At 44.2% G+C, this 226,538-nt stretch overlaps 33 protein-coding genes and 2 non-coding genes across 42 annotated transcripts; 16 read left to right on the top strand and 19 right to left on the bottom strand.

Moving 5' to 3' along the window:
- Positions 1 to 1,108: 1,108 nt before the first annotated feature.
- LOC6547326 lies at positions 1,109 to 10,280 on the bottom strand. Its single transcript, XM_026980142.1, has 4 exons — positions 9,960 to 10,280; positions 9,682 to 9,717; positions 7,279 to 7,336; positions 1,109 to 1,200 (listed from the first exon to the last, which is right to left on the bottom strand). Exons 1-4 carry the CDS (start codon positions 10,230 to 10,232, stop codon positions 1,109 to 1,111), a joined length of 459 nt encoding a protein of 152 aa, XP_026835943.1. The 5' UTR covers positions 10,233 to 10,280.
- A 4,287-nt stretch (positions 10,281 to 14,567) lies between these two features.
- LOC6547328 (protein twist) lies at positions 14,568 to 16,765 on the top strand. Its single transcript, XM_001976299.3, has 2 exons — positions 14,568 to 16,159; positions 16,258 to 16,765. Exons 1-2 carry the CDS (start codon positions 14,940 to 14,942, stop codon positions 16,505 to 16,507), a joined length of 1,470 nt encoding a protein of 489 aa, XP_001976335.1. The 5' UTR covers positions 14,568 to 14,939; the 3' UTR covers positions 16,508 to 16,765.
- Positions 16,766 to 24,121: 7,356 nt separating this feature from the next.
- On the top strand, positions 24,122 to 30,114 carry LOC6547329 (long-chain fatty acid transport protein 1). Of its 4 annotated transcripts, none has more exons than XM_001976300.3 (6): positions 24,122 to 24,239; positions 26,005 to 26,240; positions 27,650 to 27,888; positions 27,945 to 28,589; positions 28,649 to 28,850; positions 28,909 to 30,114. In XM_001976300.3, the coding sequence occupies exons 2-6, from the start codon at positions 26,124 to 26,126 to the stop codon at positions 29,848 to 29,850; spliced, it is 2,145 nt and encodes a 714-aa protein (XP_001976336.2). In that variant the 5' UTR covers positions 24,122 to 24,239; positions 26,005 to 26,123; the 3' UTR covers positions 29,851 to 30,114. The 4 variants fall into 4 exon arrangements, with proteins under 4 accessions (XP_001976336.2, XP_026836378.1, XP_015012642.1 ...); XM_026980577.1 differs by lacking the exon at positions 24,122 to 24,239 and adding an exon at positions 24,251 to 24,406 and having other exon boundaries at positions 28,909 to 30,110; XM_015157155.2 differs by lacking the exons at positions 24,122 to 24,239; positions 26,005 to 26,240 and adding an exon at positions 26,845 to 27,054 and having other exon boundaries at positions 28,909 to 30,110.
- A 101-nt stretch (positions 30,115 to 30,215) lies between these two features.
- LOC6547330 lies at positions 30,216 to 31,199 on the bottom strand. The gene has a single exon (XM_001976301.3). The coding sequence runs from the start codon at positions 31,087 to 31,089 to the stop codon at positions 30,511 to 30,513; it is 579 nt and encodes a 192-aa protein (XP_001976337.1). The 5' UTR covers positions 31,090 to 31,199; the 3' UTR covers positions 30,216 to 30,510.
- Positions 31,200 to 31,347: 148 nt separating this feature from the next.
- Positions 31,348 to 32,897, bottom strand: LOC6547311 (zinc finger protein 277). Its single transcript, XM_001976302.3, has 2 exons — positions 32,593 to 32,897; positions 31,348 to 32,538 (listed from the first exon to the last, which is right to left on the bottom strand). The coding sequence occupies exons 1-2, from the start codon at positions 32,837 to 32,839 to the stop codon at positions 31,430 to 31,432; spliced, it is 1,356 nt and encodes a 451-aa protein (XP_001976338.1). The 5' UTR covers positions 32,840 to 32,897; the 3' UTR covers positions 31,348 to 31,429.
- A 431-nt stretch (positions 32,898 to 33,328) lies between these two features.
- LOC6547312 (phenoloxidase 3) lies at positions 33,329 to 35,863 on the top strand. The gene is made up of 4 exons (XM_001976303.3): positions 33,329 to 34,441; positions 34,495 to 34,590; positions 34,698 to 35,435; positions 35,498 to 35,863. Exons 1-4 carry the CDS (start codon positions 33,455 to 33,457, stop codon positions 35,726 to 35,728), a joined length of 2,052 nt encoding a protein of 683 aa, XP_001976339.1. The 5' UTR covers positions 33,329 to 33,454; the 3' UTR covers positions 35,729 to 35,863.
- Positions 35,864 to 35,875: 12 nt separating this feature from the next.
- LOC6547313 (transmembrane protein 53) lies at positions 35,876 to 40,636 on the top strand. 4 transcript variants are annotated; one of them, XM_001976304.3, is made up of 5 exons: positions 35,876 to 35,987; positions 36,313 to 36,523; positions 36,617 to 36,795; positions 39,318 to 39,599; positions 39,732 to 40,636. In XM_001976304.3, exons 2-5 carry the CDS (start codon positions 36,409 to 36,411, stop codon positions 40,320 to 40,322), a joined length of 1,167 nt encoding a protein of 388 aa, XP_001976340.1. In that variant the 5' UTR covers positions 35,876 to 35,987; positions 36,313 to 36,408; the 3' UTR covers positions 40,323 to 40,636. The 4 variants fall into 4 exon arrangements, with proteins under 4 accessions (XP_001976340.1, XP_015012643.1, XP_015012644.1 ...); XM_015157157.2 differs by lacking the exons at positions 36,313 to 36,523; positions 36,617 to 36,795 and having other exon boundaries at positions 35,882 to 35,987; XM_015157158.2 differs by lacking the exons at positions 35,876 to 35,987; positions 36,313 to 36,523; positions 36,617 to 36,795 and adding an exon at positions 38,214 to 38,357.
- Positions 40,637 to 40,778: 142 nt separating this feature from the next.
- On the bottom strand, positions 40,779 to 40,860 carry Trnas-uga. Its single transcript has one exon. It is a non-coding gene; the product is annotated as a tRNA-Ser (tRNA).
- A 485-nt stretch (positions 40,861 to 41,345) lies between these two features.
- Positions 41,346 to 41,427, top strand: Trnas-uga. The gene has a single exon. It is a non-coding gene; the product is annotated as a tRNA-Ser (tRNA).
- Positions 41,428 to 41,719: 292 nt separating this feature from the next.
- LOC6547316 (rRNA 2'-O-methyltransferase fibrillarin) lies at positions 41,720 to 43,588 on the bottom strand. Of its 2 annotated transcripts, XM_001976305.3 has the most exons (3): positions 43,442 to 43,588; positions 42,881 to 43,323; positions 41,720 to 42,467 (listed from the first exon to the last, which is right to left on the bottom strand). In XM_001976305.3, exons 1-3 carry the CDS (start codon positions 43,452 to 43,454, stop codon positions 41,886 to 41,888), a joined length of 1,038 nt encoding a protein of 345 aa, XP_001976341.1. In that variant the 5' UTR covers positions 43,455 to 43,588; the 3' UTR covers positions 41,720 to 41,885. The 2 variants fall into 2 exon arrangements, with proteins under 2 accessions (XP_001976341.1, XP_026836831.1); XM_026981030.1 differs by lacking the exon at positions 43,442 to 43,588 and having other exon boundaries at positions 42,881 to 43,414.
- A 406-nt stretch (positions 43,589 to 43,994) lies between these two features.
- LOC6547318 (tektin-2) lies at positions 43,995 to 45,709 on the top strand. Its single transcript, XM_001976306.3, has 3 exons — positions 43,995 to 44,409; positions 44,470 to 44,901; positions 44,958 to 45,709. The coding sequence occupies exons 1-3, from the start codon at positions 44,198 to 44,200 to the stop codon at positions 45,610 to 45,612; spliced, it is 1,299 nt and encodes a 432-aa protein (XP_001976342.1). The 5' UTR covers positions 43,995 to 44,197; the 3' UTR covers positions 45,613 to 45,709.
- LOC6547319 (protein arginine N-methyltransferase 7) lies at positions 45,622 to 47,975 on the bottom strand. The gene is made up of 3 exons (XM_001976307.3): positions 46,220 to 47,975; positions 46,013 to 46,164; positions 45,622 to 45,960 (listed from the first exon to the last, which is right to left on the bottom strand). Exons 1-3 carry the CDS (start codon positions 47,927 to 47,929, stop codon positions 45,705 to 45,707), a joined length of 2,118 nt encoding a protein of 705 aa, XP_001976343.2. The 5' UTR covers positions 47,930 to 47,975; the 3' UTR covers positions 45,622 to 45,704.
- A 307-nt stretch (positions 47,976 to 48,282) lies between these two features.
- LOC26526405 lies at positions 48,283 to 48,664 on the bottom strand. Its single transcript, XM_015157313.2, has one exon. It carries the CDS (start codon positions 48,621 to 48,623, stop codon positions 48,363 to 48,365), a length of 261 nt encoding a protein of 86 aa, XP_015012799.1. The 5' UTR covers positions 48,624 to 48,664; the 3' UTR covers positions 48,283 to 48,362.
- Positions 48,665 to 49,102: 438 nt separating this feature from the next.
- Positions 49,103 to 50,083, top strand: LOC6547320 (putative gustatory receptor 59b). Its single transcript, XM_001976308.2, has one exon. The coding sequence runs from the start codon at positions 49,103 to 49,105 to the stop codon at positions 50,081 to 50,083; it is 981 nt and encodes a 326-aa protein (XP_001976344.2).
- A 417-nt stretch (positions 50,084 to 50,500) lies between these two features.
- Positions 50,501 to 51,672, top strand: LOC6547869 (putative gustatory receptor 59b). The gene is made up of 2 exons (XM_001976309.1): positions 50,501 to 51,442; positions 51,502 to 51,672. Exons 1-2 carry the CDS (start codon positions 50,501 to 50,503, stop codon positions 51,670 to 51,672), a joined length of 1,113 nt encoding a protein of 370 aa, XP_001976345.1.
- A 282-nt stretch (positions 51,673 to 51,954) lies between these two features.
- LOC6547870 (putative gustatory receptor 59b) lies at positions 51,955 to 53,113 on the top strand. The gene is made up of 2 exons (XM_001976310.2): positions 51,955 to 52,899; positions 52,958 to 53,113. The coding sequence occupies exons 1-2, from the start codon at positions 51,955 to 51,957 to the stop codon at positions 53,111 to 53,113; spliced, it is 1,101 nt and encodes a 366-aa protein (XP_001976346.2).
- Positions 53,114 to 55,541: 2,428 nt separating this feature from the next.
- On the bottom strand, positions 55,542 to 55,929 carry LOC6547871 (neuropeptide-like protein 28). The gene has a single exon (XM_001976311.3). It carries the CDS (start codon positions 55,880 to 55,882, stop codon positions 55,616 to 55,618), a length of 267 nt encoding a protein of 88 aa, XP_001976347.1. The 5' UTR covers positions 55,883 to 55,929; the 3' UTR covers positions 55,542 to 55,615.
- Positions 55,930 to 56,722: 793 nt separating this feature from the next.
- Positions 56,723 to 57,620, top strand: LOC6547872. Its single transcript, XM_001976312.3, has one exon. It carries the CDS (start codon positions 56,826 to 56,828, stop codon positions 57,357 to 57,359), a length of 534 nt encoding a protein of 177 aa, XP_001976348.2. The 5' UTR covers positions 56,723 to 56,825; the 3' UTR covers positions 57,360 to 57,620.
- A 2,043-nt stretch (positions 57,621 to 59,663) lies between these two features.
- LOC6547873 (paired mesoderm homeobox protein 2) lies at positions 59,664 to 63,626 on the bottom strand. The gene is made up of 3 exons (XM_001976313.3): positions 63,010 to 63,626; positions 60,335 to 60,567; positions 59,664 to 60,149 (listed from the first exon to the last, which is right to left on the bottom strand). Exons 1-3 carry the CDS (start codon positions 63,266 to 63,268, stop codon positions 59,796 to 59,798), a joined length of 846 nt encoding a protein of 281 aa, XP_001976349.1. The 5' UTR covers positions 63,269 to 63,626; the 3' UTR covers positions 59,664 to 59,795.
- Positions 63,627 to 69,355: 5,729 nt separating this feature from the next.
- LOC6547874 (probable 60S ribosomal protein L37-B) lies at positions 69,356 to 69,763 on the bottom strand. The gene has a single exon (XM_001976314.3). The coding sequence runs from the start codon at positions 69,671 to 69,673 to the stop codon at positions 69,404 to 69,406; it is 270 nt and encodes an 89-aa protein (XP_001976350.1). The 5' UTR covers positions 69,674 to 69,763; the 3' UTR covers positions 69,356 to 69,403.
- Positions 69,764 to 70,638: 875 nt separating this feature from the next.
- On the bottom strand, positions 70,639 to 71,109 carry LOC26526008. Its single transcript, XM_015157237.2, has 2 exons — positions 71,040 to 71,109; positions 70,639 to 70,982 (listed from the first exon to the last, which is right to left on the bottom strand). Exons 1-2 carry the CDS (start codon positions 71,048 to 71,050, stop codon positions 70,757 to 70,759), a joined length of 237 nt encoding a protein of 78 aa, XP_015012723.1. The 5' UTR covers positions 71,051 to 71,109; the 3' UTR covers positions 70,639 to 70,756.
- Positions 71,110 to 78,627: 7,518 nt separating this feature from the next.
- On the bottom strand, positions 78,628 to 79,877 carry LOC6547875 (putative gustatory receptor 59c). Its single transcript, XM_001976315.1, has 2 exons — positions 78,843 to 79,877; positions 78,628 to 78,786 (listed from the first exon to the last, which is right to left on the bottom strand). The coding sequence occupies exons 1-2, from the start codon at positions 79,875 to 79,877 to the stop codon at positions 78,628 to 78,630; spliced, it is 1,194 nt and encodes a 397-aa protein (XP_001976351.1).
- A 170-nt stretch (positions 79,878 to 80,047) lies between these two features.
- Positions 80,048 to 81,279, bottom strand: LOC6547876 (putative gustatory receptor 59d). Its single transcript, XM_001976316.1, has 2 exons — positions 80,260 to 81,279; positions 80,048 to 80,200 (listed from the first exon to the last, which is right to left on the bottom strand). Exons 1-2 carry the CDS (start codon positions 81,277 to 81,279, stop codon positions 80,048 to 80,050), a joined length of 1,173 nt encoding a protein of 390 aa, XP_001976352.1.
- Positions 81,280 to 99,850: 18,571 nt separating this feature from the next.
- On the bottom strand, positions 99,851 to 101,930 carry LOC6547877 (kinesin-like protein Klp59C). Its single transcript, XM_001976317.3, has one exon. It carries the CDS (start codon positions 101,767 to 101,769, stop codon positions 99,895 to 99,897), a length of 1,875 nt encoding a protein of 624 aa, XP_001976353.1. The 5' UTR covers positions 101,770 to 101,930; the 3' UTR covers positions 99,851 to 99,894.
- Positions 101,931 to 104,696: 2,766 nt separating this feature from the next.
- Positions 104,697 to 106,247, bottom strand: LOC6547878 (glycerol-3-phosphate dehydrogenase [NAD(+)], cytoplasmic). Its single transcript, XM_001976318.3, has 7 exons — positions 105,969 to 106,247; positions 105,696 to 105,902; positions 105,449 to 105,637; positions 105,204 to 105,387; positions 104,992 to 105,145; positions 104,838 to 104,930; positions 104,697 to 104,779 (listed from the first exon to the last, which is right to left on the bottom strand). The coding sequence occupies exons 1-7, from the start codon at positions 106,185 to 106,187 to the stop codon at positions 104,749 to 104,751; spliced, it is 1,077 nt and encodes a 358-aa protein (XP_001976354.1). The 5' UTR covers positions 106,188 to 106,247; the 3' UTR covers positions 104,697 to 104,748.
- An 8,289-nt stretch (positions 106,248 to 114,536) lies between these two features.
- Positions 114,537 to 115,062, top strand: LOC6547879. The gene is made up of 3 exons (XM_001976319.3): positions 114,537 to 114,771; positions 114,839 to 114,919; positions 114,972 to 115,062. The coding sequence occupies exons 1-3, from the start codon at positions 114,669 to 114,671 to the stop codon at positions 114,998 to 115,000; spliced, it is 213 nt and encodes a 70-aa protein (XP_001976355.1). The 5' UTR covers positions 114,537 to 114,668; the 3' UTR covers positions 115,001 to 115,062.
- A 31-nt stretch (positions 115,063 to 115,093) lies between these two features.
- Positions 115,094 to 116,548, bottom strand: LOC6547931. Its single transcript, XM_026980500.1, has 5 exons — positions 116,380 to 116,548; positions 116,254 to 116,328; positions 115,794 to 116,192; positions 115,422 to 115,729; positions 115,094 to 115,366 (listed from the first exon to the last, which is right to left on the bottom strand). The coding sequence occupies exons 1-5, from the start codon at positions 116,448 to 116,450 to the stop codon at positions 115,110 to 115,112; spliced, it is 1,110 nt and encodes a 369-aa protein (XP_026836301.1). The 5' UTR covers positions 116,451 to 116,548; the 3' UTR covers positions 115,094 to 115,109.
- A 1,561-nt stretch (positions 116,549 to 118,109) lies between these two features.
- LOC6547932 (kinesin-like protein Klp59C) lies at positions 118,110 to 120,518 on the top strand. The gene has a single exon (XM_001976321.3). The coding sequence runs from the start codon at positions 118,180 to 118,182 to the stop codon at positions 120,385 to 120,387; it is 2,208 nt and encodes a 735-aa protein (XP_001976357.1). The 5' UTR covers positions 118,110 to 118,179; the 3' UTR covers positions 120,388 to 120,518.
- Positions 120,519 to 128,555: 8,037 nt separating this feature from the next.
- Positions 128,556 to 129,252, top strand: LOC26526120. The gene is made up of 3 exons (XM_015157260.2): positions 128,556 to 128,694; positions 128,752 to 128,829; positions 128,889 to 129,252. The coding sequence occupies exons 1-3, from the start codon at positions 128,661 to 128,663 to the stop codon at positions 128,996 to 128,998; spliced, it is 222 nt and encodes a 73-aa protein (XP_015012746.1). The 5' UTR covers positions 128,556 to 128,660; the 3' UTR covers positions 128,999 to 129,252.
- Positions 129,253 to 133,266: 4,014 nt separating this feature from the next.
- On the bottom strand, positions 133,267 to 133,852 carry LOC113564290 (cuticle protein 16.5). The gene is made up of 2 exons (XM_026980529.1): positions 133,763 to 133,852; positions 133,267 to 133,655 (listed from the first exon to the last, which is right to left on the bottom strand). The coding sequence occupies exons 1-2, from the start codon at positions 133,766 to 133,768 to the stop codon at positions 133,347 to 133,349; spliced, it is 315 nt and encodes a 104-aa protein (XP_026836330.1). The 5' UTR covers positions 133,769 to 133,852; the 3' UTR covers positions 133,267 to 133,346.
- A 747-nt stretch (positions 133,853 to 134,599) lies between these two features.
- On the top strand, positions 134,600 to 137,612 carry LOC6547934 (RNA polymerase-associated protein CTR9 homolog). Its single transcript, XM_001976323.3, is given in 6 exon segments — positions 134,600 to 134,632; positions 134,706 to 136,258; positions 136,334 to 136,550; positions 136,602 to 137,059; positions 137,127 to 137,575; positions 137,578 to 137,612. Coding segments are annotated over 6 exon segments (2,745 nt in total).
- Positions 137,613 to 139,276: 1,664 nt separating this feature from the next.
- On the bottom strand, positions 139,277 to 188,901 carry LOC6547935. Its single transcript, XM_001976324.3, has 14 exons — positions 188,477 to 188,901; positions 176,150 to 176,643; positions 161,243 to 161,378; positions 157,933 to 158,141; positions 157,623 to 157,867; positions 155,721 to 155,793; positions 154,900 to 155,051; positions 154,628 to 154,835; positions 154,434 to 154,564; positions 154,155 to 154,308; positions 153,248 to 153,976; positions 151,956 to 152,255; positions 141,496 to 141,899; positions 139,277 to 140,638 (listed from the first exon to the last, which is right to left on the bottom strand). Exons 2-14 carry the CDS (start codon positions 176,274 to 176,276, stop codon positions 140,045 to 140,047), a joined length of 3,462 nt encoding a protein of 1,153 aa, XP_001976360.3. The 5' UTR covers positions 176,277 to 176,643; positions 188,477 to 188,901; the 3' UTR covers positions 139,277 to 140,044.
- On the top strand, positions 169,357 to 170,246 carry LOC6547937. The gene has a single exon (XM_026980321.1). The coding sequence runs from the start codon at positions 169,416 to 169,418 to the stop codon at positions 170,193 to 170,195; it is 780 nt and encodes a 259-aa protein (XP_026836122.1). The 5' UTR covers positions 169,357 to 169,415; the 3' UTR covers positions 170,196 to 170,246.
- A 6,111-nt stretch (positions 188,902 to 195,012) lies between the features above and the next one.
- LOC6547683 (splicing factor U2AF 50 kDa subunit) lies at positions 195,013 to 196,401 on the bottom strand. The gene has a single exon (XM_001976327.3). It carries the CDS (start codon positions 196,341 to 196,343, stop codon positions 195,021 to 195,023), a length of 1,323 nt encoding a protein of 440 aa, XP_001976363.1. The 5' UTR covers positions 196,344 to 196,401; the 3' UTR covers positions 195,013 to 195,020.
- Positions 196,402 to 218,438: 22,037 nt separating this feature from the next.
- LOC6547684 lies at positions 218,439 to 219,725 on the top strand. Its single transcript, XM_026980546.1, has one exon. It carries the CDS (start codon positions 218,600 to 218,602, stop codon positions 219,635 to 219,637), a length of 1,038 nt encoding a protein of 345 aa, XP_026836347.1. The 5' UTR covers positions 218,439 to 218,599; the 3' UTR covers positions 219,638 to 219,725.
- Positions 219,726 to 226,538: the final 6,813 nt, after the last annotated feature.

Here is a 226,538-nt window from a genome sequence, read left to right as displayed (position 1 = left end):
CTGGCTTTTGTCTTTTGTCAGGTCGGTTTTTTGCTTGACTTAGTGCTCCAGTTTGGTGCTTTTTGCCTGGCCTAACATATGACATGGCTACATGACATTATCCGACTGCGATCCGCATTTGTTTATCTTAATGCATCGCTGCAGCCCAGGTCGCCATCGGTTGGTAGTTTACACATGACTTAGCGATGGACACTTGACACGGCATCCACGGCATCATTCGAATTAAGGTATTCAGAGGTGTATCTCGAGAACAAAACTTGATCGAGCCATAAGTTTATTTCAATTACACGATGATGTTGTCTGGGCGATAACAAACCACTGATCTAATAGCCGTAATGGGTAGGGGGAATCAAAACAATATAGCACAAAGATTACCAGTGATATAATAACTGTTGTAACATTTCTAGAGCTCGTCCTTTTCAAAGGATTCGTGGTAAAAGTAAAAGTTACTTGGGGCATATTACTTATAAATAGGTATGTACTTAAAATCTTTAAGTAGCCCATTGTTTGCTGTGGGTTTCCAATTTGTCCGCTTTCCAAGAGACCGATTCCCACACCCCCGATAAAATTATTCTGCGATAGGAGCCAAGTTCTCAGGATAGACCAGCTTCACATTGAGATCGCTATCTGCCGGCCTTTGCCATCTCCAATAGAATCTGGGACTTAATTAGCCGCTCGGGGTTCATTGAGGAATTAGCCGGGTGCACATGGCTATGGCTGATGGCCTGGCCTGGTCTGGTTGGTGGGCGTTCTCCATGTGTGTTGGCTGGCCAAGTTGGAGCAGGCAGCTTCGATGTTTATTGCAGCGCTCGCTACAGATTTGGTTAACAGTTAACAAGCTTATCGCTCGATACGGCAAACAAAGGTGACGCGGCCGCTGCGCAGCTGTTCGCATCGAAATAAAAAAATCTTTTGATATTCGCGGGCATCCTGCATTTAGTCTATATGTAGATATTTGTATACACTTTTTTTTTGTTTTAGCTCCTCCAGATAATTAAGGCAAGACGCTGGCTGGCCGGCCAAGGCAAAGTCAGGCAGCCAACAGCTGCACTCGGGCCACCTAACCACCGGACCACCGGACCACAAGACCAATTTTGGCCAAAAGGAATCACAGTGCGGTCGGTTGGATGGCTTTGTTGTTGCGGCCGCGGCGGTTAGCCTTGTTAGCCTTAGCCGCCGAATGCAGATGCAGATAATGATCTGAGTTGGGGGCGGTCAATTTAATGGTTAACTATTAATAACGTGATACGAAATTGGCGTTAATTTGTAGAAACATTCCCCGCCGCATGCACGGACTAATTTGAGCAAATCCAAAAGTGTAGCAGGCCAGGACCAGGCCAAAAAAGGATGTGAATGGTGGTGGGTGGTTGTATGTATGGACGTTTGGCCTTACATTGCTTTGCCTTTTTGTACTGCTTTATTTTTTGGCTGCTCCCGAAGTCATGAGTCAAATTTTTTTGTTTGGCAAACACGAAGAGCGAGCTGCTGCCGTTGCACGACTTGTAGACGCTGCTCGAAGAATTCTTTTTCACAGCTCCGAACAGAAATCCGAGGGGGCGGATGGCTGGCTGCATGGAGGGGAACTTCCAAAACATACACCTATTGGAAAGGTAGAGCTAAACCAGTGCCGCGTTTTCAGCTCATTCGGCGGACCAAGTGTGCTCCAGTAGACAATGCAAATTGCTAATATGCGATTGCTATGCAACTGGAGTCGGAGACAAATTTTCAAATATTTTTTGCCTGCTGAATTGTTTGTTTTGTTTGGTTTCGCTTATTTGTTTGTCTTTCGGCGAGCGCACCGCACTTATGACCAATAAATATGCAGCCAGCCTGGCTCCGTTTCTCGTTTTTTCTTTATTTTTTTTTGATATTTTTCACTGCAGGCATTGTCTGCCGCTTGCGAAATTAGCTTGCCAGGCTAATGAGCTACACGAAAAGATCTTGGGAAACGCCGGATCAGCGGATCGCTCCAGCTGGCCGAGATCCTTAGATGCAATCGTTTCGGGCTTATCGATCCGATAAATGGCACTGTTTTGAGGAGTTTTGAGGAGTTTCGAGGAGCAGCCCGGCCAGCCTTTTGCCTCATTATGATTCGTGTGGGCCACGTTGACTGTGATGACTAACACGAATCGATCGTCGCCGAGATCTCCGTACTGCCAGTCGTTGTCAGCTTTCGAATTGTTTGCTCACGAAAGCGTGGATCTACTTTGGATGTGCTGTGCTGTGGTGTGGTGTTGTATGGAAGTTGTGTTATGTTGCAACTGCGTGGTTGTTGCCTCCTTGTTCGCTGTATATTTTTCGCTCGGATCTCTTCGCATGATCCTCTTTCTTTACCCCCCTCCCCCTCCACCTTTTTTTTTTTTGGTTTTTATTCATTTTTCGACTCGGCCTGAGAAGATGCGCACGCGGGCGAACACTGTGCAACAGGTTTGGATTCCTCCTCCGGTTGGCACTTTGATTTATGCTCGCCCAGATGCAGGGCACCGCACTTAACGGGCCGAGGAGGGACTTCTTGAGTGGCTTTCGATTAGCCCCGGGGTCCCGGAGAATCGGGGGTGTTCCACTCCAGAGCAGGTGCCCTCTGAAAACCACATAGGATTTCTCTGCGGCAAAGGTTGCCGGTGAGTTGGTTGAGTTAGAATCATTTATGCTCTGGTAACTTTACATTCAATACAATAGATGCTTATGAACCAGTTAACGATTTTACGATTTATCAGTCAAGGAATAAATCTAGAGAAGCAGGCCTAAACGTGTTTCTTAATTACGAAATGTCTAAGAAATGTGGAGTCGCCTCCTAAAGAGCGGGGAATTCAGTGTTTGCATAAACTTTCAATTACCAATTGCCAAATCATCCTCCCCTCCCACAAATTCCATCGGGCCGCACCCCATTCCATTCGCCTGTTGTCCAGTGTAATCTTTTCAAAACTTCGTGTGGCATATGCTGTCTAGCATTTTGTTGCCGGTGGTACTGGTGGATCTGGTGGATCTGGCGGTGCTGGTGGTGCCGTCGGTGGTGGTGGTGTGTCAGTTGCACGATTGCCAGAGACAACGTGTCTCCAGTGTCATCAGCATCTCCATTTTTCTCCGCTTGTTTCAATGTTTTCGGGTTAGTGCTGCCACCGAACATCCGAGGGCACCCCAAAACTTGTACACTGAGACAAAGTGCCGTGAAGTTCTGTTCCTTCCCATCACAGTTGAATATTGAATAAATTCCAGGCTTTAAAGCTCAGTGATTGAGACATTCCAAGCCTCTTGTTTCAAGGCACTCCTAAATCTTGATGCGACACACGTATAAGCTTTTAATGACGCGTTTTTCACAGTGCATATTCCGATGTTGTTGGAGGCGACGCTGGCCGCTGTTATAGTGCAGAAAAATTACTATGACAACGCTGGAAACAAGTAAACCACAGTTTACATTCACTCAATTCGGTTCCGGCGAGGGTGGCGGGCTACGGCGGTGGGATCTCCGACAGATGGGGATTGCGATGGGGATAGGGCTGAGGTTGGAACTGGGTATGGGAGATGGGGGATGGGGGATGGGGGATGGAGATGGAGCCCGCAGAGACAGAGACGGGAATGGCAGAATCGTGGCGTGGTGGTGGCACGCTCATCTTCAATTTTTCTACGATGCGACGTCGCTTGGGTCGGGTATTTCTTCTCTTTCTGGCCGTCTGTACATTTTTGCTTTTTTCGGCGGCGGCGACTCACACTCGTGTTCCTTGCACTCTACTCCCGGGTCTTGGGCTCAGTTCCCCGATTCCCTGATTCCCCGATTCCCCGTTTGCCTGGCTCCCCAGCCCCTCGGCCACGGTCTGAGCCCGGTCTATAGTCTATGGGGTCTGGGCCCGATCTGCGCAGCGAGATGAGTGGTTGGCAAAAATGTTTGAATGCGATCACGAACTTGACCTTTCACATAACCTCAAAAGCCAGTCACAGTCACTCAGTCAAGTCAAGTCAAGTCAACTCGATGCGCTACATACGCGCCATGTTAACCAGGCCCAGAGACACGGAGGCTCGTCGTCTCCACCCAGTTTCACTTGGGTACCCGGCCGCGATCCCCAGACCATCTGCTTGCCCATCTCGAATGGTCAACCCGCCCGGGTGTCAGCCGAGGCATAATTAAAAAACAATCACCGCCGACCGTCCACACGCCCATCCGTTTGTATGTGGGTATCTGCAGCCCCCCCACGCTTCTCTCCTTCCGGAATCGCAATGTGCGGGATCTGGGATTGGGGGATCTCGTGGATCTTGTGGATCTGGGCGAGGCCTGGTGTGGTGCCTCCAATCTCCAGGTCGCTGGCTGCCGCCAGCGATTATGAGATCTGGCTTCAGTTGACTATCGCTGAGGGAGCAGCAGATGCATTTGCCAAATCAGCAGCGCCGGCCAGATACCCGAATCGCAATCGATGAAGTGCAGCAATGGGAACATATTGCGGGATTAGACGGTAGCTTTCTCTGTAAAATAGTCATCGCAACAGTGAGCAGTGAGTATGAACTTAGGAGATCCCTTTCATTTAGGCACCTTAATCCACAGATTACGAACCCAATGGAATGATTTATGATAATATTATTCGGTAGTCTGCGGTTGATTCAGCGCACTTTAGTCTAGATAAGATTACTAAATAGTTTACTGTATTTTAACGATCCAATACTGCTTTGATCACGGTTCCCATTTCCCCTAACCCATGCCCATTCCATGGCTTCCACTGCGCCCACCTGCCCGTCACATTTTCACCTTGCCATCAATATGCCCCAGCCCAAGATGCTTGGTACTCGAGCACTTCACTAAATGTTGCATATCATTCGATGGATGCCGTGGATGCTCCAACATCGTCGCCTAGTCGGATCCCCTCCCGCTCCCGTTCCCGCTCCGTTCGGGCTGGGATCTCCGTCTTAAGGTCGTTCGCTCGCTGGATCGACCCGCGTGTAGCCGCATCTACTTAACCTGGAAAGCCTATGCCCCTGAGTGGCGAGAGGCCGATCGCTCGGTGGTTAGGCGGTTCGGCGGTTCGCGGTTCGGCGGTGGTGTGGGATTGTACGATGTTGGGCTGTGTTTTTTGTTTTTTCCAGCTTTTTTGTTTTTTTTTTCTTTTTGGTTTGGGTTAGGCAGCGTGGATGTCCCAGGCTCGGCTCCGAGGCTCTCCAGCCCGATCTTCGGGCTCCACCCTTCTGCCCACTCCTGGAATGGTGGCTAGTTCAACAGCTTTATTTATGGGCTGTTTGGGTAGCTTAAATAAATCAAGTTGTAGTTGCAGTTCCAGCTTCCCAGCACACCAGCACACCAGCTCACCAGCTCACCAGCTCTCACCTCTTCTGGGCACTGCAATTAGAGTTGGTGGGAATTTGGCACTGTCTCCGGCGTTCTGGGGCCTTTTGGCCGCTTTGCCCTCCATTCATTGGCAATTTGAGGCTATCTATCGCTGCGCCGGCTAATTGCATAATTATTTAAAGCCCATAATTTATGTGTGCCGAAAAATCTCGGCTCGGGTGGCATGGCTTTAGTTTCTGTGTGATGACCGTTAAGGTTGGAAATTAGCCCGGACCATTATGTGCCGTTTGTTTTACAAATTTTAACGCTATTTAACACATTCGCCACGGATCTGTGGCTCGCTGGACCGGTGGACCAATGGATCCGCAGACCTGGAGACCTGTGGACGCTTTGGTAGCACGCCATAAACCATTAGCATGAGAGATTGGTGTCGCCGCCTCTCTATGCGCTTCTCAAATAGCTATTGTGGCCAGGTGAGCGCATTGACAAAATTAATGATGCCCTCACTAATATCATGCCTAATTGATTAATATGCGCGGCGAGACAACCACTTTTTGACTTTCGGCTCGAGCCTTAGCTCCAGCTCCAGCTTCAGCTCCATCTCCAGCTCCGGCCCAGCTCTCTAGCTTGGATATCTTTAATGGACGGAGTGGAGCTCGGATTTTTAGCTGTTAATCTTACTGTATAGCCATTTAAGGTAAGCTCTCTGGCTTCTTAATTAAATTAGGTGTACCGCTGGGCACCCTACGGCTGGGATGGCCGTGTAACTAACCATCTATTTATCTAGTCAAGTTTTTGTGGCTTTTTCGGGTTTTCGGGGCGTTGCTGTTAACTTCGAACACATACACTCACACACACACACCTCGCACACATCGAGGCAAAGAGAAAGGCTGGCAAAGGTCAAATGGTCAAACAGTTGGTGGTTGGCTGGTCGGACGATCGCTCAAGTGGCTAAAACCAACACGAACTTACCCTCACCAAATCGGCAGCCACTTGTTGTGGGTCAGGTTCCTGGGTTCCTAGGTTCCTCGGTTCCTGGGCGTTGGATATAGAGCGGTACTCGCAGCGGAATCAGCATGGGCCTAATGGGCCCACAACCGATCTGCTGATGATCACACGGCGATACTCATCAGGCTTTCACGTATGAATGGCTCCGCCTGATGAGCATTAGGCAATGACTAACGTTTTGTCTCCCCTTTTGTTTGAACTTGTCTGCGAGATTGCCGGATAATCTCGGCCCCCGATCCACGGGGGAGAAGCGGGGATGTGGGGAAGTGGGAGTGGGGAAGCCGTAGGAGATCTGAGGAATTCAGTGTTTTGTCTTTTTGATTGGAGGAGTGTGATCATAGGTTGATATAAATGCTGATAGATATCGTTAACATAGATCTCTGTATCGTTCCCAACGAGCTGCGCTCTTACTTATCGAATAGATTGTTTGCTCGCCCTTTGTTGCTCATCAAGAATAGCTCTTTTATGATCCGATGAAATATCATAGATTAGAACCAAGGTATTTGTTATTGTTATTAATTTTGGCCAATATTTAATTAAGCTTCCTTTTATCTTGAGTTTTATTGCTCATAATTATCAGGATTCATTGAATTCCTCCAAATTAGTTTTCGTATCTACTAGTCAGACTTATAAGCGTTAAAAATCCAAGTTTTATACTACATAATAATTATAATCGTATTGTTTCTATAAGGAGTGTAAGATACCCATGATGCAAATAAGTTTTCTGTTTTTAGCTTTCGTTCCACCCACCATAGGTATTCCCAAAAATATATTTTCAGCACTCTAGGCCCAAAAAAAATCGAACTTCATTAGAGAAGAAATGCAAATTGGTCTTGTAACTCATTTCTCTAGACATTCGGTGCTCTCAAACTCGCGATGACCTGATTTTGTTCTCAAGTGATCAACTTGCGGCGGCCATTTCACTGATTAATTGTTTTCGGCCCAGTCGGCATGCGAGTTCAGGTTGAGTCAACTTAGATAGCGTATAATTAGCAACTTACCGCGCGGCGATCGTAAGCTCAAATCAACTGGTTCAACCTGAACCGGAGGGCCCTCTGCCTGTGGATTGGAAAGAAATTAAAGATTATCGGCACCGTCATCAATATTGCTTATCGCCGGACAGCGGGGGAGATTCAGTATAGCGCATTATGCATGCAGTCGAACAATAGAGTCATAAGCTAATCAAGATTGACAAAATGCTGTTGATGGGCGAAAGTGTTGGATGGTCAAGAACACGGAGTTCACTGGGGGTTTTCAGGGAAATGTATGGAGTGTGCGTGCTTGGAAGCTGTTTGCTTATTGAATTCACCTAGCTGGAACCACCGCAAATGACTTCCGTCGATATTTGGCTTACTCCATATGGAAGATCGGGCCAGATAAGTGGGAAGAAACCGAAAAACCGCAATTGTTGCGCATTTCATGTGCTTACGAAATCTTTAGCCAATAAACTAACGGCAATAAAAACCAAAAAAAAAAAACGAAAAGAAAAAAAAGTTAAAAGCGGCGAAAAATAACAAAGAAACAGTTATGAGCTGCCCGCAGCGCCATAAAATGGATAAATTTTAATTTGGCACTGCATATGCATTTTTTGCGGGGAATGGGGTGCCAGAGCCAACACTTTGCAGTATTATTTAAATGAGGCTTATAATACTACAATATTTTAAGGGTGTTTTCGACCATGACTTATCACACAGAGTGGCTACAAAAAGTTTTAACGCCAAGTACGTTACGAAGCTTAGGTTCACTCTTTGCCTACTTTAATAACCGCTAAATCTGCACAAAGGACAAGCGTTCCAATGATGATATATGCGATGCAACAGCTGGCAGGGTTAAAACCCTCCAGTTATTCTTTTGACCAGTCAACGTGGTTAAGCCAACTTGCAGGGTAGCCAGGCAGCCTGATGCCAACAACACGGTCGCAAACAACGCCGGCAACACCAACAACCAGCGGCGACAACCGACAACCAGCACGGCGAACAACCAAGTCAGCATCCATGGATGCCCAGATGCAGAGTGTGTGCCCAGTGGGCAACAACGACAATTGTCAGGCTTGTAGCGCAAATTATGAAAAAATGTCCGTGGCGAGTGGGCGAAAAGATGCTGGGATGGCCAAGAGAGGGGTCCCCCGAAGGGGGGGCTCGGGTTGGGGAGCACCCAGAACTTGGCCACGCGATGTGAGCAGTTGTTTACCGCTGTCGCCGCTTACTGCCATGCAGTTATTTAAACAAACAAATGCTCATTGCCAGCATTAGATTAGATAGTTTGTCTTCGATTGTGTCGAATGGCAGCCGTGGGGCATTTTTGGGTTTCTTCACTATCCGCTTTATGACCCACAACATTGACAACAACAACTTCATTGGCCGGCAGCGGAGATCGATATCTGGATCTCGATCCAGATCCAGATCCAGATCGAGATCGAGATCGAATTCGAGATGGGAGACGGCGATCGACGCTGGAGATTGCAATTGATATGCGACTGATGTTGGCCCCTGTCCAAAGGTATTTATATTTATATTTCTTGGCCCCCATTCACTTTACCCTCTAATTGCCCGCGCTGATTTATTGTTATATAGATTCCGATTCCGATTCCAATTCCAATTCCGATGCACCCGTCTTCCCCCAAACTGCCTGCTTTATGATATTGTTATGGGGCGCTGCAGCCTCCGATCTGCTAATTTGTGTTGGGACGTGCTGAAATTTCTCATAGGCGCCGCAATTGATAGAATGATCGGGAATGGCCGGGACATTACTTGGCTCCGATTTCCCCCACCGTCGAGTGGATCCGATGGAACTCAATTTTATGGATTGTCTTACGCTTGGTATGTGGTATTCTGCTCCCCGTTCTCCGCTGCTACTGACGATCCGGCTGACGGCTTTTGCCTTTGAGGCGACTGATGGGACGGCATGGGATGGGATGGGTTTTATGGGGCATCCAAACGAATTGGCCCACTGGGAATTCCTGCGCAATTGCCATTTCGAATGGCCGAAGTGTATCGCTAACATGAAAATATTTCACTCTTCTTGCTCTTAATTGATGGACGCTTTTGTTTTTTTTTTTGGTGGTAATTGTGGCCTATGAAACCGATGGGCCCTAATGAGCTGTACTTGACTGATATTGAAGACAAATTGCAGCCAATAACAATTAGTTATGTGCGGAAAAGATTGCGTTGAAATAACAGGGGTGCAGTCGCCAGTAGATTGCAGAGGAGCTCTAATATTAAGTTTCAAGAATTTTGTAGTTTTGACATGTATTTTGCTAAGATTTTACTAAGCCACAGTTAACCAGCGAATATATATATATTGATACATGTATATATGTTACTCTGTTTTCAAGACCTATGTTCTGAACCTCCCCTGGTCGCCCGGATCTTATCTTTGCCGACATAGTTAATCTGGGAACTCACCTCCTTTGCTGACAGAGGGTCGGATCCAAGTCCATTCTGCAAAGAGAAGCAGAAACAGGGAATTAAGAGTGGTACAATGCCCCTCTTTGCGTCGAAATGCAACAGGTTGGTTGGTGTTGGCCAGGGCTCCCCTTCGGCGCCCCTCGCCCCTCTTGACCCCTCGTGACCCCTTAACCCGCGAGTCACCAAAACAAACTTTCGGCTGACAGGGTCGCAGAGGTGGCCGAGAAAGGGGAGCACATGGCATATGGCGTTGGCGTTCGCATCGGTGTACTTACCATGAAAACCATTAAATTGTAAAACGTCTTACAAAATAATAATTGCAACGTTCTGGCCACGTTACAAAAGACAGGCAGCAGCAAGGGTTTCTGTTTTCTGTTTTGTGTTACCGGGCTTGGCGGGGAGAGGGGGTGGTGGGAAGGTGGAGGCGGATGCCTGAAATAATCGCTGTTTTGGTTTTGGCTTTTGCTTTTGCTTTTGGCCTGGCTTTTGTCGCAGCAGCTGTTGCCCGTGCTCTTTTCTGCCTGCAACTGCCGCATGCTATTTCGCATCCGCGGAATCAATGACAAAACGAGTGCAACGCACCTTGAGTTTTTGTTTTCTACCCTTTTCTTTTTTTTAATTTTTTTGTATCTTCTGCGCTTCTTTGTACTATTTATTTTTATTTATATTTGTTGTAGCTTGTTTATGCGTTTCGGTGGCGGGGGGCTACCCTTTGCGGGGAGGGGGGCCACCGTAGCAGAAGCAAAAGCCGCATTTTGTGTGGTAACGAATGCAGCGCGCGCAGTGCGTGACGAAGTTACTTAGTTACTGCTTAGCTACTTAGGCAAATATGTGATGAGCCGCCTAAGCATGACTAAAAAAAAATGAAATGAAATGAACTGAACTGAGCACCGAAAACGAACAGATTTTTCCAATTGAACGAGGCAGGGTGATAACTAAAATTGGCAATTACTAGTGGCCCTGCATCCGGTTTTAGCTACGTATGTATGTTATGTACATATAGTCTGCGGCTCACTTATTAGCACTTATTGCCGACGCTTCCTGGGCGGGGGTGTTACACTTGTTGTTGGGGGCTTGCATTTCCGGTTGGGCAGTCAATTGCAGTTCCCGGTCCCGCGGGCGCTATAAAACTCGCACTTAATTCGATCAACTGAGGCACATGCTACGGACACAACGCCCCACCAAGCAGCGTGTGTGTTGGTTGTGTTGCTATTATTTATTCCGCTGGATTCTTGGTTTTACTCGATGTTATTGTTGTTGTTGTTGTTGCTGGTGCTGCTGCTGCTGCCGCTGTTGTTGTCGCTGATGCTTTGTTGTTGTATTTATCGAGCGAGCGTGAGTGTGCAAATTACAGCACATCCGTCATTTTAATTTCACTTAAAACGCCATTTAAAGCGTCGCACCAACACAAACACTAAGTTGCAGCACGCAGTGCAAGCACGCACGCATGCGCAGAAACGCCGGTTAGGATAGCGCAGCGGAACGAAACGGAATGGAACGGCCTGCGCATATGTCAACTAATATTTTATAATCATATCATAATCGTATGCTCTGGTATTCTGCATTATTGTTTCTTTCTATTCAACTGAGTTTCAATGCTGAGCTGAGCTAAAAAGCGAGGAGAACAGAAGCGTTTCCCGCACGTAGCACGTTTGAACGCGGCGCGGAGCAAACTTGCTCTGAGCTCTTCGAATTTTAACCGCCAACTTTGGCTCCCCGAGCGTGGTGAGCTTTGGCGCCCGCTACTCACCACACCTCGCACACGCATTTGACATTCGCGCGCGCGCCTGTGCTTGTGTGTGTGCACCACTTTGTTTGTTTGTTTAGTTAAGGTGGAGCTAGGCTAAAATGACAAGTTGGCGCTTATGTTATTGGGTGGCCAACACTGGCGCGCCTGTGTGTGTGAGAGCCCCCACCCATGTGCGCCAGTGTGCCCGTGTACCAGTGTGTGTGTGAGCGCTTTTGCCACCCGTGTGGGTGTGTGTGTGTGTGTGTGTGTGTGCGCTGGCTGTTAATTAACATGCAGCACACACACGCAGACAGAAGCTTGACAAGCTCAAAGTGTAGGTGTTTGGCGCCAGCGATTTCATTGGCTGACGGACCCTTGAAAGCGGGGTGGTGGTGACGCAGGTGGAGCAGGTGGGTCATGTGTGTGAGGTGAGTGGTAGCAATTAACACAAGCGCAAGATACTTTTTGGAGCACTCGCTGACAGCAGCCGCGGCTTCCATCGAGCGACTTTATTCCTAATCGCAGGGGCTGCATCGCACACGATTTTGCCAGCTTAGCACAGTCGAAATTAGCTTAATCTAGTTACTATGCGCTAATCAAACATAAGTATTTGTATACATAGGGCGGACACAGTTGAATAAATACTTATATATGTATATGTAATTATACACATAACCTTATTTAAAAATAATTTAAAATTTTATTGTGATTTGATATAAACATAGAACAGAGATTGCATATGAAAGAAATTAAATAAAAATATGAATCATGATATCAGGGAAGGTATTCCTGTTTCTTAAGTAGCTGTTAACAAAGTTTTGCCTAATGACAATTCAAAAGAGTTGTTATAATGGTTTTAACAATCAATCTTCTTTGATGCTTTAGTCCATAATAGAAAAAATTAGATTCTCACAGAAGAACTTTCATAAACATAAATTTGTCATTTGGATCAAATAGTATAAAACGAAGATCCATACGTTCCATTTAATAGCTACAGATTTGATTTTAAAATTCGAGAATACTTATCCGATGTAGCGTATTTCCACTAAAAGATCAAAAGCTGTGGGAGTTTGCCCGCCGACCGCTCAGCGCCCCGTTTTATCCCAGCACCCAACCCGTTAGACGTCGCCAGACTACCTGATCCACTTTTCCACGCGCTTTGACGACCATTTTTGGTAACAATAAATCGTGATACATCATCAAAAGTCAATTCGAATATGTAGACAACGCTGCGCGCACGGCAGGCAAAAAATATTTTAATTTTAATTGATTGTCGAGCGAGATTTACGTGCACCAAAAGTTTCTTCTCACGCTCCGCAAACACTGCCACACACATGGTTTTTGCGATGGCAGGATTAGAGCATTGTCAAAATGGAAAGTTGGTCCGCTTGGAAATCGTTTGGCAATCGCACCACGCAGAGCTGCAAAAAACGACAAGAGATGAAAAACAGAAGCAGCATCCGTGAAAAAAAGTAATACGCAAAATACCTTTTCCAGCTTCTCTCTCATTTGGTTTTTTTTTCGTTTGATTTGGGCTCGTAAACGGAATTGAAATCAATAAACTACGTGACTGCAGCGTGTCCAATTTGAACATTAAGATCATTTTGAATGGTCGTATCTACAACATTGCTACACTCGCTGTGGCGCCATCTGCCAGGGAAAAGGGGCAACGAGATGTTTATTAAAATGCTCTGTGTTTTTAGAGAATGATACTTGAAAAGCATGTCCTTAAACGATACTAACTTCCCCCAAACTGCTAGTTCACATATGACTAATTTGAAGTCATGGTCTAAAAATTATTTAAAGCACACTTTTCAATGCATACTTTCAGGCGTGCTGTGATGTTCACTTTCTTAAAGTATATTTATACTTCTAATCCAAAAAGTTGGCAACTTATATTTCAGCTATTTGACCAATAAGAGCATGGAATTTGCACTTTTGCTTCTTAGAATATAAAATAATCTCACACTTAAGTATAGTTCTGCATTAATTAACGACCAATGATATATTGTTTATATTAGTCTGTGTTTTACGAGTAAAACAACAATAATAAATGTGCTAAGTGCAGTAAATCATATTGCTCATCATATCATAGCTCCTAGGACCAGGTAGCTTAGGCACAGGGCAAAACCCTGTTGGTGGTTTTTCTAAGGGGTCCATTTCGTGTCCTGGGTTTTGCTATTACCTAAGCCGACGATCGGCGATCGGAGATCTTCGATCGTGGTTTTTTCCAGCGGAAGTTCGCGATCTGCATTAATCGGGTATTTTTGGTGGCCGCGGCAGGCAGGCAGATAATTATATCCGGAAATTTGACTTTTCGCTCGTATTTTTCTGGATTTTCGGAGCTCCGAGCGGTATTCGCCCGATTTTCTCGGTACGTGTGTGTGGGAATTCACTAATTAGGCATAATGAAACCTTTTCGTGGAGTTCCCCTCGGTTAGGGTTGTGGATTTGCATACTTTACGATGGTTGGCAACGGATGATTATATAAGAGCGGAATGATTTCGATGGGCAAGCGTCTAAACATTTCGGCTTGTTTCCTGGGAAATTCCAGCCACTCCAAAGTATCTAGAAACTGAAATTCCCCCGCACAGAAAAGTTGATTGGGTAAATATGCAATCAGATAACTTGCACTAAAACTTATATTCGGTTTGTACATATTTACATCTAAATGAATTTTATGACCGATTTATGTTAATTCGGCTGCTTTAGATCAATGCGATTGCTTTTAGTTTTTGTAAGAAATATAATAAAGAAAATATAATAAAACGCTGTAAACAACAAATTTCAGAGTAGTTCGGACTTGGAATGGCACAACAAAATCTTTATCTACCAATATCAAATTTCCCGGTATTTGTTTTAAACTATAAACAAAATGTATCATTACGCTGAGAACACTTTTTTAAGACCTCGAAACTTCGTCATTATAATACACATATCTAATAAATTGCTGTCGATCCGAAGATCTTCTCAATCCCCTTTTTGAATCAACAAGTAAAATATTTCAAAAATTGCCGATAATTCCCCTCGTCTTCCCCGTCCACGGATCGCTTCGCATATTTCCCAGGCATTTTCCCAAATCGAGAGAAAACCCAAAGAATAACCCAAGAGAAAGATCCAGAGCGCAGAGTCAAGGCTCTCTTCCATTTAGCTTTGTATCTGCGTTTTGCAGCCGCCGCTGCCGCTCGAGAAAATCGAAATACCCCGCCGCCTGACGTCATACCTGCTGATGCCGCAGCTTCCGCCATCGAGTGCGAGCGGGACGGCCACACAGGCGAGCGAGCGGGACGACGATAGAGCGGCGGCAGCGAATGGCCGTCGAGCAGCCGCAAAATGTCAATTTGAGCAATGGCCGGAAGGATCCTGCGTCAGTTGCGTTCCGTCAGTGCGTGCGAGCAGATCGATCCACCAAAACGCGGGCGTGAATAATACCACGGAGTTCTACTGTTCCGAAATAAGAATAAATAGTTAGAAATCACAAATCCTAACTCAAGAAGTGCGCTAAAAAGCCCAGACAGATCACCAAATGATGAGCGCTCGCTCGGTGTCGCCCAAAGTGCTGCTGGACATTAGCTACAAGCCCACACTGCCCAACATCATGGAGCTGCAGAACAATGTGATCAAGCTGATCCAGGTGGAGCAGCAGGCCTACATGCAGTCCGGCTACCAGCTGCAGCACCAGCAGCAGCACCTCCACTCCCACCAGCACCACCAGCAGCACCAACAGCAGCAGCAGCATACCCAGTACGCCCCACTGCCCTCGGAGTACGCCGCCTATGGCATTACCGAGCTGGAGGACACCGACTACAACATACCCAGCAACGAGGTCCTGAGCACCAGCAGCAACCAAAGTGCCCAGAGCACCAGCCTGGAGATGAACAACAACAATACCAGCAGCAACAACACCAGCTCCGGCAACAATCCGAGTGGCTTCGATGGCCAGGCCAGCAGCGGATCCTCCTGGAACGAGCACGGCAAGAGGGCCAGGAGCAGCGGCGACTACGATTGCCAAACCGGGGGATCACTGGTTATGCAGCCCGAGCACAAGAAGCTAATCCACCAGCAACAGCAGCAACCGCAGCAACAGCAGCAGCACCAGCAACACATCTATGTGGATTACTTGCCCACCACCGTGGATGAGGTGGCCGCGGCTCAGTCCTGTCCTGGCGTCCAAAGCACCTGCACCTCCCCGCAATCCCACTTCGATTTCCCCGACGAGGAGCTGCCCGAGCACAAGGCCCAGGTGTTCCTGCCCCTCTACAACAACCAGCAGCAGTCGCAGCAGCAGCCACACCAGCAAAACCACGCCCAGATGCACTTCCAAAACGCCTACAGACAAAGTTTCGAGAGCTACGAGCCGGCCAACTCCCTGAACGGCAGTGCCTATTCCAGCTCGGATCGGGATGACATGGAGTACGCCCGCCACAACGCCTTGAGCTCGGTGAGCGATCTCAACGGAGGAGTCATGTCGCCCGCCTGCCTGGCGGATGACGGCAGTGCCGGCAGCCTGCTGGACGGATCCGATGCCGGCGGAAAGGCCTTCCGCAAGCCACGTCGCCGGCTGAAGCGGAAGCCCAGCAAAACGGAGGAGACGGACGAGTTCAGCAACCAGCGGGTCATGGCCAATGTGAGAGAGCGCCAGCGCACCCAGAGCCTCAACGACGCATTCAAGTCCCTGCAGCAGATCATACCCACGCTGCCCAGCGACAAGCTCAGCAAGATCCAGACCCTAAAGCTGGCCACAAGGTAAGATATCATTCCTTACCATGCTTTATCGCATTCATGCACAGGTTAGATGTTAATCAAAACTCTGGACTAATCGAACTTGCTTCCCCAACTTGCAGATACATCGACTTCCTGTGCCGCATGCTCAGCTCGAGTGATATATCCCTGCTGAAGGCCTTGGAGGCCCAGGGCTCGCCCTCGGCCTACGGATCAGCCAGTTCCCTACTGAGTGCCGCCGCCAATGGAGCCGAGGCCGATCTGAAGTGCCTGCGCAAGGCCAACGGAGCACCCATCATCCCGCCCGAGAAGCTGAGTTATCTGTTCGGGGTGTGGCGCATGGAGGGCGACGCCCAGCACCAGAAGGCATAGCGGCGGATCAGGACACCATTGCTATCCTGTCCAGGAGGGGCTTCCAGCAGCAACTATCGTGTGAATTCCAGAGCCCTGGCGCTCTCACTCTTCAATTCTCTGTCACGCTTTCCATATGTACGTGTCGACTAGATGATTAGATGACTAAGCCTAAAACCTACTATTAATGCCTATTTAATGTCATAGTCTAAACTAAATTAATTGTAAAAAGCCAACAAGCGAAGAAACAAAGAAATGAACAAAACCATGAACAAAACCAGACGCCATTTTGCATTTCATTCCATCTTGCTCCACTCCGCTGTGCTTTTCGATTGGAGGGGCCCACTAAATTGGGCGCGAAAATGTCTTCGCTGGGGGGGATGTGTCCCCCTCGAGATCTGGACTTTTGTCTTTTGGAGCGCAGACAATCGAAGCGACGTCGACATACTTAGAGCGTAACGTCATTCCGCCGACAGACGGACGGACTTTATGTATCTGCGAGATACGCACACACTGCATCCTCTAGCTACTCGCTGCTCATGGGAAGAAGCGAACAGACACAGATACCCGGGCCGCGATGGAGCAACACATCCACATCCGGTTGATTTATGTTCGAAAACATAAAAACTGTTTACAAAGTATACCAGGGCAGCGGAATATACGAGTATAGTTGAGCAAAGTATTTATGTCGCCAAAATGCGTGCTTAAAATGCTCATAATTAGCTCAGTCAGATAATTTAGTCGCCGTCTTCTGGGGGCCTGGAACTGGACTCCTCCTCATCAAAGGCCTGAAATCGCCAAGATCGCTCTCGTTCACAGTTGTTGACTTAATTGCTTTTTAAATGACAGCTCTCGGTGCTCAAAAGTGCTCTTCGCTCCATATACATTGTACACTGCTTATTTCGGATTCGGATATTCTTAAAGATGCAAACACATTGGTATCTGTTGATACAAATTTAGATTTCTGTTTAGATCTGGTTAAATTGGCATATCGCATCCATGTTGACAGGTTGTCGTTCGTGGGGTTGGGGTGTGCTCATTTCAAAAGTGTTAAATCTTATTATGGGAATGTATTACAAAGATTATCATACATAATGAGCCATCAAACTTGAAAGAGAATTTAGAGATAGAAAAAGTAGGGATATGATCCACTTAACGCTGTCTTGTACTTCACACATCGGCAAATGTTGTATACAAATCTTTGATTTATTTCCATGCCAATCGAATTACTATGTACCACAAAATTTGTAAACGCCGACAAATAAGTTTTTCATTATTCTCGGAAACTTTCTGCATAAAAGTTGCCAAGATTTTATTCATTATACCAAATACTATATATGTACAAATATATTTTGTCTAATTGATTACTATATATACAAGGTAAACTTTTTTTTAGAATTCAACAGAAAATAACTAGGTTCCTTAAACGTCCTAAACATTCATTTTTAATTATGCTCCTTTTCATTTGTAGTAGATAAAATGCATGCTACGGTTCAACATGAATATATCCTTTAACGCAATTTCCAAATACAACAATACCTAAGTAACGCTTGTTTGTCCAAATAATCCATTAATCAAGAGAACGGCTAGCTGGCCGCCCAGATCAATAAACCCGAATCACCATTTTATATTCCTGGCAATAGTCGTATAGCAAACGCCGAAATTCCAAAGAATTTCCGCATCTAATTAAGGCGGAAAACTATACACAAATGAAAGAGAAATCATGAGAACGCAGAGAGAGAGGGAAAGAGAGTGAGAGGGATGGGTTTCAAGAACAATTGATTTATACGAGTATTGGTTGCCAGAACTCCCATTTTCGAATGTCTGATGAATGAATCCGAATGGCGGAGGCCGCAATAAATGGTAGATTCCACATCTTCTGGACTGGCGGCGCCTACTTCCTCCGGAGTCAGCGAGGGCAGGGAAAATAGTGGCAAAGGACACGGACACGCATCCTGGCATTGTTTTCATTTCATTTACGCGTCGACTCGAGTCGCTCGCCCACACATATGTTGGGAAAATAATCGAAAAACGGTTTGTCCCTTGGCATGAGGTCCTTTTCGCTGCGCAGCTAGATTTGCAGTCCCTAGGCGCATAGCACATGCCATTGATTACCATGTGTGGGAATTAGCCTTGCGAAAAAATAAGTTAGTTAAAATCACACATAAAGAGGCAATGTCCCTTGGTTCTTGCTCCTTGGTACTCGGTCCGTCCGTTGTCCTGGCAGCGAGCTCACTCGTCCTGCGGCGATCCTTCCACCCTCTGCACGTTCTAAATTTAGCTGCGGGATTTATGACCCCTGTCATTTGAGCCGCTCTTCCAGTACTTCTTAAAAAACCCCTGGAATTACATGCATTCCAAAAAGGAAGATAGTGGAGGAGTCCAATGAGTCGCTGGAGTCGAATGAGTCGAGAGTCGGAGAGGGGCGTTGACAGTTTTGTGTCTCCCAATTTTAGGTAGCTGTGTGTCCCAACTCACTTTGGTGCTCTACTTGGATCCTCAAGGTGGTTCCCTCTTCCCTCCATATAAGTTGCCTATTTCTTCCTTTTGGGGGCTGAACGAAAACAATGTTCTGTGGAAACTCTACTCTGCAATTGCGTTACTGGAACTAATACTTTAATTAAGCCGCATTCCCCTTACTTTTTGGCTGTGTTTTTAGTCCCATGACATGGGGAAAATATTTTTGAAGCCCCGCTGCAAGTGCATTAGGCGTACAAATATTGACAAACGATTTGGTTCAATGGAATATAAACCTATAGATAAACACAAATCATATTTAGAACGTCATATCTGGAATAAAAGTTATTGCTTAAAATTACTTGTAACAATTAATCGAATCATGGATATACACACTTCATCAAAGCTGATATTCGCATTCCGATGAATGCCTTGCAAAATGCAGAAATGTGATCAACCCGCTTCTAGCCGCGAATTCTCCTACCCATTCGGGATCCCCTAGCCATTCCCAGCAGTTCAGCAGTTGAGCAGATGACCGTGTCCGTGTCCATGTTAAAGTCAAAACGGTGTGTCCAAAAATTATACGAAGCGTTTCCGATTTCAAAGTAAAACCAGACATACAGACGAGTAGACGAGTGGAAAACGAAACGGAAGCGCTTGCCGGCCACTTGGAGATCCCAGTGCATTGTTGTGACCCATTCGCAGACTCATTTGTGCCCCGCTGATTGATTGCCAGTGGGAAGCTGGCAGCCCCAGTCCTGTGACCATGGGCGTAGATTCGGCTTTTAGGGGGGATCAGCAACTAACTCACAAAATTCGGATATTCGGCTATATAAGGAATATATTTATTTAGTCGGCATTGAAATTGTTTCCTTTGAATTGATAATCTGGCTTATTGGCCAGCCCCCTTTTGGCCACAACCATGCCTGCTTTCCCCTGACCCTTCGCGGCACCCCCATTCCTGGGTAAAACATCTGGTTCACGCAACAATTGCACCAACAACCAGATATGCAAACTGCTCAACGGCTCAAGTAATTAAAATCATCGATCTGCGCGCCTTCTTTCGTGGAGGTGATGCCTGCATTTTCGAGTGCATTTGGCCAATCAATCAGCGATCAAAGTTCATAGATGCCACGGGGGACTGTAACTCAGGGGGAGCGGGGCGGGGCGGGGGCGGCGGCGTCTGCCAGCGCTGACTAATGGCCACCGATGATGAAGTCGGGCGATCTGTCCATCAGCAACAATAACAAAAAGCCCAGCTAATGTACTGAATGTGCATCTACAAGATACATATTAATGTGTACGTAAATGTTTGTTTATGGCCCAGCTGTGTGTGTGCGTGGAAGTTCATAAAAAGACAAGTGAATAAAATCTGAAGATCAACTTGTTCGACTGAGGGTTACCCCTTAGAATTCGTTCTCCTGATATAGCATTTCAGTTCAAAATAAATCATTATTAAATAGATATATTCAAAAATGTTCTTAAAAATGTATTTATAATATAAATACAATGACTGAAGTATGCCTAGTTAATTAATGAAAAAGGTAATACTATATAATTCCCTGAGAATATATACTATATTGTAGTCCAGACACATTTCGGTCGCACTTGCAGGGTAATCGACTGGAAGTAATTGCTGAACGCGTCAAAAAAGGGGTAGCACAAAACCGATCGCTACTACGGACATCTCGCTTACTCATCCGCCCCGTTGCCATCCCGGAATGGATCCAATTCCGGACGGAGTGATGGAGGGACGGACGGCCTGTGCCTCGCATCGGTCGCATAAATATTTTGCTTTTATATTTTTTCAGCCGAAGATGCGCACAGCACATAAAAAGCAACTTGCTCACAGACACACACCCCCGACTGTAGTTGTCCATAAACAAAAAACAATCCATAAAAAAGCCCAACAACGACGGCGGTCTACAACCAAAAAGGAACATCCCGGGCAACAACAACAAAGGCGGAGGGAAAACCGAAGCCAAACTTTTGTTTATTTACATAAAAACATTTTAGTGACTTGGCCCGCAGGCAAGAACTGCTGACTCCCCCCACCCCCACGAGTCCCTAAAACATTCAGGAAGTGAAACGCTTTCCCAACTGCCGAGGAAAATCGTGATCAAAGATCAAAACGTTGTGTGTCCAAGATCAATGTGGTCGGATTCAAAGGGAAAATTGTTTAGGAACTGCCTTCCAAGATGAGAAATGGCTTTCACAGTTATGAATGTATTTCAGACATGTCGTTTTATTGCCGATTACGAAATGTACCTGAACAGTATATAAAATGATCCTAGCGCTTCTATCTACAACAAATACTTCACTTGGTTCTTACATTCACCAGATATTTAGCATTGTGCAGCAAGGGAAGGCATAACAAAGGAGTGAGGACGGAAAATCAAAAGATTAAAAATGGTGAATTCCTTGTTCTGGGAACCCGATCATCTCTGATGTAAACGCTTGACACTTTGCGCCAAGATCCTGCCTCCCCCGCCTCCCCCTTTGGCCAACCGCAGCCGGCAGAAGGCAACATCTGGCGAAAGGGAAAGATTAATTTCTGACAGCGCGGGAGCGTCCCCAACGGCGGCCATACACATAGGCATATAGATATAGACGGAGAAGACAAGGTTCGATGGCGGCAGAACACACGAAATTCCAATTGTAAGGGAGAGAGTCGAATCGGACATGCCCTGTAGGTTAATCTATGTATAAGGAACGAACATACACGACATATACTAGAAACTCAAAAAGATCTCATCACGCACTTTTTGAAGTATATACAGACTTAGGAAATAATATATTATTAGGATCAACAATTTCCAACACCTTTCCCTGTAACTGACATCAACTTCATATGTAACTTCATATCTTTATATAACTAAATCCCTAATCATTTACTCATTTAATCAATCCATAATCAATATACCCGTAATAAACGGTTCAGTGGCGAAAAATGATGCATGCCACCGCTGATGGATACGAACATCGATGTCGATGCTGGAACGAGAGTTTTCCACGCCGCGCTTTTCACGGCCGCATCCATCAAATCCGCAGAGCGCGGCGTAACACAATACGCCATATAGAGTCGGATGAGAAAGTATCTGCTGGATTTGCGTTAGTCGCAGTCGTAGGAGGCGACAGTGCGTCTCTAGAACTAATCATTAGACCCATAAAATATCGCCTTGAAATTGAATTCTTCTTTTCGGGGACTTGGTCGCACCGTCGAGGGATTGCTTCTTGGGTTCCTCTTTAGTACTTCATTATGGACGCCCTAACGATGTTGTTTTAATGATCTCAAAGACTCAACAGAAATCCACTTGACAAAATCCACAAGCGCAGGCAGAAGTTCCCTTCTCAAGTGCCGCACTGCGGAGGGGGAAGGGCGCAGGGCGAAGGGCAAGCCCCCGAAGGGTAAAATATACTCCACTCTATATATAAAAAAGACAAGTATATATATAAACTGCACAAATGTGCGGCTGCCTTTTTTGCACAGACACTTCATGTCTGCTGGAATGGAATATGTGTGAAAAAGACCATCGAATGTCGGGCATATCTTTGGAGCCTACTATTGGTATCTTGGGGCAACGAGCTGTTGATTGGCGGGAACTATAAAAATTGTAAGGGCTCCGAGAGCCATGTAACGCCATTTGAAACTTTCTGTTGACAGATATGAATTATGGCTCACAGGTAGCTGAATAAGCTATGAAATTGTGAAAGAAACGCCCAGTATTTAGGCCATAAAATAGAAACTTCTGCGCCTACGTTTTAAATGGAATTTTGCTAGCACGAATTCTGATACATAGTATTGAACCCCTAATTTGCCCCTTCGATAATTCAAATTATTGCTATACTTATCGTGATTCATTTGTTATTCTTTAGGTCGAAGTTCATACAATTACAGCCGTTGCGTTGGAGAGCTTTGGGTTCGTATACCCCTATTATTAGCGCTATTAACAACAACTAGATTCTAGTTGTAAACTGAGCTCAACTTTATAGTAATATGATTATACGGTATGAAAGCTTGTTAGATATCATACATCCTTTACAGCTTAAAGTAGAGTAGAACATATGGAACTTATGGATCAGGTTGGTTACAATACTGGCTTAAAACCAATAGCAGAATGAAAAAGGGTCGGCTTTTGACATAGTCTCTAGATTTATTCTAAGAGTGGCTTGCAAGTATTTGGAGCTGTCATTCCACTGCGAGCCCTAACCACCACCAACCCAAAAGTGTGTGGCAACACCCAATTGACCTAGTTGCAATGATCCAAACCAAACTGTTTAGCTTTAGCACTGCGGATCTATCTCACCCAGTCCCACAGACTGTTTATAACAATTAAGCCCAGTCATGGCTACCGATCTGAGCTAAAGAAATGAGCATGCAAAATTATATTTAATAAACGGTTGCGTTGCACTTGTCTCGCAGTTTCGACGCTGGAAGGGGCAAGAGTTTGGTATAGGGGTAACGCATCGGTTGCGCGTACAAAAGTACATGTATGTACTTTGTAGGTACACGTAAAAAAATACATTTTAAGTACCATCCCACAAATGGTTGCTATTATCAGCTTAATGATGTTTTAATTTTTTAATTTTAGAATCGGAAATCCGATTACCTTAGTTTTACATTTCGAAATGGTCAACGAAGCACGGGAAGACTTATCTGCATGATTTCTCCCAGTGCACATATGCATAGAAAGAAATGCGAGGGAAAGAATCGCACAGCAGAAGCCGAGGGCAACAGCCACAAAGAGAGTACGAATACGAGACACGTGTTTTGAATTAAATGTGCGCTCCACTCCGCGCGACCTTCCCCTGCGGCCCCACTGCACCAACCCTGCCCCCTGCTACCCCTCGCAGCCCCCCACCACTGCATTATGGCCACATTCTTGACGCTCTGTGGTTGTTGACATGTTAATGGCCACAAAGGAAACTCGCTTAAGAGGCACGGCAATTGAAACAATACACATGTTGCATGCGGCATAATCACGTGCAAACACTGCAGAATCGCAACCGACAATTTCAGCCGGCCAGCAGCAACAACAACAACAGCCACAGCACCTTGTTAACTTGGCTCAGCAGCAGAGCTTCGACCCGAAGCTTGGCTTTTTGTGTCAGTGTGTATCTGTGTTCGCGACGGCGACCTGTTGCCACCGACGTCGGCGTCGGCAGAGCGTCGGCAACAACGGATTCAGAGGCAGGCAGTTAGCTTTTGGGCCCAGTTGCTGAACGAAGCTGTTGGCCGAAAGACGTCGCCGGCTTAAACTCCGACTAAGTTCCCATCAAACTGCTAAATCTTCAAGTAAAATTCTAAGCCAATAACGTCCTAGAAAGTGATTAAATGATAAAAAAATAAACTTATGACACAGTGAAACATTAATAATTTATATTAACGAATCTCCAAGTCGATTTTTCTGGTCAACTGTATAGTTAAATCAATATAAAACCTTGAAAAGGTTTCCAAAAATTGTTAGTTATGGAACTAATTTGAAACATACTGTCTAACATAAAACAGAAACTATTTCTTAAAAGCTCGAAGCGCTTAAAATATTTTAAATAAATTCTATAAACGTAGAAAACGAACTTCGAAACCGAGATTATTTCGATGCTGGTTGTGCGTGCAATATATCCATCAAGTTAATAGAGTGAACAACAATTTCAGCCGCAATTTGATCTCATCCCACATCCCACATCTCATCTCGAATCGCTTAATCCCCATCCTCTGAAAACTTCGAGCTTGAGATGTGGGGACCCACAAAAGGCAAAGCAATTTAACAAAAGAAAGGAGAAGAAGATTTCAGTGAAAGTGATGAAGCGTCGCCAACATCCGCATCTCTTAATGATCTCTGCCGATCTTATGTGTTCATCTATATGTGTGCCACAAAAAATAAAACAAAAACAATAGAAACCACAATGATGAAGTAGCTAAACTAAATGTTTGCATGGGCAAAATGTTGTAAAAAATAATTTACAACACGAGGACTGAAACTTAAGTCAGCCGCAGGCTACGTAAAAGCCATGTTTATGCATTGGCAAATTAGCGAACAAGCCGAAAGGGAAATAGGCTAAACATGTTTTAATGAATTATTTTTTGACACAAGAGCTATTAGCTTAACAACACGAAAACAATTATTAAGGGCTTAGCTTATGTTTAGTTAATAGTCACCGAATTCATATTACCATAGTTTCTGTATCTTGGATTCTCATTACTCAAAACTACTTTTCCACAATTTTATATCAAAACGCGACGATAAATGCTGCAAATTGTATTTACTGTAACTATTTGTAACCTCCTTTCAAGCAAACAAATGCCCATTTCCCATTTAATTCTATCCTCCAAGCCGAGACTAACTTCCTCAACACTAAACTCACTTTAATGGCCTCTTCCATTAAGTGAGTTTACCATACATTAACGCTTTTATGGGCCACCTGTAGCTCCGCTCAACTTGGCTTTTGCCATTCGCCGCGCATAAACAACCGCAACGGACCCCAAAACTCACCTTGAGTCCGACCACGAATAGCTGAACTCAAAAACGTCGCAGCATCATTCGAGCCGCGTCAAAAAAGGCAATTTTTCTCCATCTTTTCTGCTGGTGTCACCTGTGCACTACAATTGCGAATTCCCCACGTCGTTATCTCGCTTTTTCTCAGCTTTTTCACCTTTTCTCTTTTTGTCTTTTGTCTGCCCCTTCCGACTGCTGCAAGTCGCCTAATTACCCATCATTTCGCTGCGAAAGTGCACTGAGAAAAACAGCTCGGAAAATTAGTAAAATGCACACGTATCTCATGTTAGATAAGTAAGATATTTGTATACAAACACGTAAAGCATTCACGGACAGCAAGCCTATAGCGTTCCTATGTGGGATTAAAACTCCAGGGTTCTCAAAAACATTAATACCAAATAAACAGTTTTCCTGAGTGTTCGTAAAAGTACGCCTATACAAGTAGCTTATATTAAGCGAGGTTTTTTATAGATTTCGTGCTATACCTTTTGAACGTATTATGCATAAAACACATTCAACACTCAATTAAATTCTGAAATGTTTTTTTCTATGTGCACCGCCCAGAAAACTCAATAAAAACCACCTAAACGGCGCAGGTAATTGAAGACCAAACCAAGCTCGGCAGCCGAACAACACCAGATCGCAGCCTCCGTAGATGTGCTGTTGAGTCCGAAACCAATAGAATGTGCACCGCTGGCGTGGTTGATGGTGGTGCTGTGGCCACCACTGGTGGTGCTGATGCTGCGAATAGTGGTGGAGCTGCGCCCGCCCCAAGTTCGACGGCCTTGAACCCCCCACAGGTAAATAACATATACTCGTACCCATCTACTCGCACGAGCGTGGTCAACATACATATTTTTGGAGTTTCGCTTGATTCGCTTTGTTGTTCCATGGGTGGATCCCCCGGCCCTGCCCCTCCCCTCTGAACCTTATCTGACAACAATATAATACACACGTTGCCATCGAAAACAAAAACATCCACGAAAACCGCTGAAAGCCGAAACCAGTTTACTTTTGGCCCGCTGATTTAACCGGGACTAGGTCTGGGTCTCGAGTATTATGCGATCGGTCATCTGTGCGGATAAAGCTCATAATCAGGTTTTATATACAAGATTATTGTAACCTAAACTATGTCTTTCAGTGAAGCTGGTCAGAAACTATTTGAATGTCAAGATCAGGGTGACTTCAAATGGCTGTTAATGGAGGTTATGGAAATAAACGGCGTTTGAGGAGGGAAGCGAGTTAAAAGATCTGGTTTTAATGCACGCTAGGTGTATTTTAATCAGCGTTTCTTTAGGCAACGAGATTCCTCAAAACCTTTCTTGAGTTATAGGAACAACCTGAATTAACTTGGGGAACCCCCTTTGAAATCGATTCTTTTCGTTTACATCTGAAGCCGTCACATTACATTACTTCTGCGAACCAACTGTCAGCTTAATACAAAATAAATAAGCCCCGAAAATAAACATATAGACAGCCGAACCATTCAAGCGCCAAGGGTCCACAGAGTTGAGCAAAGATTTGAATACCATGATGACGGGCAGCGACGATAGCCCGTTGGTGGAGGAGGGCGGTCTGAAAACCACCCAGCAACGACTGACCATTTGGCACAAGGTAATCGGAAGACCACACACGCACCCAGAAGAATACAGAACGTACTATATCGCACTACATGATTAGGTTGTGTTCTTTATGCTGGGACTCATCTCGGCGCTGACCATATGCGTTCTGGTCAGATTATCGAACCGATTGGCCTCCGATGCCGAGAAGAAGGCTTTGATGCACTTCCGAGAACTGTCATCCGGCCGGAATGGTCACCTCTTTGGCCACTAGATCTTGTTTATCCACATACCACTCTATATATTTTCTGTGTGTTTGCTTTTCACTGTTTTGGTTTGTTTGTTTGCAAATTGCTTAAATAAAGTGCTAATTGATTGATGCGGAATAGGTTATGGAACTGCTGTGGCTAGAGTGCAAATTAAACAACAAGCAATTAGCTGAAGATCAGGAAAAGCTTTGAATAAACTTCATCTGGAGGTGTCAGGCTGAGGGGATATTCTATTTGCTATCTAAGACCCGTGTCGCTTCTGATTGCTTACGCGGCGTATGAGTGATGCAGTCGGTGTTCTGCGCCTCGCAATTGGCATTACTCACATTTACATCTTAGTGCTAGCTAGAAAGTATACTAAATATTTGTGTGATTTTGCAGGTATCCATTTCCATTGATGATCCGAAAAACTCAAAGCCACCTGCCCAATCCAACTTCCGGCGCTATCTGCAGTTCATCCTAGCACCTGTCATGACGGCTGTTTCCGGTCTGATCCTCTATTACCAAGGGCCTTGGTACGGAGTGGCCACCCTATATGCCACCTTGATATCCGCACTACTGGTGCGTCCAGGATGGCGCTGGTTCTACATTGCAGCAGTTACCACTCCCAGAGATACTGTGTAAGTTATAGGGATTCCAGATTCAATTTCGTAGTTTTAAATACACGTTTCCTTAGAGCCCTTTTCGCCTACATCCGTGTGCTACTCTTCGTCAAGCGCCAGGAGCGGAAGAACCTGAACATCGGAGACATCTTCGAGGCGAGTGTGGCCCGGCAGCCAGATAAGTTGGCCATCGTCAGTGAGTCCCAGCAGTGGACATTCCGGCAGGTGAACGAGCACTCGAACCGAGTGGCCAATGTGTTCCACAGCCACGGCTACAAAAAGGGCGACGTGGTGGGTCTGCTGCTCGAAAATCGCGCTGAATTCGTGGCCACTTGGCTTGGTCTATCCAAGATCGGTGTGATCACGCCCCTGATCAACACGAATCTCCGGGGAGCCTCTCTGCAGCACAGCATTACGGTGGGCCAGTGCACGGCGCTCATTTACGGCGCCAGTTTTCGGTCGGCCGTGATGGATATTGCCAAGGATCTGCCCGCCCACGTGGGACTGTATCAGTTCAACGACGAGTCCAACCAGGAGGTGGTGGCTTCCGAGGGCCTCAGCCAGGGATTGGCCCAGCAGTTGAACGGCCTTCTGGAGACGGCGGCCAAGGATAAGGTGGCCGCCGGGGCTTCTCGGGCGGATCATCACGATAAGTTGGTCTACATATACACCTCCGGGACCACGGGCTTGCCCAAGGCAGCCGTCATCACGCATTCTCGGTAAGATTTGCCACTATCTGCAGTAAGTTCCTCCTGTAAAACGATTCCGTGGCTTTCAGGTACTTTTTCATAGCTGCAGGCATTCACTACACGCTTGGCTTCAAGGATCAGGATGTGTTCTACACACCCTTACCCCTGTATCACACCGCTGGCGGAGTGATGAGCATGGGTCAGGCCTTGCTATTCGGCTCCACCGTGGTCATAAGGAAGAAATTCAGCGCCTCAGGCTATTTTTCGGACTGCGCCCGCTTCCAATGCACGGTAATTACCTATCGGGTCATCTAGTATGTTGTATTAATGCTCCTAATTTTTCTGCCAGGTGGGACAGTACATTGGGGAGATGGCGCGCTATATCCTGGCCACGCCATCGGCTCCTCACGATCGGAACCACCAAGTGCGAATGGTGTTTGGCAATGGATTGCGTCCACAGATTTGGCCGCAGTTCGTGGAGCGTTTCGGGATCCGAAAAGTGGGCGAGTTCTACGGAGCCACTGAAGGCAATGCCAACATCATGAACAATGACAGCACCGTGGGAGCCATTGGATTTATATCCCGTATATTGCCTCAGATCTACCCAATATCGATCATAAAAGCAGATCCACATACGGGAGAACCTTTGAGGAACAGCGAAGGCCTCTGCGAGAGATGTGGGGTGGATGAACCAGGCGTGTTCGTTGGAAAGATTGTGAGGGGAAATCCCTGCCGGGAGTTCCTCGGCTATGTTGACCAGAAGGCCTCCTCCAAGAAGGTGGTCCACGATGTCTTCTCCAAGGGCGACATGGCCTTCATTTCGGGCGATCTGCTGGTGGCCGATGAGCGGGGCTATTTGTACTTCAAGGATCGCACCGGCGACACCTTCCGCTGGAAGGGTGAGAATGTGTCCACCAGCGAGGTGGAGGCGCAGCTGAGCAATCTGGCTGGCTACAAGGATGTGATTGTGTACGGAGTAAGCATACCCAACACTGAGGGAAGAGCAGGAATGGCAGCCATCTACGATCCCACGCGAGAGGTCAAGGTCATCGAGCTCGGCGAGGAACTAACCAAGTCCCTGCCCAACTACGCGAGGCCGCAGTTCCTCAGATTCCTGCGAAGAATCGACCTGACGGGCACCTTCAAGCTGCGCAAGGTGGAGCTGCAGCAGCAGGGCTTCAATCCGGAGTTTATCGAGGATGAACTCTTCTACGCACAGCCGGATGGCGTGTATGCTCCACTCACTCCAGCCGTATACGAAAGGATAGTTAGAAACGAGCTCCGATTCTAGGAGCACCGGACTCCGTTCTTGGGAAGAAAAAAGTCAAGACTGTGCCTTGTATGTTGGTAAAGAGGATTTCCTTTGGATTCAGCCTGAGCCCCAACTACTTTTAATTGTGGTGAAGTTTCTTATTGTTATGACAATAATAACTTTAAACATGGAAATTTACTGTTGAAAGAGCGTTTCCGCGGGTAAATTATTATTTTGTAACTATTTCCCCTTTATAAGTGTCACATCGTATTGTATACATTGTATAGATAATAAATATTCTGAAAATTATAATCTTGAATATATTTTAAATTGGAAGTGTGCTAGATCATCAATCATACAAAATTAGGAACATTTGAAAAACGGAATCACAAGATTTTATCAGATTTCATTAGTTTTGTAAAATAGTTTATTGTGCTATCATTAAATAATGTTTAAAAATGAAACTTACAATTGAAAGAGCATCATTAGCCACTTTTTGTTGGAGTGGTTAGAATATCTAAAATCCCGGATTCTATGAACAATCAAATCGGGATTGTGCTAGCTACGATTTCACTTAGGTTACTTCCATTCCGTGGATGATTGATACCTTCAGCTTAAGTGGAACCAGATTCGCATAGGAAAGGATTTGGAAACGGGGTCGTAGAAAATACTTTCAGCAGTCTTTGGATCGATATCCTATCAATCTTTGGGCGGCACATCCTTGTTGAGCTCGGCCCGTTTCCTCTGCTCCATGCGCTCCTCCACCTGGTCCAACCGTTCGCTCATCGCATCCAGGGAGTTCAGGAGTCCCGCCTGGATCTCGCCGTACCGCTTCATGGCCAAGACCAGACTCTCTTCGATGAGTTCGCTCTGCTGGGCGTACTCTCCGTTGTTCTGGGTGATGCCCTTTAGCTGCTCCAGGCACTCGGCGGGAATGCTGCGGAAGTACTCCGCCCCCAAGGCCGGTTCTAGCTGTTTAATCCTCTCCAGCTGCTCGGCCTGGGTGTGCAGTTCGGGGGCCACAGCGTGCAGGTAGACCTCCTTGGAGCGAACCTGCTGGTGCTCCTCCAGGTAGTTGGGGTCCAGGTACTTCTCCAGTTCATCGGATCTCTTCACGCACTGCTGCAGTGCAGCACTTCCAGTGGTTGCTTCGCCCAGTAGGGCATGTGCTGAGCACAGGGCGTCGACCACTCCCTCGCCCACCTCAGAATCCTGACCGGGACCCAGGACTCGCGTCAGGGCATCGATGCGCTTCTCCAGAATGTCCAGTGCCTCCATTTTTCGGCTAATTTCTCTTTATTTTGTTCGGTTCGATGGGAATGATGTCAGTCTGCAAAACAATCGATGTCCAACGAAAAGGTGGCAACGCTAGCGGGGCTTCGTAGCGAAACGGCGAGTGCACTTGCTAAACGTGGTTCTTGTACTTGCTAATTAACCCTTATACGGAATATAAATATTATTTTTATATATAGTAGCACTTCTACATAAATAAATTAAGCCATGGTTTTGGTACATCCATAACAAATAAAATAAACACTCATATTTCCATTGCTATTTACTTAGTTTCCTCTAAACGTAAACTTTACAATACAAAAATCGCACTTTCTGAACTAACAAATTACAGCTTAAAAGTCTCGAGGGACAACCGCTCCGCGTCCTTGTTGATCTGCGCCAGACTGTCCTCCGAGATGATTCGCACCGTATCGACCTCTGGGCCATCGCCTCCAGAGTCATCCAGTACACACAACAGACCATCGTTCTCGATGTACGGAAAGAAGAACTCCGGCTTGTCCCAGCTCTCCTTCTCGCCGATCCCATGGTGCGACTCTTGTGTCATGTGCTCCACGAGCAACTGCTCCTCGTCGAACTGCAGGTCACAGGTCACGCAGCGCAGCAGGCACATTTGTCGGCGCAGGTAGTTAACCACCTTGACGCGTTGATAGAAGTTGAGGGAGCTTGTGGCCTTTTCGAAATCCAAGCGGTGGACATCCTGCATGTGTTCCTTGAGAACGGCGAAGTTGTCACCGAGATGATGGCAGTACAGGCACTTAATGGAGCTCGGCTCACCATCTGCCGCCCAATCCGACCAGTCCGAATCTTGTTCGCCATCAGAATCCGGGCGGGCAAAGTGTTTGTCGAAGTCCACGCTGCCGGTTTCAAGATCAGCGACTGTGGACACGGATGCGGTTTCCCGTCTTCGTTTTTGGTGGTGCTGTTTCCTAGGTGTTGGGGCCGTAGGTCCGCGATTGTAGTTGATAAGAAAGTACTTGTCATACTCCCTTCTGTTGGGATTGATACGCTTGTGGCCCTTCTTGCGCATGTGTTCTTTGAGCGTAGGCCGATCCCTGAAGATCTTCTCGCAGTAGAGGCACATCAACCGATTCAGGTTCTGCTCCAGGTGATCCAGCAGATCGTCCACGTACACAAGCTTCTCGGGCTTGCCCACCAAAAGAAAGTGCTTATCAAACAGGTGGTCGAGGTAGTCCGCCCTCAAACCCTTGATTGTGGTTCTGCAGAAGAGGCACTCCTTGGAGAAGTTGCGGTCAGTTAGTTCGAACTGATGTCGCTCCAAAGCTTCACTTAGGCGCCTTTCTTTTAACCTTCGCCGCAGCTCGTAGTCCTGGGGCAGGATATCACACAGCAGGTAGTACTTCTCGTTTTTGGCATACTTGCCATCGGGCAGTTGATCCAAGAACATTGTTGTGCAATATTGCTCGAATTCGTGTGCTGAAATTGGGGAAAATGATTAAAAAGTCGCAGCTGGGTAAGTGATTTTCCCACTCTGAAACTCCTTCTCCCAGTACTGGAGGTAGTCCTCCAAAAGCGCTACATCCTCCACATCGGCGATGACCAGTCGGTGCTCCAGATACAGGTGCGCCAGGCAGTCGTCTTTGTCGGACGGAAATATGTACACCTTGTCGCACTTGAGGCACTTAATGGCCGTGTTGTTGGAGGGCTTCAGTTGCGAACTGCAAATGACTTCCTCCGGCGAGGAATCTCCTCCTGGAACAGCCACCTCGTGCTCCATTTGTTTACGTTCCCCTGCTTCTCCAAGAGTGAGTGTGACCGATGGTGCTTAGCTGAAAAATACTGTTTGCTAAATAAGCTTAATTTTGTAGTGCACTGGAAACAATTGACAACATTGGAGTTAAACGTATTTAACTTAATGCAATTTATGAGAATCCATAATTACTCTTATTTTAGGAATAAACAACAAATGATATTCTAAAATGTAAGTATATATTTATTCAGTATGTACAAACAGATGAATTAGGATTCGTTTTGTTTTGAGTTCTTAACTTATTTGTACCTTTAAATTCTGAAACTTACAAATACATTGTTCATTAACCTACCGTTTTCAACCAACTATGTATGTAGAATGAATCAGCATCATCATATCGATATATGACTTATTTTTCAGGATTCTGTGATTCAATGCTTATTCTATTAAGTTTGTTTCAGTATAGTAATATCCATATTCCACGTATTAGTAATATTGTTTACATTTTTTGGGGGGTTGACGAACTTTTGGTTTCAGTTCTCAGATGTTGGGTATAAAAAGAGCTGATAGTTCGATTGGGAGTCACAGTTAGAAACCCGCTACTGCTCGCAAAAGGTCCTCAAAAACTCGAATCCACTGAAAATGGCCGACAAGAAGAATCTCCTCCTGCTGTTCGACCATCCCACGGAGCCCGTGTTCATGGACAAGGGAGGCAATGGCACCGTGTTCGATGTGCCCGCCTCCTACGTGACCGATCGCTACAACAAGATGTGCAAGAAGGTCCAGCGACGCGTCAGCGGCGGGTTCGAGAAGAATGTCCTGGTTAAGGAGATCCCCATCCCGGATCTCAGCTGCTCCATGAGACTGGGCCGTTCGGAGCAGTTCTCGCTCTTCCTGGAGTCCCACCGCCAGATGGCCTGCCACCTGATCGATGTCTTCATCAAAATGCCCACCGTGGATGAGCTGCAGAGCGTGGCGGTGTACGCCAGAGATCGTGTCAACCCGGTGCTCTTCAACTATGCCTTGTCGGTGGCCATGCTCCATCGATCGGACACCAAGGACCTGGGTCTGCCCGCCTTCGCGCAGATCTTCCCGGATCGGTTCATCGACTCGCAGATGCTGCGCACTATGCGCGAGGAGTCCTTTGTGGTAGAGCGGTCCGCTGCCCGCCTGCCCGTCCATAGTTCGGTCAAGTACACCGCCTCCGATCTTGACGTGGAGCACCGGCTGTGGTACTTCCGCGAGGACCTGGGCGTCAACCTGCACCACTGGCACTGGCATCTGGTCTATCCCAACACGGCTCCCGACCGCAGCATCGTGGACAAGGATCGTCGTGGCGAGCTGTTCTACTACATGCACCAGCAGATCATTGCCCGCTACAATGCCGAGAGGCTGTGCAACCACATGGCCCGTGTGCAGCCGTTCAACAACCTGGAGGAGCCCATTGCCGAGGGCTACTTCCCCAAGATGGACTCCTTGGTTGCCAGCAGGGCGTTTCCTCCACGTTTTGACAACACCCGGCTGAGTGACGTCGACCGGCCCATCAACCAGTTGAGAGTGGGAATCGACGACATGAAACGTTGGCGCGAACGCATCTATGAGGCCATCCATCAGGGCTACGTTTTGGATGTGAGTGGAGCTCCCTGAGTCCGGAAATACACATCTAATTTGATATTTTGTAGGCGAACCATAAAAAGATCGTCCTAGATGACGTGAAGGGGATCGACATCCTGGGCAATATCATAGAGAGCTCCCAGTTGACGCCCAACAAAACGCTGGTAAGTGATTTACTTACATAGGTTGCATATTTTCAGACACAGTGGTAATCTCTAATCTCCAATATCCAATTAACAAAACAAATGCCTTCACTTCGTCTCATTCGCAGTACGGCGACCTACACAACAAGGGGCACATATTGATTGCGTTCTCCCACGATCCGACCAACAAGCACCTGGAGTACGCGGGCGTCATGGGCGACGCCTCCACCGCGATGCGCGATCCGATCTTCTACAAGTGGCACGCCTTCATCGACAACTTGTTCCAGGAGCACAAGCGTCAGCTTTCACCCTATACGGAGGAGGACCTGACCTTTCCGGATGTTCGCGTCCAGAGCATTCAAGTGGAGAGCCAGGGTCAGGTCAACAGGCTGACCACCTTCTGGCAGGAGTCCGATGTGGACATGTCCCGCGGCCTTGATTTTGTGCCACGCGGCCATGTCCTCGCTCGGTTCACCCATCTGCAGCACCACCCATTCAGCTACACCATCGAGGTGGAGAACTCCAGCGAGGCCACGCGGTATGGATACGTGCGCATCTTCCTGGCGCCCAAGCTGGATGATGGCAATGCAACCATGCTGCTGGAGCAGCAGCGCCGGATGATGGTGGAACTGGACAAGTTCGTAGTTACCATGCCTCCCGGAAGCCATACTATTACCCGGGACTCCACGGAGTCAAGTGTCACCATTCCGTTCAAGCGCACCTTCCGGAACATGGACAATCCGGGTGAACCACAGAACTTCTTATGCGGCTGTGGCTGGCCCCAGCACATGTTGATTCCGAAGGGTCGGGCCGAGGGTCTGAGTTTCGAGCTCTTCGTCATGGTTTCCAACTACGAAGACGATAAGGTAAGGTGTCCTTAAAGTATACTTCGGGTGCCTCCTGATCCCAACTCTCTTACCTCCTACAGGTCGACCAGAAGCCAGAGGATTGTGAGTGCAGCATTGCCGCTTCCTACTGCGGACTGCGCGATCGCCTCTATCCGGATCGCAAGTCCATGGGCTTCCCCTTCGATCGCCAGCCCCGCAGTGGCTCTGAGCTCCTGGAGAAGTTCCTTACGCCCAACATGTGCTCCATCGAGGTCATTATTTCCCATGAGGCCCGCACCGAAAAGATTCCCGAATTGCCGGACCACTCTTGATTTCGTGACACATCGTTTTTTGGCGAATGATAGCAGTTCTGTACCCACAGTATTTCATTTGCTGCCTTATAAAGACGTCAGTAATAACGGTCTAACTTTCTCGCCGTGTAGGAAATACCAAATAAAATGATGAAACCAATAAGCCAGAATACCAGTTTATCGTAGGAAATTCCAGCGAACGGTCACATTGTGCAGCGGTTGGGGGCTGAATCGAATTTATTTGCAAACAAAAATCGAAACACGGGAGCCCAACGTTAGCGTAAGTGTTACGGCGATCGATTCGGCTACTGGCCAATTGAAATCTCATTGAGACTGCACACAGATACCCCGCACACACCCTCACGCACACACGCACCGCCCGAGAGCAGAATTCCGGCCCAGAATCTCAATTTATCAATTTAGCAACTTAGCAACTTAGCAATTCGACAATACAAATTGAGACTAGTCTGCACTGGGTACAAAGTTCAGTCCGTGTGCATTGGCCTGTGCATGTTTGTGTGCGTTCGGGTGCGCGCGGGCGTCTGTGTGTGTGCAGTACGCAAATGAGGCGAGCAAAAGAAAAACCACTGGCAATCATTTTTCAGTCTGTGTCCAACGCGCCTTTGTGAAAGTATTCTGATTCGCCTGCCGTGAAAGTGTTTTCCCCAATTTTCCGCATCCGCATCCATATTCGCATCACAATGGCTGCGCACTTTTTTCGCACTGCATTTTACGCAACGGCGGCCAGAAAATCGATGAGTCTGCCCTTCGCCGGCCGGACAGCCGCAACTCTAGCCGTGGGCCTATCATTCGGTGGTAAATCCCTGCCTCCCCCCATCTCTCCGAATTATTTATAATTTTTGCATTGACCAACCCCCCCACCGCCACGCTCCCAACGCACTCGAATAGCACAAAATAGCCGGGCAGCGGTGCCGTACGAGAATGCCTACGCGGACAGCTTCTTCGGCGGCTGCCAGACGCAGGGATTGCTCCAGCGGGTTCCCCACACCGGACACATCCAGCCTCCGCTGATCCGGAACTTCTCGAGCCTGCAGACGCCCCACCAGCAGCAGCAGCAGGCTCCAAATGTAAGCATACTTGTTGGCTCTGGTTCGCCATCGGTTTGGTTCCGTGGATTCCAGCAATTAGAATTCCACTAGGATGCACTCCAAATTCTGATTCTCAAAACGTATCTCTTCAGTTGTGGCATTGGTTCTATGATTAATCAACATTTTGAGATATTTTATTATCATCCACACTCCAACTTATTGCGAACTTTGGTCTAAAGGTTCGGATACCCTAAAAATCCGCTCTATCTTCAAATTTATACATTAATACTTGTTACTCTGACAATTTAAAAAGCAAAACTATCCCCACAACGCCAGTAATTCTAAGAATATATATTGGAAAAAAGGACTACTTATCGATAAGATAAACCTGAACCGCGTTAGATTAAATTTAATTGTCCATGACGCCTTTAAATAGTTTTAAAGCTTATATGGCAAATAATTCCATTAGATGTATAATGAAATTATAAACGTTTTCTCTCAAAATACCAAGTTTAGTATCAGAGTCTAGCTGTAGAAAATAATGAGCTGTAGAATAACTTGAATTGAATACTGTTGATCTGTTGCTGAACCTTTAATTAATCAAATTCGCTTCTTCATTTTAAGCATTTTGTAGTTTGTGACTTTGGAAATTTGCATGCTTGAGTAATCTGTATTCCCTGCACTTTGTACCCGGCAAATGATTTCGGGTTCCTATCTCTCCTAACCTCTCTGCGTCTTCAATGGTGATTTGTACAGACAGCTTATATACGTTTATAAACATATTTATATATTTTAATCGATGTTTTGCAGTGGCCTGCTATTAGTGAGGGCTCATTAACCGCTTGAACCAACCAGAATATTACCGACTGCACGTGATATTATCGATATTCCGTTCTATTGAACTACTACCCGTATCCTGGGGCGCACTTTTGGATCCACCCTCGCATTCAGCAAGCTCAATTGAGCTGGGGCACAGCTTTTTTCACAATTCAAATCATAATGGCGCCCCAATGCCAAGCTTTCGCTCGATCCGCCAAATGTTCGTGTTCTGTGTTTATTTTTAGGCGGCGAGCTGATCATGTACCTACAACCTAAAGTGTGTGCCAGGGTATTTTGTCTTCAAAGATACTTATAAAATCATTCTAAGAGTAGTTTATATCAGTTATTGTTAGCCATCAACATATTAGTGCACGATTCGGTTTTTATTCAACAAGAGATATTTTTAATTCCATTTCACATGGTATCTTCTAGTCGAGACTAAGAGCTTAGCTTTCCCAAGGGGAACTGAGGCTTCCAGTGCCGCAATGTAATTTAAACCACTGCCGCAAAGAGTAGAAAAAACATATTCCTGCATACACACACACACATCAGCAGAAATAACTATTTTCCATGGGGAATGTAAGCTCTCCTCAATTCCGCTCAACTGTCCATGATCGTTCCACTGGATCGCTAGACTATATGCTATATGAGGTGGATCAGTCAGTTGGTCAAAGTCGTTGCACCTGCTTAGTTTTATCTTCAATATGGACTTCCTAATTGAAATAACATTACTAGTCATATTGGCAATTATACTGCTAAAGATCTATCATCGCGCGAAACGTGTGAGTGGCCATGCAATTGGGGGTCAAGTTCAAAGTGTCAAGCTAAAGTGAAAGTCTTCTCCAGCCACTCTTCCATTAGGGCACGCTTTGTCTCAATTATGTGATCCCCACTTGATTAACCAGTGCGAAAACTGTTAGGTCACAATAATCTTCACTAATCTAAATTGCAACTGCTTATCGTTTGACTTGGCGGGGCTATCTTCGAACTCATAGTGCTATCAGTCGGCTTAGCCTTGCTGAAATGAGGGAAAAGAACCCAAAACCTTTGCACCACCTTCATTTGGCCACTTGCCTTCGTGCTTGCTACAAGCTATTTCTGATAACTTGCTACTGAAACGGTATACATATATTCTAGGATTAAATCAAACTTCTATTTAAGGGACTATCATCTATTTTCCCTATAAAACACAGTGTTCAAGAATTCGAGAAGTGATCGGAGTAATTGAATATCAATCTCGGTAACATGACTCCATAAAACAACCAAATGCACACACCTGGACTAATCTTATCTGAAACAGCTGTTGGTTATAACGTGCTGAGCGAATTCCAAGGTCAGCAGCTGTTGTCGAGGATAAATCAGAGCCATCCCCCTAATTTTCATGGATTTCGGTGGCCCCGTTAATCTGCAGCCAGACTCTAACCGATCAGACCATATTAACCACTTAAGCTTTCATATCTTATCAGAAAGTTGCCCAGGTAGTGACTGGACCTATCCAAACGTTGGTTCGTAGAGCGATTAGTTCATGGAATAGTACAGGTGTAGACGCTTGGTCGCATATTTGAAGAGCGGGGAGCATTGAAATCGTATGCCTATTTGCCTAGTTATTGAATTTAAAATGTATACGTTGCACTTGAAGTTGTTTGTATTTTCTAAAGCTTCATTTTACCCATCAAAGCCACTAACCATCTCGCATCAGCTGTGTCCAAACATGACTAATAGCCCGTTTCTCCCGAACTCAGAGCGCCATGGCCCCGTCGAACAATCGCCGGTACTTATCCTCGCAGGATATTACCAAGAACATGACCCTGTACACCAGCACCAAGACCCAGGTCGAGGTGGATTCCAAGACGCTGGCCTTCAAGAAGCCAACCGGCAACCCCCTGGTTCTCATGATGGCTTGGCTGATGGCCAAGCAGAAGCATCTGAAGAAGTACGCCCAGATCTACACCGAGATGGGATTCGACGTGATGGTGGTGCACATTACGCCATGGCAGTTGCTCTGGCCGGCCAAGGGAACCCAGGTAATACCCACTACTCTGATACATTGGTGGCCAAAGGAAGTAGCCCCTAATACCACTGAATCAAAGTAACGGACTGCTGTTAAACATACATTCCAAGTTCAATCACTAATGCATATTTTTCCTGCTGACCAGGTGGTGGCCGCTGAGACCCTACGATTCCTGGAGAACAACAAATCGTATGAGCCCATTGTTATGCATGGCTTTTCTGTGGGCGCCTACCAACTGGGCGAGATCATGCTGCAGATGTCGCGCGATATGGATCGCTATGGCAGCATCCTGGACCGTTTCGTGTGCCAGATTTGGGACAGCGCCGCTGACATCACCGAGATCCCGGTGGGCGTGCCAAAGTCGATTTTCCCGAGAAACGAGCGCATGGAGAGCGCCCTGCGCAACTATATGCTCTACCACCTGAAGACATTCCACAACCAGGCCACCATCCACTATATGCGCTCCAGCCAGATGTTCCACTCCACTCTGGTCAAGGCCCCGGCGTTGTTCTTTGTGTCCGAAAACGATCCCATCGGCCCGCCATCCTCCAACCACGCGGTGCGCGAGGACTGGGAGCGTGCGAACATCAAGGTTACGTTCAAGTGCTGGGAGCGGTCCCAGCACGCTGCACACTACATACGGCATCGCGAGGAGTATCTGCAGATGCTGTTCCAGCATCTGGAGGCCTGCGGTGTTTTGGAGGCCATCGGTGTGCCGAAGCGCGCCAAGTTGTAGGTGTCTCTAGCGAGGAACCGCTGATGAGTTCAGTGATATATACATTTATTCAAGAATCAACGCGATTATGATTTTACCCTAGTTGCTAAGACCTAAAGATTAACGAGAAAAGTAAAACCAATGTCCTCTTTAAATGATTATGATCTGTGTGTCTTTCGCGAGGCAGAATCTTCAAAAGCCCGCACGGGAAATTCCTAGGCTAAGCTTAAAGTCGTATTTTATCAACTGAGAGAAGAATGCACTATGCCTCTATATTGTTATATTTTGAGATCGCTGCAAAACGGCTAAATAAAGTAATTTAAATGATAAAAACACGTTACGAGTGTTTCAATCACGTATTATTTGGCCAAACGAGTAATTTCATAAGTTATATGCAAGAAAAAGATTGTTTCAAAGCTCGAATAAAGTATCACGAGCTAAACACGGTTCGAAAAAAAAAGTGTTACAACCACACATCGCTGCGGACAGGACTTGAACCTGTGCGGGTAGAACCCAATGGATTTCAAGTCCATCTCCTTAACCACTCGGACACCGCAGCCTTATCGAAGGCAGCTCCATTTGTGTGTAATATTTCGCGCTGCATAATTCTATGCAGATAAACATCTGAATTTCTGCAATGGGAATAGTAGTAGATATTCCAAAACATAATTTCTAGTTCAATATTAACCACAAGTTTGCAAGCTATTTAATTACTTTTCATGACATACTATATATATATTTATACCTACCGAAAACTATTAGATTAATCTAATGGTAGCAAGACGCTATTTTGTGGTAGAATCAAAAAATTTATTTATTTTTAAAGCTAAAAATGTTAAAACGCTAAAAATGTGTTAGCCACGTAAACGAATCTTCGACTTTTGCAATTTTTGATAAAGAATGGCTTAAGCCGAGACATGACCCCGGAATTGTTCTTGGTTCGTGTCCGTCTATGTGGTACGCCATCCCTGGCAAGTGTTTGATGAGGGGGTGCTGAAATCTGGGCTTCATACCAACATGGAACTTTGCCACCGGGCCGACTCAGTTGCGGTGTCCGAGTGGTTAAGGAGATGGACTTGAAATCCATTGGGTTCTACCCGCGCAGGTTCGAATCCTGTCCGCAGCGGATGATCTTTTAATTTTTTTTTTTTTGGCACTTATTTTATTTGTTGTGTATTTTGATGCTCGTACTAATGACTGGATTTTATAAAATTCGTTACACATTTGATGATTGGGTCTTATGAAAAATGTTACTTACAAAAAAGTGAAAAAGACATGCAAACAAAACCCACTGAAAGGCCGAGAGAAGAACAAACTAACTGGCATAAACTAGCGTTAATTAACAGAAAGCTTTGTCAAACAATTTTCCGAAATACCTTTTTTAAAAACCATGTTTTTGCTATAGGAACTCCATATTGTTACATTGGCTTTTGGTTTCTGTGTATTTTTTGTACGTCTGCTACAAAAATAGTGTGCATTTTGATTTATCTTTACAACTATGGTTTTATATTTAAAAGAAACTTAATACAACTCGTCTGTATTAGTACAATAGCCTTAAAACTAAACCCAGTAGAAGACGACTGCTTACTGCTTGGGCGGTGGTCGGTAGACGCCAACAACGACGGCGTGGTCTCGCTCGTAAGGCTCCAGCGTGAGCTGCTCCTGCGGCTTCAGCTTGTCGGCCTGCATCTTCTTCACCTCGGAGGCAAATACCGCCTCGGGCTGCGCCGTCGAGTCGATGCAGGAGGCCTTGATCGAGATGACAAAGTGTCCGCCGTTCTTCAGGAAGTGCTGGGCATTCAGCGCCACAATGCGGCCCTGATCCGGCTGGGCAACGTCGGCGAAAATGGTGTCCACCATACCAACCAGCATGCGGTACTTGTGCGGATGGCGAGCGTCCTCGATGATGGGTATGATGTTGGTGCGCTTCTTGGCCACGTTAATCAGATCGCGACCGGATCGGTGTGAGAACTCCACGGCGTAGACGAGGCCCTCGGGTCCCACCACATCGGACACATGGGAAACTGTCGTACCGGAGGCGGCACCCAGGTAGAGGACCTTGGAGCCCGGCGGCATGTGAATCTGCTCGACGCCACCCAGAACGGCAGCAGCCAGCTTGGAACGGAAGGGATTCCACACGCGGTACTCAATCTTCTCGCCATTGTTCTGCAAAGAAGTCGAAAAGAGAATACATTTTAATCAATTGCTTTTTGTTATAAATTAAAACAGAAATGAAGAAGTAAATTGAGTAAAATATAGAGTAGTATTGTTTAAATAAAGCAGGGATTCTACAGGTAGTTTCAAAAATGTATTCGAACTTCAGTTTTCAAAATGGTGGACTTGTTTGTGTTCTGTTTGTTGTGGGATAGATAAATAGATAGGAATTCGCCTCAGTTGTGCATTATTCTAAGCAGACCTTGGAGCCCCGCGACTGCATTACGTGCACCTGGAGTGCACACAGCCACAGGTGGCCGCCAAGGATGCTCATGGCCACATGATGCCATGTTCTGTACCCCTGCACAACCTCATCATAAGCTAGGAACAAGTATGGTAAGTGAATAGAGAGGTGAGAAACAAACCTCAACGGAGATGCGCTTCTCGCCGTAGACCTCGGATCCGGGTACAAAGTTCCTGGTGACCAGGGCGTCCTCCTTGCCGCGGGCAATGAACACTCCCTCGTGACGATGCGGTTCAATGGTGACGGTCTTGCCGCCCTTGAAGCCGCCAGCACCACCACCACGACCTCCTCCGCCGCGGCCGCCGCCTCCACGTCCTCCGCCACCACGGCCACCGCCGCCGCCTCGTCCTCCAAAGCCACCACGGCCGCCGCCGCCACCACCACCGCGACCACCTCCTCCACGGCCACCACCGAATCCACCTCGGCCACCGCGATCGCCGCCGCCACCGCGTCCACGGCCTCCACCAAATCCGCCACCGCCTCCTCCTCCTCCGCCGCCGCCCCGCCCGCGGAAGCCACCTCCTCCTCCGCCGCCTCCGCCGCCGCCACCGCGTGGACTGAATCCTGCAACAGAAAATATCCGCATTTTAATAATTGTGAACTCAGAGGTTAAGTTGGACGCTCCCGAAAGGAATTGCGTCGCCTGCTTTGATTCGCATCGTTAAAGCATGATTTAACGAACCTGGTTTGCCCATTTTATGCTGCTGTACTTGCACTTTTTAATACAACTTTCAACGAAATGTGATTGGGGCCGTTAACACGCGGCAACCAAAACGCTTGAAAAGAAAAACACGTGTGTGCGGCAGTGTGACCGCAGCGGAGATCACGGGGAGATATACCGGAGAGCAACGGAAAAATACCGAAAGGTGTATGGGGTGGAAAACTTGGCTGAGGATGTAGCAAAGATCGAAACCACCGCGTCCACAGTGGTATAAAAGTATAAAACCGGAATAAAGTATTTTTGAATAACTTCAAAATATAAAAAAAAAAAGAAATACAATTATGCTGCCCAGTAACCCAGTATAAAAGTATAAAACCGGAATAAAGTATTTTTGAATAACTTCAAAATATAAAAAAAAAAAAAAATACAATTATGCTGCCCAGTAATCATTATTAAATCATTAATTAAATTATTACAAATCCAAGGAAAGTGCATATATATTTGGGCCAATCTACATTTTAAGGTAATATTCATACAATATAATTTTTTATTTATCTAATGTAACTATGGAAGCCTGTGAACAGAAATCACAGTCCCGTAGTCCTTGACAATGACCCAGCGCCTTGGAGATCTAGTGCTCGTTGACCAAACAACCATTTGAATCGATGTTTCAGAAAAGCTTTTCATTCCGCTTTGAGATTTCTAGTTGGGAGCACATATTTTCTGAAATTGTTAAACAATAAATCCAGCTGTTTTACTTAAACTTTTGAAGACACAATGGCCTTCCGCTCGGTGGTAACGATGGAGAAACCGCTCCAGCACATTTCACTGACGGACTGGTACGCCCGGGTGAACCAGATGAGGAATGTGGCGGATGCCCGGAGGTCAGACGCCTTCGCCATCCGCCATTCATCCCGATCCCTGCGGAACGAGACGAGGATCGAGGGCGACTGGGCCAACTACGATACAAATGAAGCTCTGACTGATCGGTGAGTTTGCATATATAGTTTGCAAAGATACTGATAATGTGCGATTTATAATTTATTCAGCATCTCCGAGCTGAATCGCTGGAGGGATATCATTTCAAAGTCCTTTGAGAAGATCGAGCGCGAGATCTTCATGCTGCAGGAGGAGAAGAACGCCACGGAACGGGAGCTAGAGGCGCTGGCGGGTCCTATTTCCGTGATAGCCGAGTGCCTGACCATACGGGATGGTCGCCTCGGATCGGAGATCACCTACGATGAGGCCGATACCGAGATCAAGAACGAACTGGTCGTGCTGGAGAACAACCAGAGGCTGCTGGCCGATCGATGCCAGAAGGCGTGGGAGAAGCTGAATCGTCTGGAGGAAGTGCGCTTTAAGATCGGCTTGGAGATCGAGTTCAAGGTGGAGGCGGTACAGATGGACAACTCGCAGTTGGCTCTTGACCGCAACTCGGCCAATATCTCCTACAAACCGGATCCCACGAGGAATCCGAAGAAGTAAGTAAACGTGGAATGTTTCCGTAGCTAGGTAACGAAACGAAATGCCCATTTAGCTCCTGTTCATACGAGTCGTGGCTGGAGAACGTGAAGAACATAAAGCTGCTGGCGGAAAATGAGCTGGCAGATACGTACGCCATCCGGGAGGCTTTGTTCGTGTGCCGCGAAAAGGCGCGCAACATGCTCCAGTCGCAGCAGGAGCGGGCGGAGCACACCATTCGCAAGCGGATCTTCGAGACGCAGCGGGCCAGGAACGAACTGGAGTGGCAGCAGCTCAAGATGAAGGACGAGATGGAGAAGGCCATGTGCGAGATCCGTACATCGGAGAATGCATTGCGTGACAAGACGGATGCCCTGAAACTGGCCGAGACACGCCTGGAGAACCGTGCCCAGAGGTCTGGCATGGAACTGTGCATGGACCAGGCGCACGACATGCTCTGTCTGGAGGTGGAGAAGCTGCGAGAGATTCGCCGCCGGCTGCAGGCCAAGATCGACGAGAGCAAGACCAACTTCAGTCTGCTGGAGGAGCACGGCAAGCGAATTGACGTGGATCTGGAGAACAAGCAGCACTCGCTGATGACGGACATCAGAGCACTGGATCTGCGTATGCGTCTTAGAGGCGGAGAGTTCGGCTCCAAGGTGGCCAACGCCTCGCAGACTGACAGGAACATAACGCTCACTCGCATGGAGAACGAGATTCCCAAGGACTAGGTATGCCTATTGCTCACTTATTCATTGTATTTACCCTGACGTTCATTGCTCGTTGTAATTCGTCCAAATTTTTGTGAATAAATGATAAAATGTTAAAGCTTCTTCTGGCCGAAGGTGAAGTTAAGTTCACCCAACTCGGGCTTAAAGGCCGTGCTCCATTCGAGATGCGTAATTGGTTCTTTCGGTCTCCTTGGAAAGTGTACTCCTTGTCTCACAAACATATCCCACTTAACAAACTCGCCGGGAACGACAGGTTCACTAGGACCACTGCTAACAATGGATCTGGGGCTGTTGTCCTCCACCAGCTGCCAGTCCACCCACAAGGCTACTCCGTTGCACGTTCCGGAGCTGAAAAGAATTAGGATTGATGCATTGCAACACAAAATACCGAATTACTCACTGCTTGAGCTCAATGCTGCCTTTCAGGCTATGCTCCTGGCTAAAGTTACTAAACTCCACGTTGAGAACTTCCTGGGGCTCTGATAGTGCGCGACAGGGGTATTCCCAGAGGGGCTGCGCCTCTACCAGGGACACTGCCTGCTCTGCTGATCTCTGTCGGAAAAATAATCATTATTGCAGTTTTTAGGACAACGAATTGCAGTCGTACCTCCACCATTTCATCAAACAAGCGCAGATCGAATCCCTCGCAACTGCCAACGGGTGCTCGAATCTTGTGCAGATCCAGAAACTCCACGGGAAGAGCATAGATGCGCGCCGAACATGGCGAAATCTTTACGTTCTGCGGCAGCCTGTCCTTTATTTTCGTGAGCAAGGTGCCGAAGTAGAAGTTGTCCCACGGGAGAATCGCATTCAGGAAGTAGGGCTCAGCGAAAATGTGAGTGAGCGCAGCTAGCTGAGAGTCCTCCAGTTCCTCGACCTTGTCCAAAAACTGGACGTTCTTCAACTGGTTGTGCTTTACAATCGATTCCAGTAATCTACGCGAGAAGCGATGGGGTTCATGGAGGAGGACAGAGGCAGCACCCAAAGCAGAGCTAGCCAGTCCCAGCAGGCAGCCGTTTCCGAGGACCAAGACATTCGATTTCTCCGCCTCAATGCTTTCCTCCAGGTAGCGCAGGTACCGCTTGTTTCGGGGGGACTGATTGATCTGGCCAATCCTACTGCGTGAGTAGGTCATGTGGAGGTCACATGTGCAGGTATGACGCCGCACGCTCTTCGTGGGCGCCTCTTCGCGAGCATCGAACCAGAGAGAGTACTCATCGTGATGGCAGCTGAGGTGGAAAGATTTGCCTGCTTCAACCAGCTGCAGAGGTTTGGGTATGTAGTAGATGGCCTGCATCCAGTGATCCCGCCAGGGCACCACATTGGGCAGCGGGTGATCATTTCCCTTCTCCGCCGCCAGCTCCTTCAGCTGTGGATGCGCCCAGTAAGGAGCGCAGCTAAGCAGTATCTCCCCGCCATCATCCAGTTGAATGTCCCACCAGTAGAAGACCAGCTCAGCGGCTCCAGGTTGCTTGGACTGGAGCTTCAGTAATTGAGCTCGCTGCTTCTCTCGCTCCTGCTTGCGCTGGAAATCGAACTGGAAGATCTCGACGGGATCGGTGAGCGGGCGGAACGCCGAGCTTGGCAGCTGGGACAGTTGCACGTCGTGCAGAGCCGCCTCTCCTTGGCAGCTCTTCAGCTGCTCTGGCGGGTGCAGCAATGGTTCGCCGTCCAAGTTGGCAATCGTTTTCAGGCTGTTCCACTGCGCAGCTAGCGGAGATTGGGCCACCTGGGCGTAGCATCTGGCGCGCGCTGGAATGCAGAGTGCGTCCTCGGTCAGCAGTTCGGCGTGGGCATGGTTGTATATGCCGATGGCGCCCTCGCCTATCAGTTCTGTATCCAGCAGCTCGGCCACTAGAAGATTGGCCTTTCGCGGCATATCCTCCCCCACTTGAATCTCCGTGGATCGCTTTCGTATGAGTCGCACCTTGTCGCCAGCTCCGTTGGCCGCTAGAATCCTCTCCGCGCAATTGGCCATAGGCAGGAAGGCCTCGCAGGCGGTCACCGAATCTGCTCCCGCCTCCACGGCCATCATCGACAGTATTCCCGTGCCCGTGCCGATGTCCAGGACATGCACCTCCCTGCCCGCCTCCCGCATTCCGGCGATGGTCTTCTTCAGCGCGGCGAAGTACTTCTGGTTCCGCTCCCAGTCGTGCAGCATGTCGCCGAATCCCGCGTTGGCCACCTCCAGGTGGTAGTCGTAGTCATCGCCGCGCTCCTGCCAGGAGTTCTGCCCCGTTATCGGGTTTATCGCTTGCGAGAAGCAGGACATTGTGCGGCGCGCCAGGAAACGTGACTTTATCAAATTCCTCAACATAAAAACCGGCTAAATAAACACTACCCACAGTGATGGCACAGTTTGGTTCTATAGAGATGCTCTGATACTAGAACTAGCCAAAATAGCCTACTAGCTATTTGTAAGTTGTGCTTTTAAACTCAAAGCTGTGATAAAACGCTTACAATTGCACATAGGAAATAAGCAGCTAGTAATATGAGCATACAGTTTTTATGTTGATTTTTGTTTATTAAAATTAATTGGCTAAAACGTACTAGACTAGCGAAAAACTAAACCTTCTGGCAGCCCTCCGTTTCTTAGAAAAACTATCGAAAGCCCGCCAAGAAATCGATAGATTCAAATTATTTGTAATGCTTAAGGAAAACACAAGTCGATTAAGGTTTATACGTGTATACATTTATTTTAATTGTCATATTTGATATAGTTTAATGCTTATTTCTACAACATGGGTTCCTTAAAACTGATAATCGAGCCGCCGTTTGACGCTAGCCAGAAGTTTAGCGCGATGTCGCAAACCTCGATTTCTGACCAAAGGAGTTTCATTCTCGCAGTTTGTGTTCTTCTTGGCAGGAAGAGCAGATCTCGACGGGCGGCAGGATAAGCCTCCCTTTGGACAGGACCACTTGTTGATGATGAAATCCACCAGTGAAATTCCCAGAACAAGGAGAAAGAGGCAGGCAGGATCCACTTGGAGAAACGACAGAGGACCTTCCATTCTTGTAAGTTTACTTGTTGAGGTGCTGATAGCGAATGATATGCAGATCCCATTACCCGGCATATTTAAATACCAGCCAGGTAGGATGCAGACCTTTAGGTGGTTAGTACCTGACATTGGGTCGAAAGGTCAAAAAGGGTTAGTGAGAAGTTTGGTAAACAAGGCCATAAATACAAATCCTTTTGTTGTGACACGGCTTTGAATTTTAAGTTTGTGCAAACATGTCTAATCGGGCATGATGGCGCAGAAAAATGACCTATAATTTAAAAAAAAATGTTCTTGTTTCCTTGTTCACATTTATGGGAAATGAAGTTAAGGGTAATGGTTGGCATAATCGGCCGTTGATCGGCAAGTGTGAGTGCACACTTTTGATGCAAGCAGATAGGTTAATTATTTTCAAAACAAATGGCTTAGTATGAAACCTATAGCGGGTAGTATACGCTAACACCTGGTAGAAAGTGGTTCTCAGCGGCAGGGTAATGGAGAAACTAGTTGAGATCTACCACGGATACGCGCAGGTCATTGGCCTGACTGCTTACAGAATAGTCGGAGGCGAATTGAAGAAATCGAGGATGACACAGGCATATGTCCTAGCATGGAACATTGCCACCGTCGTAATTTTGGCTTGGATGTGTTGGTGTGCGGCCAAAGATATGAAGACGGCGTCCTTGTTTCCGGAAATGATGTCTGCAATTCCAATAGTTGTCTGTTCGGTTAACTATGCAGTCATAGTGTATATTCTGCTATCGCGCCCGTATCGGGATAGTATGTTTTATGATTTGATGGACATTACCAATCAGTTGAGCCGCAAAATGGAGCTGGCTGGAAGGAAAACGAGCTCAAGACTAAAGAGACTGTTGTACATAAAGTCGTTTAGCCTCACCTACCTTACGGTGGGTTCGTTCATATCACTTTTACTTATAAAAGAAGGATTTTTGGAAGTAACTTTAATGGGTATAGCCTACAGCATCCTGAACGTCAGCAACTACTTTTACTTCACGTCCTTTTGGCAAATCGTTAGAGGATACGATTTTGTGCATAGAGAGATGAAAAATCTCACGGTCTCAAGATCTGGAGGTCATGTTAAGAATTTCGAGGAGAGACTACGAGATCTGTGGGCCCTTCATTGGACTCTCAGTCTAATGGCCAGCAGAATAAGTCGAGTCTATGGAGTCCAGATGATCGTCTCGCGCACTGAATACGTTCTGTTCTCTGTTGTATATGGCTACGTGGGTATAATTAGCATGTTCCATGGAATGAGTCTGCTCATACTTCATGTGGGCCTAATATACTTCGTTCGGGCTCTGGACTTCTTCCTGATCGATGTCATATGCGACCTGACCGCGCGGTATCAGAACCATCCGAAGCACGAACTTGTCGAAGGAAAAATCAACCAGAAGGCGGTAGAGTACCTAAGGCACTTGATATTGTTCCAAAGTAAATGTTTTATTTGCAGCTAAGTGCATATCTGATCTATGAGAGCAGCATGAGACTCGATTTGAAGGTATGTGGACTTTACTTTCCCAATAGAGCCAGGTGGCTTGAAATGATCGGAGCCATCGCTTGCCATGCTACTTTGTTGCTTCAGTTTCATTTGGCGCTGAGTAGATAGGTGAAAGCAAATTAAGTGATGAATATAATATATATATGTATTTATTATTAAATTCAGTTAAAGTCTTTAATAAATAGTGCGCGCAGAATAATCTTAATGGAAAACTGGTCATCAAATGTTGGCGTAGCCATACTATTTAGACTGATTTAGATCGCCGCGCGGAATAACACTTCTGCTAATTAGCATTTATGCGATGGAAAATTCGAGCGACTAACTTTAGATGTACTACGAGACACATCAAAGGCGGCTTAGTCGGTTACCAACAATGAAGTGGATAGGTCAAGCATATAACGTATACGCCGTGTTCATCGGCATGACGTCATATGAAGCAACCGGTGGAAAGTTCAAGCAGTCGAGGCTTACTCAGATATATTGTTTGGTTATAAATGCCATCTGCTTGACTTTGCTGCCGAAGGCTTTCTGGCAATCGGCCAAGCTAATGAGTGCGGCGGATTGGATGCCTTCCTACATGGCGTTCACTCCATACATTATGTTTTCAACAAACTATGCTGCTATAGCCTACATCCTGATCTCGAGATGCTACAGGGACTCCATGTTGTTGGACTTGCAGCGCATTACACTGGAAGTGAATCGGGAAATGTTGCGCACGGGAAAGAAAATGAATTCACTAATTCGCCGAATGTTTTTCCTTAAAACATTTACATTGACCTACTCGTGTTTGTCGTATATTCTGGCGGTTTTAGTTTACCAATGGAGAGCTCAAAGCTGGTCTAATCTTTTCAATGGACTTCTGGTTAACATCTCCCTAACTATCCTGGTTGTCACCACATTCTTCTACTTCGTCTCCCTAATGCACGTGGCCAGAGGATTTGACTTTGTCAACCAGCAACTGGAAGACATCGTGTCCTCACAATCGATGGACTTCAAGAAGAAGGCGCACGAACTCCGCAGCCTGTGGGCTCTTCATTCGAATCTGAGTAATACGGCCCGCAGGATAAACAAACACTACGGTCCCCAAATGCTGGCGCTACGATTTGATTACTTCATATTTTCTGTCATCAACTGTTGTATAGGCACGATTTACTCGAATTCCGACCAGGAGTCCTCCTTTGAAAAGTTTTTCGGATCTCTACTTTATTGGGCCCGGAGTGTGGATTTTTTTCTGAACGACTATATCTGCAATCTGGTCACCGAATACCAAAGCCAGCCGAAGTTCTTTGCCACCGAGGGCAGCATGAGCAACGAGGTGGGCAACAATGAAGTGTCCATTTGTAACTTTCCATCTAATTCCATTTCAATTTTCAGCTGAGCTCCTACTTGATCTATGAGAGCAGCACTAGACTGGATCTGTTGGTTTGTGGACTGTATCCCGTTAATAAAGCGAAATGGTTGGAAATGGTGGCCTCTATTGTAGTCCACTCCATCATGCTGTTCCAGTTTCATCTTGTCATGCGAGGTGGTCACAGAAACCACTAGTATTGTGAATACTTTTCAAAGGTGTCGTGCAACAATATATTCTTAGTTCGTAGCTTCAACTTAAATCCAATTCAGAACGATTTTTAATTTTATGGGAACTTTAGATCCTGCTCATTCTATGGAGTCGTGTGTAATTAACCCATGTATTGTGATTAATTTGGGTAATGCTCTTCATATCAGTGACTTACGCACTCCTATCGTTCAATCAAATGGGCTGAGTGCTCATTAGCAAAGCAATTGTCATCAGTTCATTGTACAAACTAGTGCGCGAAGGACGTCGTTATGGTTTCCTGGATAGTTGAATTGTATTTCCGCTATTCCCTGGCAATTGGTATTACATCACAACAATTTTCCAGTCGAAAGTTCTACACTACCCTGTTTTCTCGGACCTATGCTTTAATCGCCAACATCATTACGCTCACCATGCTGCCCATAGTTATGTGGCAAGTTCGATCGGTGTTTCTGGCGAAGAGGCACTATCCGCAGCTCATTTTGATCACAAATGACGTAAGGTATACGGTGTCCTTCCTGATCATTTTATACACACTCCTATCGCGAGGATTTCGCGACACAGCGTTGAAGGAAATGCAGCCATTGCTGCTGACTTTATTCCGCGAGGAAAAGCGATGTGGCTACAAGGGCATAGATGGTGTACGAAGGTCCTTGAGGATTCTTCTGTTTGTGAAGTTCTTCACCTTGTCTTGGCTGTGCATCACGGACATTATATTTCTGTTCTATTCGAGTGATGCGGTAATCTGGGTTAACATAGCCAGATTTTTGTTCTTGTCTAATACCAACAATATCCTGGAAATGGTGCCCATGGGCTATTTTCTCGCCCTGTGGCACATTGCTCGAGGCTTCGATTGCGTGAACAGGCGTCTGGACCAGATTGTTAAATCAAAATCCACTAGGGATCAGAAGGAGCTGCAACATCTCTGGTTTCTACACACTTGCCTCACCAAGACAGCTCTCAACATAAATAAAATCTACGCCCCCCAGATGTTGGCCACCCGTTTCGATCACTTTGTAATTGGTGTGATCCAAGCCTATTGGGGTGCAGTGTTCACCTTTGACCTCTCTACCTCTTTCCTATGGGTCGTTTACGGAAGTGTTCAATACCATGTGCGTTCTCTGGACTACTATCTCATCGACTACATGTGCGATGTGGCGGTGGAGTACCACGACTCGGCCAGGCACTCCTGGAGTGAAATTCGCTGGACGAAAGAGGTATCTGAATTCGTGGTTGTTTCTTGTGGACATGCTCATAAAAGGAGTTTCATTTCAGATTAGTTCCTATGTGGTCTACGCCAACAGTTCGAAGTTACAGCTCTGGACCTGTGGGCTTTTCCAAGCCAATCGCAGCATGTGGTTTGGCATGATCAGCAGCGTGTTTTATTATATTTTAGTACTACTGCAATTTCACTTAGTTATGGGCAAGTAATTGTAATACGTGTGAGATTTGAAATCCTTTAGAAAGCTGTCCAAATTAAGTTTGGGGTTCTCTGTGGCACCTTGATAGAACTACTCTTAACTAAGGAATGCTATTGAACCGTTTGCAAGAAACTATGTTCTGCCGAGAAATAATGGTAAACGCTTGCGGGCAACTTTATGGCAGCAAACCCGCTTTGTTCTGCGGCAGCCAATAATTTCCTATTCGATAATTTCCAAATGAATGCGTTCAGCAAATAAATTCAGCTTTGACAGCACTCGCAGTTGAAATTTAAAACGAAATCACGTTTTGCTGTTGCATACTTTTTGGCGTATGTACATCTGCTCTACGTTGTACGTGATGAAAGTTGCGTCATAAACACAGGCACACAACACAGTGGGAAAATGCTGGGAATGGCAGCAGGTGAAATGGGTGAGTTTAGAGTTAAGGGAGGCATAAATAAACGAAATAAAATAAATCAAAGCATAATTTTTGAAATAAATTCGTTTTTAGCAAACGCCGAATGTAAATCTAATTCCTTTTGCAGGCAAAACGTGCATCCAAGTTGTGCACTGTTTCATTTTGCTGTATCGGGAATTTAAAGGCATTTTCCTTTACAATCGGCTTATCGGGCCATCCTTTTATTTAAAGTAGTCAAATTGAAATGGAACTAGGATTAATTAATCAACAGTGTTTTGCATATAAAAACATTTGTAAAGGTGCAGTGCTTCTATGAAATATGCAAGCAAACTAGAATTTATAAAAATTGTCGCATTCTTAGTTGTATCGCAGCTTTAAAAAAACTGGTTTTATAACGCCTCTTAAATTTCAAACTCAAATGATGACGACGTGAGCTCAAAGTGAGGCAGAGAACTTCTGGCGGCAGTTGGCCCTATAAATATATATATTAACATGATTTAAATTCGCATCGAGGCACGTCAACACAATTATGTTGGATAACAAGAGCCAAGATTTATGGCGCCCGAATCGAGAGGCAAACATATAGACGCACGTAACGGATGCGTCGGCTGTACGCCCATTGCCGCTGGGCGGTGGGCGGTGGGCGTGGCCCGTCGCTCGACAATTGTCAAAATCGTCGCCATAACTCACGTGTTGCCAGCGACAGAAGCAAAGGGATTGTGGATCGAGGGGAATGGCGGCAGCAACGGGCATCGGCAATTTGAATTGGAGCTGATTTGCTCAAAATGCAAATTACGCAATGATTTACATTCCGATTGACATATTTTCGGCGAACAGTTTGCACTTCATACCGCCCCCAGTTTGCACTCAACCCCGAGAATCCTTCGATCCGCCCTTTACGTGTTGCTGAAAAGAATCCTTGATTTGCATTGCCATTGCCATTGCCCCACACACGCGTAAATTGGTTGGGATTAGAAAGCCTTTGGATTTTGATCGCCATATCATTTCAATCTCTCAAAAAACCAAACACTCGTCCTTAAACTGTTAGAACACTAAATGTTATTATGGATGCTGCAATGAATATCTTACCTAAGCGAACCAGCCAACTATGCCATCACTCACACAACTGAGGGGCACATATCCTGGTGACTTCTTGTGGTCGTCATTATCCTGGCTCGGCCGCCGCAGCAACGGGCATCATAAAATCGCTGAGAGCACATAGACGCGTTATTATATTATGCCTTTGAATGCCCATGACTTGCAGGGCTGCCATGAATGGAGGCCATAGAGAAGCAGGAGAAGGAGGCGGCATTGTGCAGTGGCCACACGAGCCACAGGACTCGCAGGACACACAGCTCTAACACAGGACACAATGGATGAACATCAGCTCCAGAGCCGCGACGTCAAATGGCCGATGGCAGGAGCAAGAGCCGGAGCTGGACCAAACTACCGCGTCCATCAATGCAACTTTGAGTTAACGTCAACAGGCAAAGCAGCTATTCAGCTTAACTTGCATTCTTTGGCCTTTTCCCCTGCAGAAGGACATAAATTTCAAAAATAACAATATAAAAAGATGTCCACCAGATGTGTGCGAGCAAAATGCCGGAGTTAGGCCAGCGAAGCCCCGGGCTAAGGACTGCTCAAGATGCCGGGCAAAAGTTTTTAATGATGCCGCAAAGTCGTTGAACCAAGTTCAATGCACATTCTGTGGATTTGACCTGACTTTGGCATCCTTTGGCATCGAGGAAAGGACGAGGGCCTCTGCATTGATTTACTTGTGGCTCTGGCGAATGGAAGCCACAGCTGGGCCAAATCGAAATTTTTGGGCAAGTGAAAGTTTGTTTCTGGACTGCCGAGTTCTTTGCATTCGCTTTGCAAAACGTTTAAATGTTTGTTGCAGCAGCAAAATGTTGACCGCACAGAACTCGGAATTTTAAATGAATTTAATACACCAACAAGTGGGTCTGTACTTCTTCCAAAGCAAGCCAACTAGTGTCACCCATAAAAGCAACACCACAGATATGGGAGTCACAGGAATATCGATTTGGTTTATTTAAATTGAGCAGGCTTAAGCGTAATTATCTTCCGGACTTCTTATCCGTAGAAGCCACCGCCAAATCCGCCAGCGGAGGCCGAGGACGAGGCCGAGGCACTGGATCCGCCGAATCCGCCGCGCCTAAAGCCACCGAAGCCGCCGGGGTATCCGCCACCGAAACCGCCGTAGCCAGGGTATCCGCCTCCGAATCCGCCGTAGCCAGGGTATCCGCCGAAGCCACCATATCCGAACTGGGGAGCGGGCACGGCCTCCAGGACGCTGAGGAGTGCGAAAATCACAACGACGAACACGATGGCAGCTCGCATCTTGGATGGCTTGTTCACTTAAGATCTTTCCGTTTCGGACTGCTTATCGATTTCGGTTTGGCCGCCTATTATATAAACGGATTCGCCTGGTTCAACAACCTGCTCATCTGGTTCTGGCAGAATTAGGTGTCATATATTGGCGTGCCAGTTCCATTCTCTCTAATGAATCGCTCCCATCCAAATCACAATTTCGCCGACCATCCCCTCGGGAAGACCAGTTTTGGAGTTTGGGGTTAACCTTTCCGCAGACTCACGCAACTATTGTGGGATTTTGGGAATCACTCGGCCACAGTATCGCTTCGTATTAGCATAAAATAAAATACAAACAACAGTTTCGAATAATTAAAGGTATACAATTTCGCCGGTCTTTGTTCCTCGGCTGTCGCATTCGCTTAGTCACAAACAGATTGTATTCCATTTAATATACATTATGCTAATCAACCCTATCATTAATTGGATTCCATTTGATTTTTGTCCGTCTCAGAATAAAGAGAAATGTTGTTCCAATGCCTAAGTGGACGATAATTTATTTGAAGAAACTTTTTGCGATTCAAAAAGTTGTGTTGATACCCTACTTCAAACCATAAACTGTCTTTCACCAGCACTTGAAACAATTAGGCAAATATTTTGTTGTGCTTTTTATATTTGTGATGAGTTTAATCGAAAAGCTGCGTAAGTGCGATGCGTTTATTTACAGAAGCATGACTAAGTCAATAATTTAACCTTGGCTTATGATAAACGTTTGTCCATCAGTTTTTAGTAAACAAACAATTGTTTCGAGCTAGATCCCCAGCTGTAGATCAATTCGGTTTTGAAGATCTACACAAGTCTGGCTAGCAGGTCACATTGCTGTGGATCAGAAATTCATAAAATATACTTAAATAGACAGCATAAAAAAGACGAAAAGTTATTCAAAATTTCCGTTGTGCTCGAATCGCGAGAAATGCAGGCAATCGATGAATTTCATAACCTTTGCAATGAGTTTTTCTCTGAATCGATGACCCAGGTCTGCTCGGACGTCGTACCAGAGTCCCTGATCAAGAAGTATCGCATTCGGCTGATCAGTACCAAGGATCCCTACAGTATTTACCAGCTTGACCACGAGCCTTCCAGCTATATGCTGATCTTTCGCTTCGCGGACATGACCAAATGCCGTACCCTCCGGATGACCGATATGGAAAATCTGGATTGCAGGACTGTTGACGGCGTATCGAAGAACTTGTTCTTCAGATATGGCCACCACAAGTGCTACAACTTTACCATGAGTCTGACCTCGGAGCTCAAGAAGCACTGTGGCGCCAGGGACTACGAGGAGAATATGCAATCAGCCTACTACTTCACGAACCACGAAGAGAACCATGTCATTATCAGCAACTCAACTGCTGGTGTTCTACTGGGAACTTCAACTCTGATACTGTGCCTGATCATATCATTACTAATGTTCACAATTCTGCATTGGAAGGCATCTCGGTTGTGAGTCAATCCTAGTCAATCCAGCTTCAAAATCATTGTTCCGACATGAGGAGCCAGTATTCCTGGGATATCGAAATCCTTTGTTCGCCATCCTCATATGGCTTTAAGAAGATCCGAAGATCCCAGTCGGCATCAAGGAAGTGCAAAGAAGCTGTTTCAACCCCTTCCAATGAGCTGGAACTATACATTTCGAAAAAGGCATTGTCCTCCAAATTGAACAGTTCGCCCAAGTTGTAATTTGAAATTTTGCGAGATCTAAAAACGATTTCTATCGCATCTAGAGTAATCGTTTCTAAATCATCGGAAAATTTCCAGTGACAGCCGAAATAAAAATTGTAGGTCTAACTTTTCTATGATTTTTTGATTGTTTATGTTTAGTAACTTTGAAAGAAACACTTTTTATTGGTCTCGTCTTTATAGTACTGCTCATGTGTGATTATTAATGCCCCCACTGCCTGCTTCTCGATTTCAATGGCGCCCCTTCTTTATGATCCAAGTGATGTATCCATCATCGTGTGACATATTTGGACAGGGCCCAAACCGAAAGACGCGAATGGTACACAAATCTTGTGCCCGTGGCGGCATGGAACTTAAGAAGCTGTCACCGGGATCTCTCCCCTGCATCATCCAAGATCATCGCAGCGCAGTTCCCTTTCATCTGACAATGTTGCCCGTGTCATCATACTATATGCCACATGGGGAGGCCGCGTTCATTAGGCCGCTTATAAATAATTGCTTTTTAACAGAGGCAGAAATTATCACCTAATTATAGAGCCCGTCATGGGGGATTCCAACCATGTCTTCGGCAGCTTTGCTGTATCCACTGATTAACAGTGGTTAATTTTGCACGATAATTAACTATTTATCAGTTGCCCATCTTGGTTAACTGTTTGTATCTACATGTATCTTACGAACTACGAGATGTTCATTCTTTTTGGGCCCGCCACACAAGGGAGATAAAAGTAGGTCCTTGATTAATTCGAACTGTCCAATTCAGCTGCTTTCGCTGGAGAGGAGAGCTGAGAGCTCCATGTCCTTTGAAAGGGATAACACACCGTTCCATAACGCCGCACTTGGCTGGCATAAGGGCCCCGTTTGCTCCGGCATTTCCGTTTGCCATTTGATTTGACAGGACTCTGTTGTTTGGCCCATAAATTTGTGTTTCCCTTGCGAGGAGGACTTCTGCAACATGTTCGCCTGTCAGCAGGAATGTCGTCCGTTTGCCGGCAAACAATTTGCCGCATCGCACAAAAAAACAAAAAAAAAATAAAATAAAGGGACAAAACGCATTTTTCCATCGCCGCCGTCGTTCTGCTTTTCAAACATTATTGCAATTTCGTAAATATTGTAAAAATGTTTTACGCTCGGAGCGGCAACGCTTTATGCAAATTAGCAGCACAAACCGTTCCACATTCCGAATGTTAATTTGCATTTCGCATTTCGTCCTGCTGCTCAGTTCACTCCCATCTCGTTTGGCCTGCGGATAAAAGGGAATTTTTATTTGCATTTAAATATATTACATACTTGTTAACCTCCCTGCGCAAGACTGGATCCCTACATCCTACATCCGCATATCCGCATATCCGTACATCCGGATCCGGGATCTTCTGCGGCCACTTCCACTTGAGTTTTCGGGAATGCGTTTGAGAGCACTGCACATTCTATTGTGCCCCGCCCCGAATGGCAATCTGCACTTTTAATTGCCCTAGAAAACCGAGATTTCCACAATCTTAATCCACTTTGATTGCGGCTTCGCTTTTCCAACATTTGCGGCTAGGCAAAAGTTTTCCCTTGCTGCTTGCTTGTGCCCCCACATCGCCCGTTTGTTTATTTGTTTTGGCTTTAATTAAGTTTTATTATACAAATTAACACATGCGGGTGAAATAACACACACTCGCAGATGCAAACGGAGCCCTCGAGCTGCTGCTGCCAATGTGCGGGGTTATGAATTTTTAATTAAATCGTATTACTAAGTCAATAATTAAATAAGCCATGTCATATCCAAACGCCTGGATGACAGCTTAGTAAATGGAAAACTTTCACATATTGACGAGTAGGTAATTGCTTGTGTCTCACAAGATAATTCCATCCAACGAGTTAACCCGATGTGATTACTTTCGCTCAGTTTGCTCCATAGCAAATTTTAGTGTATTGGCCCTTGAGCGCAGTAAGTTTTCCAAAAAATAAACAGAATTCCCACTCAAATACACACTTCCGGCGTTTTCCTAGAAAATGTTATTTATTGCGTTTTCTCCTTCAGTGCGTCACATCTGTATCTGTAAATGTATCTGCATCTGTTTCGGTGCGTATAAATATAAATATTAGTCAGGTAGGCGAATATGCTGGTCCTAATACGTTTTTAAGCATTAATGCAATTTGGCTAATTGAAATACATATGCATGAAGTAACCTCGTGGGGCCCATTAAAGCTAGCCGCTCCATCAGAGTGGCGGATATGCGTTCTTCGCATAATTGGCGGCCACACAGTAGTTGGTGGCTCCGAAGAAGGAGCAGACGCCGCTGCTGCTGGCAGGACTCGAGCCGAATCCCCCGTAGCAGTTCGTGTAGTTCTGGCACGAGCGCAGCTCCAGTGGCCCAAAGTTGAGGGCATACGCGCCGGGGGGCGGTGGAGGCGGTGGGTGTGCGTGTGGGTGTGGGTGTGGCATATTGGCATATTTGTGCATACTATTGCTAATCGGCGCCGGCACCAACTGAGGCGCCGTATCCAGAAGTGGCCTGGAGCCCACGCTCCGCTCGTTGCGCCGGAATTTGGCACGCCGATTCTGAAACCAGACCTGAAACGGGCGTCCAAGTAATTGATAAGGTAATTTGGCACAAAGCTTATTGTTAACTAGATTTACAGATAGCTGCTGGAGTGAAGCGGCAACACAATCACGCATTTGCTCCCTATTATGTTAAAGGTTAATATTTCCCTCCTTAGCCTGCGAGTAGTTACCAAAGTAATGCAATTAAAACGCACCTGAACTCTGGCCTCGCTGAGATGCACCTTGGTGGCCAGCTCCTCGCGAACAAAGGCATCCGGATAGTGGGTGCGTTCGAACACCTTCTCCAAGGCCGTCAGTTGGGCGGAGCTGAAGGTGGTGCGATTGCGGCGCGGCTTCCTCGAGTGGTGGCCCACTGGTGGACCCGCCGCCAGATTTCCGGAGCAGGGAGCTGCCCGATCTCCGCCGCCGCATCCTGCGCCAGTGGGGCCTGCAATCAGGGAGCCATTAAATTGGGAATTTTCACTTTTACTTTCCCGAGGGGCGAATGCAAAATCCTTTTGACGGACACTGGCTGGAAACCAAGGGGCGGCTGGTGGAACAGCTCGTAAATAATCGATAAGAGCCAACGGATATCAATTAATTTGGCAGCCAGCTAGGAAATTTACTTTTATGGCTTGTCGTGAACACATAAAATTTTGCATTCCGTTTGATCCTTCGGCTGGGCGCCCAAAGGAGCGGAAAGGGGGGACTTTGGCGCGGGGCGGCGAGGGCGGCGAGGGCCATAAACAAATGGCATGAGCCATAAAATATCTTTTGACGACATCGGCGGACAGCTGTCTACTAATTTCGTCGCCCAACAAACATGAGCTAGCGCATTTACGATCTATTAATTAAAGTGAAATTGTGACATTAAGCGGTCATAAGCGGCTCCCTGCTTCTGGCTGCCATTAATTGATTTTCCATAGAATTGGCTTGGAAACCGTTTTACAAACGACTTAAGATCTTTTCCCCTGAATGTATCTATTTTCAAACTAATTGGAAAAATTAGGCATTTCGGCTAAAAGCCGGAGGGAAAAACTAAACTTTCCAATGAAATCATTATATGAGCACATTAGATAGAATCATCTGGTTATATTTTGCATGGCTGCAGCGAATGTAATGAAGATTGCACTCTCCTGCGAGTTTCAATTTTTAGAGTTGTTTCGATAAATTGCTGCCAGCTTGCTGGAATTTCAGGGTGGCCATCGCCGTGAGTATACCCATCAACATCAGAACATCAGATATCCTCCTACCCACGCCATTTGTCTCAATTTGTCAGCCGAGCTGTCCACGGACTTGGGAACTGCATCGTAGATCAGATCGGAAAAGTGGGAAACGGGAGCAACTGCATCGGCAACTGATGTCCCCGGGGACTGGACGGGAGTTTGGGGTAGTGAGTGAAGGGAAGATCTTTAATTTGAATTGCCAACGAGCGATAAAAAACAGTTGCGGCTTAATAAAAAACCAACAAATCGAAAGGGAAACCTCAATCAGATTTCTACAGCGGCAACGGCAAGGGGTGAAGAATGACTGAGCAGTTGCACTGCGAGAAATCGGGGGCGGTTGGGTAACTCCAGCAAAACTACAACTAACAACAAGTAAGTCTTTGGCTGATATTCTTAGTGGGAGTACCTTTTTTGGTCTTAAATCTGCTCATATTTAAAGTTAACAAAAATCGCTTGTAATGATGCTCGTTTAAGCGGTGAGCCACAGATGCATTAGTTTTTTAAGTGGCAGGTACACTGATTTTCTTTCAGTGCGCGGATGCAACTGGCACATGTTACAATCCAATGGAGCGACGAAAATAAACGAGGAGCGGACGGGGAGGAAGGCAATGGAGTGCGTGCTGCGTCTGGGACTGGTTACAGTGGGACTGGCGTTTTATATGCTCCACTTGGAAATTATAGTCGTGGCAGCTAGTCGCTGCCTCGGATGCTTCAAAGGCATGCGGCCACTGAGGGAATATCATGTCAGCTTTGATTACGTTTTGTCATGTTGACAATGTTGAAGTGTTGTCGGCTCGGAAATGTTTCCTCTGCCACAAAAAAACCAAAAAACGACCAGCTACAAAAAATATAAGCACGGTGAAAAACTTTACACGAACTGCTAGAGTTTCTGTGCTCTGCGTTTTTCGGTTAGATCTTCGTTTTCAGCAAGGATTTCGCTGCAAATTATGCCCGAGCTGACAACCAGTAGCAATATGTTGACAGCATCCTCGCGGTGGGTTAAGGCGCCGCCTGGGGGCTTTGGGGGGTTAAAGCCGCAACCGCAACAGGAAAAATGCACGGAGCTGACATTGCACCGGCATTGGGAGCAGTGAAATGAGCGAATGTCGCCCACATCTGGCACCTAATTGTCATCCATGAGTTGCCCCACAGCCCGCACACATTTATATGCTCGTACAAGTAAATTCTCCCACCGTACTTGTATATATGGTAGCACCTATTTGTGCATATCTGAAGATATAGCAGCTGTGCGAATAACGTCATAAGTTCTCCTTGGCCCGCAACTCACAGAAATTTATCATTTATGAATTAGGCGCAGTAAGCCCCATAAAGTTTCAGCTCGCAAATGCGGATGCACCTAAACTCCTGTGGCATTACGTATTCTGTTGCACATAATTGAGGACATCTGTGAACTATGCCATTTAAGAGGCTTTTAAAATTAAATGAGCCTGTGCGCCACCCAGATTAATTACATTTCGGACATGCTATTTTTCATTGAAGGAGAAAATAGTTTAAAAATGCAAAAATTGATCTATTCATTTTATTCGAGAATAATTAATTTATTTGGTTTTGATTCCAAGGCCTCGCCTTTCTCTCGAAGAAGTGAAAGGCTAACTTTATATTTATTTCGATTAAAAACCTAAGGTCGTTGCATTTACACTCACCGAAATTGCTGCTGAGTTCCATGGCCAGTTTTCCCTTGGAATAGGCGTCGTGCTTCATTTCCATGATGTTATCAACGGAGAATCTGTGCATTTTGTCCAGGCTCCTGCCACTTTCCTCCCGATCGTCCAGTTTGTCCTCGGCCTCAAGGTTGTGCGACTGATGGGATGGATATATCTCGCCGGAAACCGTCGGAGCGTAGTAAAAATTTCCCGGATTGCCGACGGGCAGCGAATGCAATTGCTGCTGGTAGTTTAGCATGTTTGGGAAATCCGTCGCGACTTTTCAGCTGAAGGTGGAACTCTTTACTTAGCACCTGTACTATTTTCCAGCTGATGGGCGATGGCGGTCTTGATTTTTTCCAATTTGAAACTCAACTCTTCATGTGCCCGATTGATTGAATTAATTTGCGTTATGTTCGCCTGCCACGATTGGGGGCATCCTGTGCGAACTTGGTAATTGGATTAGCACACAACACATAAACGAGTTAATTACGATAATTGTCGCGACGATACTAAACCGTGCCAAAGTCGTGTGCCCACTGAAATTAGCCTCAAAATCGAAAGAGTGCTCCGCGAGATCCCATGCCGTCCCAACCCCTCGAAGAATCGACTCCCAAGCATATGAACACATGAACATATGTACATATGTGCCTGGCCGCGATCGTCGAGAGTCTAGCGATTCTGCGCCTAATTATAGCCCGGCTATCTGCGATTGGCTGCTGGTCCTCCTGCGGTGGTGATGCCTCCATCTTGGGGGCGTTGCCTTCGCTTCGAGTGCTGCTGGAAGAGTGCTTGAAATACGAGGTGAAAAGTATCAACAAGTTTTGGGCATTTAAGCAGCAATAAATACCAATTAGCCAGAGGGTCCGCTCTCCGGTTGACATCATCCTGCCTGTCACCACAGGCCATGTGTCTTCTTTGTTGTGTGTCGTCCTGAATCGGTGCTCCCGTTTTCGCAGGATGTGTTCAGTTGCATCTGAAGTAGTTTCGGGCAACATCGGGGCATAAATCTCGGCACGCCCAGTGTTTGTCATCCTCCTGAGCTAATTTCCATAACCACAACATCTTGTTCATTTCCCCGGCAAAGTGGAGCGATGGAAATCGGAAGGCTGGGCGGAACTGGTTAGTTAAGTGCATGTTTGTGGATCCTTGCGTTCTGCAGCTGTGTTTAACTTTACCTTGGAAGGTGTTTCCCCATTGTTTTACATTGTGCTCAGCCAATGTGTTCAGCACGTTGCTATTCGAGTATGGACGACTTGTCCACTGGTATCGGCATCTGGGTCATACCTAATAATACTATGTAAATCGTGACATCTAGGCGAAATTATTCACATTACATCACATCTTGCCCTTGGAGATGGTTTTATTTTCTTTGACTAGTGTTTAAGTGACTAGTTTGCCTATATCTGCTTATAAAACAGCTTAGCGCACAGGTAATGGGCTGCCTTCATTTTCTGATTTGTTGGCGGAAGTTTGCGAGTTAAGTCCCCCGCTTTTCCGACTCCTCCGACTTTGAGGACCCATGTCAAGGCTTTTTTGGACCTTGGGTGTGCGGGAAAAGAGGACTTCCGCTCATTAGATGTGCCTGCAAAGCTGGCTATTAATATTCTAATATTTTGCTGTTGGCCAAACGAGCAGCTTGGCTGGAGTGCCAGCTTACACACATTTTCCCTTCCAAATTGAGCTGTCACAAAAGTTTATCCAACTACTTGACACTTCGCTGCCGGTTTTCGGGTGCGCTTTTCCACTTTTCCACATTTTCACATCTCCACATTTCCACCTGCAAGCGAATGGAGCTGCCTCGTCCGGCTCGCCTCTGGTAAATTATCTCACGTTTTCGTGTGCGAAAGTTCTTGAGGAATGTTGCGGTGTGTATTTTTAATAAAACTTCAAAGTTTCCTACTTGCCACGCTTTACTATGTCTCGCAATCGTTTTTCTTCGCCAGCTCAATTTTCTTCGTCTTCAGCGGCTTCCCTCTGTTTTCATTTTATTTTTATTTTCTCTACCTCATTTTATTTTTTAACTCTTGGAATTCTTTGTCACGAAGCGTTTCTCGCGTGCTGCTGCTCCTTCTGCTTCTGCTTCTGCTGGTGATGTTGCTAGTGTTTTGGGGGCGTTATCCATGTAATATGGTTACCCAGACAAACTTTGGCCGGGAAATTCTTCTTGCAAGTCAGAATTCGAGGAGACAGTTTTAATGCTGTCAGATAGGAGCAAAGTAACTAAACTTGTCAGTTGCCGCGCTGGGAATTCGGTGGAATATCGTGTGCAATCCAGACGGGATAAATATGCGCAGGTAATGTCGATTACGATGTCAAAACTATGCGTTCGGTTTATACAATACATTTACGTACTTAACTGATTACTTTGAGTGTACAATGTTACACATCATCCACTGGATCATCCGTTTTTCAATTGTAATTATCTAGGCAACTCAAGCATATCAGAGTCATCCATCCCAAATCCCGGAACATGAGAAGCGCAATACATCAATGTGTGACAGTCTGTAAACCAGTTTGGCACTTTTTTCTAGTTTCCCGCACACATTTAACAATTTCAATTTCCTTTGAGCCACTCAAAAGAGGGGATTTGGCCAAGTTGCTTTGAAGTTCATGTTGTTTGTCAAGAAAATGAAATTCACTTGACGGCGATTATGCGGCAAGCATTTAAACGCTTTTCGTTGAATTCGCTTTCGCGAAAGTTTTGCAAAACATTTCCGATGCTTCAGAAAATAACCGAGCCATGGCGGAACCGCAACAGTAGGACCTGCAACATTGGGGCAGGAACCCATCAGGCGCCCCTCGTCTACGTCTAAGCCCAAAATGCCAAACACGGAGTGGCACACAGCGAGGGGAGGGTGCAAAAGTTTGGCCTAAATCACTTAACAGAAAACAAGTGTTGGCATGTGCCTCCTCTCCGCCGGACTTCCTGCCCCTTCTGCAGAAGGGATCCACGCTCTTGCTTTCCGCCCAGCAGAAATATCGCAAAAGTTGCAGTGCAAACTTCTCGCATACCCATTACTGGAGCGAAAAGTCGGCTATACAAGATTAATCCAGAACTGAAGCTGCATAGAACGCGTTTACAACGTTGTTGAACTTTTTTGCGGATTAGGAGGCCGCCAAATATCTCGTGCTGAATTCAAGTTATTTATACTAGACATATAGAAACTTATACTTTAAAATTGAAAACCTTAGATCATCTAGCTTAACTCGCAACTCATTTACTGGGTATTAAATCCTCCAGCCTTGCCTTGAATCCTTCCGGTTTTGACCTGCGTTGCTGGGTTATTCACGACATGTTGGAATCAGGCATCACAACAAAGTTGGCGGCAATGAAATATAATAACAAGAAGTAACCGGAAGCATCAGACTCGGGAACTTTGCTGCCCGACCACGCCCACCTTCATCTGCCCCCGAATTTGGGGCTATGCGTAAACAGAAAATCAATTACTGGCTGCAAAAAGTGAGAGGAGGGATGACAGGCGCCCTCTGGCGGTAAGCCAGGATACTACCTGGTGTATTGGTGAACAATTATTGGTATTACAATATTCTACATTGCATTTTTACTGCATACTTGTGGACTTTTTTATGAGTGCTTGCACACTAAGTTATGTAAGTGCGTGTTGTGTATAAACATAGGTATTAATCAATTAAATACAAGTTGCGTGTCTGAGAGGCGTTCAAAAAGTGTACGAATCAAACCTAACAAAAATTGAACACAAGCAAATTGCAGTGGCTTTGTTGAAAGGGGTATGGCATAGAAAAGTAAAAGGAGGATTTACATTAATTACGGCACAGAAAAGCCTTCTGACTTTTATTGTGACATAGGCCTGCCAACTTACCCAAGTCACTTAAGCTCCCCTTTCGCTCCCCCATATAGTATATAAAACGCATGAATATTTTATAGGCCCCAACAAGCAGGACGACGAAGTGGGCGGCAGCAGTTTTAAAAGCCCTGTTAAGAGACTTTCACTTTGGGCCTTCTTTCGGCTCAGATGTCCATTTAGACGCACACACTGCGAGATGGAGCAGTCCACATCGGACTTTTCGGGGCCAGCATCAATTTTTCAAAGCCTTGACCGAGGCAAAAATGTTGAGGCATTTTCGATTTTTCTTCTTGTTTGCCCCTTAAATGGTTTGCATAATTTATGCATTTTTTATGCCAAACATTTCATTTTTGCTGAGCCGCAACAAAGTCGACTCTGCTGTCCGAGCTGCTTCATTTAATATTTATCCAGCTGAGATTGAAGGGATTATAGTGTGGAATATGGACTGGCGCAATTGTTTTTTCCCCTCTGCCATCCAAGAATTTTAATTAATGTTTTTGCAAACACCATAGTCCATGTCCGCATCGTATTCGCGGGAATTCCAATTTTTGATGCCATGTCCGCTTGCAGGAGCAGCAGCATCAACAAATCCAACCGCAGAACACGACAAATACCACAAAATGTGGTTTTCCCAAAGCCGGGTTATCGGGTTATCGCAATCCCGGCTAATTCATGAAAATGTACTTTTATTCCAAATGCGAAAAGTGCACTATTTGAACAAAGAAATGTGTGGTAGTGCATGTATTTGGTTTTTAAATGCTGTTGAATTGTACAATTCTACCCACTGTGCTGTGATCATTAAATGGAATGGACATTTTACAACCGTCTTAAGAGGTATTTCTTTTCCAACAGAGGAGAAACGGCCAAAATGTTGATTACACTTTTGTAATTAATTAATGTACGAGGCCCACTTTTACACCTGCTAAAGGAGTCATTGCCAAGAAAGAATGCAAGTCTCTTAGCTAACGAGTTTGCCACTTTCTCAATCACTTTCCCTGTTTTGTGTGCCCCATTTCCACGCCAACTCCCCTGCCCCGCCCCTTTCCGCGATGGGGCACCGGAAGCTCTAATTGCATCTGATTGCAGTGACAGTTTTTCCAACAACTGACAGCTGCAGCGGCAACAAAACGGAAACGGAGTAGGCGAAGGCGAAGGCGAAGGCGAAGGCGAAGGAGTTATCCCCCGGCTCGGAGGACCAAGAGGACTGAGTGCCCGTGCATCCGTTCCGTATCCGTTGATTTTCAATCCGCGATATTCCTTCCATGCCTGCTCATCCGCTGCACTGCTCATCCGGAGACAATCGTGAGCGAAATTTAAATGCTGCTGACTTTGCAGCTCACTGAATGACAACTATACAGCGAGGGGAAGAAAAATAATGGAAAAGCAACAAGCGCAGCAAAAAATCCCGATTGAAAATGTTCAATCAACAAAATGGCATTTCGCTCAAACAAATTGTTGAAGGCGATTCGTGAAATGTGGCGCAGGCTTGATAGGAAAGTTGCAGCCCAGATGAAGTGTTATCCAAATCCAAATGCTTATAAAGTTTCGAAGAAGATGCAGAGACTAGCATCTAGCATCTAAAAACAGTTAACTGCATACTTTTTCATACATACTGTGCTATAAAAACCTATTTAAATGGTTCTATATCACATAGCTAGGATGTTTCAGTGCAATGGGCACGACCTTCTTGCTCGTTTTACGGGCTAAGAGAAAATTAATACCCTCGGTTGGAAATATGGGCTTTTCGCTTGTTCCACTGCACTTCCCTGGGTTTCCTGTCCGTCAATCCACTCGAACTGCACTTCAGATCTGCAATGCATTCCTGTCGCATTAATATAGCGCCATCTACAGTGCGGCAGCAGACATCATTATTTTTAAAAATTCAGTCGTTGCATAATAATGAATCCATACGTGTTCCATTGGTCCAGGCCAAAAATTAATGAGTGGGCGTGGACGTGGGCGTGGGCAATTGTTGCACGCACCGAACTTGACTGCTTTAAGTTTCGATGCTGCGCCAAAGAGATAAATCAGGTGGAAACTTTTTCAGCGCCAATCCCGGTGAATATATCATGCCAAGATTCTGCGGCCAAAATCCACATGGCGACGGATTAGGCCAGGTCGGGATGAAATACTGTCCTGGGGCGTGAGCAGATTTTCGCCACGAGCTTTATGTGCCATGTGGCATACACACATAAAAGGTGTTGCTTCGCCTGTCTCTTTCTTTTTATGTCCCTCTCTGCACACACACACACACATGCAGGCAAAGGGGACGGGTGGCAGGTGTGTGTGCACATTAAAGGCCATAAAAAATTCATAAAATGCATTTCTCGCAGTCCGAAAACCAAACACAAAATAGTAAAGCACCCAGCATGCAAAGTACACAGCACATAAATTGCAAAGCCACATAAATTTCAACTACTTACGTGAAACCTTCAGAGCACCAGTCCTAAACTCCATGCCAGATTATAAGCTACTAACCTCATCGCATAATTAAAACACTTTCAAGAACTTAAGGGAATGCGTGCAGTCGACTTTTATTGGGCTTATCAAGGACCCCATTTACCCACTTAGTTGGCCCTTTTCTGCGAGGAGCCGCCTTCGCGCAACCCATTGCGGAAACGACGGCGCAGATTCTTGAGGTACCGCATCCTTCCGGTTCCCTGGGCCTTGCGACCCTTGGCCTTCCGGGACCAGTTGAAGGATCGGGTCTTGGCCGCGGGATAGCCGCACTGGGCGCACTTCGACTTCTGCAGATGATACGACGAGTTGCCACAGCGGCGGCAGATTGTGTGCGACTTGTTGTGGCGCTTGCCAAAACTTGTGGTTCCCTTGGTCATCTTTCTTCAATGGGCTTCTGGTTCCTTATATGAAAACTTAGGTCAATTCCTGAGTCGAAGGCAGTTCTGATCCGTAGAGCAATGACAAGCGAAAAGAATTATTCTGGCGATGATAGTTTGAGGATGGACAACTAATAAGCTAGTTCCGATTGTAACCAATCCTTATCGATGATTTGGCTTACAATACTGGGTGTAAAAATCACTATATGCGCCTAAGGGTATGCAATAGTATCTTTTTAGTATATTATCTCTTCTTAAGATATGCAATGGATTGTCAAAATGATTATGTATGAAATAACCTTACTAAAGCCAAACTTTTAGTTGATTTTCAGCTTCCATCTACCATTGTTAACCTAATCGTGAAGCCACTATCACGTGCGTGACATTTGCCAATTGCTGCGAAATTGCGCGCAAATTATACCAATCTGCAGGCGTAATCATTGAAAACTTATCAATTTTCCCCGTGCCGAGTCAGACATTTTCGCTCAGACGGAGTCGCAATCGCTGGGACCTTGGAAAAATGAGCGAAAATCAAATATTTATGATATGTTTGAGCAACATTTTGCTGCCGCAGTTGCCTGCGGGAAAAGTAAACTACAAATTCCTCCTTTTCGGCTGCATTTTCGTTCGCCTTGGCATTTGGATTTATGTGCGTGCCGTTTGAAAATTCAATTTAATTCTCATTTTTTCCTGCCACTGTGGGATATCCTGTGAATTTTAGAAGCCTTCGCCGCCCTGCTCCTTTGCATATCGAGTAAGTTATGGTTCATCGGGAATTGTGTTAGCTGTGGCGAAATTCAGTTTTCTGTGAGCTCTTTGGAATCTTTGGAAAAGGCGAGCCCGGAGATATTTTCATATTTCATGAATTACCATCTTATCATATTTTAATCTTACATAAATTCCTGCAAAAATACAATTTTTTAGACTCTTAGGCATCATTTATTTGCTTTATACATTTTTTTTAATTGCAATGTTTTGGAAAAATATAAGTGAGTTAGAAAAAGGTGCAAACTTTAGCTCAAATGAAATATCATTAAAAAGAAGATCGTTACATCTAACGATCTGTGTTGGCTGTCTGAAAGGTCATTTGCAGTGTCGATGATCAGCTTCATGCCAAATAGAAAGATTCCGGGCCTTCAGCTCAGCATCGTACATCTCCGTTTCCCGTTGAATAAGGTCGACCATCTGAGTGTGTCTGATCCTTTTGATCAGTTTTTGCATACATTTGAGTTCCTGGGTAATCGGCGTTATCACCGAATCCATTGGACTGTTTTTTCTGGCGCATTGGCAGTCGAGTTTGGATGCGAGTCTGAAAAGGATGCATCTCAATGGTTCGGAACTTTTTAAAAATTATTGAGTAACTTACATATGCGACATTATGGGTTTGCGTTTTGTATTGTTTGTTTGGTGACAGTTTGATCGATGCTAAATAGAATTTTTGACTTTTACTATTTATTTGTATGTACAATACAAATTGTTATCCAAATGAAACGAATAATATTATTTTCCTAGTCATGCACCAACCAAATAAATCCTGTTTGTGAAGCATGGCATCTTGATTCCTTCACAATCGATAAACCCTGTTGATGTTAAAATATGTTGCATTGTTAGACCGAACAAGCCGCTCCAAGTGCCGCACTGTGTGTCCCAGGATAACGACGAGGAGTCCTCGTCCTGGCTCGGTGGCAATGCATTATGCTAAAATGTCTCCGGTTCTGCCTGCCTGTCTATCTTTCCATCTTTCTATCTGCCCGCGCGGCGGAGTTCCAGCTCCGTCGACTCCCATCCCGATGCCCATGCCCATGTCGATTCCGGATCCGGATCCGAATCCGATTGCAATACCCGGATGCTCCGGCAGAGCAATGTCATTGCCCGTTGTTGGATGTCGGTGCGGGATTAAATTGCGACTTATGCTAAGCGAACTGATGGCGAGGGGCAAATTGAATGGAAGCTCGTTTATATTGCTCGAATTGCGGCAAAGTATTGATGCTGTCGCTGGATTTGTCACTGTCGCCGGCAGTTCCCTTCGACTTTCCACCGACGGAAGCGAGGACCAAGTTTATAAATGCCTGCCAATTGACAGTACAAAGGAATCCCGGCCAGGCAATTTCCATTGCCAACTGTCTTCTGTTCTGCAGCCAGTGCATGAAACGGTCATTATCGGTTTTCTGCGCCCCAACTACGCTCCCCCAGGGTCCTGAACTATTGTGATCTATAGTATTGTTTTAAAACCAAAACGGGATAAAATGCTATAGTCGAGTTCCCCGACTATCAGATACCCGTTACTCAGCTAGTGGAAGTGCAAAATTACAAAAATATTTTTTAAAAATTTTTTTCTAAATTTAAATGCAGATTTTTAGAGAGTTGCTCCAGAAACATTTAGAGGTATGCCACTTCAAAATCCGATTAAGATAAGTTGAGTTATGGAGTTTAGAACTTCAGCCTTGGGGCATTTTTTAATGTTTATGAATTTCCACATCAGAAAAAATTACAAAAAAATTAAAAAAAATTAAAAAAATTAAATTTCAAAATTTGAATGCAGTTTTATAGAGATTTGGGGCAGAAACATTTAGAGGTATGCCACATTAAAATCCGATAAAGATAAGTTGAGTTATGGAGTTTAGAACTTCAGCCTTGGGGCATTTTTTAATGTTTATGAATTTCCACATCAGAAAAATTACAAAAAAATAAAAAAAAAATAAATTTCAAAATTTGAATGCAGTCTTATAGAGAATTGCGGCAGAAACATTTAGAGGTATGCCACATTAAAATCCGATTAAGATAAGTTGAGTTATGGAGTTTAGAACTTCAGCCTTGCATTTTTTAATGTTTATGAATCATCAGAAAAATTACAAAAAAATCAAAAAAAAATAAATTTCAAAATTTGAATGCAGTTTTATAGAGAATTGCGGCAGATACATTTAGAGGTATGCCACATTAAAATCCGATTAAGATAAGTTGAGTTATGGAGTTTAGAACTTCAGCCTTGGGGCATTTCTTAATGTTTATGAATTTCCACATCAGAAAAATTACAAAAAAATCAAAAAAAAATAAATTTCAAAATTTGAATGCAGTTTTATAGAGAATTGCGGCAGATACATTTAAAGGTATGCCACATTAAAATCCGATTAAGATAAGTTGAGTTATGGAGTTTAGAACTTCAGCCTTGGGGCATTTCTTAATGTTTATGAATTTCCACATCAGAAAAATTACAAAAAAATTTAAAAAAAATAAATTTCAAAATTTGAATGCAGTTTTATAGAGAATTGCGGCAGAAACATGTAGAGGTATGCCACATTAAAATCCGATTAAGATAAGTTGAGTTATGGAGTTTAGAACTTCAGCCTTGGGGCATTTTTTAATGTTTATGAATTTCCACATCAGAAAAATTACAAAAAAATTAAAAAAAAATAAATTTCAAAATTTGAATGCAGTTTTATAGAGAATTGCGGCAGAAACATTTAGAGGTATGCCACATTAAAATCCGATTAAGATAAGTTGAGTTATGGAGTGTAGAACTTCAGCCTTGGGGCATTTCTTAATGTTTATGAATTTCCATATCAGAAAAATTACAACAAAATTAAAAAAAATTAAATTTCAAAATTTGAATGCAGTCTTCTAGAGAAGTGCGGCAGAAACATTTAGAGGTATGCCACGTCAAAATCCGATTAAGATTAGTTGAGTTATGGAGTTTAGAACTTCAGCCTTGGGGCATTTTTTAATGTTTATGAATTTCCACATCAGAAAAATTACAAAAAAATAAAAAAAAAATAAATTTCAAAATTTGAATGCAGTTTTATAGAGAATTGCGGCAGATACATTTAAAGGTATGCCACATTAAAATCCGATTAAGATAAGTTGAGTTATGGAGTTTAGAACTTCAGCCTTGGGGCATTTCTTAATGTTTATGAATTTCCACATCAGAAAAATTACAAAAAAATAAAAAAAAAATACATTTCAAAATTTGAATGCAGTTTTATAGAGAATTGCGGCAGAAACATTTAGAGGTATGCCACATTAAAATCCGATTAAGATAAGTTGAGTTATGGAGTGTAGAACTTCAGCCTTGGGGCATTTTTTAATGTTTATGAATTTCCACATCAGAAAAATTACAAAAAAATAAAAAAAAAATACATTTCAAAATTTGAATGCAGTTTTATAGAGAATTGCGGCAGAAACATTTAGAGGTATGCCACATTAAAATCCGATTAAGATAAGTTGAGTTATGGAGTGTAGAACTTCAGCCTTGGGGCATTTCTTAATGTTTATGAATTTCCACATCAGAAAAATTACAAAAAAATTAAAAAAAATTAAATTTCAAAATTTGAATGCAGTCTTATAGAGAATTGCGGCAGAAACATTTACAGGTATGCCACGTCAAAATCCGATTGAGATTAGTTGAGTTATGGAGCTTAGAACTTCAGCCATAGGACATTTCTTAATGTTTATGTATTTCCACATCAGAAAAATTACAAAAAAATTAAAAAAAAATAAATTTCAAAATTTGAATGCAGTTTTATAGAGAATTGCGGCAGATACATTTAGAGGTATGCCACATTAAAATCCGATTAAGATAAGTTGAGTTATGGAGTTTAGAACTTCAGCCTTGGGGCATTTTTTAATGTTTATGAATTTCCACATCAGAAAAATTACAAAAAAATAAAAAAAAAATAAATTTAAAAATTTGAATGCAGTTTTATAGAGAATTGCGGCAGAAACATTTAGAGGTATGCCACATTAAAATCCGATTAAGATAAGTTGAGTTATGGAGTTTAGAACTTCAGCCTTGGGGCATTTTTTAATGTTTATGAATTTCCACACCAGAAAAATTACAAAAAAATCAAAAAAAAATAAATTTCAAAATTTGAATGCAGTCTTATAGAGAATTGCGGCAGAAACATTTAGAGGTATGCCACATTAAAATCCGATTAAGATAAGTTGAGTTATGGAGTTTAGAACTTCAGCCTTGGGGCATTTTTTAATGTTTATGAATTTCCACATCAGAAAAATTACAAAAAAATTAAAAAAAAATAAATTTCAAAATTTGAATGCAGTTTTATAGAGAATTGCGGCAGAAACATTTAGAGGTATGCCACATTAAAATCCGATTAAGATAAGTTGAGTTATGGAGTTTAGAACTTCAGCCTTGGGGCATTTCTTAATGTTTATGAATTTCCACATCAGAAAAATTACAAAAAAATTTAAAAAAAATAAATTTCAAAATTTGAATGCAGTTTTATAGAGAATTGCGGCAGAAACATGTAGAGGTATGCCACATTAAAATCCGATTAAGATAAGTTGAGTTATGGAGTTTAGAACTTCAGCCTTGGGGCATTTTTTAATGTTTATGAATTTCCACATCAGAAAAATTACAAAAAAATTAAAAAAAAATAAATTTCAAAATTTGAATGCAGTTTTATAGAGAATTGCGGCAGAAACATTTAGAGGTATGCCACATTAAAATCCGATTAAGATAAGTTGAGTTATGGAGTGTAGAACTTCAGCCTTGGGGCATTTCTTAATGTTTATGAATTTCCATATCAGAAAAATTACAACAAAATTAAAAAAAATTAAATTTCAAAATTTGAATGCAGTCTTCTAGAGAAGTGCGGCAGAAACATTTAGAGGTATGCCACGTCAAAATCCGATTAAGATTAGTTGAGTTATGGAGTTTAGAACTTCAGCCTTGGGGCATTTTTTAATGTTTATGAATTTCCACATCAGAAAAATTACAAAAAAATAAAAAAAAAATAAATTTCAAAATTTGAATGCAGTTTTATAGAGAATTGCGGCAGATACATTTAAAGGTATGCCACATTAAAATCCGATTAAGATAAGTTGAGTTATGGAGTTTAGAACTTCAGCCTTGGGGCATTTCTTAATGTTTATGAATTTCCACATCAGAAAAATTACAAAAAAATAAAAAAAAAATACATTTCAAAATTTGAATGCAGTTTTATAGAGAATTGCGGCAGAAACATTTAGAGGTATGCCACATTAAAATCCGATTAAGATAAGTTGAGTTATGGAGTGTAGAACTTCAGCCTTGGGGCATTTTTTAATGTTTATGAATTTCCACATCAGAAAAATTACAAAAAAATAAAAAAAAAATACATTTCAAAATTTGAATGCAGTTTTATAGAGAATTGCGGCAGAAACATTTAGAGGTATGCCACATTAAAATCCGATTAAGATAAGTTGAGTTATGGAGTGTAGAACTTCAGCCTTGGGGCATTTCTTAATGTTTATGAATTTCCACATCAGAAAAATTACAAAAAAATTAAAAAAAATTAAATTTCAAAATTTGAATGCAGTCTTATAGAGAATTGCGGCAGAAACATTTACAGGTATGCCACGTCAAAATCCGATTGAGATTAGTTGAGTTATGGAGCTTAGAACTTCAGCCATAGGACATTTCTTAATGTTTATGTATTTCCACATCAGAAAAATTACAAAAAAATTAAAAAAAAATAAATTTCAAAATTTGAATGCAGTTTTATAGAGAATTGCGGCAGATACATTTAGAGGTATGCCACATTAAAATCCGATTAAGATAAGTTGAGTTATGGAGTTTAGAACTTCAGCCTTGGGGCATTTTTTAATGTTTATGAATTTCCACATCAGAAAAATTACAAAAAAATAAAAAAAAAATAAATTTAAAAATTTGAATGCAGTTTTATAGAGAATTGCGGCAGAAACATTTAGAGGTATGCCACATTAAAATCCGATTAAGATAAGTTGAGTTATGGAGTTTAGAACTTCAGCCTTGGGGCATTTTTTAATGTTTATGAATTTCCACACCAGAAAAATTACAAAAAAATCAAAAAAAAATAAATTTCAAAATTTGAATGCAGTCTTATAGAGAATTGCGGCAGAAACATTTAGAGGTATGCCACATTAAAATCCGATTAAGATAAGTTGAGTTATGGAGTTTAGAACTTCAGCCTTGGGGCATTTTTTAATGTTTATGAATTTCCACATCAGAAAAATTACAAAAAAATTAAAAAAAAATAAATTTCAAAATTTGAATGCAGTTTTATAGAGAATTGCGGCAGAAACATTTAGAGGTATGCCACATTAAAATCCGATTAAGATAAGTTGAGTTATGGAGTTTAGAACTTCAGCCTTGGGGCATTTTTTAATGTTTATGAATTTCCACATCAGAAAAATTACAAAAAAATTTTAAAAAAATAAATTTCAAAATTTGAATGCAGTTTTATAGAGAATTGCGGCAGATACATTTAGAGGTATGCCACATTAAAATCCGATTAAGATAAGTTGAGTTATGGAGTTTAGAACTTCAGCCTTGGGGCATTTTTTAATGTTTATGAATTTCCACATCAGAAAAATTACAAAAAAATCAAAAAAAAATAAATTTAAAAATTTGAATGCAGTTTTATAGAGAATTGCGGCAGAAACATTTAGAGGTATGCCACATTAAAATCCGATTAAGATAAGTTGAGTTATGGAGTTTAGAACTTCAGCCTTGGGGCATTTTTTAATGTTTATGAATTTCCACATCAGAAAAATTACAAAAAAATTAAAAAAAAATAAATTTCAAAATTTGAATGCAGTTTTATAGAGAATTGCGGCAGAAACATTTAGAGGTATGCCACATTAAAATCCGATTAAGATAAGTTGAGTTATGGAGTTTAGAACTTCAGCCTTGGGGCATTTTTTAATGTTTATGAATTTCCACATCAGAAAAATTGCGGCAGAAACATTTAGAGGTATGCCACATTAAAATCCGATTAAGATAAGTTGAGTTATGGAGTGTAGAACTTCAGCCTTGGGGCATTTCTTAATGTTTATGAATTTCCACATCAGAAAAATTACAAAAAAATTAAAAAAAATTAAATTTCAAAATTTGAATGCAGTCTTATAGAGAATTGCGGCAGAAACATTTACAGGTATGCCACGTCAAAATCCGATTGAGATTAGTTGAGTTATGGAGCTTAGAACTTCAGCCATAGGACATTTCTTAATGTTTATGAATTTCCACATCAGAAAAATTACAAAAAAATTAAAAAAAAAATAAATTTCAAAATTTGAATGCAGTTTTATAGAGAATTGCGGCAGATACATTTAGAGGTATGCCACATTAAAATCCGATTAAGATAAGTTGAGTTATGGAGTTTAGAACTTCAGCCTTGGGGCATTTCTTATGTTTATGAATTTCCACATCAGAAAAATTACAAAAAAATTTAAAAAAAATAAATTTCAAAATTTGAATGCAGTTTTATAGAGAATTGCGGCAGAAACATTTAGAGGTATGCCACATTAAAATCCGATTAAGATAAGTTGAGTTATGGAGTTTAGAACTTCAGCCTTGGGGCATTTTTTAATGTTTATGAATTTCCACATCAGAAAAATTACAAAAAAATTAAAAAAAATTAAATTTCAAAATTTGAATGCAGTCTTATAGAGAATTGCGGCAGAAACATTTACAGGTATGCCACGTCAAAATCCGATTGAGATTAGTTGAGTTATGGAGCTTAGAACTTCAGCCATAGGACATTTCTTATTTTTTTGAATTTGCACAACATCATAACATCAAAAAATTTACAAAGAATTTTTTAAAAAATGAATTTTTAAATTTAAATGCAGATTTTTAGAGAGTTGCTCCAGAAACATTTAGAGGTATGCCACATCAAAATCCGATTAAGGTAAGTTGAGTTATGGAGTTTAGAACTTCAGTCGTAGGACATTTCTTAATTTTTTTTAAATTAATTCTTAATGTTTTATACGGACAGAGGGACGGACAGACGGACATGGTTAGATCGACTCGGCTATTGATCCTGATCAAGAATATATATAACGTCGGAAACGGTCGGAAACGTTTCCTTCTGCCTGTTACAAACTTTCCAACGAATCAGTATACTCTTAACTCTACGAGTAACGGGTATAACTATGATGTGCTTTATTGAAACTCGTATGCTTCAAAAGGTTTTCAATTAGGATCCATTGTTCTGAATTTCCCACTGCACAAGAACCATAGTGTAGCCGATGACTGAGCTTAGCATAGCGATTAAACGACTTCGTTCCATTTTGAAGAGACCCATTACGTAGAATTCATTGCGGTTACTGGCCAGTTGCAGCTGGAAGTTGTCAAACTGAAAAATGCCAGATTAGAGGAAAGTTGTGAAGAGGACACTTTTGCTGAACTTACGGCTGCCTCCAGTCGGCTGTCCAATTCTCGACTGAATAGAGTTCGATCTGAAAGTACGCGGACTAGTTCATCCTGCTGATCGCGAATGTGGAACCCAATGTTTACGGATAACCAACTATCCATATAGAAGGAGACAGTCGACAAGACAATCAGCAGAAGACCCCAATACGTAGAGCCGAATCCTGTTGAGCTGTATAGAATCGAGCAGACGCTAAAGTAAATGGAGCCCATGGTGGAGAAAAAGTACACCAAGCTCATGCTTAAGCTCTGTATCTGAAATAGCTCCGACATCTCATTCAGTCTGTCCTTCAGAGTATAATGCCTCTCGGCAATTAGGTCCAGTTGATCTGCCAAGGAGCAGCATTGAATGGAGTAGACTCCACCGCGACGATTGCGAATGCAGCAGGCGCATTCAGCCTCGCGGACCAAGCATCGCAGATCCTGGAGCAGAATCTGGTAGAGCCCAATTACATGGACCATGGCCAAGTAGTACTGGCACACGATCATGTTGAAGATGGTGGTCACTGTGGCCAGTAGGCTCAACTTGGCAATGAGGTCAGCGGTAATCCGCTTTCGTTGCGCACTCACATCCGATATCGCGTGCAGCGAGTCTGACAGGACACAGAACACAAATTTAAGGATAATGCTGCGGCGGTACCAGCGCCCACGAACCACCTGAGGTCTGTCGCGAACGAGTGCTAGTATCTGATTCCATATTCTGATGAATCGACAGCGCTGATACCATCTGGTGACCAGTGAGAGCAGCACTGCCGAGATTCGAACCGCAGTCATGAGCAAAAAGAAGTACTCATGCAGATATCGAGCGGTTGCCAACTCCGATATCAGCGAATTATTGCCCAGGCAGAACCAAATTAGCAGAGTGATTAGACTTGTATTGTGCACTGCTGCATAGATTGTAGTTCTTCGGGTGGCACTTGCTGCTCCCGTTAGTGGATCCACCTCGAAGTTGGACACTCCCACGGCAAAACCATACCAGTAGGCAATGAACAAAATCGTCTTCACCAAGTCAACCATTGTACTCCACTGAAATCGAATTACAATGGACGACTCAGCGGTGAGCACGGTGATTAGGCCTATGGGACAGGATACTTATTAAGTGATTGATTGTATGAACAGGAAATTAAATGCACGCTACAACGGTGGCATTATTAAAAAGTATGAACAGTCGGGCTTAATATTAGGTTTTAGAAGTGCTGTACGTCGTACTGTATGAGAAGCAGCGAATGCGTTAATAGGGAGTTACCCACAGCAAACGATGATGCACGGCCAAACTCGAATAGGCCGTAGATACGAAGTTTCAATGGATTGCGCACCAGGTTCAGAGCAAAGTCTTCAAACTGCAAGGATATCGAGTAATTCAAATTGGCGCTTATTAACGTGAGTTTCGAGCTCTTACAGCCATTTCCAGTCGGTGATCCAATCCTGGCCGAAACAATGTCCGTCCACTGAGCAGCCTAACCATCTTATTGTGGGCATCCAGAAGGTAATATACGTTAAACGTATTGAGCCAGCAGTCGAGAATGTAAAAGAAGAAGTAGGCAATGGCACAAAGCGCTACGAGCAATGGCAAGTGATTGCCAAAATTGCCATACTTGCTAAAGCTGAACAGCAGATACACGGTGCCCAGCATGTTCAGATAGTAGGTGATGAGCAAGCAGACGACTTCGCATTGGTATGCCGTTGCCAAGTTTTCGATGAGCCTCTGCAGCTCAGACTGGGACTTGGCTAGTCCTTCCAAGCGATCGGCCAGGCTGCAGCACTTGGTCACAAAAACGCCGCCTCCGCTGGGCACCAGCGATTGCGACTCGCTCACAATCGCCTGTAGATCCTTGTTCAGGAGCATATAGCGTCCTCGCACACACGCGGTGGCAACGAAGTACTGCGAGATGATCACATTTAGTATGGCCGTCAGACTGAATACGGCCCAAATGCGCAGAGCCAGTGCGATGTTTAGGCGATTCCGCATCATGGCCAAGGTGGCTATGATTTGCAGTGTCTCTATGATTGCAACGCAGCAGCTCTTGCTAACGATGCTCCTTCGGCAGTAGTCGATTATGCCCGGATTTCTCTGATACAGGCCCCAGAATGAGTCGAAGAGTCCCATGAATGTGTGGCGTTGCGACCATCGGCTGACCAGGGCCAGAAATACACAAACTATGCGAAAGCCTGCTATGACCAGGAACACGTATTCGTGCAGCGAATTGGCGTACCTCCACATGACGGTCACCACACTTTTGCGCAGTGTATGGTAGACGAGCAGGGCAAAAATAAGCAAGTGAGTGCTGACTGAGAAAAGCGTAGCTCTTCTGGTCACTAGCGTTCGACCCGTTTTCAAATCAATCTCGAAGTTAATTACGCCGGTTAACCGTCCGTAGGCATATGCCATTTTCAAGCACAATTTTACCAGGCCAGCCATGGTGGAGTACTGAAGTTCGGTTCACGATTCACGACAAGTTGCAATTGAATAGACATCTGCTGACACATGAAGCTAATGAGCTGTGTCTGCCAATAATATCGTATCATCTCGATTTAGCTAATGTAATAACCAAACGAAATCGATGCACCTCTGCAAGTGTTTCTCTTCAATTTACTAGATTGCTTGTGAAGTAATGCAGAAGAAAAGTTTCCCTTGCCCAGTTTTCTCAAAGGTGATTCGGGGATTTTCGGGGATTACGTATACCTATTTAGAGCCTAGAAATGTTGTACATCATATAGGATCAGTGCATAGGATCCTATGTGAACCTAGGTGAAGTTCTCAAACTGTAGGCAAGTTTTTGAATACATACTATTGTAATACATAGCCAGGGATAAATTGAAATACATGGTACATGAGCGAAAGTGGCCAGTAGTGGCTTTCTTAATTTACAATGTCTTTTCGCACACTTAATTCCTGCCTAAATCAACAGGCACCACATGACCTACCCAATGGGCAAGGATCTGGGCAGAGTGTTAGCCATCTTGCACTGCATTCCTGCTTGCAGCGAAATTCCGCAGCTCATGGCTTGACAAACATGGCCCTGTTTCGAGAGGACAAAGATGCTGCAGATGATGCTGATGTGGCAGAGGCGAGCTGCCATGCCCGCAGAATGTTTGCTCAACACTTATTTTTAGTGAAAGACTCGGAGGCGCGTGCGAAGAAAGGATGTCTAGGTACAAGCCTGTGAATGCCTAGCTACACAGGGAAAAGTGCACCGACCTCAAATTTAAATGGTCAGCCTATACTAATTACATGTCAGATGAATGGTATACCAGTATAGCTTGAGCTTCCACTAAGCTGAACCCATATCTGTGCTCTTTTTGCAAATGCATAATTATTTTTGCAAGTGCAGCCGCAGTGGAAACTGAAACTTTGTCGTTCTCGAGAGCATTTTAAACAGCGGATGGCCCTCAGGTCGTCATCTGCGGCTGATGTCGTCGAAAGTCTCGAGAGTTTCGTTATGCTGGGCTGCATCTTATCCATAATGCAGGTTCCGCTTTCAAAATGCACTTTAAATGCAGCATGCAGCAGGCTAGCTTGCGCTTTAATTGGAAGTTGATGTGGTCGCGCAGGGAATGCATTTTTATAGTTTTGCGTTTTTCATTCTGTCAAATGCCTGGCTGCAACAAAATCTACTGCTGTCGCGGAATTTCGCAACCAACTGGTGTCAAAAATGCTGTGAGTTTAGGCTACAAATCAAATTGCAAAAAAGCGCACGCTTTTAACTCAAAAATGCAAACCGCCATGCAAAAGCGGAAGCGGATGCGTTCAAACTGGTTTTTGATTGTGTGAAAATTCAATGCCGCACTCACTCAGAAACTGTTGCATACTTTGGGGCTCGCGTGTCAGAGGAAAATGCGTTGTTAGTCTAATGCAAACGGATCCCAAGTTGATCTCAACACTTATAAACAAGAACTCTTTCTACCGAAAATATATAATAAAATTGAAGGCATGTCCCTACCTTGATCACCGCCAAAATGACGTAGCAAATTTTCTTGAAATGCCTTTGGAAAACGACCAACTTTCAGACCTTATTAGTTCAAAGTTTCAAAAGTCATCTCGAAAGTTGTACTGCCTGCAACCCAATGCAGACGACATTAATTAATATAAATGACGCCAGTTTCTAATGTTTGTCCTGGCCTGCGGAGCTAATCACTTGGACCCAGACCCACGGAACATGTCGCGTTTGTGGGATGTCATTAAAAAAAAAAGGAAGCAAAAGTGCCTCTTACAGTACAACCAGTAATTTTCGCGTATTACTCGAGGCTGACTGAGGAGCGAGGGTTTTGGCCAAGTGGAAATGAGGAAATAGTGCGGGAATCATATGCACTTAACATGCAATTGCGTGCCATAGACGAGGACAAATTTGCCGGGCTGAAAATGAAAACATTATTCATAAGCAGTCGACGGCGCTGCCATCAGCATCGGCATTGGTGGCTTCAAGGATCCCAGGACTCCCCACCCAGGGCCACTCAACTCGGGGGCAGGAGCTCCTCCGTCTGGTCGTCGCTTTCAACTACAAGTATAACACATAGTATCCGAGCACTAACGAGTCCAGTGCCTGGGTAACTGTAAACTTTACGTGCCCACATTGCCAGTTTGCATACACAATGAAAAAAGCTTGCCCCATTATATATTTATAAACTCTGAAAGTAAGGAATAATTAATAAGCATAAGAATCATTTAATGTTGAAGGCCACAAAAACAAAATGTGCATGTGCTCTGTAATATGAATGCAAAAAGGTATGCTGCACCGTGTAGAGAAAGACACTAAGCAAAAATGTTCTGCATAAATAGATTTTTGTATGAAATGATATGCAATTCGAATGCATATTCATACGTTTTTTTTCCCACTGCACTATGCCATGGGATTGAGCTACGAGTGGCCTCGTCATCTTAGCCGTAATCAGAGGCGATATCAAAATCCCCGTGTGTGTTTCTAATGAACTGGCGTGCCCGGAGTTCCTTGCATTCGGTCCAATTTATTGAGCCATAAAGGTGTCAAAATGTTCTCGTGCACCCGCACCTCTCCATTCATTCATTCATTGTGAATAATTAGGAAGACGCTTGCGTGTGGCCATCCCTCACCTCCGCCACAACCTTTGGCATCAACATAAAAAATCTCATTAGGCCAAATGTGTATCATAATGACTTTCCATTTACCTCTGCCTCCCCTCCCCATTTTGCCGCACTCATTTTGCCGGCTTATTCCCCTCCGTTTTTTTGTTGCGCCCTGTTTGAATGGGGCTTGCTAATTCATTAGAGCAGGTGAATGGATGGACACGGAGTTGGGTGTACGGATAGATTTCTTGAGTTAATCATGGACTGAAGATTAGAGTTCTCCCTGAGCAGGTAGTTAAAGAGTTTTATTGACCTGCAATGTCTTTAGTTTCCTGTAAATTAGGCTGAAGTTCATTTGAACTTAATGCCTTGAAATACGTATCCATGACTCGCAAGGAGTGGTAACTAGATTGATTTAAATTTTTACGGCCTAACGAGAACTGATTATTCCAGAATTTTTTCGTGAAAATGGCGCATGTAACTCCATCATCATTAGCAAACTCCCCTTTTCCCCACCAGGGGGCGTATTCGCTTTAATTACATGCTAATTATCAAAGAATGACTTGGCTGAATCGAGTTGAATGAATTGCATTTCTGCTTGCTATTCCTTTTGTGGCTGTGAGCCCGATTAATTTGCCTAGGGAAATCCATTCTGCTTCAATAAAAAGCAGGAACTGCAAAAACGAATTAAAGTCTATTTGTGGCCATCTGGAATCTAGCAGCACGGAGCAAATTGTCAGCGGTGAGCAACATTCACAGCCAAATTGGGATCAAGCTGTGGTTGGACTTGGGCTCGAGTTGTCCTTGAGTTCTGGTCGGACATGGCTTCTGTTCGATTTCGATGCTTTTGTGGTCAGTGGGCGAGTGGCGAATGTGGGGAAGTGGTAAGAGTGGTAGGAGTGGTAGGAAACACCCACTTTTACACCCTCTAAAGGATGCTCTGCGTACCCTTTTCATGCATCGTGTGAAATATGCGGAGCACTCAGAACTAAGAGCGCTCTGCCCGGGGCAACTTTTGTTGTTTGTTGGCCAAATTGTCGTAAATTAGTTTTAACACCTGACCGAGTGGCTTTTGGAGTATCTATCAGTGTATGTGTGTGTGGGTTTTCTGATTCGCTCTCAACAAGTTTCCTGGCCACTTTCCCGTCCTTCTACAGTCGAACCTCCCTAATTTGAACTTTCCATTCAGCAAATGCGAAATTTTAGGTAAAGCTCTGATTGGAATTTGGTCTGTGCGCTAGCCTAGACTCACCATTTTAGCATATTGATTGGTTTGGTGGATTTTAAATTTGCAATCGCTAAAATAGCAAACAATACAATTATAAAGTAATAAAGCGTATAATTTATTATTTAGAATGCTTACCGTTCTCCGGTTCTGACCTTGCCATTAAGTTTGTGGTGTGAAATAAGTGTAATCGGCTTTGTTTAGCCGTAAACTCTGTGCGAACATAGATTTTCAATTAAGCAGAATGCGGAAAATGCCTGAAAATGACTTAAGTGGAAGATGTTCTTGATCGAGCTTGCGGTTTGTTGCTGCCCAAGTGGTTTGGTTTTCCTACACCGGTTAGGTTTTAACCGACGGCAGCTTAAAGTCACTTCCTGGTTTTTCCCCCGGTGTGCTATTTATGTATTCACATGGAAAATCCATCTGTGCGAGCGACCCCGGCATCTCGATTATGCGCTTTATGCCTCATCATTAATTACAATGTACTCGCCGAGTCTGACTTTCTCAATGACTGACTTTCCTTCGGTTTTGGGGGACCTTGCCATTCCATTCCCAGTGCCCCTTGTTTTTCCGCTTTCCATTGCTTTCTGATTTTGGCTCTTCGAGCGCTGAGGTAGCCGCCATTTTCCGGGGTGTTCGCGTTCATGTGTGTGTGTGTGTGCATTTTTCATTTCCGCTTTGCCGCTGCGGCATTTCCGTTCATTTTTCACATATTTTTACGCCGGCGAGACGATGACTCCACGTGTGCGATTGTGTGTGTGTGTGTGTGTTTGGAAAATGAAAACTCGCTTTTTTGTCGTGGCTTGCAATTCATTTTTCATGTCACCAGCTCCTTTGGCTCCCTTGTCGCCAGGATTTGCTTTAAGGCTTTCGGTAATCCTTTTAGAAATTACATTTTCGCACCCTCGCATGCGTTGGTTTATGCCTTTCTCGCCCTCTCATGCCAACTACAATGTTGTCAATACTTTCAACAATGAGATGAGGCATTCACGTTAAGCGTTTCACCTGAGACCCTCGGCAGCAATCCCACACAGTAAGAAGGCTTTTTAGATGCACTCAAATAGTGACAAATATTTCATAGCCATAATAAATGAGAAACTGGTTTTAATCTTGAGGACAACAGACTTGACACTTTTTCCAGGCGTAGTAAACGCCATGGCATTTCCATGACCCTTCAAAATGGAAACTATTAAAGTATTGGATGATATTTTGTGCGGTGCAGGGGCGCAATTTAAGTGCCGGGGTCCTCTGGTTCAGCATGAGCCACTGATTTGGGACGGCCCCAAGAAGTCATAAACCACTCAGTGGCCAACTGGAGGTACCACAAATATTTGCCGCTAACCAACTTGCCGCCAGCAAATCCCGCAGTCCTGTTGGTCCGATCTCCGCACATCTCACGTTCGTTTAGTTTGGCTGGTTTTATGTGCTTTACTCTTTCGCCTTTTGATATATGGCCATTGCAGGCTTCGCTTTTCCACGTTTCCACCTTTTCAAATTGCCTTTTTGCACAGGTAGTCCAGTGTGTGTGGTGTGTGTGTAAAACCGAAAGTGCTGCCATTTATTTTATTGCCACCTCAAGAGGAGCAGCAACTTCAGCTGTCCGGCGATGAGTAAAAACTTTGAAAGCTGCCATAAAATAAACTGGGACCGAACAAAACTCGCTCAAAACACAAAAAAGAAATGCGAAAAAATTGAGAAGAAAAGAAAAGTGACCCAAATGTTGTATTTTTACAGTATTTGGATTTGTGCAGCGTTTCGTGTGTTTTTATGATGGGATTTTAACGAAATTTGCTTGTCTGGCGGGGCGATTGAATGGCTCAGGAAACCAAAAAAAATAAAAACCCAACGCCATCTGATGCCTTGCGAGGTGATGCACTGGCTCAAGACTGTGATGGGCCTTAGTGTCACCTGGAATATCGTAATGGGCAGCTTATTGGGGGCAATCAGGTGAAGGGTTTGGCATTGGATTGTCTTGTATGTGTGTCGATATGTGTGCAACAAAAAAATTACAGAACAGAGGCTCATTGCACTAAATTATAACAATCAACATGCCTACTCATAGGCACTTTTTGAATTTTTATATAGCATTTCCCATCCATTTTTCGATAATCCCAATTATTTATCCTTTTTATGCTGCTTTTCATGTGAATTTTAAGTCAACGAAAAAGTTCGAGATGAGTCGCCCTTTCAGGCTAATGAATTTGTTCAACTTTGGGCCAACAAAAACGATGCGCCAAAAAAGCCAAAGTTCTGCACTGATTCACTTGACTTTATACGGCATAAATATTAGTTACATGAGCACTCACACAACACCACACTGTACTCATAACCCAAAACAAAAAAAGGGAAACAATTTGATGGGTTTTTGTGGCCAAGTTGGTTCGCCAGCTCATGGGATTACGGAGTGTAGACAAAGGGGCGGAGCTTGCTTAACAATTTAGAAGGCCCTAATTGACAGCATTAGGATTGTGGAAAATTGACAGGCCCCCGAGTCGAGTCGAGGCTCATAAGTATGCTTTAAAATGTTCTCGGTTAGTTTTTCTTCTCCTCGGCAGCTGAAACATTTACAAATATTTTATGAGCACTTAACTTGGGACACTCACGCCCCTGGATATAGAAAGTGTGGATCCGATGGGGAATGGTGGTGATTCGGGGGGAATGGTGAGACACGCAATAAAAAGTCCACAACGGCTTGACAGTGGGTGGACGTAGGATGCGGATCCGGCGGCATGTATCAGTGGTATCGGTGTCGGTGTCCCACATCCAACTGGGGACCAACTGGGGAGCATCTTGGCGGAGGGATGGCGATGCCTTAGTCAGGACAAAAGTTGTGCGTGATGCTGCTGGCAGTGATGACGATGCAGCATGACATGTTTGCCAAGTCCCAAATTAAATCAATTTAATAAGCTGTCAATAATGCAGAGTAGCGAGGGACAACGGCAGAGTGGAGTGAAGTGATGCGAAGTTAGTTGAAGTGCTCAACACAATGGAATCACAGATTGATAAATTTCAGTGACGGGCCATGGAAAATACAAAAAATTGGCACTACGTGGTACATAACTCTCTATCTAACTAACGAAGTTAAATGAATATAAAACTCTACGAAATGTTTCATTTGTTCATATTTCTAAAGCACCTTGCTGAATGTAAATAGCTGCGATTATTCTTCGCCTATTCCGCTCCTTAAAGACAGGTGTTAATTTCATTAGCTTTGAGGGCATTAAAATTACTTGCAGTCATACATATATGCAGAAATACATTAGGTTGAGTCTATTAATAGAAAGTGTTTGTGCCATGCCACCTCAAATGTACACAAAATTATTTGGATTCATGAAATTCTCTTCCCAATTTATTCAGCTAAGGGCTAAAGGCTTTAAGATGGGCAGCAAAACTGGAAAAGGAAAGTCGAAAGGCAAATCTTTTCCAGGTGAGGCAGTGTGTGTATTCATGGCAACGTACGATATTGTTCCTTATCTCGGGACAAACGTGATGTTCCACCAATGGTCGAGCTGCCCATCCTCTCACCTTTCCTCGTTGCCCGTTGCCCGTTCCTCGTCCTGTTGCGATTTCCATAACTATAAATATCGATTACCTGTACAGCCAGGCATTGCCCCGAGTCCTTAAAGTCGCCTTCTGACTCGCCCACACTGGAAAGGCTACAGAAAACCTTTTGCTTGTAGCTAAATTACTTTCCAAAGTCACTGGTGGGTGTTTGAAGCTAATGCCAAGGTTACCAGGCGCCCGCTAGTTCATAAGTTTCAGCAATCTATAACAGGCGAATGCCCGTTTGCATTAGCGACGTTGCACTGTACGCCCAGATAGGCGAGACCGCCCCACATGCGAAGTACCTCAATGGGAAGCAACTTGAGGCTGTCATTGTTTTCGTCCTCCTTTTGCTACTTTCTCCGCCTCGTATCTGTGAGGCTTTTGCTTTTATGCGCCAGCTATTGCCATTCCCCTGTTAGCCCGCTCACACTTTTACCTGCCTTATTTCTCTCTTTGACAAATAAATTGACATGCCACATTGCGATAGCGACGAATAAAATTCTCGCATAAACTCGCACTCCCACACTCCCACACTAACACCTACACCCACACTTATGCATTCCTATGGAAAAGATGGGAATTTTGGACTGTGAGGTAAATATTTTCACGGTTCTGCGCTTCCCCACTGTTTAGGTAGCATTAAATAAATAATGGACTCGACGTAAGGAGTAATTACACTAATATGGCTCAAATTATATAGCTGTGATTCAGTAATTGGGAGTACTATTTACTAGTAAAATGTAATATTTGCATTTACTGAAAAAGATATACGTCCTTATACTGTTTTTCCCAGCAACGACAAACATTTATTTACCACCATACTATATCTTATACATATGTTATGATTTGATTTCTTTTAGATTTTAGGTTTAGTGGAGCTTTATGCTGCCTAAAAATCCTTTTAAAAATTGCTTTACATTTTTCAGCCAATGCCAGAAGTTAGGGTATAGGTGTAGGCCATATAAAGTGACGTGTATCGACATCGACGCCGTTTAGAGGCGACATCTGAAGGCTGCTCCGGCCAGAATGGTGCGTGAGTTCTCGAGCCAACCCTCCTTTCATTCGAAGCACACTTTCTCCGCCCTTTCACCTGCTTTCTAACTGCGTTCTTTCTTCCGCAACGAAAACAATGAAATGTCAGGCACGTACGAAAGAAATTCGTTTACTTCGACTGTTTTCCTTTTTTCTCGTCCGTTCCTTCCACTCCTTTTCCCACCACTCGTTTCGACCATTCGGGGAATTCATTTACCCTAACAAAGGTTACACACCTTGTTTGAGTACAAATTTGGTTTCTAGTGGTGCTGCCCAAACATTTAAAAAAATGTTGTATCCAGGGAATATATAATCAATTTATAGCTTTTTTATTTTTGCATTGCCAGGTTGGGTAGGGTATCTAGTCTTCAGCTGGTCGAAATCCCAATAGGTTTTCCCATTTTTTCCCGACCAGCTTGGCGAATTTGACGGGCAAAAGTGAATGTCGGCGGCAGGAAAGAAAATAAATATGCCACAATATGTTAACGACAAGTCTGCCTTGGCCTCCAGTCACCTGCCACGCCCCCTTGCCGCGCTCCGCCCCCTGGCATTAGCACTTTCGGCTGCCTCCGCTAGGTGAACTACGTGCCAAGTTATACTTTTGGCACTGACTGTAAATAAATATTATTAAAGCGACACTAAAAAATTGTATTCGATTATTCAGCAAGTGCTAAGATAAATGAATGGCCATGGGGCTGGTGGAAATGGGTGAGTGGCTTACCACGAATTATGTGCAATAAATGGAATGTGACAGCATAAATCATTACAGCAGATAGCTCTGTTTTCCCGGTCCTGTGTGTGTGCGCGTGTGTGTGTGTGTGGGAGTCCTTTTTCATTCCCGTTTCGCCCAAAAGTACGCAATCATTTTTCAATAAGCTGTATTAGCTTGTCAGCCAACAGATGGCGTTGCGTAGTAGCCGGTTGTAAACACATGCTGATACATAGATCACCATATCAATGCTCCAAATGGGAAAAACATTCAAATATTGTCTCCGTTACGAAATCGCCAGCGGCCGTTTGGGCCGGCAAGTTGTAATTCGATCGCTTGTCGCAGTTCATTGTAGGGGGTGTTCCCGGTAACGATATCACATTAAACCGAATCGGTTGTTACAAGTAAACAGCGAGTTACAGAGTTACAGGTACTAAAGCGAATCACTCTGTTACGACTTAATTGCAAGCACATAGTAATAAACAGATAGGAATCTGATTTAGCGTCTATGCAATAGGTTGTTTTAGACATACTTTTAAGCACCATCAAATTTCTCGTTTGATTCTGCTGGGAAATCACTTCTAAGAACTAGTTCGCATCACTTTCCGTTTGGACCAAGTGAACGGACAAATTGCAATCACAACGTCCGCCTATTTGCGAGGCCGATGCAGTTGCCAATTGCCGAAAAAGCTCCGCAGCGGTTGCCAATAAGTTTGGCAATCAAGCCGGACTTTCCCTGCGCCGCCGAAACCGGCCATAATTACAAGTTAATGGTGTCCTCGTGTAAGCTGTTCTCCAGTTGGCCAAAGTACTGCGCCCTGTTGGTAATAACTTTATTAATTACATCCTCGGACTTGGCAGGACACTCGCAAGGACCTCGGCGTCCCTTTTTCGTTCCCGGGCAACAGCTGGCCTCCTTCGGTTCCTGTGTGCGCCTTATTAATTTATTCAATTTCCCCTTTTTACGGCCTCCCCAAGTGAATTAGCAGCTGAAAGTGCTTTCAGTACTCTCTCTGCTACTTCATTTCCCTTTCAGGAGGAAAGTGTGGAAAGTGAGCCCTGAACTTTAAATAACTTCCATTTATGCACATCTAATATCATTCTTTGGAGGAAAGTATAAGCAATTTGTGAATATTGAGTGAACAGGTTCCATGTAGCTCAATGTCAGGAGTACTTCTGACAAGACATTGATTTAAAAGGCTTAGCTGAGCTGCGAAAAGGATTTTCCTTCCTTTGTGTTAGGAAGCACCAGTCATATCCACATAAATCACCGACAACTGCTCTTCAAAAGCGGCTTCGCATCAAAGACCGCCGACTGGCGCTTAAGCTCTGGTTTTGGCCCCCCGTGTCCAACTTTCTTCTTTACTGACTAAATGCCCACCAGCCTGTTCACATATGGCAACTATTTGCCCACAAATTGGTATAAATGATGGTGGATTACGCCAAATGCTCTCCATAAATAAGGATTCCCAATGTGGGAGGAATGGGAAATGGGAGATAGAGATCTACCAAAACGAACTATACTCTTTTTTCAAAGAAATTCATAAAAGTTGCTTAGATAACAGCCTTTTAATGAAATGGAATCTCAGCTGCATTTTAAATTTAAGCCTCGGAAAATATTTTGTATGCATGGTACATCCTTGTATCTAAACTTTAGTTTATAAAGTTTATAAAGCTACAAATATAATATAGTATTGTGGCAAATTGTTTAATAATGTAATGAAGACAGGTCACAGAATGATGTGTACCCTTAGCCAAGAAGGGTGTACTCCAAACCCAAGGCGAAAAATTCCCCCGAGGAAGGCCAGGAAAAGCAAAACGCAGAAAAGTAGGCAATGATTTTTATTAATTGATAAGCATTTGCAACAAGTTGCACAGACACAAGGGTAAACACAAGCACACACACGCACACACACACCAAGTACGTATGTGTTCTAGTGAAAAGTCCTTCTGTCCGAACTCGTTTCATATTTGAGGTAGGATTTATCATATCAGATCATCGCATTGCGATAGGGTCCTCGAGGACTTTGTGAGAATCTAGAACACGGGCTGAAAGGAAAAGCAAGGTGGGGAAAAGGACGAGGATACTCGAAAAGCTACATCAAAGCAAGTGGAATTTAAGGTCCAAAATAGCTGAGAGGGGGTTAAAAATAACCTTTTAAATGGTAGCTGGGAAATGTACAAAGGATTTCTAACAAATATGCCTCCAACTAAGATGTATGCGTTTAATTACGGGGATGAACAGAACCATAACGAAGATAATTAATAATTTTGCCAACTAATTAATAGAAAAATTCCAAACTTCCTCGGAGCATTCACGGCTGACTAATTTGCAAAGCTAACAAAGAGAGTAAAGCGAAGGAGAAAAAATGCATTCTTCATACTTACTCAATAAGAAAAAAAGACAAGTATTTACTCCTTAAAACTTTTATCGAAGTTTGCGCTTTTCTGGCCCCATAAGGCAGGGAGTATGGTAAGCAAGACGGGCCAAGAAAAATGTGCACTTGTCAGCAGAAGAAAAGCGCCAAAGAAGGAAAGCAGCGAAGAAATCAAGGCAGCCCTAAGAGACTTCAACTCGAACCAAGCCAAACAAAACTGCAGTCGAAATCATTAAAAAAATGAAAGCGTAATTGATAAAGGGAATGCGGGCTGGCAAAAAAATTACGAAAAAAATGTGAAATAAGTGGGAGCATGAGATGCCGCAAGTCTACAGCGATGACATCGTTAAAAGTCTACGAAAGTACACTTCTGATGGAGTACGCCTTCCCCAATTTCCCCCCTGAGTTGCCCCACTCTCTGCAGTTTCCCCTGTTTCGCCAGTCTCTTCCAGCTTTTCTCCCTCTGAAGTGACTATTCAAGTGCCGAATTAGTGGCCACAAATTGGCCCGACTTCGGCTGAAAAGAACCAAAAGCGAGCCGGAGGCAAAGATTCATTGCAGCCGACGAAAGATTAAGGAATGTGTGGTTAACTGTTAGCAATCTTGGCGAATTTAACTCCTACTCACACTGCCACAGTCGCTGGAACACCCGCGCCCGGAAAAGCTTCTTGTAAAATGCAAATGAGGGGAATATTTTGCCACCCTTCTCGTCTACGGCCCACTGAGTTATTTGAGCAAACCAAAACGCCATTTTGTGGGTATTTCCCTGGGAAACAAAAGGCATTTGCTGCACTGAAGCACTACTGACCCCCAAAACACCCTGGCCCACTGCGAGAAATGACCCCTTCAACCTTTTCCACGGTACTTAAACCGAACTAACAAAAAGTTCGCTTTATTTTTCCCTTCTATTTGACTTCGCCTCAGCCAGAGAAAGCGAACTGAAAGGATGGGGGCGGTAGAAGATCCTTCGTTGCATAAGGCATTTGCATAAGTTGCTGTTAAGCTAAACCCAGCCCCAAACTTTTTTCGCAACTAAAATTTTTGTTTTCGCAATTGCGGCGAAAAAGCGGCGGCCGCAAATTAAATCGTCAGTGGCGAATGGAATAAAATGGAAAAGTTTCTCGGTGAAAAAATATTTGGTCGACTGGTTTGCATATCCACACCAATTGAGTAAAGTTGAAAGATGTTTTAGCATTTGAAGTTTCCCCAAGGAAAAGCACAAGTTTGCCATATAAATCAATACAATTCGTTCCATTCTATTTTTCCATCCTGCAGTTGCTTTCAATCAAGTTCGATCGCAATAAATTAAATTCCTGATCTGTAAAAGTATTTACTCACTTTTATCTGTGTTCCGCTGGTTACAAATGGTTCAATATACACATCAACAAAATCCCAGCAGTTAATATTCGTTTTGTGCAAAAGTTTTGGCTTAATTAAACATAGAATAACAGCTAGCATAGCTTCTGGGTCCTGTCAGCGAAAGTGTCTAACAAAATCGAGTTGGTGAGAGGAAAGTTTTCCACTTTCCGTTGATAAGATAGGAATTCCCCACTGGCCAACTCCAAGTACGCCCTGTCAATGCCAAGTTCAAGTGGTTCCACCCTTCCAGAAAGGGTAAACAATATAAAACAATGGAATCGCAGGGGCAAGTGTGAGGGGGTTACCAATCTATATATACACGTATATATAAAAATGAAGACGGAAACTTTTTGCTTATTTTTATGTGCTCACATTATTTTCTGCTGCTGTTTGCACTTTATTAGGTTTTGACAAACGGAAGGACTTTCCTACATTCCTTCTCAGCTTTTTTCCGCCTTCGTTGGCCGGCTGACATATGAATATGCTGTGTGGAAGGGCGTTGATTGCCGTTTGGCCAAATTATGTTGTTTGGGGGCCAACAACAAGTGCCAAGATCGTAAAGTTGAGCCAAGAACTTTCCTCCGCACTCGCCCCGAACAAGGAAGTAAATTTGTGGCGCCGAAGCGGGTCAATAAAGTCCCACCATCGCCATCGCCATCGCCATCTTCCGTTTCCGGCTGGAGTTTAATTTTCTGGTTTATTTTTGTGCCTTCATTTCGGCTGCTGGCGTGGAGGAAATCAATAGCGGCATTTATTATTCAGCGGCAAACAAGAAACTCAAAATCCACTCAAATTCTCCGCCCAAAGTCTGCCTTCTTTTTGTGTGTATCCCACACTCAAGGCCGCCGTCGTTTGGGCCAAGGTTGCCACAAATTAAAATTATAAAAAGAAATCATGTATACGCATTACGTATAAATAAATTCATACTTGAGCGATACTTGTACTGTGCTTCTCCCTCTCCCTCTGCTTGTGCTTGTGTTTGTGTTTGTGAGCGTACTTCGAGGGGCTGGCTCAAAGTCACGCGATTGTGGCCCAAAGTCAAGTGCCTTGCACAAGTTGGTTCACTCTGCCAGCTCGCCTGATTCCTCGAGTGCGTTTTCCATTTAATTACTGTTTTGTGCCGGCCTCCTTTCCATCCACTCGCTCTTCTGGCTTCTTACCAGTAATTATATTTGCAACTTGGCCCAATCAGTCGGACGTGATGTAACGGCCAAAAGTTATTTTCGTTCTATTGATTGGTTTTCAATTAAAGTCCTTCGGTGCCTTCTCTCTTATGGCCGGCCTGGCCTGTTTTCTTTTGATTATTTCTAATAACCTTTTCATCTCACTTTTCATTCAATAATAACTGGGCCCTGGTGAAGCAAATTTTCAAGCCCTAAATATTTTCAGAAGACTTTTAGAGAGATGCATTTCACTAGCTTGCCATGAAACTAAAACCAAACATTAATGTTGGTTTGCTGACAAATATTGCACGTTTATCCTAGGAATTGCATTAGTTTACAGAAGAAATATTGCACAAAGGTGTATTTTTCGGAATATTTACTTAAAGATTTAAAATTAAAGCTAGAACAGTGTTTTGGGTAAATTACGGTTTTTCATTTGTGCACTCACATAAAATTGAACCGTGTTGTTACCCCGAAAACTATACCATGAATTTTCCATCATTTTCCATCAGAGAAAACTCTGCCATACATGCAGAGGTAATTGACTTTGAAATGAGCTCCCCTTGGCTGGAACCTCAGATGCATAATCCACTTACCCTTGGACATTTTGGGGCAATCAAAGGTGCCGCTGCCGGTGCCTGCAACATGTTAGTTTGGAGTGCCTCAAGCCGACAGACACTGAATTCAGTCATTATGAGGTTGGGGAGCCATAATATCCGAACACATCCTTCCCCCCTCAGCTGCCCAGGCCCACGTCTCTAACTGGAAAAGCTAGGAAAAGCTAGCAAAAGCGGCCACGAATAGTTTCGGGCCGTTGGCTTCTTTTTGTCACTTTTATTTTGTGAATATGTATATTTCACTTCGCGTTAGAAGAAGTGTCGCTGGGGTTGGGGTGGCAAAATTCGAGTCATGTGTGGCAGACATGCATAATTCAAAACGTGGCTGCAAACTCTTTTGCCTGTGTATGTGTGTCGCCACTTTTTATGTTGGTAACTCGTCTGTGGGGACATTCGCTGTGTGTGTGTGGGTGTGTGTGTTTGTGTGTGGGCTAACGCAATTTTCGTATGCAGAAAAAGCGAAGAAAATGTCACCGCCTCCGCCTTCTGTTTGACATATTTTTCACACAACGTCTGCTTGTTAAATTGTTGGCGGCAATTTTGAGGTTAGCGTGACAAACAAAAACACACAAACAACCCACTCACTACCACATGTGCATTCGCAAGGCCATTCCAGTGCAACGCAAATTATGTTTGCTACGTTCTAGCTGCTTCTGTTTTGGGCCCAAAGAAATAAGATATCATAAGCAGGAATGTTGTGTACTTTTAAAGCTAAACCAACTGTCAGTAAAGCTGATTTGCTGCTATTGAGCCGGTTTGAAGGACCAAATCCTTTAATATGATAAAAGAGACATCTAGATTTTAAGAGCTAAATAATGATCCCGTGGAAATTGAAAATAAGCCAGTAGTGCGCCGCACATTTCCGTGCTGATCTCACACCATTTTTAATAGACTTCCACCGACATCTGACAGGGTTAGTAAATATGCAAAGTTGCTTTTTATCTTGGCACATTTCTCTGCAACGCTTTCCATATACTGGCACGCGAAAGAAGGAAAATGGAGAGCTTAGAGTACAGGGAAAATTGGTGAGAAAGTAAGAGACAGACCGTGAGAAAGGGCGAGGCGGGATTGGGAATCGCTTGCATGTTTAGCACTTGACGGCTTAATGGCGAACAATTTGGGTTAAGACAAGAGGCCACGCCCCCAGCTGGACTCGACTGGCAGTGGGGCCTGGCCCGGATTAAAGGATATAGCTGCGATATATGGCTGGGAAGGGGAGCTTAAATGGGGACATTTCAATTATAGTTATGGAACTTAAGACCAGCAAATGTTGAGTTACAAAACAATTAAGCCCATTCGATTAATCCTTTCCGCAGTGGAAGCACTTGGCAGATGAGAATCGCATTTGCTGGAAAACTATTTTTCTAGCAATTGTAAAACGAGACATAAATAATTCGCCCCCCGAGAATCCAAGCCGAGCGGTAGTAGCGTCGACATGAGGGACAGGACTCGAACTGCAAACAGCACAGTGAGCCACAGCCACAGCCACAGCCAAAGCCACCCACTTGGCCAATAGCCACTGGCCAAAACAGCACAAACTACATGGTGGGGCGAAAGGATTGAGCCCGGAGCTCAGCAAACATGCAGCTGCCAAGAATTTATTGGCTGGACAATGACAATGACAACGACAAGGACCGAGCAGGACAATTATCATTGTAAACATTTTGCCATGACTCCAGCAAAATGAGGAATGGACATCCGAGGGGGGAGCGATGACTTAACTGCCATTCAACCAGCATTTTTCCAGGTTCGTAGCATGTGTGCCAAGGCTTACTCCTCTTCTATTTGCTTGTGCAACTGCTTGAAAATTGAGAACTGTATTTCTTTTCGAATAAATCATAACTAGTTAACTGGTGAACTAGTGAGCTCAAGGAAGTAGTTTACAAAAATAGCTATACAGGCACTTAAAGATATTCAATACGCGACTTAATTATCGCACAGTTTTGGCGCTGATAATGGATCAAAACTTACTCTCTTGTGTTCGGCTCTTATCACTGATTCCATTTGGTATACATTTCTCTCAATTTTCCAATAACCTGCAGCTGCAGCCATTAGTGCCTCCTACTTTCCCGAATGCCGCGAGCAAAGTTTTCCCGGCCAACAGTTTCGGTTACATTTACGAGAGTTGTGAAGGAGAGAAAATGCGATGGAGCTGCGGGCGCTTCAGTTGCAGCCCTCCAGTGGGAAAAGTGCATTAGACAAAAGTAATCGATACCCAGCCAAAATGCTTTAAGCCTTCAATCAGGAGATGTGTTTGAGTTATTCCCTCAAGTTCCGCCTTTATGGGGGGCGGTGATTTTGGATTTTGCATTTTGGAAATTTGTATAGAAGCCGACGCCAAGTTTACATTTATAGGACTTATCAGTTTCCCCAAATTGAAATGTTTGCACTTCGCTGAATCTACACGCACTTCCTTCCGGTTTTGTTTACCCGACTTCGCCCGCGCGCGTGAGTGTGTGCGTGAGTATCTGTGTGCCCATCGAATTTACTTACTTATTTAGGTAGCTATGCTAATGGCATATTAGAAGGCGGCGGAGTGGGAGTTCCCGTGGGCGACGTTTCTCTAGCCGTTTTAATGCCAGGTTAGGTAAACACTTGCGAAATGAATTAACTTTAAGCCGCAAAATTTGTACTCTTGTGTGTGCAAGTGTGTGTGTCTGCGTGCGTGTGTGCTTGCACGCATGTGTGAGTGTGCATACATAAACGCTCGTAATTGTTTATTTACATAACTTGACATAAGATTAAAGACGCTTTTGATTAACGATGCGGGAGACAGCAGGGACTTGAAATTAAATTGCAAACCTTAAATGCTTGACAGGCTGAGATGGCATTCGAAGTTGTATTTTGCAGCAGAGGAATAAAAAGCCTAAACTAAACTGCTGTAAATACTACGATATCACGTTTTTAATTTCATTTGCAAAATTAAACGAAAATGTACAGCTTACCCCAATGGGGAATTGTCTACATAACTTATACCAGAAGGACCTAGAGAAAGCCAAGCTAATTTAAATAATTGCCTCTTGCATTATGCAGATCCCAAAATGCGAATGACAGCTTTTTAGGAGAATTTTTCTGCGATTTCAATTAGTGTCAAATGCGCAGGAATAACAAAATTTGCTGCTTCATCCATATTCATTCGTTCCCCGAGCATTTATGTGCGGATTTACGCGAAAAATGCCAAAAAGTTAAGCGAGTGGGCGCGCGGGGCGGTGAACTTGGGAAAAGCCGCCCTAAGCCATAATTTAATATATTGACACAAAGCTTTGTCGTAAGACGTGTCTTGGCACCATCATAATCCCCAATATTGTATATTGACAGCTGTCAAAGGAGCCACTTCCCCACTTTCCACTACCCACTTTTCCACTACCGCCCTAAAACACGAAAGAAAGCCACAGAAAAAGTGTAGGCAGCAAGTAAGTTTTTGGCCTAATGCGCAACTATGCGAAAAATATTTGCGCTTAGTTTGGGTTCAGCCCAGGAAAATGTAGTCGCACACTGAGCCCACTGCTACGTGTGCTGCTTGAAGGACACGAAAGTGGGCCAGGACATAAGCCAGGCAAACAGGTTGGCACACAAATGAACTGGGCCAGAATGGAAAGGAGCTGGTGACAACTTTAAGACGCCGAATTACACAAGTCCTCAATCGTCGGCGATTTCTCTGGGCCAAATTCAAATGAAGTCTTCCTACCATAGAGCTGCGTTGCTAGGTAATTAATTTATTGAGCGAATATGCATTTGAGCGCTTGGAATACACAATCTCCCTCGTTTAACTAACTTTTCAGGTGGGTGATGAGTACGGCTGAGGTTGGTGGTAAGTAAAGTGTTCATTGTGTCTATCAAACGAGAAGATATTACTATGCACACATTTCCAGTAATATACAATTTATTTAGATAACAAATAATTTAGACAAACTTTTCAATTTTAAAACCTTGCTGTAGAAATCGATTGATTGAATCCTGAGTTTCAGGGAAAGTTGCGCCCTCGGAATTCTGCCAGGGATTTGGCCAGCATCATGGAAACTTCCTGTGCCGAGCGCCCTTTCCTTCGGATCAGTTGCCGACCGGTTGTGGGAGAGGTGGGCTTAGATTCCTGTTTCTGGGCTCTGTTTAAGTCATTCGTGGTGTTGAGCTCTTTCTGCGCTGGGTTACCTGCACCTCGCAGCGATGTGGAGGAGGCAGATGGAAAGAGTCGCTTGCTGGGTGACTGGCTGATGATGTCTGGCATGGAAGTGCTTTCAAGGCTGGGACCCTGCATCCGTTTGGGAGACATCGACTCCACACTCAATTCCTTCACCCGATCCGCATAACGTAGGGTGTTCAAGGTATGCTCCACCGAATGCAAGCCCGGCGAGATCATGGCTATCATGCAGGTTTTCACCTTCTTGCCCCCGATAAAGGAGTCGCGCAGGACTTGGGTCAACTTGGAGCCGCGGAAGGGCAGGTGACTCGATTGGCGACCCAGAGCGCGAATGCATTCCTTCAGGACCAGCAGAGACTTGTTGATCTCGGATCCCTCCAGGCGGGTCACCCGATCCGCCGAGCTGTTATCCGCTCCTCTTTCATTCCCGGCCAGATCTATAAGCGAGAATTTCCCGTGTATCCGCTGGTTCGCCTCGGATCTCAGCACGATTTGGAATACCGCATGCGATCGGGAGGATTTGGAGTTGGCAGAGGTCTGGCCCGAGGTTCGAACACTATTTCCCATCTCGAGCAGGTTCAGAACATCGGCGGTGTTCTTTACTGCATTCTGCGTTAGACCCACCACTTGCACCTGCTGCTTGCCATCCTCCAGGACGCGTAATTGCGGCTTGCCAGGCATCAGGAGATCGTACACCCGGGTGCCGTAGATCTCGAAGAAGCTGCAGGTCACCTTTAGCTTTAGTCTGCTATAGGGAGCCGTCTTCAGAGTGGAGAACACATCCTTGGCGGCCATGCCATAGATGCCATCCATGGAGCTCTGCTGACTTCCGGGAAACCTACCACCCATCGTATGGGTCTTGCCGCTGCCGGTTTGTCCATAGGCGAAACACGTGGCCATTCCGCCTTCGAAAATATGTTTTATCAAGGGTCGAGCGGTGAACTCGTAGACCGTGGCATTTGAGCAATCTTCGTTGAAGACGTAATCGAAACGGAAGCTATGGTTTTCCAGGAACTTGACCAGGTTCACATGCTTTCGGGGCTCGTGGACCACCAACGTGTCCTTGGACGGAATGGTGACCACATCCACTTCCCGATCGGTCAGCTCCTTGCGTCGCAGTGGTCTCTTCCTCACACAAACCACAATTTGGTGCCCCTTGGCTCGTCCATTCGGTATGCAGCTCTTCACCGGCTGACTCTCCATTTGCACACGTTGCGCTCGTATCATTTTGGCTATCTCCCAGTTGGGATTGCCCGGATCTTCGCTCTTCACCTGCTCCCGCTCCTGACGCGTCCTGGCCTGCACTTCACGCCTCTGTTCCCGTTCCTTTCGCATCCTTTCTATCTGGTGCACCACATCGTCCTCTCGAACCGAAGGCGTCAGCTGGCGGGGCGTGGCTGCGGCCAATCCAGGTAATAGACTGCCTTCCGCCATGCGTTCTTTCATGGAACGTGGCGGTATGGAGGCCGTTTGATTGGCTGATGTGGCATTGCCACTGCAGCGGGGCAGATCGAAAATCTGGGGATTCATCAGGACCACCAGCTCCAGGGGCAGATCCTTACCGCGCACCGTATGTCCTTCAGGCCATTCCACCGTAACCAGGTTGGTGCTACCGCCCTCCAGTTTAATAATCTCCGCCAGGTGCACTCTGCCGTCCGAGCGACGAATGAAAACCTTCTGTTTGATCGACAACTGATCCATGGCAGCAAATCTGAGATCCTGCGATTTCTGCAACAAATTTGTTCAACTGCAAATTTTCACCAATTTAGCGGGCATATTATTTTGGCAGATTTCTGAAATACTGTCATAAAAAAATAACAGAAAACGGAAGCGACAGTCAAAGCAACGTGTGTTATGCCAGATTTTTCGTTAGACATTGGTAATTTTAAAAAACTTATTAAAATTATAAAAAACAAGATAAAATGGTATAGTCGAGTTCTCCGACTATCAGATACCCGTTACTCAGCTAGTGGAATATCGGTAGAAATTGGGGAAAAAATGATAAAATGAACTTACAATTTTTTTAAAAGTGTGGGCGTGGCAAAACTATTTTTGGCAAATCGATAGAAACTTTCAAGACTAATAAAAAAATGAAAAAATATGCAAACATTTTTCAAACAAGTTTTGGGCGGTTATCAATAGATACTTTATGCATGTGGTAAGTCATTTTGGAATGAAACACGTACCGTTTGAGGCTCCATTTAGGGTGTTCCAGAACCACTCCAGTGATATCTATTCTGGCGGGGATTGTTTTAGCTATTTGTTCAATTTGAGGGCAAACAACAGGCAGCAGCAATAACCGAATCAACAAACAACACCATTCCAAGAGCCGCTCTCGTCAGCCGTGCTGCATGTCCTGTGTGTATTCTATTTGCCGAGCGGGTGGTCCTGGATGAAGCATTCTTTCGTAGAAAGAGACGGGCATACACGAGGGGAAAGAGATAGAGCGAGGCACAAGTTGCAGATACGTTTGCATAAGCCGAGACGTGTGTAACGTACCAAATTGTTATTTATTTTTTGAAGTGCTTGCGCCACTGCCTCTGTGTAAAGGTGTATTTGTGTGTGTGTCGTATCTGTGTTTTCGCCGCCAAATGTATGGGTGCTCTGGTGTATGAAGGCACCGATACGATACATAGATACATTGCCCACAGCTACGTGCAACTTGTTTGGGTCTTCAGTGGCGTCTTGTTTGCTATTTGACGTCACATTTTGCCAAATTTACCGTGTAATTATCGGCAAAGGCGAACGCCACACGAGCCCCACTTCAGCCCACCACCCACTGAAAAATGCAACAAGGAAGGGGCGAACAGCGTATACCCTGGACACTCCTGCTCCACACCTGATATGCAAATTTCGATAGCTTTTTGTCCTGTTTGGCCGGGACCCCAGGCATATTTGTTTAACCGTAGTCAGAACGACGGGCCGGACAGTTTGAATTCGTTTCGGGGATTTCCATTTCCATTTTCATTTTCATTTTGATTTTCATTTTAGCTGGCATTTTGCACCTGTACGCAGGCAGCACGTAAGCTGAATATTTGCTGTATGCTTGCGTAAACTGCAAATCTGAAATGAACTAATAAAGCAATTGAAATGGAAAACATTTGCCGTGTTTTACACAAAAAAATTTAATTCCAAATAAATTGAAAAGCCATTGGACTGGATGTGCGTAATGTGGCTTGCATACATTTTTTTTGGCCTCCTGAAACGTAATAATAAATGCATGCATAATGAAGAAAATGATTTCATGGATTTAATCTTTTGATATATTGTGCGCATTTTCTCGTTGGCTCCTTTTTCTCTAACCCGGCTTCCTCGATCAGCTTCAATCATTTTAAACATTAATAAATAATTTGCATATTGCCTCACATGAGCTATGCATAAAGAACGTATCACACAATGCAATCATAAACAATAATTGTCATTCGGCGCGGATTAAATGTTATCCGCTAATGTAATCGAATTGGTCAATTTCGACATTTAAACTAATCCGTTTACAAAATCCGGATGCAATCACACCCCCGCACCGCCAATTTCCCTGCCCGCTGATTACCGCCTTTGCTGCTTTGATTTAATTATGCGTGAAAAAATTCGCAGGACAAATCGCAAAGCCGAAAACTAAATGAATTGCATAAAACATTTATTAAATAACAATTTCAAAATTGACTTGGAAATGAACTGAAATGGACCACGAACAGATTAAATTGCTGACCGATTCTGATTCTTGCAAAAGAGACATTTTCTGTTTTCCAGATAATTTTCATATTGTTGATGAATCGCTCACTAAACGTTGTAAAACTTCTTAAAGAAATCCCAGATTATTTTCGTAAAGCTGGCTTTTGACTGCATTCTGGGCGTTTCGTTCATGAAAAAGTAATAAATCTTTTCTCCCCATTGCCAGAATCTTGATCCTTGATGGTAAGGCACTGCAGCCTCCGATTGCTTGTAAAATATCCATGACAGGAGTAAAATAAGTGGTGCCACAGCTAGGACGTAGGTGAAATATGCCTGCTTTCTTAGACCTATTCGAAAGTTGGCAAATGAAATGTTCTCCATTTTATAAAATAAAATTTTTGTAGAAACTGATACTCAGATATAGATCTTATCGGTGCTGGTTTTTCTGGCTTACTGACCGAATGTGTTGTGTTGACACACGTGCTCCATTTGACGTATGGTTCAGTGAACTCCAGATCTCGAGATCTCGACTAGTCCTCCAGTGGTTGCTCCCATTTCCTCAATTCCGATTGGAAAGCACTTCAGCCGCACAACAATGGTGCAAGGAGGAAAATAAAAAAAATAAAAAATCACTACCGGACACCGAGAAACACACATAAATTTATAGTTGAGCCATGGAAAACAATGCGATGGAAAAGCGGGCGGCTTTCTTTCCCATTCATCCGGATCCGGATCCCCGACTGAAGTGATTTCCGTTGTTTTTCGTTGTGCTGGGAGCGTTGGTGCATTCAATGGAGTGCACTCTCTTCGCAAAGGAGCACTTGAACTGCACCAAGAAAAGACGCACAATGCGAATGTTGAGGGGCTTTGTTTGAACAAATCGTGTACATACATCCCAGACAAAACCGGCTCATGTGCTCCATTTAGTCGGCTAAGCAGTAAGAATGCGAATTTCAATGCTGTATGGTTTTATTTAATACTTATTACACCTCAAACGACGGGTCCGCCTCACAATTGGAAAGTGTGCAGTGGGTGGAATCTGCAGGGAGAGTTATAATTACTACTAGATAAGTAGGACTTTTCCAGCACATCCTTACATATCCTCGCGCGCCTTGATCAGGGTTTCGACCAGCCGCTGCAGTGGATAGTCCCCAGTGCAGATCCTGTACACAGTAGTGAAGAGGGGGAATCTGTGGTAGGGAGGGGCTTGAGATCATTTAACAGCATACTACACATCTACAGTATCCTTACTTGTCCTCCAGGCCCTTCTTCTTGAGCATATGATGCACCAGCTCTGCGGTCACCGGACCCAGTGGCTCGTGTCCTGGTATGAGAATGTGCTCCAGTTCGCTCAGGGGCTTGCCCGTCTTTACAAAGGCCTCGGCCAACTTGCGATTGCGGTTTGCTGTGGAAAATATGTATATATTTTAAACTATGTAGAATTAAGTACATTTTTGGCATACCATAACAACTAGTAACCAAATCGGATATTCCGCAGGACTCAAAAAAGGTTCCCATGCGGCAGCCGGGATAGAAAACATCGACGAACTGCAGCATCTCCAGAAATCCTCTCCTAATGATTCCTCCCTTGGTGTTCTCATTCAGCTCCATTCCATCCGAGCAGCCAGCCGCAAAGGCAATGATATTCTGCAATTTTCACAAGAAACAGCATACTCCAAATGTAAATGTATCGCAAGGAGGCACTAACCCTTAGAGTGGAACAGATCTCCACACAGTCCGCATCCTCGGTGACCACCACCCGGAATGTGGGCGACCTGAATATGTCGTGGAGCACCCTATAATACTTCTGGTCCCGACAGCCCACTGTGCCCTCGGCAAAGTGATCGTGGGCCAGCTCATGGGCCAGGTTGCAGCCCACCAGGACGGAGCATGGAATCTATTTTGGAGTAGGCTATAAAATTTGTAAATTATATCTTTAATGCTAGTGCTATGACCTTTAGCTGCCGCATAATTATCTGGGAAATCAGGACGAACTGGCCATCGTCGCCGCGCTCGAATCCTTTGATCAGGGAAACCGCATGGGCCGTGGGCTTCACTTTTCCGAGCAGGGTCTTGCAGCAGCTGCTCACGAAGGTCGGCGGAATGGCGAATATAATGATGTCAGCATCTCTTGCCGTGGTCACAATATCATCCACGGCCACCTGAAGGATGTGGAATTGAAATATAAGAAACTTGACACATCGTTAGTCAAAGTCGAGGTCACACACAATATTTGGCGGCAGTTCAAAGTTCGGCATGTACTTGGAATTTATGTGGGTGGTGTTGATGATTTCCGTGAGCTTGCGACCCTCAACAATTTCCTCATAAACATACATGGGCACCTTTTCGTCCAGTGTCTGCGAGTTCATCACGTTCCTGCCCACATTACGGGCTATAGTCGTTGCCCAGTTTCCGGATCCAATGATGCAAATCATTATCTTGTCCATCTTGGGATTGCCAAATGATGTATGAATTTCAATCAAATGTTTCGTGTTCGTCTGTTTGCTGGAATGACTTTAAAGTCTACGGAATTTGTTCCCTAAGTGTTTACGAGTCTTTTAAATTGAAAATATGATCAGAGTTAGTGATTCTACGGAAGAACTTAAACAGTTTAGTAATTGACACCATCGATTACGTTCCTGTATGCAGCAAAGATATCAATTCTAAAAATGCTGGCCTAGCGCTGCGATTGGGCAATGATAATTGGAATATATACAGTTTTTATACTGAAATCAAGCCTATTTGCCCGCAGATGGAAGCTCCAGTTGACTCCCAGTATCAATTCGGCTGTGAACCTTAAAAATTGCTGCCCAAATAAATTAAAGCACACGCAAAGGGCAGGCACACAAACTCGTATTAATATGTATGCATATTTACATATGAACATATAAGTTCCGTGTACATATATTGATTGAGTGCTGGGCAAACAATTCATCAGTAAACCAGGCGGGATAAAAATTACGTATACGTCACGTTCGCCAAACTGGCAGGGCAAATAATTAACTGCAGCAACCATTTTGCCCTCCAATTTCCAATATGGATTCGTTCATGGTTGCCGGCAATAAATTTAAGCTGATGCTGGAAAAATTGCATAATTCTTATATTTATTTTTTAATTACGGCGGCGTTAAAAATTCTCAGAGAAATTCGGCTGCGGCGGCAGTTATTTAAATAAAATATAAAATTGCCAGCGTTAAAATGCAAAAGGGCGAAAGCCAAAGTGAAAGTCCCATCGAAATCAATGTGCAAGAAAGTAAACACTTTGAAATTGAGCGACCCGCAGTCGCTGGCAACCCCATCTCAACCAATTCCTACCAATTCCAACCAATCCGACCAGAATCCAACTGCAGCTCACCCGCCCAGCGCCATCCACTCGACTATGAAATCAAAATGGATGATGGGCGAAATGAAAATGGAATTTTTAATGAGTTGCTGCCGTGGCAAAGGCCAAACGAGCTGGTGGCCACTGAACAATGGAGCGGAGACAAAACGATGGAAAAGTGGGGCCAAGTTGGGGGATTGGGAGGGATCCCCCCTTTGACTTGGAGCGGACCAAGGCCGTTGCAGCCAAGTGGGAGGAGGGTCCACTTTGGGCTGGCCAGCACTTTAAGGGCAGCACAAAGGGCACATGAAAAATGGTTTCAAGTAGAGACAAATTTCTAAGTAAAGTATCAGGGCAAATTTAAAACCCACAGGTTGGCTAATAAAGCACTTTTAAAGTATCTTGAACATAATTTGATTTTTATTCCTTTCCTGAGACTGCATAATTTATTCGCACACATTCTGCTAGCCCCTCGTTCAACATTAATTTCCGTTTTTATTATTTTATTCTCTGTGTTTTTATTTCCACCATAAAGTCAACTTAACTTTGGGCAGATGACTGAAATCTTCTCAGGGATACGCACATAAAGTTTTACCACAATTTTTTATGCTTTGCACCTTACACTCTGCCCCACCTCCATTTTCATTGTGGCAGTTACTCATATGATTTTGTGACTACAAAGTTGAATCGTAAATAAAATTATTCCATGTTTTTGTAAGCTGCAACGTGATTTCGAGTATCTGCCGGTTAGTTCGGGTATTTGTGTGCGGGGGTAGTTGGAAACTTTCACTTTCTCCACGCTCCAACTTCAGCGAACTTCCCATTCAGGAGATAAACTAATTAGCCAGATGTGTGCTTCAATTTTGTGCGTATAAATCGTGTGTTTCCGGAAAATCGATGCTCTGAAAGGTAAATAAAATCGAATTTAATAAAAGCTGCTGGCTATTAAGGTTGAGGGTTTTGTATTCGCAAGCAACATACTCATACATTTGGTAAGTTCAAAAATTAGACTCATCTTATTTTAAGTACAAAATATATAAAAGCAACTGCGAACTATAATCAGGTGAAAAACTCGATTTCAGATGGCGCCGCGAAGGACTAAAAGTGGCATTTGCTGTCCAGTCGCTTTAAGAGGCATTAAATTACGTGAATGGAAAAGTTTCTGGCACAAAGTTGAGTTGGATTCGAGTGGGAATCAGATCTAGATACACATATAGCTGCGGATGCGGATACAAAGCGAATGCTCTGGAGTGGAAATGACGAAGCCGCTGTCTTAGATTGCGTGCGAAATGCAGACAAAGTTGGCCTGCTAATGGGGAAAAAGGGGCAGAGTCCTGAAAAAACAGCCAACTATGCAAACTGCTGGGCGCTGAATGAAATCGAGATAAACTACTCACAATATTTACTTTTAATTGGAGAAGTTCAAAGAATAAACAAATATCAAGGGACCGAGGGATAGAGCGATGCGGCATTAAAAGTTTTTTGTTCTTCGTCCCTTTGCCACCTTTCCTTGCCACATCCATGGGGCAAATGAAACACATTGCTTTTGTGCACTGAAAGAAATGTATTTGAAGATTCCCAAGCTGATTGTAATTAAGGTAAATGAAACTTTGGCCTAACGTGGAAAAGTATCGAAAGCAAAGAACAGCTTGAGCAAATGATATTCCTATGAATTTCTTTATATTTCCCTGTGTAGCTTTCAGCTTTAATTCCAGTATTCAAGTTCATTAAGCTTCTTAAATGCGGCGCAAACTGGAATTAATATTCCGAACAACATTTGCCGCATTCTGCTGCTGTACCACTCGCTCCCATTTGACAGCAGGCCAGAAAGTTGAGCCGCAAGTTCAAAGCGGTCGCGTCAGGGGCGCTGGGGGCGTGGCAGGGTCAGAGGGCGCGGCTGAGACGTCTGCACTCGGCTTTTAATGTTCTCTTTTGGATTTTAGCTTTTTTCGACGTTTGCCTAAATGGTAATTAAAATATTCCCAGCTGGTGTCTAGCTGTCCGCTCGTCCACAGTTGTCCGTCCGCCGGGAGATGAGGGATAAGTGAGTGGGCGGCTAAGGCGTCTCGAGGTCAATTGCAATCAGAGAGTTCTTTCGCAAATACGGCGAAAGTGCACAGAGGTCATTCGCAGATGCTAATTTTCAACTCTGCTTTGCTTCTGCAAACATTTTAATTGGATTCGGTTCTACTCAGCCAATGAAACTGAAATAAAATCTGACCAAAGTTCAGCACTCCGAACTTTCCTTATGATCAATCCATTCAAATCTACTTCACCTCTACTTCGCTCATCCTTCTACACGCTTGTTAAACCGTCGCAAAAGTCATAAGGTACACATCACATTATGCTGATGTGGTTTCCAAGTTTTAATAATCTTCATAACATAGTTGCTAAATAGACAATGATAAGTCATCATGCTAATACCTGATTTCTTAAATACTTGCCATTTTTTATGCCAACCTTCAACGCTTTTCTTGTATTTTTTAATACCCCTGCTGTACTTCACTGCTACCAGTAGCCATTTAGCGAACTTTGCCGCCATCTTTCATTCATAATTTTCTAGACCCTTTTTGCGCGAATTTTTCATACACACACACATACACAAAGGGGCGGGAAATGACAGGAGCACGGGAAAAGCATCAGACGCAGCTGGGCGAAAAGGGAAACTGTGTCAACGCAGCCATTTGGCCACCCAAAACTCCCCGCTTTTCCATAGCTGTTCTGCCCGCGTCTCCGTTTTTCCGCCACGCTGATGGCGACATAAATAGCACCGCTCGGATGATGGCTTAGTCCCCCTGCCTCCGCCGCCGGAAAACTCCCCGCTTTCGCTCCCCAAACTCGGCCATATCCCCCAGGTAACAGGTAAGAGCCGTCAGTCGCTCATAAATGTAAACTTTTTCGGCTAGTTACATGTAATTATGCCATTTTACTCACAGCAAAGATGAGAGGCATGGAACTCATTCTGCCGGGACGGGCTGCTGATGTCTTTTCACTTGATTGCCAATTTAATCGGCTGGCAATTTTACGCCTTGGCGCCGTGATTAGTGGGCGTGGCCGTGACCAATTTGTGTGCCAGTGCAAAAAAGGGAAGACTCCGTCGTGAGTAGAGGAGTAATATTCCGAGTTTCGGGTTATATACAAGTATGCATTTATTTTTAGCCGCCTGACAGTGGCGTGCGTGGGTTTTCAGGACTCACCACCACACATAATTCAAATACGTGCCGGGCATACGGAAAATTCGGAAAATGCGGAAAATGCACACACACTGACTGCAGTTAATCTTGGTTTAAGTCCAGTGTTTCTGTCAATATTTTCGTTCGGCCAGGAATGATGCATTTTTTTAACACTTCTCATTTTATTTTTTCCCGCTTGTGAAAAACGATTTTAAACCGCCTATTCTGTATAACCCTCAACAAATAAATATATTTTACCAGTTACTCTAGCTTAGCATTAATACAAATGTTATGAGAAAACAGTGCCTTTGTTTATTTTTGATGTAGAAGAACAATGGCGCTATAATATGAGCGTTTTAATAGTATTAAGTGCTTTACCTACGCGCTGTACAAACGTTTTTAGTAGCTCAAAATGTAATATTATTAATTGAAAAGCTGCCATATTGATCGAAGCACTCGGAAAGTAAAGAAAACCAAAGGGAAACTAGCATGAGCAGTCATAGAAAATGGAACAGGGGAGCAAAAAATTTGCTTGCTATTTTCCTGCCATTTCTCTCTTTTGCACCCACGCATATGAATTCGTGTGTGTGCGAGGCAGTCGGTGTGTGTGTGTAGGGGGGTACGTGTGTGTGTGTGCACACACTTGCATGTTTGCTCAGTTCACATGAAGTCAGTTGTTAAATTGTTGGGGTTTCTCTGGGGCTTTCATGCTACTGCTCCCTGTGTCCCATTTTTCAGGTGGTACTCGCGGTTTTTCTGGCTTCCTTCGCCGAGTTTCCCGTGCTCTTTGCGCTGTTTTCCTTCGCTACTTGCCCCTAACAAATAGACTTTAAATATTTTGGCACTGAATTTATCTGCGCCAGCTCGTGGGCGTTTACACATTCACAACCAGGTGTAAAAGATTTATGACATCGAGCGAACGAGGAATGTAAATATTCCGCTTTATAGTTTTTCTTTTCCATTCCTGCTGCTATTGTGTGGGAGTTTCCAAAATTATCCCTTTGGAGTACCTATTAATGGTCATTTGTTTTCTATTTTTAGCACTTCTTTACTTGGCCTAGCACGTGTTTCCTGACTTACTTTTAACCGATGATATCTCACATCAATCCATGCGGCAAAAGCATAGCCTACTTTTGAGGGTCAAACTGCTTAAGTGCATTAATCAGAATGATTAAACTAGGAGTAAAATTAAACTGCTTGCATCACTATTTATTAGGTTGTTAGTCGTGCAGGGGCGGAACTTAAAAGGAGAATTTAGAGAATAACAATTTGTTGAAATTTGATTAAACTTTTTGCATATTTCAAAGCAAACGTAAAATGTATATAAAACTTGAGCAATTTTAACTTCTTCGCCGAATCGCTGGCTTTCATTTTCTTCTATTTTGTTAGTTATATATGGCTATGAATTTATAACGAAAAGTTTTGCATTTTGCAAATCATTTTTAGCACCTGCGGCAGGGTTAAAGTTCAGTCAGCGTGAAAACTTTGCAAATTAGTAGTCCAGCGCTGTTTCTTTCCGTTTTCCTGCTGTTCATATATTTATATTTCGCTCAGCGCAGATTTCATCTAAAATGAGTTAACCTGTTAATGCCGGGATGATGAAGAACGAAAGAAAAACATTTTCTCCAGCCATGACTCGTAAATTTGTTTGCTGTCGGAGCAGTAGAAGGTCTTGAATATCTGCGAAAGTGCCCAGACCCGGACAATGCGTGAATCGTATAGTTCGGGGTCACCAAGCCGATCAGCTGAACTGGACTGGACTGCTGACCATAAGCAAACAGCGAAGATTTATGGCTAACTAATCGACACAGGCAATCCCATAAATCTACACCCAGTTCGAATGTCAAATGGCCAAAAGGCCGGCGCGAGGTAAGCTTCTCGGCCAACAAGGCAAATTAAAGTTCAGACCCAATAAATGTTAATCGGTTGCCCTTTGTCTTTTTCTACCCTTGTCCAGTCCCCAACCTTCCATCCTGTTTTTGGTCATCTTTGGTTTGATTTTGGCCACTTTCACTTTCAATTTGTTTTAACTTATTCGAAGGAATAAGGAATAAAATCAGCAAATAAGCGGTTGTAGTGTTTCATACAAAATTTGCATTGTGTATTTGCTAAACGTTACCACTTACAAACAAAATTCATTTAGAACCGCTGCCATTCACATTGAACATGGTAATTAATATAAATACTTGTGTTATTCAACAAAAGAAATATATGATATTCGCCTTAGCTGCCTTGTGCAGGTGCCAATGATGGCCAAACGTGGCTGAATTTATGGCCGATAAATTAAAAAACTTTTACAAAAAGCGCAACGAAACACGACAGTATGGCGGCATTAATTGAAAGCCCCGACTGCTGCGAGTGTAGCTGAGAATATCAAAGGTAATTACGGATGCCGTTAACAGCAGCCAAATGGCTAAGATACCACCCACCACCCACCAACCGACTCCCACTTACCCACTCATCTCATTATTTAGTTAATTATATGTTTGTGTGCCGGCAATTAGAACTCAGATTTCATTGTTGGCCGAAAACCATTTTGTGGCCTACTTGGTTGCCATCAATGACGATGATGATGATGTCCATGAAAAGGGCAGCAGGCAACATGGCTTCGCTTTGCTTTGCTCACCGCAAACTTCTAATTAATTTGAAAGGAAACATTTGAAACGCCTTGTGTTGCGGTTGAAATTGGCCCACCTCCTAAACAAACCCCATCAAATGGATCCTAGACATGTGCAAACGCCTCGGAATTTTCCGGCAAGCTCATTAGAAACCAGGCACTCGATTGAGCTGACAATATTATTCTAGGCTAATTTACATTACAATGCAAAGTAACAATACTTACGGTTTTTGCACGACTGACGTTTGAATCGCTTGGGGCGGAATAATTCTGCTCGAATAATTGGCAAAACTATCTTGGCCAGCTAAAAGTTGGCCAGCTTGGGCTTGGGCTCTTAACACATTTAATCAAGAGGCGGAAAAAACCGAAATTTTAGCGCCACACGGGCCACACACAATGCATTAAAACTGAAAGTGAAATTGTTGGCTATGCAACTTTATTTGTAGAAAGCCATTTCGGTTTGGTTGCATCATTGCGAAGGCTTAACCCCCATTGGCCGCCTACTTTCCTAATGTTTATAAAGCTGCTTGGGATTTGGCCCAAAAAAAGCTGTACGAAAACGAAAATGGTTTTACTTTTTGGCCAAAAAAGTTTTAATATGCTTAAATTAGTGCATTTTTTTTAGCCTGCATTTTAGCTATCTCTGTTTCTGGCATCGAACTCATTTGAAAGTCTGCACTGTGAGTTGGGTATTAAGAGTAATATTTCAAACTGGTGACTAAATACTTAAAGCCCTTCATGCATGGCTGTCCATGAAGACTCAGCCCAGTTGAACTTAACTATGGTTGCGACATAACCTGTTGGCCAGACTGCGATTCGTTTTAACAATGCCAGTGGAACACGTCCAGAGAGCTGCCATGTCAGCCGCAAAGTAAACGAATCTCACTGCCGGAGTGGAGCAGCAGCCAAGGACTCACGATTGCGGGGGAGGCGGACTGACCCAAAGGATCGGATGTGGGAGTCGCCATAAGTAATTAACCAAGTGATAAAGAACCTGGCCCTGGGGCAACACAAGTTGCTGCCCAAGACGACGACAACGCTCGTCATTAGCGGCCGAAAATGTTGCATTTAGTTGTGGGCCTGATGAATATGGTTAATTTCATTTATATCAGTATATATACACATAAGTATATACACGAGAGCGCCAGAGTCTGGGAAATATGTATTTGTCCCCGGGCGACGATGACGATGACAGCGCCTGACCAAGACACATTTTTCGTTTGTCCTCTAATTGCATATCTGAGGATGGTGATTATTGTGGAGCTGGCGATGATGAAGGCCAGCCGAACAATTACCAAGTCTCCTGCTGTTCGGAGCTCTGTTTTGATGTTCTGGCCAGAAGGAGAACCCCTGGACATTGGCCAGACGAAGCCGTGTTTCACTGTCTAATTAAAAGCACCGGCACTCGCCCCTTAATTTATGCTCGTTCAGGGACTGGTTCCGAGAAAATCTCGCTACCACTCCGCATTTGCATGCTTTCTCTCCGGATCTCAAATGTTTTGGCTGGAAAAGTTTATGGCATAAATCGCACACTTGGCTCGTAACTCGCAGCTGTTGGGAGGGAAAATTGCATGTTCTGTGTCCTTGAATGCGCACATCTGAAATCACGGTATATTTTTAAAACACTCTGGAGAACGAATTTCTTTTGATTTCAAAAATTAAATACATTACACTCAGAGCTGACCCAAAAACCTAGCAATCCTTGCATTGCCAGTTAATTCCACTTACTCATAGCCCAAATCCAAGTTTATGGCTCCTGAAAACATTTCGCAGTGTATCTAAAATCGAAATTGTGAGTTCTTATTGTAAATTTCAACATGGCGGATCCGATTATCAACGACATTGGTGAGAGTGGAGCCCCTTCCATCGGAGGCGATAGTGGCTTAAATCTGAACAAGCGGCTGGATTGCGAGCATTTAGGTGAGAAATAGCCTGAAGTTGGCAGCTTAACACTTAAATGCTCTTTCGTTAAATTTGCCAAAAACAGATCAGATGACGGATAATTGGACCGATTATCAAAGACCCTCTTTTGTCACCGTGCTCCTGCGATTTTTCGGCAACGTATTTGGTGAGATACACACAAACTTATATACGAATGCATCTGATATTTTCATTTACAGTCGACATATTTAATGCGATTTTCGGCTGAGAAGCAATACAAGTACTCTGTATTGAGAGCAGTAAGACTAATAAAATCTTTAGTTGTAAAAATGTTTTTATTCCCACTAATTGGTACAATCTACTGGTTTTAATTACACTTAGCCGCAATAGATTTCTGTAAATACGGGAATGCGGCAATAGCAGGTGCAGTTCTCAAACTCATTTGCGTACTCCGATATTTCGGCGATGAACCTCTCCAGATTCTCCGGGTTTCTAAATATGTTCTTGCCCACACTCAGCTCGTTGTCCACCAGGATTTTCCAGCGTCTCATACTGGCAATGACATCGCCGCAGAAGTCGCGTTTACTCTTCTCGGCCGCCTTCTTGATGTTCTTCATGAGCCCCTTTTGCTTCCCTGCGATATGATGTTACCTATATATAAATATTGGAATATTTAGCAGTTAACTCACTGTAGGCCCTATTCTTTTCGACCAACGCCGCTTGGGCCTCCCTCTGCGAGGCATCGTATATCTCGATGATCCTGTACATGCGCCTGTCAATATTCTTGCACATTTTCAAGGCGGCATCGCACTTGGGCTTGCATTGGCTCCAATATCGCGCTCCTTCGAAAGGCACTTTGCTGTACTTGCTGCTCTTCTTGAATGCTTCCTTGTCCCTGCTGCGAGCGGCCACAGTTTTGGCCAGTTGCGACTTAACCCTTCCGTTGTGAAACCGGAAGTGTAAGCTGGCCAGCAGCTTCTCTATTCGCGACATGCAGCTGTTGGTGGCAATGGGGCGACATTTCAGTCAAAAGTACGCAAAATTTTACCACTACAACTCACTTTGAGTTCTTCAGCGAGTATACACCTGGAATCGCGAAGGTGCGGAGCAGGTGATGCAACTTGAAGGCCACGCAGTTGAGCAGATCCTCGGCGGCGCACACCTGCTTCCTGAGCAACTTGCTGTGGTCATGAATTGTGAGCCGGCTCACCCATCCTCGGAACAGGGCCTGGATCTTGGTGGCGGCCCGGCGGTGGTGCTCCTCGACCCGCTTCTGCAGCAAGTTCTCCACAAGCCTGGTGTGGTTGTTTCTGACCGAGAATCCGCGCCACCAGCGCTGAATCGTGATGGCCGCCCTTCTTAAATGCTTGAAGTAATTTCGGTAGTAGAATCTTCGCCAGTTTTGTTGGATAGTTCGGGCTGCTTTGTATTGCTTGTAGTCCAGAACCAGCATTCCGGTTCTGAAATTGTTTTTAGCTCTTCAAAAACGCGTCTAAAGGTAGGCGGCAGTAGAGTGCTTACCGCGAAAGTATTTGCATTCTGCACTTAGATGACTCAATCGATCCACTTTGGGGCTCGAAGACACCACTGCTGTTACTGAAGAAAGCGAGCCTTAGCATATATATTATATTTTATACATAAGTATACCCAAAATCCCCACTTGGTGGAGCCGTGGCCCTCCGCGTATGCTGCATCATGGGAATGAGTCCTGAAAACATCCTGCCAAATTGCCACGCTACTTCTTCCTAATTTAAGTGTTTGTGTTGTGTTTAGTGTGTTACCCTAAAACATGGAACAAAGTGTTTGCTATGACTGACATCTCGTTGGAATATCGATGACTGCGTAGATTTCCTTCTAGCTGCTGGCTATAATTTATGGCCTCCAGCGATTACATCCGCATAAATCTTCGGGCTTTGCATCCTGGTCTCCATTTAGGCGACATATTTTATTTCGCCCTTGCATCAACATGCTTCCCGCTTATCGCGTCGGGGGAAAACAGATTTATGTGTCTGTTCCCCACCTCGAGTTGGCATAAATATTCTGCAGACTGGCTTGAATTTTCCAAGGCGGTATTTAATTGAATTGTATCGATGCCCGTGGGCCCAAGTTCGCTTGAGCCCAGTGGATGGAGCCATATGGGCAGCTTACCATTTATGATGCCCTTGACTGCAACGGCCATGCTATCCAATTGTGTTCTAATGCTGACAAATGGCCGAGGTCAAGTTGCCATAAATTCGGGACACCGAAAGCCATTAGGTTGTCCTGGCCGGCACTTTAAACGAAAATCGATACAGAGCCACGACATTTTGCCAGCTCATTATGGGCCACAAATGAACCGCACAGGCACACACACACACACACACACAGAGAGAGAGGCACACTCACAATCGCAAACAAACGGTCGGAAATGAAACGGAAATTCTCATTTATGGCGCCCTTGACGCCATTTCCAGTTTCCAGTTTGGTCGCTATCTAGCGGCCCTGACAAGTTGGCACTGCTCGCTGATTTCTGATGCAGATTGCGATTGCGATTGCGATTGCGATTGCGATTGCAGGGCCTGATTGCAGCAGCCATGAGATTTATGGTCCACACACCCCGAGCTGACCCACTAGCTGATAGCAGAAAGGACTGCTAGTCACAGTCACAGTCGCAGTTGGCTAAGAGTGTCCCCCTTGGCAACAGCCATTCACCTTGGGGTTTCGATTGCGGTTTTGGGGGCTGCTGGACTGGCATTGCCGTAAATTAGTTTTTACACCTGACCGACTGGGAACAGCACGTTCTTTGATCCCTCGAAGGGTAGCCTTGCAGCACATGTATTTTAATTGTGCTCCAATCACATGTCTAGACAACAGAACGGGAGCTATTTATTTGTGGAATGTGCACGCTTGTGTAAATACGAAAAGGTCCTGCCTTCGCTTTATGACACACACAAGGGGAAGAAGGTAGCCCAAATCTAATTTGAAAAGTACTAACCCGTAACGAGCCCAGAGCCATATATCAAAAGAAGCTGCTAACCCAAGGAATTTACGAGCCAACACCCCAAATATGTTAACCATAAAATGGTTCTGGGAGCGGAAGGAAAAGGTTCGAGAGCGAGTAGTTCTACTTTAAGGAGGCTTTTCAATTTCGAGCTTTGAGTCAACCAGAAAATCGAGTAGCCCACCTCAGACGGAGTTGTTTAATACATTTAGGTAGAACTATGCAAAAATCAATAAAATCTGTATTGGAAAGCGAAAAGTAGGCTGGGCGTTAGGGGTTCGTTCTTAGATTTCAAACGATTATCAGTAGCTCAACAAACTCACACTCGACAGTAAGTTATAGAGGCAACATCTGGTCGATGAAAGATTGTATCATTATTCGTTTGTGGACAGGAAATCAAGAAAAGTATATTCAAGCTGAGAATCATAAAAGAAATCTTTGTCTGTTATAAATCGCAAACACCAAATATGGATCGCATCCAGATTGGCGAGGAGCTGTTCTTCCAAAGAAGCGACGGTCGCGTCCATCCGGTTGTCTGCACTGCCAAGAATCTGGAGCAGGATTCCATAACGGGTGAGTGGACCGAGGGCACGGTGATCAAGGGTAAGGAGGTGCCATTAAGCACGCTGATTGGCATCAATCGCCATATCTTCGCGGAGAATCAATCGCCGCCATCGAAGCTAATGAACTCCCTGATGCCGAAGCCAAGGGCTCGCAGTCCGCCCGGAGCACCTAGCTCGATTCGTAAGACCCACACTGGAAATCCGTACGCAGAGCGCCTCAGAGTCCCAGACTGCCGCAGTAAAATTGCCACGCGAAAGACGGATCCTGCTCCGGCGGGAGCGGGAAATCGTGAGCAGGGTCGATCTCACACCCCGCGGGTGGCCACCTGCAGGCCGATCCGTGATGCCAGCCCCACCCAAGGTCGCAGGGCACAGGGTGGCCCCAAAGGGAGCAGCAGCAACCAACGCTGTTCCAGTGTCGTGAGGGAGGTGAACCGCATGAAGGACGAGAGGGAGAAGCGACGGGCTCGCCAGGTGGAGCAGCTGCAGGAGAAGGATGCAATGCGTCGCCAGGATCCGGGGAATCCCAACTGGGAGGTGTCGGCAATGTTGCGCCAATACCGCACAACCTTGATCTTTTCGCCACTGCGCTGCCTGGATCCCCATGGATCCACTGTTCAGCAAATTACGGTGTGTGTGCGAAAACGACCCTTGAGCCGCAGGGAGGAGAACACCAAGAACCTGGACGTCATCACAGTTCCCAGTGCCGACACCCTGATCGTGCACGAGCTGCGCCTCAAGGTGGATCTCACCAAGTTCCTGGAGCACCACAAATTCCGTTTCGACTACACCTTCGACGAGCAGTGCTCCAATGCGCTGGTCTACGACCATACCGCTCGTCCTTTGATCAGGACCATGTTCGAGGGCGGCAATGCCACTTGTTTCGCATACGGACAAACTGGCAGCGGAAAAACGCACACCATGGGCGGCGAGTTCTTCGGAAAGATTCAGGATTGCGGGACCGGCATCTACGCCATGGCAGCCCGCGATGTCTTCGAGGAGGTAGCTCGTCCGGAGTACAGGGAAATGGGCGCCAAGATAACGTGCAGCTTCTTTGAAATCTACGGCACCAAGGTGTTCGATCTCTTGCTGCCCAACAAGCCGCAGCTGCGCGTCCTGGAGGACGGCAGACAGCAGGTCGTGGTGGTGGGTCTAACGGAGATGCCGGTGACCAAAGTGGAGGATGTCCTGCGGCTGATTGAGCACGGCACCAAGGAGCGCACTTCCGGCCAGACCTCCGCGAACGCCAAGTCGTCGCGTTCCCACGCCGTCTTTCAAATAGCACTGCACATGCCCGATTCCTGGGGTCCCTACGGCAAGTGCTCCTTTGTGGACTTGGCTGGCAATGAACGCGGTGCGGATACGCAATCCGCCGATCGCCAAACTCGCATTGAGGGGGCCGAGATCAACAAGTCCCTGCTGGCCCTCAAGGAGTGCATTCGAGCCCTCAGCCGGCAGTCGAGCCACCTGCCATTCCGTGGGTCCAAGCTGACCCAGGTCCTGCGCGACTCCTTTGTCGGCGGCAAGAAGAACAAGACCTGCATGATTGCCATGATATCGCCAGCCATGAGCTGCGTGGAGCATACGCTCAACACACTACGTTACGCAGACAGGGTTAAGGAGCTTATAGCCAAGGAGGAAGATATCTTGCAGTCCGCAGAAGGGGAAGCGGATGGGGATGGGGACAAGTCTCCCGATCTCGAAGACGAATCCGAGCCAGAAATGCTGGCTGACGAGGAGCTCGACGAAGAGCAGGAGGATGAGGAGAATCGGCATATAACCATATCCTCCGAGGAGGCAAGCTCCTACACTCAAAACATCAGTTTTGGCCAGAACTGTAACCACACCATCGACATACCCGTGGAGCTCCGAGAAGTGACTGAACAGCACGGACTTTTGGTAGAATATCTGGAGGACTACGCTCGCAATTTCCGGGAACTGGCAACGAAAGTGGAACTGGAGCAATACACGCAAAATTCAGAAAGCTTATTACTGGAACTGCTAGCAATGGTGAGCCGTACCCGGGATCTAACGCTCAACTACAACACGCAGAAATTTATGAACAAGGGTCACCAGAATGCATATAAGGACGAGCAGGAGGATTCCGAGTAAGATATTTTCCACCTACTAACCCAAGAATATGAATCTATTTTCTACCACTCTGTATCTTTTCAATTGCGTTTGGGGGAACCCCGAATGGCTCAGATTTCGATTCGATAAACAAGCAGTTAATGAAAATTCAACCACGAATTGAGTTCTTCTTTTCCCATCTCCTCACACTGCACTCAAGTTTCACTTGAGCTCGCCGAGGTAAAATAAAAACTTTTCCCCCGCCCCTGCCGACTTTTCTTTTTGTGCAGCTTCCCAACTTGCTGTATGAGTTTCCACAGCACGCTGATACAAATTTATGACCGTCCGAAGTGTAATCAACAACATGCGGCAAGCGAGCGGTGGAACTCAGTCCAACAAAAGGAACTGAACCTTTGGGGTGGATTTGTTAACTTGGTTAACTGGCAATATTCCCGGCAGCATATGTAACAGATCCAAAAGAAGCCGCACAAAGTGCGAAAGAAACGGTGATAAACTTTTCCCTGCCATAAAGCGAAAAGTACAGGTTACGTGTGAGTTAAAGAGGTACCGGCTTTTCTGTGTCAAAGAACTTGGTAAGCTCTTTTGTGATTTTCCCTTATATTAGTCTTTAGTTTTATTGTGCACACTTTATGGTCTAATACCCCAGGGATGGCAAGCTATGGCAGGTAACTCATTTCTGCTGGTTCCTCAAGGCGATGAAACCATTAAAATGATTCCTTAAGATATCATTACCCAATATTAAGCCTGTTTATTAATTTCAAAAATTACAGCGCATCACAAATTTTAGGCCACGTAACTGCAAAATTTTGTAAATGCTGGGCAAATAACAATTACTTCAATAACAAATGGCTCGCAAATTGTTTTCCGAGCTGTGAGCTCGCTGAATTCCAGCAAAACTTTAAAGATGACGTTGATGAGACTGAACCACAAGCAGCTGTAGACAATTTCCTGCTCGCTCCGCAAAACGCCCGATTTCAGTGCCCGAGTCAATGTAAAATTTTCCCCCAGATGCTGAAAATTGCAACTAATTCCACGAGCTGGGGAAACTTTGGCAGAGCTTGCCGCACACACAGAGATCTCTCATTTGGAAAACTTTAAAATTAGTTAAGTTCGAGCTGAGATATCCAATAATGCAGCCCCAAAATGTGAACAAACAAATTCATCTGCGACTCCGGCAGTCTTCCTCCTTCACTTTGCTTACATTTGAATGGATTGGTCGGGCTTCGAGTTGGTTTGGTTTGGTTTGGTCTGGGTCTTGGTGTGGGTGTGGGTTTTGGTCCTGGTTTTGGTTTCAGTCCGGGGCATATATTTGCATCAACTTTTCCTTTGATGTGGCCTCAAATGTGCGGCAAATGTAAGACTCCCCACACAAACTTGATCCGAAAACTTTCAATCAAATTAGCCCAATGCAACGCATCGGCTCGAGTTTCACAGAACCATTTAAGCACCACAAATTGCTGCTTTTTATTTATTCGAAACACACATTATATTCATATTGGTAAATTCGAATTGATGGGGTAGATCGCTTAACGTCAGCAATCCCAACTGCATCGCTGCACTTTTCATTTGCGTAATGACTGTTAATTTTCTTTAGTTGGTCTAATGAGGAAGCCTCTTTGGGTGCTCGTCGAGATACTTTCTGCTCATTGTCTGCTGGGTCGGTTTTGGGGAAAAAGCGAAAGTGCAGTGCTGAATTTTAACGAAATTTATATGGAGCAGCAGCAGCTGCGCAAGAAGTTAAAAGGACAATTTAGCTCCTCCTTGTGGCGTCCTTAGACTCTGCTTCTTGGCTTGGAATGCATGAAAGGGAAAAGCACAAGAAGAACATTTCCACGTTTCCCTCGACTTTGTTGGTTTTTCCTAGTTGCCCTTCTCGCTCGCCCTTTCTTGTGGGTTTCATTTCAAGCCGGGCCAAAAGCACTGCAATGCCAAAGAATTTAAGGGGCTGTGGCAGCGGGGAGTGGCTGTGCTCAACTCGAAGCAAAACACTTAAGTTTTAACCCAAATTGTTGCCAACAAAGCGGTTTGTCTAACATTCTTTTTGAGAAAATTTTGTGAAAAAGTGTTTTCCAACAAGACCGAAACCCACACACCGCACCGCACCACACCCGTATGTGTTTCCACATACGTCTTCGCATATAAAGCCGTGAACATCCAAAGGGTAAACAAGGCATCCGAAGAGCTGAGGACCAGCCTTGGATCTGGCCCAAAGCTAAGTAACAATAAACGTTGGGTCGGAGGGGCTGGGTGGCGTTTTCCTACGGTTTCTTGGACCGAAAAGTGTAGGTGGACTTTGGGGATATCAATGAAGGAAGCAGTTCTTATGTGGGATTTGGAGCGCTTTTCTTTTGGCCAAGCAGCAAAGATGGCTGGCCTCTCAGAAGTGAGTTCATACCAAGAAATGAGTATTCATTTTAATAAGTATGAAAAGAAACAAATTACCCAAATGTTCAATAAAATTGAATTCACTTCTGACCTCACGCAAGCAATAATGTAAATGTTTAGTGAGTGATTTGGGATCACTTTACTTAAACCAAGTTAGCAACTTTGTGAGCGACTTTGAGCCAAAGGACTCCAAGATGGAAATGGAAAAAGGTCTGGTCCTTTGACAATCGCTGGGGATGCAAATGACGTCCCGGACGTTGGACCAACCGATATTTCCCGTTCGCCACCTTTGCGTAAACCCTTTTGCCGCCCCCTGCCCCTGCCCCACCCCCTTCAGCACTCGCGGCGTGTTAGCCATGTCTGATGTCTAATGTCTGGCCTGCCTGCCAGCGACATGTTGACCTTAAAAAACTTGACGTGTTCAAATGTTGCAAAACAACTCGAGGGCTTTCGACTTGAGCACTTTTTCAGTTCTGTTCACTGTTCGCTTCGCCTTGTGTGTGTGTGTCCGTGTGTATGTGTGTACGTGTGCATGTGTATGTGTGTGAGTGTGCACTGCTCTCCTCTCTCCCTCGCACATGCACATGCTGTTCCGCTCCGACATTCTGTTTGACGCACATGAAGTGCCGCACTTGAAATATGCTTTTTTGCCTCTGGCCAAAAGGAAAAGCGGGTGGGAGGTGTGGAAAATGTGTTTTGACAAGTGTCACTTATGCGTAGCTACTATGAAATATGCAAGCCCCTTCCCACCAACCCCCTCCCACCACACTTTCCACGCGACGTAATTGCAATCGAGCCAAATGCAAAAGCGGGCGGGCTTACGGGGCGGATGAGCTATATAGATGGCTGCGTGATCAATGCCTTTATCGAGTGCTAGCACACACACACAGCCGCACACACACACACACACAAGGGGAGTGCGACAAGGACGGAGAGAACCTGGCAAAGGATGTAATTAATTTGCAGCGAAGGACTTTGGCAATGGCAATTTGAACTAACCATAAAATAAACATTGAAAAGTGAGGAATATATAACGTACTTTCAAGGGGGTTTCATAATCGAAAGTAATGCCTTGCTTTATGATTATTTCAAAAGCGCTGTGTGCACAGTTTTGAACTTATTTATGCTACTACCTAATTTAACTGGCCAGCGAGGTCTTGTATTGCTCCCCGAGCATTTTAGCTCCAGCACAGTTAACTGCCGGGTTTTTTTGAGAAGGATGCCCCCCACAACAACCTTTTATTAAATCCATCCGCAGCCAATTGAAATCGCCCAACCCACAGTTTGGTTCCTTCCACGCGGAGCTGCACTCCACAAATTACCAAACAGAACCGAATCCCCCAGTGGAACCAACAAGTTTAGAGCCAAGGAGCCAAACAACCAGTTCCCCAAAGGCAGACGGACTGATAACTCGCTGCTCAGACCGAGTGGCATTTAATATGCGAACCTTTCCGTGCTTAAATTTCACAAATAGAGGAACGCGCACAAAGACCATTTCGTCCTCCAGGGACTTTGCTATAAATATTAAAGCAAAGCGGCCCCCAAATCCAGTGCAACAGAATACTTAATATATATATTTTGATATGAATTTAAGACCGGCGATTCCCTGGGCAGGTCAGCTTGGATCGCGGCCAGCAGCGGTGGCGTATACGTAATGCGCCCATTAATATTTAGGCCACGTTAAAGAGTTGGTTGAAAACTTTAAAGAAAAGGCGACTCTGGCCCGCCTTAACCCCTGACCGCCTGCCGCAGCCCAGACTGCTAGTCATTTGTCAGTGGGTTAAAGTTTTTCCCCAAACTGGAGCATTGCTCCGTTAATTAGCATTTTACCGCAATCAAATGGGTGGTGTATGCCACCCCATTTTGGCCACCACTGGCAAATGGCAATTGGAATGTAAACTGCGATAAATGTTAGGGGTTTCCACTCTGTCTGCCATTCTGTATCTTGGCCATCTCCAGAGGAATTAACTGGGCTATGCAAATGTGTAATTCAATTGCCCTTAATCATGAAATATTCCTGGCTCTCCCAAAGGATGGTGCTTATTATTTATGATTTCGAGTAGAAAGAAACTAAGTGAAATTAAATGGTTGAAACGCTTGTGTTAAACTTCGGCCAAAATATCTTTAAAATATTTCAGGAATTTAAACTTCCAACCTTTATAGTTACGCACCTGTTGTTCACATTCAAATGAATCAGAAATGTTCTAATTTGCCAATTTCTGCAGTTTTCGTCAATTGCTGCAACTACTAAATATAATTTCCCCCCTCAGGAATTAGCATAGCAAACACTTTGTAGTTTCCCCAACCAAGCCAACCCATCTTATGTGCTGCAATTTTCCTGCATAGTTTTTCACACCTTTTTTCGCATTCGCACGACTTTTCCTTGGGCACAACGACATTCGGGTCAAATGCGTATAAATTTGAAGCGAGGAGCACACAAGCACATTCCTGGATTTGTGGGAAAAGTGGGAAAAAATGGGGAAAAATGGGGTAGTTTTTCCTTTGGGCTGGCAAAATCAAAGGCAGGCGCTGGAAATTGAGATCGAGAATGCAAACGCTTAGGAGCAATTACAAATTCCGGTTCTGTCATCCCCGGCTCTGTCGAAGCGGAAGTCATTATCGTGGCAAACAAAACCTTATAGTTGGTATGGGGGTTCCCCCCATGCTTAACCCTCCTGTGCACCGCCCCTTAACCCCCTGATGCCCCTGGCCAACCGCAGGAACAACAACTGTGACACGCCATTACATACATTTGCGACAACTTGGGCGGGATTGGGGATTGCGGATTGGATTGGGATGGGGTTGATAGGGAGTTGGGCTTGGGCTTGGGGCACGGGTTTTCTGGCTTTGACTGTACGTGTGGCTACGGGTTTTGTCCTCATTATCGAGTTAATTATGTGTGTATGCGAAAGTCTTTATCCGTGTTCCACTGTTTGTGTGTGAGAAGGTAATTACAGCAGGGCTCCATTGTTGGCCAGAAGCGCAGGGAACTTTGCCTGCGAATTTCGGCGTTTCTTGGCACTAGGTTTGCCCTCCATTGATATCCGGTGTGTGCCGTGCCACCCAACCGATTTTCCACCCAAACTTCCCCCCCTTTTCACGCTTCGATTGTAATTAATTTGCAAGGCGACTGTCCTAATGATGTGGTTCGTGGTCTATTTAAGGTGATGAATGTCTCCGAGCAGCGAGTAAATCTTTTCCATCACGAATATGCTGCAGCTACATTAACCCATCATTTACACCAAATAATCTGGCTTTTCGCATCTGCTATCCACTTTCTCCAGCTGTCTCCGCTGTTTAAGTTGGGCTACCCAACTCAATGCTGGCGATCCTGAAGGTTAATTACATTTATCCAAAACGCAACTGAACCCGCAGGACATTGACTTAATTTCCCTGGCGTTTGCTGGCGTTTGTTCGTCGTCCTTTTTCGCCGTATTTGCCTTTTTTCGATTTCGATTTTTTGCTTTTTCATTTCTGTTAAACGCTTGGCAAAAGGAAGAAATGCGCAAAAAGTCGAGTCCAAAATGCTGCCAGCAATTTCTCCTATCTATTTTATTTTTTCGCCTTTCTGTAATGCTCGTTGGAGCGCCTAAATGGTAATTAAAAATTGTTGCATTGCCGCTTGAATGCGTTGGCTATAAATGTCCAGTAGCACTGGGCATCGTGTAATTTCAGAGAATTTAAGGTTCATTGGATTAGCATTCCATTTGCAAATGCTTACTCCCAACTGGCTGGAATAAAATCATATGGGTAATAAAAATCAATTGAGATACAATAAAGATGAAATTGTTCCCAAACGATAGATCTCTAAGCTCTTATACTTGTTAAACTAAGCTCTAAAAAACTTATATAGCTCCAATAAAACACTTTTAAGTTCCCAAAGAGTAACTTTTCTCCCCGTTTCAACTGACGTTTGCCAGACGTGCTTTAGACCAGAACACCTTGGCATGGTCTAGTGAAAATGGCCAAATCGAATGCATTGCCAAAATAAATTCTGATTTGACAGCAAATAATCGGCAGAGGACGGTTGGCAACTTTGGCGAGGTGTCAGCACGTTCCGAGGGACTTGGAAAAGTGGAGAAAAAAGGATGGGGAAAAGTCCAGGATAAAGTTGATTATGATGACGTTGGCACCGTTTCGTAATGCCGCAGTAGTTGGCTTAATCCGGCAGTGGCAGCTGCAAATGTTGCAGTTGCATTTGGAGAGTCTGAAGTGCTGCGCATCCCTAATCCAAATCCTAATCCCCAGTCATGCAATTCAGTTGGGCCAAAACCACAGCATGTTGTGAAACATAAGGCACAAAGTTATGTATGTGCTTTGTGTCCTTTTTGCAGTACTTTTCCGCTTTTCCACTCTTTTCCACGCATTTCCATTTCCCCCTCCCGTCCATTCAGGCATTGCGAGCTTAAATATTTAATTTCATTACGACTCCCAAACACACACACTCAAAGAAAACTCAGGAACGAAGACTGAGAGATATCCAGCATTCATCATTCATTGAAAAGGAAAAGGAAAAGGACGCTGAAGGAGCTGCAGAAAGAAAACATTTATGTGGCTTTCCTTACATCGCTTGGAAACCCACTTCTGCCCTCCTTTGACATGACTTCTGCATCGTGAAATGCTTCGTTTTATTTTGCCCCAAGAGCTTGTTGGCGAGCTGAAGAGGACGAATTCCCAAGGGATGAGATTCCTGAATTACAATTACGAAATTGCTAATAATAAGTGAAATGAGCCTTTGACAACCTGTTCTCTCGCTGAAAGGAGTGACACACATTTCCATCTAATGTGTAATAACATACTACACGACTTGCTATACTTTTGCATATAAATGGGTTAAATGGGTTTTAGGCAGAGTGCTTATAAAAGCGATCAACATCTTTCACTGAATTTCATTCGTCTACATTGCCTGCATTTACCTATACCTGAGTTTTGTGTACTAATAGTTATACCATCCGCCAGAACTCCCATATATACAAGTACAGATATTCACCGCAACAGGAAACCAAATGTCACATCCGGCGGATATTGCTGTCAGGTCAACGGAACGCCAAAAAGCATATGGGGAATGGCACAGATGCGAATTTCATGCGGCGGGCGACCTTTTTTGGCCAACATCGATTGCATGGGAATTCAAGGCAAGAAATGCAGTTGACTTGTCCTAAAACCTGTCGCCTTGTAACCCTTAAAAAGTCACGAGTGTGCAGCGAAACAAACAACATTTCATACGCTTTCCATTTTGTTTGGGCGCCGGCAATAATTTTCTCGATAATATTTGTTTGTTTTGGCCATAAATGCAAGTTTGGCTTTTATGAGGCGCTCTGCCCGTTTTCCTTAGTTCGACGTGTCGATGGCAGCCAAATATTTGGAATGGGCTTCGGGTATCGGAGTATCCGAGTATCCGAGTTCCCAGATATTGATATACTAGCTGAAGTCATGCAATGCGGCAAATGATAAACAGCAACGCCTTCAATAACAGTAACAATTGCCGAATTGGGGGCGGGAGCGAAGTGGGCGGGGCCAGGCGAGTGAGGTAAGAGCCCCTATAAATAGATGACTCAATGAAATTGTATCGCCACATGCAATTGAAAGTGAAATTGAGATACGGCTTGCAAGTCCGCAAGTCAAATGCAAAAATATGTGCGCCTCAAATTGAAATATCAGAACTAATCACTTGCAGGGTATCAACATGGCTTGAGTGGAATTGCATATTCATGACAGGCCAAACTGACCAAGTTGCTGTCTGGGCTGCTATGGCCAATTCACTTAGCGATAAAGCCACATAAATGCCTGGATAAAGATAGCAAAACAGCTGTTTCGGAGTACCCAGTTGAGCTGGAACAGTGAAATAAAGAGAATGGGAGCCAGTGCTGGAATAACTATTCAACGGAACAGTAAAGATTTTATAGACAATGGCCGGCAGTGAGAACTTTACAGCGCCAGGAGGTACGGACATAAACTCTAAAAACCGAGCTACATAAGTGATAAGTGATTCCCGTTTAGTGTCCCAGGAAGAACAAGCTCATAACAATCTGATGATGGTGGTGGCCACCTTGACTTGGCTGGTGCTCAGCTGCTTAAGTGAGGGATACAATAAAAACTAGCTGTATTTCCAAATGAAAACTCATTTTCCCGGCCAGCGCTCCTCATTTACTGCTGCAATTACTGGCAAATCTTGAGGCCCCATTCGGGAAGAAACCAAGAGCCAGCCGAGCGGCAGCAAAGCGTCCTGCTATCCGTGGATGATTAGCCGGGAAATGCAAGGAAACTCATATCAAAGGACAAAGGACAAAGGATAGAAGGACAGCAGGACAACAGCTGTCGGCCATCATTCTTGGGCCTTGACACTGCCCATATGCCTCTGTGCAGCAGCTTTCATTTCCATTTTCCATTTCCCATTTCCGTTTCCGCTAAGTTAATTCCACACGACAACAGGGAAACAAAAAATGAAAACCCTACAAAAACGGCAAAATTCCATGTGTTGCTATTTCCCTTTTCCATTCGCGTAACTCCCTCTGCGCTCCTTGCCGTTTAGCTCTCCTTTGCCAAAAAATATTTTATTTCCCTCGGCTGCCAGGCAACCGAACCAGGCAACAAAAAGCGGAGCCAGCCATCCTGAGATATTTGCAGCCCGAGTTTTCATTTCTTTGGCTGGAAAAGTGAAAAGCATCTTTTATGCAAATTTAGCAGGTGGGTGGAAAGCGGTGGGCGTGGCAGGCCGGAGCCAACATGACTTCCGCTCCTTAACTGGCTTAATGCTGTTTCGGGCACAGAGAAAAAGAGTTCAACAAAGGTAATGTCTAAAAGGAATCTCGAAAATGCTGAAACATTATTAGATTAAAGCTGAGCAAAGGCCAAAAAGGCAAAGGTAAAACAAACTTTGGAACTCTTCAAATCACATTTCCTGATGAGTGTTTCCCACATAGTAGGCCAGTTAATACCCATCACAACTGCCAGTCAGAAAACTTATTTGAAAAGTGAAATTGCATGAAATTCCAGCCTTAACGGTCCAAAGTTCAGAGGTCCTTTTCGGTAAGCCGTGCTCATTTAAGCCCCGAACAGAAAACAGAAAGCCGAAAAACGAAAACCGCAACAATTATCCGTAACCCATTTACGGGGGCACACATCATTACCGTTCAAAGGCAAAGGCTGCCTGTTCCGGAATTCTCGGGCTTAAAATTTCGCCAGGCCGAATTCGATTGCCGGAGGCCTCGGCAAAGCCTTTATCACATAACTCAGGCCAAAGCCAAACTGGAGTTGGCTTCACAATCAGCTGTCGCAAATGGGAGAGAAAATGCGGAAAATGTGGGGGAAAAGCGGGCCGAGGATAGAGGTAAACTCTTAAGAAAAGTTTTCGCCGGCACCAAATCAAATGCCGATTATCGCCCAGTTAGTTGCACTCACAAAGGAAGCCCGGGAATCCGTTGAACTGGGAGCCGTAGTCACGGTCGAGGTGCTTGCTCCAATCCGTGGCCTGGCACCAAATGTGGTTCCGGACACAGGGGCAGGATCCGCTCCTTGCAGGGCAACCCACCACTGTTCACTCATTATCGGCGTGTTTGTTTTATGAAGGTCGTTTCCAACAGCCCGCACAAAAGGATTCGGGCCACGCACGCACAGACATCGCCAGTGTCGCCAGAGGATTCCTGGGCCCCCTGCTGCTGTATTGCCCCATGCGCCGCCCCCAAAATCGTAGGGCTGCCTACGAAATGCACTGAGAAAAAGGAATGTGTTAGAAGCTGCGATCTTAGCAGAACATCCTTAAATTCTTCAAGAGCACCGCATTTTTGTACATTTTTCTATTGCTTTCCAAACCAAACTACAAATTTGTAGTAATATAAACCCTTTGCAAGCACAACACCACACTCAACTGCGGTATGCAAAATATGTTGTTATTGGCCATCCCCTTGTTGGGCATCCTTTTTCCCCGGTGCTGCTGCTATCGTTCTTGCCATGGTTACGCCGCCTGTTTTTCCTTGGCATTTTCATCTGCTCTCCTGCTGTATCCAGTTCCCATACCAGTTTCCCGGCTTTGTTGTCTTCTGTTGACACTTTGCGTTATTGTTGACTGGTCCATCTCGGTGATATCTTTGATAAATCTCGGCTTTCGCTTGTCCAAGTAACCAAAAATTTGTCTTAGCTTCAGCAAGTGCTAATAGCGAACACAGTAAGCGGAGCGAAGGGGGAAAATCTGTTGGGAAGCAGGGAAAATCCAGCTCAAGTTCATCATAATTGCTTATGACGACGATGGGTCGGGGGAAATCTGTTTTCCGAGCTCCACTCCATCCGGTTGACTGGGAGGCTGCGCATTAAATTATTTCTCATTATTGACAGTTTATCAAATTGATTTAACAAACCGCCCACCAGCGCGCCAGTTTGCCCTGACTTTCCCGGGTTTTCCTGCATTTTCCCCCTTTTGCGTCTACTTAAGTGTTCGTGATAAATGTTATGGTTGTTTGTTAGCTTCTTTTCCGGACTTCCCCTCCCCCTTGCCGCGCTATCTAAGCCATAATGTGCTTTTGTTGCCTTTACTTGTAGTGGGTTTTGTGTGCGTGTGCGTGGGTGTGGGTGTGTGTGTGTTGAATTTATGTAATGCCCAAAGTTGAAGCATACTTTTCGGCTGTTTGCTTAATGTTTCTGCTGCAGCTCTCAGCCACTCTCAACATTTTTAGTTAATTTTAGTTTGTTTGCGCAGGAAAGTGTGCGTGTGCTCAAGCTGGCTAAATGTTTTATTAATTTAAACGCAAAGCTGGGCGGAGAGGCGGGAGTTTTCATTACAGGCACTTCATCACGAAATTTAGGCTCATTTGAGCAGAAGACTGCGGAGTTGAAGTAGCAACAGCATATTTATAATGCATTGCATATTTAAGGCTGGGCCAACAATAGGCAAGAGTTATCAATTTCAAATTTACAAGAACTTTGAGGGGTAAGTAATGTTTTAAAGTATGAACAAATTAATGCTGTATTCATCGCTTTTGTTGGTAACAATAGTTGGAAGCAACTTGTGCTGCCATGGCATTATTTATAGTTTGAAGATGCTCTTCTACTTCGACGCTTCAGATGCAATCGAATCGAACGAGAAGGAAAGCCGCTTTTGGAAAGTACATATCATCCGGTATTCATTTCCCTCTTCAGCATCGGCAGGACAGTTGTTTGCCATAGATTTCGTGGGCTCGAAATATGGTGTATTGTTGTCCTTGCCATTGTAATTAAGCCCATGCCAGGATGGAGTGCATATCAAACACGTCCTGGGGCATTTGGCTGCGTCTCAAGTGGCAGGAAAATGGGAGAATCTGGTCGGGGAAGCGATTCTGGTTTCCCTTTGTTCCTTGTGCTGGAAATGCCACTGACAATGGCGACTTGTGCCAGTGTTGTCACGTCCTTGTCTAAAATAAAATGCGGAAAAAAAGGAAAACACTGAGACAATCAAGGGCCTGACGTCTGAAGTGCCAATGCACAAAAGATCCTGGATTAAATTCGTCGTCGTCTTTCATGTCCGTGTGATGCCAGGCAATTTGCTTGTTTGTTTTCCATAACAGTTGTACAAATAATCGTTTACCCTGGTCACTTAATTGCCGACAATACCTGCCATGGATTATTTATGCAGAATACCCTTCCGTTCCCCTCGACACGCAAAACAAATCCTAATTTGTCTGTAGACTCCTAAATAATTTATTTGCCAAGTCAATCGCTGAGAGATAGCACTCACAGGGCGCAGATGCTGTATTTGTACATTTTTCAAAATGTCATTGGCAAATGGTTAATTAAATATTTACCGGGCCAAACGTTGTAAATTGCTGGTTAATTATTTAGAAGTTTCAGCTGAAAGTCAAGGACTTTGTTACACAGTCGGCAGATGAATTGGTATCTAGATTTCGCAACTTTTGACTGCTGCCTGTTGCTCTTGTGCCAAAAACTTTCCAAACTTTTCCACACCCCCAAAAACACAGGGAGAGCAAAAGGCTTCTGATTTTTCGACATGCCAACACTTGTTTTCCGACTGGGCTCTAAGTGATTTGGGCTAGAGCTAAACTTTTTCCCCGGAAATGTAGCGGGGAAAACTTTTGTTGTTCTGCATAATCGTCTGCCGGAAGTGTATCGAGAACGGGAGCATTTAATCCTGCCAAAATAAGGATTCCTTCAGCGCCTAAGTGCATTACGGAGCAATCAATAAATTAGCTGCCGCGCTCAGACTCAGGTCCTTCTATTGGTCCTGTGTGTGTGTGTTTTAGCCACGTGCCTGAACATGGCACAATCCTAGCCTACTCGCAATTCATTTGCATAGCATTAACGGGCGGCCGGATGCCATAACATGAGCCACATGCCGGCTGCTAACTGGGCCAGCCACCTAGTTTAAATAAAATATGTATGCCAACGATTAACCTTAAACACTTTGGAGCTCTCAGGTGCGCCAGTGCCGAGGAGCAGGACTAGCTCAAAGGACATCCGTGTTTAATGGGTGAATGCGGAGTGAATCTGGTGTCCATAGTTAATATATTACCCTAAATACAACGTTCGTTTCGTGAATTCACAGCTTTATTTCATACATCAAAATCATTGACAAAGTTGACGGCTGGCATTTGATCGATCTGAGCACTTTACTTCTTCAGCAGAGTGGAGACGACGGCGGGGGCGGCGTAGGCGGAGTACACGGAGGGCGCGGCCACGTAGGAGGAGGAGTAGACGGAGGGGGCGGCATAGACGGAGGGGGCGGCGTAGACGGAGGGGGCGGCGTAGACGGAGGGGGCGGCGTAGGCGGAGTAGGCCCGGGGAATGGCGGCCGAGTAGGTGGCCACTGGAGCGGCTGCGGCGTAGGTCAGGGCCGGAGCAGCGGCGTAGGTGGCCACAGCGGGCGCCACCACATGAGCCTGGGCGGCGGCGATGAAGAGAGCCAAGCAGACGAGGAACTGCAGCAAATGAATTCAGAGTTTGAATTAATGGGGCTATCCGGGATCAAGAGGTGTGGGGTCCTAGGGAAGGACCTCCCTTGGATGCCCAGACCAGCTGCACTTACTTTCATGTTGATGGTTGTTTTGGGTTGGTGTGCGACGAACGTAGGTGCGTTGACTGATGCTGTTCTCCACTCGAACCGGGGCTTTTATACCCACCGAGACCCAGATCTTACTACAAGCATAAGAACAAGTTGCCCTCAACACGCGGATGTGAACTTGGTAGCTAATCCGGGCGAGCCATATCGAATGGATTGCCATTGTTCGGCGGAATGTCTGTTTATTTTTACACTGCGACAACAACTGGCCCAATAGGAGGAGGTGGGACTGACAATCTGGCAATCTGACAATCGGGCAAACTGACTTACTGACTGGCAGACAGTAATGAGAGCTCGATTGTTAGTGCGCGCGTTTTGGCCAGTTTTGGTGACAAGCAAAAAATGCGGGTAAAAAGCTTCGATAATCGCGCTGAACAAACGCGAGTCGCAGCGGAATCATGAAATAATTACGCTCGAATTGAAAGCGTAAGTGGGTGGCAATCATTGTAATTTACGTCATCGAAGTGATTTATTGTAACCCTGGCATTGACATTGCATAGACTATTCATAGAGCATTGATACCACGGCGGAATGGGCTTGAAGAAAGCACTTGGTTCGTTTATAACTTACAAATGACTCGTATTTGGTGTTTCGTGATTTTATGGAACGATTACTTGGTAGGGAAAATCAATTAATGTAGGGTTGAATTCAAACTTACTGGTGATCTTAACCAACACTTGCATTGCCAAATGTGACAACTTTATGTATGTCAGCAACCCATTTCTTGCCGCTTAGCTTGTCATTGACAAAAGATACATTGCGAACCAAGTGTTACTTATAATCCAAATCAATTGCTGGTGCAAAATGGTGCTGCTGGGCGCTTACATTCAGGAAGCGGTGAGTATTCAGTGACACTCAGTTCTTAACTTACTGACAGGAGTATCTTTTTACCTTCTTTGCCTCACATTAGCTGGACTTCTACTCGATTGGTAAAAGGGGCGATTTTAAAAGGACCCTGGAGAAAGGCATAGCCAAATGCACGACGCCGTATAAGTCCTACGACAAGGATCTGGCCAAGGCCTATGCCCTGCTGGCAAGCCACCATACCAACCATGCCTTGAGGAGAATCAAATGCCGGACGGCCTTCCAGGCCATGGCTATAAACTACTTCGATCAGTTGGACAGCCTTGGCGAGCAGGAGGATGCGCACCTTCAGGTGACCAAAGGCTATCTGTGGATGCTCTCATCCAGTCGAGCCCAGGACGCCGATGCCCTGTTCATCCGCGTGCTCCAGAAGCAGCCCAGAAATATACTGGCTCTGGTGGGACGAGCGTGTCTGGCCTATAACCACCAGGATTATACTGGAGCTCTGGGCTACTTCAAGAGCGTCCTGATAGTGCAGCCCCAAGGATTGGTGGACGTACGGGTTGGCATTGGGCACTGCTTCCGGATGATGGGTGAACTGGAGAAAGCTCGTGTGTCGTTTCAAGCAGCTTTGGAGTACAACGCTCAATGTCAAAACGCGTTCCTTGGCTTGGCCCTACTGAAGCTCAACCAACGCGGGGAGGATTCCTATCTGGAGGGGAAAAAACTGCTGGTGGCAGCCTTTGACCAAAACAAGCACAATCCAGATGTGCTCAGCATTCTCGCCAGCCTGTCCTACTTGGAAGGGAATCATGAAATGGTTCGGGATTTGGCGGGAAATTCCCTCAGGTCCACCGACAACAAGCAGATCGAGTCGCAGAACTACCTGCAGATAGCCAAGAGTTACCATGCAACAGGGCAACTCGAAGCGGCTAAGAAATACTATGTGCTTTCAGTAAAGGTAGCGCCCGAAGGATATGTCCTGCCGTACGTGGGAATGGCGCAAATGTATCTGAATGAAGGCGAAATCAATAGAGCCAAGGCTTGTCTGGAAGCGTTCCTCAAGCACGAGCCCGAGGAGCCCTTGGTGTGGAGACTTTTGGCCAACATATATCTTGAGGAAAGGTCCCCAGGACAAATCGACAAGGCCATTGAGATGCTAGTCAAGGTGGTGGAAAGCGCGTCCTGCCGCGAGGCTTTCCATAGCTGGTTGAGCCTGGCATTTGCATATGAGCAAAAGCGGCTTTGGGCCCAGGCCGTCAATGCCTACCAGAAGGCAATTTCCATTTACTCTGGCGAGGGACATCACATACCGATTGAGTGGCTCAATAACCTGGCCAACAGCCAACTGATGGCCAAAATGCCAGAGCAGGCACTCGATACCCTTGACGATGCCCTTTCCAAATGTAGAACACTGAATGGGGAGCACAAGACGACCAATCTGCTCTCATTGCACTACAATCGAGGTCTAGTTCTGGAGGAACTCCACAGGTTCGACCTGGCTGTGGAGAACTACAAGAGCATTTTAAAGAGCTATCCCACCTACTACGACTGCTATTTGAGATTGGGGGTGATGGCGATGCAGAAGAATGAGCTCACCCAAGCCATTGAGTATTTCAAGGACGTCCTGAATGAGGACAACTCAAGTTTGGCAGCCAGGTTGGTCCCTAATTGAAATTTATGATCTATTTTTAAACTGCTTGATCTCATTGTCTTGGGTCGTCAATACTTTAGAGCCTATATGGGCGACTGCTTCAACAGGCTAAGCCTGGACAAATATGCCACCTTCAACTATAACATGATCCTCGCCAGCCAATCTAATGTGAAGGACACCTATGTCAGCATGGCGATGGGCAATTTTTGTCTCAAAAAATTGCAGTCCTGGATGGCTGGCGGAAATTTCGGAGCGGCCCGTAGACAGCAAGGGAAGGCCCTTTACTTCTTTGGGATGGTAAGACACATACTTATATAATGTTTCTTCATAGTTACATTACTTTTGCAGGTGCTCGATGGCAATCCAAGGAACCTGTGGGCGGCCAATGGCATTGGAGCTGTGCTGAGCAGTTACAAAAACCTCTCAGCTGGAGCTGCCATTTTTAAGCAGATTATCGAGTCGGGGAATAAGTGTCTTCCCGCCATACTGAACTCGGCTCACATAGCGCTAGAACGTGGCCAATACCGGCTGGCCATACAGACCTATGAGCGATGCCTGAAGGAGTTTCTGCCCAAAAACTGCGTGGCCGTAATGCACTACTTGGCCAAAGCTTTGTATGACGAGGGTGATACCCGACAAGCCAAGAAGTGGCTGCTCAAAATCCGCCTCTTGGTCCCCCAAGATCCATTTGTGCTCTTTAATTTGGCCCTGACGATTAAGAAGGAGGCAGATCAAGCGTTGGCTCTTCCACGGCCCCAACTAGACGAACTCAAGAGTATCCAGGACCAGCTCAACGTGGCATACAAGTAAGCTTCCGAACAAATTCACCATTCTTTTATCGGTTCTAGAGAAATACAACTATCCTATCTTCAGCTTTTTTTACCATTTGTATCTCAATTGCCCCAAAATCTCGGTGCGAGCGACGGCCAAGTATGCCAACGAATGTCAAACCCTAATGGTCGAGTTGGTTGCTAAGCAAGATCGAATTCGCGAATTGCATACATCGGCAGAGGACCGCATAAAGCTGCAAAACGAACGATTCCACGCCCACTTGGAGCATCTGCGTCAGCAGGATCTGCAGCGGGAGGAGGAGGAGCGAGTGCGACTGGAGAATCAGATAGCTCAGCGAAGGGAGGTCCTGGAACGCACTAGAAAGATCATTGGCGCACCCTTACCGCCTAAGGTGCCCAAAAAGTCTGCGGGAAATGGGCGTGCCAGTAAAAATCCGAATAAAAAGGGCGATAAAGCCAGAGATGGAACCGCCAAAAAGACGACCCACAAAAGAGCTGCGACCAAGGAACGGGATCTCGAGCCTTTAAAAAAAACAAATCTGGGGAATTCGTAGATACTAACTACTAGCTAAACAGCTCAGAATGGTCATTAAACATTTTTGTATCCTTTTTTTGTACGGATCATCCTGCTGGGCTGTATTTCACTAACAACTAGTGAATACTAGTAAATAAAGCAACCTTGGCTGTACCATATGGGTTAATGAATTTACAATATTTGACCGAGTTTTCCCGTGCAAACACCAAATATTCATTCAATTTGCTGCTACACGATGTGCCTTAGTTTCTCCCTGGGGAGCTGAGTGGACATGTCCTCCGCAGCCGAGAGCAGCACACATGTTCATTTGAATGTCAACTCTTGTCGAAGGAGCCGCAGGACTTTGGTGTCCTGCTCGAATTACGCATCTACTTGACTGCCACTTTGTAACTGTCAGGGAATCTAACGAACCGAACTGAAGCAAACCAAACCAAACCGAGCTCGCACTGAGTTCAACCGAAAGTTAAATATTCGTTAGGCAAACGCGAAAAATGATTCGTGGATGGGGCGGCGGCTCATTAATATCAATTTATGAGCTGAGACACGAAATTAGTCTGTGACAAGTTTCGCCGCAGGATGTGGACAAACAAACAAGCACCCATGACCCTCCGTCCTGCCATCCATCCATCGTGCACCACTCCACAGCCACTGACACATGTGGTTGCTTTGTTTGAGTGCGCCTTTTTGGGTGGTTGAGTGGTTTTGGGGCTGCGTCTGGGGTAGCGTTAATTAATTCGAAAAGTGTATTGCGTGTCCTGCCAAAAGGACAAATATGCGCACACGACTCGTGTCCCGTGGTGAAATGGGCTTGTTACGGCTGTCTGTACTCAAATTATGAAAAATATTTCCAAATAAATCAGGGTAAACGGGCTGTCCGAGCGCCCGTGGAGTTCACTGTAGAGAAAATCGGGGCTTACCACTTTTTATACAACAACGAGTTTCAGTTAGTTGACCCTTGAAAAAGGAGAAAAACTGCAGCTTTAATACACATTTGTTCTTTATTTTTGTTCACTTATTTTCACTTGTTTTTCGTCATTTGCAATATTAAGTGTTCATTTGCTTTACATTGAAGGGAACTAAATGAAACTGAATGATGCTCGTTCGGAAAATAAATATTCGATTCGCTTACAAAACAAGGGTTAATTAAGAAAATATATTATTGCCTAACTTTATGTGTATGTGTGTAGAGTCGAAAGTTCTTAGCTGCTAAATTAAATTTCATTCTTAAGTATTCGTTTGTCCAATTTATAATTCGAGTCACAATTCACAATTCAATTTGATTTTGTCATTGAAGAAGCACTTTCGATGTTGGTTTTTCTTATGGTGGGAGGGGTGTGATCGTGATCGTGGAAAGAATCGGTAAATGGGAAAACTTTGAGTTTGACCTTAGAGCGACTACTTTGAATTGGAAAAGGGCTTTTCTTTGGGCAGGTGGTTGGCGGAGACACATTGAACTTTTGTTTTTATACTTGTTTTGCGCGCAGTTTAATCATGGATACATACAGATCATTTATATATTCGTACTATATAGATTTGATAAAGTTCTCGACAACAGATGCTTATAAAATTTCATACCACACTTAACAAAATATGATTCGATGCCCATATACAGTACTATATAATCCAGTTCATTCCACACCATATCGTATCGTATCGTATTGCATCGTATCGCATCGATATACCCTTTATTTATATTCTTTGCGCCTATTTCAGATTCCTTGTGGGCTGCTGCTGCTGTTTTGTGCTATATGTATTATGTCGATATAGAGATATGCCATTAAATTCTGTTATTTATCATATATATGATCAGGGGGATAGTCTTTTCGTAGATTCGCAATGTGACTAACTAAGTTCAATTTAGTTTAGGCTACATTAAGTGGCTAAGTCGTAAACTAGTTTAAGTATTAGCTGACCTGATCCTAATTTAAGTTACATATATACACATCTATAGCTTAACTAGTTGCGATTCAGTAAATCTCTTAGTTTGAAGTTTAAACTAGCTTCTCTATAATTTCACAAGCATAGCTCATTGTGTTCACTGAAGTATTCCACTCTCTAGTTGTTATAATTATGTTATTTTTGCGCACAAAGACAGAATTGAATTGTACGGTACAGTAGTAAACCAAATAAATGCTTCTCCTTGTGGCTTCCACTTACACATTAGTCGGGTCGAAGCAGTGCTAAATCCAGTAAACATAGGCTACATCTAGAACTATGATTCCTTACATCTAGTTTCCATCCGCTCCTGCTGCTCCTTTTGTGTGGAAGTCTTGTCGAGTTTTCAATGCAGCTTAACTACTATAATACAGATTTTGGGATTCAGTTACCTCTGCGACTGTTCGTCAGTGCCACCCGATCCATCCTTAGACGATGGTGGTGCGCTCGGCGCCCAAGGCGCTGGTGGTGCACGTGCTGCTCCCCCCAATGCACACGATCTGACACTTGATGTCCTCTTTGGCTAACTCTCAGGAGCTCACCGTCTCGTAGTTCCCGCCGCCGCCGCCGCCTCCGCCGCCCATCAGCAGTGGCGACTGTACTCCACCCAGGGTGGTGCTGTACGTGGCCGTCTGGGAGCGCGGCGATGTCAGCAGCGACTGTGCCGCTCCGATGGTGATGTTTCCGCTGGTCACCGAGCTGGTCAGGGCCGCCGAAATGCCGCCCACATGCAGGCTGCCCGGGTGGGGCAGCGTGTTGCACGCTCCGCCGCCCACCAGGCCACCCAATCCGCCCACTCCGCCCACTCCGCCGCTCTGCAGCGAGCCATTGGACTGGCCGCCCAGCAGGGGCATCGTGCAGGTGGTGGTGGATCCGTACGGGGAGGTGGGCGAGGTGCGGGTCTCGTACGCCGGCAGGTGATAGCCGCCGGCTCCGGCCGCCGTGACCGTTGCTCCGCCCCCACCACCCCCGCGGCCCGGGATGCGGGTGTAGATGTTCGGGGGCGTCCTTGTGGACAGAAGGGGCGGCGGGGCGGTGTAAACGGGTCGCTGAACGGCAGGAGCGCGCTGCGGCGTGTTGTACAGGCTGAAGGCAGGATTCGTGGTTAGCGAGAGTTCACCGTACTGCGGAATAGAAGGTAAAGTTAGTTTCAATTCACCGGACACAATTTAATATTGTGTTTTTTTTTTTGTCGAAATTATAATCGAAAGCTGAAGTGTAATTACTTTTCCAATTCAAAATAGTGAACTAATTTGATTTTTGTTCAGGCTCTAACTAGTTTCCTTTTGTGACCCGCAAACTTTGTGGAGGACTTTAGCCAACCTTTTCGAACCTGAATTTATGACAAGAGCTGACAAAACAATTTCTAATCGAAAAGTTCCCAAACTGACCCGCACAAACACCAAGAACTTCTAATGAGCTTGTTAGGAACTCTCAGCCGGACGAAAACTCGCAAAAAGCCAACCTAAACAAAAAGCTAAACATTTTTGAACTTTTGCTGGCGACGACGACTGGCATTCGCTCATCAGAATATGATGCCACCCACCCCACCAAACCTTTGGACAGGAAAAGGAAAAAAAATTATAAAACAATGATAAAATTGTCAGCAAAACGGGACTGGACGTGAAAACAGGGGAAAAGTTGGACTTGTTGTTGGTGCGGAAAACAACGAAACTAATTTGTCTAATTTTTTACGGCTTTTGGCTAATTGGCGGGAAAACGGAGATTGGCGGTTGCTATATCATTTTTTCATGTGGCAACCAAAACTTCTAAACAAAGGAATATTCAAATTAGTGCTCTAAATGCTCAGTTCATTCCACACGGCCCTCTAAACCCACTTTCAATTTAACGAATTAAGTCCCTTTTAAATCGACAGCCTAAAAGTAGGCAACGCGGCGCGGTAAGCCATTCACAATGAGCTCAATATGTGGGAAATCCGAAATCCGAAATCAGAAATCAGAGGAAATGCATATGTATTCACCTGCTTGCCAAAAGTGGGCGACAGCGAGGGCGGGGGCGGGGAGGCGGTGTTAATCCGCGTCGGCGGGGTGTACAAAATCCGCTGCGATTCCATATTCAATCGGTCGAAGGCCTTCTCCTCCTGGTGGAACTCGTCCTCGCTGTTGGCCTCCTGGGGCACCACGTCCGGATTTTTGTCCTCCAGGCTGGAATGGCTACCCATGTTGCGCGACAGCGGCTCGGCACTGCCCTTGTCCGCCTCCGTGGTGGTGGCATCCGCGCCCGTCCCGTGCCGCCTGCCGCCCCGCTTGCTCCGGAATTTGATGACGATCACCACGCAAATGGCCACCAGAATGAGTGTGGCAATCACGCCGACCAGGGCGCCCAGCAGGGGCGTCAGTTGCACCAGCACCGCCGTCGATGAGGCTGTGGAAAATGTCAAAATGCGAAAATGCGTGAAAATGTGAAAAACTGGGGCACAATGAACCCATTTTCGAGGGTGTTGCCCCGCTCCCTCCACGTTCGCCAATCGAATTGGGCCAATTTAAGCGGCCAAAGTGATTAATAAAAAACTTGTTTGGCATTTAAAATATCTAGATAAACACATTTCGCGTAATATTCGCAGATACGCAAATATACGCTGTTGAAAATATTAAACATTCAAGAGTTCAAATGTATTAAAGTTGTTAAAGCGCTTTTATAAAGAAAAAGATAAAATGCTACAGTCGAGTTCCCCGACTATCAGGTACCCATTACTCAGCTAGTGGAAGTGCAAACGAGAAATTTACACGTTTTCTGAAATCTCGGTAGAAATTGGGGAAAACTGAGAAAATGAAAAAAACTTAAACATTTTTTAAAAGGTGGTGGAAAAGAGATTTTTGCAAATCTATTACAAAAAAATTAATATACAATTTTTCAAATTTGAATGCAGTTTTTTAGAGAATTGTGGCAGAAACATTTAGAGGTATGCCACATTAAAATCCGATTAAGATAAGTTGAGTTATGGAGTTTAGAACTTCAGCCTTGGGGCATTTCTTAATCTTTATGAATTTCCACATCAGAAAAATTACAAAAAAATTAAAAAAAATTAAATTTCAAAATTTGAATGCAGTTTTATAGAGAATTGCGACAGAAACATTTAGAGGTATGCCACGTCAAAATCCGATTAAGATTAGTTGAGTTATGGAGTTTAGAACTTCAGCCTTGGGGCATTTCTTAATGTTTATGAATTTCCACATCAGAAAAATTACAAAAAAATTAAAAAAAAATAAATTTCAAAATTTGAATGCAGTTTTATAGAGAATTGCGACAGAAACATTTAGAGGTATGCCACATTAAAATCCGATTAAGATAAGTTGAGTTATGGAGTTTAGAACTTCAGCCTTGGGGCATTTCTTAATCTTTATGAATTTCCACATCAGAAAAATTACAAAAAAAATCAAAAAAAATAAATTTCAAAATTTGAATGCAGTTTTATAGGGAATTGCGGCAGAAACATTTAGAGGTATGCCACATTAAAATCCGATTAAGATAAGTTGAGTTATGGAGTTTAGAACTTCAGCCTTGGGGCATTTCTTAATGTTTATGAATTTCCACATCAGAAAAATTACAAAAAAATGAAAAAAAATTAAATTTTAAAATTTGAATGCAGTTTTATAGAGAATTGCGGCAGAAACATTTAGAGGTATGCCACGTCAAAATCCGATTAAGATTAGTTGAGTTATGGAGTTTAGAACTTCAGCCTTGGGGCATTTCTTAATGTTTATGAATTTCCACATCAGAAAAATTACAAAAAAATGAAAAAAAAATAAATTTCAAAATTTGAATGCAGTTTTATAGAGAATTGCGACAGAAACATTTAGAGGTATGCCACGCCAAAATCCGATTAAGATTAGTTGAGTTATGGAGTTTAGAACTTCAACCTTGGGGCATTTCTTAATCTTTATGAATTTCCACATCAGAAAAATTACAAAAAAAATCAAAAAAAATAAATTTCAAAATTTGAATGCAGTTTTATAGGGAATTGCGGCAGAAACATTTAGAGGTATGCCACATTAAAATCCGATTAAGATAAGTTGAGTTATGGAGTTTAGAACTTCAGCCTTGGGGCATTTCTTAATCTTTATGAATTTCCACATCAGAAAAATTACAAAAAAATTAAAAAAAATTAAATTTTAAAATTTGAATGCAGTTTTATAGAGAATTGCGGCAGAAACATTTAGAGGTATGCCACGTCAAAATCCGATTAAGATTAGTTGAGTTATGGAGTTTAGAACTTCAGCCTTGGGGCATTTCTTAATGTTTATGAATTTCCACATCAGAAAAATTACAAAAAAATGAAAAAAAAATAAATTTCAAAATTTGAATGCAGTTTTATAGAGAATTGCGACAGAAACATTTAGAGGTATGCCACATTAAAATCCGATTAAGATTAGTTGAGTTATGGAGTTTAGAACTTCAGCCTTGGGGCATTTCTTAATGTTTATGAATTTCCACATCAGAAAAATTACAAAAAAATTAAAAAAAAATAAATTTCAAAATTTGAATGCAGTTTTATAGAGAATTGCGACAGAAACATTTAGAGGTATGCCACATTAAAATCCGATTAAGATAAGTTGAGTTATGGAGTTTAGAACTTCAGCCTTGGGGCATTTCTTAATCTTTATGAATTTCCACATCAGAAAAATTACAAAAAAAATCAAAAAAAATAAATTTCAAAATTTGAATGCAGTTTTATAGGGAATTGCGGCAGAAACATTTAGAGGTATGCCACATTAAAATCCGATTAAGATAAGTTGAGTTATGGAGTTTAGAACTTCAGCCTTGGGGCATTTCTTAATGTTTATGAATTTCCACATCAGAAAAATTACAAAAAAATGAAAAAAAATTAAATTTTAAAATTTGAATGCAGTTTTATAGAGAATTGCGGCAGAAACATTTAGAGGTATGCCACGTCAAAATCCGATTAAGATTAGTTGAGTTATGGAGTTTAGAACTTCAGCCTTGGGGCATTTCTTAATGTTTATGAATTTCCACATCAGAAAAATTACAAAAAAATGAAAAAAAAATAAATTTCAAAATTTGAATGCAGTTTTATAGAGAATTGCGACAGAAACATTTAGAGGTATGCCACGCCAAAATCCGATTAAGATTAGTTGAGTTATGGAGTTTAGAACTTCAACCTTGGGGCATTTCTTAATCTTTATGAATTTCCACATCAGAAAAATTACAAAAAAAATCAAAAAAAATAAATTTCAAAATTTGAATGCAGTTTTATAGGGAATTGCGGCAGAAACATTTAGAGGTATGCCACATTAAAATCCGATTAAGATTAGTTGAGTTATGGAGTTTAGAACTTCAGCCTTGGGGCATTTCTTAATCTTTATGAATTTCCACATCAGAAAAATTACAAAAAAATTAAAAAAAATTAAATTTCAAAATTTGAATGCAGTTTTATAGAGAATTGCGGCAGAAACATTTAGAGGTATGCCACGTCAAAATCCGATTAAGATTAGTTGAGTTATGGAGTTTAGAACTTCAGCCTTGGGGCATTTCTTAATGTTTATGAATTTCCACATCAGAAAAATTACAAAAAAATGAAAAAAAAATAAATTTCAAAATTTGAATGCAGTTTTATAGAGAATTGCGACAGAAACATTTAGAGGTATGCCACATTAAAATCCGATTAAGATTAGTTGAGTTATGGAGTTTAGAACTTCAGCCTTGGGGCATTTCTTAATGTTTATGAATTTCCACATCAGAAAAATTACAAAAAAAATCAAAAAAAATAAATTTCAAAATTTGAATGCAGTTTTATAGGGAATTGCGGCAGAAACATTTAGAGGTATGCCACATTAAAATCCGATTAAGATAAGTTGAGTTATGGAGTTTAGAACTTCAGCCTTGGGGCATTTCTTAATGTTTATGAATTTCCACATCAGAAAAATTACAAAAAAATGAAAAAAAATTAAATTTTAAAATTTGAATGCAGTTTTATAGAGAATTGCGGCAGAAACATTTAGAGGTATGCCACGTCAAAATCCGATTAAGATTAGTTGAGTTATGGAGTTTAGAACTTCAGCCTTGGGGCATTTCTTAATGTTTATGAATTTCCACATCAGAAAAATTACAAAAAAATGAAAAAAAAATAAATTTCAAAATTTGAATGCAGTTTTATAGAGAATTGCGACAGAAACATTTAGAGGTATGCCACGTCAAAATCCGATTAAGATTAGTTGAGTTATGGAGTTTAGAACTTCAACCTTGGGGCATTTCTTAATCTTTATGAATTTCCACATCAGAAAAATTACAAAAAAAATCAAAAAAAATAAATTTCAAAATTTGAATGCAGTTTTATAGGGAATTGCGGCAGAAACATTTAGAGGTATGCCACATTAAAATCCGATTAAGATAAGTTGAGTTATGGAGTTTAGAACTTCAGCCTTGGGGCATTTCTTAATCTTTATGAATTTCCACATCAGAAAAATTACAAAAAAATTAAAAAAAATTAAATTTTAAAATTTGAATGCAGTTTTATAGAGAATTGCGGCAGAAACATTTAGAGGTATGCCACGTCAAAATCCGATTAAGATTAGTTGAGTTATGGAGTTTAGAACTTCAGCCTTGGGGCATTTCTTAATGTTTATGAATTTCCACATCAGAAAAATTACAAAAAAATGAAAAAAAAATAAATTTCAAAATTTGAATGCAGTTTTATAGAGAATTGCGACAGAAACATTTAGAGGTATGCCACATTAAAATCCGATTAAGATTAGTTGAGTTATGGAGTTTAGAACTTCAGCCTTGGGGCATTTCTTAATGTTTATGAATTTCCACATCAGAAAAATTACAAAAAAATGAAAAAAAAATAAATTTCAAAATTTGAATGCAGTTTTATAGAGAATTGCGACAGAAACATTTAGAGGTATGCCACATTAAAATCCGATTAAGATAAGTTGAGTTATGGAGTTTAGAACTTCAGCCTTGGGGCATTTCTTAATCTTTATGAATTTCCACATCAGAAAAATTACAAAAAAATTAAAAAAAAATAAATTTCAAAATTTGAATGCAGTTTTATAGAGAATTGCGACAGAAACATTTAGAGGTATGCCACGTCAAAATCCGATTAAGATTAGTTGAGTTATGGAGTTTAGAACTTCAGCCTTGGGGCATTTCTTAATCTTTATGAATTTCCACATCAGAAAAATTACAAAAAAATGAAAAAAAAATAAATTTCAAAATTTGAATGCAGTTTTATAGAGAATTGCAGCAGAAACATTTAGAGGTATGCCACGTCAAAATCCGATTAAGATTAGTAGAGTTATGGAGTTTAGAACTTCAGCCTTGGGGCATTTCTTAATCTTTATGAATTTCCACATCAGAAAAATTACAAAAAAAATCAAAAAAAATAAATTTCAAAATTTGAATGCAGTTTTATAGGGAATTGCGGCAGAAACATTTAGAGGTATGCCACATTAAAATCCGATTAAGATAAGTTGAGTTATGGAGTTTAGAACTTCAGCCTTGGGGCATTTCTTAATCTTTATGAATTTCCACATCAGAAAAATTACAAAAAAATTAAAAAAAATTAAATTTTAAAATTTGAATGCAGTTTTATAGAGAATTGCGGCAGAAACATTTAGAGGTATGCCACGTCAAAATCCGATTAAGATTAGTTGAGTTATGGAGTTTAGAACTTCAGCCTTGGGGCATTTCTTAATGTTTATGAATTTCCACATCAGAAAAATTACAAAAAAATGAAAAAAAAATAAATTTCAAAATTTGAATGCAGTTTTATAGAGAATTGCGACAGAAACATTTAGAGGTATGCCACATTAAAATCCGATTAAGATTAGTTGAGTTATGGAGTTTAGAACTTCAGCCTTGGGGCATTTCTTAATGTTTATGAATTTCCACATCAGAAAAATTACAAAAAAATGAAAAAAAAATAAATTTCAAAATTTGAATGCAGTTTTATAGAGAATTGCAGCAGAAACATTTAGAGGTATGCCACGTCAAAATCCGATTAAGATTAGTAGAGTTATGGAGTTTAGAACTTCAGCCTTGGGGCATTTCTTAATCTTTATGAATTTCCACATCAGAAAAATTACAAAAAAAATCAAAAAAAATAAATTTCAAAATTTGAATGCAGTTTTATAGGGAATTGCGGCAGAAACATTTAGAGGTATGCCACATTAAAATCCGATTAAGATAGGTTGAGTTATGGAGTTTAGAACTTCAGCCTTGGGGCATTTCTTAATCTTTATGAATTTCCACATCAGAAAAATTACAAAAAAATTAAAAAAAATTAAATTTTAAAATTTGAATGCAGTTTTATAGAGAATTGCGGCAGAAACATTTAGAGGTATGCCACGTCAAAATCCGATTAAGATTAGTTGAGTTATGGAGTTTAGAACTTCAGCCTTGGGGCATTTCTTAATGTTTATGAATTTCCACATCAGAAAAATTACAAAAAAATGAAAAAAAAATAAATTTCAAAATTTGAATGCAGTTTTATAGAGAATTGCGACAGAAACATTTAGAGGTATGCCACATTAAAATCCGATTAAGATTAGTTGAGTTATGGAGTTTAGAACTTCAGCCTTGGGGCATTTCTTAATGTTTATGAATTTCCACATCAGAAAAATTACAAAAAAATGAAAAAAAAATAAATTTCAAAATTTGAATGCAGTTTTATAGAGAATTGCAGCAGAAACATTTAGAGGTATGCCACGTCAAAATCCGATTAAGATTAGTAGAGTTATGGAGTTTAGAACTTCAGCCTTGGGGCATTTCTTAATCTTTATGAATTTCCACATCAGAAAAATTACAAAAAAAATCAAAAAAAATAAATTTCAAAATTTGAATGCAGTTTTATAGGGAATTGCGGCAGAAACATTTAGAGGTATGCCACATTAAAATCCGATTAAGATAAGTTGAGTTATGGAGTTTAGAACTTCAACCTTGGGGCATTTCTTAATGTTTATGAATTTCCACATCAGAAAAATTACAAAAAAATTAAAAAAAATTAAATTTTAAAATTTGAATGCAGTTTTATAGAGAATTGCGGCAGAAACATTTAGAGGTATGCCACGTCAAAATCCGATTAAGATTAGTTGAGTTATGGAGTTTAGAACTTCAGCCTTGGGGCATTTCTTAATGTTTATGAATTTCCACATCAGAAAAATTACAAAAAAATGAAAAAAAAATAAATTTCAAAATTTGAATGCAGTTTTATAGAGAATTGCGACAGAAACATTTAGAGGTATGCCACATTAAAATCCGATTAAGATTAGTTGAGTTATGGAGTTTAGAACTTCAGCCTTGGGGCATTTCTTAATGTTTATGAATTTCCACATCAGAAAAATTACAAAAAAATGAAAAAAAAATAAATTTCAAAATTTGAATGCAGTTTTATAGAGAATTGCAGCAGAAACATTTAGAGGTATGCCACGTCAAAATCCGATTAAGATTAGTAGAGTTATGGAGTTTAGAACTTCAGCCTTGGGGCATTTCTTAATCTTTATGAATTTCCACATCAGAAAAATTACAAAAAAAATCAAAAAAAATAAATTTCAAAATTTGAATGCAGTTTTATAGGGAATTGCGGCAGAAACATTTAGAGGTATGCCACATTAAAATCCGATTAAGATAAGTTGAGTTATGGAGTTTAGAACTTCAACCTTGGGGCATTTCTTAATGTTTATGAATTTCCACATCAGAAAAATTACAAAAAAATGAAAAAAAAATAAATTTCAAAATTTGAATGCAGTTTTATAGAGAATTGCGACAGAAACATTTAGAGGTATGCCACATTAAAATCCGATTAAGATAAGTTGAGTTATGGAGTTTAGAACTTCAGCCTTGGGGCATTTCTTAATCTTTATGAATTTCCACATCAGAAAAATTACAAAAAAATTAAAAAAAAATAAATTTCAAAATTTGAATGCAGTTTTATAGAGAATTGCGACAGAAACATTTAGAGGTATGCCACGTCAAAATCCGATTAAGATTAGTTGAGTTATGGAGTTTAGAACTTCAGCCTTGGGGCATTTCTTAATGTTTATGAATTTCCACATCAGAAAAATTACAAAAAAATGAAAAAAAAATAAATTTCAAAATTTGAATGCAGTTTTATAGAGAATTGCAGCAGAAACATTTAGAGGTATGCCACATCAAAATCCGATTAAGATTAGTAGAGTTATGGAGTTTAGAACTTCAGCCTTGGGGCATTTCTTAATCTTTATGAATTTCCACATCAGAAAAATTACAAAAAAAATCAAAAAAAATAAATTTCAAAATTTGAATGCAGTTTTATAGGGAATTGCGGCAGAAACATTTAGAGGTATGCCACATTAAAATCCGATTAAGATAAGTTGAGTTATGGAGTTTAGAACTTCAACCTTGGGGCATTTCTTAATGTTTATGAATTTCCACATCAGAAAAATTACAAAAAAATGAAAAAAAAATAAATTTCAAAATTTGAATGCAGTTTTATAGAGAATTGCGACAGAAACATTTAGAGGTATGCCACATTAAAATCCGATTAAGATAAGTTGAGTTATGGAGTTTAGAACTTCAGCCTTGGGGCATTTCTTAATCTTTATGAATTTCCACATCAGAAAAATTACAAAAAAATTAAAAAAAAATAAATTTCAAAATTTGAATGCAGTTTTATAGAGAATTGCGACAGAAACATTTAGAGGTATGCCACGTCAAAATCCGATTAAGATTAGTTGAGTTATGGAGTTTAGAACTTCAGCCTTGGGGCATTTCTTAATGTTTATGAATTTCCACATCAGAAAAATTACAAAAAAATGAAAAAAAAAAAAATTTCAAAATTTGAATGCAGTTTTATAGAGAATTGCGACAGAAACATTTAGAGGTATGCCACATTAAAATCCGATTAAGATAAGTTGAGTTATGGAGTTTAGAACTTCAGCCTTGGGGCATTTCTTAATCTTTATGAATTTCCACATCAGAAAAATTACAAAAAAATTAAAAAAAAATAAATTTCAAAATTTGAATGCAGTTTTATAGAGAATTGCGACAGAAACATTTAGAGGTATGCCACGTCAAAATCCGATTAAGATTAGTTGAGTTATGGAGTTTAGAACTTCAGCCTTGGGGCATTTCTTAATCTTTATGAATTTCCACATCAGAAAAATTACAAAAAAATGAAAAAAAAATAAATTTCAAAATTTGAATGCAGTTTTATAGAGAATTGCGACAGAAACATTTAGAGGTATGCCACGTCAAAATCCGATTAAGATTAGTTGAGTTATGGAGTTTAGAACTTCAGCCTTGGGGCATTTCTTAATGTTTATGAATTTCCACATCAGAAAAATTACAAAAAAATTCAAAAAAAATAAATTTCAAAATTTGAATGCAGTTTTATAGAGAATTGCGACAGAAACATTTAGAGGTATGCCACATTAAAATCCGATTAAGATAAGTTGAGTTATGGAGTTTAGAACTTCAGCCTTGGGGCATTTCTTAATCTTTATGAATTTCCACATCAGAAAAATTACAAAAAAATTAAAAAAAATTAAATTTCAAAATTTGAATGCAGTTTTATAGAGAATTGCGGCAGAAACATTTAGAGGTATGCCACGTCAAAATCCGATTAAGATTAGTTGAGTTATGGAGTTTAGAACTTCAGCCTTGGGGCATTTCTTAATGTTTATGAATTTCCACATCAGAAAAATTACAAAAAAATGAAAAAAAAATAAATTTCAAAATTTGAATGCAGTTTTATAGAGAATTGCGACAGAAACATTTAGAGGTATGCCACATTAAAATCCGATTAAGATTAGTTGAGTTATGGAGTTTAGAACTTCAGCCTTGGGGCATTTCTTAATCTTTATGAATTTCCACATCAGAAAAATTACAAAAAAATTAAAAAAAATTAAATTTCAAAATTTGAATGCAGTTTTATAGAGAATTGCGGCAGAAACATTTAGAGGTATGCCACGTCAAAATCCGATTAATATAAGTTGAGTTATGGAGTTTAGAAATTAAAAAAAAATAAATTTCAAAATTTGAATGCAGTTTTATAGAGAATTGCTCAAGCAGACAATCAACATCACCTGCGGGGTGGACGCGAATCCAGTCGATAATCTAAATTACAAGTGGCACTTCAACAACTCGCTGGAGAGCCTCATCGAGCTGCCCCAACTGGGCCAGGGTGCTCCGGTGATGCTGGCCTCCGGATCGGACCTGAACAGACTTGGGACAGACAGACGGACGAACATGGCCAGATCTACTCGGCCAGTGATCCTGATCAAGAATATATATACTTTATATGGTCGGAAGCGCTTCCTTTTGCCTGTTACATACTTTTCAACGCATTTAGTATACCCTTTTCTCTACGAGTAACGGGTATAAAATGCCCAGATTATTTCTGAAACAAGCTCTTCTGTATATCTAATTTGGCCCATAAATGATGGCTAAAAGTGACATCCCCACCGCACTTTAACTCACCTGTTCGCAGCAGTGGAGCCGAAAGTGTGCGTCCCCGCACACGTTGTGCCACCTTGCTGGCTCCCTGGGCATTCACCGCCGTTATCCGGATGACGAACACGGAGTCGCTGGGCAGACGCTTCACTGTGAACTCCGAGTACTTGTACGAGGCATTGTACAGGATCTGCCGGTTCAGTTCGTCGTAAATCTGGGCGTGAAAGTGCTGTGGAATGCCCCCATCGTAGCCGGGAATGCACTGGATCTGCAGCGAGTTGGCCGTGGCGTTGAAGGCCGTGCAGTTCTTCACGGGTTCGGGAAGGTCTGATGTCGAAAAATTACAAAAAATTTTGTTTTCAGTTTTTGTTTTCAGCTCTTCTTAAAAATACTTTTAAATATTATATTTCAGGACTAAATGCAACTATACCCATAGCCTTCATTTACTATTTATTATAGGTAAGGTAAACTGAAAGTCCCCACTTCATGTCCCAACTGAATGCCTGTTGATGGCTTCCTGGCCCAATTGCAGTTGCCATGTACAGGACCATCTAGCTGATGGGCTTTCAAGTTGTTTTCCTGTGGCCACTAACCGAAATCGACGCTTGTTTTTGGGCCATGGTTGGCGGAGGTTCTATAAATAAATGATGTGCCCTGGCAATTTATTGCATTTGATTATCAGATTATCGGGCCGCACACAGATTGCAGTAGTTGCCACTGCAACAGTGGCAGCGGCGGCAACATCAGCGTAGCAAACATGCAGATGGCGTCGGTAAACATGGCTTTTATGGCTGTCACGGTCAAAATCGTGGAATGGCCGGACGGACTGGAGGATGCGGATGGTGTTGGTGTTGCTGTTGAGGTAGGTGTCCTTTGGCCCCGGGATCTGCCAAACTGCCTGCCCCAACCAACATCCCATCCGGTCAAATGTAAATAACGCGCCGAGATTCACTCGCCGCTATCCGTACGTGCTGCGTGCCACAATTATCTACTGGCCAGGCCAACAGCGAACGAGTCAACATGTTGGCCGTTTGCTCTTGTCCGCCGCCTCGAACTGCAATTAATTCATTTTTTCTCATGCCCATAATACCAGGCCATAAATAAATGTAAACCTTCAGTTCACTACCTTTCTTGTCCTAACTTAAAAGATACTTTGTATCCTTTTCTTTTTCTACTGTCCTAATAAACTGCTAGGAATGGACCACAACATAATCCCAACTGCATAAGCATTATACCCCCATAAAGAGTATCGTGCCGTGCCATCTGATTTCCGGACTCCGCCCATGCATTTTTCAGCTCCCAACTCGACTCAGACTCACCTGCCGGCTGGATGTGATACCAACAGGGCGCACTGTGGCCCATCGGACTGCTGGCCACGCAGGAAATGGCGCCGAAGCTCTCGTAGCTCTCCACGTGGTAGCTGTACACGTTGTTCAGCGGGGGCGCCGCGGTGGTGGTCGGGGGCGTGGCCACGCCGCCTCGATGGTGCTGCTTGTGCAGGGCCACCAGTCGCTTGCGCTCCGCCAGCTGGAGGACGCCGCCGGAGGAGGAGTGGCTGTCGCCGGACGAGCCGCCGGATGCCATCTGCTGCTGCTGCTGCTGCTGAGGGGACAGCTGCTTCCGCTGCTGCTGTTTGCTGCTCTCCACGTGGTTCTTGTGCACCATGTTGGAGTAGACCATCTGGGTGAAGGGCTGGCCAACCTCCTCGCCGTACTCCTCGAACTCGCCGTAGCCGTCCTCGTCCTCATCCTCGAACCTCACCGCCGCCATGCGTCCATGTCTGCCGTGGAGCAGGCGCTGCTGCATTCCGTGCGAGTGCTTCCGCTTGCTCCGCTGATAATATCCGTTCAGGTCCGATCCGGAGGCCAGCATCACCGGAGCACCCTGGCCCAGTTGGGGCAGCTCGATGAGGCTCTCCAGCGAGTTGTTGAAGTGCCACTTGTAATTTAGATTATCGACTGGATTCGCGTCCACCCCGCAGGTGATGTTGATTGTCTGCTTGAGCGCGGCACGTATAATCGTCGATTCCGACTTGCAAACGGGCGGATCTGGGGGAGCAAGTGCACCGGAAAAAACAGTAAGTAACAACGCAATATCTACTGAATATATTAGGCCATATATCATGTATAATCGAAGCATATATATATATATCAAGACCTATTAATGTGTCACAATCAAACTACTTCACCATTCTTGCAGTGTAATAGTTGGAGCTTGAACACTTACATTTCACATCCAAGTACACCTCGTTGCTGGACACACTGCCCTGCAGATTGGTGGCCCTGCAAAAGTACTGGCCGTGCGAGGACTTGGAGATGCCCTGGAGGACGAGGGTCTGGTTGGAGATGATGATGCCGCGGGAGGAATGCAGTTGCTTATCCTGGGAGCAGATAACAAATATTATTCAATTACTGGTTGTCCTGCCAGTGAGGTGTAATTTAATGAAAACTCCAAGGCGAGTGCCCGATTAAATAGCAAACTAAGTAGCAATTCAACTCAACTCACACTGTGGTACCACTCCACACGCGTAATCGCGGGATTCGCCTTCACATCGCACTCCAAGTAGACATCGGTGCCCTTGAGCAGATTATCCGGATCGAGGGGGGCGCCCAGATTCAGGTTGACAATGGGTGCATCTGCATAACAGACTCATTCAGTTTGGGCTTACAGTTACAGCTCCCTCAGGGGGGCACACTTACGAGTCACATTGAGCACCCTGGAGTCCTTCAGATAGAGTCCGGTGTGTCCATTGCCCAGAGTGGTCATCACCGTGGTGTGGCCCTCATGCAGCTGCTGTGAGGTAATCCCCGCATTCAGCGAAATGGAACAGACCACCTGGCGTTCATTATCCTCGGGAACGGGAATCAGCATCAGTTCCGATATGGTTGTGTTCCCATCGGAGGACGTCTGTGGGATTTGGAACATATTTAGCTTAGTTTGCCACTAAATTCCCCATTGTGCAGCGACTTACGGAGGAGGTGGCTCCCCGCACAATCTGGCCCGCCTTTGACCAAATTATTTCCGGCGGAGGACGAGCTCCAATTGCGGTGCAGGTAACGTGGGATCGGGTTCCAGCAATGACGGCGTGATTTAGGCCTTGCAACAGCAAACTAAGCGGGGGAACTGCAACAATATCAATTGTACATGCGTTATTTAGCTAGTATCCATTAGTTACTCAGGCCATTTAAACTTGAAATGACATAGCCAAAAGTCATTAATGAAATATTTAAAGGTCTGTTCTAACGAAACTAGTAGAGTCATTAGGCTAATTTAAAATACTGCGTAGTCTCTGATTAACATGGCGAAATTGAGTTATGGCCACACAAGGACATCGCGCACATTCCGCAGCTCCAAGGATGCCGCCTAATTTCCTGCCCATCTATAACCAACCTTTATGGAAATGTTCATTATTTATGTCACATTTTATTATGCCCATCACTGGATGTCCCACCCGAGGGACCCACAATGCGATTAGCATAGCGGGCCGCACCACCTGGAAGCCACCTGAAAACCACCTGAATCCGCCCGCATGACCATAAATGCATGAATGTGGATGAATATGCGAGTGGTCGGCGTCCGTCCTTGCGGCAGAATGACAAAACTTTAATTACATTAATTTCCATGAAAATGTCACGCCCAGCAGCTAGAACACAAACAATGGCCCCAAATCCCTGAAAGGTGACCTTGAACTGCGCGCTATGGGCAGTCGGGGGGCCTCAAAAATTGTACGAAATGTGGCCACCAGGGGGGCAGCAATGCATTCTATTAAAAGCCTTTCGAAAGGACACTTACGATTCATGTCGAGGATAACCTTCTTGGTCAGCGCTGGAACCACATGGCCATTGCTCGCCTGGCAGGTGTACATCTGGAATTGAGGTGGAAACAGAGGGAGACAACAATGAAAGCGATGATTTATGCTCATTACAATAATTGCCATTTACTAATAATAGCGAATTCCATCGAAGTATCGATGATAAATCATCCCGCTGAACATTTAATTTTAATTGCGGCAAATGTGTGGCAAACACGCACACACACACACACGCACACACACACACACACTCGTACAAGTACATACATATTTTGGCCAGAAAGCAGCCCACAAAGACTAATCAATTATGCTTTCAGCTGGAGACTGAAACCGAGAGCAGCCACAAAGAGTTCAAAAGGTCGGCGAATGCAAGTATCAATACCATAAATTCCCCTGCTGGTAATGCGATACTTCTTGGGAACAGCCATATACATATCGGACATTTTATTGGCCCAAACGAACACAGTAACGCTGTCGGCCATAAAAATATTTGCATAACTTTTGGGTTCGCCGCACCGCAAGTCTCGTTTCGATTCGATTGGAAAATTAGGTCATAAATTTCTATTCGGTTACACAAGAATACCTAGCGCTATGTGGAGATACTTGGCTCTGTTTTGGGGCTGATGGGGGGTCTGTCTAGAGGAAGTCCTCTGTCTGCCAGTGGCATTGATACAGCTAGGTGTTTATTAGGTTTTTGATCTTTAAATATGGTTGATTGGGAATCGGGAGAAGCCCCAACAATACCCACAAGTCATTGTGACAATCTCTTTAGCTTGTTTTCGGTACTTAGAGTTGGCCGCTTTACTGCACAAGACTTAACCCGCTTAAATGACAGTTGAGTTGGTTTAAATATATTCAAGCGGCTTATCATCAGATAATCACGCATTGCAGTAATCAGCCGCTTTTTATGGTTTATAGTTTGATTATGTGAATGATTGCTTTATGCTAAGGGGTAAATAACGAATTAGAATCTGGTTACTGAGAGAGTTCTTTGCACATACATAAGCCATACATTCAATATTTTGACTCTGAAAATAGCTTGGGACCACCGCTCTAGATCAGCTCCTTAGTGTAAGCTAATAACTTTTGGTATTACACGAACGAAACTCAAGTGATGCCTCTCGAGCCATTCATCCATGGCACAAAAGACCTGACCGACTTACAATTTGCTGTTGGACGTGGAGCCGGTTGAACGGAAACCAAGATCTGAATGGCAGGATTAGCGCTGTCTAACAATAATGTTCATTACATGGACCAAAGGAAAATCCGGCTTAGAATCAACAGAACAGAGCAGTCTCGAGCAGTTGGAGGTGGGCGGCATGGAAAGGGGGCTCTCTGGGGAAGATGGTGCTGTTCGAGGGGAGGGTATGCTCCATGGGAAGGGGGGTAAGCCGCTCAAGCCACCAAGGGAACAATTCCCAATGCAGCCGGTTGCATTTGATTTCTATTAGCCATTGTACGGCATCGCTTGCCACACGGAGCGCTGTCATTAACGGAGGCCCACGGACCAAGTCGTCCATTGTGGCCAGCCGAAAATAAATGGCCAACTGGGCCCCAAGGGGTGAGAGCCAGAGCTGCGAATCTGGCTGTTTTCCAGGCAAGTCTGGGGGACTTGGAAAATGTAGGCCTTGAAGCTGTGATTCAAGTTTCCAACACTTGGCTGGCTAGTACTCCATTCGAATATCGTTTTAGCCCCTTTCATGATGGATTTAAGACTAGGAATGACTTGGTGCACAATGTTATTCCAGTGGCAGCACTGATGGCCAGAAAAGTGGGGCTAGAGCCATTGTGCCAGAAGGCTCTTTGTGCACGGGCCGTAAATATGGCTTACGACGTTTGAAGCAGAAAGTGCAAGAGCTCCTGCTGAGCTGTGGATGACTTACGGTTAGGAGATCCTTCCGCTGGATGTTCTTGAGGCGCAGGACATTCCGCACGGAGCCGTCGGGCAGCACCTGAAAGGAGTCGTCGATCAGGGCGTGCTCCCGCCACCAGGAGACCCGCGGAGGAGGAACTCCGCCGCTCGACAGGCAGGTGAGGTCGATGCTGTCGCCCTCCAGGTAGGGTCCTGCTGTCTGGTCCCGGATCTCGGCGCCGTGGTGGTCCAGGATGGTCAGTTGAGTGGGCGGAACTGTGGAGTTGGCAGGGCATTGGGTTGGCTGTGTACTTAAGGAAGGTATTATAGGATGAACCCACCTAGCACTGTGACATTAATGCGCCAGTTACGAGTTGGTGACTTGTGAAAGTCCACTCGGCACTTGTAGAGTCCGGCATCGGAGGTTTGGATGTTCTTGATCCGCAGCGCAGGAGGATCTGTGTCGTGGTGGAAGTGGGCCTTCTTGTTGAACACACTTTCATCCGCCCAAGGAATGCCCAGATTCAACGGACGCCCTCGGGCATCAAAGCTGTAAGGGGAAACAAAAATGGTTAGAATACATTATGCACAGTGCTAGTTCTTGTAAGTGAACTACAACTCGCTCCATCTCCCTGGAAACTAATGACACATAAAAACCCTTTTGACACGTTTCCTCAATACCCAATACACACCTACAATTACGAGGCCCTAAAAGGCCAAGTTGTGTTAACCTGGCTCATTGATTTTATTGTCCAAACAATTGAGACAACATCGGGCAGTGAAATGTGTGTCAAATCCGGGGAATCCACTGAAAGCGGAATACTTAATTAGCTTTCCCTTGGACTGAACTATTTTAGCTACACTACAATCTATGGACTAAAATAGATTTCGGGGAGGGAGGCAGCCGGGCATGAATGGCCGAAAAGAACTTTGTTTTTATTGTTATGGCCAAACGCTTTTGTTTTATGGCCTTGTCCAATGCATTTTGACAAAGTGCCGCATTAAATGTCAGCACAGCCCAAAGGCCCCAATCCGAAATCCGAAATCAGAACCAGGCATCGTAAAGTGCATTTACAGAACTTTTGATTTCCATTGGCTTTCGTTTTTATCTCCACATTTTTTAGCATTTTTAAATGGTCACATTTCATTTGGCTTCAGTCTTTTAATTTGATTTTTCATTTTGTTCTTTTTCTCGTGTTCAGCACTTTGTTTGCTATTTTTGTTGGCGATCGGGCTCTGCAATAACAAAAAAAAAGAGCAGAAACACATTTTTGCTATTTATGTAAATGCCTTCGAACGCCCTCCAAGTGCCACGCCCACTTGGCCCACAAAATCGTGTTGTCCATTTTCATTTTATAGTTCACTTCAATTAATTAATTGATCAATTTAGGGCCTGTTGTATTTCGCTCTTGGCTTAAGCGGATTACCATTTTATTTTTTATTTTCGTATTTCCTTGAATTTTTATTTCACTTTGTTTTCCAAATGAATTAAATTCTTTGTGGACTCTTTTTGCCTTTTTCTCCCACTTTTAAGTAGCTTTAAAGAGCCCACAAAGTATTTAAATGCTGCCTGAAGTATTTATGCCACAAAAAGCACGTGTAGGCATTTAAGTTTTTTGTTTTACTGCTGTGAGTTCTAGAGAAAAGGGACAATTGGCTAAATAAATTTACAAATAGTAAGGCTTTCCGCTTTATGGTTTCTGGGGACTTGGCCAACAAAAATTGTTGCTTAAATAAGGCACACGGATTTCATTAAAATCCATTACTACTACCACTTTTTATTTACCGAATTTCAAGTAAACAAATGCTAAGCTATTCCTCACAGTCTACATCATAGTTTAAGTAGATCATAGACCCCATTCTACTTCGGATGATTTATCATTTGAGCAAGTTCCAAACACACTTTTGAGAAATGCACTCGAAAAGAAGAAAACCCAGCCCACAGAACAGGAGTAAGTGGCACAAGATGGATGGGAAATTTGTTAATGGATTTCAAACATAATTAAATTATGTAGCGCAGTGAGTGAGAGAGGACAGAGGTTATCCATGGGTAATCCATGGCAATTGGAAAACAAATTTTTCGTGCAATTAATCTCTCGACCTTTGCCAGCCAGCCAGCCAGGCAGCCTTTTGGCCATATTGAAAGTTCAAGCGAGCCAGAAAACGCTCTGTAAAGCAACAAACACAAAGCGGAAAATTTATGAAGTGTGGGAAAAGCAAATTAAAATTGATGGAAAACAATAAAGAGGAAATGCGGGCGAGAACCGAGAACCGAGGAGCTTGGGTGGGGGGGGATATCTGCATAAACCTCAACTTTATGCGGTCGTAAAAGTGCCCCCTCCCCCTCCACCGCACAAATGGTAATTGCAAGCGAGGGCACACTGTAGCAGAGACCACAGGAGTGCACATTCTACGGCAGCGAACTTTGACACTTTGATTTGACATCATCGATTTGTGTGCCCGGGAACAGACGAACGCTTTTAATGGAAAATGAAATAAAATTCAATTTCTGGTCTATTGCGCATCTGTCTACTTGAGACTCCACTCGACTTCACCTGGCAGGCTACCCGGTTGCCCCCCAGCCCCCTCTTCGGATTTTCCAACGTGGCTTTTCCTGGAAAATGGCACAAAAGTATAAAGTTGCCAACGAGAGACCTTTGAGCCGAATTGCTGCTGCCAATCAGTCAGTCTATACAGCATACATTCATCTGGCAGGATCTGCCGCATCGCCATTACTTGCGACATTTCCTGGCACAAAATGCTTTCTTTCTTTTCTCAGCTCGTTAAAAAATTGCCAGGCGCGAGCTAGACACTCAGGAAAATGGAAAAGTATTCTCTACAAAAATTCAATAAGAATTCCAGTCTAAAAAACTTTAATAAATATTGCAATTATGTACTGTCCTATAGTACTTAAACTCAATTAAAGACCCTCCAATTAAATGGCATTGGAAATTGTCAAAGTTGTACCCACATTTTTTTCCAAGTGCTAATAAAGCGATGAAGAGGGGAGGCGCTTTTTACCTTAACCCCACCCTCAGCATTTTTAGCCCCCGCCCCTCACGTAGATGGTTCTGTGTAAGTAATGTTTATATCGTCAAATTCAACATAAATGCCTCACGTTAATAGAATTTATAATGAGCTAGCGCCTACTTTGGCTGCCTCTGTATGGAACTGGGGGGCCACGCCCCCCGCCCACGCAACACCGGCAGTTTCTTTATAATTGGCTGCCGTTCCCAACGGTATCGAAGTCAAATCCATTTCGGGTCCTCGGCTAATTCCAGAGAAATATCAGCTCAACCCCTGGCTTACCCCCAGCGAAAATATTAAATGAAATTCATTTAGCTGACACTTTAGCGGGGCATTACTGTGAAATCCCAGGGGAGTGGGACGCGGCTGCAAAGTTGGGTGATGAGGCGAAGCAGGCTTATAGGGATTTGGAGGGGATTTCGGGAGGCAGATGGCTACGTTAAGAAGTCGAACAAATAGCTATATTTTCGTATCAAATCCTATGATAGAGTGGAAAATAAGTCACTTTTCCAGTAATTCGCGAAAGGAACTTTGACTTTAAAATGGCATTCCACTTAAGAATATTATTATAAAATTGTAAAATTATTATTATTATATTATTCCGCTTTAAACTTTTTGACTTACGTGTAGATGGGCTTCACGTTGCCCTGGCGATACCAGATGACCAGCTGCACCTTGTCGACGATCCCGGTTCCGGGCACCAGATCGCAGGGCAGCGCCACCTCGGAACCCACGGCGGTCAGGATCTCGGATAGGGGTCCTGAAAGAGGCAAATGGATTGTGAAATTAGCATAGGTCAGGGGTTAGGCTGAGGTACTCCATGAGCTAGCGATTGCGACTGCGCCTAATTGAAATATGTGACCTCTGACCCGGCCCTATCGCCACATCGCCACCCGTCCTCCGTCCACCGTCCACCGTATGGGGGCTACAACTATAAATTGAGTGACAGCTTGATTTCCCTTTGATGATAAAGCGGGATCGCTGAAAGGGCTCAAGCGCCAGGCGGTCACTCCATTGTGCGGATTCCGACATGGAGACATCATCGGCGCGGCGAGCGGCGCCTCCGAGCCACGTTCCACCGCAGTTCCGCACAGACCAGGTCGTTTTGGGCGAGGTTCCCTCTCTGCGGCGACATCTATTTCCATGCGATGGATGGCACCGCGCTGTGCGTGCCGCCGCCCGGGGGGCAGAATGGGGCGGAGCGCTGGGTCTTCAATTAGACGTCGCCCTTTGGAGATGGGCGCGTGACACGAAAGGCAATTTTCACGCAAAAACCTTGCAAGTCAAGAGCTTAGAATACCTTAAAAAGAATTAACTCCCTATTCAACTTTAATCGAACCTCGTTAGGCGACTCCTCACTAATTTGGGTGTTGGGGCCAAGAGCCCCCCGCAAACAACTTAGACCTTATTGGAGCCTCGCAGTGCTATTGCTGATTGCTATTTGGTATTATCAGAAGGCAGTGTAATTATACAAATTATATTTTCCATATTTTGTATTGCAACACCAACAGAAACACACGGCCTGGCCTCAGAGGGCGTGTCGTACGTGCCTATATGTGGAACCCGTAACTCCATTGGGAGGGCCCCCAATGGGGAGCCGTTGAATGCCTTTCCAAATATTAATCAATATTTATCTAGATTAGCTGGCTATGTGGCCACCACTACCCATACGACGGGGCTTCCTGCTTATTTGTACTGAAATTCAATTACTTTAATGCGTTTCTGTTCGATTAATGGGCATTTTATAACGATTAACACACGGGCGTATGAGACTGGGAATTTATATTATTGGCATATGCGCCATGCAGATGGGGCAGCTTGGGTGATATGGAAACCATACAATTTATTAGAATAGTATGGCGATGAAAACTGGAATATGTTTCGGTAATCATTCGCTTGTCTGAATGAGAAGAATTGCCCAATCCAGCGATTCCCATTTCTTCGGCCACTTTCATAGGCATTTCCGGATTTCCGAGCGCCATAAGTAACATTTGCCATTAGGCAATCCAAATCGAAATCGAAATCGAAATCGGAATCCTCTACCGCGATATGCATAAACACACTCAAATAAATTAGATGCCACATGGGCGGCGGAGGGGGCACTGTATGGCGGAGTCAAGAGGGCGAGGCGAGGCAAGGCGAGGCGCCACGAAACAAAAATAAAATAAAATTGAAGCAATTGGTAATCGGATGAATGATATAACTCATTGGGGCCAAATGCAATTTGTTATGGCTCCGAAATGGGATTTGTATTTGGGTCAGCAGATCAAAGTGATTAGTTACAGAAGAGTTCAATTACTAATTGCAGAGTCCGTCGGTCCGTGCAACAAATGTTCACACACTCGACTCGCAACTTTTGCAATCGATCTTTGTCCGATTCCGAAGCTTTGAAGTCCGTCGGAAATGGGAAATGGGATGTGGTGCCTCTGAAAAGATTTATTGTCACATGCCCCCGTATTGATGGAGCGATCGCCCAGTGTGGCAGAAGTGCATTTCAGTGTTTCGCCCCGATTTTCTATTTATGTTGGAACGGCAATATTTTGACAAATTCAGTCGGATCTGTTGGCTGACTGTCGGACATTTGGCCGCTAATGGTGCGTGCAACAAATTTCCCGCATCATGTATTCTATAATTAAGCGGATCGCTGCTGCGCCTCAAGATGTTGCGCCTAACGCGCCCGATGTTGTCGCCTCATAATTGTGCCACTTTAAGTGGGCGTCAACATGATGGGGCCAATCCAAGTTGTTGCATCTTCTTCCTCAAAAACATACATATCCGACTGATGGAGATCACTACGCCCAAGAACCAATTCTGGTTTCCTCAGCACTCGATTTTGGAGGGAGCGCGGGTAGCTGGAAAATTTATTCAGGTTCGTGGAATATGGAATCATGTGTCATATTCAATGTGTCTGTGTTTGGGGTTCTCGGAAACCGATAATAAAATGTTCATTCCATGATGTTGTCGGGGGAATTACCCTTTTCCCATATTTCCCAGCAGTGCGCAGTTCAGTCAATGAATAAAATTTATAGTCATGTACAGCGAAATAAAATCTTTGGAAAATTGATAGAAAGGTATATGTATATATAAAAACCGAATAAAAATTACTCGCATTGCATAGAAACTACTAAATATTTAGAAATTCAAAAAACCGAAACGTGTTGCAAGGATTTGGTAAAAGTGAAAAGCGCATGCAGCGTGGCAGAGAAAAGCGTGTTAAATGAAAACACTGAATTCATGTTCCGGGAAAATGCATTTACCTCTGCATGGGATTTTCCCGCCCCACTGCAGCCCCGCGGCGAAAAAGCATCAATGCAGCCCCACTCGCTAAGCTCATTTAGAACTTTTATGAAAACAAACAATGGCCCCGGCACTTGGCCATTACCCAGTCAATCAGTCATCCATTTAAATCGCAGCCATCGCGTCCAGCTCTCCGCCGGCTATTTACGAGTATTTATTTATTTGCTCTGCCTGCAACTGTGAAAATATTTTGACAATAGCCTCAAGTGATCCCGATCTCTGGCCCCCTGTCGATGGGGCAATTATTCAGATCATTTGTATTGCCCAACGCTGCGGGGGATTTGGGGCAGATACGAGCATGGGCCAAAGCCTTGGAAAACCCCAGTGTGTGAGATCTTTGAAGCTTTTCCCTGGCGCCAGCGAGAGTACAACAAACAGAGAGCCCATGCAGCAGGAAATAAATCAAATTAGATATGTTTACACTGCATTCTGGCGTTGGAGGAGCTGGAAAGCAGCACCCATAAGTGGATTCCCACCCAGAAAACACAGCACCTGAGCGGCAGCCCACAAACAATTGCTGGCGACAAATTGCCAATGACTCAAACGACACCATCGGCAACAGCAGCAATTTGTACAGCAGCAACTTGCAACAGCAACAGCAATTGTCGTAAAATGTTCCTTTGATTTTTCCATTCTTTTTTCGCAGCCCTTGTCTTGGGGCTCCCTTTATTTCCTTTATTTCTATATTTTCAAATAACAGCGGCAACAAAGTGGGCAGGGCACCACCAACCAGTCCCCCCATTTTCCCTGCACGTGACCAATGACAATTTGCGATCCACTGGCCATTTATGACCCCAACTTCAGTCGTTTTATTCGCTTTAGTCGTTGTTGTCGATTGGAGCTTTAATATTTCCTGCAGGCGGCATTTGTCGAGTCTTAGGCGCCTCCATCAAAATGTCGTGGGCGGATGTTGAAATGGCCTAGGAGGCGGGGTGGTGGCTCATAATGCCAATAATACGATTGCCGATTGCTTTATGGCCCAAAGTGGGGAATTGGCCAGTGGAACGAGTGACAGAGTCACCTAAATTAAGTCCGAAATTAGCCGGGCTTGGTTCTTCCCCAATAAAGTTCCTTTGTTATTTCCCCTGCTTGGGAAGTTGTAAAATATGGAAAATACTCGTTAGACCCTCGCCACCGCCCTGAGTTATTTTATTTGATTTTCATTGGATTGACTTTGGGCTTCGGCCCTCGGCAAAATTACTATTATGCATGAAGGAGCAACATGAAGACGGTTTTTGCCATCCTTCTCAGGGGTATTTTTTAATTGGAAAGAGGAGCCCGGGGGGATCCTCTAGGGAAACGTCCGAATATTGAAGAAATTGAGGTCGGATAAATGTCGGAAATTTTGTTTGTTGTGGGTCAACGCTTTCAATGTAAAGTATGTACCATCGCTACACTGATGTTTGTTTAATGCATAATTGGTGAACAAGTTCTGGAGCACAGCGGTATAGATGTTTTAAGGATTTCCCCTACGATTTTGGCACAGCTGACGTCCAATGGCGTGTCTGACCCACATCACCCTTCCAACCCAAGCACATCCAACTTTCTATCAACTGTCCAGAACGCAGCCCCACAGGTAATTCCCTAAATTAATATTTATGTACAGCCCACCGCCCTCTACTTGGTATATGCTTCTTTTTCACCGCCTGGCTTAACTTTATCATAATCTTGGCTGAAAAATCTAAGGCTCGCTGCATTCGTGGCAGCCGAACTAATTTTGTGATGGATTACTCAGCCGAGAGGGGGATCTTATATATTATAGCACTAGAGCCACCCACCGATACAGTACACTGCGACATAAACTTTCTAATGTGTAAAGGGCAAGAGGAACTGCAGTAATTCGCCCAAGTTCCATAACATGGAATATTTCGATTTGGAAAACATTTGCTTGAGTGCTGACGCGGTGCTGAAGGTTCCACTTATCGCCTCACCTGGCCGTCCATCCATCAGCAGTCTCCTCCTCCGCCTCCGCCTCCGCCTTATCAACCCCACCTGACCACTAATAGTGCCTCAAAGTGCATTCGCCTTTGTTGACATTTGTAAAATGCAAACAGAACACGCAACGGCGAAAGATAGTCCGTCTGGAAGGCGGATAGTGCTCCGATAGAGACTCGGATTCGGATAGACGCGGGGCTAGACGGAGTCTCACTGCAGCGGAGCCATCACTCAAAGTGATTAGATCGCCGAGCGGGTAATCGAGTGTAGCGCTCAAGATACGGATACACGGATACACGGTTACACGGATACGCGGACACACGGCCGGATGGATGGACGGATGGATAGATATATAGATAGATAGATGGATGGATCCAGATTACATATGTGGGAGCTGCAATTGGGTTTTCGGTTTTATTGCCCCAATGGGGCAAGTTGAGAATGCCAAAAGGAAATGGAAATGGAAACGGCCATGAGGTCGGAGTTCTTTCGAGTCGGGGTTGTCTGTATTTACGATATTGACACTAGAAATCGTGACTTTTCCATAATGAACGGGATTTACACGTGTTTATGGCAGGTCATAAATGGTTCGACACCTAAAGGAATTTTTCTCGCCGAGTTTTTACCCTCTTGGCCCATTTTCCTGGCGGTAGTTTCCTTTTGTGTTACCACACAGAGCAAAAGTCAATGCTGTAAATGGAATTATTATTAAAGCTCTCTCCCCTCCTGCTGCACTTCTATAAATGCGAGTATTTTCCAGCTAACAGGATTACACGAAGTTTTTAAACCATTCAGTTAACGTAAGTTGGTATTTTTCAACGACGTGGGTACTTAGTTCGTTTGCAGCATTTAGGATAGCGATTTTTAGCGTGGAAAGCGCTTTCCATATGTTTCCCTTATCGACTGATTAAATTTTCCGAGTGCATCCTGCGCTGCTTTCCCCGTTTGTCTGCGAAAAGCGAAGCTTTCAGACTGCATTAAGATGAGTAAGTGGAACTTCACTCGGGTTTTCCCGACCCCTTTTGCTCTTAAGCGAGACACCTGGCGTTTCACCTTTGACAAAACTCAGACAATCAGAGTGCTTAAGTGCTGCTCCCCAAACAAATGAGACTGCGTTCCAAGTTTGGCCAAAAGTTTTCTTAAAGTCGCCTCGCTTGAAAGTGCACCCACTTCAAAAAGTCGGATAGGTGGTGGGCGTCGGGAAAACCTAATCGTTGTGGGACATGAAATTCATGCCGCATCAAATTACCTATCCTAGAGACTCCCATCAGCCGGAGAAGAAGATATTATGCAAAATAATATATAATTTTGATAGCACCCAATTTGAGCCTGTCATAACAAGACCGGCTCACCCCCGTCGACCTCGTCCTGCGGAAAATCGATATATGTAAAAAATGTTTGCATGACTTTAGGAAATTTAGCAAACTTTTTCCTCCGCTTTTGTTTTCCTTTTCTGGTGGTTTGCGCGCGCGTGTGTGAGTGCGGCGATATGAGAGCTTCATTGATATGAAAAATATCTTTTAAATGCAATAAACCAACGAGAAAACGATAGCAAATGGGGGTGGGGGGCGGTGGGCTAGGGCGGTTTAGGAAAAACAAGACTCATAAAATTAATATGATATAATAAAGAAAAATTTGCAAGCTGCCAAAAGCATAACGATTGATTCTGAATTATAGCCCAAGGGGCGGATGGTAACCAGACAAAGAAAAGCGCATACAGTGGTGGTAGGAAAAATAGAGCCCAGATGCTTGGATTAGGCAGGTTGCGTTACACCATAAAAAAACAGCTCTTATAGCTCTTATTCCTAACTAAGATGATAGACAGTTTATATTACAGATGTAATAAGTACAAACATATGTCAGAAATTAGGAATTCAATTAAATTACAATCTCTTAATATTAATATTTCATCTTTAGTTGTGGAACCAGCATTTTACCCGGTATTGCTTGGGGAGGATGGGGGGAATATGTTTGAGGAGGACCCAAAATCAAATCGAATAAATAACACGCAGAACCCCCAAGAAAAAAGAAACAGCGACAGCAACCCAAATATGTTCGGCAATCAATGGCAGCCGAAAAAGAGAAGAAAAACTTTCGATGCCGCAAGGAATTTTCCGAGGGATTAGGGGAGCCACATGGGCAGGGGTTTCGGGGGAGGGGCGGGGGCGGTGCGGTGCGGTTGGCCACTTGCTCCACATGCAGCGAAATTAATCATGGCATTGTTCGGCGCTTTTCAAAATAATAAATACTTCAGCGCGACTATAAAATAAATTACTCAAAATCATTTCGTCTCACTAACGCAACAAGGGAATGGGTCTGAAACTCTGAAATGGGGAATGGGGAATGCCATGTGACTCTGGGCACTGGATCATGACAACAAAATATATATATTCGTGTTATGTATTCCAAGATTCGGGGGTGGATCGCGGAACAGTGTCAAGTTTTCCGTTTCGCTTTTCCCCGCGCACGTGGCAACTTCAAAATGAAACGAACGAAATGCCAGGGGAATTTGTTGATCATTAATAATGTGGCACAAAAAACATTTCAGCCACTTAGGTGCCATGAATGAGCGCAATTGAAACAGGAACCGCTCCCATCGAGAATATGAAAAAATAGGCATGGCGAAATGTACAGGGCAAAAGGTTTTAAAACACAAGACCTCTTTCTCGGTGCTTAAAAGTTAAGAAAGAACGTTCAATATTTAACCATCATTTATCTAAGGCCATTAAACATTTAAAGCCGAGCCGATTTATGTGAAATTGAAACAAAATTCATGTGCATTTTGGGCCATTTTCATTTCACCATCTAGGCTGCAAGTCTCGTCCTAAAAAAACTGGAACAGCAATATTCGTATTCCCATTTTTCGGCTGCTATTATTATTTTTGTTTTCATTGCATTTTCTTTTTCTTTTCATTTTGTTTGTTTTTCGGCGTCGCAGCCACTTCCGCCCGAAAAAAAACTTTGGGCTTTTGTTTCGAATTTTTCCCATTTTCATTTTGGAATGGGCAATGGGAATATTTATACGTCAGCGCCTGACTTTCCACACCCACCGCCTCCTTAAATATTACCCTCGTCTGTTGTGTGTGCTTCTTTTTTAATTTGGAGCAAAATGTCAAAAAGCTACAGAAAATTAAGTAAACAAACTATAAAAGCAGATTATAAAGACCCATAAACATAAACAAGAGCGGTGCTCCTCGAGATATGCAAATGAATTGGAAATCCAGGGGAAACTAACTTCAACCGTTGATAACTTCATTAACAAATTGGATCCGAGATGGGCCGAACTAAGAGCGGCTAGTTGTAAATTAGTCGTGAATATTCATGGAGCGAAAAACGCGCCGAAAACACTTTAAAAGGCGTCTCATAAATTTCTCGGCCCGACTGCTTTTTAAATATAATGCCATTATAAAAATTATTTATTCCTCGTGGACTTGAATTATTTATTGCCTACGGGAAGTGTTTTCCACTCTTAAGTGAGCTCAAGCAATAAATATACTTTAGAGCAGCAGCCTTTGCTTGTGACTCAATAGAATCAATATCTAAATTCCAAGTGAGAGGGTATAAAATGACCGGTCATTCAGCTCAGCCAAATAAAGAGGGGGTTGCGGACATTTACCTATCCCTACTTTCGCGACATGTCCTCAGATATCCGGAGGATGGAACCCACAAGTCGTGGGTCCTTCCGCGCATGATGATCCTGTTTGCCAGCGGCGATATGGATCAGGTTGTAAGCGCCATAGTTGAGGATATGATCCATCCGATTGGGAGTGGACAGGTGGCCAGTGTGTTGGTAGAGGAGTCGATACGCGACGAGATGATTAGGAAAATTCGAGCCAACCTGAAGCCGATGAACGAGCGCATTCAACGCCATCCGAATTACCTAAAAACGGAAAAGCTCATCGAACGAATGAACTGCAGCACCATACACATCGAGGAGTTCGACGAGTCGGATACGAAAAAGCGTTATGGGCGCAGGATGAAGGGATCCCCTCTGATAGTTTTGGATTTCCCCCAATACTATTTCGGGGACAAGCCCACGGCCGTAATGACTTTGAGCACCTTCCGGAATATGAGCGAAGTGGTCAAGTTGCATGCGCGCGAAGGTCTGCACTTCGATACCATCTCCGTGTGGTCATCCAAGTTGGCCCAGTGCTTCGACCTGCTCACCAGGCTGCCCCGCGTGGATCAGTGGACCTTCAACTGCACCAATGAGACCATCAAGATTCCGAAACTGCCGGCTCAACCGACTACCACAGTTGCAATCGAGAAAAACGTGCACTATGAAATCCACGCCATTGGCGGAAAGATCAAAACTATAGCGTTTCCAATCGTAGATACTTCTTGAGCTAAGCTTACTTCTACAAATGTATGCCGTGGCAATAAGATACGCTTTTGTCCTGCAATCGTAACTCGGTGGTTGGGAGGGGGGGAGGGAAATGTGCCCCCACTGCGATTGCTGACTTTTCTTGGAAAATCCACCCATCAATCGGTTTGAGAATATTTATGGGCCCAACGACTCTAATTTGTAAATCTCAAACCCATCGAACTCACACACGCGCGACAGATAATTTGTCAGATAATGGCTCATCTATCAGTTTTTGACAAGATTGATAGCTAGATAATGCGATTGATAAATCTCCATTATTTTTCAGCATCCTTTCTCTCCATTCCCCCGAGTTAATTTGAAGGAAATCGGAATGCAGGGTGCGATTTTCCCCCCACCGCTGAGACAATGATTTGATTTTGGCCATGTCACTTGCCATGTCATCATCCCCCCGGAGAGGTGATTTCTGTCCTGGCTTCCACACGCCCACCATTTATCATGGCGCAGGAGGTGCACAAGAGAAAAATGTTTGGATTCAGGCATTTGTTTGGCATTCAGGAATGCCAGCAATTGGCTGGCATATTTAACAAGTATTTAACGTGTAATATGACGTGCCACTCTAGATCGCTATTTTAATGACCTGTTTATTGTTGGGAAAAGAGAAGAATGGCAGAGTTTGTTTCAGTGTGCAGCACCGCCTTCAGCTAAGTAAGTGACTCCATGAAATCAAGGTTTATGCGGCAGGGGCAATAAAAGTGCCCATTGATTGGCATCATCTGTCGGATGGATTCCTAGCCCAATCACACACACTGGACCATTAATTCCAACCGTTTACCGATCACATTGTGATGGAAATGAGGTGACAGTTACTGTTCCATCGAGGTGTGATCGTTAAATTCTGGTCACAAGCCAGAAAAAAGGCTTAAAAGCGTCAGCCAATTGATTTTAGATCAAATTTCTATAAACGTTTCAATTTTAAGCCCTTTAGTTGTAAGAATTAAGCGAGGTTATCTCCGGAGATTGTGGAATCCTAAACCTTGAAATTAAGCTTGCTAGCCAAGGAATGAAATGGCAGCTTGGATTTAATGTGCCTGGCCGAAGTTCAGTAAATTATTTAGTGGGCAGTGGGTAATAAGCACACACACTGATTGCAGGTTATTTTGATTCAAGTGACTTCTTTCTCACTTGCCCCGAACTTTCCCCCTAATAACATTAAAAATTGATTTCAATGACTTGTGGGACCACACAAGTCGAGCCAAATTAGTATCACTAACTCCAAATTGGTTTTCCCATGTCATATAATTTTGTCAAATTACCAATTCACTCTGGCAGACGACGACTGCGACTGTATCCATGAAGTAGATTACTATCGATTTCCAAGCGATGGGTTTTTCTGCTCCTTGCTCTCTATTTTTGAGCCACTCATGCTGTTTTAAAAATAGTTGAAAGCATTTCCCGAAAAAGAACAAGGCTCACAATAATACACAGTCAAACAAAAACAAAAAAACAAAGAAAAACCCAACATCAAAGCGGAAAATCGCTTATGCAGGAAGCACTTTTCTTGGCGACTGAGATTTTCCACATGCAGCAGAGGAAAACTCTTATCCTAACCCGCTCCGTTTTCCTCATCCCTCTTCCCTCTGCTTCTGCTTATGCTTCCATTACATTTTTGTGTGGGAACGTGATTTCAGCATAATTCCGTATATCAGCGCGCATAAATGGGGCATGCCACACGTTCGTTCGCTAAAACGGGGAAAAGGACACTCGAAGCGAGTCCACAGTCACGGCCACAGGCTCAAAGGCAGGACATCCCGCCAACACACACACACACTCACACACACACACGCACAGACTTAGATTTTGAAACCAGACTGCACTTTTACCAGTTTATTGTCCTTCCCCTGCTAAAATATCCGGCCAGGTCAAGTACACGCCGGAAAATCTCCTCGAAATCCCCACACAAATATGAGAGCAGGCGGCTCAGCACATCAAGGGTGTTCAGTGTTCAAAAATAAAGTCGGTGAAAAAGCCGAAAACACTTTGACTGATTTGTATGTGGAGCACACAGGGAGCTGCACAGGGGGTGGCACGAAAAGTTTCTATAACATAAATAAATGGTAAATATAACTACGAGTATATGTTGCTACCAAACCAACCAGGCAAAGGTTTGATTCACTAGACCTTTGGGTCTGTAATGCGATTATCAAATTCGATTCAAGTTCTCTCCACTTAATATTATGGCATGGCTATAGCTGCTTTGGCACCTGAATGCTTACACTGCTCCGAACTGCTTGGGCACCCCTCGCTGACCACTGCGATCTGAACCAAAAATGAGGCGAAATCCATTGATTCATTGAGTGCCAATTTACAAATCGAAAGGCAGCCGCCAATGCACAAACGGCAATCTCAAGCGGAATCAGAATCAGAATCGCAATCGAAATCGGAGCACACACGGAAATCGAGGGGGGTGGTGGTGGGGAAAAGGGGTGGGAACTCTGTGGCAAGCTGGAAAACATGAAAATCGAGCGCTTTAATATTTTGAGCCCATTGATTTTTGAGCCACCCGCTGGCCATCCGATGTGCCCGTAACCGTAGCCATGAACAAATCCTCAGCCGCACCCACTGGCTTTCCACATGCATATGTGTGGTGTTTGCTCAAAATGTTTTGCCCGGGATTTTCCACAAATTTTTCATTCATTCATTGGGACTGCTGGGAGCTGGGAAGTGGGAAGTGGGATCTGCGCCGCCGCTGCGGGTGAGTAATTTTTCAAGTATTTTCCATGTTTCCATTTTCCGACCATGTCTGTGTGCTGAGCTCCTGTTGCGGCTCAATGGGCGGGGGTCCTGCGCTGTCCTGGTATGTCCTGGTAAGTCCTTCGCCAATATCCCCGAAAATCAAAGATTAAAATGAGCAGCGAGAACGGCGGAGGTCCTTTCCGTATTTGCAGGAGTGCTTAGGCCCGGTCAGGGATCGGTTTTGATTTCCTCACCAGATGCTGCTGTTTTCCCCGACCGTCGCCAGCATTTTTCCACAAATTATTGTACAAATATTTGACTTTCAACGAGAGCGCCGCGAATGGTGCCAAGAAAAAGTGTAAAAAGATAAAAAAAAACCCGCGCTACACATTTATTGAATTAATGGATTATTTGTGCGTCAAAACAGCTGCGACCTCTTCCCGTTTGGATTTTTTAGCCTCCCCGGATTATTATTCAAATCGTTTTCCGACCTTTTTTATTGAAATCCTCTCGGAATTACCCTGTGTTCTTTGAATGGAAATCGAAGCCAATGTATTTAATTAGCTGCAAATTTAACGGGCTAATCCGTGAAACGTTATAGAAATTGAATCAAATTTTCAATTACACGGGGGTAATCAAAGTGTCATGAGGGAAATGTGAAAAATGCCAGCTAACATGGTGAACGATGATTGAGCGCCCGTTTTGATTGACAACCCATAAAAAAGCAAGTTCAAAGCATGGCCTTGTTATGTGCTATTATCATTCAAACTAAAATTTTAAGCATTGAAGGGTTCAAAATGACATTAGAATTCTCTTAAGAATGGCAAAGTAAATGGAATGAGTGGCAACAATGTTATTTCCATTTCTAGCACCCTTTTTTTTTACCAGAATTAGTACTGCAGTTAAGCATACCGTTTGCATGTTCAAATTACATTGAAATCGGGTAGCAGAGCCGGAAAAAAGGGCCGCAATCACAGAGCACAAAAACCATTTCACAATTTTCTGTTCCAATTGGCCAAAACACACACTCGCAAACGTTAAGTGGGGCTTTGGCCATTTGTAGGCTTGTGTTTAGTCGGTTTTTTTATGGCCCACATGAATTTCAGTTGTGGCCACTCCATCCGCAAAAACATACGGCGAAATAAAATCACAAAGCACACACACATGTGCCACAATTTGGCCAAAAAGCTGAACATTAAAATGCACTTGTTAACAAGTAATTTGTTGGGAATGGCAGATATTTGCTTATCGCAGCCATGAAATCAGTTTAGCCGACTAAAAAAGGTTGCATATTTGATTAGACATAGCCTCGTTAGGGGCATGAACCTTTTGGCCAGCGTGGTGGCAAAAGGGACAGTAGTTCGAGTGTGTGTGTGTGTGTGTGTGTGTGGCATAGTGGCGACCCTCTGGCAAACTAGGGGGTGAAAAACTATACCCTGCCTGGAGTACTTCCATGTGAGCAAGTGCATCACTTACAATTAAGATCGTAATCACTTCGAATGGTGTTATAAATAAGTCACGCTGTGTGGGCGCGGGGGGATTACCAGCCAGATTACCATAACGAGGCAGCATCTGAAAGCACTTAGGACCTCCTGCCCCAGCTTCACTGTATCTGAATGAGAGGCCATTCGGCATGAATTTAATCTTTATTGGAGGAGTCAGGGTGAGTCAAGTGCGCAAGTACTTGAAAATAATGCTTTATAAGGTCTGCTTTTGGTGCTGGTTCTGAAGACCGAGGTCTGGAATCTGGAATCTGGAATCTGCAGTCTGGAGTCTGGCATTCCGCTTCGACAAATCCCCGCAGGCGAGACAAAATCAATTTCAATCAAACAAATGCAGCGCGTCGAAGGCGGAGGAAGCAGGAGTCGGAGTCCCCAGACAAAATCCACTCAAGTGTACCAATAAAAACATGAAATAATTCGAGCCAGGCACAATTTTCTGGCTGCCACAGTTCCGAGGGGTGGTTTTTTTTACTTCATGGGTGCTGCTTTGAGTCACTGGAAATGAAATGAAATGCATGTAACGAAATAATTGAGAATAATCGAGTTTAAATCACATTTGGCTTTGACACGGCTGACAAAGACACAATGATGATCCCGATCACGAGGGGTTCCCAAAAACCAGAGGGTGACGAAGCGCTGAGGGGTGAACAAGGGCGAGCGAAAGTTCAACTGCGACCTTCCACATGCCGCACATCAAGCGGATGAACTGTCAAAAACAATCCTACAAGTTGCATTTTCCTAGTCCAAAAAGTCATATTTAATCTGGGGTTCGCTGAGTAGTCTTCATTTACTCTACGTCGTTGCAAATAAGTTTGCTTAAGCTGCTTGCGATCATTTGATCAATATTATGTCTCCCTTTCTTGATCTGCCCCTCGAAGTTGCAACTTCTGAATTGTCACACTTTGGTAATTACTGAAATTTACAATCGCAGCTGCAGTCACAACCGAGCTGCTCCCGCTGGGCTTTATTCCTCGAGCTGTGATCCCCGAGATCCGGAAAGTCAGAAACTAAATTCTCCTGTTTCCCATTTCCCCGTGCAATCAACCCTCAATGCCGCCAGATGTTTGGCCCGCTGGGTTACGCCTCCGTTAGGGTAATGGGAAATGGGAAAACTAAACGCAATCGTGGTCCGAGGTTTGCGTTGGGTTTGGGTTCGGGCCATGCCCCATTTATATAAACAAACTCATTGACATGTTCTCTAATTTCATTTGGATGTCCGTGAAATGTCATTAAAGAGGAGCGGAGAACGGCTGGGGGAAAAACAATTTGAAATGTTGAATTTTGTATGGGGAGCGGCAACGGCTCATGTCGTACACTGTGTTCTGAAAAATTCCATTAAATATTAAAAACAATGTCCTGTCTAGAGTTTTTTAATTCGAGTCTATGTTTTCTCCAGCTTTAATTGCAATTTACGGCACTGGCCAGTGGAAAGTGTTAATGTCTGAATTGGTTTTATTTTTATCGTGGTTGTTTTCGGCGCTGTGTTATTGACGCTGTTGTTGTGGCAACAACCCTGCATTAAATACAAAACATTTTCAACTGCTTTTCTGCGGTTACGCTGTTTATATTTCAATTGAGGTTTTCACGCAATTCGAAATGTGTTTGTTTGTTGTTTCTGCGATGCCTTTTATTTATTTACGCCGTGCCACTTCCGTGCGCTTTGTGTATCCCCAAATTATGTGGACCGGTCCGGGTTCGGGTCAGGGTTCAAGTGTGGGTTCGGGTTTGGGTACCTACCTTCGTCTGCAGTGGCGGGGTGCTGTTCACCTTGGACCACGGCAAGAGCTGTGACCAGGAGCAGGACCAGGAGCAGGAGAAAAGCCACCGGCTGCCGGGGGAAAACCGCAGCGGAAAATGTATCCATTTTCGCGGGTATTTCAATGAGAATCCTTTGCTTTTGCGTTGTTTTGGAGTCGCGACTTTTCCTAAAGACCGTTTATTATTTTTGTGTGCTCTCTAGGGTTCTTGGCCCCTACTATTGCCCTGTAATTGTTGCTTTAATTTTCCGTTTTCCGACGCTGTTTCGCGCTTTTCCTGGTTCTTGTTCGGCTTGCAGTGCTTTTCATAAGTTTCCCATTTGGCCAGGCAGGGGTTTCGTGTTTTTCTCGCTTTTTCCTGCAGCTGCTTGCATTTTCAATCTCATCTTTTTACTCGGGTCTTCTGCGCTCTGTGATTTGCTGTTCAGTGCGATTTTTCCGTCATCAATCGCTGGCTGCTGCTGACATTCGCCACTGAAAATAGAAAATGCCAAATTTTAAACAATGGAAAAACATTTGCGCGAATTAGTTTTCATTTATGCACAATTTGGAACAACGGGAACAGAAAGGAGCAACAAAATATTGAATTGCAAATTGAGTCGGAGAAATTCATGTAGAGTTGTTTCCCCTTTTGCGGAAAATTTCCATGCTGAACCAGATTTGAGTTGCCAAGAAAAATCTGCATACTGCCATGTGTTCGATCGAGCTTTATTAATAATACACACTCCTAATTCGATTTCCCCTCTAATGCCGCAGAAAAGTCAAGCTATTCCTGGGACTTTCAAATTGTAAGTATTTTCTATATTTCGATACAACAAAAAATGGTTCATATATTCGTGCTCGGTTTTATTCCTCTTCGCAAAGAATACTTTCCCATGAAGCCTGCCCAGTTGCTCAAGTTCCTGAAACTCTTTAAGTTGTGGGACATTGCGTTACCCAAGTTGCACGTAAACTTTCCAGCTGCGATCTGGGCAATTTTCACCTCTAACCAATTGGATCAGTGCGTCGACGCCTCTTCATTGAAATTCGTCGGGAACAAACTTTACGGACACGCCCACCGAGGGCGAAACACAAAAGGTGTCCCCCCGAGAAAACCCCACCCGCACTCGGTTGCCACCCACTCATTTGGAATGCAATTGCCCAGCACCGAACCCAATAAGTTTAATGATTTTGCTCCCCTTGCGGGACACGGGAATGACTTAAATATTTAAAGTGCCAGACAGACGGTCAAGCAGACAGTCGGGCCAGAAGGCCTGGGGCAGAGTACGAGTATCTGATGGATTACAGGCAAGTCTCGGCGGGCGGACGAGCTGCAGACCCACAGCTGGGTGACCCACAACCTTGGCAGTTGTGCCGAGGGCACTGTAAATAATAAATAAATAAATATTGTTATATTTAACAACAATGTCGGTGGCAGGCAGGGCAACATTTCGGCTACATTGCCCTCGCAAACAAACCGTTGCAATATGGAATATGGAAGTACATTTTTGTCAACCTTTCAGCATGCCAAAACAAATTGACCTCAATTTTTTATTACCCCCGATCCAGCCAGATGGAAATGCACAGGAAAAGTGAATTGTTTGCAGGGTGGCGTTTGGGGAAAACTACGCACTCCGTCGCTTGAGTTCTCGGCCAGGTGAAATACATAAGTTAATGCTGGCCGAATGCTAAGATTTAATATCTGGGCTGCGCCGCCCCAAATTTCCCAGGCACTTTCCCCTCAGCTTTTCCGGAGACTTTCCCTTTCGTGTGTGCGTTACTTATGTGCTCCACTTTATTTGCCTCTATTCTTCGCTTCCTTGAAGCAATTTAGCAGCATTTTGTTTGGCCAAAAGGGCTTACCAGTCCTCTAATATAAACACTAACACATGCGCGCACGCAAGGACGAACACACACACACATGGGGGCTTACATTGACACTTTAACGGGTAGCGAAACACAGGAGCGGATTGCTGAGGGAGAGGGCTGATCCTAGGGGTAAGGTGTGTACAGGGTATCAGCAAGACTTTTTAGAAATTGCTACTAAAAAAATAGTTTCTTCACAAAATTAATTTAACTTTTAAATATGGCCTAAAAATTGTTTAGTACTAAGTTCGCTCCTGTACTTTTGGCATTCAGTGAACACTTTCCCGCGGAGCTGCAGCAATGGAAACAGAAAAACAGAAACTGAAGCTGAAGCTGAGAATGAGACTGAGGAAAACTGGCTACAATGCATGAGTTGCCATTCATAATATTAGCGCGACGGGGCGAGTCGAACAAAGGCGCCACTGCCACCCCTTCATCGCCCCCAAAAAGGCGGAGGAGGTAAGGAAACTACACGTGTAGGTAAAGCAATCAACAAGCAGGATACGAGTCGAATGAGTAACATAAATAATAAAGAAAGCAGTGGGGGAGCTTCCAAGGAGGGCCAAGAAGTAGCAGGACCTGGCTCAGACATTTGTATGAATGATGTCTGAGGCCAGGACGACGCATGAATGGCAAATGGCGAATGGCGAATGGCGAAATGGGTGAGTGACGATTGGCAAGCTTCAGTGAGCCACCACCAACCACCCACCCACCCACCTGCCCAGTCGTTTTCCACCTGCCAGGGCTGGCCTGCTCGGAAAAGCCTGCTTATTTATGCTGCGCCTATTGCTGCCACTCGAGACCCAGGACGAGTGTGTATGCCCCATTTTAAGCCAGCGAACGGAATATGACGGCAAATAGAAAATATTTATGTATTATGCAAAGCGAAATGCGAGGCGAAGGAAGGCTTCCATCCAATAATGGAAACCTGTTGTCCGGAAAATCTAATTTTCGACATTCCCACACGGCGGCGACTTGGCCCATAACTCAGCCGGCGCAGGAGCACATGGTTATTTAATTTGGCCGTTCTGCAGCCCCTCCAAAACAATGGCCAGGTGCACGGGATGGCCACAAGGTGCGGAGTTGCCCAGGAAACTCCCCGAAAGATAAGATACGAATGTACACCTTCCTTGCAGGGTGTTGAGTGTGCCGCAGATTAGCGGAGTATTTCTCGGGCTATTATCGCACCCTTATCCTTCTCAAGCGGTTGTGAATACTCCAAGCTGACTTGTTTATACAACCATGGAACATAAAACTAAATATGGCCTATGGTATAAATATGTTCAGCCTGCTTTTAAATATATATATTATTAAATCTTTAAAAGCCTGTTGTAACTTGCATCTAGTTTGGGTTGCCGGCTTTAAACATTTTCTCTGGGATTCTTGTTAACATTTATTCCACACAACCGAGTGAACATTGCGAGAATTCTTAGCCAATTTGCATAAGTGATTTGCTCTCCCTTTTCATTCCCCACCACTGCGCTTTATTGGGTGCCATCCTCCCTGCTGATTCCTCCTTGAATCCGCATCCTGTGGGGTTCCAAAAGGCCTTCACCGCTCTTTTGTCTGTCTGTCTGTCTGTCTGTCTATCTGGGGCACAGGTGAGAAAGGTATGAAAAAAGTGTGTGTGAGATATGTGAGTGTCAGCAACGTGACGCTTATAAATTTATGAAGAAAACTCCTCTGTTGCCAGAGAAATGGAGAAATGGATGCCAGCCCCCTAAGGACCTCCCGTTGAGTTGAGCGTGAGACTGGACCATGTCAAATTGACAACTTGAGCATATAGCATCCTCTATATACACAGAGGATAATACACTTTTCCTCAATTACAGACCCATAAAGCACACGATATCTACTCGATACATAGTTTATATTTGGGGAATTGCTTGTCTGGTTCTGTTTGTTGGCTTGAATACTGGACTTGAAGCTGAAAAGTGCCATTCTTCTCTCTCTGTGCATCCGAAAAGGATGCAGAGAAGTTGTAGGACAGAGGGACACTACAGTAAGTGAAATTAATTAAAAAGGACGAATAGCGTTAGTCAAGGATTGTTGCCCGATGGAGCAGATGGATGGACTGGGACACACAATGAATGGGCAAAAAGATGTCAACACTTTGTTGGCGATGACGACGTCGTCACGTTGTTGTTGTCCTGTCTGTGAGGAGTCCGTCCCGGTGTCCTTTGGTCCACCGTCTCTCCATCTCCTAGCCATCATCCATTGTTGCTGCCATTGTTTCATATTGCTCTTCTCATTCTCGGCTCTTGGCAGTCTGCTGCTGTTTATGAAGTGGCAGGAACGAGTGGCGTTGTTAATAATAGAATGTTACTTCTATTTTAGCCGGCTTCGCGTTGCCATCTCCGTTCGGCCAAGGAGAGAATGTCGTTTCTCGGCTCGAGTTTCACGTCTCTGGACGTCTCTGGCTTTTTGTTTCTTGTTTTCCTTGCACTCGACAAAGAGTTTTCACTCCTACAAACTTTGCTTTCGCCCCTTGAAAAGTCTCATGGGAAGTGGCGAGGAGTCTTCTTCCCCGGCTGCTAGTTTAAATAATAGAGTTTAATATTTTATTGCAGTGACTTTTGCCGGCGACGGATTGCCGTGCAATAATTGCACATCCTTCTTAAGCTCTTAATTAAATATTTCAGGCAGTGCTAGTCGGTAAAAACAATATAAATGCCACTTGTAATCGGAGCTTTTATGTGTTTTCACAACTAATTGCATTTACATTGCCTGTCGCAAGCCAAAACACAATATTTTTGTAAAAAAAAAAATTATTTTTTCTTTGATTCTGCCAGTTTTATGTTTAAACATTGAACTGAGTACTTAGCCGAAATCCAAATCAAACAGAATTCAGGTATTCAAATTTCAACCGGTCGAAATCGCAGGGGAAAACTTAAAAGGTTTGGATTCCTGTCTATGCGAGCTATAGAAATTTTATTTTTATTTGCTAACATCTACTTTTAATTAAAATCAAAAAGCGAAAGCATGTTGGAATCGTGGATAAGAATGGGTTTATAAAAACAAACCAATTCCCCAGAGCAGAGACAAAACCATTGCAAGGCTCGTAAAATTTCAATGTCAACAATTTTCCACACACACACGGGGTCATAAAATATACTATATATATATATGTATAAGCGCCTGTGTGGGGGTGATACTATAGCCATCACAAAAAAATTGTTTATTTAAAGAAGGCAAATCCTGCATCCATGTTACTCCACTTTAAGCCTGTTTACAATTCGCTTTTTTCCATGTACTAAAAATGCATATTTATAACTGAAAAAATATAACATTGAGAAAAAATCTGCAGTGCAATATTTACCTTTTAATATTGCAAGCTATACTAATATCCGAGCATTCTGCAAATATTGTTGTATAAAAATAATGAAAACAAGTAAATAAACAGCGCAAATGTTGTGCTCATCCTTTCAAAAAAGCCAAGTATAAATAGTCTGATAAACTCCTAGTGTCGAACATATTTGTAGGGTGGAATCAGTACAGCAGCCTATAAACTCCTGGGATTTCGCTGTGCAGCACGACATATAGTACATACGCACACATGTACAAACTGAACCAATACATGAGCAGCAGCACACATACTCGCAGGAGGTCGCCGCGTATCCTTGGCACATTTCACATGGATAACAAATGCTTGGAAAATTATTTTCAAATGCGCCGCCAAAGCGAAAAGAAAAGGGAACCGCGAAGGGAGCTCATGTATGGGCCCCGACAATTTTCCTCCCATTTTTCACTTTACCCCTAAGGATTGAAGCGTGCTGTAATGGGCTTCTGATTTTGTACACTCGTATATTTCAATCCTTGTTTGGTTAGTTTATCCGCAGAATAGTTGCGCTTAAGATACAGAAAGGAGCATCCTTTGCATCCTTTGCACTGGCTTGACTTTTTGAAGGAGAACCGGAAGTCTCGCTGCGTTTGCATTGTGCGGTTTTCCTGCCTACGCGCCTGCCATCTCCCTTTGCCCGTTTTTCCTCTGGCTTCCGCTTTTCCTGCGAGTGTGTTAATTGGCGGTCTAGGTGTGTGATTGTGTGTGATTGTGTGCGATTTCATTTATTTGCTCAGGTGAGAAGAGCAACAGATTTATTCACCTTTTCCCGCCCTCCCCGCTCCTTTTGGCCCGTCAACTTAATTGGCTTCTGTGTGAAATTAATTGGATTTCTTTGCTCCTTATCTTTGCATTTTATTTTTTTATAACTGCTTTTATTATTTTTTAATTACCAAACGTAGTAGCTGAGATGCAGTTGCATAATTGGCTGAGATTTGATTCTCCATATACGGCTTTAAAATATGTGCAAGTATATTTTTGTAATAATTGATAAACGAGTTGTGAGTTGGTTTTCCAGCCATTAAATCCGAAAAATCACTTAACAGCCAAAGTTTATCAGGCCATTTATCACGTTTCTTACTATTACTATTCCTAAATGCTTTTACTCAACCCCATTTACCAGAAGTCTATCACTCGGTCCACGCCAAAGGATTAACATTAGCAAATACCTTTTGATATATGAACGGCTATCTGCGACAGTGCGGTGAATTTTAATTTCTCCCCACTAATGCAAAGTTAGTTAAGCGGACTTAGTTCAGCACGCGATCTTAATTATTAGGGGGCGAAACCCTTAGGGGTTGGGGGTCGCATTGCGTAAGCCCTGTCGCATACACCGAAAATAAAACTGAGCAGCAACCCTGTATCCTTATCAGTTGAAACACGTGAACGCGAGGACGATGAATAGCAAGCCTCGCTTTTTTATCTGTGTAGAGAAGAGAGTGGAGGCTTGAAAGGAGGCAGACGCAGACCACTTGGAACTGGGGTTCCGGACACGGCGGGCACTTAATGGCCATAACTGAAAGTGCCATTGACTGGGGCCCCGTCCATTTGCCCCTCGCTGCCTTCACCTGCTGGCGACAACCCCATGACGCCAGCCCCACGACCACACCCACTCCGCCCCTTTGGGGATTAGCTATGGCTCCGCCAAAGGGGATAAAGCGTGAGCTGCGTTGCAGAGGGTACTTTAGTTTTAAATAAAACCGTGACAAGAGGAGCAACTTACAGGGTTTTCAGGGGCATGAAACTAAAGGGCCTCAAATACATCTTCAAGTTTTATACCAACTGAACTGGCTAAGAGAGCTTTATGATTGCCTTTAAAGATACAGAAATGTATGCAGAAAACAAGCTACCAAAGAAAATAAAATTGAGTTAGTAAGGGTATTTTGCATTCGGCTTAGTAGTAAGCAGCTTACATTGTGTCAGGTTTATTTTTCGTTTTTTTTTTTTTCGTCCTGAGTGGCACTACGACATATGCACAAAGAAACGCGCATGCAAAGAGGTGAGTAGGGTGTGTGGAAAAGCGTGGGGAAGAGGGGGCGTCAGGAAAACCCAGCAGGCGCTGCGGCACGCACCACGCAAACATTTTTCATCGTTAGCAGTCATAAAGAAGACAAAACCAGGCATCAGACCACCCCTTCCCCACAGCTCTTCCATCTCCCTAGGCCATGGCCACCCCCATTTTCCATTTTCCACAAAGTGGCCAGCCGGAGACAGACCACAACTAATGTAAAAACAAACGCGACACCAGCGACCAAAACCAATTTGCACAATGCACTAATGTGGAGTGGAAAGACGCATCACATTAATTTTCATATCACTTTTCATAGCTTTTGGGCAGCTGCACGTTTTTCACTTGCAAAAAGTTACCAAAAACTGAACTATGCTCGGTACATAATAATAGAAATATTAATTTATAGTAAAAAGTACGCCTATCTTTACACTCCCATCCTTAAATCGCACTTTTCGCTATTCTCGGGACCACAGTGCAGTCTGTATAGACAGTAACCCGAGCTGTTCTGCCAGCATATTGGTTGTGCACACACGTGTTTTGTTCTTTTTTACGAGTGTGTATGTGGCGCCAGCGGAACACCCACACGTTCGCCCTCGCCCCGCCACGCCCCGCCCACTTCTGAGCCTTTTCCAAGGCGGCGAACGACGGGGCAACGCGAGGGGAGGGGCAGGCGGCGACTAGGCGTGAATTATGACCTATTGAAACCTCAAACAAGACCCATGCCGAACAACAACAGCAACTCGGAGACTCACTTTCCCCCTTCCTTACCCCTTTCCGCTCTTCAGGACGCTCCTCCTTTGCCGCCCCCTTTGCCCCGCCCGTCTGCAATTTTTACTTTATGACTTTATTCTGTCCTCGTTTTATGCATTTTTTATGCCGCTCCGTTGCGGTTTTCTCACTTTGTTGGCCGACAAATCCACTAACATGTCGAAAAGCCACCCCTTTGGCCCCGAACGGGTTAATATATCCCATATAGCCGCTCCCCCTCCGATCCTGTTCCCGTTTGCATTTGTTATCCCTGCTGCATTATTTATGCATTATTTAGTTGGAGCGACAATTATTGGCTGTCGGACAGCTTAATGGGTGTGGGTTAATGTGCTCCACATGTGAAAAATGAGGGTATTATGAAACTTTAGCACCCGTAGAGGCGATTGCCAGCTTAAAGTTACCCAACTAATGGCGTATAGCGGAGTAGTTTAAAGCATAAGTTCGGATCTAGCCAGTTTTAAATTATGTACACACAAGATTGTAATTTAAGACCCATGAACCCCTTTGCTCACATTTCGTATCCGCACGATAATCATTCGCCTTAGCATGTGCACCATAAAAGGTCCAGCAAAACTCCAATTAAAATGCATCTAAAAAAAGTATCCACGTGTCGACATTTGGGTCCAATAAAAATATGAAACGAACCGCCTCGTGTCGTGATAAAAATCTATAGTTAGAAACTGAAACTACCAAAAAATGAAACGTAAACAAGCCGAGAATTTGTTGCCACCCAAACTGATGGAACAGACACATAAAAGTGCGGCCAGTTCGGTTGGCTTTAATGCAGTTATACAAGTATATCCGAAAAGGAAAACTTGGGGCCGAGCAGCGGAAAAAGTGGGAAAAGTTGAAGTGAGGAAATTGCGTGCGAAAGGGAAGAAAATTTATTGGAAAAACAGGACGAAGAACGAAATTAAACACGCGCAGTGGAGCCGCCGCACATTTCGCTTCCCTCGCATAAAAAGTCTGAATTATGCTCCATAATAAAAAGTTATGACTGTAAAATTTTTTAATTGCACATTTGGGAGTTTCCCCACTTTTTTCCTGTTTATTTAATTTGAAATTCGTTGTTGGCTCAGACACCACAAGCAATTTCATTGGCCGACTTCATGCAGCCAACAAATGTGTCAATATCTTGGAAAAGCGACCAGGACAAAGTTTTGCCATTGCGGTTAAGCCCAAGTTAAATACTTTAAGCAAATGCCCCGGCCAAAAACAGCTGCCAAAATAACTCTCCTTATTTGTACTGCATATAGAATTATTCAGCCTTTGTTCTCGCTTTGCAGCTTCGGAGCTTTGGAGCAGCAATTAAATGCCCGGCGGACAAATGTGCTGCTCACCGAGTTTTCCACAGAAGTGTTTTCCTTGAGTGACTCGACTTCGGCGGCTGGAAATTAAATTATTATTATTGGCAAACTTCGAGGCTTCGAGACCTGCCGAGGAAAGATGAGGCCCGGAGTTCTGGGAATGAAAGCCGAGATTGACAGGGAAATTTGATAGACGCCCCTAACTTGAATGTAAATACAAATACAAATTTAATACACTGTTTGTCTAGGGAACTCGAGGGAGTACCACTCGGTTTGCAAATGCTACTGGGGAACAGAGTGAATATGATATGAGTTTCAACAAGGTGCCAATCCAACCTGCTTCACAATTTCGCTCTGGAATTTAACTGTCATTCAATCAAATAGTACTTTAAAAATTCAGGGTTTGTGAGCAAAAACATGACTGAACACTACAATGCAAATATAATTTGCACATGTATTGTTTAACATTTAAATAGTTATTTTTATGAATGCTATCCTTGTTCGGGGTTTTTTAATGGCTGTCCGCCTCATTTGCATTTGTTTCATGAACTCGATTACTAGAAATATTTATAGCGCGAGTTTTTCTTTTAAATATTTAAGCCAACTAATCCCAAGTGGTGGAATTCCAAGCTCCTTCCGCAACTTTGTTGTTTTATGTCCTCAATGCCCCACTTTGGTTTCGCCCTCCCCACCAAAGAATTTTCTTCTCTTTTCAGCAAATGACATCTGCCGTCCATCTGCATTTTTGTTGGCGGAGTGTCTGGCTAATTTGCTTCTCCTTTGCTTTAATCTGGGCGAGTAAATTTACAAATTAATTAAAACAACAAACAAACGAGCGAAAAAAATGCCTGAAAAAGCTGGGGGGAGAAAGTGAGACGCGCAACAGTCGCGGGGCCAAAAGTCAAGAATATTTTAAACAGGAGCGTGGCCAAAGGAAAAAAATATCCCCAAAAACACAGACAAACAGCGAAATTAAGGCACTAAAAACCCAGGCAGACAACAACAATGAGTAGTTGAAAAGGCCAAAATACCGGGATGAGGACGCCGAATTTGGGAGCAGGCTTGGATATCCTCCTCCTTGTTTGCCAGAAAATTCAAGGGACACCGACCACGAGGAGCAACAACAAGGAGGAGCAGGAAAACACGGCAGAGGCAACAAGAGCAGGGTAAAAAACAACATTCAGAGCCGTCGGCAAATGTAAAAAAGTCAAAAGTGGCAAAAACGTTGGTAGATGGTAGATGGTAGATGATGATGGGGCAAAGGACCTTTTCTGCGGTCGGGCTGGGAAAAGCGCGTGGAAACGCACAGAAGTAATAATAATAAAAGAGGGAGCGCTCCAAGAAGTGGGGAGCTGCTCGGCAGTTTGGTGGGGGGGAGGGGGTTCTGGGCGGTTTTTGGGGTGCTAGGCGATTTCAGTGAGCCGAGAGTAAATTATAAATTAACGCTGCAGGCGACGCGAGGTCAACTTGGTGGTGTCCTTTGCTCCTTCACCTCACTTTCTGCCGCTTCTCCATCGTTTTGCGCTGTTTTTTGCCGCTTTGACTCACGAACATACACGCATGGCCCAAGGATCCATGTCCTTTCCAAAAACCAAAGTAGGCAGTGTGTCACGACTATGTAATACCCAGTACCCATCGCTTGTCAGTCTGAAGTATTTCGCCCAATCATGCAGCATTTCACTCCTTTTCACGTATTCTGGCATAGTGATTGCTTTAAAAGATATAGCTTTCCTTTGTTTGGTTCATATTCTAAGTGTCTAAGCTGGCAAACTATGCTCCAAACTCTAAAAACGCTGGGTATCCGGTAAAAAAATGTAAACACGAAAAACACACATACAATGGGAGCTCGGCACGCGGCCTCAACTGACCGCAAAAAACATAACGAGAGAAAGAGAGAAAAGGGCGGAAAAGCGGGGGGAGCTGGGAAAACCCCGGGGGAGGGGCAAGGAAGGGTGGTGGTTGGAGGGTGGAGGGCGGCGAGCGTGGACAAGTGCTTCAATTGGCGTTGGTGGCAATAGTAAATTCTCTGCTGGTCGCTTTTTGGCGAGGGTATTTTCCGAATTACCAACGTGGAGTTCAAGTGCAGCTGGTGGTGGGAGGTGGTGAGCAGGAAAGGGGATGAAAAGCTGAGGGGGCGAGTGGCTTCCCACCAGATGACATGATAATTGAAAGTAAGTTGAGATTTGGCCAAGAGCTTAAGGGCGGAATAATCTGAAATTCCACTTGCTGGTTAATAAAGTTAGCGCAGCAAACTGACTGGAAAAAAGGAGTTGCGGGGATTGAGACTGAAGTTCGGAGATAATTGAATGAGAATGCACTTATCCATTCGATTGTTCTCGTTTTAGTTTGTGCTTTGGATAAAAGTATGCTGACATGTACTATAACTTTAAAAGTGAAATGATCAGAATTAACCACTAATGGTTCCCAAAATAATGCACTAACTTCTTGGGAAAGACTTCCCAAAATTTAAATTTAAATTTATGTCCAAAAAGTTTTAAATAGCGTAGTTTTTTTTCTTTCACAACTTTATGGAAAGTTGAATTTAGTGAGCTCCCTTCTTCCCAAAACGATTTCACTAGCCAAGTTTAAAGTGTGCTTGGCTGATGGTTGCACTTTTATTCCTGTTCCCGGGGGATCCCCTGCTGCCCCTGCTCCCCTGCTGCTCCCCCTGCCTCCCGTCCTCCTCCCCCGGGAGATTATTCACCCAGTCATGCATTCATCCAGGCGATGTCCATGACAAATATGCGGGAAACATGAACATGAGTCCCGAGGGGCGGGGCTGACGGGCACGCAGCCCCCAGCGAACAGGTGTGGGGGCTTGAAGGGGGTGAAATGGGAGGGGCGGTGGGAGCCGAGAGGGGGCGGGGCACGCGTGCACAATTAAAAGTTTCATTGACTCGCAACATGGACATGAACGGACATCCGCTTGCACAGGATCCTTGGGGAGGAGGGCGGTCCGATATTCGTGCATAAACTTGTGCCTAGTTCGCTGTCATGATTCGAATTTACTTTCCCGATAAAAGATATGCAAATTACTTTGTTATTTAATCCTCGTGTGTAATCCGCTTGGCGTCATGCTGCAGTACCTTGAGCTCAGAGCTTATAATTCTCAATCACACTGACACTGTGCCACACGGATCTGCGGCAGTTGCAGCAGCAACATTTCACGGCAACACCAACTTCAGAATACTGCGATTATACGACTTTGGATGTCCAGAAGGGTATTCAATTACTCGGCTTGGCACCCTGTGTTTCTCACGCGACGAACTGGCCACACAAAGGATCTTTTGGCACTGGGCTCGCTCACTTTCTGGATTGACTACCGATTTCGGGACTCGATTTCTAGCACATCTTGCCACACAACCATTTTCGATCGAACACAACGATTTGAACGCAACAGCCGCGCGTCTTGCGATTTCGAATTCGAGTACCACAACGCTTGAATCTCTCGGCAATACTAAACTCAATTTATGAATCGAGTCGGCGACTGCATCGCGTGTGGATCGCATTGCTCGCCTGTGGACGACATGTTAACAGTGCGCTCAGTGCGCAATGCGCATGCGCCGCCTCCGCGAGAGAGCATGTGGAAGCTATGTTAACATTTAATTCGATTCCCAAAGGAGTTTTTATGCGGACCAATAAGTTACTTGATCTTGTTACCCAAAGTTTGGGCCCTTTTTGCTGCCAAAACAGAACCAGTTTGGCCTGAAATAAGCAGGAATTGATTTATTTTACAGAAAAGTATTTTCTCTAAATGTTTATTCTCCACTTTGGCGTATTTTAATGTAATATTTCTATAAAAGTTAGTAAAAAGGGAATAAATATAATATAATAAAAAAAAATGTTTGCTTTATGAATATTTATGACTATTAATATGACTATTTTATCATCATTTACCATAAGATCATATTGCGATTACACTAGTTTAGCAAAAGATACCTTTACATATGCGACAAAATGACACACATTTCGGATGACTTCCACAAACAAACCAGACAGAATCAGAACTCTCGCTCTCGCAGTCCACAAAGTCCACAGGCCACATCGGAGCGTAACATAGGTTCTAAGAAACATCTCAGTGGAACGCAATTGGATGTTAGCAAAGTGAAATGGTGTATTACTGAACCAAAAGATTAACCAAATTCGGAAAGCCAATCAATGAATCAAAACCCTTGAAATCAAATATGTAAGTTGATAAATTTGATATAGTTCAACATATACTAACATAAAGTGAAACACTAATTCGGAGTAATGGCATCCACAAAAGGAAAAGTACGTCGCCTGTAACAGTTTTCGGAGTACCGCGCTGTTAACTCGAATTTTCTTATTGGAACTGACCTATGCCATTCTGAAGTGCCGAACTCAAGCTAATTTAAAGGGCTTTAAAAGATTTTGTTTAATTGCCGTGCAATCGATACAGCAAATTTCTGCACACATCCATTTAAGCATTAATAAAATTATATTGCCGGCTTAATTATTTTTGCATATTGGTGCTGCGAAAAATGGCTTAATACACATTTAAATAAAGTGCAGTGAACTTAATTACGTGTAAGTGGCCACATTTAAATTTAATCCTCCAGAGTTTTCATTTTTCCCATAACTACCCAACAAAAACGACCATGGCATTTCGCCCGAGCGCCAAACAAAAGATGAAAATCAGGTAACGAAAAAATTAAATGATAAAAACGAAACAAAAGCAGGGGAAAATTAAACCGAATGCAATGGCCACATCGGCCAGTCGCATCTGATGGGCATGGAGATCATGTTGTTTATCTTTCGATTTTAATCTCGCTGCCATCTGAGAAATGCGTTTGGCCCAAAGTGCCCCAAAACTTGGCCGAAATAAGACTCTCGACTGTCCTGCTCTGCTTGAAGAATGCAATCTGAATAAAGTGCGCAGGCAGAGGCCAGAAGACAAATGCGGCACCATTCAAGCTATTAAGGCATCGAATCACAATGCACAGGAATAGTTGGAAAAAATAACGTCAATTTTAATACCAATTAGGATACTTTTTCTGCCCTCGCCGCTTCATGCGAACGGAATGAATGAAGACCGCCGTGGAAAATGGGAAACTGCGAGTCCAAAGTGAAGTGGAGTGCCCAGTGCGTTGGAGCCTGGAGAGCGCGACAAACAAAGGAAAGGAAACCTGTTCACCTGGACGGCAGAAGGGCGGCAGGTACATATCACCAGCAAATCACCGGTAAGGCAGCTTCATTCCAACTAAATAAAAAAAGATTCATTCCAAACTAAATAAAGCAGGGCAACGACGGCCAAAGCAGAGAGCAGTTGAAAGATTAAAATCAGCAGCAACGCAAACAGCAGCAGAAGAAAATAATGCAAATTCAGATGAGTATCAGAAGTAGAAGTTGAATTGTGTGGACGTCGACAGCCGAAAAGGGGCGGCGGGAAAGGTCGGCAGGGGGCGGGGCACTGCAGCAGCAACCAAACAAACGGCAGGACAAACGCGCTGCCAGCGGAATGAAGATGACTCCCGGAGCAGCGGGCATTCATCGGTGGGCGGACCCCGAAGTTCACGGCATTCACAGCATTCACAGCATTACACGGCGAAAAAAAGCAGGGAAGTACACAAAACACGGACAAAGTCAGTCGCAGGCATCCTGAATAGACCCGCCCTGCCGAAGGTCAGTGAACCGGTATTCAGGTTTGTAATCTGCACTTACGCTTATAAGTTCACTCCACTATCAACGCGTTTCACAACTTGTCAGTCATCGGGGAAATGACAGGTACCCAGAAAATGGGGCTGGGGAAATTAAGGCGAAACATAAATGTTTATATTCGACAGGCATAATATTTGGACGTATATCGAACAGCGAGGAGGTTGACAAAAATGGGAGGAAAGTATTCAATCAGAAAAAGGGTTTTCATGTTTGAAAAGGTGGGCCGATTGCCAAGTAATAATTCATGCATTTCTTTCGCTCAGTGCACACAAAAGAAGGACAGCTGAACAACAAAATTAAGTCGGACATTTAGTTTGGATTATGTCGGGCCGAGTGAAGTGGCGGCCAGTCGAAAAAGTCGAGCATTTGGAGCAGCTTAAATTGTGTTTTTCCCATTGTCTCGCTGCCCTTATTGCTGCTCCACATCTGGTCGCTTCTTGGGGATTATGCCATTCTGCCTCACTTGGGGTCAAAGTTGACACGCATTTGCATGCGAGAGCAGCAGAAAAAGGAAGAAAACACGCCCTCTATGTAATTCACAAACAAACGATTTAAAAGGTTTGCGGCACAGTATCAAAGAAATACTCGAGAAGTAATGGTCACTGGGATGTCCTTTTGGGCCACGGCCAACTCGTTCTGCCCGCTCGGGATAATCTGCATTATGATTTCATTGCTGGCTCACCTGTTGACCTGTTACACACCTGAGCTTCTCAGGTTGCTTTAGTTTCGGTCTATCCGCTCGTCTGAGCCCCTTTTTGTTCAGGCCCGGCGCTTGATTTTATGACCCTCATTAGGTGCGCTCAGCTCGCAGGAAAACTCGGGAAAACCCACTCGGATGCCCGCCGCTTTTCCATTGTTTTTCCCTCGGCGCCGTAGGGTGTCCACAAATGGGTTCTTCGAACTCGCGTCTCGGATTCGGGACTCGGTTTTGGAATTGTGTAAGAGTTCAGAGAGACAAATGGCTCTTGAGCCGCGTAATAGATCAGCGGAATTATCTTGTTACATTGAATAGCCAGCTAATGGGCTAGTTTAATGGTGTTGGGGAACTAGTTCAATATAATCCTGCGGATGAGGTAGCAAGATTTATGCCCCTGAAACGAGGTAGCTCAGATGAATGGTTTTGCCCGAAATCGTCCTCTTTTCAAAACCGCCACCAATAAAACCCATAGAAATGGATAATAATGTCATTTTGCTACGAATATAATCACTTACTTGTTTATGAGTGTAGAACTGACCTGGCCCCAAGGTGCGGCCTTGACTCACCCTAAAGCAGCTTTTATATTTAGACCCCCAGGTGTATCTGGCTTTATGTTCTATATTCAGCAGTGGAACAGCTTACGCAAATAAAACCGAAACAATTTTCGCCAGGCCGGAAAAGAGGAAAGTCGGAAGCATTTAAAGACCGCTTTTCGGCATTTGCGCTCCTATTCCGCATTTATATTCGCCTGGCAAACAGTTCAAAGCGAAACAAAGCTCTCCAATGATGTCGTTTAATGAATTTTTATCTGCGAATGAGACGGGATGTGCCGGGGACTCCTAGAGGTCATAAAAAGGGTTCACAGACGATTTGCTCGAATTAATTGCGCTGCCATTAACGGAGCGGCGTGGAACTCTGGAACTCTGTAACTCTGGAGCGGGATCGGGATTCGGAATGGGTATGGGTATGGAAATGGCAGTGACAGGATGGCTGGGCGGGGAATATTATACAACCACCCAAAAACCCCGCCCCCGCCATCCAGTTTCAACCCCAGGTTGAAATTTCGGAGAAATTATTCTCGCTGGTAATTTGTTTTTAGCCTTTGTTGTCGACTTTGTAGGGGAAATTACAGATTCGCCTGAACTGCACAACAATATTTGTTTATTTGATTTTATTTGCGTGTTTTGTTCGCCGCTTTATTTCTTATTTTTAATTTTTTTTGGCTCCGGAAATGTGAGTTGAATTGCGGGTAAAGCAAACAAAGCAACAGGTTCTGTTTAATTGAATTCGGTCTTCTGCCCTTTGAGACCAGAAAAAAGCAGCCTCCTTTTTAAAAATTTCACAGATTAACTTCTGGCCCTTGATTTGCAGCAGCTTACTTCATTAAGTTCGCTTTGTCTCTGAACTTTTTGGTGTATCTTAGATAAATCCGTACAAATTAAACGTATGCGAGATGCCTATCGCGATCATTAGAAGAACAAATTTTTATGGATACCCCTATCTGCATACGCATCTGTATCTCAGTATCTTTGGCAAATTTATACTGCGCTCGGCCACCTAAACTATCATTAGTGAAACACACGTCCTGCAGATCAAACTAATTAAGTTGGATAACTCGCTGGGACACAAATCAAGTGATGGATGCGATAAGTGAAGCAACCAGCTTCTGATTCTCTTCTGGCCACCGAATGGAAGAATCAACGGAGGTGAATTGGGTAACAGAGTCGTTTAACAATCGACTTTGGAGGAAGGCGTTGCTCTGGCAGGAGCCCGAGCCCAATGATTATCTACTACATCATATTCAAATGAAATGATGAGAATGCAATTAAAAATGCATAGAAGCCGCCGGGACGAAGGGCTTGGGGTCGGGTTCACTCAACTGTGGCTTTGATTGCTCAATTTCGATTACCTAACATCCAGGCCCTAACCTCGGACACCATCGAGGGGGGGGAGAAGTTGCTGGACGAGATTAGAAGTCAATCCAGTTAATCCCCAAAGCGCAGCTGCCAGCTCATAAAAATCAACGAAGGAAAAACTACACAATCAAAGAAACCCTTTTGAGTTGCTTCCTCTGCCCTAACCGCCTTCAAAGTCTGGAATTTTTATTGTATCCGCATCTTTATGGGCGTTTATTAATTACCCATCGAGGCATTGATTTTCATGGGACAGCAGCGGCTTCGAAAGAAGTCTCTTGGTCTCTTAGTTTTTGGTGCCCCGGGAATGAAAGGCTCGCCTTCAGATCGCCGTCAGCTCCTCCGGTGAATGACAAAAGTCCAAGGCGTTGGATTAATTTGTGGCCACGGTCCAGGTCCACTCAAGTGCTCAGCTCTTCCCATCCTTCCTGCCACAATCTCCTCCAGACCGATAAAGCGTTTAGCTGTGGTCGTCGTTGCCACTGATAAATCGCTCAGTCTGGAGATGGGCTTTCAACGCTCTTAGCACTGCACTGTGAGAAACGGGCTGTTACTCCTGGCCCGGAGGTAAGATTGTGAGGTAAAGATCTGGTAACATATTTTTCAAATACCTTTCATTTCCGACCTGCTAAACTTGTTTCTTTCCGTGTGCCAGCCATTTCATTACGCGTACGAGTATTGATGATCGGCTGTCGACCAAATGACCAACCTTTGAGATAAGAAAAGAGCCCAAGACCCTCGAAATGTGAAACCTGAGAAAATGCAACCGTGCGGCGAGATAAGCAGCCGAAGAAGCTTCTCCATTGAAAAGGCATCAAGGCATACCTGGGCTTCGTAATAAGCGGATGGTAGGTGTGAATATGCCGAGAAATGCCGGCGATAAAGCGTAGAGTTTAAAATTTTAATTAAGCAAGAGCTTTGCCGGCTCCTCCAGGGGAACTGAAAAAAAGGAGCAGCGGAGCAGCGGGGGAGCTGCTGCAGGAGGTGTCGGATTTTGAGCAGCTTAAGGATTTCAGCTTAAGTCGGTCTGCCTAATTGAATCCCTGGGGGCGCGGAGGGGCGTGTCCCCACATTCCGGCCCAGATAACTCAAGCGATTCCGTCGGCGTTAAGCAGATGATATCACAACAACGAGAGTCGAGATCTGGGTATTAACTTGCTCCTAGCTCGTGACCTTGGCCACTCCAGCTCAGCGATGCAAGCTGTCAAGATGGACTGACTAAGTATGGGCTTTTAAATACATGTTCACTTTAATACATTGAGATACGCATGTATGGTTTATTGTTTAGCTATTACTGGAGATCATCCAGCAGATACTTTTCGGGATCGTAGAACGAGGTCATCACGATGCGCCCGCTGAACTTGCGTCCGCTCAACGCCTTCAGCGCCCTCTGGGAATCCTCCACGGACTCGAACTGGACGAAGACCTTGCCACAGCCCCGCTTCGGAGCCTGGCCAATGGGACGTGGGATCTTGATGCTTCGAACCTCGCCGTACTTGGCGCACTCCTGCTCGATGTCCGTGCGAATGTCCTCGAACTCCTCGTTGTCCAGCAGCTCCTCCGGCAGAACCATGTTCAGCAGGCAGATGATCTCGGTAGGGGAACCAGGGTCTAGTAGCGTGGATATTCCCGGCACCTGAACTAAGGGCTGTTGTCCGGAGACTGCGTGCTTGCCGCCTGGAATGGACCGCTGGACAACCAGCCGGCGATTCCCCAACTGCATGCCGTGCAAGCCAGCTATGGCGTGATCAGTGACCGTAGGATCGAAGTACTCGAAGAAGGCGAATCCCTTGCTCAGGCATGTGTTGGTATCCTTCACCAGATTGAGTCTCTTCAGTTCCCCGAACGACTGCAGCAGATCCCTGATCTGGTCCTGGCCCAGGCAGGTGGGCAAGCCACCTACGAAGATCTTATTGGGCGAATCGGGCACTATGGAGGACAAAGGAATGGTAGCCAGCGGAGGATGGGTGACGGTGTTGTCCGGCAGCCTAAATGACCTGTAGCTCTCCATGGCGGAGACCCGTATCGAGGGCACTGGCTGATAGTCGTGTGGCCTTCGTATCTTCAGGACCTGTCCGCGGAAGAGAATCCCATCGAAGTTCAAGGCCTGGGTGGCCTCGTCCATGGAGCGAAATTCCAGGAAGGCGAAGTTCTTCTCCAGATTCGTTTGGCAGGTCAGCACAGCCTTGCCATCCATATACTGTGCACCAGCGAGTCCCAGTGCCAAGAGCTGCTGATTGAAGAACTTCATCATTTCCTCCTCCGTAACTCCGAATGGTATGTTTCCCACATACAGACGGCGTGCTTGTCGCGTAATCATCGCAATCGCGGCCGATTCCCCCGTGGGCATGGCGTCCGGGACAATCCGCGAGGCAATCTGCCCGCTGGCCTGCATGGCCTTGTACTGCAGCGGAGTCAGTTGGCCATATCCCTCCGGTGGAACGTCCCAGGATGTGGGCGCCCGGCCCAGACGTCGCTGCAGTCGCGGCTTGTCTGAGAAGATTGTATCCGAACGGGTGGGTCGGGATCGAGAACTGGGTCGCGAACGGGAACGGGAACGGGAGCGCGGAGCATTCCGAGAACGTTCCCTAACCGGCTGCCGCAGACGATTCATGCTTTTCCACTACAGTCCTTGAGAACCAGGCCTTTTGGGAAAGAAAACTGCTTGACACACTGGCTTCTCTGATTAAAAAGTTCAGGGTGACAATTGAAGGAATCGATAACAGGCAATGTGACCGCAGCAAACAAAGGTAATGTAACGTAGACCAAGTTTAAAATTCTCTACAGTGCAGCCAGTTTGCTCATTTAGCATTCACATCTATCATTAAAGTATTCGATGCCCACGGCGAGCTGAGCAAAAACAATTAAGTCGTTTATCATACATCATCCGCATAGTTTTTAGCTTTCCATGTGACTCGTTATATCTTTCAACATAAAAACGTATCTACATACGTATCTGCGGGTGCATTTCCAGCGAATAATCATAATCATCATAATTTCCGTTAATATCGCCAATCAATTATAATTAATTGGCAACGGCTCGCCCGCAGGCCGAAAAAGTAGAGAAGAGGCAATTTGTTAGGGCAGCTTTTTGGGTTCGTTTGCAGAGCTGCGTGTGTCTCCATCGCGATGTGTGGTCCTCCGAGCCCCTCTTCCCTCGGGGGTTCTTGCCAGGGAGGAGTGGGGGAACCCATCCTCACCACATTCCTTGGAAACGCGACAACGACTTCATTTGCAGCTGAGGGGCGGCTCAATTAATTCAGAAAGGCGACACAATAAAACTGTCAACTCGGAACGGACAAAAGAGGGATTTCAAACCTTTCTATTCACGGATTGTATGCAAGCAGGATACACACAACGAAGTTTTTGAATATAAGTACAAAATATTAAAAAATCTGCTTCAGCAAAGCGCTTGACTTTTCCCTCAGTGGAGTGGAGTGGACTCCCTTCTGGCCATCACCACTCCACGCTGAACCCCTATAAACAACTTTGTCGGACCCAGAACCAAGTGATAATTTATGTCCCGATCCCCGATCCTCGATCATCGACTGCACCACACGATCGGAGATCCTTGTGGAGGCTCTCAGGTATCATTCCCCATCAGCTAGGATAATGGGCTAGTGTCTACTGTTTAATGGCTATTTGATGGCCCGGCGATCGCGCACAGATAAAGAGATACAGTCCCAGTCATGATTCAATGCCAATTTGACACTTGTGTGTAGGTGGGAGACGACGGCGGGGTGCATACTAAAATGCAATCTCTGTCCGGCATTAAGCCTAAATTAAATATATTTCATCCAGTGTCCGAAAACCAATTAATTCTTTGTCCGGCCGCTTGGGTTTGTTGCTGCTGCCAAGGCTCCAATGGCACCAATGGCTCCACTGGCCAGAACCTGTCCACAAGTCTGACAAACGCAATTAATTTGTCCATTTAAATTCAGGCAACGTCCCCCGCCCGCCGATTTCCCGACATATCCCCACATTGATGTCCATCGATAATGGCGATTGGTGTCCAGATGAGGATGACGAAAGTCCCCCCGTTTTTTTCGAACACCGACTTCGATTTTGGCCTTTTATTCGAACAATAACGATGGCGATAAATTAATTTTTTCCTTGGCACACAAACAACTTAATAAAAATTCATAACATATTCCGCCACGTCTGAGTTTTGGCCACATGCACGAAATGGAAATCAGTCAAGAGGCCAAAACCCACAACCATATTCGAGTCGTTCTGGTCGAAAGAGAATTTTTGGTTGGGTTGCGTGGGAATTCATTCCAGAAAACTAAGTCGATAAAAGTGTTAAAAATCATTATTAGTTGCAGCTGCTACATGAATTTAAATTCTATTATAGCAAATTATATTATGCAGCTTTATTTAAATTCGTTAATTCCTTGAGGTTTAAGCATTCCTGATTTTCCATTCAGAAATGATTTGGATGAATTAAATTCCATTATAAATTAGATAGCAAATCCGTTCATTTTAGTCAGGCTTATTCCACGTTCCCATTCGTCACCATTTCCATTTAAATATTTCATCAAAAAATAATAAGAGCGAATTGTGTTTTTTTAATTAAGCTCCCGTAAAAATTCCTGTTTGGTTAGTTGCCAGATGTCGAGGAGCCGTTTAAATTTGAGTATTTATTTTGGAAAATGTCCACATACATTTGTTACCAATAGTTTGTTTTGCATGCGGCTATACATATTTTTTCTGGATTGTTTGTGTGACTTTCAAATAAAACACTGGCATATTAACGAGAAAAGAAGACCTCACATGCCGAAAGAGTTTGTTGTGATGGATATATTGATATTGATTCACATGGAGGCCAAAGGCGAATTTGTGAATTGGGGCGGAGTCCTCACTGGCGGTCAAAACGCTTTCCACGAATTTGGGACCCAAATAAAAAAAGAGGACAAATAATTTTATAATGAACTTTGGGTTTGGGCCGATTTCATTGATGGCTGATGGGTTCGTTACGTTTGATTTCGATTTGGATTTCGATTTGGATTTCGGCGGCAGCAATTGATTTGTGGCCTTAAGCGTGTGAACGTGATTTTATTAACAAATATTTTCCATGTTGTGTTAGTTTTAGTAAATTAAATAAACCATGCAATGGCAGAAAGCAAAAAGTTCTCTGTCCGAATTCGGTACGGTTTTGTCAACAAGAATATTTCAATTTATTTTCTGATGAATCAACAGAAAATAAAAAGCCATCACGAAATATAAAGCAAAATAATAAAAGCACAAATAAAACAATTTTGCATGCAGCTTTTGCCCTTTGCCCAGAGTGTTGCTGTTGCTGTCTCTTTCGGTTCTTCTGTTATTCCCCCTCTCGCTCCCACCATAAATATCTCTCGAGTGCATCCGCAACTACTTCAGATTACAGATTTCAGCATAACAATTTGTTTTTTCCCTCATGCTTTTACATTTTTTGCTTTTTTTATAGTTTTATGCAATTTCTCGACAATTTGTCGGAGCCTTCTCGTGCCACCGCTTCATTCTTCGGTTTTCGGGTGAGGAATTTGCATCATAAATTGTCAGAAATGTCATAAAAACGAAATATATTTGTACATACTGCTGTACTACATTCCGGTCGCTCTTTGTTTTTGCCATCATCCCAGGAGCAGCAGAGGAAGGGCTTCTTGTGGGAGGACATTGACATTCAGCTGGTTCTTCGTAATTCCATTTCACTTCACATCAGGGAGCTGCTCCCATATTTTTTTCGGGGCTTCAGTTGACTTAAGCCCGAAGGAACCGCACTCCCCCCACCCTTTCTTCGATTTCGAGCCAGAAAGGGAATTCCAAATGATATTCTGGCCGAAATTATCTGCTTGGAGTTGGCAAAGGGCAGGGTAATGCAGTTAGCTGAAATGCAATCACCTCGGATGGAGGCAGCTTCGAGAAAAGTGAGCTTATCTGCGATTCTGCTTGTTTAATCGGTTAGGTTAGCAGTACCTAAATCTAAATTCAATCGCTCTTCCTGAAAATCACTAATCAGAAACCCAATGAACTAGCCGGTTTCGCTTTAAACGCAGTCGAGAAACTTCAAAAAAAAAAAAGCTTAGATGCCCGCATTTACTTATGGTTGTTCAAGATTTAATGGGTATGTTTTATAAACTATCCGACTTTTAATGGCAAGTGCTCCAGTCGACGCTCGCTTTTCCGATTTTCCTTTGTTTCAACCCCTGCGACAAGCCACAAACGCCATTAAATGGGGTCTTTATCCCCTATCCCCAACTCGCAACTTTCCCCCGCGTTGCACTTACACAATTTATAACTCCCCTTTCGGAATTTAACCCTTGAACGCCGCTCCGCTGAAATTGATTTCTATGCAATTGTTGTTTCGCTCGAAGACTTTGAAGGAATTTATGTTTATGTTTATGTTTTTCCCTTGGCCATTCTGGCCGACATCGTTATAATTCAATATCCAGATTCCTTTCCCCCATCGAGGGCAGAACTCCCCCAATCGCTTTCCTTTGTGCCGCACAATGCGCTAAAATCAATTGAGAATTTATGCACTTTGGCTGGGTAATTTATTTTATGAATGTTTAATAATCTGTGCATTGAGTAAATTTATGACAATCGCATGTTAATTGCCTGCCTGGCGCCGATATGTCAGTCAGTCAACCAGGGAAAGGGTCGCCCACTGTGTTTACATTCAATTTCATAAGTGCTAGTCCTCCAGGGCAGATCCTTGGTGGTGTGCTCCACTGGCCAGTGGACTCTGTTGACTCTGGCAGCCCCAATCCCTCGAAACCCCTGCGAGCACAGTACTAGAACACCCTGCCTAGGAAAATCGATTTGGTGAGTGGGAAAACTATACGGAAATCAACGCCCATTTGTGGCCAACCCCGCTCAAGTTCTTGCCTAAACAGAATAGTTTTATTTCTGATATAGACACTTATCTTCGGCACCAAGGCCAGTACAAGTTGTACAGTTAAATTCCTTAGACAATTTCGGCCAAGAAAGGAAATTGGCTTAATAGTCACAGCATAATTTACCCTTTCTGTCTTGCTGAAGAGCTGAAATTCCTGGAGAAGAAAGTCCAGTGCACTCGTTTTGTTATTTACCTAGCAACTTGACCTGCTCTTATCAAATGGCAGCTGGAACTCCACTGACTGGTTGTTGCCCCACTTGGAGCTCGTAAATCGCCAGAACTACTGGTGGTAACCATCTCGTGCCCTCCATCATCATCATGCTCAACGTGGAACCCAGAGCGACACTTGTTTGTCCAAGCGCCGTCGCGTGGCAACCTCTGACCTTCGTCCTCGGACCCCGACCTCTGTCCCCTGTCCATTGGAGTTCCGGGTCTCCTCGCATCTCTTGGCCTGGCCAAATTTGCGGCAGTGCCAGTGGAGAGACCAGAGGAAACTTTGAAGAGGCGAGCATGATTTATGGAAGCTCTGCACATCATAAGCGAATGCGTTTATCATTTTTTACACTCGAAGCCAAAGTGAAGCTGCAGCTTGGCCAAAATCTTGAAGCTGGCGACGTTGACAAATGGCAAAAAACCGGCAAAAATGGCAAATCCTGGGCCCCCGAAGCCTTGAAGTCCGTCCGTACGTCCGTTGGTCCACCAAAAAGCTGCGGGACTGCTCTTAATTTGATGCCCAGTTTTGGTGCGGCACGCGCATCCGGATTCCGGACAGGATGATTCCATGATGCTCCCCTCGTGGCATCATTAAACATGCAATAGATACCTCCGCTGCTCCAAACTTTGTTTCTGTTTCTTTTAAAGCATTTGGCCAGTCAGTGTCGCATAAATTATTCTGTTAACAAGTTGTGTCAACATCATCATTAACAACAACCACGACAACTACACTGCGGCTCAGGCACATCTCATTGTCGGTCCCAGTCTGAAGTCTGAAATGCGAGCTGACTAGGTCCGCAGCCAGTGAAACTTTTTCTTATTTTCCTCCTCTATTGGCTAATGGAAAACATGTGTTGCCGCAAAAAGTTGGACATGCGAGTCGGCCGGGAGATCCCACGCCAGAACGGAGTCATTTGCAATGGAAATCGACGGACTGAAGGTGACATTTTATGCCTCCAACGCTGGCCAAGAAGATGCAGCATCAAACTGGTTGGGATGAAACCTAAGTGGTAAACGGAGATATTCATCACTCCACTGTATTGGAACAGTCTTCCTCAAATAATTCCTAGATTGTTCAGGCAACTGGTCTTCTGCCTACTTCGTATAAAACTCTTTCTGTTCAGTCAGACCTTCCTGTTCTCGCCTTACCTAATTACAATTCGCAAGTTCCTAGAAGCTGAAAAGCATTTATGTGCCATTCTGCAGGCTTTTATGGTTCCACTCGACACTTGACCATTCCACGCACAGCCAGGCGAACTTCCTCCCACCGGCCAGCGATTATCGCAGCCCAGGGATGTCAACGAACCGAGGAACTCCATGGGTTCATTTTGGCCATTTGCGGATGGTTGAGCCGTGGTAGGCCTCCATGTCGGCAATTATCGGCAATCGCAGAGGAAGCGATCCCAAGAAACATAAGTCAAAACTGGCGACTTCTGCGGTAATTGCAACAAAGTGGAAAACAAAGGAAAGGCGCCTAAGCAGCCTGCGCATTGGCGATTACCTTTTACGATTAGAGCGAAAAGTGTCAGGCGCTTTTCCGAGCGCGGAGTTGGTGAGGGGAAATGTGCAATATGAATCATATTTTCCGATCGGGAAGCCCGCTTCCTGGTCAGCAAACTACTCGCTGCCCGGAGAGCCAATGGCTAATTGGATTTCCCGAATGGATTTCGCAGCCGACTACCAGGATTGGGCCATGCTCTAAACAATAATTGTGTGGCAGCGGCGGCGGCGTGGAGATTCTGCTGGCCATTGTCAAAGGGTCCACTACTCTGGGCCGGCTTTGTTACCCTCGGACACTGGGACAACACTCTACACTCTGGCACAAAGTGAAATTGTGCGTAAAATTCGTTGGTCACGTTTCCACGTCTGTTGACAATTGTTTTTCCGTTCCGTTGTTGTGTTTTCTGCCATTAAACGCGTGCACATGCTGCCCCATCCCCGAACCCATACCCATTCACATACCCGTACCCATTCCCATTCCCACTCCCTGCGCAGTTTTTATCCATCCTTAGATGACTGCAGTTCGTGTCATTTCCATTGTGTGGTCCCAGCACTCAGAGAAAATATTAAATGCCCATGTCAGAAAATAGAAAACCCAAAAAGGTGAGTAGCACTTTGAATACCTACCAGTTGGTAATGTTTAATTGACAGTGGAACGAGTTACATTTTTTTGGAAGCACTATTTTTCTAAGTGCACTTCGCTGCGGCAACTGCAGCTAATCTTTTGTTTAGATGTTACATGGCTCAAAGGAAGGCAGCCGGGAGCAGGAAAATGGAACAGGAAGAGGTCCGGCACCCGCTGAGGCCTCAAATTAGGCACAAATTTCACTGGCCGAGTGTCAATTCTGATATCTGGGGACGCACTTGGCCAAATTGCATTGGCGACAGGGAACAGACAGGATGCAAAAAGTTGCAATGATACGGGACCATGACGGAGATTCGGGGAGGAACTAGAGACACACCTTCATTACGGATAAGGGCATCGAAATCATTAGCCACAATGGCAAACTAGGGGAATTGGGAATAAAAACTATTTTTAGCTGCATCCGGAACTTCAAAGGTCTTTGAAGAACTACCAAATATACATATTTACTTTAAGGATCTCGTATTTCAGCTCCCGTAAAATAAATTTGAATCAAACAAACGAAACCTGAGTGGAACGCCGGTTGGCAAGTTCTGGGGTCACAAGAGGTCAACTGAAGAGGGCTTAAAGGCGGAGTTAAACGTAAAAACAACAGGAAACCGAACAGCACTCAAAGAAATCCTGCAACACTGACCAAAACCTGAGGAGCAATAAGCAAACTCGAAGTGAGCTAAAGGTTCGGGTCGGCGGAGTGAAGTGGCTTATAAAGGATTGCATTGCCAGGAAGCAAGGTTTATTGTGCCACACCGCAGCAGCAGAAGCAACCACAGCACACACTCTCACACACACTCACACCAACTCAACAAAAAACCCAAGCCGAATAAGCCACACGTAAAGCACACACCCTGTCACTTCCTGGCCCGCCCCTCACCGCCCTTTTCCCACCTTACATACTTCCCGACTTTTGGTGTTTGTTATGACCCACCGAGATCTTTGCTCAGAGCTGGTTATTACATATTTTATAGGCTAACAAATACATTTTTTTAATATTTTAAAATTATTATTTTTTAATATTAATTTTAAAGGGGAAGTCATAGCAATGAATGTTACGCATTATTTTATGAACTTTTGAATACTTTTATATACTAAACATAAAACTATACTTAAGCGATTTAATTTAAAGCAGTATATTAATGACTGATAAATAACTAGCTTTTAATTAAGCTACAGTGGGCATCACTGTTAACGAAATGATAAATGAGAGTCATGATGCAGTGGGAGAGGGATAAACCATGAACAGTCGCGTGAAATGCAAAAATTATTGCAAAATGTTTTTATGACGACTGAAAAATTCGTTGGCTCTGCCAGGACACCACCTCCAACCATCCAGCAGCTCCTTGAATACTTCACCCTTTCCACTGTTCCTTTTTTCAGTGCATTTTTTCTGAATCAGGCATTTTTATTCGATATTTTGACGCATTTGTGATGTGCGGATGTTTGAGTGTGGACTGCGATGTCCTTCTGAGGCTGCAGCTGTGCGCCGATTTTAAGCCTTTGGGCATTTTATTTGTTTTGCCTTAAATGACAGCAACCAGTGGAAGTGAAAAGGCAGAAATCGGTAGTAAAAGTCAGTGGGAACAACGAATTCCCCATGCTCTCCACATTTCAATATTTTAAAAGCATGAATTCAAATGATTTATATAATAAAAAGGAAAAGGGATATATTTAACAGAATATTTTTGATTTTTTATACTAAGCATAAATATTGAACATGGTTTAGAATTTCCCTGAGGAGGCACACCATTTGGAAGACTCTTGGTGTCGGAAACTGAAGCCCAAACCACTTAAAAAAAACTTTGTTTCACTTGGGAGAGTACAAAAAACCCATACCCCCAGCAGGTTTGTACATATGTATATAGTGTCCTTGACAGCCGCAGACTTTGCTCAAGGAATGTGGTCTGGACAGTGACACCCACACACAGAAGGACTCCGGAGCCAACAAACAATTCCCCCACAAGCAAAATATTTGTATTTAATAAAGGCAGGACAGAGTTCAGAGTTGAGAGTCGGCGGGCCTGACTTTGCATACAACTTGCGAAATTTAATGCAGCCTGAGGAGTCCAGGACTCCAGGACTCCGGAAAAATAAAATAAAGCAAAACAAAACGGACAGAAGTGCGGGCGATGCCCAAGCGTAAAAACACAATAAAATTAAATTCGAACATGAAAAGCCTATTTAAAATGCTGACATACGAAATGCGAATGAACCGACACTTGAGGGCGCCACTGTGCCAACGGCTGCGTGGCCGGAAAATGAACAGTGAACAGTGGGGAATGAACGGGGAAATGTCGGTGGGGAAAAGCGGGGATAAGGGTCTTGGGCGGCATTACCATAAAAATGGAAACAAAAGGCGCAAGCACAACAAGATCCACTTGACTCCATCCTGCCCCACGAAAATTCCCCACCGAGAATGCGAAAATATGAAAATTGAGTGAGAATATGTAAATGTAATGAAATATTGTTTTTACTGAGGGAAAGTGCCTCAGTCGAAGGACTTCGCACATGACAAGGACCTCGGCTCAATCCTGAGCCCCTTCATTTTGGCCAAAAATTTATGCGTAACAAGTCGCTGCTCCATTTATCATTTCACTCCGTGATTTACACTCTCGCTTTTGCTTTGTCTCGCCCGGCAGGCGCGCTCCTCTTGGCCAAAATAAAGGAGAGGGTCCTGACGGACTAGCTGGCTGAATGAGTGAGTGAGTGACTATCTGTCTGGTATTGCAGCCCGTTGCGTCGGTTGGGGGCTGTTATTTAAATTATGAAAATTATTCAAACCGCAAATGGAATCATCATCATCTGTTAAGGCACCGAAAACAGAGCGAAGTCCCTGCCTCGAGGAGTGCGAGGTTTCTCAATCAGACCGAAAAGATAATCCGCAAATGGCAATCAAAACGAAGAGGCCACTTTATATAAAAAATGTGAACAGATTTCGGTTTATTTCGTTTGTGGCCCAGTGAGATGGTCCTAGCCCATCAGAGATCCTTCGCAAATTGATTTAGTAATCACGTCAGCAGAGCTTCTCCTGCAACTTAGGCCACACCATTGAGTTGCAGATGCAATTGTGAAGACATGTTTACCTTTTCTTGGGATTATCTTAATTTCTTTCAAATTGCCAGTGACAGCTGCAAGATGCGTTTGCTGCATCGCTACGAGCAATTAATTATCCAAGGCAGCAATTCACAAATAACCAGGAGATAGTCAGTCCCAGCCACATTTTCGACTGTCACAATGCACAATTTGTGGCAATTTAGGGGAGAGGCGCTCAAATAAATTAAATGAATGTTAACCCCAATACGAAACGTCATTAATAAAACCCAGAGCTGACCAATCCAAAATCAGACGTAAGCGATGTTTGCGCAAAATGACATTTGACCAAAATGTTTGCCACAAACTCTGGCATACACGAGTATACAAATGAAAAATGTCGGAATTATTTTGTTTGTCAGGTCACCGGTTAGATAGGTAAACCCAACTCAGCTAAACTGGACGGACTGCATAGATGGATGTGCAGATACTTACGTCTAATGAGTTAATTCAATTAAGAAGCCAAGCTGCAGCAGACATGATGGGAAGTATGGGCCATGCGACTTGCAATTTGACAGTTTTCAATTAGTCAAAGTGTCATTGGGTCATGAAAAGTCACTGAGGTCAGTCTCCGTCCGGATTTCCCAACTTGCCGACCTCTTCTACCTGTCTGCCTGCCTGCCAGAGTCGTACTTAACCTACCTACTTTTCCGCCGCTCTAGATGCAGCAGCCGATAAACGACTCGAATTAGAAGTGCCCTTTGGGAAAATTTGAGAGCAAAATGAAGTGCAAGTGTTTTCAATTGCAAGACCCGAATGAATTACTTTTCGGTCTTTTCGACCGATAATTTAAAGCGATCAGTGCGACCAGAGCCATAGATTTGCTGCATAGTGTGGCCAAGTCTGCAAATGTTCGCCTTCATTCACTTCCGTTCCGTGGCCAGTTTAATTAGCCCATTGACTCACCTTTGAAGTAAGAGTAAGTGCATTGGGGAGTTGTGGCGTTCGAGCAGATCGGACAAATTCTGGGTGAATAATTCATGAAGCCGGCTAGCTAAGCCCCAGCAAATGGAAAGAAAAAACGACGAGGGGTATTAAAATCGACATTGCTAATTTAATGAGTTTCCATCTCGGCTCGCCCCTTCCTCCTTTTCCCCGGAGGCTAAAATAAACACTCGAGCGTTAATGCACGAAATATTTAATTTATACTTACATCAACATTGGACAACCTTGGGTCCAAATGTTTTTACGGCCAGTCGGTCGGCAGTTGGCAGTTGGCGATGATGAAGCGAGATGATGAGCGAATGGCAATGTGGCGAAAAGTCGGGTGGCGAATGCGGAGGACCCAGCGCCAAAGGCGCCAACTTCTGACACGGCAGCAGTGGAAGGCTAATAAAAATCAAATATGAGGCACTTGCTCACTTGGCCAAAAGCATTGAAGGAAGCCTGAAGGAAAACCACCTACAGGCCAACTTCATAACACGTATAGAAGTGCCATTCCTTCTAAATGCAACAATTCGCATACAAGCATAAAAGAAGTCTCGGTTCAGCTCTCTGACTTTCATTCACTCCCCTTTCCGCTCAGTGTAGCTTAATCCATCCCTGAGGCCTCAGCCTGCCGAACTGAGACATGAGCAAAAAAATCAACAACCAGGTGGGCGGCAGGTGGAAAGCAGGCGGGGCAGGGACCAAAGCCTGGGGCACGTGGCGATAAAGAAGACATTCACGGCACTTTGTTCGAACATTAAGTGGATTTAATGTAAACTTTATGTTTTCCTTAGGTTACGTGGTCGATTTCCGTTTTATTGCCTTAATTAAAAGGTCTTCCTTTGCCGCAGTTCGTCCCCCTTTGCCCGCTGCAATCAACAATATTTATGACTATTTGAAATATTTATTTGCCCTTATGCCATTTTATGGCAGTAGGGATACCAAACACATCCATCCCAGGTGAGCTCTCCTCCCATCCCAGGTGTGCTCCCCCAACGGTCATGAAATTGGAAAATGCGCTGGGCACAAAAATTAAAATCGCATTAAACTTGATGTGGGGCAAATTGTTATGGCCCCAAGAAGAGTTTGGAGTGAGATGGCTGTGCACTGCAAGAGGCCCAGATAAGACAGCATTGGGCATTAAAAATTAAATGAATTCGAATTAATCTGAGATATGCAAACCTTGGCCGGCCAACTTAATGGCGCAGATTACCTAACGATCGCAGCGACACCTCTGGCAAAGAATCACACCTGTCTGTATAAGGCAAGCGTGACACCTGGGTGGGTGTTTATGCCCGAAGACTTATTTAGAGATCAGTCCATAAATCCACGCCATAAATCGACCACGCAATTCGCTGAGCGCGGCTGCGGATTACAAGGCTTTCTCGGGCTTGATGTAAAAGGCAACGGAGGGCTTATCGCAAACAGATAAAAGCGATAACGAATAAAGAGCGGCGATAGAAAACACACACTTTCCTTTTCAGCGCAGATAAGGGGAAAGATGAGCGGAAGGTGCCGCTAAATCACTTTCATGGGCTTATAAAACGGATTAACCGGAGAATTCCCCATAAAACTGAGCAAAGGGAGATGAGCTTGAATATCTCAGTTGCATGGGCCATAAAACAGCAGATCATAGTAACAAATGGACAGAAATGCCTAATCCCCAGATTTAGCCCCATAGATGCAGAGAATCTTTGGCTCAATGAATTCATTTATTTGAATTTCTGACTGCAATTTAACCCCAAAGTGAGTTGGAGAAAAGGTATAAGAGCAGAGCGGAAAACAAAATGTTTATCTTGTGCAAGCATTTTGCTTTCCAAATCCACTTCCAGCTACGAAATTGTTGTATATTATTACTTGGGAAGCATTTTACAACTTCTCTTGACAACAACTTTGGGCTGCTTGACAACCCACTTGTGGAGCTGCCTCTTGTTGTTGTGCACGAGTATATATACTCGCATTTTATTTTTACTTTTATTTTATTCCCCAACGATGTTGTTGTGTGGACCCCGAGCATTCGTCGTTGAGGTAAAATGCAAACATGAGGTTGTAAAAAGCGACGGAAACTAAGTTACCGAAAGCCTTTTTGGAGGCAGAAGCAGAAGCAGAAGCAGTTGCTCAAGTGCTGTTGCCATACAGCGATGCACTTTCCCAAATTCATGAGCAAACTGAATCCCCCGAGCTGCAGCTTATTTTAAATATTCCGCTTTTCAAATGGATTCGTTTATTGAGCTGGCAAAGAGCATAACTTTAGGGTGCTCATAATAACATGTCTTTAGTTTAGGGCACTCACATTTTCTGACCGTGTACTCAAAGCAGCCAGCAAGCTCTTTAATGCAAACAATGGGGCTTTTACTTGCAGCCCCCAAAAAAGGGAGCGAGTGAGGGAGACGGCGCTACCAGAGTGCCCTTTCGCTCGCTCCCGCTCGCCAAGCCAGCGAGTTGGGGATCCCCCTTTTCGAGACTGCTCTTAATTGCGTAGGTTGGTAGCCGTTGGTAGCCGGCGGGGCAGCCTCCTCCTAGCCCCTCCACGAGCTGGGCACTCTGCTTATCTTCGGCCCCCCTCCCCCTGCCCCGCCGGGGGCACCGCAGCTGCTGCACACCTTTTATGCCCCAACCCTTCACGGGATGTGTACATTTTTACTAATTTACAACAATTTTCGTTGTACTTGAATACAAAATGCAAGCGTTGCCTTTTCGCTCCCCCGCTCAGCTCCGTGGCTAACGCTCCACTGCCCCGCCTCCACTTAGCCCTTACACTGATAAAAATACATCAATGCCGTAGTTTAATCAGCATTTTTAACGGCATTGTAAAATAATCGATGCCAATGCTCGCAAAATGTATATTTCGAGAGCGAGTATTTCCCAATAACAATTTAATTTAATTACATTTATTAAACGAAGCGCTATACTTTTCTCACAGTGTGTCCCGGCCACTTGCCCTGTGCTACTTTATGGTGAAGTACGCGAGGCATTAACAAAAATATATGATGATGCACCTGAAAAGGGCTGGGGATCAGTGCAATGGAGATGGCCAAGTCCCAAAATAAAAGTGGCAAGACGAAGCCAAGAAGAGGACCAGTTGCAAGCAACAATGCTGGTTCAGAAAAATATGTTTAAATGGGGTTAAGTTGGCGTAAAAGTTCTACCGCTAAGCCCCAACTACCCCACCTGTCCAGTTTCAGAGGCACAAGGTCTATTATGAACAATTACAAGTTACTGTGCTAAAGGAACTGGTAGAAAATATAACATAAATTGAGTAAAAATCGCAGGGCTATTATAATTTCACTTTCCACAAAGCACGCTGTATATTCAAATGTTTAACAGCCATTTAATTAACAACCAGCGGTTTTCAACGATTTTTTTCTCCGTGCAGCACAGAAAATTTCCGAAATATTTGTGAGCTCAAGGTGGAAATATTTGGCAGTGGGGGAGTAGTATCTCGCGCTGGTTCGCTTTCGTTGCTGGGGCTGAATTTCGGAATTTTCGCGCTAATTGGGTCAAGTGTGCCCAAAGTCTTGGCTAAAACGACCTGTTACACCTGGAGGAAGACAATCAAGTGGGTGGAAAAGAGCGGGGTGGTAAGTGGAGAACAATGGAGCTCAAACTGCCTCCAAGTCTGCTGAATAGATAACCCTATTACATATTTAACCAGAACACGGTTTCATAATTAAAGCACATATTTGGGACATTGAAAACGTAAAGTACGTGTATCTACAAACATATATGCGAAATGAATGTTTAAGGAAAATATTGAAGCTGGGGGAAAATGAAGCGATGAGTTGGGAAATTGTTTTCGGCTGCTTTGAGTGGCTGAGCTTATTATTCCTGCTGGAAAAAGTGTGGCGGGCACTTTAGCACTTAATGAAATTAAAATTGTTCATAACGCGCCCCCCTCCTTGCCGTCCGCATTGCGTTTTCCCCGCTTTTCCCCGGTTAAATGGAAGAGCACTTCTGTTTGAAGGAAAAGTGCATAATGCCAAATGAATTCGCACGGAGCGATGACAAAAGCGAAACTTAATACCAGCTCCTTTCGCAAATTGCCGCGGGCCTCTCATATTCAATATATGAGAGCTTGCCAGTGTAAATAAGCAAATAAGCGAATGTGTGGCTTCCATTATTAATAAACAAGTATCTGGCTGTGTCGGCGATATATATCAGCATATGAATCCGCATGTATCTGTATTTACACGAATAAAACCCGCCCGCCAGCCCCGCACCGCATTCCCCTTGGGATCTACCAAAAATAAATGCGAAAATAAATTGTCAAAGTCTCCAGCGAAATCAACAAGCGAATATCCTGCGGATATTTTGTTTGGCATTTTGTCAGCTCGTTCAACTTCTCTCCGTCTCTTTCTCGCACCGGAGAGGGACGGCTACAGTGTGTGGCAGTGGGAGTGGGACAACAAGCGTGAGCTTTGAATAATGAATTGCAATTAGCGCAATTACAACAGATTGTCACATCTATATAAAACTGGTCAGAGGATCCAGTTGTATCAGCCGAGAACAAAACAATACACTAAAGAAAAAAGCTGGTGCTTCAGGAAGCATTTAATACATAACGTTTTGCTTATGTTAAGTGTGAATGGAGCATGACCTACGTACAACCATGGGCTTTATTTGCAAATATATGCATATCTACATATATGTAGAATACGATACGATCCCACACAAATAGCACGAATAATTTGCGAACAATGATTTTCTCCGCCCTTTTACTAATTCCCACCCACATGACACGTGTACATGCGGAAAGTAATGTAATTTTATTTTCGCCTAGCAACGCGAGCGCAAACCTGATAAATTGAATAATTTAACAAGAATTTAGAGGGGGCTGGGGGAATCGTCAGGAGTCTGAAAGGTCTGCAGAGGAATACCCTCTCTGAAAATGGGTCACACACATCGGGGGCTTGAGTGTTCCTCCTCCTGACCCGGAAAAACCACCAAACCACCAGTCCCAATTCCCCACCCACTTTTCGCCCACGCTCATTGTTAATGCGCGTGTCGAATTTTGGGGTTTAGTCGCCAGGGACCACTGAGAACATAAATATTTATCCAGCGATAAAAGAATTTGGGGAATTTCTCCTCGGCGATGGGAGTGGGCGCCGGGGCAAATAAGTAGCACAATTTGACTTGGCTAACCCAAAAGCCAGCCAAATGCTCCAGGTACGTGGCGGTTGAATCCGCAAATGTCTGGGGACTTTCAGGTGGGTAGTTCTTCGATATGGGCAGTGGATCAGATAAGGTTCCCAGAAACTATCACTCACCACCCACAAATTACAGTTGGTAGTATGAACTTTTATGACAGGACATTACCCTAAGGACCCATATACTAAGATAGGCGCCAGCATTTCATTGTTGAAATATACTAATTGTATCCACTTTTATCCCTATATGCCCAGCCAACTTGAGACTCCCTACAGAACTGAGGATATCCAGCTTTAAATGCAGAGCTTTACTTGCCACGCGGCATTCACTGCATAGCAATGGAAATTACCACGCTGATGACGAGCGAGATAATGGTCATGTGGCAGAGGATCTGGATGTGGAGGATGGGATGCCGTGGACTGGGCGAGTGTGTCGCCACCTCCCAGTTGTTTGCAGGTGGGCAAATGGGCAGACCCTCTATCTTTCGCTCCCGAGCTGTTTGCAAGTCAACAGAGCAGCCTCCACCGACTGCCACGCCCCTTCTGCGCCCCTGTTGACTGTGCCAATATTGACGCAGACCGTATCTCTTTATGACATATTTTTTCGGCTACTGTCAGCAGAGCGCTCTGGCATTTCTGGGCTTTGTTTACATCCTCTCGTGGTCTGCGTTTCGTGTTATTCCCGGCCCTTTGAGTTGATATATATATTAGCGCACTTGTACGACTTATTTTCTGGGCCAGCACACAAAGAAGTAACCTTAAGTCCTCCGCAGCCTGAACTTTGTTTTCGGCTCAGCTATGATATACATATATCTGCACAGCTTGTATTTGGGTTAGTGGGTAATGCAGTTGGTCTGGGCTCGCAAGGTGAGTTATGGGCCCAGGAGATGTTAACGACGTGGGAGAATCCCATAGATAAACTGGAAGCCAGGGGCTCCAAATCGATCGCATTGGCAGTACAGACTCGTAGCGGCAGCAGACCGCCCACAAACTTGGTTGGAAATGCACTACGACAAGGGGTATATCAACTCATCCAATACATTACAGCTTTCTTGAATATGGTGCATGCTTTAAAGTTGTTTATATTAATAATATTTAAGAAGGGTTGTTGAAAGCTCTTCGTAACTACCCCCAAATTGAATCCCAATTGGCTAACCAAAAATCAGTTTTTTGACCAAAACAACCGAAAAAATAGTCGAAATCTTGAATGTTATACCTTGTTGAACTCGTAATCGCATTTCCAATCGATTTGGACCCGAATTTGAAGATTTTATTTTTTTTCGATTTTTTGCAAATTTGAATGATGTTACCCCTTACAAAAAATGCGAAAATTGATCAAAAATCGAATTTTGTAGAACTTGCAGGATTTTGATATGGGTCGTTAGTTTTGATCGTTAGCTGTGCGAAAAAGTCGTAACTTGAGGTTTGTGACACTTTTTGGCCGAGATATGGAGAAAAGTCTCCTATTCTTCGACCAAAAAATCAGTATTTTAGCCAAAACAAGCGATATAATGGTCGGAATCATGAATGTTGTACCTTTTTGAACTCGTAAAAACATTTCCAATCGATTGGCATTCAAATTTAAATTTCTTATTTTTTTTCGATTTTTTGCAAATTTTAATGATGTTACCCCTTACAAAAAATGCGAAAATTTACCAAAAATCGAATTTTGTAGAACTTGCAGGATTTTGATATGGGCCGTTAGTTTGGATCATTAGCTATATAAAAAAGTTGTAACTTGAGGTTTGTGACATTTTTTGGCCGAGATATGAAGAAAAGGGTCCTATTCTTCGACCAAAAAATCAGTATTTTAGCCAAAACAAGCGATAAAATGGTCGAAATCATGAATGTTGTACATTTTTGAACTCGTAAAAACATTCCCAATCGATTGGCATTCAAATTTAAATTTCTTATTTTTTTTCGATTTTTTGCAAATTTTAATGATGTTACCCCTTACAAAAAAAGCGAAAATTGACCAAAAATCGAATTTTGTAGAACTTGCAGGATTTTGATATGGGTCGTTAGTTTGGATCATTAGCTATGGAAAAAAGTCGTAACTTGAGGTTTGTGACACTTTTTGGCCGAGATATGAAGAAAAGTCTCCTATTCTTCGACCAAAAAATCAGTATTTTAGCCAAAACAATCGATATAATGGTCGAAATCATGAATGTTGTACCTTTTTGAACTCGTAAAAACATTCCCAATCGATTGGCATTAAAATTTAAATTTCTTATTTTTTTTCGATTTTTTGCATATTTTAATGATGTTACCCCTTACAAAAAATGCGAAAATTGACCAAAAATCGAATTTTTTAGAACTTTCAGGATTTTGATATGGGTCGTTAGTTTGGATCATTAGCTATGGAAAAAAGTCGTAACTTGAGGTTTGTGACATTTTTTGGCCGAGATATGAAGAAAAGGGTCCTATTCTTCGACCAAAAAATCAGTATTTTAGCCAAAACAAGCGATAAAATGGTCGAAATCATGAATGTTGTACATTTTTGAACTCGTAAAAACATTCCCAATCGATTGGCATTCAAATTTAAATTTCTTATTTTTTTCGATTTTTTGCAAATTTTAATGATGTTACCCCTTACAAAAAAAGCGAAAATTGACCAAAAATCGAATTTTGTAGAACTTGCAGGATTTTGATATGGGTCGTTAGTTTGGATCATTAGCTATGGAAAAAAGTCGTAACTTGAGGTTTGTGACACTTTTTGGCCGAGATATGAAGAAAAGTCTCCTATTCTTCGACCAAAAAATCAGTATTTTAGCCAAAACAATCGATATAATGGTCGAAATCATGAATGTTGTACCTTTTTGAACTCGTAAACACATTTCCAATTGATTGGCATTCAAATTTAAATTTTTTATTTTTTTTCGATTTTTTGCAAATTTTAATGATGTTACCCCTTACAAAAAATGCGAAAAATGGCCAAAATTTTTTTTCTTGAAATTCAGCCAGAATTTGATACAAATTGTTAGTGTGGATCAGCAGTTGTGCAAAACAGTTATTCATTTGGCTGGTGGCCGCTTTCTGGCCAAGTTATTATGATAGAGCTCCAAGAAATGTGTTATTTTTGCGTTGCTGTATGGATTGATGCAAGTAAAACCCAAATATTTATTTAAAGAGCATTTTACGTTCGCTGTTTATAGTTTGGGATTTCCCGCATTTGTTTTCGGGAGCATTAAATGACTGGCACGCAAACTGAATCGGAAAAGCGCAGCAGTCCGGGCCATAAATAAATCGAATCGCCCAGTTTTCAATCGGATCGCCTGGGATGGCAATGGGTGGGGATCTCTGGTGGGGTGCAAAGTACGGAGACAGTTCTTGGAAGACGGCGACAGTTCCATCACATCGGACCCACATATCAGGCCAGGCGACAAGTGAAGTGTCAGCCATTGACAGGTTGTCCCCTGCCCCAGAGAATCCCCCATAAACTCCAGTTTAAGTGGCCATAAGGCAGGCCGATCACGTGATTGGTCTCTCAGGTGTCGCCCCGAAGACACATTAGAAGAGTTGGAGGATTTTAAATGACTCACTGCACAAAGGATCTCGAATACGTGAAAGTATTCGATTACCCAGCGATCGCGGAGTTGGAGTGGCAGTGGGAGTGGGAGTGGGAGAAGGAAAAGACCTGACCTCAACCTGATCGGCCAGCGGATTGGATTCGCTATTTCCGCATTCACCGCAGTGGCGATCGATTTGCCAGACAAATTGCAGCAACTACCTCGAAATGTGCGAATCCAGTGGAGAAGTACCCACCGCAGTGACAGCTTGGAAACCCTAGAAGTGTACATGGAATTCATGGCCAATTCCTCACGATCTCTGAAGTCGGAGGTCTCGTATCGCATTTCAATGACGCGACCACATTCCGCGCACTTTGCAAGGTTTCAAAGCATATACATTTCTATTTCTGCACGAGGAAAAACTAGTTCTCTTTGTTCAATTAGCTAAAGGCTTGGCAAAAGATATTGCTAGGAAAAATGAGGAATACCTATTGAAACTATGCTAGGACTCAGTCTTAAAAATCCTTCGTCATGGTTCCTTGATTTTCTGGTTCACTATCACGCTTAAGTTTAATGAATCCCACTTTTTAAGTGGTTTCCCTCAGTGTTTTCCACTCAACTATCCACTAAATCCAGTTGATCTGGACTTGGCATTGTTCCAGTGGCACGCTCTAAGTTTTGAATTCTGCTGGTTTTTCACTTTACTCTGTGGTCAAGCTGCCTAAAGGGCGCCCAGTGTGAAACTCGATACGAATTTCGGGCTACGAACTCAATTAATTTGGAGTAGGTACCCCGTTTTGACATAATTGTGGCGGCGGGGGCGGAAACATTTCCGCTTTGGTGCCGACAAAGCCGCAGCCACGTTCCAATCTTGTCAATAAATCTCAATATCAAAATATGCTAAATGACCACCCGTATGGGGAAAACATGTATACCCAGACAAAAGTTAGAGCCGCGTGGCCGCGGAGGAAAATGCAAATAACTGCACGAACTATCTGTGAGATACGCGCATAAATTTACAATCCATATCTATGTATGGATGGAATGGGCACCGATGGGATGGCATATATTGCACTATAATGCATCAGGGGTTCCAGTTTCAGTTCAAATTTGAGTTCGAGTTTGAGTTTGAGTTCGAGATCGGGTTCGCGTTCGCTTTTTCATTAAATGCCGCTCTGCGGCGAACAATGAACCGTGTTGACAGGTCTCCGTTCCGAAGTCTTTGTGTATGATTGATTTAACCTGAATGGACTGACAGGTACGACGACAGGCGAGCCGAACCGAAAGATATGGAAATCCACATGAGATACTAGCGCTTATGCTAACGATATGTGGAAATGGGGGTCTTTGTGCGAGCTCAACGACTTCCACTTGGAGCGAAATTTAAAACGCTGTCGATCGTCGAGTGCGGCATGTATCTGCAAGATACAAATGCATATTCAGGAGTCTGTGACACTGCGCGCCAGTAATCCCACCAATCAATCATGAATTGAATTCTACAACTTCTAATGGGCCAGCAGAGTAGAACCGTTCGAACTCATTACAGTTGGCAGCATAATTATCCACGAGTCTGCGGTTGGCTGACCACCTCAGCAATGCAGAAAAACAAGGCTGGAATGCGTTTTCAGAGCCAAGACAACCGCATCGAAATTGATTGACAGCTGAATGATTTAATGAGCAGCAAGATAAACGACGCCGTCTCGCTCTCTTCGGAAAACCGCAGCGAAATGAATTACTTATTTTCGTTTGCATTCGAATTTGAATTCGAATTTCCCCGCTGCTGCATCTTTTTATCTTTTGTTGCTGCTGCCGCTGCCGCTGCCGCTGCACTGCGGCTGTCCACAAAAGATACTTATCTCCCCCACACCCTCCCGCCTTGTCCCTCCACCTGGGGAGCATTTCTTGCGATGTCATGCGATTGACGCTGACGACCACGCATTTTGTGTCAACTTGGAGCAGTACCCCCTCCATCCCCACCTGAACATCGAATTGATAAACCCAAAACGTTAGAATAGTTGGGGAGCCTAGGGAGTGGGGTACTTTGTATGCCCAAGTCAGCCCGCCTTCTTTTCTCTATGCGGAGGGCATACGAGAAGCCATTGAGCAGCCAGCCATAAAAGTTAGTTTCAAATGGCGGATTTAAAGTATCCAACTTTAAATGAGACAGTGGCTACTGAGCAAGGTGTTTGCCATGTTCCATTTGCTGCAATTAAGCATACTACCAACATTTTCATCGGCTGTTCAGTGCCGTTCCCACCAAGTGATTTAACTACTGTTTAATTCTCCATCAAATAAGTTTACACATAATTAAATTCGCTGCGCCATTTAAATACGCATCTGCCCGTCGAGCGCAACAATTGCATTGAAAGCTTTTCATTTCTTGCCATACTCATTGTTAATTTTTATGTCATTTGCGTGCGACCCAGGGGCAGAGTTTCCCCCATCTCCGCCAGCGTCGCCCATGGAAATCCCTGACCAAGGGCCACTTGTCGCCGGAGGAAAGCCAAAAGAAGAAGCCCACACGGCCCTCACACACTCACGCACCTCGGAACATAATTTATGTATCGGCGGAATAATGCTTTACGATCTTGGCCTGTCATTTTGGTCCGGTGCTACCTGGGAGCCAGAGATTGGCGTGGGTCGGGGTTCGGCTGGGAGATTCCCACATGAACCGCATCCAAATTCGAGTGAAACAGGCAGTATTGAAGAGAGATGTGTATTGGAAATGGTCGCTGATAAATAATCTCATCTTCAAATGTTACTTTAAAAAGCGAAATATGTGGAGTTACAATTGGTCTTGTGCTTTTTTGGCTATTAAATGTAGTATGCTTTCGAGTTTCGGTGCTGTCAGTTACTAGTGACTGACTGGCTCAAAATTAGGAATACTACAAAAACACAACTTCTTTTCTCCAGGGCACAGACAACAAGGTTCGAGACAAAAATGCAAAGTGGCCCACTCTAGGAGTCGCGATGCTATCAAAAATTCTACGTAAATATGGCACACTGAACTTGTTCGGCAATCACCATCCGCATAGCACCCATCCGCGAAGTCCCAGCAATCCGAGCTGTCCTCGGCAGTCGGGATGCGGATGCGGATGCGGGTTGGGATGCGATCAGCAGCTGATCCGCCGCGGAGTACACGACTGGAACCGGCGCAGTGCGGCGCACCACGAGCGGCGCAAGATCATTCCGAAACTGGTGTATCTGCACAACCCGTGGAAGTATCTGGTGACCAAGTTCAATCTGTGGAAGCTCAAGTGGCTCTGGGATCGGGACTTCAGCGAGCCGGACTTCTTGGAGGGCGCCAAGCAGGCGGCGATCGTCATGACGGACATCATCCGGCAGCAGAGCGCCGATAAGATCAGCGAGTTTACGACTCCGGTGGGGTTCCAGCAGATCACCCGGGACATGCTCCTCTCCCGGAACGACACGCGGCTCCAGCTGGTCAGGTTCGAGCGGGAGCACCTGCGCCGAGCGATTCCCATGAAGGTGGCCACGCGACAGAACTTCGGCAGGAAGTACGCCTTTATCGACATGCTCTTTGTGGGCCTGCGGAACACCAAGGACTTCGACACGGCCACCGAGGTGGTGGAGGTCAGTGAGATCATCCGCCGTATGGACAACGAGCTGAAGACGCCGCCAGAAGTCGTATCTGTTCCGCATCGAATCGTATTCGCCGAGATCTTCATCCGTTTCAGAAGGGACTACACGGCTGACACAAGAAAGGGGGTCAACTTGAGTGGCTACCCCTCCTTCACTGCACCCACAGCTCCAGAGCCAGTTGGCAGTGCCAAGCCACTGCAGACACCCTTCATTCAGTCGGCCATAGATCCCATGAAGTCCGCCCAGAGTCAGACCACGGCGGCTCTGCCCCAAACGGGAAGGATCCTGCATCGCATGGACGACGTGGGCTGGTCGGTGTCCTTCTACAAGATCCTGACCTTCGACGTCCTCAACTACGATCCGCAGAACAAGAGGCACCAGCAGCCGTCCGACGACAAGCCTTAGTGTTAGTGATCAGTTTGAACTCTATGGTAAAGCAATGATTGAGAAAATGTATGACAAATTCCAGCTGGCAATAAACTGCATTATGCAACTCCTGCGTTTTGTATAATATATATACCATAAACTTTCAGATAAGTAGCTATTATTCAATCCCAGCAGAGAAACGCAGACTTCCCATAGCGTTTATAATCAAATTCAGCCGATGGCTTGTTCCCATAACTAATGCCAACATTTAAGCCCATTTTTGCGTGAACTCTTTAAGCTCACTGAATGCCCACAAGTTCACACCTTTTTTTGGGCCACACACAGAAATGTGTGTACAAAACGATGTTGTAATGAGCCACATTACACGATTTGATCTTGTTAGCTGATGTTGTGATGTTATTTTGGTCGTTATTGTTGTTTGGGCTCTAATTGGTTTTCCAACATTAGCTTTTGGGCTTGGAGCCATTTGGCTGTGGGGCTTGGCCTTGGCGTGACCCAATCAATTTAAATATGCCGAATGATTGAGGGAAATAACATAAATAAATTGACTAATGTATGTACAACGCGCTCGTGTCGCTTGCGTTTTTACATCGTGCCCAACATCTTTTTGCATAATTCGAACATGGTAAATGCTTTTCGGAAATTTACTTTGGAGGTGGTCCCACTGGCTGCCTGAATCCCAATTAAATTAAGGTGGGATGGGATGCCAAATATGTGCGACTGGTTATGCTGGTGGTAAGGGAAAGCGCAGCTCTGAAGAACGAATTTCCACATCGATGACTATTAACTTGGTCAAAAGTATGCAGCTAGCACTGTTCTAAGCGACTGTTGCAACTCATTCATTATCCATTTGCAACTTAAGTTAAGCCCCTGATCCTTGTGCCTGCTGTCAATCGAAACAAGTTGTTTTGACTGCAGTTTTAAAGGACATTTTTCAAAGTGACGGCACTTCGCTTTCATCCCGCCCAATTCCAATTAGTTGGCCACGGAAAAGCTATTTGCCCGAGTTAAACAAGACCCAAGTCCCAGGCCAAATAATCCCGTCATCCTGCAGTGGCCAAGGAGCGTGAAACAGGACGCGAATGCGAATGGGAATAACAAGAGCCGTCAAAAGGGAAAGAAATAATTTAAATAAGAAAACACAAGCAGCTGTTGCAGTTCTGAGCCAAAGATGGAAATGTGCCACTCCCACTGCCACACCCACTCCCCCCCCATCCTCCCAGGAGGCAGATAGCTACTGAGGCAGTAACACTGTACAAGCAAAAGGGATAATCTCATTATAATGAAACGCAAGTTATGCACGCGCAGCCGGCAGCCGCTAGATGGCGCCAGTCAAGGCGTCACTCAAGTGTCGCCCGCGCTCCTGGCTTAGGCGTCAGAAAAAGACTTTAAAAATAGGCAAAAAATCAAATCGGAAAAAGGAAAACAAGGCGCTGGGAAAGGAAACCAAAGACACAGCTGCTGGTCTGGGAGCCGGCTCCACGACTCGGCTTAGCTGAGCTGACACGCCAGGCGGCCATCGGAAAAAGGAGGAAAATTATAAAAATTTATGTGTTCCCTTCCTTTCTGGCCATTCAATCTGTGCGGCAGCCAGCTTCTGCTGGCCTGTCCACTGGATTTGTTGTCCATTTGCGAGGATGTCAGCCGGCAAATGCCTCCGGCCGCTCATAAATAACAAATGGAGGGAACACTGTTCTCACCAAGACGAACTTCAGATACCCTTAGCAAACAAAACCACTTAAAATCCCTTGCAACGGCGCCGATTCAGGACGATTCACTTTCTATGGAATCAATGGGGCAAATAGGAAAGGTGATTGTATATATTTTAAAGCGAATGTTGACTCTTCCCGGAAATTTGTTTAACTACCAGCAAAAGAGGGCCAAGAATTAATTAGACAATCCGAAAGCGGAGAAGATAGGCCGAAAATCAGTAAACCGGCTTAATTCCAAACTCATTTGCAAATATTTACCGAGCCCAGCACATCGCAGACATCCTAAGCCAAGTCCCTTTTAACCGGACCCTAAACCGGATCGGGATCCCGGATCCCGGATCCCAGATCCCGGTTCCCGGCCAGAAAAGCTGAGTGTAACAGGTGTACACGAAACCAAACCCGCCCGATGGGCCCAAAAGTTTCTACCGCCCTTGTGGGCCGCTTTTCTTTTAATTTTCCAAAGATTAATTACAAGTCTGGCGTAATGAGAGGATTTCCGGTGCAGGATTTGCTGCGTCCTTTTTTCTGTTCGGCCACATCCCAATGGTGGCCCAATGGAGCTCCGCCCACAGCCGCTCATATTTCTTGCGCTTAATAAAAATTGAATGAAATTTATGAAATATTCGCGCGATGTGCATAGAAATGCGCTCTTCGTGGCGTGAGGCGGGGGAGGGGGCAGCGGTGGGCGGACCCACCCACCTGCAGTCCGAATCTCAGCCGCGAATCGTTGATCTTCATTAGCGGAGCCGCCGTCGCCGTCGCCGCTGCCGGTAAATGTCTTTATAGGCATTATTCCCGCACAGTCGCCTCCTGGCAAAGCTTTAAATTTATGGCAACGCATTTGCGGCGCGCGCTCCTACGGCCATAATATGAGGTAGCAGAAGATGGCAGAGCAAGAAAGTCTGGCTAATAAAGCGTCGGCGTTATACACCACCTCCACTGCCCCCCAGTTCGCTCTCTCTGCCTTATTAGTTCATTGCTTGGCTGAAGAAAGCCCCTTGCGACCCGCCGACTCCTCCGACTCCTCCGGCCATATCCATTTACACTCGAGTATTTATCGCCGCTCTTGGCCAAGTTAAAAGCAGAGCTGCAGACCTCCCTGGGCGCTGCAGAGAGCCACCAGCCAGCAGGCCCAATATAGAGTTGTCACATTATTCGCGACGCTAACAGGCCAAAAGCGCTATTAGCACTACATTTGCACAAGCCGCCAGATCGAATGGGACTTCTTGTAATGGTCAGCTTCAGTGTGGCTTCAATTCAATCATAGGGTAATGGATGGTGCACTGGAAAACAAACAGTGGATTCTGAAAATAACTCCAAATTTCTATTTGCCAGCTCAACTTTTGCTTTGCATATTGGAAACTTCAGTATTTTTGTGCGTTCCAATAAGAAATAGAGCTTGGCAGACAAGGACAGCTACAAGTACCTATTTCCGCTCTGCAACACTGACTATCGCCTTCTCACTCAGGCCAGCAAGCTTCTGTCTCAACTTATGAGCAGACAAGCACTACATTTTCGCGCCTTTTATGAATTCCGCGGAAAAAGTGGATGTGCATAATTCTCGGAACAAGTAAAAACAATAACCAACCGAATAACCCATTTAGCATGACAATCGATTTGAGGGCCCACGGCACTGATTTAAACGAAGCCCAGCCGCACATGTTTTAAAGTTTAAGGAACTGGGCCAGAAGTTCGGCTGCCCTTTAAATTGCCACTTGGCGCCAACTATTTATTACACTCGGCTTGTCTGGTTCGCCGTCAGCTTTTGGGGGAATCTGCATAAATCGAAAATATTTCAGCCAAAGTTGTGTCTTTAATTTAAAACACATTTCGCATTCCCCTTGGGTTGCGCTCGCGCTGCACTGAGAGAAATGGGAACGCGTTCGCCATTGACATATGTACATACCATAAATACATGCTTGCATTTGTAAATATTTACAAATAAAAGTAGTAGTACTTAGTGCTTTGATTTTCGTATGTACCTATTGTTTCTCACTGTGCATTGGACATTCCGCCAAAAGAAAAAACATTAAAAATACGAAAAGCCAAACTGAAACACAAATAAATCTGAAATGTTAAGCGCTCAAAATCCGGCAAAACACAAACACACACACACCCAGCTGCACACACACATACAGACGCATTCATAAGCTGTTTGCGACTGGAAAACTTTTGTTTTTGAAAGTTCTTCGGTTTGAGGACGATGTTTTTTTACCTCCTTCCCTGTAAAACATGCAATTTCTTTCGGTTTCGCAACGTTCGATTGTTGCGGTGAGAAAGGGGGCGGCGGGAGCAGGGGCGTGGCAGGGCAGCAGCAGCAGCTGCAATAACAACAACGAGCGGCGAGCAGCGAACAGCGAAAACAGCGGCGACAAGGACAAAAGCCAACAATGGGTTATTAGTGGCACTTAAGCAAACACGCGGCCAGGTCTCGCTGACCAAGGGGGCGTGGTCGGGGGTCGAATGCCACAGGAGTGTGTGTGTGTGTGCGGGTGTGTGTGAGCGGTATTCTGCGGTTCTGGTTGCCGCCGCCGTCGTCTGATTTATCGCCAAGATGTGGGCGTTTTTAATTAATTTCGCTGCACCACCGCTCAGCGCAGATTTCCAGCTCATAAAGAGCGATATTCAAGCAGGGGAAAAAATCAACAGCAATGTGGTATTTAGTTAAGGCCCTGAAGAGCTGCAACTACTTCAAAAGTGCCTCAAGTATCGCCGAGTGGCGGACAGCATTGTGGTTACTTCGTTTGAGTGTGAATACAAATTATTCACACAGCCCAACCGTTTGAATGGCACGGCAAACAGAAGAAACCCTAGGGAATATTCGAAAACCTTGAGCGCTTCAAAAATACACATATGTACATATGTAAAGTACAAGTAAAGATGATGAAATAGAAGTTATAACGTTTAATTTAATCTGAAATAAAAGCTTTCCTTAGTTTCGCCAAGCGCAATCACCTCAATTTTCCTAGTTTATCTTAAAACTGGGAAAGTCCTCGCAGGCACTCCACTCAAATAGCAAACATACAGAACTCTGGAATAATTAGATTTTCTGGAGCTAATTTGGTGTTTCCTTTTCTGCTTGGGCAAACTTTTCGCCTTAGCTTTTAATTCTAATTTTGACGCGGGCTTTCGCTAATTTACTTTCAACTTGAATTTCTGGGGAGTTCCACTTGCAGCCGAAGAAGACCCCAACTTTCCAAGACTCGCCCAGATAATCTCGACGAGAGTGTCACTTTGCTGATGCTTTTGGCCAAATGGGAACTCTGGCTGGGACAAAAGAATGCCAAGTTGCCATATCACTTACCCGCAACTTTAAAGGGGAGGATGAGGGGCGACTTGGATGTGGATGCGGTGGATGCGGTGCTGGCTGCTCCTTGGGCCACAATAAATTCATTAGCCGGCTGCAGCTGAATATGAAAATCGCGCGGAAGAACTAATTATGCTGGGAATAGTGTTGCACTATTAAATTTCACTTTGTTGCATGCATAAGGTTCATTACGCGGCTGCTGCGAACGCAAATTGAACCCGTTTCTCACTTAATGAGAATTCTACGGAAATCTCCCAGGGCTGCTTTAATAAATCGATAAATGCCCCATGAAAATACTGAGCTATTTCAGTGACAGCGCGCTGGAATGCGGCATATTTGAATTTGAGTTTGTTTTAGTTGAAGCTAACAAAGTAAAATGTTTGTATAAATTAAAAAAATGGGCGGGGAATGCAAATAGTAAATAAACGGACAGCACCGAAATGGAAACCAATTAAAAGCAAACAGCCAGTTTGTTATGTTGCCCCATGTCGTGTATGCAAATATTTTCGCATCCGGGCGATGTGCGAAAAGTGATTTAAAAGTTTAATTCATGGCCAACAATGGGGAGCAATACCACGGAATACCATTGGAATGCCCAATTAAAAAATTATAAAAAAGGCGAGTGCATTTAGTCGCATTTCAAACTGTTGCATACTTTTAGACACGCTGTATGGTGATTTCAAAAATATTTCGAGACTGTATCTGTGGAATGTGGCAAGCCAATTGGTCTCGTAACTCTAACTCCAACTTTTGGCACTCCGCAGGGTAATTGAAGCCAGTATCTGCGAGTTTTCAGCTGTCGCCCGAATAGCAAGAGTGCCAGAAAGGGCCGGTTAATTGATTTACGACCTTCAATAAAACCGTGGAAGACAACTTATCATTACCACCGCCCCGTTCCAAAGGCGGCTAAGCTAAAACAAACTAATTTCAGGCTAGAAACCGAGCGGGGGCCATAAAGCAAGTTAACGATCCAGCGAAAAAGGGAGAAAACTGGGAGCATCCGTGACATTGAAGGGCCCAGCCGAGGAGTTCTTCAATTAGTGTAAACACAAACGATGACACTCTCCACGGACCAAAGGCCACAGAACAGAGCCAATTTCCAGTGCCAATCCAGGGTCTCCACTCCACCAGTCCTCCAGAGCTCCAGACACTTTAATATTTAACGCCCCTGGGAGCTGGCGACAATGAGCCAAACAACGAGTGTTCCACGAATATGTTCGTGATCATAAAATTATAATTTATGAACAGAAAGCAGCGGGCAGGAGTGTGGAGTGTAGAGTATGGAAGCTTATCTCATCTCCGGCATCTCCAAGTGCGCCCATATGGAGGACGCGCGATGCCGAGATGCAGATGCAGATGCAACAACCGACCAACAACCCGACAACGATGACAACGTTTGGAGCGATTTTGGAGCGCGGCTCGCGTCAATTTTCTGGAGTGAGTCCGCAGGGGAAGGGAAGCTGGCTGTGGACCCTTGCACTGGGAGAAAAGAGTGCCCGACTCCGCCTGATCCGAAAAAGTTATAGTAAACAGAAGCCATTGAGTTTTGTGGGCAAACAGCTTTGGTTGCATAATCCAAATGCCAGCTCTGACTAGCATTTTTTCTCAGTGAGCCGGTCCCTTTTCCAGAACAGCCTGTCATGGGGGTGATTGTTGTTATTGTTATTCCGGTTGCTCTTTCGTTTCCAGGAAAGACGCCCCGGGCTCTGGATGCTGCTTCATGGTTGCTGGTAACTGGTTACTCGCACAATATTTTCATATTTATTCAGGCTCGGACTCGGCTGACATTGGTAGCCAGATCCCGAGGAGAATCCCAGTTGCTCCACAGCGAAACTAATTTGCGGTTCGGCTGTCCGCCGAGTCAGCTGCAATTTCCTCTCGAGCAGAGGCTCTGTGTTAT

Source organism: Drosophila erecta, unplaced genomic scaffold, assembly GCF_003286155.1.
Source record: "Drosophila erecta strain 14021-0224.00,06,07 unplaced genomic scaffold, DereRS2 tig00000092-arrow-pilon, whole genome shotgun sequence".
Classification (NCBI taxonomy): Eukaryota; Metazoa; Arthropoda; class Insecta; order Diptera; family Drosophilidae; genus Drosophila; species Drosophila erecta.
This window is presented reverse-complemented; position numbering and strand designations above follow the sequence as displayed.

Excerpts from the sequence above, each read along its gene's own strand:
- LOC6547326 (XM_026980142.1), bottom strand. The coding sequence starts at position 10,232 with ATGCGAAATAGCATGCGGCAGTTGCAGGCAGAAAAGAGCACGGGCAAC. Across the intron at positions 9,718-9,959 it reads ACAATTTAATGGTTTTCATG|AATGGACTTGGATCCGACCC; the intron begins GTAAGTACACCG and ends TTCTCTTTGCAG. Across the intron at positions 1,201-7,278 it reads GAGCTTACGATCGCCGCGCG|ATCATTATCTGCATCTGCAT; the intron begins GTAAGTTGCTAA and ends CCCCCAACTCAG.
- LOC6547328 (XM_001976299.3), top strand. The coding sequence starts at position 14,940 with ATGATGAGCGCTCGCTCGGTGTCGCCCAAAGTGCTGCTGGACATTAGC. Across the intron at positions 16,160-16,257 it reads ACCCTAAAGCTGGCCACAAG|ATACATCGACTTCCTGTGCC; the intron begins GTAAGATATCAT and ends CCCAACTTGCAG.
- LOC6547329 (XM_001976300.3), top strand. The coding sequence starts at position 26,124 with ATGTGCACCGCTGGCGTGGTTGATGGTGGTGCTGTGGCCACCACTGGT. Across the intron at positions 26,241-27,649 it reads CGGCCTTGAACCCCCCACAG|GTATCCATTTCCATTGATGA; the intron begins GTAAATAACATA and ends GTGATTTTGCAG. Across the intron at positions 28,590-28,648 it reads GCCGTCATCACGCATTCTCG|GTACTTTTTCATAGCTGCAG; the intron begins GTAAGATTTGCC and ends CGTGGCTTTCAG.
- LOC6547330 (XM_001976301.3), bottom strand. The coding sequence starts at position 31,089 with ATGGAGGCACTGGACATTCTGGAGAAGCGCATCGATGCCCTGACGCGA.
- LOC6547311 (XM_001976302.3), bottom strand. The coding sequence starts at position 32,839 with ATGGAGCACGAGGTGGCTGTTCCAGGAGGAGATTCCTCGCCGGAGGAA. Across the intron at positions 32,539-32,592 it reads CTGGGAGAAGGAGTTTCAGA|CACACGAATTCGAGCAATAT; the intron begins GTGGGAAAATCA and ends CCCCAATTTCAG.
- LOC6547312 (XM_001976303.3), top strand. The coding sequence starts at position 33,455 with ATGGCCGACAAGAAGAATCTCCTCCTGCTGTTCGACCATCCCACGGAG. Across the intron at positions 34,442-34,494 it reads ATCAGGGCTACGTTTTGGAT|GCGAACCATAAAAAGATCGT; the intron begins GTGAGTGGAGCT and ends GATATTTTGTAG. Across the intron at positions 35,436-35,497 it reads CCAACTACGAAGACGATAAG|GTCGACCAGAAGCCAGAGGA; the intron begins GTAAGGTGTCCT and ends TACCTCCTACAG.
- LOC6547313 (XM_001976304.3), top strand. The coding sequence starts at position 36,409 with ATGGCTGCGCACTTTTTTCGCACTGCATTTTACGCAACGGCGGCCAGA. Across the intron at positions 36,524-36,616 it reads CGTGGGCCTATCATTCGGTG|CACAAAATAGCCGGGCAGCG; the intron begins GTAAATCCCTGC and ends GCACTCGAATAG. Across the intron at positions 39,600-39,731 it reads GGCCGGCCAAGGGAACCCAG|GTGGTGGCCGCTGAGACCCT; the intron begins GTAATACCCACT and ends CCTGCTGACCAG.
- LOC6547316 (XM_026981030.1), bottom strand. The coding sequence starts at position 43,345 with ATGCGGATATTTTCTGTTGCAGGATTCAGTCCACGCGGTGGCGGCGGC. Across the intron at positions 42,468-42,880 it reads AGAAGCGCATCTCCGTTGAG|AACAATGGCGAGAAGATTGA; the intron begins GTTTGTTTCTCA and ends ACTTCTTTGCAG.
- LOC6547318 (XM_001976306.3), top strand. The coding sequence starts at position 44,198 with ATGGCCTTCCGCTCGGTGGTAACGATGGAGAAACCGCTCCAGCACATT. Across the intron at positions 44,410-44,469 it reads AATGAAGCTCTGACTGATCG|CATCTCCGAGCTGAATCGCT; the intron begins GTGAGTTTGCAT and ends TAATTTATTCAG. Across the intron at positions 44,902-44,957 it reads CCCACGAGGAATCCGAAGAA|CTCCTGTTCATACGAGTCGT; the intron begins GTAAGTAAACGT and ends ATGCCCATTTAG.
- LOC6547319 (XM_001976307.3), bottom strand. The coding sequence starts at position 47,929 with ATGTTGAGGAATTTGATAAAGTCACGTTTCCTGGCGCGCCGCACAATG. Across the intron at positions 46,165-46,219 it reads TGTTTGATGAAATGGTGGAG|AGATCAGCAGAGCAGGCAGT; the intron begins GTACGACTGCAA and ends TTTTTCCGACAG. Across the intron at positions 45,961-46,012 it reads GGCAGCATTGAGCTCAAGCA|CTCCGGAACGTGCAACGGAG; the intron begins GTGAGTAATTCG and ends AATTCTTTTCAG.
- LOC26526405 (XM_015157313.2), bottom strand. The coding sequence starts at position 48,623 with ATGGAAGGTCCTCTGTCGTTTCTCCAAGTGGATCCTGCCTGCCTCTTT.
- LOC6547320 (XM_001976308.2), top strand. The coding sequence starts at position 49,103 with ATGGAGAAACTAGTTGAGATCTACCACGGATACGCGCAGGTCATTGGC.
- LOC6547869 (XM_001976309.1), top strand. The coding sequence starts at position 50,501 with ATGAAGTGGATAGGTCAAGCATATAACGTATACGCCGTGTTCATCGGC. Across the intron at positions 51,443-51,501 it reads AGGGCAGCATGAGCAACGAG|CTGAGCTCCTACTTGATCTA; the intron begins GTGGGCAACAAT and ends TTCAATTTTCAG.
- LOC6547870 (XM_001976310.2), top strand. The coding sequence starts at position 51,955 with ATGGTTTCCTGGATAGTTGAATTGTATTTCCGCTATTCCCTGGCAATT. Across the intron at positions 52,900-52,957 it reads AAATTCGCTGGACGAAAGAG|ATTAGTTCCTATGTGGTCTA; the intron begins GTATCTGAATTC and ends GTTTCATTTCAG.
- LOC6547871 (XM_001976311.3), bottom strand. The coding sequence starts at position 55,882 with ATGCGAGCTGCCATCGTGTTCGTCGTTGTGATTTTCGCACTCCTCAGC.
- LOC6547872 (XM_001976312.3), top strand. The coding sequence starts at position 56,826 with ATGCAGGCAATCGATGAATTTCATAACCTTTGCAATGAGTTTTTCTCT.
- LOC6547873 (XM_001976313.3), bottom strand. The coding sequence starts at position 63,268 with ATGCTAAACTACCAGCAGCAATTGCATTCGCTGCCCGTCGGCAATCCG. Across the intron at positions 60,568-63,009 it reads GGAACTCAGCAGCAATTTCG|GCCCCACTGGCGCAGGATGC; the intron begins GTGAGTGTAAAT and ends CCCTGATTGCAG. Across the intron at positions 60,150-60,334 it reads TCAGCGAGGCCAGAGTTCAG|GTCTGGTTTCAGAATCGGCG; the intron begins GTGCGTTTTAAT and ends CGCCCGTTTCAG.
- LOC6547874 (XM_001976314.3), bottom strand. The coding sequence starts at position 69,673 with ATGACCAAGGGAACCACAAGTTTTGGCAAGCGCCACAACAAGTCGCAC.
- LOC6547875 (XM_001976315.1), bottom strand. The coding sequence starts at position 79,877 with ATGGTTGACTTGGTGAAGACGATTTTGTTCATTGCCTACTGGTATGGT. Across the intron at positions 78,787-78,842 it reads ACAGCCGACTGGAGGCAGCC|TTTGACAACTTCCAGCTGCA; the intron begins GTAAGTTCAGCA and ends GGCATTTTTCAG.
- LOC6547876 (XM_001976316.1), bottom strand. The coding sequence starts at position 81,279 with ATGGCTGGCCTGGTAAAATTGTGCTTGAAAATGGCATATGCCTACGGA. Across the intron at positions 80,201-80,259 it reads ATCACCGACTGGAAATGGCT|TTTGAAGACTTTGCTCTGAA; the intron begins GTAAGAGCTCGA and ends ATATCCTTGCAG.
- LOC6547877 (XM_001976317.3), bottom strand. The coding sequence starts at position 101,769 with ATGGATCAGTTGTCGATCAAACAGAAGGTTTTCATTCGTCGCTCGGAC.
- LOC6547878 (XM_001976318.3), bottom strand. The coding sequence starts at position 106,187 with ATGGACAAGATAATGATTTGCATCATTGGATCCGGAAACTGGGCAACG. Across the intron at positions 105,903-105,968 it reads TTGAACTGCCGCCAAATATT|GTGGCCGTGGATGATATTGT; the intron begins GTGTGTGACCTC and ends CACATCCTTCAG. Across the intron at positions 105,146-105,203 it reads TTTGGTTACTAGTTGTTATG|CAAACCGCAATCGCAAGTTG; the intron begins GTATGCCAAAAA and ends TATTTTCCACAG.
- LOC6547879 (XM_001976319.3), top strand. The coding sequence starts at position 114,669 with ATGGCGGATCCGATTATCAACGACATTGGTGAGAGTGGAGCCCCTTCC. Across the intron at positions 114,772-114,838 it reads GCTGGATTGCGAGCATTTAG|ATCAGATGACGGATAATTGG; the intron begins GTGAGAAATAGC and ends TGCCAAAAACAG. Across the intron at positions 114,920-114,971 it reads ATTTTTCGGCAACGTATTTG|TCGACATATTTAATGCGATT; the intron begins GTGAGATACACA and ends TTTCATTTACAG.
- LOC6547931 (XM_026980500.1), bottom strand. The coding sequence starts at position 116,450 with ATGTTTTCAGGACTCATTCCCATGATGCAGCATACGCGGAGGGCCACG. Across the intron at positions 116,329-116,379 it reads CCACCAAGTGGGGATTTTGG|TAACAGCAGTGGTGTCTTCG; the intron begins GTATACTTATGT and ends CGCTTTCTTCAG. Across the intron at positions 116,193-116,253 it reads AGAATGCAAATACTTTCGCG|AACCGGAATGCTGGTTCTGG; the intron begins GTAAGCACTCTA and ends AAACAATTTCAG.
- LOC6547932 (XM_001976321.3), top strand. The coding sequence starts at position 118,180 with ATGGATCGCATCCAGATTGGCGAGGAGCTGTTCTTCCAAAGAAGCGAC.
- LOC26526120 (XM_015157260.2), top strand. The coding sequence starts at position 128,661 with ATGGCCGGCAGTGAGAACTTTACAGCGCCAGGAG. Across the intron at positions 128,695-128,751 it reads GAACTTTACAGCGCCAGGAG|TGTCCCAGGAAGAACAAGCT; the intron begins GTACGGACATAA and ends ATTCCCGTTTAG. Across the intron at positions 128,830-128,888 it reads GCTGGTGCTCAGCTGCTTAA|CGCTCCTCATTTACTGCTGC; the intron begins GTGAGGGATACA and ends TTTCCCGGCCAG.
- LOC6547937 (XM_026980321.1), top strand. The coding sequence starts at position 169,416 with ATGACCGGTCATTCAGCTCAGCCAAATAAAGAGGGGGTTGCGGACATT.
- LOC6547935 (XM_001976324.3), bottom strand. The coding sequence starts at position 176,276 with ATGGATACATTTTCCGCTGCGGTTTTCCCCCGGCAGCCGGTGGCTTTT. Across the intron at positions 154,309-154,433 it reads GTGTGGAGTGGTACCACAGT|GATAAGCAACTGCATTCCTC; the intron begins GTGAGTTGAGTT and ends ATCTGCTCCCAG. Across the intron at positions 140,639-141,495 it reads CGCCCACTTTTGGCAAGCAG|TACGGTGAACTCTCGCTAAC; the intron begins GTGAATACATAT and ends TCTATTCCGCAG.
- LOC6547683 (XM_001976327.3), bottom strand. The coding sequence starts at position 196,343 with ATGAATCGTCTGCGGCAGCCGGTTAGGGAACGTTCTCGGAATGCTCCG.
- LOC6547684 (XM_026980546.1), top strand. The coding sequence starts at position 218,600 with ATGCTATCAAAAATTCTACGTAAATATGGCACACTGAACTTGTTCGGC.